The sequence below is a fragment of the Eretmochelys imbricata genome, chromosome 7 (assembly GCF_965152235.1).
Source record: "Eretmochelys imbricata isolate rEreImb1 chromosome 7, rEreImb1.hap1, whole genome shotgun sequence".
Taxonomy (NCBI): Eukaryota; Metazoa; Chordata; order Testudines; family Cheloniidae; genus Eretmochelys; species Eretmochelys imbricata.
In genome coordinates, this window is record NC_135578.1 from 84525495 (window position 1) to 84813852 (window position 288358).

The following is a 288358-nucleotide window of genomic DNA, read 5'->3' on the forward strand; positions in this document are numbered from 1 at the left end:
ATTGTTGAAAGAAGAACAAAGGAAGTGTGGGGGAGGAGAGAGGGAGAAAGTGAGAGAGTGTAAATTAGACAACAACAACAAAAAGGTCCTTTCTTTATAATTATAAATCAAACCTAGAGAATGATTGAAGCTGACATTGAACTCCAGGTCAGCGAAACCACAGAGGAGTTCAGACAGTCTGCACAACCTCAGATTAAATAAGAAAGCCACAGAGAGGTTTTATTACAAGCTTCAGTCCACACTGAAGTGCATAAAGCAAAAATACAAATGACATCACTTCAAAAGCTGTGACCTCCAAGAAAATAGGGAGTGATGGGGAAACAGTGCAGATTTTCCTGGTTTTCAGACTAGGATTAACCTGATAATTCAGCACTTAAAAACTCTACAATCTAAAAAAGTTAAGTGACAGTGCAGACCAACTCTTGTGTGCCAGGAGCATGATTCCCCCTGGCCCACCCTCCTAACTTCTTTTGTTGTGAAGGGTCTCACCCAAGCCACTAAGGTCAAAAATTAACTTTTGAAGATCTGAGTTAAAATTTGCCTCAAGTGACCCGTAAAATAAATCAGGCTGTCTCTGTATAGTTCCCAGGAGATGTTTGCCTGGATCACAAATCCTTAACCCAACTCTCCACAGTGGTCACACTCCTCAGCAAGCTTGCTTAGGACATAAATACCTTTAAAAATGTGGGCCTAAGGATTGTTGCTCAGGATTGCAATGCCTAACTGATTTAGGAGCCTCCTCCGTCTCATTTTTCAGAGAGATTTAGGCAGATTTTTGTTCCTAAGTGCCTAAATCCTTCAGAAAATGAGACTGAGGCTCCTAAATCAGTTAGGCATCACAACCCTGAGAACAACAACTAAATACCTTTAAAAATCTGGGCCTGAGCTACTATGGTGATGGGTACACTCTGTAAATACCACACATATTAGCTAAATATCAACAAAAGCAATTGCTACAGGTCAAAATTCAGGTACATGAGTAGAAATGAAGAGTGTCCAAGGAGGGCAGAAAGCAGGGAGTGTAGATGTCAGGAATGAGAGGCTTTGGCAGACCTTATCCAAGAGAAGCTTGCATAGCACCTGCCTACACTATATCTAGTTCCAGACAGTGTTATTAGTCTCACCAAATTAAACAGTGAGACACTTTGGTCATAAAAATAGAAGTATAGAAGTTACACAAATGCCTGTGGATTGACAAGAATGAAGTATTGTGTTCTGCACTGGACTGTGGAAGATGCTTTTACAATTAAGTCCTATTTTGGTTGGCTGAAAAGAATAAAACAGGGTTGATGAAAGTTGCACCCACAGATGCTGGAACTTGGGTTACGGGGGTGCTGCAGCACCCCCAAGCTTGAAGTGGTTTCTATGATATACAGGGTTTACACTTTGGCTCCATAGCTCAGCATCCCCACTATACCAATTGTTGCAGCACCTCTGATTGTACCTGTGTTTCCAGTGTACAGTCCTGGTTTTACATGTTTAATAATTTATCTATGGAAACTTGGTCCAGGTATAGTATTTCCTTATTACATAGAATCATTGGGGTTGGAAGCAACCTCTGGTGAGTCATATAGATCATTCTAGGTAATGGCAGGACTGATTTCTATTCAAAACTGGCTCTTACACCACTCGCCAAGTGCCTTCCAAAAGTGCATTAAATGACGACGAACATTGGTAATGTGTGGGTTGTTTCTTCTTTCCTCCTCTCCCCCGTGGGGAACTGTGTGTGCAATGGAATATTTTGTATTGGTGGGGTTTTGTATTTGTAGAGTTTTTTAAGTGTACATGTTGCCCATTTATTTTAGAGAAGGCCAGGTTGGAGGAGTGTACCTTGCACTTAGAGGCAAAGATGGTAAAGTTTGTGATGGTCTTTAGTCCTGGGGGAGTTTATTCTGCTGTCACGGAGTGGTCCCTCAGAAAGCTCTGTTTCCTGCATCAATGAGCTATGTCCTTACTGTAGAAAGTTCCGTGGTGCCAGAGGAAGGAAGCTCTCAACCACGGTCCTCATCCTGGAGCATTAGGAGAGCTTTTAGATCTTTCATTATTCATAAACCACCCCTGGGATATATTTCAAGTCTAGCCTTCAATATCTTCAGTCATCTTCTTTTCACAGCTTGGTTCACTCTGTTATTGCTTTCATACAGGTAGCTATGAAGTTTTTTCTAGTGTGAAATATACACTTTCCCTGCTGCAGCTCAAGTTCATTACTTCTAGTTCTGTCCATATTTACTAATGAAAGTAATTAATCCCTGTCCACTTTTTAACATCCCTTTGCAAAATATGTAGATAGCTACCAGGTCTCCCCTCCATCTTCTATTCTCTAGGTGCAACTTGCCCAATTCATTTAACTTTTCCCCATAGGTCAGACTTTCCTGAACTCTTCTCTCTCCTCTGAACTCTGTCCAGTTTCTCTGTCTTTTTTCAGTGTAGTGCTAATCAAAGCCAAGTAGAGCAGAATAATTGCCTCGTACGTTTTACATGCAATACTTCTCTAACCAATTGTCAGGGATCAGGCCCTACAGCAGAGTCAGTCTCCTGGCAACACAACCGGCATAGCTGGCCTGCAGCAGACTACCTGATTGACTTCACAACCTAATTGGTCAGGAAGAGCAGCTGCCTGGCCGCTGGCTCTGGCTGCTCAATGCGAATCATGCCTGCAGCTGCACTTGCCCTTGGTGCAGCCCTTGTTCCAGTTCCTATTCCAGACTCTGCTCCCGCCTCAGTTCCCCTTCAGCTCCTGTCTCTCCAGTATTCATTCTTGGCTCCACCTCTGGTTTATGACTCTGGCTGACCCCCTAGCTCTGGCATTCGTTTCCCGCCTCTCCAGTACTGATCCTCGGCTCTGCCTCTGACCTATAATCTGTTTACCCTTTCTTCAGCTCTGGCATTTGGCTTCTGTCCCTCTGGCACTGACCCTCAGCTCATTCCTGGACTCAGATCTAACCAGTAGGCTGAACTTTAGCCACTAGACCAGACCATCCATGGCCCAGTCTCTAACACCAATGCAGCATTTCTCTCTCTTTTTTTTTTTTTCAGCATCCTTTTGCTTCACGTCCAATGTATTATCCATTCTGATTTCATCCTTTTCTAGGGCACTCTAGTCTGTAGTTGTGCATTTTACCACTCCTGCTCATGAGAACCTCTTCCATGAAGCTCAATTTATTTATATTGACCCAGTTCTCCATTTTATAAATACCAGCTGAGTTTTTAATCCTACTGTATCTTTCAAAGAATTTGAGATCCCTCCTAGGTTCATGCCAGCCACCAATTTGATTAACATACTCTCCAATACATCTTTCCAAGACATTAATGAATAGGCAGATTGAATGACATTGGGACCAAGATGAGTTTGGGAGTTTCACAAGGGAATGCAATCCCCAGCTGCGCTGAACAAAAGCTCAGGGAGCAGAAGCAAGGGTAGCTCTGAGCTATCTTACTCCTCCCCTTGATCCTGGGGATGGCAGAGAACCAAGCCATCCTCCAGCACAAATCAAAGCAGCTGCTGGACAACAGAGCTGCTCTAACTTGGCCTAATGGCCATTCTACCAGCCGGGGATTAGTGGAGCATGTCGCACACCCAGCTCACTCCCTTTGATCCCCAGGAAAATAAGTTACTGCACATCAGAGAATGTGGTTCCGATTCTAGGCAGTGCTTAACATCAGTTTACTTTCTATATGTAAAAACCAAAACAAAAGCAAACCCCACCACTTGATTTTAACATCTCACAACCTAACTTTTTGGATGCAACTTAGTTTAGGATTTTAGCTAATTATTTCCATTTAATAGTTGCTCTACCCAGTCTACATCATTTCTCTAGTTTCCCTAAGAAAATGTCACATGGAATGACAGCAAATGCCTTCCTAAGTAGACATAAAAAAGAGCTATGGCATTCAATGCACTTTTTTCCTCTAAGATAAAAAAAAGTTAACTTTGCATATGTTTTTGTCAAAACCACGTGGATTTCTATTTATTGCCAAGTTTTCCTCTCAGTACACAGTGACTGGGTTATTAATTTCTTATCAAGCTCCCACTAATGTTACAATGTAGTGGTGTGTAAATCCCACATCTCCTTTTCTCTCTCTCAAAGCTAAGAAATTTGCTTTTTCTACTCCTCTGGGTCCTCATTTGTCTCCCAGCAGTTCTTGGAAATAATGGTTAGGGTTCCAGTATGATCCCTGCCAATTCAGTTAGCACTTTAGAGTGAATTTCATTTAACTGTATCTTTCAATGTCTTCTGTTTGGTTCCTGAACCATGAAAATTATTTTTTCATTTGCAAAAGTGTTTGGGAAATTCAGAAAGAAAACACCCCAAAGCTAGGCTAATTCTTCATGGACAGGAAATTCTCTTGTCCACAAAATATGTTTGCATATTAAATGTGCAAATCAGGTGTAATTTGTCATTTATATGTCTTACTAGCTGATATGCTGGTATAATAAGGTAGCAAAACATCTAAATGACAAATTATGTCTGCACTCATATAGGAGAGCAAAATTACAGCCACAGCTATTTGTACCTGGAGAACTGTAGGCACGAGAAGGGAGGCCTGGTTAAAGCCAAAATGAAATCAGGGCTCTACACACTTTTACGTCGTTGGAAAGATGAAAGAAAATGTATGGTTGACAATAGCATGTGGCAGATGTCAGGTGCTAGGTATATTGTGCTGGACACTTGACTGTGTGTCAACCTACTGGAGAGCTCACAACCTTGCTAGCCTAAGAACATCAGGCAGACACTGTAAATCCCTTTTTATTGGCTGAAAAAAGCCCAGTCTCTGACCAGTGTTTGAGGTTTCTAAGAGCCAGAAAAAATTAAAACAGAAGGTGATTAAAAGAGAGACCAGTACAGACATACAGTTTTTCTATAAACTAAACACACACAAATTTTTTTTATTGTATCCTTTCCTTTACTATTCCTTATCAGGGAAAGCTTCAATATATGAGAAAATGACTAAGCTTCCAGCTGAGAAAAGCTTAGTATGGCTCCTCCTGGCTTGGCTAAGTAACAGAAGCACCTACTTAAATGATAGGCATCCTGGTTATAGACTTAAAGGATCCTGATGGTTCAAGCTGCAGAGCAGCCATAGGTAACATACACACAGTTTGTCCCACCTAGAGGTGGACACACTCTTCAGAGCACCCAACTGATTCTTTGCAGTTAGCTCCATTTATGGTCAGCAGATTGAGGAAATTGTGACCTGCTCGTTGACAAATTTGTGAATTGGCTGTATGTATTTCTTTTTGAACAAAGGCATTTCAGTCTAGGGCTTTGCTCATAGACATTTAAGCTTTATTATCATTAATCATCTCATCACATGGTATTTTTTCATTCCCTGCATGTTGTGGGAGGGTTGGGCCAGGTGCAGACTGGCTGGCCAGGGATGTCACAAGGACTGTCAGGGAGAACAACAGAGGGTCAGGGCCTCTGCACTGATGCCTTGGTTCTCCAAGGATGTCCTGATAACCAGGAGATTTCCCATTCAGACCTTATACTCCCAGATCTGAGTTAGACAAGCCCCCTCCCATCTGATAGCATGATGTGGAAATTCTGTAGCCCTGAGTTCAGATTTTTCCAACCAGCTTCAGATTTCCCCTGAGTTTTTTCTGTTGGTGTGCATTAACTGGGCCTATGTACCACACAAGATAGCATGCAGTCATAACAGTTACTTGTGAGGCAGGAAGTTGAATGCCCAAGTGCCCTTAACCGTCTAAGAAGTATGGGTATCTGGCATTACAATATTTATCAGAACACATGGTTTCTTTTATAAGTTTCTGGTAAATTTTTGTAATACTAAGCTAGCGGGTCTGATACACTTCCAATTATACCAAATATTTACAGTCCAAAATTCCTCCTTTCATAACATTCATTTTATACATACATATGCATCACACTCATATACATAAACTCAAGCAGTGTACAGCATACCTGTGCTCTAATCCAGGGCCTTCTCAGGAGTTCGCTCCAGTACCCTGAAATGGAAACCAGCAATTTGGCACAGAAATGAATTACACTTCAGGGTCTGACAGGGCTGGAAGGACAAGATGGGGGAAAAATAAAAGTTTATGATGCTCAGAGGGATGGTCTTGTGCATAAATGGATTTTTTTTAAGCTCTCCAAGGCCTGGCTCGACAAAAACTTCTTAATTACTGTTTTTTAGCTATTAAATGAAACACAGATGCTTTCTTTTTGCAGAGGGCCCACAGCTTAATGAGGGTTTCATGTACAGTGGTGCTTCATGGCAATAAAACCATGGGAATTACTATTATTTTAAAAGAACAATTATGTCAGAACGAGTTGTGGCAGCTTTACAGCACCACAAGCGTTCCCAGCATGGTTTTAATTATTTCATTTCTATGGCTCGATAGCTGTGGCCCTTGTGATGGCTTCTGTCAGCTCAGATGCATGCTTTTGGCCCCCTCTTCATCCCGCCTCCAGCCTAGCATTCAAATAAATAGGGAATATGTAAACCCTGATCTCTGAAATGTACCTCTTTCTTGCTTCTGCCAGAAGTAAGATTAAAACATGGCCAAGATAGAAATCAGGAATATTCTCAAGGGAGAGACATTGCTTCTGGTTCTTCTCACTGCAACAAGCTTAATTTAAAGCACTGAGACCCCAAGTTAACCAAAGATTTAAGCCCATGCTTATGTCTCACTGTAAGTGGGATTTACGTGTTTTGCTAACTATGGATGGGTAGCCAAATCCAAGACAAGGGTATAGTAAGATGGTGCATTTTGTCTATATAGTCCTCTTGGAATTATTGAAGGAAGATAGGTGCAAGCACGCAAACAAGAGCAATGAATACAGACTCTGCTGTCCTTTGGCAGCTATTATGGAGCTGATACAGACAGGTCCTAAGCATCTTCCACTCCCACATAAGGCAGTGGCAATGGAGGAAACTCAACCTCTTGTAGTAGGCCAGTCAGAGCCAAATAGAACTGAGCCTTATACGTCAACTACAGCTGTGCAAAGCTTCCATAGCGACACATAGCTAGGCAAGTTGGTTTAGTTACAATTCTGGTAACAAGACCTGGGGCATAAACTCCCAAAGAGATGCATGGAATTTTAGCTGCATGACTCCCATTCTCTTTAATGAACCCTAATGTCCCATTACATCTGTAAGGCAAGATAGCAGGTGTTGTGAATTAAATCAATGGACCAGCTCCTGTCAACTATCATTTTATACCTCATATAGACAAAGCTGCAAATATTGTGTTCCTGCTCACTTCAGTGATTTAACTCAAACAGAACCTAAATGGGAAACTTGGTACAATATGCCAGTGGAATATTGGCTTTATGCAATATTTTCCTCTTGGTTTATGAAAAACGTTAAGCAATGTTAACTAACTCCTAAGTAGTGCTGTTCCCCCACATGAGAAAAGAGAACTGGCAGAGTTAACGGGGCTCCATTCCTTGCACCTCTGCTTTGAGGCCAAACTGTGAAATGTGTGTGTACAAAACAAGAGGGGTGTGTGTAAAAAACAAACTGAGCATCTGACTGGGAACAACTGCATTTGTACATACTTTTACAATTCAGAGCCTAAAAATGATTGCTAATAGTAATAAAAGCATGTAGGAAGCAGCTGGAGCGTGGTCCCCAATTTAAACTTGCAAATATATTTTCAATAGAATTAGGCATTTGGCTTTGTGTCTAAATTTGACAGGACAAAATAATATCTAGCTATTTTTACTCTGTTGGCTACAATGGAGTTACATCAGGGATGAATTTGGCCCAGGATTCATTTTTCCATACACACAGAAGAAACTGTGTGCTTTCAGTCTGAATGACTCACTTTAGATGAAGAGAAATGACTAAACTAATATCTGAATGAAAGTGTGTGTCTGATCTAAAACACTTGTCTGAACTCTGGCTCAGGAAGTGTCTACTGCCCCTGCTGGCAGACACACTCCTTTGAAATTGAAAGCTTTAATACAGAGAAAATAGAGTTTTGATCAATTACATAGTTTTGTATGCCACAGTCCAGCTGATGTGTTTGGAATTGCTATATACCTGTATTTCTTATTCATTTTAAATTATAACTTTTCAGGTGAGGCAAGCCTCAAATGGCTGCCAAACCTGTGTGTCTCTACTAGTAGGTAAGCCAAAGGAAGGATTACATGCCTCCTGTACAGCATGGAGTGGTACTCGGTGTGGGGTCCCTGATGAGTAACTGCAGGGGCTGGATGAAGATGAGACCTGGGGGAGCCAGAGGAGAAAGCAGAATTTCTGCCAGTGGGCAGATACTCCCTTGCAGGAGAGTGGAATAAGGGCCCACAAAAGCTACTTCATCCTCTGTGTAGTGGCTCTGCAGCCTTAGGTAGGAGAATGCTGCCTTATCTTCCTTTTCCTTCTAACACCAAACTCATCTTCCCAGCAACTGACTCAGCTACACTGGCTGAGGACTGGGCATTTGATTTGGCCTTCACAGTACTTTGTACATTTGCCGCCCTTTCTTCCATTGTTGATGTCAGAAAATAAACAGAATTGCAGGTACTTTTGAGTAAAATTAAGTTTGCATGTGCATTTGGTGCTTTAAAACTATCTGATAAGCAGGGCTTGCAGGACACAAGGCAGGCCTAGTGAAATCAGGGTGACCCAATGATTTTTGCAATGAGTGGCAAGCTTATCATGTAATTATTAAGTACTCGGACTGCAAATGCCTAAAGCCAGCCCTGAGTTTGAGGTTTGTTGGCAGAACTGAGCTGTGTAAAACCCAGGACTGGATCAACAGGGGATGTTGCACTTTAGGACTGTATTAACAGAGATGCCGTTCGTAGAGTAGATTATACGATGTTTGCCTACATTATTCCAGGCTCTCCTCTGTGCTACTGTATTTGTTCCTTTTTCATGAGTAGTAATTCTGTCCATGACATATTAAAAGAAAATAGGAATAACGAAAAAATGCAAGGTTATTATACTGAATCAACACTTAAGTAAAAAATATTAAGACTGTTTCATTCAAATGTCACGTGTGGATGTTCAAAATTAGTATATTGTGTGCAGTAATATAAAAATGGCAGTTGTCACATTAACTCAATCCATAGCCATCATTCGTTATTTTCATGACAGCTGAGCTGGTCTTGCAAACTGTCCAAAACCCCCTATGATGACAGTGCAGAGTATTTTGGAATTTACAAACCAGCTTTACTAGTTTGTTGTTGTACGAATGCCTCCCAAAATGAGGCTGCAAAAGGGAGATGGGATACCGCCCTATGAGTGGAAGTTTCCTGGCTTTTGTCAGACCAAACATTTAAAAATATGTTTAGGTCCTGATTCTTCACTGCCTTGCACTCTGTGCAGTAAACCCCTGAGCAAATGAGTACAATAGTGGATGGCAAACAGGTACTATTCTGATTTGATAGTGTTTTACGCTCACTTTGCATAAGTGTAAATGACTACACAAGGTGCACAGTAGTAGTGGAAAATCAGTGCCTCCCTTATTAATATCGGAACTCTCAGTACTAACCAGTACTTTCCATTGATTAAATGAATTAGGGAAATACAAATTTACTGAATACGCATCAGGCATCTTCCTGTACATTACAATTCCTCCATATCTTATTCAACTATATTTTTTTACATCATTCCCAACAGTAACAGCCCTAGAAGACAGCACTTAAAATTCACACCACAGTAGCAGTCCATTTACATGGACTGCTGACAAGCCATCGTTACAGGAAGTACCACTTTCAGTGGCAGGGAGAATCAGTTCTTCTGAGAACAGAGGTATGTAGACCACACAGCTAAAACAACCAGCCATCTCTTGGAGGTGAACCTAATCCAGCCAGAACCTGTTCAGTTAAAACAGGAAAACAAATGTGTCTAAACCCCCCCATACTCTAGTCTTAGTATTGCTAACTGGAACTCAGTCACCTCTGTTGATTTGCATAAATAATCACTCCCATAATGCACTGCAGTTTTTGCCATAAATGGTTACTACAGCAGAAGCTTGTTGCTCTCTCTCCTTCCTTGAGGTCATAAGAACGGCCATACTGGGTCAGACCATAGGTCCATCCAGCCCAGTATCCTGTCTACTGACAGTGGCCAAAGCCAGGTGCCCCAGAGGGAGTGAACCTAACAGGTAATGATTAAGTGATCTCTCTCCTGCCATCCATCTCCACCCTCTGACAAACAGAGGCTAGGGACACCATTTCGTACCCATCCTGGCTAATAGCCATTAATGGACTTAACCTCCATCAATTTATCCAGTTCTCTTTTAAACCCTGTTATAGTCCTAGCCTTCACAATCTCCTCAGGCAAGGAGTTCCACAGGTTGACTGTGTGCTGAGTGAAAAAGAACTGCATTCTATTTGTTTTAAACCTGCTGCCCATTAATTTCATTTGGTGGCCCCTAGTCCTTATATTATGGGAACAAGTAAATAAGTTTTCCTAATTCACTTTATCCATAGCACTCATGATTTTATATACAGTAACTCCTCACTTAATGTCCTCCCACTTAACGTTGTTTCAAAGTTACGTCGCTACTCAATTAGGGAACATGCTCGATTAAAGTTGTGCAATGCTCCCTTATAACATTGTTTGGCAGCCTGCTTTGTCCACTGCTTGTAAGATTTTGTGGAAGAGCAGCGACTTTACAAGGGAGCATTGCACAAGTTCCTCTTCTCTGCCTCCTTCCTTCCAGCACTTCCGCGTCTCCACTCCTCCCCTTCCCTCCCAGAAAGTCCTAAGCGTGAAGCGCTGGGAGGGAGAGGGAGGAGCAGGGAAGCACCGTGTCTCCGCTCTTCCCCCTCCCTCCCAGAAAGTCCTAAGCGCCGCCAAACACCTGTTTGACGGTGCTTAGGACTTTCTGGGTGGGGGCGGGAAAGAGCGGGGATGCGGTGTGCTCCAGAGAGGAGGTGGAGTGGGGGTGGGAAGAGGAGGGCCTGGAGTGAAGCAAGGACGGGAAGAGGTGGGCCTGGAGCATCCCCTAGCAAAGACAGCGCCTGTTCTTCTCCGGGTAAGCTGCCACTGCTGCTGCAGGGAAGGTGCTTCCAAGCGTCCTTGCCTGCAGCAGGCTGTGCCTGTGTGGGGTAAGCCAGGGGTACTTCCCAACCACAGTACAGTATGGTACTGTACAGTATATAATGCCTTTTGTTTGCCCCCCAAAAATTTCCATGGAACCTAACCCCTCGCATTTACATTAAATCTTATGGGAAAATTGGATTCGTTTAACATAGTTTCACTTAAAGTTGCATTTTTCAGGAACATAACTAAAACGTTAAGTGAGGAGTTACTGTACCTCTATCATATCCCCCCTTAGTCTCCTCTTTTCCAAGCTGAAAAGTCCTAGCCTCTTTAATCTCTCCTCATATGGGACCTGTTCCAAACCCCTAATCATTTTAGTTGCCCTTTTCTGAACCTTTTCTAATGCCAATATATCTTTTTTGAGATGAGGGGACCACATCTGTACGCAGTATTCAAGATGTGGGCATACCATGGATTTATATAAGGGCTAAATTAGCCCCCATCGTATTGTATGTATAGTTGGGGTTATTTTTTCCAATATGCATTACTTTACATTTATCCACATTAAATTTCATTTGCCATTTTGTTGCCCAACCACTTACTTTTGTGAGATCTTTTTGAATTCTTCACAGTTTGCTTTGGTCTTAACTATCTTGAGCAGTTTAGTATCATCTGCAAACTTTGCCACCTCACTGTTTACCCCTTTCTCCAGATCATTTATGAATAAGTTGAATAGGATTGGTCCTAGAACTGACCCTTGGGGAACACCACTAGTTACACCTCTCCATTCTGAAAATTTACCATTTATTCCTACACTTTGTTCCCTGTCTTTTAACCAGTTCTCAGTCCATGAAAGGATCTTCCCTCTTATCCCATGACAACTTAATTTACGTAAGAGCCTTTGGTGAGGGACCTTGTCAAAGGCTTTCTGGAAATCTAAGTACACTATATCCACTGGATCCCCCTTGTCCACATGTTTGTTGACCCCCTCAAAGAAATCTAATAGATTAGTAAGACATGATCTCCCTTTACAGAAACTATGTTGACTTTTGCGCAACAATTTATGTTCGTCTATGTGTCTGCCAATTTTATTCTTTACTATTGTTTCAACTAATTTGCCCGGTACTGACATTAGACTTATCAGTCTGTAATTGCCAGGATCACCTCTAGAGCCCTTCTTAAATATTGACATTACATTAGCTATCTTCCAGTCATTGGGTACAGTAGCTGATTTAAAGGACAGGTTACAACCATAGTTAATAGTTCCGCAATTTCACATTTGAATTCTTTCAAAACTCGGGTGAATGCCATCTGGTCCCGGTGACTTGTTCCTGTTAAGTTTCTCAATTAATTCCAAAACCTCCTCTAGTGACACTTCAATCTGTGACAATTCCTCAGATTTGTCACCTACAAAAGACGGCTCAGGTTTTGGGAATCTCCCTAACATCCTCAGCTGTGAAGACTGAAGCAAAGAATTCATTTAGTTTCTCTGCAATGACTTTATCATCTTTAAGTGCCCCTTTTGTATCTCGATCCTCCAGGGGCCCCACTGGTTGTTTAGCAGGCTTCCTGCTTCTGATATACTTAAAAAAACATGTTGTTATTACCTTTTGAGTTTTTGGCTAGCTGTTCTTCAAACGCCTTTTTGGCTTTTCTTATTACATTTTTATATTTAAATTTGGCAGTGTTTATACTCCTTTCTATTTACCTCACTAGGATTTGACTTCCACTTTTTGAAAGATGTCTTTTTATCTCCCACTGCTTCTTTTACATGGTTGTTAAGCCACGGTGGCTCTTTTTTAGTTCTTTTTCTGTGTTTTTTAATTTGGGGTATACATTTAAGTTGAGCCTCTATTATGGTGTCTTTGAAAAGTGTCCATGCAGCTTGCAGGGATTTCACTCTAATCACTGTACCTTTTAATTTCTGTTTAACTAACCTCCTCATTTTTGCATAGTTCCCCTTTCTGAAATTAAATGCCACAGTGTTGGGCTGTTGAGGTGTTCTTCCCACCATAGGAATGTTAAATGTTATTATATTATGGTCACTATTTCCAAGCGGTCCTGTTATAGTTACCTCTTGGACCAGATCCTGCGCTCCACTCAGGACTGGATCGAGGGCTGCCTCTCCCCTTGTGTGTCCCTGTATCAGCTGCTCCAAGAAGCAGTCATTTAAAGTATTGAGAAATTTTGTCTCTGCATTTTGTCCTGAGGTGACATGTACCCAGTCAATATGGGGATAATTGAAATCCTGCACTATTATTGAGTTCTTTATTTTGATAGCATCTCTAATCTCCCTTAGCATTTCATCGTCACTATCACTCTCCTGGTCAGGTGGTCGATAACAGATACCTACTGTTATATTCTTATTAGAGCATGGAATTACTATCCATAGAGATTCTATGGAACATGTGGATTCATTTAAAATTTTTATTTCATTTGATTCTACATTTTCTTTCACATATAGTGCCACTCTCCTCTCCCCTCCCCGACCCCCACCCCTGCCCCGCATGACCTGTTCTGTCCTTCCAATATATTTTGTACCCCGGAATGATGGTGTCCCATTGATTGTCCTCACTCCACCAGGTTTCTGTGATGCCTATTATATCCATATCCTCCTTTAACACGAGGCACTCTAGTTCACCCATTTTATCATTTAGACTTCTAGCATTTGTGTACAAGCACTTTAAAAACTTGTCACTGTTTATTTGGTTGCCCTTTTCTGATGTGTCAGATTCTTTATGTGAATGTTTCTCATCTGATCTGGCTTTATCCTCTTCCATCCTTTCCTCCTGACTAAAACCTAGAGAATCTCTATCAATAGACTCTCCTCTAAGTGAAGTCTCTGTCCAATCCACGTGCACCTCTGCAGCAATCGGCTTTCCCCCATCTCTTAGTTTAAAAATTGCTCTGCAACCTTTTTAATGTTAAGTGCCACAGTCTGGATCCACTTTGGTTTAGGTGGAGCCCATCCTTCCTGTATAGGCTCCCCCTATCCCAAAAGTTTCCCCAGTTCCTGATAAATCTAAACCCCTCCTCTCTACACCATTGTCTCATCCACGCATTGAGACTCTGAAGCTCTGCCTGCCTATCTGGCCCTGCGCGTGGAACTGGAATCGTTTCTGAGAATGCCACCATAGAGGTCCTGGATTTCAGTCTCTTTCCTAGCAGCCTAAATTTGGCCTCCAGGAGGTCTCTCCTACCCTTCCCTATGTCATTGGTACCTACATGTACCACGACCACCAGCTCCTCCCCAGCACTACACATAAGACTGTCTAGATGCCTCGAGAGATCTGGACCAGGCAGACAAGTCTTTGCACCAGGCAGACAAGTCACCATACGATTCTCCCCGTCTTCACAAACCCAGCTATCTATGTTTCTAATGATCAAATCTCCCATTACTAACACCTGCCTTTTCCTAATGACTGGAGTTCCCTCCCCCGGACAGGTAACCTCAGTGCAAGAGGATACCCCATCATAATCTGGAAGGAGGGTCCCAACTATAGGAAGGTTTTCCTCTGCTCCCATTGCCTGCTCTGGGCCTTTCATCCTCCTTAACACCACAGGGACTGTCTGACCAGAGGTGGTACAAATCTACAGTGTCCCAGAAAGCCTCATCAACATACCTCTCTGCCTCCCTTAGCTCCTCCAGTTCCACCACCCTGACATCCAAAGCCCATACACGGTTTCTGAGGGCCAGGAGCTCCTTGCACCAAATTGCTTTTGGTGTATCAATGTGTTTAATGCACAGTACATCCAATGGACTAAATATCTCCTCCACTGTGGATGGCATGGGGCTCTGGCAGCTCCTGAACCATTGAAGAGAGGCAAGATTCTGCAAGGCTACAGAGAATGTGCAGAAACCTGCACATTGTGGAGCAAAGCTCTGCATAAGCTACTCCTGAGGGAATTCAGCACCAAAAAATTAAAAATTCTGCACACAATATTTTAAAATTCTGCCAATTTTATTTGTCAAATTAACACTATATAATCACGCCAGTTTCAATTATTTTGGTAATTTCTTTCAAAATACCTGTCGGCAAGTATGTCTGTAACAATACAGACACACACAAGAATTCCCCCAGGAGTAGAGAGTTAAAGAAACCCCTACAACAGCCTGATTCCTGTTTCTCTGCCTCCTCTCCTCCAGAGCCCAGCTGGGGGACCAGACATTCACACCTCCTCCCCCCCAGAACCCAGCCATGGGCCCCCCACCAGCCCAGACACTCACATCCTCTCCCCACCCCCTGAGCCCAGCTGCACCTCCCTCCCGGCACAGACACTCACACCTCCTTCCCCCCAGGCCCCAGTTGCAGGGCCCTTCCGCAGCCCAGACACTCACACCCTCTACCCCTATCATGCCCAGAGCCAAGGGATCCAGAGGGAGAAACAGCCTGATGTTGGGTCCCAGGTTGGCATGGAATTTTCCACACGCTGCCTCCTTCCTCCAGGGCATGTTGGAAACTGCAGCGGCCGGGAACCCTCCAGCTCCTTCTCCCCATCCCTCCGCTAATGTCTTCTACTTGCGAATGGGGCTCTGCTGGGGTCAGCGGCCCCTAGTGGTAGCCAGCAGCACTGCAGCCCATTTCGGAGCCAGGGGAGAGAGGAACTTCGGCACACACAACATTAATTTCTGCAAAATTCTGCATTGTGCAGTGGCTCATAATTTCCCCAGAGTAATAAGCTCCCTGCTGCACCTGCTGCTTTTGTGGGTGCGGGAAAGAAGAGAGATGGGCAATGGCTTACAGATCAAGCATTGTACTGATCCTCTGGTCATTTCCTCTGCAAAGATAGTTCCTAGGGGCTACTGTCCCCCTGAGACTTCCATTCTATGAGCTGGCAAGAAGGATTTCTCTTCTCTGGCTACTCAGGCTTTGTGCTGGGAACAGCACTTGGTCCCACTCCTCAGTGGCTCTCAACCTTTCCAGACGACTGTACCCCTTTCAGGAGTCTGATTTGTCTTGCGTACCCCCAAGTTTCACCTCACTTAAAAACTACTTGCTTACAAAATCAGACATAAAAATACTGAAGTGTCACAGCACACTATTACTTTAAAAGTGCTTATTTTCTTATTTTTACCATATAATTATAAAATAAATCAATTGGAATAATAATATTGCACTTACATTTCAGTGTATAGTATATAGAGCAGTATAAACAAGTAACTGTCTGTATGAAATTTTAGTTTGTACTGAGTTTGCTAGTGCTTTTAATGTAGCCTGTTGTAAAACTAGGCAAATATCTAGATGAGTTTATATACCCCCTGGAAGACCTCTGAGTACCCCTAGGGGTACATGCACCCCTGATTGAGGACCACTGTTATATCTGACTCTGGCCATCCTTCATGAAGGAAGATAGTGTTGTGGTTAAGACACTAGACTGGGACTCAGGAGACCTGGGTTCAAACTCTTGGCTTTGCCACAAACTTCCTGTGTGACCAAAAGCAAATCACAGTCCCTCTGTGCCTCAGTCTCCCTATCTGTGAAATGGGGATACTAATACTTTCTTTGTCTCTCTTGCCTAATTAGATAGAAGACTCTTTGACGCTAGAACTAGTGTTAATGCAACATTCAGCTTGAAAAATCAAGCACGCAGAAGCTGGGAAATGAAAAAGTTGGAGTAACTCCTACCTCATTAACTCAGCGACATGGCACACAAGGAGTATTCTATATACTTCTTAAATGTAGGTGGAGTTCTGATTTTCAGAAGTTCTGAGCCGCCATGCTTCCCGCTGAAGTTAATGGGAACAGCAGGTGCTCACCACCTTTGAGGAAAATCAAGTCCTTAATGATTCTGACATTCAGTAAAAACAAATGGAACAAGGGTTCTGTGAGTGAATTAGTGTAACTTTTCAGTGTACTGACTTTTGAACTCTTGATTTTGAACCCTAATGTTGCTTTAACATGAATTCTCATTTTATACATATATTTGTTTGCATCTGTTGTACTGATGCTCCAGACTCAGGAACTTCAGACCCCCATGGTAACCTAGATGATATTTGGAATGACATGCCTTTTAACTAAAGTTAGGGAGAGATGAATAAGACATAATGAGCTGGTTTCTTTGGAAAAGTGAAACACTCAGGACTATTATTCATGGGTATGTCCCAGCTAATGTGGCAGCTTTTAAATTGTATTGTTGTATTGATTGTATTGATATTTACTCTGGTAAAAGCATTGGAGAAATATATATTAAGGAGGCCGTGGTGCCCTTCTCATCTCTAAATCTCCATCAGTGCTGTTGCCACAATGCTGAAAATACTCAATGTGAATAATGTTTTCCAGAGGCTCATAAGTGGTGTTTTTAAGAGTTTCCATGACGTTTCTTAGCCTCAGCTTACAAACATGAGGAAAAAGATTTCCAGTACCAACCATTTCTACTTGAGACACTCCGGCACATACACGGTAACCAAGACAGAAAAAGAGGAAAGGGTGTGGGGGTGGGGATCATAATCCAAGCATGTTATTCAATAATCAGCCCCACACCAATGAGTCTTTGCTGCATCAGAGCAGGTAAGACTCACATATGCATTCCTTTTACCACTTCAATTAGAAGAACCACATCATCTTTTTTGTTGCCTGTGACCAGAGATCTGCACATGAGCATGAAGCAAGCCTGCTGAAGTTGGTTGGAAGACTCCAGGTCAGATATCTCCCTGATGTCAAAGGAATATGTCTCCCTGACACTTCAAGGATTAGAGATCCAGCATCTGGCCTCTGGGAAGTGGAATTTTGTTTGCTGCAAAGCATAGTCTCAGCAACTGGAAGTGCAGAAAATTATACTGGTGAGTAAAGATAAAATACAATTTCAGTTCGTTGGTGATTTAAGTCATTAGCTTTGTGCCTTTCAGCTTCACCAGAGGTGTGCAATACAGTAATCGCTCCCAGCATGCCTGGATGTTTTAGATGAAATACCTGCCATTTTAATGATATAGTCAAATGACGAAGTGAAATAGTTATTTGACCAGCTGACTCTACTGTACTGCAAAGAGCTCCATATGATAATTAACCATAACTTTTCCTACTCCCTGTTTTCATTTTAAAGGTGTGCAAATAATATTTTTATCAGTTTTGTTTTCTCCTGCATCAAGCTGGTTTCTGCTCTAATTAGGCCCCTAAATTTACCTTCCTTAATACACACACTCATTGCAACACCCCTGAGGAATGAGAGCTAGCTCCAAAAAAGTTTTCCCAAAATTCACAAAAAACTGTTCCATATTATTTGCAGAAATGTTGAATGGGATGAAGAGTGTCATTTGTGAATGATGACATTCCTCAACTGCCCTAGAAAAATTCCTTTTGGAAAGGGATAATTGTGTTAGTAATTCCATCAGCGGATAAGGCTTTGGACTGGAATCAGCAGATCTAAGGTCTATTCCCAACTCTGCCACTGACCTGCTGCAAGACTTTGGGCAAATCTCTTCACCCCTCTGTTCTCCCTCTCACCTTTTGTCTGTCTTGTCTATATAAACTGTAAGCTCTTGGGGACAGGGATTGTCTCTAGCTATGTGTATGTACAGTGTCTAGTACAGTGTTGGCTGGAGCTTCATAGCACACAATAATAATATGAAAACTTTCAGTCAACTGGTCAAGTGACTATTTCACATAAACATTTGACCACATCACTAAAATGGCAGGTATTTCATCTAAAACATCCAGGCACACTGGGAGCATTTACTCTATTGCACATCTCTAGTGAAGTTGAAAGGCACAAAACTGATGACTTCAATGACCAAAGAACTGATATTATATTTTATCTTTACTTACCAGTATAATTCTCTTGCAGCATGCAGAAATCCACCCAGCTGCATGCCACCAAATAGAATTTTGAAATGTTAGATCTTATTCAGTAGCATTTGTCAAGATTACCAACACTGTTAAGAAGGGGAGTGTGTGACGGGTTCAATCAGAGAGACCTCCTTGGGACTGTCACCTGATGTGCTGAGATTACCTCTGAGCCCATTTTCCCTGCCAGCTTGGGACTCCAGAAACCTGCCTTGTTGAGCCAGACACGCTAGCCTGCTGCAACACAGACCTGGGGTCAGGGCCATGCCCCGAAAGCTGCAGGCTTTAAGTGAAAACAGCTCTTCAGGTTACCTGTCTGCAGCACCCAGACACCCAGCTCCCAAAGGGATCCAAACGCCAAATAAATCCATTTTACCCTTTTATACAGGGTAAACTCATAAATTGTCCACCTTCTATTATAGCTTTGGCACAAGGGAATCTTTTGTCTCTCTGGGTCACATGGTCACATGTCCTGTGAGACCTCCAGCCTCCATTCTTCGTGGGTTGGCCCACACGTACACAGGAAGGTTTGTGAGTAAACAGAGCCATTTACAGTTCATTGATTCTGAAGCACCCTTAATGGCTTCCACTTAATACGTTTACATCAGTAATACAAGTTTATATCTTATTCTCCTAACTCCAGACATAGAAATAATACATGCAAACAAATAGGATGAACACACTCAGTAGATCATAAGCTTTGTAATGACACCTTACAAGAGACCTTTTGCATATTCCAGTTGCATCATATTCACATTCATAAGCATATTTTCATAAAGCATATGGAGTGCAACATCACAAAATGTATAGTCCAAAATCATTTTACTTTGTGTGCACATTTATTCTCCATTTCAATTGTTTAAACTCACTCTCAGCAAGAAGAGGCTATTATAAGCAGTTGGACAATTTGTCTGACTGCCTCTGTGTTGGAGGAGACAGTATGTCATAGCGGGTGAGTCAGAAGCAATAAGCCTGACAAACAACCTTAGATGATGCCATCAAGAATGACACACTCCCTGGCTAATTCAGCAACATGGTGAGGGAGGTCTTTACATTAGAGAGGGCTACAGACTTGGGTTTTGTGGTCACACCGTCACTGCAGGGGCCAAACATGAAAAAGTACAGCAAAAGTTTTCCACTTGATGGTTAGGATAACTAACGAGTAGAGAGTTGTTGAAACAAAGAGAAGGAAAGGAGTGCAGTCAGACTGGTATATCACAGAGTGGGCTGTGAGAGTCCTACGTGAAGCTTTAATTCTCCATTTAAATAGATTTGACACCATTTTTGTGTGTCTCAGTAGAACAAAGCTGCTTTTTACACCACCTCGCATATCAAACAGTCAGCTGGCTACACACACATTTCCCACAAAAGATTCTGAGTAGCGGCACCAGGAACTTCAAGATTTTGTGACCATAGGAATGTAGTCACAGAATAAGAACTCGATGCATTGTTCTTAGACATGCCCTGTTCAAACACACATTTGTTTTCTCTTTGAAACTCAGTAACCACTGTTCTGATGCCCCCCCGCCCCCAGCAGTTCTGCATTAGCACCCAATTCTCAAAAGCTTTCCCCCACCATTGACATCACCATAAAGCCGTGTTCATTTCACACTACACTAGAAATACTAGAAAGGAGATCAACGTTCAACAAATGGAAAAAAATGAACAAAACCTGGCCGGGAAAGGGATTTTATTTTGCAGCTACATTATGAAGAGTTACAAACAATGAATGGGTATGATGGTACCTGCATGGATCAGGCCCTCCTTACAAGAATTAGCGGCTTGGTGACTGTCTCTTCAGCACCATTAAGTCCCTGTCTCAAGACCGGTAGAGAGCCGTGTAACCCAGTAAAAAGAAAAGGAGTACTTGTGGCACCTTAGAGACTCACAAATTTATCTGAGCATAAGCCTTTCTTTTTGCGAATACAGACTAACACGGCTGCTACTCTGAAACGTGTAACCCGGAGATACTCAATGGGCAGCCTGCGGGCCAAATGTGGCCTGCCAAGGCTTCCTGTGTGGCCTGCCTGATCACCTTAAAAAAAGTTTATAATTAAATTCACTGCATGGGGCTGACAGCCAGAGTCCCACCATCCAAGGCTGACAGCTGGAGCCCCACCACCCAGGGCTGAATCAGGGGTGCTGGAACTAAGGGTGCTGTGGGTGCAGCAGCACCCCCGGGCTTGTAATGGTTTTCATCAGATGTAGGGTTTACAGTTTTGTTCATGGGTTTTCAGCACCCCCACTATAAAAAAACTGTTCCAATGCTGCTGGGCTGAACCCAAAGGAAGGGTGCCAAAATATAAGTTCGCCCAGGGCACCATTTTCCATAAGGCTGGTCCTGGGTGCCACCCATCTTTTCAGTAATGATGGAAATGGAGAAAAAAAAAGTTAATGTGAGTGGGAGTAAATATTGCAAAGTCACGAGTGAAACCTGAGCTTTTAAACCAACCTGGACAGCAGATTTCCTTTTTATTATGCCACGTCCTTTAAACACAAACCCTCTGTGTTTAATATGCCAAGCCACTGTATCTGTCTCTAAGGTCGTCAAGGTGAGGCACCACTTTGAATCAGAGCACAGTAACTTCAGCGTGGCCTGTCCTCCTGGCAGTGTTGCAAGACGTGACAAAATTAAAAATCTGATGTCTTCGTATCTCCCTTCAAATGTCATTCTCACAACATCAGCAACTGTACAGGAAAAAGCACCGGCTGCTTCTCTTCAGATAATGTGGGTACTAGCTAAAAAGAAAGAGCCTTTCCTGGATGCCGAGCTCGTGAAGGAGTGCATGCTGGAGGAGTTTTTTGCTGGAGATAAAAACAAAGATGATATGACGAACAGCGTGAATCAAGTTCCCCTGTCTGATTCCACGGCAGTGCAAAGATTGGAGGTGATTCACAAGGATTGTTCGTCAGCACTGCTTTTCGATTTAAAAAAGGCCAAATACATGTCTCTTGCAGTGGACAAATCAAGCAATTGAAATGACACTGCCCAGCTGTCGCTGTTTGTTAGATTTTATGATAGTGAGATTTTCAATTAAGAATTTTAGTAACCTACAGCACAGGAGAGATCATTTTTGAAAAGGCAAAAGGCTTTTTTGAAAAAAATGGTTTCGATCTGCAAAGAGTAAACTTGCTTGTTACAGACAGAGTTCCCTCCCTGGCAGGGAAAAAGAAGGGCTTTGCTCCACCCTTCATTAAATATACTTCACTGCATCATTCACCAGCCTGTCCTGGATAGTAAATTGTCTGGGGACTTAAAAAAAAACGATGGGCATTGAGATGAGAACTACATACACTCAATGTCTAGCTTGCAACATCGTCTTTTTAAAGCTCTTTTACAAGACATTTCGGCCAAATACAGTGACCTGTTGCAGCTCAACAACATTCGCTGGTTAAGTAGGGGGAGTGTGTTAGAGAGGGGGTGTGTGCTTCAAAAAGAAATAATAGAATTTCTTTCAAATCACAAGATCAGCAAGGCTTGGGAGTTCCTGGAATTTATGAATGATGTCCCTTCTATGTCAGAGAGAGCTTTTCTGTGCGGTATTACTGGTCACTTGAATTCCCTCAACTTGCAGCCCCAAGGTCGTGCAAGCAGTATCAGGGATCTGTTTGCAAGAGTGGGTGTCTTTCAGAGGAATCTTGAAATCTTTCAGACTTACCAGAAAAGATGTTGCACTTTAATGTTGTTGCTACAGTTGAAACTTTGATGAAAACAATGCAAGAATTCCTAAACAATGTGATCTAAAATTTTAAAATGCAATGTGAGAATTTTAAAATGCCAAAAGATTTGCTTTTATTTGTTTGTGATCTGTTTATTGTCTCTGCTGATGGACCTTGTCCTTCTGAAGCAAAGAACATTCTTGATTCAATTGATGAAGGTGCCCTTCAATTAGAAATTGTAAGGCTCCGGAGCTCAGATGTCTTGAAGGAAAAATTCAGAGAAGTGGGACTTTATGATTTCTGGACTCAATATGCTGACCAGTTACAGAATAGCCAGTATCTATCTTTTAATGATGTTTGGATCAACGTACCTCTGTGGATCTGGGTTTTCTACCATGAACATTATAAAAAACCAACACCACAATCACATAACAGATGAGCATCGTCATCAGTGCATGCGCTTTGACCTGACCTCGTACAAACCACTCTTCACAAAGCTTGCCAGTGATCGTCTGTCACCTCTCCGATTAGAGATTGCACAAACACAGGTAACAATGTTGATGTATAAACTTTTTTAAAATATAGAAACATTAATACTTATGTTGCAATCAAGGTCTTTCTTTATTGGCAGCTGAATTCCTTTTTTAATTTTGTCAGCCTTCTGCACAAATGGCCCACCTCTAGTAATAAAATTCTCAAATCGACCCACAGGCAGATCTAATTCAGTATCACTACTGTAGCTGCTACCACTGATTCTGCCCAAAAGTTAATGCAGCCTATGGCTGATTCATTTCTGGGGAGCTCCCTCCAGCAAAGGACTCTCAGGCAGCGTGGCTCTTATGCTCAAATAAATTGGTTAGTCTCTAAGGTGCCACAAGTACTCCTTTTCTTTATTCAGAGCTGAGGGCCCAAAGGAAGTGCAGAAGCAGACAACCTCAATGCTGAGGGCTGCATATCTCTGGCAGATTCTCCACAATCTATGGGCTTTGGAGGTCACTCTGCAGCCCATTCAATAGAAGGGAACCCCCTCTCCAACTTATCTCCGAATGGAAGGAATCTGGAATAACTGTATAAGGAGCACCATGCAGAGATCGCCCTCTGGAGTTTCCTGTTTGAAGGGGAATGGTAGCCTTTTCATAGAATCATAGGACTGGAAGGCCCTCGAGAGGTCATCTAGTCCAGTCCCCTACACTCAAGGCAGGACTAAGTATTATCTAGATCATCCCTGACAAGTGTTTGTCTAACCTGCTTTTAAAAATCTCCAATGATGGAGATTCCACAACCTCCCTAGGCAATTTATTCCAGTGCTTAACCACTCTGACAGTTAAGAAGTTTTTCCTGATGTCCAACCTAAACCTCCCTTGCTACAATTTGATCCCATTTCTTCTTGTGCTATCCTCAGCAGTTAAGAAGAACAATTTTTCTCCCTCCTCCTGGTAACAACCTTTTATGTACTTGAAAACTGTTATGTCCCCTCTCAGTCTTCTCTTCTCCAGACTAAACAAACCCAATTTTTTCAATCTTCCTTCATAGGTCATGTTTTCTAGACCTTTTATCATTGTTGTTGCTCTTCTCTGGAATTTCTCCAATTTGTCCACATCTTTCCTGAAAATGCTTTGCCCAGAACTGGAGATAATACTCCCGTGGAGGCCTAAACAGTACGGGGTAGAGTAGAAGAATTACTTCTTGTGTCTTCCTTATAGCAGTACTGCTAATACATCCCAGAATAATGTTTGCTTTTTTTGCAACAGTGTTACACTGTTGACTCATATTTAGCTTGTGATCCACTATGACCCCCAGATCCCTTTCTGCAGTACTCCTTCCTAGGCAGTCATTTCCCATTTTGTATGTGTGAAACTGATTGTTCTTTCCTAAGTGGAGTACTTCGCATTTGTCCTTATTGAATTTCATCCTATTTACTTCAGACCATTTCTTCAGTTTGTCCAGATCATTTTGAATTTTAATCCTATCCTCCAAAGCACTTGCAACCCCTCCCAGCTTGGTAACATCTGCAAACTTTATAAGTGTACTCTCCATGCCATTATCTAAACCATTGAGGAAGATGTTGAACAGAACCAGACCCAGAATGAATCCCTGCGGGACCCCACTCGTTATGCCCTTCCAGCATGACTGTGAATCATTGATAACTATTCTCTAGGAACGGTTTTCCAACCAGTTATTCACCCACCTTATAGTAGCTCTAGGTAGCATTTCCCTAGTTTGCTTATGAGAAGGTCATGTGAGACGTGATAAAAAGCTTAAGTCAAAATATACCACGTCTACCACTTCCTCCCATCCACAAGGCTTGTTACCCTGTCAAAGAAAGTTATCAGGTTGGTTTGACACAATTTGTTTTTGACAAATCCATGCTGATTGTAACTTATCACCTTATTATCTTCTAGATGTTTGCAAATTGATTGCTTAATTATTTGCTCCATTATCTTTCCAGATACAGAAGTTAAGCTGACTGATGTGTAATTCCCCTTATTTCCCTTTTTATAAACTGGCACTATATTTGCCCTTTTCCAGTCTCCTGGAATCTCTCCCATCTTCCATGACTTTTTAAAGATGATCGCTAATGGCTCAGATACCTGCTCAGTCAGCTCCTGAAATATTCAAGGATGTATTTCATCAGGCCCTGGTGACTTGAAGACATTTAACTTGTCTAAGTAATTTTTAACTTGTTCTTTCCCTATTTTATCCTCTGATCCTACCTCATTTTCACTGGCATTCACAATGTTAGATGTCCAATGGCCACCAACCTTCTTGGTGAAAACCGAAACAAAAGTCATGAAGCCCCTCTGCCATTTCCACATTTTCTGTTATTGTTCCCACTCCCCTCATTGAGTAACGGGCCTACCTGCCCTGTCCTTGGTCTTCCTCTTGCTTTTATTACACCGTGCACAACTGTGGCTCTTTCATGAAAAACTCCTTTTTCTAGGCAGGTGATGAGCTCCCTAGAGAGTGGGGAGGAAAGAGTTCCAGCCACAGACCACCACATCACTGCACCAGCTCTCCCATCCCCTGCCCACACCCCCAACCCTAGTTACAATTCAACCATGAGGTCAGCAGCAGTCTTTTCACAGCTAGCAAGCCGGCTGGAAAGCCTTTCAGCTTTACAGCGCAAGAGCAAACATACACTTTACCCATGTCTAGAAGAGTGAGCTGAGGTCTAGACAACCATGGGTAGCCCAAAACATGCTGTGGGTCACATTAACACTCGCCCCATCCCACAGGCCTCTCTGTTCTGTCCCTTCACCCCACCAATTACCTTCTTGTTCACACATCATTCTGGAGCTTGTGTAGTAACACATTCAACAGGTGGCATATTTTAAAACAGGTCAACCCTTCAGAAGGATATTTTATTTATTAAGTCAAGATTGGCAAGTATCTCCTTGCTTAAAATGTAACAGGAGAGAAGTTCAAGCCAAACCCCTCCACTGCAGCAGTAGCTGCTGCCTTGCCTGCTTCCTCCTCCTTCCCCCCTGTATAAGTGACTCAGGAGGCCCCAGTGTGCTTGCACGTACCCTTGAAAGCAGATAACTGGTTGCTCCTTCAGCAATATGGTTGAGAACCACACTTCTTGGCTTGTTGTGAGCTCTGTCTGGTGCAATTTTTAGGGCAGAAGGACCATGAAGTTGCTCAATCTTGCACTCTAAGGGCATATGAAGTCATTGCACTCATGCTGATAAAACCTTTATCCACTCCCATCATGTGTCCTATATTACACATAACAGATATAATATCCAATATTAGATAGTTGTCATAAGGCATCCCCCCACCTGTGTCAGGCTGTGGCACAACCGGTAAACCTGCCTCAGTTTCCCTTGGTCTAGCTATAGAAGGAACACAGTCTCTCTCAATGTCTAATTCAAAAGCCTGCCTGTAGGCATAATTTATTCCTGTACCTCTACCATAGTCCACAGAAACCTCATAGTAAAACCATTCTCCCTAAAATCCCAAAGTACAACAGGTTCACATTAGTTTTCTATGTCCCCTTGCAGGATGTCCTTTCCAGCTCACCCTCCTGAGAGTCATTAACCAGTCTGTCCCCAGACCTTTTTTGCTCTTGTTCCAGGGCTCCACTGTTCAGGCCATCAGGCTGGGAGCCCCCAGATTACCTTCTTTCCCAAAACTTCTCCAGTAGCCCTGAGTCAAGTCTCCCATGAGAGGACTCCCTGTAGTGTTTCACACAGCCAGCCCAACCTCCCCATGAGTCCTACCCCTGATCAGGGAACATCCCTCCAGGACCAGCCCTTTTCTCTGGGCTCAGCTTCCTGCAGCTCTCCACTCAGGCCTGCTGCAAGGGGGCCTCCTGCAGTGTTCCACTCACCCATGCTAACCTTCTCCCAGGATCCACCCTCCAACGCAACCCTCTTGTTTTGGGCTCAGCATATCCTAACCAGGTGGCCTCTTCCCCTTCTTCCTAGGAGTCTGCACAAGCTCTCTTTTAACTCAGCAGGGATTCTCCACGCTCTGGCTAGGCCTCACCATTAACCACTGCTCTCCTCTGCTACTCCTGCCTCTCTCCTTTCTTCTTTAGGCACATATCTGTGTCTCTCTGTCTGTTCTCAGGCAACTCTCAGCTGCCCCATTCCTCACTGACCGCTACCCCACTCCCCGCTGACAGCTCTCTCCTGCCACTTCATGAGTCTCCAAGTAGCCCAGGTACCTTCTTTTAACCCCAACTGGGTGGCAGCTTACAACTCACAGGTGCTAGAGCCTGGCCTACTCCCTTTTAAAGAGGCCAGTCCTTCTTACAATACTGCTAGTAATAACACTGATTGGGCTGAAAATGTAGGCCTGCATATCTGTACACACATGCACATACTTCAAGCATCTACCAATTTCAGCATTAGTCAATTCCAATACCACCCAACCATGCTCAAAAGCATATTTCCAAGAGCAGAGTAAAAAGAACAGAAAGAAGAAAGAGGTAGAGTGAGGAAGGGGAGAACTATTTATTGATCGCCAATATATAAAAAGAGATGTGCTCCCCAGATATATTTTCTAGTTAACGCTGTGCTGCTGTCCATCATCAGAACATCTGAAAGCCTTCCACACGAATTAGTGTGGTGACAGCAAAGCCCCACGTAGACTTCTTGGAGTCTTTGGCTCTTCTTTCTCAGGCTACAGAAAATTCCCTGAGGTAGGTTTTTTAATGCATTTTCTTCAGTGTACAAACAGTGCGCTAGCATTTTGAATCTCTGTTGAGGCGGCTTTTGTGTTTAGAGCAACAATTACAGTATTAAGAGTCCAGAAATGAATTAGAAAGAAATGGTTATTTGTATGAAAGTAGCACCTAGAGGCCCCAATTTAGATCAGGGCCCCATTGTGTCAGGCACTGACAAACACATTATACAAGACAGTGCCTGTCCTGAAGAACTGAGTCTATTTAGTCAGGACAGACAAAGGGTATGTCTACTCCACCTGCCAGATCAGCGGGCAGCGATCAATCCAGCGGGGATCGATTTATCGTATCTAGTCTAGACGCGATAAATCAACCCCCGAGCGCTCTCCTGTCGACTCCTGTACTCCACCACCGTGAGAGGCGCAGGCAGAGTCGACGGGGGAGCGGCTGCAGTCGACTCACCGTAGTGAAGACACCACAGTGAGTAGATCTAAGTACATCGACTTCAGCTACGTTATTCACGTAGCTGAAGTTGCATAACTTAGATTGATCCCCCCCCACCCCCCCGCAGTGTAGACCAGGGCAAAGGGTAGAAGGGGAAACAGTGGCACAAAAAGATGAAGTAACCTGTCAATGGTTACATCACAGGTCAGCGGCAGAGCTGGAAATAGATACAGATCTCCCAACATAGAATCATAGGACTGGAATGGACCTTGAGAGGTCATCTAGTCCAGTCCCCCACACTCAAGGCAGGACTAAGTATTATCTAGACCATCCCTGACAGGTGTATGTCTAACCTGCTCTTAAAAATCTCCAATGACAGAGATTCCACACCCTCCCTAGGCAACTTAGTTACTTAACTACCCTGACAGTTAGGAAGTTTTTCCTAATGTCCAACCTAAACCACCCTTGCTGCAAATTAAGCCCATTGCTTCTTGGCCTATCCTCAGAGGTTAAGAACAACAATTTTTCTCCCTCCGCCTTGTAACAACCTTTTATGTACTTGAAAAGTGTTATGTCCCCTCTCAGTCTTTTCTCCAGACTAAACAATCTCTCCTCATAGGTCATGTTTTCTAGACCTTTAATCATTTTGGTTGCTCTTCTCTGGACTTTTCCCAATTTATCCACATCTTTCCTGAAATGTAGGGTCCAGAACTGGACACAATACTTCAACTGAAGCCTAATCAGTGCAGAGTAGAGTAGAAGAATTACTTCTTGTGTCTTGCCTACAATGCTCCTGCTAATACATCCCAGAATTATGTTTTCTTTTTTTTTGCAACAGTGTTACACCATTGACTTATATTTAGTTTGTGATCCGTTATAACCCCCAGATCCCTTTCCGCAGTACTACTTCTTATGCAGTCATTTCCCATTTTGTATGTGTGTATACAAGGACTATTTTGATTGTTCCTTCCTAAGTGGAGTACTTTGCATTTGTCCTTATTGAATTTCATCCTATTTACTTCAGATCCTTTCTCCAGTTTGTCCAAATCATTCTGAATTTTAATCCTATCCTCCAAAGCATTTGCAGCCCCTCCCAGCTTATAGTCATCTGTCCTAACATAAGTACATTGCACTACCTCTCAGAACTGGGACAATATACTCAAATGGAGCATAAAGAAAAGAGTGGTTTCAGAGTAACAGCCGTGTTAGTCTGTATTCGCAAAAAGAAAAGGAGTACTTGTGGCACCTTAGAGTATAATTCAACTACGTAAGGAGGAGAGCTGGTAGCTTTTCTGAACTAGGAGATTAGGTTCCAGCGGTGTTCAAAGAACTGCACCCACACAAGTTCTAGCAAATATTAAACTGAATCCATTATGTCATGAGAAAAAAAGACTCTCATTGGATGATCAGTGATCCTGAGGACAGGACACATGTCTAGCAACATCAAAGAGCAGAATAAACCTTTCATGGGTGTCACAGTCATTCTCACACTGCTGGATTCACACTAGCTATCTAGTGACTCAGTATCATATTCATTAGCAACTCTTAATGGGTAATTGGGGATAGCGAAATATTTTTCAATTTTTTTTCCCCCAAGTCTCTTTTGTATAAAACCCTTGAGGCAAACCAAGTCAGATGTTGATAGACACACCTCAAAGGAAGGATTTGCCATAGTCATGCTGTTTGAGCTATTTTGTTTAAAGGAAACTGCAGTGATTTCTTATAATGTGACGGACAGCTAAATAAATATTTATTACACACATGAAAAACCACATCAAATCAGACTGCTACAGTCTTCTCAGGTAAATTCTGCAGTATTTTCCCAAAATATTTTTAGTTGCAATGGACAAACAGTCCTTACAGAACTTACCCTTCGATCTGTGGGTTTTCAGCAGTTTCTAATGTGACCTGAATTCTCTCAGATGTTGCCAAGTTGGCAGACGTAGCTCATTTTCAGTTTGTTAATTATTCTTTAAGATCTTCCAGCACCTGGACCAGATGAGGCACCAGGTGGCTGCACTGAAGTCAATGGGAAGGAAAGGCAGCTATTTTACAAGTCTGTTCAACGATATTTTTAAGATAGAGAAAATGCCCAATGAAAGCTTTGCGGTGCCCATTTTATGCTATGCGCTGATTATTTCCCAGTTAACCTGACATCACATGCTATGAAAGTAAGGAGAAGATTACTGAAAAATATCTGCATGGAACGATTGAAATTTGGAAGGGTCCGTGTGCATTTATGCCAGGAAGGAGTATAATTGATGCCACCTTTGCTCTATGACTCTTCATGGAGAAGTTCAGAAAAAAGAGACAGCAGCTGGGCACGGTGTTTGTGGACTTGGAGAAGGCATGTGATCAGGTACCAAGATAAGCAGGTTGATGGAATTTGCGATGGAGAGATGTGCTGGAAAGATTTGTCCATATTATCCAGAGCATGCATGACAGAGTGACTACTGTAGTGAAAAGCATGTGGGTCGACAGCAGAGAATGTTCGGTAAACATTGGCCTGCGCCAGGGGGTCAACACTGAGCCTTTTTTGTCTGCGGTTGTTTTGGACGTGATAAGTGAATATCTACAAAGGGAGCAGCCTTGGAATATGCTGTTCGCTGATGGCTTAATGATGTGTGTGGAAGATTATGAGATCTTGCAAACCAACTCTGAATGGTGGCAACCCAGTGAGCAGGCGGAACTTAGAGTTAACATTGGTAAGATTGAGGCTACAATACCGGGGGCAGGGGGGCAGGGCAGGGAATTCACCTTAAAGGATATCACAGGCAGAGAATTTAGGAGAGTGAAAGAATTTAAATACCTGGGATCAATGGTTGCTGACAATAGTGCTCTCTGGAGAGATGCCCAGCATTGTATCAACGCTGCTTGGTGCAGATGATGGGAGCCCAGTTATCTGTGATAAAAAGATGCCAAGAAAGTTAATAGGTAGAGTGTATAAAACTGTAATTCAACCCATCCTAAAACATGGAACTGTAATGTCAAGGCGGGCTAGGGGACAGTCTATAGCAGTAGTCAAGTGTGCGCAAGTGGTTGGATAACCAGCAAGTCAATCCATATTGGAAGCAGTCTGGGGCAATGTTCGGAGTTCTCGTGGGGTCAGTAACCTTAGGCATCTCAATTTCTGCTGCTGGGCATGCACACAGCTGCCTAAGTCCTGACACCACCAAGATGCTTGGCTCCTAATTCTAGGAAACTAGGCATTTCTCCACCTATCTCACCTGCGGGGCCTGATTCAGTGGGTGTTCTCAGAGGCCACCTAAGAGATCAGGCGCCATGCTAAATGACAGCAGCTATGGTAGTGGTGGTCCCCTTATAACCCATCGATTATAACCAACGCTTTTTTAATCTGCAGGACAGATTTTATCAGTGGCAACCATCAGCACCTCCTAACGTTTCACTTTCCAGTTCTCTCTCTTGCTGTCTAAGAACTGGTCTACGTGAAAAAATTAGGTTAACTATATCGGTCAAGGGTGCGCAAAATCCACACCCCTGAGCAGCATAATTCAGCGACCTAAGTCCCCGAGTAGACCACGATAGGTTGATGGAAGAATACTTCTGTTGACCTAGCTACTGCCTCTCGGGGAAGTGGATTCTCTACGCTGACAAGAGAATCCCTCCTGTCAGCATAGACAGGTCTACACTGAAGCGCTAGAGCAGCGCAGCTGTAGCATTTTCAGTACAGACAAGCCCTAACACAGTTCCTTTCTGAGCTGTACCAGGATGAGATCAGATGGGGAGGCAAGGAGGAGTTACAGTGACAGGACTCTCCCTCCCCTTTAGATGTTTTAAACTCACATTAAAGCAATGAATGAAGAGCTGCCACCTCCTCGCAGGAAGCCAAGTGTGAAAACACCACAAGTCCTTTTCACTGAGTGCTAAAAGCCCCTGAGGAAAGGAGCACTCTTCCCTCCAACTTACTAAACAATAACAGAATAAGAAACCTCTCTAGTTAGCAGTCCAATACGGAGCTACAGATCTGAAGGGGAAAGGTCTTGCTTGCGAGGTTGGTAAAACTGTTTTTTTGGCCAGGGTACCACTTACAAAGTATTGAGCAATAAGGAGGTAGCTGAATGCACACTTCTCCTCCATACTATTGGCAGTTGTGTACAGAAAGTCCCCACTTCCTACAAGGATGAAAGGTCACCTCAGTCTGACTGCAAAATTCTGCTCAGCATAAGCCATAGCCTAGGGGGTTTGCAGAACATTACTATAATTATTTATTATTAGTATTACCACTACCCTAGTCATGGATCTGGACCCCATTGTGCTAGGCACTGTACAAACAGAACAAAAAGACAGCCCCTGCCCCAAAGAGCTTCCAATCTAAGTATAAAAGACAGAAGCTAATGGATGATACAAACAGACCGCCAGGACAGTACAATGTGCTGCATCTGGACATTAATAGAGGAAACTTTTGTAAGGGAATAGTCTTGTCTTGAGGCAAGATGAATTATGTTAATAAAGATGAGGATTTTAGCTTCCTTTGGCTACATCCACACAGCAAAAAAAAACAAACAAAAAAACCCCAACTCTGTGGCAGCAAGTCTCAGAGCTTGGGTCAACTGACTCGAGCTTGTGAGGCTCATGATGCAGGCCTAAAAATAATAGCATAAATGTTCGGGCTCGAGCCTGGGTTCTGAAACTTGGCAGGAGGGAAGGGCCTTGGAGCCCAGACTCTAACTTGAATGTGTACACTGCTGTTTTTAGCCAAACAGCCCAAGCCCTGCAAGCCTGAGTCTGTTGTCCCAGGCTCTCAGGCTTGCTGCTGCTGGTGTTCTTTGGCTGTGTAGACATACCCTTAGTCTCAATTTACAGTCGTGTCTTTTTCAGGGACCACGTCAGGGTGGAGTGGGGAGGCTTCAGACATGTATTATGGGAGCAAGAGGGAATATTTCCAGGGAGTGTAGGGGTATATTGTAACTTACCAGCCTTGGGTTCTGGTTCCTGCTGCAGCTTGGGGGTCCTCCTACAGCTCCTCGTGGGAGGGAGGACTTCCCCAACTAGGTCTGCTGGGTAGAGGTGCAGAATCATATACTTGTCTTCCTCTGGGTCTCCCAGCACTTCCTCCAAGGTCCTTGCTGCCTCCATGCCCTGCCCCTCATCAGCTTCCCATCCTATGAGGAGGCTGACAGTTTAAAGAGGGGGTTGTAAGTCACTTCAGACGCCGTAGTTGCAGTCCTGGAGAGCACCCAGTCCTGCTCATTGTAACATGGCATATGCTAGGTCCCCTCCCAGAGCGACCGTTAGAGTCCTTCACTGTCCAGGACAGAGCCTGAGGTGCTTCATGCGCTCCCAGCACTAGGACAGAATCCAGGAAATGCCGGTCTCTTCTAGCCTCCACGACATGTCCTGGTACAGGTGTATGTCCCTGCTGCTCTGGGCTAAGGCTTGGAGGGTAGTGTACTCTCACCACTCATTGATCAGCACCTGGGTGTGCTCTGGAGACCAGGTGGCTGCTCTTGGAGCATGATCCACGCTCGCCTGTGCTGATCAATAGAGTTCACAGGAGAACTGAAGTGCTCAGTGCAGGTCGCTACTACCACTGACAACCGGTGCGGGGGGAAGGATCAGGGACCTCTACACCTTTGGTAAGGGTCAGGCAGTAAAAGGATCAGTGCATTGTGGGAATGGCCCTGGAGGACTATTGATACCTGTGACCTGGTACGTGCCCCTTGCCCACGTCCGCACTGCACTGTAGAGCTGTCCATGCCACAGTGCAGATATATACATACCTACACCCTCCTGTGTGCTAGCTCTCACACTGTGCGCTCTCCTTCAGGAACATGCTATGCGGACAATAAGGAGGTTATGGCACAACAACGCACATGTAACTGTGTACAGTGACGAGTGTAGACGTAGCCTTTCTTGATTTATCCAGAGTGGAACAGCTTAGGCAGGAGACTGAGGAAGACCCACCTCAGAATATCACATTGCCCAGTGTGAGAGCACTCTCCTGAGAGGTGGGAGACCCCTGTTCAAATCCTCTGTCGTCTCTGGTAGAGGTGAGGAAATTGAACCTGGGTGTCCCACATCCCATGTCACTGCTCTAAACACGGGGCTAAGTTATAAGGTGGGCACCACCACCACCTCCTCCACCCCATCCTGCACCAGATGGGCCCCACATGACATAAGTGGCCAAATGCCTATCTTCCCCCAGTTTGTGACTCACTCGGGGGCCTATGTGGTAGATGGGTGTTCAGATGCTTAGAGTGGGACTGCAATGCACATGCCCCAGGGTCTAGAACCTAGGCACCTAGGAGACTTTTACTACAGAAAGTTAAACTCACTCCGCACCTGTAGGGTTAGGCAGCAGCTCGGTGGGAGTTTCATGGATCACACTGGTGCCACGCATGGGCACTTAGGCACCTATCTCTGGAATTTAGGCACCTAAGTTGCATCACTGGATACAATTTCAGTCCTCACAGGACTGGGCCCTATATTTCCATGCAACGGCTAATTTTTCATGCATCTTTCAAGGTGGAGCTAGACTAGAGTAGCTCTAGATATAAACATTATATGTCCAGATCACGATATTACAGCCCTTCCAGGAAAACAGCAGACATTAGTGTGGTTCCAAATCATCACACTTAGTATCCAATATGCACGTATGCAGCACATACTGAGTTTCAATTTCCAAGTGTTTCTTAGACACAGTGAGCAAAACCAAGACTAAAACATGCTAGCGCTGCTGCCTTATATCCTCTTAATGCAACAAATTATTTTCTTTCCCAGTGTGTGTGGCCAAGCATACAAGTCCCCAGCAGTGCAGAGGTTCTGTAGACAGATATAATTGTCACTCAGGGCAAAAAACAAAACAAAAACCTAAACAGTTATCACCTCTCTTGGAACTAAATATTTTCTTTAGGCATTCACATGTCTCAGCAGGAGTAGCAGATGGTGCTGACCCGTACAAAGGGTAGGGGGATGCAAACACTTGAAGGAGGTAATGAAAGGGTTTGGCTGCACCCCGAGGTGCTTCCTCTGCTTGAGGTGAGCAGCTGCACTCAAATTAGACAGCACCATCTCCTTCCTCTAGTCCCTGGCCTCCGTGCAAATCTGTTACCTCCTTTTTTAACCATCATTAAGAGTCTCTTATGTTAAAAGTTCAGCTTTAAAAAGCTCCAAGAGGTTGCCCCTCAGGTCATTAGTTCCACATCCCTTTTATGTTAAAAAGGGGAGAGGGTCAGAAAAGTGACTCTGTCTAAATGACATCTCAGTGTCCAATATTTATTCTCCTTCCTTTGCCTTCTCGATCAAACATGCTCCGTTTACAAGTCAAAACAGGATTTTTTTTGCCAGCTCATGCTGCAAACTTCTAGCTTCCAGACAAACAGTACTAGGAGGGCAGGACCTGCACATTGAACAATAAAATATCTGAACAATCAGCTAAATCAGAATATTTTTTAAAAAATTGTGTGAGCAGATTTTTTTAAAAGAACTATAGGGGTCGGTATAGGTTGTTGTTTTTTCAGTCTAACAAAAAGTATAAGGGTCCCTGGGGTTTAAATAAAATAGTTATCAGTTAAAAGGTCAACTAGACAACCATCTGCCTGAAAATAGTACAATTCTGAGTTTCTATCTTACAAGCATTTCTGAGAGGAGAATGCCCCTAGAGTCCCTTAAATGGACTCAGTGTCTGCAGGACTTACTCTGTTTCTAATGTCCAAGGCTGGGATGTATGCAACTCAGCCTGGCGTCTGAAAAGCAAGTGGGGTCCTTCCCGCGTCATACATTATCTCCAGCAATAAGGACTCTGGAGTCAGTTAGCTGGTGCTTTCATTAGTGATGTGTGAGGCAGCTTTTGCCTCCACAGGACTGATGGAACGAAACTCTTGATTTAATCAAATTCAGTTAATTGAAGAACAAGGTCAGTTTTCTGTTCATTAACCATATTTTAATAACAGGTTCCTAATATACACAGCCATATTTTCCTCGTCTCAGACGGAATGCTTTTCAATTGCTGATATTTTCTTTGGACTAAGAATCTTCAATTTCCCTTGAGGTGTGGCATAAACTAGAAGGAACATTCATGCAGCTCCAGACAAAGAAATCTTTGAAACCTCTTCCTTGCTGATGACAGCTACAATTTCAAGGAATTTCAACAAATAAGGGGAAGAGGAGGAAGATGATAATTAATTATTGGAATAGCCTTTGACCTCAGTTGACTAATGTATCTGGGGTGGTGACTTCCTCATTCTCCACGTTGCTCATTTAACCACAGCATCACACACTCAGCAGAACCTCCTCAGAAAGGCCCAAGTCTGTAACAGCAGGGAATGCTGCAGGTCAGGGATGAAGTGTATGGGAAAGTTGAGTGAAAGGTCCAAGACTAGAATAGCAAGGCTGCATCAACAGATGTGCATCAACGGCACTACTGGGAGAGAAGGAGGGAGAGAGCACGGACGGGGTGAGGGTGGGCTAGGAATGGGATTGGTCAGGGCGTTTTGAGCCAGGATGGAAATGTATTAGCCAAAGCACTGACACCACTAGCAAAAAAGGTTAGTGGAATAATTGCTGTGCCAGCAAGTCCCATGGTGTCTATGTTTATGATAACATTGTATATACTTGTCCTCTTATACGGACAGTGGGGGGTTTACTCTAGTCTCATTCCATTAAGAGTCTGATATTGGGGATGTGATCATGTATGTAGTGTATGCCTCAAGGGTTTCAGTGATCCTGATTCTTCAACATACATCCTACTAATATAATTCTCTTACAGCTTGACGTTCCATTCACTTCAACCTGAGGAAATGTTCTCAGAAAATAGTGGAACCACAGAATTCACTGGAAGCTCGTGGAGCAGCAAAAGGGATAATCTACTGATCCAGAGGCTTTGACACCACAGAGGTTTAGAATGGCTCTGGGGCATTCATTCATTCCAAAGCTTGAAGGAACCACTTTGATCATCTAGTCTGACCTCCTGTATAACACAGGCCATAGAACTTCCCCAAAATAACTCCTAAAGCAGATCTTGTAGAAAAACATTCAGTTTTGATTTAAAATGATCAGTGATGGAGAATCCACCATGAACCCTTGGTAAATTGTTCCAATGGTTAATTACTTCCGCTGGTAAAAAATTATTTCACCTAGAATTTTAGTTCCCAAAAGAGCCAGCTCAGAAACAATCAAGTGTACCCACTCTCCCTCGGGCTGGTGTAATGGTAGCTTGAAGTGTTTACTTGCCCTGTTGGTGGGGGCAAAAGAATTTCTTCCTGTAATATGTTTGTGATGTAAGTGACAAGAAATCCCTCTCCCAGCTCGAAGGCTCCATGGTATGCTTCTAATTCAGTGAAGTCATCTTGATACTTTGAGGGTTTGTTATTTTTAAATGGATTTACTCGGGACAACTTGCAACTATATATACATATGTTAAACAGAAAGCAAAACAAGCATTGCATTCTCACCTTCTTTAATGTCCCATCTGTTTTTTTATTCTCACTCCACAATCCTCCCCTAAGCTTTCTTGTTCTTCTGCCCATAGCAACACCCATCACCCACCCCAATGGGATGGTGGATTGTGACTGTACCACAATCATCCCTAGAATTCACCCTCTCCTCCCACTGTTTCATATATTCTGCTGATGCAGCAGTTTGGTTTGGTGCAAGGTAGTTAGTAAAGATCCTGTTACTTGGAAACAGCCCCCCTAAGGAATGTCACGCTCTTTCCTAACACTTGTGGGATCTTCAGCACCACATAGAAACTGAGATATTATATGATGGAGATCATTCCGGTCTAGAACTGAATGTTTTATCTGTCAAGGGAGAAACTCTCTCTCTCTCCATTTCCCTCTCTCTTAGTGTAAGGTCCTTCATTTCTAAAGAAACCTTCTCTCAATCACAAGGATGTTCAATGGAAACTTGTGCACAAAGAGGAAAAGATAATAAAAAGTCTGCTTTATAAGAAAGAGACAGCATTGAGATTTTGCTCCACCTTTTCCTGCTCCACACTTCCCAAATATACTTCTTAAATGTTGCATTTAAGGAATAGAGATCATGCCCATTTGCTATCGTTCTGTCTCAGACCCATCACTGCAGCTTGAACAATACACAGTACACAAATTCAGGGTAGATGCACTACTAGAAATGAGAGCCTGTGGTCACTGATTTTTCCAGTCCAGTTTTGCTGTTCTTAACAGTAGTCAGCTGATCTGATCCTTTGCGTCAGAGTGATGGTGGTGTGAGCTCCTAATCTCTACTAGCTTCCTAGCCAACAAAAGGGTTTCATTTTCTAGCTTTCTGTGACACTTGGCATCACATGCATCAATCACAAAAATCCCTGAATGGTAAAAGTAATGGATATCACCTTTTATTTAAACAAATACACATGAAAATACTGGAATGAAAAGCTTGGTCAGGCTTGACAAAGCCCTGGCTGGGATGATTTAGTTGGGGATTGGTCCCTGCTTTGAGCAGGGGGTTGGACTAGATGACCTCCTGAGGTCCCTTCCAACCCTGATATTCTATGATTCTATGAATCCACAACTGCTATGGCCATCCCACCCCAAATTCAGTCTCAGGCCAAATTCCTGCAGTCACACCCTTGCAAATGAACTCTTGTGCCTGCGCAAAGCCCTACTGGAGCAAGGGTCCACCCACTCAGCAGGGCCAGAATTTCCTCTCCCCTATATCTATCCTATTCTCAGAGTTCAGAGTGATCTTCCCTACCTTTTATTGCAGCGAAAAAAATAATTTGAAACATCCTTTGAGAAGCTGTATTACAGATTTGACTAGAGAGTGCCTGACATTTTTGCAGCCACCTCAACTGCCTCCACACCTGTACCTGTTAAGGGAGCATGTGATGGGCAGTGTGAAATCAGAGCACGTCTCCTTTCACAGCTTCAGCCCCTGCTGGAATAACTGGTGTGTCTGGGGTAGTACAAATTTAGAGCTAGATTGAGCCCTTAGGCTCAATACCTGAGTAGGGTGGGAGTCACTGCCGTGCTGCTCCAGGAAGTAATTGTGCCCCACTGAGACAAAATTCCCCTGGAACGCCACCTGTCTGTAGTTGGGGAGTGGTGGAGAGGGAGCACCGCACACACCATACTTTAGCCTTTACTGGGTGATGCATTTGGGGGAGCAGAGTCATGGCTCCATGTATCCCCACATCTCTCTGCCTTCTTTCTGCCCTTTTAGTGGCATGTCTCAGAAAAAGATTCCTCCAGTTGCAATTAAGAGAACAGCAAGAAAAAATTCCATAAATAACCAGTAGTGCTAATTTAGGTAATTAGTTCATACTATTTCAGAACAGGAACTCCAAGGCCATAATTAGCATGGTCTGTGCTAATATGTTCTGCAATCAGTGAAGAGAAAAAAACCCAATATAACCTCAAACCAAGCTAATCCACAGGCTTCATCTGAGGGGCTTGACAGCACCTGCCCCCATTTTGACATCTCTCAGGGGTATGAGGTGATGGTTATCTCTGGTAATAGTGCCCCAGCATCAGCCTGAAAACTGTACTTGTTCATGCAAAATGGATAGCAAAATGGCACTACAATAATACAAATAATAATAAGAGCTAAGTGCGTGAATCCCAATACCATGGGTGAAAGCAAGTTCAGCATTTTGGCTGGCATAGAATTTGAGGCCATATTTAGAAATATGGCCCAAAAAGGCTGCTACAGAGCTCACTCCTAGAATGGCATGAATTTGAAATGACATTTAGAAAGGGTACCAAACATCTCAGTTCACACACACATCATTATAAATCCAGGCTCTACATGCAATACAGTTAGATTTAGTGAGCTGTGTGAATAGCCCACACATACCCAAATGGAACAAGACAAAGGTTCTACAGATTAGCAGACTGTACTAAACAAGATAAATAGATATTTTGATCTCATTGCTGAGTGATTTAAGTATTTCTTTTCCAAAGAGAATAAGATGTCCCAAAGTTTTAGTAGAATTGTGTTCCTACAGTTGACTCTTGCCACAGAAAATGGAAGATTTAGGATTTCCCAACTTGAAAATCCTACCAAGACTTTTTTTTTTTTTTTTTAATCACGAAGCACGCCATATCCTGGCTGACAGTCAAAAACAGAAGTACATAGGGATGGGTAAATTCCAAAGAGGAAGAATGTGTGAGGCCTGTTCCCCTGTGAGCAGCATTAAGCTGCCAATTTTATAATACGAATCAGTCTCAGCTTCATACTGTTAAACACACTAGGGGAAATGTGCATATCCAAGTCTAAAAAACCTGAACTCCTATGCTTTAACCTATTTCTTCACTAACATGGAAGAAGAACTCAGTTAAGAGATACCTATAGTAAATATGCCATTTAATAGTCACTCAAAGCAGTTTACCAGGAAAAAAAAACAGTAAAAACACAGGGGGCTAAAAACACCGAAAGCAGAAAAGAAGAATCACAGAATGCTCGAACTGTGGAGAAGAGAATGGAAATATAACACACCTGCTATGGAGATGGCCCATAATGAATGCTTTGTGGCCCAAGAGAATGATGAATAGCGCTAAAACAGTTTGGTACAGCAATATCCCCTTGTCTGGGAATGGTAGAAACCCCTGCATATATATGCCCATTTGCAAATGTCCTGTCCAAGTTGATGATCCCAATGTAAAGGCCCCCATGAAAATTATTCCACAATGAGCAGGCATCAAATGGGTGAGAGGACTGTGCATTGGGTTGGTTCAGGATCATACAGGCACATACTAATGTCACTTGTACAGGTCATATGTGCTCATTTAGGGAGCATGCACATGGGGAAAAAAGAGGCAGGTCACTCTCACCACTAGCCTGAATTTAGCCCTAAAAGATCTAATATTCTCAGAAACATTACCTGGGGAAAAAAATTCTTGTTGCAAAGAGGCCAGAAATGAAAGTGGACAAAAGGTAAGAGAATCACAGAAGTTTCATTGGATTGAACAAATGGGAAATCTAAACAAAAAGTTACTTTTCAATTAAAGGAGAAGCAGGGAGATTTGCAAAGAATGTGATCAGTAAAGTAGCCTAGGTTAGTGCTAATAGTGAATTATAAGGGCTAGGCTGCAGATTACATTTTGTCAGATTTTCTTTTAGAATTTTTGAGAACACAACAAAAGCAGTATCAAAATTATTATAATAATTTTTCATTTATGAAAATCCAGTTTCTAGTAAATGTATAATTTCAATAGCCAGTTCAACCACATTTTTATTATTACAGTTTTCTATAAAAAATTCAAAATACTGAGAAAGGCACTAAATTTTTTAAAAAATGAAAAACATTGAAAATGGCAATTTTTCCCACACACGAAATTCATGGGTTTTTTTTAAAAGGCCATTTTCCTGGATTTTTCTTTTGAGTTTTTCCAAAGTTTGAGCTGCTCTTTAAAACAGCATGATGTAAAGATGGAGTTGTGGAAAGAGACCTTTCACATCGCAATCCAGGTGATGTCATTCAAGTTTCTAGTCTACACTGATAAAGCTGGAAAGGGGCTTTTTCTCCCTATGGGTGAAATGGCAAGAGGTGTAATAAAATGAATATTTTTTAAAAGCTAATCAGAACATTTTGTAACATTAAAGAGGTTCAGTTGCTACTTTGTGTATTTAAGGCTAATTTGACATTACTGTACCCACAACCTAGAGAGATACTGGTCTCCCTGCAGGGCAAGGCTGAGCAACTACAAAATAAATAAATAAGAAACCAAGGGTAGTAATGAATGTTTAAGAGGAATATTATAACCTCACTTGGGAACTGCTTTCTGTCTTATTGTAAATCCCCTGTCACCTGGCCTTTTCCACAAACTAAGGGCCACTGCAGGTGAGCTCCCCAACCCTCCATCCTTCACACAACTACCGCCCATAACGTTTTGGGCAGATACCCCAAAAGATACTTAAAGGACCTGATTTTCAGAAGTGCTGTGTACCTGCAGCTCATTAGGACTTTAAGTGGAGTTGTGGGCACTCAGCTCCTCTGCAAATGATGCCTTAAGTCAAAAGGCAACCTTCTGTGGTGCTTGCCACCCACTCAATGTCTCATCCACTAAGCAACGGTCAGCCCCCGAAAATGTATGGTGTCTTAAACGACCAGGGGAGCAAGAACCACGTGTTAGCTGCCACACAAAGCTAGCTATACAAACAGCACTTCAGTTACTTCGCACTTTATATCTGACAGGATTTTTAAAAATACAGATTTCTCATATGGATTAGCAGGCTGTACATAAACCACTGTGAAATACCGGGCACTATTTGTATTAGCTATAAACCAGTCAACATAGGCAGTAAAGTTAATTAAAAAATGGGAATATTATTTCATGGAATTTTTGTGAATGATTTGTTCTTCTTTGCTATGAAAATGTTTTGATTTTTTTTTCAACCAGCACTAATAAGCAGAGTTTAAATTCAGACTAATGGGAATGGCGGAGAAGTTGGTGGCAATCTTATGGACTTTCCAAGTTCCTGGATCCTGGTTTGAATTCACCCAGCAACCCTGGAAAACAGGAACATTAGCAGTGCCCAGCACTGTGTCCAAAAACGTGCTACACGAACATCTTATAACCAAGTACAGTAGATTGGTTCTTTGGACAGTAGCTCACAGGGAATAGATTCAACAGCCAGCTTGAGGGGATACTTGATGACTAGCTGGAGTTTAAACTTTTGTAAAATATAGCAGCACTTACAGGGAGGAAATGTCTGTTGGTGAGACCAAATTAATGAGCCCATGCCAGACTAAGGTAAACTTTCCAAAACTGAGCCACTTCCCATTTTAATAGGCCTGTATTTTCTTTGCATCATTGTGGTAACTCAGATCCAGCATATGAGTGCAAAGAGCATTCTTCTCCTCTAGACTCAGCCACTTCCTGCCTGCCTGTGTCCATTTTCATGGTGAGGAAATGTTATGACAAACGTGGGGTTTAGCAAAATATTACATTTGAAAAGCATGCAGTTGGGTCATTCAGGCCCAAAGGTTAAAAAGTGGCATTAAAAAAGACCCAAAACAAGGTCAAAAGAGAAATGCTCCCTTTGAAAATATAACCAAAGTTTGTTAATGAATCACAAATCCTTACCCGTTGTTCAGAGGAGTTTGCATTCTATTCAGTTGCACAAGAGAAAATGTGGCCCCAGAAATTACCAATATATAGGTACCTAGATCCCAGATAACAATCCCCTTTCAGAATAGTTTTAATTTCATTAAGAGACGTCAAAGAACACCAGTTGCATCAACCACTGAATTACCAGAGCCTTTTATGCCTTAAAGGATCTATGTGAAGTCCCCCTTGAGGGAAGGGCAGGCAGGGTCTGTCTCCAATTTCTTCTAGGCTTGGTGCTTTGAATGCACCTCTTAGAACTGGTTATGAGTGGTAAAGAGACCACATTTGCTTTACCCAGCCCCTGGGCTTATTGCTTTTTAGCCATTTTTGTTGCCTTATGACAGTCTATGCAGAATAATGTTGAAGCCCAGTAAGAAAGATTCTGTACAAGAGAGATTTTCTGAAACCATACATTGAATGTTCATGGCCTGTGGAAATGTGGACATGAGGGGTGAAATCCTGGCTCCACTGAAGTCACTGGGAGTTTTGCCATTGGCTTCAATGGAGCCAGAATTCACCCCAGACATCATACCTTTAAGGAATAAAATGTCCATTTGGAGAACCACAATGGTCTTTGCCCAGTTACAAGAAATGTTAAAGGTACAACTTTCAGGAAACCTGTAATATGATAGATTTGTTAGTAGCACTCTATAAAACATGAAGTTATCAGGTTAGTACAAGAATTTTTGCAAAACTGTTTTGGCAAAGCAGGGAACACTTAGGCACAGATCCTCAAAGGTATTTAGGCACCCTACTCCCCACAAAGATCTTTAACCTTAATGAAATAATAAACACACACGTGGAGAAACCCAAAAGATCACATAAAATTTAGAAACAAAGTGGAGGCATACAGCTGTACAGTAGTTTTGCAAAAAATACAGTGTCTGTTCCATTATCAGAAAGGAACTGAATACAAAAATTGATATACATCTGTCTGTAACAGAAATCAGTCAACAACAGGGCTGTTTCAAAGTTCTCTGCATACCGGTGCCATAAACTACCTTCAACGAGCAAGTTTATTTTGGTTTTACGTCACTTCAACATAGCCACCTTTCAGTTACTATAGGCGACGAGAAGTGAAAACATTTTATGCTGTCAGATGGCTGTGTTAGAGGTAACAAAAGACAAAGAAATAGCAACTGCCTCTTGCAAGTTACCAATTTATCTATTCGGTTATATCACCAGCAAATAATTTAAACCCTAAAATATCCTGCTGGAGATGTAAAATACTTGATCTGATGCTTTGCATTTATAAAAAGAAAAGAAAACAAAATGCTCCATCAGAAAGAAGCCAAAAATAAAATGCTTGATAAACAGAAGCCTTGGTGCTTGGATTTTGAAGTAGCAATAGGAACAATTCCAAATAAAATACACACCTCTTGGTATTTTAATTTTTTCAAAAAATTCACTTTTTAATTTCTGATGTATGCACCTCCTGAACTGCTGGCAGCCGATGAAAGCAGATTTGGAAAGAGACAGACTGCATGCTTGTGCATTTGTACTTCATATCTTATTTTGTCATCCTGTTCATGCTAGCTCTGGACTATTCCATTTCTGCTCACCAAACCTTCTGCAACCAGCCTCTCCCTCAGATGTGATAGCGAGAATGCGACTTTATTCTGTATCTGAACACACTTGATTCACCTTATTTTTCAATCTTTCCAATCCCTTCTTTTTTATTATTTCCTCTGTGAAGGGTTTTTTTAAATTGCTTTAGATACACTGTGTGAAATCCTGGTTTCAATGGCAAAATTCCTATTGATTTCAGTTGGGCCAAGATTTCATCTTTCATTTCTGGATCCACAAAATGTGGCTTTTTGCTAAACAGAAGCTTTGGTGCCATACTGCAGCATAAGCATACAGGCTCTGGAAACAGGGCTTTTGACTGTTGCAGGGCTGTGGGAAGTTATTCCTTATATTTTTCTCAAACACCTCTAGTTTGTTAATAAAGTTAATTTTAAAAAGTGTAATAAATATGCACAAACATAAAAATCCAGATCTCATTCTAGTGCCTACGGGATTCTTCATGAATCCCAAGTTGGCCTGCAAATTCTTTTACATTTATATGACTCTCTCTGTATATAGTGCATAGACTGCACTGCTATAGTGGGAAAGTGAGGAAGGCCATGAAAAATTTGGCACTTGCTGCTAATACATTCACTAAATTAAGAAGATTTGTTTTAAACATTTCAGAGATTTTTTTTTAAAGGTTACACAATGTTTTCAATTAGACACCTGTTATTTAATTTACAATATTTTTTATTGTGTCTAACAGAACACTATAAATTTTTGTTTTTTAAAGTCAATTTAAGGTGTGTCCCGTCCTGCTCCAATCTTTCTGGAAACAAAGTCTTTCCTTAAGGCAAATTCTCCCTCCCCCCATCCATAAAAAGCAAGAGAACCAGCCAAGTATGGAGAAACGCAGAAATTCCCAAGGTGCCTCACAGCATCAGGTCCTAAATGAACTCCCCTCGGAATGGAAGTTGGCTACAGCTCTGTTCCTGCCAGCGATAGCGGAGCTTGGAGAGAGACTTGTCTTCTAGGTTCTCAAACTCAGCAAACCCCAGCTGATTCAGGATCTCGTAAACTCCAGCCTTGGCCGCCACCTGAAAGCAAAGGAGGGGGAAAGGGAGAAGGAAGAGTCTTAAATTTCCTCTGAGTATACAGGCTGGATTATATCGAGCGCAGAAGTGTACCAGGATGGCATTCCCGTTGCCCTTGATGTAAAACCACCTGGGTAAGTGAACAGGATTAGAAAGAACACCACACAAAACAAGAAGGGCAACTCTGACAGAAATGTGCTTTCTATACAATGGTAGGGATAATGATGTGAGTAAGGGGGAAGGCAGCAGATGTCCACTGCTGCAGCTCTGCATATCTCTACGGAAAGAAAGGGAAAAAAGAAAAAGGGATTTTTCTCTCCCTCTGCTTGGTGCAAAACTTGCTCCTATTACAGGAATCTTTAACAACACTGCAGCACTTCTGGTCTCTCCTAACAGCTCCTTTCAGCAGTACTACCATGGGTCACCAACCTGGCACAACTCTCCACCAAAAACAAATAAATCACCAAAAGCCAAACCTTTGGGCATACTGGGTCACACAATATCTAATAATGCCACCAACAAAACATCTACTTCTTTCAGGACGAAGGGTAGAAATTTGTTTGCCCTTCTCTGCTCCTCTGGGGCGGGGCCCTCCCCTCCCCCGGGAGTTCTCAAAGATAATTGCTAATGGTTCCAAGATTACTTCAGCTCATTCCTGAAGTTCCCAAGGATGATTTTCATCAGGCCCTGCCAATATGAATACTTCTAACTTATTTAAATATTCTTGAACCTGTTCTTTCCCTATTTTGGCTTGTGTCCCTTCCCCCTTGTTGTTAATATTAGTTGTATTTGGTCACCATTAACCTTTTTTAGTAAATATTGAAGCAAAACAGTCATTAAACACCTCAGCCTTCTTGATGTCATCAGTTATTAGTTTCTCCTTCCCTGCTAAGTAGAGGATCTACACATTCTTCAACTTTCTCTTGTTCCTAATGTATTTAAATAACCTCTTCTTATTGCCTTTTAGAGTCCTTTCTACATGTAATTCATTTTGTGCCTTTGCCTTTCTGATTTTGTCCATACATGCTCGTGTTATTCTTTTGTACTCCTCCTTATGTTCCACTTTTGGTAGGATTCCTTTTTAGTTTTCAGTTCACTAAAGTGCTCCTGATGGAGCCATATTGGCCTCTTACTATTCTTCCGATCTTTTCTTCATATCAGGATAGTTTTCAGTTGTGCCTTTAATATTATTTTCTTCAGAAATTGCCAGCTCTACTGAACTCCTTTATCCCTAAAGATTTTCTTCCCAATGGGACCTTACCAGCTTTCTGAGCTTGTTAAAGTCGGTTGTTATTTTTTTTAAGTCCACTGTACTTATTCTGCTGCTCTCACTCCTTCCTTTTCTTAGAATCATGAAATCTATCATTTCATGACCACTTTCACCCTAGTTGCCTTCCACCTTCAGATGCACAACCAATTTCTCCCTGTTGGTCAGAATCAAGTCTAAAATGGCTGTTCCCCTGGTTACTTCCTGCACTTCCTCAAACAAAAAGTTGTCCCCAATATAGTCCAAGAACTTATTGGAAATCTTGTGTTTTACCATATTACTTTTCCAACAGATGTCTGGGTAGTTAAAGGAGCTGTGGTTGTTGTTAGAGCGGGTAGTTAGAGGCACTGTGACAGGTCCAGTACATACTTAACCTAACAAAAGCTTGAACTATGGTCATACATATGGTAACAAATAAAACCTCGTACTTTCCTACATCTGGTGCTTAAACATTTTATAAGCCACTTTTTAACTGTTTGTGTTAGCATTTGCAGGGCTTGTTAGCTTTGGCGGAGTTCTGGAAAAGTTACAATGTTGCCTTGTTTTTGCTAAAAATGTAGTACTTATGAAAGGGCAGAGAGGGACTGACAGCACTTCAGCCCAAAGACTTCCTTTTATCCATAAGCCAGGCACATGCCTCCCCTGAAGTACCTCAAGCTTAGCCTCAACCATCCCCCATCATGGATATGTGAAGTGAGCAGGGGTGGAAGGGAGACAGATTTAAATAGTGTACATACACTGCCCTTGCTGTGGGCATGCTAAGGAAACAGTCCTGTTACAATCAATTCCTTTTCTGTTAATGCCTGGATTCTCTGAACAGACAGCTCCTGCAGCCTGATAATGCATGACAGCCTCTTCATTAGGGGAAGCGCTCTGTATTATCCATGGAGATGGACGATAACTGATGTAGCATCCCAGGGTTGTCAACTAGATAAATAGTCAACATCTTTCAAATAAAAAGCTATTGGATAGCTCACTTTTTATGCATGGTCCTATACACCGATTGAAAAAAAAAGATTTTCAGATGCTCTCAGCACTTACACAGGCAACAAAAGCATTACAAGTGTAGTACTCAGGAAAAAACAACCGGTAAGCTTCTATCTAGAGAAAGGTGCTATAACAGTGAATATAGACAAGGTTTGCCGTGTAGCCACATCCACACAATGTAATTTGGTTTCAGCGGGAAGATAAAGACTCATATAGGAAGTTATCCAGCATGTGTCAGTCTTAAGAAAGAAAGAGTATCGATTTAGAGACTGCACAGTTTGGTGAGAGACAGAGGTTGGCATAGAGAGAAGTGTTCTACCAAACCAGTGAGATCAGACGTCTCAAATGTTTGGTAATCAGGATTCTTACTGAAGATGTTATATACACATAAACCACATTCCGCACTTTGTATGCCACCCCACACAATAAAGAATGTTAAGGGTGCAAAGTGAACCACTCAGTCAGGAAATGCTGAAGTTAAGTTGAACAGGTAAGTTTACCTCTAGCCCTCTATACTGATCTCAGCGAGAGGAGAATCATGCCCAGTGTGTGTTTCAGTTAACAAAGCTGCTGCAGTGAATAAATAGCTGCTTGTTTCAGCTCCTGTCTCAATGCCTGTTTTTAATTCAGCACTGGGATGCTCCGAGTGACTTGATCTTATCCTTTCCCAGAACTTCCACTTTCACACACACCCTTCATCTGTCTCTGTCTCTCCCATCCAGCTGCTGTCAGTCTGGGAAACTAGCTGCCAATCTTACACCTAATTAGTGATTTACTGAAGAGTGTAGCAGAGGAGCTGCCATTTTATTCTATAATGTAGAGGGCACTCATTTGCACATGAATAAAATAAGGACTTTTTCATAACTTTCCCCTTTGCCAAAATTCAACAGGCCAAAAAGCATTTCAATAATGGTCAGCATTAGGTCAATCCTTCGTGATGTTTCCTTACTGTTTAGACAGTAAATATCACTTTAGAACCCTCTTTCTAAATCCTATCAGTAGGTTCGTTGTACTCTAAGGTGCTGAAAATGATGATCATCATACCATCTTGTATTCAGATCCTCCTGCATAATGTGATTACATGGCCATGTAATCAGTCACATAATTGTCCTTCTGTGATGATATGTGTCCAAAAGTGTCTCTATCAATTGCTCATTTCAGTCTGTAATCATAATGTGCTCTATGTGCTTGACTTCTAAGACGGTGTGTTAGACTATCAAAGGAGAGCAGACAGTTCCAACGCACTCACCCACAGGAGACAGGCAGACATCAGGCTGGGGATTACAACCCATTGAGACTGAATGGATCTAACTGTCCAAACACTGCAGCAGCCATCAAGAGGGCATTCTCCCAGAGAGGCCCTATTGCATGCTCAATTGACTGGAAAAACCGACTGTCAGGCACCAGGATATTTCACACCTGGGCCCATAAACAAAAAAATGATTCAGCAATATGGTAATTTGACCCAGGCCCCACACAGGGAGGGTGGCGCTTTGTTGAACCTGTCAGAAGGAACCAGTCAGAGCGAGAGCGAGACAGACATGCACAGAAAGATCTTGGTGGTTTAAGAGAATGTGAATTGGGTCTGTTCTATTCCTGTAATGAGACTAAATGTGTGTGTCAGCTGTTAGTTGTTTTAAAATCTTTTTTTGTTTCTTTAATGCTTTGTCCCAACGACTAAATAAAAATACTTTGAGAAGGCTGTTGTTCAGTGGCACTGGTCACAGATTCCCAAAGGGAAGAAACGCAGGTGCCTGGAACCAAATCAGATTTGCAGTGAGACGAGCGGTTGCTGTGCATAAGGTATCATAACCAGAGCCCCTAAGAGAGGGAGAACGGCAAAATGCCATGCAAAACTGGTCAGAGCAAGAGGCTTATCCCCTGAGGGGGTGATTTAGAGAGACCAGAAAGGGAACTGAGGTACAGCTAACCCTGGACCCAGGGCAACTTTTTCTTTGAATTGGCTCCAGAATCTCAGCTTTCATTTGTTTTTAAAAAATTAACTCTCTACTTGCTATGCTCACAAAGAAAGCCTGCAAAACGTAAAGTGAATCTACCAATGCAGTCAGACCTGCCTGAAACTGCTCACTGGTTGCAACTAGAACTCTGAGAAGTGTGAACTCCTCCCATCCATCTCACTTTGAACCCTAATGAAAGTACATTATATGTCATCATTGTTAACTATTTCACACATATTAGTTTGTACTTCTCCATTGTTGGGAGTAGAGCAGAGAGTAGGCCAGGATGCAGTGGATGTTTGCTGGAGTAGGAAATGAGGAATTTCGTTCTCCGTCCCCAAATTTAAAGTGACTTTCACCCCTGTCTAGAAGGCAGAAGAGAAAGAAGAAGTGCATCTCTCTCCATATTACTAGCTCCCACCCCATCTGTCCCCTATACAGCTACCAAAACTCTCAGCTTCCTCCTCATCCCCATAACTTCCACAATGCAATCTTGCATTATCAATATAAAAATAAAATCAGCAGCACACTGAATATGTACGGGTAGTGCAACATTAATGTAATATCAAATGCAAAAATAAGGTATACCGTACAGCCTGTTCTGTACTTCATTACAGTGCATGGGGAGGCTTGGGAAGACACTCCTGAATCCTTGCCTTCCTGCTGCATAGGACCTAGGGCCTTGCTTATATTTATATAGCATTTTTCATTCTGAAACATCTCAAGCACTTTACAGAGGTAATATACAGGGATCATTCACTTGCCACTGTAAAGAGTCACTTCTGATGTGGAATCATGGCACTATTTAAGTGATGCTACTTAATATTGGGGCGGGGGGGAATACTGTATCCAATTGAAATGACAGAGGGACTTTAGATAGGAAGGGCCTTCTTCTCCTCTCACAGTGTAACTTCATTTACTACTGTAAGTAAAAGGAGAATCAGGCCTCAGAAAGTGTAATGACCCAGGCTGGAATCTGGCCAGGACACCAGGGTTAACACACTACTCTTCAAAAGTGCGGGGGAATTTTTAGTGGCTGTAAGTGGTGAGGGGGCTCATGGTGCTACTGCACCTTGTCCCCTCTCTAGCTTTGTGCGCTGAACCCCCTCATTTTATGATGCCTGAAATGGCCTACTGCAGGTGGCATTATGAGCCAGGAAAACAAAAAACATTCTAAACAAATCCCCAGGGCACAGACTGAACCTCTCACTTTAGAGCCCCTTAAGAGTGGAAAGGAAGCAAAGGCAAGGGAAATTTTAAATATTAGTATAAAAAAAAATCACAGATGTGAGTGCAGTTTGCCAATAGCACAAGGTACTCCAGACTAGACAATGCCATCCCTCCCATCCACTAAGGGTGCTTTAGGAATAATGAAATCCTCTAGGCAAATGCAAGGGCAGAGAATTAAATGACGTGCAGACTCCAGTTTCCATGTAGGAACATTTAAGGCAGAAAAAGCTTAGACACTCTTTGATGGCGAGAGCGCTATGGGAAGATGGAGACATCAGCATCATTTCTGACCAACACAGCTACGCTGATATACGTTTTATAAAATTGTACCAACAGTACAATTTTGGTTAGGGGTATGATTTTATACCACTAGAGTTATACTGGTACAATCCCTTGTGTGGACGCAGTTTTATCTGTATAAAGGTAACTTATACCAGTATAGCTTGTTCCCCTGCCTGTACAAGAATAGCTATAAAGCAGCTTTTACTGGTAGAGCCACACCACGGGGTTGTACTGCTTTAACTATACAACTTGTGCGTCTAAAAAGGCTCTAGGAGCACAAAGAGGCTTTTGCTGGCACCTTTGAAGTGGAATCCCAATGCTTCGTTAGTCAGCAAAGATCTGTTGCTTCATACTCTCTCATGTCTAACCACGCATTGGGGTGGGCAAGACTAGCTCTGTAATTCAGTTTTGCTCAGGGCACTAGAAGCACTTAAGCTGCCTCTCCCTCCCTACTCCCACTGTTTGGCAATGAAAACAAGGAAATAAATGAGGTGCCATTTCCCTCAGCTATTTCAGTTTGAACACAGCGGAGCACATTTCAACTCCGATTTTGTTTTCGAAGAGAATGTTGGGTAAGGCAGTGCAGATAACATTCCTTCCTCCCCTTGCATTCTACACCCCTGATTTGGGCAGGGCACTCGTGGCGCTTTTCTCTTCCCCCTCCCTCCCCTCAAAGTGATGAATGTCCTTTTCCAGCACAGTCCCTTCAATCGAGATTGGGCAGGCTCTGATTGTAACCAGAGTTGGCAGATGCCCCTTTCATCTCATTCCGAAAAGATCAAACATGCCAATATGAATTAGCAGGGCTAATTGAGACAGAGAGGGGAGGAGGTTTTCCCACAACACACAAGCCAGAGACTCCCCACTTACTGCCTACACAAATGAGAGAGAGGCTAATCTCAATGCACAGATAAAAAAAAAAAAAGAGAGACAGAGAGAGTCCCAGCCCCCTCTACTCCCTTTGCCCACTCTATTTTACCTTCTTACATCGCTCAGGGTATGTCTACACTATGAAATTAGGTCGAATTTATAGAAGTCGGTTTTTTAGAAATCGGTTTTATATATTCGAGTGTGTGTGTCCCCACAGAAAATGCTCTAAGTGCATTAAGTGCATTAACTCGGCGGAGTGCTTCCACAGTACCGAGGCAAGCGTTGACTTCCGGAGCGTTGCACTGTGGGTAGCTAATCCCACAGTTCCCGCAGTCTCCGCTGCCCACTGGAATTCTGGGTTGAGATCCCAATGCCTGATGGGGCTAAAACATTGTCGCGGGTGGTTCTGGGTACATATCGTCAGGCCCCCGTTCCCTCCCTCCCTCCGTGAAAGCAAGGGCAGACAATCGTTTTGCGCCTTTTTTCTTGAGTTACCTGTGCAGACACTATACCACGGCAAGCATGGAGCCCACTCAGGTAACCGTCACCGTATGTCTCCTGCGTGCTGGCTGATGTGGTACTGCATTGCTACACAGCACCAGCAACCCATTGCCTTGTGACAGCAGACGGTACAGTAGGACTGGTAGCCGTCATCGTCATGTCCGAGGTGCTCCTGGCCACATCAGCCAGGAGCGCCTGGGCAGACATGGGCGCAGGGACTAAATTTGGAGTGACTTGACCAGGTCATTCTCTTTAATCCTGCAGTCACTCTTATTGAACCATCTTATGGTGAGCAGGCAGGCGATACGGATTGCTAGCAGTCCTACTGTACCATCTTCTGCCAGGCAGGCAAGAGATGAGGATGGGTAGCAGTCCTACTGCACCATCTTCTGCCGAGCAGCCATGAGATGTGGATGGCTTGCAGTCCTTCTGCACCGTCTGCTGCCAGCCAAAGATGTAAAAGATAGATGGAGTGGATCAAAACAAGAAATAGACCAGATTTGTTTTGTACTCATTTGCTTCCCCCGTCTAGGGGACTCATTCCTCTAGGTCACACTGCAGTCACTCACAGAGAAGGTGCAGCGAGGTAAATCTAGCCATGCATCAATCAGAGGCCAGACCAACCTGCTTGTTCCAATAAGAACAATTACTTAGGTAAACCATTTCTTATTGGAACCCTCCGTGAAGTCCTGCCTGAAATACTCATTGATGTAAAGCCACCCCTTTTGTTGATTTTAATTCCCTGTAAGCCAACCCTGTAAGCCATGTCGTCAGTCGCCCCTCCCTCCGTCAGAGCAACGGCAGACAATCATTCCGCACCTTTTTTCTGTGCGGACGCCATACCAAGGCAAGCATGGAGGCCGCTCAGCTCGCTTTGGCAATTAGGAGCACATTAAACACCACACGCATTATCCAGCAGTATATGCAGCACCAGAACCTGGCAGAGCGATACCGGGCGAGGAGGCGACGTCAGCGCGGTCACGTGAGCGATCAGGACATGGACATAGATTTCTCTGAAAGCATGGGCCCTGCCAATGCATGCATCATGGTGCTAATGGGGCAGGTTCATGCTGTGGAACGCCGATTCTGGGCTCGGGAAACAAGCACAGACTGGTGGGACTGCATAGTGTTGCAGGTCTGGGACGATTCCCAGTGGCTGCGAAACTTTCGCATGCATAAGGGCACTTTCATGGAACTTTGTGACTTGCCTTCCCTGCCCTGAAGCGCATGAATACCAAGATGAGAGCAGCCCTCACAGTTGAGAAGCGAGTGGCGATAGCCCTGTGAAAGCTTGCAATGCCAGACAGCTACCGGTCAGTTGGGAATCAATTTGGAGTGGGCAAATCTACTGTGGGGGCTGCTGTGATGCAAGTAGCCCACGCAATCAAAGATCTGCTGATATCAAGGGCAGTGACCCTGGGAAATGTGCAGGTCATAGTGGATGGCTTTGCTGCAATGGGATTCCCTAACTGTGGTGGAGCCATAGACGGAACCCATATCCCTATCTTGGCACCGGAGCACCAAGCCGGCGAGTACATAAACCACAAGGGGTACTTTTCAATAGTGCTGCAAGCTCTGGTGGATCACAAGGGACGTTTCACCAACATCAACATGGGATGGCCGGGAAAGGTACATGACGCTCGCATCTTCAGGAACTCTGGTCTGTTTCAAAAGCTGCAGGAAGGGACTTTATTCCCAAACCAGAAAATAACTGTTGGGGATGTTGAAATGCCTATAGTTATCGTTGGGGATCCAGCCTACCCCTTAATGCCATGGCTCATGAAGTCGTACACAGGCAGCCTGGACAGTAGTTAGGAGCTGTTCAACTACAGGCTGAGCAAGTGCAGAAGGGTGGTAGAATGTGCATTTGGACATTTAAAGGCGCGCTGGCGCAGTTTACTGACTCGCTTAAACCTCAGCGAAACCAATATTCCCACTGTTATTACTGCTTGCTGTGCGCTCCACAATATCTGTGAGAGTAAGGGGGAGACGTTTATGGCAGGGTGGGAAGTTGAGGCAAATCGCCTGGCTGCTGGTTACATGCAGCCAGACACCAGGGCGGTTAGAAGAGCACAAGAGGGCGTGGTACGCATCAGAGAAGCTTTGAAAACCAGTTTCGTGACTGGCCAGGCTACGGTGTGAAAGTTCTGTTTGAATTTCCTTGATGAAACCCCCTCCCCGGCCCTTGGTTCACTCTACTTACCTGTAAGCTAACCACCCTCCCCTCCTCCCTTCGATCACCGCTTGCAGAGGCAATAAAGTCATTGTTGCTTCACATTCATGCATTCTTTATTCATTCATCACACAAATAGGGGGATGACTACCAAGGTAGCCCAGGAGAGGTGGTGGAGAAGGGAAGGAAAATGCCACACAGCACTTTAAAAGTTTACAACTTCAAAATTTATTGAATGCCAGCCTTCTGTTTTTTGGGCAATCCTCTGTGGTGGAGTGGCTGGTTGGCTGGAGGCCCCCACACCGCGTTCTTGGGCATCTGGGTGTGGAGGCTATGGAACTTGGGGAGGAGGGCGGTTGGTTACACAGGGGCTTTAGTGGCAGTCTGTGCTCCAGCTGCCTTTGCTGCAGCTCAACCATACACTGGAACATACTGGTTTGATCCTCCAGGAGCCTCAGCATTGAATCCTGCCTCCTCTCATCACGCTGCCGCCACATTTGAGCTTCAGCCCTGTCTTTAGCCCGCCACTTACTCTCTTCAGCCTGCCACCTCTCCTCCCGGTCATTTTGTGCTTTCATGCACTCTGACATTATTTGCCTCCATGCATTCGTCTGTGCTCTGTCAGTGTGGGAGGACAGCATGAGCTCAGAGAACATTTCATCACGAGTGTGTTTTTTTTTTTCTTTCTAATCTTCACTAGCCTCTGGGAAGGAGAAGATCCTGTGATCATTGAAACACATGCAGCTGGTGGAGAAAAAAAAGGGACAGCGGTATTTAAAAAGACACATTTTATAAAACAGTGGCTACATTCTTTCAGGGTAAACCTTGCTGTTAACATTACACACATAGCACATGTGCTTTCGTTACAAGGTTGCATTTTGCCTCCCCCCACTGCATGGCTACCCCCTCAACCCTCCCCGTGGCTAACAGCGGGGAACATTTCTGTTCAGCCACAGGCAAACAGCCCAGCAGGAACGAGCACCTCTGAGTGTCCCCTGAAGAAAAGCACCCTATTGCAACCAGGTGACCATGAATGATATCTCACTCTCCTGAGGATAACACAGAGAGATAAAGAACGGATGTTGTTTGAACGCCAGCAAACATACACTGCAATGCTTTGTTGTACAATGATTCCCGAGTACGTGTTACTGGCCTGGAGTGGTAAAGTGTCCTACCATGGAGGACACAATAAGGCTGCCCTCCCCAGAAACCTTTTGCAAAGGCTTTGGGAGTACATCCAGGCGAGCCACGAATGCCAGGGCAAATTAATCCTTTCACATGCTTGCTTTTAAACCATGTATAGTATTTTAAAAGGTACACTCACCGGAGATCCCTTCTCCACCTGCTGGGTCCAGGAGGAAGCCTTGGGTGGGTTCGGGGGGTACTGGCTCCAGGTCCAGGGTGAGAAACAGTTCCTGGCTGTCGGGAAAACCGGTTTCTCCGCTTGCTTGCTGTGAGCTATCTACAACCTCACCATCATCATCATCATCTTCTTCGTCCCCAAAACCTGCTTCCGTGTTGCCTCCATCTCCATTGAAGGAGTCAAACAACCCTGCTGGGGTAGTGGTGGCTGAACCCCCTAAAATGGCATGCAGCTCATCATAGAAGCGGCATGTTTGGGGCTCTGACCCGGAGTGGCCGTTCGCCTCTCTGGTTTTCTGGTAGGCTTGCTTCAGCTCCTTAAGTTTCACGTGGCACTGCTTCGGGTCCCTGTTATGGCCTCTGTCCTTCATGCCTTGGGAGATTTTGACAAATGTTTTGGCATTTCAAAAACTGGAACAGAGTTCTGATAGCACAGATTCCTCTCCCAATACAGCAATCAGATCCCGTACCTCCCGTTCAGTCCATGCTGGAGCTCTTTTGCGATTCTGGGACTCCATCATGGTCACCTCTGCTGATGAGCTCTGCATGGTCACCTGCAGCTTGCCACGCTGGCCAAACAGGAAATGAGATTCAAAAGTTCGCGGTTCTTTTCCTGTCTACCTGGCCAGTGCATCTGAGTTGAGAGTGCTGTCCAGAGCAGTCACAACGGAGCACTCTGGGATAGCTCCCGGAGGCCAATACCATCGAATTATGTCCACAGTACCCCAAATATGACCCGGCAAGGCCGATTTAAGCGCTAATCCACTTGTCAGGGGTGGAGTTAGGAAATCGATTTTAAGAGCCCTTTAAGTCGAAATAAAGGGCTTCATCATGTGGACGGGTGCAGGTTTACATCGATTTAACGCTGCTAAATTCGACCTAAAGTCCTAGTGTAGACCAGGGCTCAGAATGACTCAATAACTAAACACCACCTATGTACACCTCACTTGCCTCCTCATTATTTGCTTAATCTTGGAAGATCCTTTTTCACTGTACTGAGGCTCTTTAGGTGCAAATTTAGTGTCTTCCCAGTCTCTCTTCAATGTTAACGTCTAAAACAATATTTTGCACAAAATTTAAAGGTAATTCAAAGCCCAAAATTGAATGTCACTCTAAGTTACCGCAGCTGAAGAGTACATGTCACTTGCAAACACTGCATCTTCGATTTTATTTTGCTATTTGATGCCTAGGTGCAACTGAGATGCACCACAGATGCATGGACAAGATTTTATAAATGTATAGAGCCCTATGCACACATGTACACTAACAATAAGGTCTCTCTTCCAGCGTGATATCACCATAGTTACAATTAGAGGTGCTCAGTTTGGAACACTTTTAGTTGAATAAAGTGGAGCAGCTGACAGAGCTTTCTCTGTGGATGGCTCTGAACTTTAGAATTCAGTACATCCCAGTCCAATTGTAAATGGGCTGGACACCTCCCAAGCACCCTCTTACTGCCTAGCATCATTCTGTAGGCACCCTGCCTCGGTTTCCCTCTTCAGCTCAGGGCCCCTACAACCAAACTATCAAAACAACTTTTCTTTGGTTCATCCACACCCCTCTTTGGGACTGGATTTTTTAAAACAACAAAATCAGACCCAAAATAAAGTTTTAAAATCTTCCCCAAATCCACACTTCCACTCTTTCCTGCTGGGGTCTCCCAGGTCATACCCTCCCTGGATTGTCCTGAATGACTAAGGGTACATATACACGGGGAAAAAATAAAAAACAAAACAAACTCAGCTGTGAGTCTCAGAGCCCAAGTCAACTGACTCGGGGCTCACAGGGATCACGTCCTGGGGCTTAAAATAGCAGTGCAGACGTACTCTCGGGGTATGTCCGCATTGCAATTAAAAACCCAGGGTTGGCCGTGCCAGCAGACTCAAGCTTGCAGAGCTCGGGCTAAGGGGCTGTTTAATTGAGGTGTAGATGTTTTGGTCTCAGGCTAGAGCCTGGGCTCTTGGACCCTTCCCTCTCACAGGGTCCCCGAGTCTGGGCTCCAATCCAAGCCTGAACATCTATACCACAATTAAACAGTCCCTTAGCCTGAGCCCTGTGAGCCTGAGTCAGCCAGCATGGGCCAGCCATGGGTGTTTAACTGCAGTGTAGACATATCCTCAGAGTCCCCTATTAGAGCCTCCTCGTGCCCAGTAGCCAATCCCTGCGTTCACAAACTTCTGCTGAAGTCTCTCACTCCAGCTTCACTCTTGTTTCTCTCCCAGGGCACCTCTCTCTCTCTCTGCAGTTTCCTGCTGCTGATCATAGGAGAATCAGCTCCTTCACACTCAGCTGGTTCTACTAATTAAACCCCACACTCCATCCCAGGTGTGGCAAGCAGGGCTAATTGTATGGGGCTGGCCAGCGTCAGGCCACTGTCCCCTTAAGGCACAGGCAACCACATTACACCAATATAGCCTGAATCTGTTAGCCTTCAGGGAATACTGCAAAGCTAATCTCTTTTCCCAGGTTCCAAGGAGGGAAAGGTGTGTTCAGGGCTGGGACTTGGGTAGTTTTAGTTTTTATTTTATTTTCTGGTTTGGGTCAAGTTGCTAGGTTTAGTTTTGCTGGTGTAGTATTTGTATTGTTAATATGAAGCAAAGAGACCAGAGTATGTATGTTTTTCTAATGTCTGATTTGTATAAATCCAAATAAATTAATAAAACATTTATTTATGATGTTTCTTTCCAGATCAGAACTTTTCCAAAGTTCAGGCTGCTTGGATCCAGGGTTTTGGTGTGGCTCATTATAGACAGTTTAGTGTATATTTTATATATATACACACACACACACACACACACACACACAAATAAAACGTATGAATGACATTTAAGAAATGGAGTTTGTATTTTCTCCCTGGAGAAATTAGACCTGTGGTTTACAGTTTCAGACTCAGAGTTTATGCTGTTCAAATCAAGCTTATTCTTCCTTATACAATGAATTCTGCTTATGAAAAGGGTCTTTGGGACCCAGTAAGTCCTTAAAAAAATAGAACAGTGGCTTTTATAAAGAAGTGCATTTAGAGGAAAAAAACCTATGGCTTTGTATAGAGGGAGGGTATTTCAGACTAGGCCTCACTACAGAGAAGCATTCAGAATTGATTTGTGTTCATGTACAGTACGCATTCAGTTAGTTTATGATCAAGCCTTTGAAGGGTTGAGACATGGGAGAGGGCTGAAATTTGCCAGAATATTTAACTTTTTAGCTTTAGATTAAACTCCCCAGGTGAGAAGTGCAATGGGGTACATTCACACTGCAATGGGTACAACTGCATGAAGCAAGAACAACAGTCTACTACAGAAAACAGTGGAGGAGGGAGAGAATTGACAAATATGCTGCTTCATATTTAGCATATTTGTCCCCATCACCCTTTTAGTTTGTCCCAGTTAACTCTTGCTGGCAGAATTCATGACATCCCATCATGCTACATCACCATAGGAAGTCTGACCACCTGGATGCCAAAAGATTAAGCTGGCCAAGGAAGCAGAATGGAGTTTGCTCCCTTTCAGCTCCTGCGGCTAGGAGCCATCATTTACGTTTTTGAAAAGAATTCTAACTTGGGTTTAAGATGTAGGATTTGAGCATCATGTGATAGTTTAAGACGTTAACAGAGCATTTGTGACATGTGCGGAGGACGCATCAATGTTGGTATTACAGGTGCTCTGATTCTACAGTCTTCTTAGCTTATGCGCAACATGCCTCAGGTGGCACGTGACCAGAATCCATTCCCAAATTTCGTCCACTGATTAGATCAACAGCTTTCCTGGCCCAGGCCAGGTACTGACTGGGAGCACAACATGAACGCTGATCCATGCCCATTCTACAGTGATGGGGGACATCTAAGAACCTTTAACACCCAAACGCTCACCCAGACCCCCCATTTCCACAGCGAGCTCCCTTACACTTCCAACAAATATTGATTGTGGAGGGTTAAAGAACTTGAAGGAAGGTTGCCTTGACCAGTGATTTTCTTGATTTTCATTGACCGCGTTACTGAGACTTGCACATAAGTAATCTTAATTCTAGGCAAATGAAATGTTGTTGTTTGAGTTTTATGTTTAAGTGCACTGGGACTTCCTGGACTGCCCACCTCTGCAGAGCTTGTACAAATGTGCAGTTCAGCTAACCCCTCCACCCCCTTACATGCCACACACACAAGTTTAATCTCTGTATTGAGAGATGTGGAGAGTGCACCAACTCAACCAACCTTTGCATGCATCTACAAAACCTTCCCTGAGTCAAATGAGTAGGACTGCTGCACAGAAAGAGCTGATTGCTTGGATATGAGAGATGCCAAACTCCTGATAAAGGAGAAGCCTCAAAAAGCCGTTTGTGCCTGGGAATAATGGGGAGGAGGAGAATGCTTTCAAGGGGCAGTTTAATACCTCATAAAAAAGAGAGAAGGGGAAGGGGGGGAGAAAAGAAAGAAGCAGCCTGTCTCTGCCTCACTGCCCCAACAAGCGTCCTTTCAGTTTAATGGATTGCACTCTATCTCCCTCATTTCCTCAACATGACCTCATCCCCTAGAGACGTGACCCAGCCCAGACTTGTTTGAAGAGTTGTATTGTTTCCTGTTCTGTTTGTTTAGAGAGGTACAAATAGCCAAACCATTTCAAACTACAGGGATTCATTTTCAACAGTAACATTTGTGTGTGTGTGTGTGGGGAGGGGGGGTTTTCAGGTTTTTTACTGTGCGTTGTTTTATGGGTGGGAGGGAAGGGGGGTACACCTATGCTGTGTGCTGAAAGTTAACCTAGCAAGGCCCCATTAACAAAGCTCCTAGCAGACAAAAGATAAAATCATCTTAATCCAAAAACTACTTCCAGGACAAGAAAGCTATTAACCTCTAAGGATACTTGCCAGATGTATAAACCAGGAAAGAGAAGCAGCAGAAAAAGCGTACAGAGGAAATGGAAATTCATGTTACAAACATTTTATGTACACACACACACCCCAAGCCATGATCTGAAGAGGTAAACAGGGGTGTTGCTAAACCCCATCACCCCAAAGTTATGATTAAAATTCTGTGTGCAATACAATTTTTAACTGTTTGTAACCAGTTAGTGGTTAGTCTCTACTCAGTTTGTAACCATGGCAACTCACCATGTTTCACCCTTGCAAGGGGCCTAAGCCAGCATATGTTTGTGTTCCTGTAACCTGTTTTGCCATGTGAATGAGACCCTATACCTATGCCTGTGTAAGCAGTTAGGCAGGACATCCCAGAGCACACTGCTGCATGTGTTGCTGACATCACTCTGTGCATGTTCTGAGACAATATAGGATAGCTGCTCAGATTTTCCCAGAATGCACAGGTGCAAACATTATTAACCAGCGTGTAGGTGTGGATGCACAAACTCAGATGATACACGGTTGTGTTGTGAAAAATGCTGTTGTGGGGCCACAAATTGTTACGAACACATCTAACAGATAAAGGTGTTCACAGAATATTTGCAAACACCTGGTTGTACTTGTATGGTAGATGGGTCCCTAGTTTCCTTCCTATCCAATCCTCAGGTTGTCAAAATTAAGATACACACCATATTTCCACACCATCCTGGGAGAGTGGGACTTGGACCGCCCTCCATGCTAGCTGTGACCATGACCCCCCAGATACACAAAATGAGAAACTGAGGTTAGCGAGTTTGGGCCCTTAGGAGTACCGGCTATATTAGATTGTTGTAGAGTGGTGTCTGGTTGTCGGATATCTGCTCAAACTCTTGAAGGAAACAGCTCAGGATGCTCCCAAGCGGCTGACTAATGCAGGATGCTGTGGTGCTACCATAGAAAACTCCAGACTTGCCGGATCCAAGAGTCAGATAACATGGTCCTGCACAACAAAGATCTCTCTGCCATTATGGTCACACAAAGATAATGTATATTATTATTTCTTAGCTCTTAAAATGTGGGACAAACACTTTAATTATCCCCACATCCTAGCCTGTATCCATCCCAAACTTTCTCATGGAAGTCCTTGCTATAAATCAAAATCCAGTTAGTGAGTAACTCCCACCATCAAAATATGCTACATCTCCTTTAGCTTAGTCCAAAAAGCACTTGACCAGCGGTAGCAGAAATATCCCTGCAGCAAGTTTCCCTCCCATTGCACCCTTACAGGCAAAGGAGCTGATTTAGTGGTGACATCATCAAATCATCATCATAAGATTACTTGGGAGATTTTCACTCTACTGTCCGTTGGTAAGGATGGCAAAAGTGGTCCAGTTATTACCCCAGGGAGGGGAGCTCCCTCCTGCTACTTTTTCTAGAACATATATGAACAAATTCTCTTCTTACTGTTGCTAAACTCACTTCAGAAAAGAAAAAAGAGCAAGCAAAATATCAAAGCTGGAAAAGCTGACAAATCAGCCATAATCTATCAAGAATACACATAAATTCCGTTCTTTTCTGTGCACGTCCATCTGACCAAACCATGAACTGAGATTAACACATCAACGGCAACCCAGAAGCCAGACGTTCTGAAGTTCAGTGCACGGAGACAGCAGGAAAAAACAAAAAGGTACACTGGTAAATTCCAGCAAAAATCTCCCCCATGCAGAGAAACCATGGCAGCTAAGAGGCAGAAGGAGGAAAGAAAAAGGGAGAGAAGGATGGGAGCAATCTGAGTCCAGAATTCACAGGCTTCACAATATATGCATACCCTTCAGCTGTTTCCATCTGACAGCAGCTGTCTCAATCATGGCAATTACCACTGGAATATAATCATTCCCCAAGAGGGACCCTGATATTTCAGATGCAGAAACCTATGTCCCAGCACTAAAGACAGTGCAGGGTTTGGTCTAGTTTGTGGAGTGGGGATGAATTTATTATTTATATTGTCCATTCCCTACTTCCAAAGATGGCTTTCATAATTTCAAAAGGTTCACCAGGAATAATCACTTCTGACTAGGAGTCAAGGCGATCTGCAAAAGTTTGCTCTTTTTTAAAAAAAAAAAAAGGGGGCTTGTACCCATGTTTAACATCGTTATGATGTAGTAAGGGAGAGCCTAACTTTCTGGGTTTTTTTGGGGGGTGGGGGGGATATTAAATTATTCTTTTTCTGTTTGATTTTTACCTCAGAAATGTCAGTGATTGCAAGTCTGCCTCTCCCTCACTGAAGAGCCCTCTAGGGTCTCAGGCCTGGTCTATACTAGGAAATTAGGTCAGTGTGAAAAATCCACACCCCTGAGCCACACTGTTAAATCTACCCAATCCCCAGGGTGGACAGTGGACAGACTGGTTCTCGGGGAGGCGGAGTACCTAGGCTGACAAGAGAAGCCCTCCCATCAGCACAGGTAGTGTCTTCCCTGAAGCACTACAGTGGTACAGCTGCATTGTCTTAAGTGTAGTCTAGCTCTCACAGTATGGTTACTCTGACTCAAACACCTAATGGAAAGGGTGCAGTTTTTGACACTAATAAAGAGACATTCTTTATCCAAAATGTTCATGAGTCATTGATCCTACATAGGTGTTAAAAAAAATTTAAAAGGTCAAATTTTAAAAGAAAGTAGGGGCCTAAAGTTATTTAAGTACCTAAATCAGAAGCCAGATTTTCCAAAAGGTGCTGAGCATTCAGCAGTTCCTATGGATCTCAGTGGAGCTGTTATGTGGTCAGCACCACTGAAAATCTATACACTTATTTAGGTGTCTAAATACAGACACAGGAATGTAACTTAAACCTCCCAACTGAGAACATTTTAGTGAAAGTTTTAAACACTGACTAAAATTCCCTTCACCTCTCAGTTGCTTACTTTTCACACACTTGACTTTTGTGATGTCATTTCACCAGTTCTTCAGTCATCTCAGAGTCTGCCAGGGCAGACAAGACCTGAATTTCAAATGCTTAAACAAAATCGGGGGGCGGGCGGGGGGGGAACTTGCCATTTCCTTCAATCCCGTCCCTCCTAGACACAAAAGCTTTCAGACTTTCATCGCATTAATTCAGTAAGGAGAGCACAAGCCCAATTTTTTCCCTTCCTAGGTCACCTTTTAAGAGCTGGTCTAGGTGTGAATATTAATGCATTCAGCTTGGACACCTTCACTTAGTTACTTACTTTCATTTGACACCACCCAGAGAATTTTTGAATGGAACACTTTTTGTATATCCCAGCCCCATCGAGGCTCTAGTTTGTAAACATATACATGAGCTCTGAGTCATATGTTTCAATACAATGGGTGATACTGCTTTCAGATTTGTACTATGGTAAAACTACGGGTTAATAAAGAAACAGAAAAATACTCATTATTTAACTGTAAAGGCAAAATTCTTCTTCCAAGGTAATTGTGCAGTGGGCAGGGAGGAAGGAGCAATGTCATAATGGCAGTGATTCACAGGATGAAATGCTGATCTGATTGAAGTCAATGGCAAAACTCCCATTGATTTCAATGGGGCCAGGATTTCATCCATAGATTTAAGGCCAGAAGAGACATGAAGATAATCTAATTTGACTTCCTGCATAACACAGGCCATAGAATTTCACCCAGTGATTCCTACATTAAGCCCATAACTTCTGATGGATCTAGAGCACACCTTTTAAGATACCTAAACTTTATTAAAAGATTTAAGTGACAGAAGAGACCAGAACCCTACATAAGCTGTTCTAATGGTTAACTACCCTCACTGTTAAAAATACATGTTTTACTTCTAGTCGGAATTTGTCTTGCTTTAACTTCAAGACAGTGGAACTTGTTATGCCTTTGTCTGTTAAATTAAAGAACCCTCTACTATCAGAAATTTTCTCTACAGGTAGTACTTATCAATCGTGATCAAAGCATCACTTTACCATCTCATTGTTAAGCTAAATAGACTGAGGTGCTTTGGAAAGGCAGGTTTTCTAGACTTCAAATAATTTATGTAGTTCTTTTCTGAACACCTTCGAATTTGTCAACAACCTTACATGCAGCAAAGAGATCAAATTTTCCAGGTACCCACAAAGGCCATTTGGAAAAGAAGGTGGCTTCTGTTTTTCACATCTCTACACTTGTACTGATCGTCCCAGTGATGCCAGGAATTTGGACTGGTGATAAACATCAAGAAATCTTGCAGTACCAGGATGTTGAACAGTGGCAATGACAGAAGATGTCTTTTTAAAAAGTGATATAATAAAACTTGTGCAAAACCCTGTGTAGACACACTTGTTTTGGTTTAGTTAAACTGATTCCTAACCATTTTAAGCTAAACCAAAATAAGCCTGGTTTACACCAGAATAAGAACATGCATATAGCCTTTTGCACCAGTTTAACTAAATCAGTTTTTTAAAAAATCACACCTTCAATAAATTGGCACAACTTTCTCACATCGATCTGAGCTTGCAACTGCTGTGATGCACTTCATCTCAGATAGGATGATGGCAGGGAGGGGGGTAACTAGTGTCACTCAGCAGTGACCTCTGACTGACCAAAGCATGATGCTGATGGGTACTAAAATAAATGCCATCCCCTCCTATTTGTCTAGAAGGGCAATGAACTGGCTACAATGTGGAGGCAAGAGGAGTAAAGAAGGGAAATTTCATGGAATCCATGCACTGCCAAACCATAATTGCCTTCTGTTTTTCTAACAATGTAAACAGTGCCAGCTGCCCAGAATAGGTTTCAGTTAATCTAATTCAGGTTTAAATTGAAGTGTAGGGTGGATCACAGGTTGGACTGTATCACAGGGTGACTCCAAAAAAGAGGGCATGAACTGCAGATAAAAAAACGGCAGGGACTTGTGGGAGTTCAGGAATATTTAGTATGTAGAACAGGTGCAATCAGAGGGAGGAAGAGAGGATGTAACTGGGAATACTCAAAACAGGAGTGAAATTGAAACAGGCATTTTTTGGGAAAAAACATTATAGGGCAGCAAAGCAGACAGATAGGTGGAAGAACTAGATTGGCTGCAAGCTCTCCTTCCAGCCCAAAATGTTGCTATTTAAATAGATAGTCAGTAGTTTTAAACATGACTGAAGACAAAATAGTTAGGAGGTCCCTAAGCCTCCTGTTTGAATGAATCAAACTGAGGCAGCAGCAGTGCTTGGGAGATCCAATTTAAAATTAGGATATTTCCATAAAAGGTCCACTTGCCATCTTACCAGCACACTAAACAATACCAAACATTCAGGCTCACAGCAGGATTCTGGATGATCAAAAGAAATGGGACTTGTATATACCAGCTGAAATGTCTAAAACTGTCTTGAAAGGGTTTGAGTTTTTTTCTTTGGTCATGTCTCATGTGTTTGAATTACCACTCATCCTCAGATTCATGGGCTAGTTCCACACCTACGCTACAGGATAACGGCAGAGCCCAAAAGTTATCTGAGGATATGATCATATTGTATCACCCTATCAGGACACTGCGTCGAGACATGAAGACGCAAATGGTGTGACACAGAATTGGACATCATAACACAAGTGCTCATTCAGATACTAATCAGGACATCCTGTGAACAATGGCTCAAAAGAAGAAAACAGCTGTTTTCCATGAGAGTAAATCCAGGATTGCAGTGGCAACAACCCATTCTGGATTTACAGCAACATATGACTGCAAGTGAACAGTTTCTAGGAGGTTTGTGTTTCTTTCTGTGAAAACTCTGAGTGGAGGCAAGGTGAAGAGCTAGTGGCTGTGAGCTATTGTTGACAATGAGGAAGTAGAAACGTGGCCGGGGATGAAAGTAAAAAACACAAGTAACAAATAAAAAGTTGCTCTTTTGGGTAATTTTATCACAAATGGCAGGATTACTTTATTATATGTATTACTAGTCACTGGAACCTCATAGCAGGGTTCAGTTAAAAATAAAAAAACAATGCCCCCCCCACCCAAAAAAAAAACCCGAAAACAAAACCAAAACCCAAGGTCCAGCCTAAACCACCACCACAATCCCTTGAAATGAATGTACCCAAAGTACACACATGTTTGTGAGGTTTTCATAAAGTTTCTTAGAGGGAGAAAATTGGGGGAAGTCCTTACACTCACCCTATCATCCCTGCCCCTTGTCACTTGCAATGGCAGGACTACTTCTGCAGCTGGAGTGGAAGGCGCAGCTGACTAGGGCCTATTTTGGGGAAATGGGACCAAAGGTTTGGATAAATTCAGCTAAGCACCCACACTCTGGGGCACACATTCTAATGGAAGTTTTTCAAGTATACACTTCACTAGCTCAGATAGGAAGCTTACCTCCCATGTACCTAAAAGGTTTTTTCATTTACATTAACAATTTCTATCCAGATAAGGACCAATATGTGTTGCTGTATAGTGGGATTGTGTATTGCTGATACTATCTGATAAAGCAATTATGTCACTAGCAATAAATTTGAAACATGTTTTAAATTATTTCATTTGGCTTCTTTATTTGGTTGAAGTGGACCAAGAGGAAGGACTGGAGAAAATTATTCTATTGGTCTGCGCCTAGTCTATACAGTAGGTCAAGTGGGTCTTTTTCCGTATTCAGAAATCACCATTCCCCTTCCAGGCAATAGTTTTTCGGCATTCAGCCAAACTGAATTTGATTTGTGGATGGGCTAGCATATAAACCCTATATACAAAGATGAGCCATTTCTGAGGTCCATTGCCAACATGAGAGAAGAACAGGTTTATGAAATACTGCTTTGGTGAAACCTTTGGTCATGAACACACTGGTAATCAGAAAAATCAGCTGCCTGAGCCAGTCATCATTTCCTCTCCAATACAAATGCAGGATTGAGTGTAGGCCCCATTAACACACACTCAATGCAGTTGATTTCTCTTCCTAAGTGCTAACTGTGGGAGCTAGGAGAATTCTTACCTCACGCATCCAGACACTGAATGGCCTCTGCCAAGAGTCCTTCTTCTCCAGATGCAGGTAGGCATTGAACAGGATCAGATAGATGTATCGTTCCAAATACTGTAGGCTCCGCAGTTGCAACGTCCGCATTTCCTTCTCTTCCTTGGCTGTTTTCCCCTGAAATGAAGGATGACATAATTGGAATGATTCAAAGTCACCATCACGGATTCCATTTGAACACCACATACAAGAATGCACTGAAAACAAAGATCTATATACCATGGGCCTAATTCTGAGCTGATGTAAGCAGGAGGGGTAGGATATCTATAAGAAATAAGAGTACATTATTTCTTCATCTGAACAGAATAGTCAAGAGCAAGGAATATCATCACAATGACGTTAGATGGTTCTTTCTATTTCTGTGGAAGGGAAGAGTACAGTTAGCTTTAGTTTATTGGGGGAATCCTTAAGAAATTAGTCACTGGAATCTCAGCCTGTACTTAAGGCACCCCTTATTATAACATTTTAGGCTTTCAATTCCAGTTCAGCAATTCCACAACGATCAGAATGCCTTCTACTTTTTAAAAGATAGTCCATCACTGAGGGGTTCTCCCTTCTAACAAATGATCTACTGCAAAAAAAGTCTTCTTCCCCTTTAAAAGTATTCCTACAGTTGAGATATTCCCCTTTTAAAATCCATTGGTATCGTCATAAAGGGAAGGGTAACCACCTTTCTGTATACAGTGCTATAAAATCCCTCCTGGCCAGAGGCAAAACCCTTTCACCTGTAAAGGGTTAAGAAGCTAAGGTAACCTCGCTGGCACCTGACCCAAAATGACCAATGAGGCGGCAAGATACTTTCAAATCTGGGCGGGGGGACAGACACAAAGAGTTTGGTCTGTCTGTGTGATGCTTTTGCAGGGAACAGATCAGGAATGTAAGCCTTACAACTCCTGTAACGTTAGTAAATAATCTAGCTAGAAAATGCATTAGATTTTCTTTTGTTTAATGGCTGGTAAAACAAGCTGTGCTGGAGGGAATGTATATTCCTGTTTTTGTGTCTTTTTGTAACTTAAGGTTTTTCCTAGAGGGATTCTCTATGTTTTGAATCTGGTTACCCTGTAAGCTATTTACCATCCTGATTTTACAGAGGTGATTTTTTTTACCTTTTCTTTCATTAAAATTCTTCTTTTAAAAACCTGACTGATTTTTCATTGTTCTTAAGATCCAAGGGTTTGGGTCTGTGTTCACCTGTACCAGTTGGTGAGGGTTATTATCAAGCCTTCCCCAGGAAAGGGGGTGTAGTGCTTGGGGGGATATTTTGGGGGAAGACCTCTCCAAGTGGTCTCTTTCCCTGTTCTTTGTTTAAAACACTTGGTGGTGGCAGCATACTGTTCAAGGACAAGGCAAAGGTTGTACCTTGGGGAAGTTTTTAACCTAAGCTGGTAAAAATAAGCTTAGGGGGTCTTTCATGCAGGTCCCCACATCTGTATCCTAGAGTTCAGAGTGGGGAAGAAACCTTGACAATCCTGTGAGGCTTTCTCCAAGTAGAAGTCCCCATAATTTGGTGGGAGGTGTGAAGCCATAAAGAATCTATCACACTGGAGAACAAGTTGCATAAAACCATGAGCCTTTCCTCACATCATCTTGTCTGTCAGCGAAGTCCCCCTGAAGGAGTTTCTCACAATGAGCACAAATTTATCCACTATCCCCAGTCTCCAAATGCCCAGGAAGAAGAATTGAGCCAGCTCTTCAATCTCACCTTCCCATCATAGGGCAAACCAATGTTTACAAGAATGAGGGAGAAGTCAGATACAGCCTGGTAAATAAAAGCCATGACATTTAGGACAATATCTAAATTATAAATATAAATATCTAAATAACAGTGGGGTGGGAGGAGGTATTGTTTCATATTCTCTGTGTATATATAAAGTCTGCTGCAGTTTCCACGGTATGCATCTGATGAAGTGAGCTGTAGCTCACGAAAGCTCATGCTCAAATAAATTGGTTAGTCTCTAAGGTGCCACAAGGACTCCTTTTCTTTTTGCGAATATCTATCTTGTAATCTTGAATGAATGTGATGATCTCACATCAGACCCTGGTGGAAAGTCTTTGCTTCCTCTTTGCTCCAGGAAGGTTCAAGTACAGTTTATTTTTAGTTTCACTTTTTTTTTGTTAAAGCTCTTCCATGTTATTGTGATTCATCAGCACTACTGCACACCAGGTAGATTTTACTTCCTGGAACACATTCTGTTCACACCACAATGCACAGCAGTTCTGGCCTATTATACAGCATCCCCAGTCCAAGGATTCTCTCACTATTTCTCATTGGTCTTTCCACATACTGCTGGTATAAATCCCTGTAAATCCTTGTAGAAGGATCCTTGCTTTCCTTGACCAGGTCAGCCATTATGTTCTTACTGGACAAATCTCCCTGCTCAATAAGTACTATATCCCTTCCCTTGCTGCCCTATCAAGTGCCTGTCCTGGTTCGGCTTGCCCATTTTTTGACAGGCTATTATGCGGTTGAAAAAAAGTACTTTGTGATCAGTTTTTCCTCTCTTAAAGGATTATGTCTCTCCAAGACAGGAAGAGACAAAGCTGAGGAGTCAACAAATTTAAGTTTTGTTTTTTCTTTTTTTAAAGTGGTATCACACGATGTCTCCTTGGCAACAACAAATGTAACAAGTGATCACACAACACTTATATCAAAAAATGAAGTTGAGGAACACTCTCAAGTGGATTCTATATACATAAAGCCCTAGGCTTCGTGAACGTCAACCAGCCCACCCCATCGCACAGCAGGCTACCTACAAAAAAACTCTCATTTTCTGCTATCTGTAGAAAATAAAGAAAACGACTCGTGTTTAAATCATGGGCTGCTTCAAAAGCATCCATGGGAACAAAAGACAACGTAGCCTAACCACCTTTTAAAGTTTAAGGACACTATGAAATGTGAGCCCCAATCCTGGCTCGCATTGAGTTAGTTTCCATACTTACGTGTGCAAATGTGGACCCAGGTGTAGAGGAATGTTTTTACAAGTGCACATTAGCTTTCGCTTTCTGAGTCCGTGGCCCTTTATAGCTGCTCCATTAATGACTTGAGACCTCAGTCTGTCTTGACCTTTAGTACACCTTAGTCTCCTTGAAATCATCTTAGAATGGAGTATTTCTGAAGAAAGGCCCAACCAGCCTTCTGCTGGTGACAAAAATAAGTACGTACTTGAAAATCATTCCTGGTTTAGCTTGGCAATTCAAGCTCTTATTAAACTGTGGCTTCAACTGTATAAAGAGTTCCTCTTTAAGATGTAGCCCTCAAAAATAGAAAAGGTATTGCTATGTGTGTGCTTGTGGGCACATGTGTAATATAGAGAAGGTCCAGGAATAGGCATTCCCTGCCTCACCAGACTACAAACTATACCCTGTCTTTGTTATGGCTGTCCTATTTTTGAATGGCTACAGCTACTAGGCAACTGAAGATTGGCTCTTCCTCACTTCTTGTTCCTAATCTGACTGTATTACAGCAGCGACTAAGGGAGACATGGATTTACAGGTGTCTGCTCTTTGAGTCACAATTTCTTGCTGAGCTCTCAAAAGACTCTGCCTGTGTTCCCCTTGAATACCACACTGTAAGTAGACACTAGGTCCTTCTAGATTCAGGATAACTAACTCAAGGAGGGTCCAGAGCTTGTGAGAGCCACACAGAGATCTATATTAATAGAAAAGTAAAACTACTGTTATTTCCAAGATGAATGCAAGTCAAGGCTGACAGACAAAGCATGATGTTCCCTATCACTCTGGTTCACTATACCAGGATCAAAATTAAGAAGTAGCACAACAATCAATCAGCTGATGAGCAAGCTTAAGAGGTAGTTTGACATCTCTATCTCAAACTGTTAAAAGAAAATCCAAAACTGGTCTGCAAATAGCATCTCCTCATTAGAGTGCGGGGGAAAAAACAAACCAAAATGGCAATATTAGGAACTGCGAGACTGGATCAGACCCAAGGTCCATCTAGTCCAGTATCTTGACAGTGGCCAGTACCAGATGCTTCAGAGGAAATGTAAGAACCCTGCAGATGTGGGATGATCTACCCCACAACACATACACATCCTAGTGTATGTTAGGCAGGGGTCGGCAACCTTTCAGAAGTGGTGTGCTGAGTCTTCATTTATTCACTTTAATTTAAGGTTTCGCATGCCAGTAATGCATTTTAACATTTTTTAGAAGGTCTCTCTCTATAAGTCTATATATTATATAACTAAACTATTGTCGTATGTAAAGTAAACAAAGTTTTCAAAATGTTTAAGAAGCTTCAATTAAATTAAAATGCTGATCTTATGCCGCCGGCCCACTCAGCCCGCTGCCAGCCTGGGGATCCGTTCACCTAAGCCGGCAGCAGGCTGAGTGGGGCCTGCGGCCGGAACCCCAGCTGGCAAGGGGCCGGCAGCCAGAACCCCAGACCGGCAGCGAGCTGAGCAGGGCCGGCGGCTGGGCCCCCAGACCAGCAGTGGGCCGAGCAGCTCAGCCCGCTGCCGGTCTGGGGTTCCATCTGCCGGCTCCTGCCAGCCAGGGTACTGGCTGCTGGCCCTGCTCAGCCTGCTGCCGGTCTGGGATCCCGGCCCTGCCCACATAGAGTGGGTACCTACCTTTTCCCTGGTTCTAGCTCATTCTCTTCCTCTCTCTCTGCACTGAGCTGAGGGTGGGAGTGCACTGAGCTGGGGGTGAAGGATCAGGCTGGGGTGTAGGGTCTGGCCAGGAGCTTGAATGGGGGAGGGGGCTCAGGGTTGGGGCAGAAGGTTTGGGTGTGGAGTGCTTACCAGGGCAGCTCCCATTTGGTGCAAGGGGTACAGGAGGGAATGTGGGCGGGGGGGGGGATGCAGGAGCTCCCGTTTGGTGCTCAGGGTGGGGGTGTGGGGGGGCTGGGTATGTGTGGGGCAGGTGCAGGAGTCAGGGCTGGGGTCGTGGGGGGGTGCAGGGGTCAGGGTAGAGGGCTGGGTGTGTGTGTAGGGGTGCTGGAGTCAGGGCTGGGGTTGTGGTGGGGGTTCAGGGGTCAGGGCAGGGGGCTGGGGGTGTGGGCTAGGGTCCTGGGGGTGCTCCCAGTCCCCTGCCCAGAGCAGCTCGTGGCAGGGAGCTGGAGGGGATAAGTCCTGATTCCACCCCCCTTCCCCAAGGCCCCGTCCCCACCTCTTCTCCGCCTCCTCCCCGGAGCAGCGAGCTCGCTGCGGCTCTGCTTCTCCCCCTCCCTCGCAAGGGCTATCAGCTGATCGGTGGCAGGGAGGGAGGGAGAGGAGGAGGGGCAGGAACCCAGCACGGGGTGGGAGGGAGCTTGCCTGCCCTGCAGCAGCAGCCGGCAGGACCAAACTTTTTCACCCTGCCCCTGCGGGGGGGGGGGGGGGGGGGCATGGGGGCAGAGAAGAGCGGGCTGGGGCGGGCAGGATTGTTAATGGCACGCTGCTGCCTGCCAGGGTCCTGGCAGCCGGCCCTGCTCAGCCAGCTGCTGGCCTGGGTTCGACAGTGGGCTGAACAGGGCCAGTGACTGGGACCCGGCAGGCAGCAGCGTGCCATTAAAAATCAGCTCGCGTGCAGTCTTTGGCACGCGTGCCATAGGTTGCCAACCCCTGAATTAGAGTCTGGTTTAAGCCCTGAAGCATGAGATTTAACACCCTTTCCAAAATGTATCATCACTAATTGTGATAACTGAATATTCTTGTTAGCCCTCTAAATATCCAATCCCTCTTTGAATCTTGCTAAACTTATGGCCTCAACAATCTCCTGTAGCAAGGAGTTCGACAGTCCACTTACACACTGAGGAGCATATGTAACTGAGGAGAGTATTAGGAGAGCCTATCTCTAAAGGAAGAACACAAAATAGTTGCCTTAATTTAAGGCTTTCTATTTATTAATATTTGAGAGAAAAACAGTAACAGGAAAACAAGGAAGCAAGAACACCAGAGTACGTACGAAGCTGGAGTGCCAAATTCTCAAGGCAACAAGACAATTTTGCTTTTAATTACATTTCCATTCAAAATTGGTTATCTGAAAAACTTGTCCATTTTTAAAATAACCTATTAGACGGATGGCCTTTCATCTAGTAATATTAACAGATAAAACAGCATAAGAGGAGTACCCAAAATGTAGTTTTCAAATGCTATAGAATTATGCAGTTTAGAAATAGATTCTGTGCAGCTGGATAAAGAAAAGTCAATACTTATTGCTTAGCAAATCAGCAATCACCCATATCTGAGAAACTCTTGTTTCCAACTGCACACACCTGCTATGGTATGTTATTTTACAAATATATGACCAACTGTAAGGTTTGGAAGCAGTAGACTCAAACCTCCACAGCCAAGATATTTTGGAATCCCTCTTCCCAAAAATCTGTGAAGCTGTGGGTTGTTCACCAGGGAACACTACCAAACCTAGGGGGGAGAGCACAGAAAAGTTGTGGGCTACTTTTATTGCTTTTTCTTTCCCATTTAGATGTCTTTATTCTCTTCCTCCATTACTATCGTCAATTCATTTAGCGTTCAGCTTCCTCCTTTCTGTCTGGTTTTAACGTCTTCATTTTCTCTTCTGTTTCTTTTTCCAACAAAATTAACCCTCTTCCCTTTTTCTAGACTAGAGATCTTTCTTTCCACTGGTCTTCCTTTGTTATTTCCCAATTCGTCTTCTAACTCCTAGTCATTTCTTCTTTTCTCTCCCTCAAACCAAATTCTCTCTCTACTCACATATGTCTCTGCCCACACTTACATTGCCCAGTAATTTCTCCCTCTCTCCTGCTGTCCCTGCTTTTGTCAGTATCCCTTCCCTTCAGTGCTGGTCCTCTCTTTTCCCACAGACTCTCAGTGCTCCATGTTCCAACTGGAACACATGGCCCGAGCTGCGCACTGATCAGAAGAGTACTCATGTTAGAGTGAGGAGTGCTTTTGTGACCATTGGCTGGCTCCCCGCCTCTGGCCTTGTGTTTCAGGCAAAGTAAGGAGCAGTGGTATCTGTAACAGAGGAGCTGGCTGGTGATGAGCAGCATGCCAGAAAGTAGCAGGCTTTGCCGGAACAGCTTCAGAACCTTGGCTTGAGTGGGGGAACAGCAGGTGTCTGGTGATGTCTGCATTCTAGCACAGAGCCAGGACTTCAAATCTGCCTCTGGCAGGAACTCAGAGCTATCCTGAGGGACAGCAGGATAAATGTTACCATTGCAGGAGTCCCCTGCTTCAGAAAGCAGGCTTGGGAGGCCTGAAGTTATGATCATTTCAGGTAATGAGCAGGAATGTAGCATATAAAATGGTTATGGCAATAAGCACATAATAAATCATATTCTATCCCAAGCTATAGCAGAATGATGGATGCTGGCACTGAAGCAGGTCAATTGCAAAAAATACAGTTCCAATGAGCTCAGGTAAAACACTTAGGGAAAAATATCTCAGTTTAATAGGTTCAATATTTCTAAATAAGAAATTAACTTCTTATTTAACAATGATTGACACAAGCAACGTCACATGCGCCATAAGTAGGTGCATAATAAAAATGGTATAAACAGATATAAAAAAAGACAGCAGTTAAGAATTTTCAAAGCTAGCTAGGGGATTTGGAGGCCCAACTCTCTTCTATGGAAAGGGCCTCCAAATCCCCTAGGCTAGTTTGAAAATCTCAACCAATGTCAATATTGTAGCAGGGTGCAGAGCATGCCGAGTGTGGAGCTGCAATCGCCCTTGTTTGTGATGGCTCTCTCAGCCTTCAGCATGGTTTGGTTGCCAAGGTGCCTTAGTCCTCCGGCCAAGTCACAAAAATGTTCACGTCTTCCAAACACCACAAACTAAAAGGCTTCTGTCCCAGTCTTAAGGTGGGCACAGCCCTTCTCTCCAGAGGTTCTTCTATCTTTCTTCAAGCCTTCCCCTTCCCCTGGGCTCAGCTCTAGCCCCTCCTGGGCTCTGCTCAGTTTCCCCATCCTCCTGCTGTTCACCAGGGTCACTGCATCACCTCACTAGGTGGAAGTATAAACAGCTTCCCAGCCATCCACAACCCTGAAAGGCCACCAATAATGTAGTCTCTCTCTCTCTCTCTCGCACACACACGTTTAAAATAACACCAAGTATTTTCCTTCAATCTCTAGGGACTGTCTCAACATGCAAAGTGTACAGCTACATTGACTCCTGCTTTTCCAGCAACCTTCTCTTCCAGCTAAGTTTGATTCTACTTAATTGCATCATTCACTCTCCATATACTTGCCGAGAATCATGTGTCCTATTTATCTGCTTGCTGAGGTTTTCTCCTTCTTTCTGGAAGATTGTGCAAGTACTGCTAGCAGGAGTGGTGCTGATGACAAGGATGTTGGCTATGAAAATCTGATTGGTCATGAGATTTCTGACTAAGTAGGGCCTTGTCGTAGGTTGACTTGCACCTTTAAGAGGGAGTGGGGTCCAGTGTCTCTGTGACCAATTACCTGATGCTCAAGTGGGCTGAAGGAGAGGCAACTAGGCCTTATAAAGATGGAAGCTGGCTGGGGAAGCTGCAAAGAGTTAACAGACTCCTACAGGCAAGTTTGAGGCATTAGGGGAACAAGACTTCAGCCAGGTAGGGCTTAGAGTGGCCTGCTTAAAACAGGAATTGACTTGGACCTTGTGGACTTTAGTTTTGTTTGCAATTGTGATATTAATAAACCCAGACTTTAGTGAGTGGTGTATGCACAGAAAGAAGCCTGTGTGAAGTTTATTGAGGACCAGGAAGAAGGGACACGGAGGGAAGGTGCCACAGAGCCACCCCCAGCCACCAAGGGATGCTTGGGAGGCAGCTGACCCCATTACAGGGCTAAACAGACAATAAATCACCTTCTGGTTGCACCCATTCTATGTCTTCCAGTTGTAGAGATGATGTGCCAAATTCTGCCTTTACTCACACCCCATCCAACCTAGTGCAAATACTGTGATGTTACAGGGCATACGCAAGCACAGAATATGGTCCAATTACATTAGTCAGACCTTTGCATCTCCACTGAAGAGAACGGTACATGGTGATTGTCCGGTCCCTTAGCCTGTGTTTTTTGTGAAATTGAATGAACTAGGATCCCAATAGCCTTGCACTGGTATTATCTTCACTTTTTATTACTGCAAACCAATTCTTCATATCTCCTTTCCCAAAAACTAAACAAATCTTTGACTTTGTGGATGATGAGACTTACCATGGATAATTGCTAATTCTTTCCACATTAGCTTCAGCTCTGTAATAACAGCTGCAGTGAGTTCAGCTCCATTTTCACTCTGGAGGCGATATGGGAAACATAACAGCAGAAAGATATCCATCTGCTGGTATGCAGACTCAGCTGCATGCTTAGATGACAGTGGTCACTGGATACAAAATTTGGTCAAATGTTCCTGGTATAGCACGAGCTATTTGCATAAGCCTTGGGCTACTGACTCTATACAGACATTGGTACTGTGGAAATTCACTCACATCAAGATGACTACACAAGGCAGCTATATAAACCTTCCACACAACCTAAACCACAACCAGAATGAAAAGGTTTTTGACAAGTTACCTTATTTTAAAAGTCCAGATTGGATTTATTCTCACCCTCATCTTTCTGAACACTTCTAGTCAAACAGCCCTTGGTATCTTTGCTACAAAGCAGGGAGAGACCTCTATTTTTGCCCTAGAATTCTCAAGTGTGCTGAGGTGAATTAGTGAGGTTCTACTGTATTGTAGATATGTAATGAGCTATAAAGAGTTAATTTTTTCTCAAGGGGGCTCTGGAGATTTCAGCTCTGCCTCCATTGTCATCACAAACCCTTATCTCCTGGATTGACTTATTTACAAGGAAAGCTTTACAGCTCTCTGGGAATCCACACAAGGGAGAGGCAAAAAAAAAGCAGTAGTGTCAGACCTTGCCCCCTCATCTAGAGTTATGTAAGGTCTGGTGCATTTCTACCATGGGATAGGAGCAAGATTTGTAGATCCCAGGGCACATAGGAAGTCCATAATCATATGCACAATGGAACTCTACTCTATAGCATCTCCCTGTGCCCCAGCATGCAAGGGGATCATGGCTGGCGCACCCACTGGTCCTAACTTCCCTGCGAAGGGGGAGAATATTGGCTGCTAGGGTATTACTACTGCTCTAGGGCTAGAATAATGAGTTCAGAGTGGCTCCATTCCCACTCCACAGCTGGCAAGGGAAGGCGGTAAAGACTCCTTTCAACTACTCCCAGAGACAGCTTTAGCATGCAGCTTGACCAGTCCAGTGTACCCTAGTTCCAGGCTTTTGCCCTGCGTGACTAACAGAAATATAATAGCTACCATTTTAGAGACTTGGAATATGTAGGCACTTCATCTCTAAATGAAGACCATCTTCTACAAGCCAACACAGGGAGATGAACATTCAGATTCCTTGGCTCTGCTAATGCCAGAGGGAGAATGTATTTATCCCCACCTGCGACCCGCTTCACACACTGTATTTAAAACTCATGATCTTGATGGTGTAACTGTTTGGTTGCCTGGGAAACTAGAGGATATCACCAAAAAAAGTTAATATCACACTGAAAACTGCAATGTGTCTTGCCATAAAATAAATGGAACTTGGGTGAAGAAGAGGAGAATGGTGGTGACAACAGTGGAGGTGGAAAAAACGAACAAGAATTTCTGTGCTGGCTTTGGCAGCCAAAAGAATGACCCGTCAGATCTATTTTAAGCCAGGCGTTAACTGGTTTTGGAAAGCAATTCTTCTCTGAATCATTTTTATATGACAGTTCACAGCATTCCAAAGCTGCTCTAATTACACATGGCCTGGCCTTCGAGACATATTACCTGCTAGAATGATATCTCTGGGGAGAAAGCCGATCAGACTGGTGGTCTAAAATGGCTGTTTTTGGGGGAGGGAATTTGCTGGAGAAGGGAAAGATTTAAGTTGCTGTCTAGAAGCTTTAGTTACACTTTCATTATTGTTCTGGGAAAACTTAGGGCCTGATCCGGCAAGTATTCCCGACACAGAACTCCCATCCCCTTTTGTCATTTCAGTTTCACTTTATAATCCCCTAATACAGCAGCTTCACTGACTCGCTGGTATGAGTACAAATCTGCATCCCCTGTCATAAATAGAGCTGGGCAAATAGTCTATTCTATTCTATCTAGATATTTGTAAGCTGCTAATCACCATGGTATGTAGGCCAAACGTTTCCACAAATATTCATTTGAAGGATTTTTTTTAACCCATTTGTGCTCTCTGCGTTGTTTCAACAAATATTCATGCAATCAGATCCACTAGCATATCTGCTCTCAGCAAGGGAATCTCTGAAGCTCATGTCTCAATGCTCACACAATGCAAAATTTAAATTGGCTTTCTGCATGCACTTCTAACAAAAACTTGATGTTAAAGCTTGTGCTGGTATGCAATGTGATTTTAACAAATCACAACCAAGCAACAGAACACATTTGGAATAAGGAAGTCAAAGTTAAAAAAAATAAATTGGCAAATAATTTCAAAACAACAAATACATGTAAGAAAGTTACCATCAGTTCACAAACATTCCATAAGCAGAAAAGACACACAACTCATCAGATCACTCCTTTGCTGGGAATTATTCGCTCAGCTCTCCTCCTAAAGGTATGTAGTTGCTTTTACTTTTCAAATCACTTAACTTACTTTTTGGGAAATAAATATTGCATCCCCAAGCTAAATGTTTCTAGACCCAAATGTCACTATCATATTTCTCCATTCTGCCACAATCCCCCCTTCATGCTCTTTGTCAGGGTGAAATCATCTAGGAATAGCACAAAGCTACAAAAGGGAAAACCTAGCCTTTGAGTTAGTGGGGAAAATTGGAGGCTAATGTTTGGTTAAACAAATATTTTCCAGTAATCCCCAACTTAACATTGTTTGATTAAACAAATATTTCCCAGTAGTCCTCAACTTCCATTTCAGTAATAAATAGGGCTGTCGATTAATCGCAGTTAACTCACAGGAGTCACTCAAAAAAATTAATCGTGATTATCGCACTGTTAAACAACAGAATGCTAACTGAAATTTATTAAATATTTGTGGATGCTTTTCTACATTTTCAAATATATTGATTTCAATTACAAAACAGAATACAAAGTTTACAGTGCTCACTATATATTACAAATATTTGCACTGCAAAAATGATAAAATAAAAGAAATAGTATTTTTCAATTCACCATATACAAGTGCTGTAGTGCAATCTCTTTATCATGAAAGTGCAACTTAAAAATGTAGATTTTTTGTTTGTTTGTTACATAACTGCACTCAAAACAATGTAAAACTTTAGCACCTACAAGTCCACTCAGCCCTACTTCTTGTTCAACCAATCACTCAGACAAACAAGTTTGTTTACATTTACGGGAGATGCTGCTGCCCGCTTATTATTTACAATGTCACCTGAAAGTGAGAACAGGCATTCTCATGGCACTTTTGTAGCCAGCATCGCAAGACATTTACGTGCCAGATATGCTAAACATTTGTATGCCCCTTCATGCTTCTACCAACATTCCAGAGGACATGCGTCCATGCTGATGATGCTCATTAAAAAAAATATGTGTTAATTAAATTTGTGACTGAACTCCTGGGGGGAGAACTGCATGTCTCCTGCTGTGTTCTACTCGCATTCTGCCATATATTTCATGTTATAGAAGTCTCGGATGATGACACAGCACATGTTCATTTTAAGAATACTTCCACTGCAGGTTTGACAAAACACAAAAAAGGTACCAATGTGAGATCTAAAGATAGCTACAGCACTCAACCCAAGGTTTAAGAATTTGAAGTGCCTTCCAAAATCTGAGAGGGAGGAGGTGTGGAACATGCTTTCAGAAGTCTTAAAAGAGCAACACTCTGATGCAGAAACTACAGAACCTGAACGATCAAAAAAAAGAAAATCAATATTCTGCTAGTGTAGGCAAACTACAGCCTGCAGGCCACATCCGCTCCGCAGCCAACTTAATCCGGCCCTCAAGCTCCCGATGGGGAGTGGGATTGGGGGCCACGGCTCCCAGAAGCAGCGGCATGTCCCCCTCCGGATCCTACGCGTAGGGGCAGCCATGGGGCTCTGCATGCTGCCCCCACCCCATGTGCCACCCCTGCAGCTCCCACTGGCCGAGAACCGTGGCCACTGGGAGCTGCAGGGTGGCGCCTGCAGACAGGGCAGCGTGCAGAGCCGCCTGATTGCGCTTCTGTGTAAGAGCTGGAGGGAGGACATGCCACTGCTTCTGGGAGCTGGTTGAGGTTAGCACCACTCAGCCTGCACCCATGAGCCCTCCCCACACCCCTGCCCCAGCCCGGAGGTCCCTCCCACACCCTTAACTCCTTATGTCTGGCCCCATCCCAGAGCCCGCACCTCCAGCCAGAGCCCTTACCCCCTCCTGTACCCCAAACCCAATTTTGTGAGCATTCATGGCCTGCCATACAATTTCTATACCCAGATGTGGCCCTCAGGCCAAAAAGTTTGCCCACTCCTGTGCTAGTGGCATCTGACTCAGATAATGAAAATGAACATGCATCGGTCTGTACTGCTTTGGATCGTTATCAAGCAGAACGTCATTGGCATGGACGCAAATCCTCTGGAATGGTGGTTGAAGCATGAAGGGACATATGAATCTTTAGTGCACTTGGCACATAAATATCTTGTGATGCCGGCTCCAACAGCGCCATGCAAATGCCTGTTCTTACTTTCAGGTGACATTGTAAACAAGAAGTAGGCAGCATTATCTTCTGCAAATGTAAATAAACTTATTTGAGCGAGTGGCTGAACAAGAAGTAGGACTGAGTGGCCTGGCCAGTCATGAAACTGGTTTTCAAAGCTTCTCTGATGCGTACCGCGCCCTCCTGTGCTCTTCTAACCGCCCTGGTGTCTGGCTGCACGTAACCAGCAGCCAGGTGATTTGCCTCAACTTCCCACCCTGCCATAAACGTCTCCGCCTTACTCTCGCAGATATTGTGGAGCGCACAGCAAGCAGTAATAACAGTGGGAATATTGGTTTCGCTTAGACCTCAGTGAGTCAGTAAACTGCGCCAGCGCACTTTTAAACGTCCAAATGCACATTCTACCACCATTCTGCACTTGCTCAGCCTGTAGTTGAACAGCTCCTGACTACTGTCCAGGCTGCCTGTGTATGGCTTCATGGTATTAAGGGGTAGGCTGGATCCCCAAGGATAACTATAGGCATTTCAACATCCCCAACAGTTATTTTCTAGTCTAGGAATAAAGTCCCTTCCTGCAGCTTTTGAAACAGACCAGAGTTCCTGAAGATGCGAGCGTCATGTACCTTTCCCGGCCATCCCAAGTTGACATGGGTGAAACGTCCCTTGTGATCCACCAGTGCTTGCAGCACTATTGAAAAGTACCCCTTGCGGTCTATGTACTCGCTGGCTTGGTGCTTCGGTGCCAAGATAGGGATATGCATTCCGTCTATGGCCCCACCACAGTTAGGGAATCCCATTGTAGCAAATTCATCCACTATGACCTGCACATTTCCCAGGGTCACTACCCTTGATATCAGCAGATCTTTGATTACGTGGGCTACTTGCATCACAGCAGCCCCCACAGTAGATTTGCCCACTCCAAATTGATTCCCGACTGACCGGTAGCTGTCTGGAGTTGCAAGCTTCCACAGGGCTATTGACACTCGCTTCTCAACTGTGAGGGCTGCTCTCATCTTGATATTCATGCGCTTCAGGGCAGGGGAAAGCAAGTCACAAAGTTCCATGAAAGTGCCCTTACGCATGAGAAAGTTTCTCAGCCACTGGGAATCGTCCCAGACCTGCAACACTATGCAGTCCCACCAGTCTGTGCTTGTTTCCCGGGCCCAGAATCAGCGTTCCACAGCACGAACCTGCCCCATTAGCACCATGATGCATGCATTGGCAGGGCCCATGCTTTCAGAGAAATCTGTGTCCATGCCCTCATCATTCTCATCACCGCGCTGACATCGCCTATTCGCCCGGTTTCACTTTGCCAGGTTCTGGTGCTGCATATCCTGCTGGATAATGCGTGTGGTGTTTAATGTGCTCCTAATTGCCAAAGTGATCTGAGCGGGCTCCATGCTTGCCGTGGTATGACGTCTGCACAGAAAAAAGGCGCAGAACAATTGTCTGCTGTTGCTCTGATGGAGGGAGGGGCGACTGACGACATGGCTTACAGGGTTGGCTTACAGGGAATTAAAAATCAACAAAGGGGGTGGCTTTACATCAAGGAGAAAAAAACCCAACAACTGTCATACAGAATGGCCCCCTCAAGGATTGAACTCAAAACCCTGGGTTTAGCAAGCCAATACTCAACCCAATGTTCAACCCACTGAGCTATCCCTCCCCCCGGTATTTCAGGCAGGACTGAATCTCCATGAAAATTTTCAAGGTGCCCCTGACAGACCTCACCGAAACGATTGTCGGCTGTTGATTTCACAGAGGGAGGGAGAGACGGGTGAGCAAATGAATACAAAACAAATCTGGTCTATTTCTTGTTTTGATCCACTCCATCTATCTTTTACATCTTTGGCTGGCAGCAGACGGTGCAGTAGGACTGCTAGCCATCCTCATCTCCTGGCTGCTCGGCAGAAGGACTGCCGGCAGGACTAAAGAGAATGACCTGGTCAAGTCACTCCTATTTCAGTCCCTGCCCCCATGTCTGCCCAGGCGCTCCTGACCAACCTTACCGAGGTGGCCAGGAGCACCTCGGACATGATGACGATGGTTATCAGGACTATTGCAACGTCTGCTGCCACAAGACAATGAGCTGCTGCTGTGTAGCAATGCAGTACCGCGTCTGCCAGCACACAGGAGACGTAGGGTGACAGTGAGCTGAGCGGGCTCCATGCTTGCCGTGGTATGGCATCTGCACAGGTAACTCAGGAAAAAAGGCGCGAAACGATTGTCTGCCGTTGCTTTCACGCAGGGAGGGAGGGCCTGACGACATGTACCCAGAACCACCCGTGACAATGTTTTTACCGCATCAGGCATTGGGATCTCAACCCAGAATTCCAATCGGCGGCGGAGACTGCAGGAACTGTGGGATAGCTACCCACAGTGTAACGTTCTGGAAGTCGATACTAGCCTCAGTACTGTGGAAGCACTCCACCGAGTTAATGCACTTAGAGCATTTTGTGTGGCGACACACACAATCGACTATATAAAAATGATTTCTAAAAAACCGACTTCTATAAATTCGACCTAATTTTGTAGTGTAGACATACCCTCAGAGAAAGGGGACACAGTAATTGTTTTAGATACTGTAAAAGCTTTAGTTTTACTTCAGACTGTTTCTTTGACCATTTTATCTTATAGGACTTTAAGACCATTACTTTTTAAAAGAACTGTACAGTATACATTTGTTCTGTGCTTGTACAGCACAGTGGCCCTGGTCCATCATGGGGGATCCTAGATACTATTACAATACAAATAATGAATAATAATATTTGAGGAAGAGAGATAATCTGTTATAACTTTACTGAGGATATGAAATTAACCTTCATGAGGCAGGAGTGACTTCGTCCCTCACACATGTGGCAGCCCCGATAAGCAGAAGGGCAGTTAAAACACAAACCCTCCTTATAGTTATCTGTTCAGTTTACAACCTGGTTCATCTTCACCAGCCCCATGATTGTAAATTCATTCTCCTGCAGCTCCTGCCGCTATTAGTCTTTGCCTGTGGTGCACTGAACTGACTATAAGGGGATAGTTCTTCCTGAGAGGGACTGGGGAAGAGTGAAAGACACAGAAGAGCAAAACATGGCCCCCCAAAATGCGTGTCTTTCACTGAATTACACCTTTATGAGCTGTATTATTCTAACAACTTATGACACATGCGGGGAAGATATTTTCCTAATGCCTGTAACTGAGACACCCAACTATTTAAGCAATAGGACACAACAGGCAGCACATTTTCAGATGATTATAACATGTCTCTGGAAGTGCTGTAGGCAAGACGCTGAGGCCAAATGACTTTAACCACCCAAGAAGTGTAATAATTATTACCATGTAGTGCATAGCATGAAGTATTTTAGTACTATTATGAAATGGAGTTGATATAACAGAATGAGTGTGCGTTTACTGGGCATTATTAGTCACATGTGTATGAGATCACGGACGGTCAGTCAGAAAGCTCTATCTGTGGCCTGGTTCAAAGGCCACTTTAGACCTGAAGTTAATTCAGTACAAAGTATTTATTCATGTGTCCTTTACTTCAAAAATATTCAGTACTTGAAAGGACTCTGTTGAAATGAATATTGTACAAAATATTAGGCTGCCAAGACACTGAACACTCCATCTTGGTTTAATCGCCCACTTACTATGCTAGGTATCAGCACCTTCCCTGACATATACTGCATAGCTGCCAGCAAAAACATTCCAGAAAGATTTGGTTTCGATGACCGAGCCGACTTCCCTGCAAATTCACAAGCACCATGACCAACAATCCAGTCAGCAAAAGAAAACCCACCACCAGTTCCCTCTCTCCCCGAAGCAGGTATTCTGTCACATCAGCCTATTACCAGTGTTTTCCCCAGGGAAACTGACATCAGTTATGTCTCTGTAAATGGGTACATAAAACACATGAATACTGACAATAGATCTGCACTTTTCCCCACTGGTTACTGCAAGCCTTGAAATCCATAGGAAGCGTGGAATGTGCAAACAAAAGCAGACATGAACACTGGAGGCTTCTCTGTTTCTGAGGTTTTACAACCATTTGTACATTTAGGAAATGACAGGAAAATGAAACAGAATTGTCTTTATTGTGGGTATTTTTATGGTGAGGTTTGTGGGATGTGTAATGGCCCATTAAAATGAGGGCAATCCTAGAAATAACAAGATAGACAGCAACCCTGTGTGAGAACCAGGACTGAAATAAGAACAGGTTTTTGCAGGTCGAGTCAATAGAGGTGCATTTGCAAAGCTGTATGGTAACCTAGGGCTGGAATACCAGGGATGGTTGTAGGTCAAGGTACAGGTGGTGCGGACCAGTGGCTCACGGCTGGAATAGGAGGACATGTATTGCAGGTTAGCATTAGCAGAGCTGTGATCAGATGCTTGCACAGTGGAATGTTCACACCATAACTGACTGAAGCCAAGGGTGCGAGTTTTCCACTTCCAATCATAATAAATATTCACTTTTTTATGTAAAAAGAAAAAAAATACTTCTATGTTTTCTCTTTCCCTCCCAAACGATATGGAATACAATCATGTGTACAATGAATAAGCAGGAGACTCTAGAAATCAGCTGGTAGAACTACAAGCCTCTCTTTCCTATAGCCAGAGAGAGAATATATAGTTTTTGCCATAGATCCCAAGGTACAGTAACAAACATGACTGAGCCTTCTTCACTGTTATATGTGACTGAAAATAGTAACACTGTTTACAGATTGGTTTTTAAATGGAAGTGGATCGTGTTTCAGAACAGGAAGCACTTCCCTGTGGCTAGAAAAAGAAAAACAGCCTTCTAATCCCATTCATAATGCACAAATGAAGGGGCTGTGGCAGATCATATACTGGCTATGGCCTACACGTGCTACAAGAGTAACTTCACATTCTAAGAGTCCCATGGAACTAGAGATGCTAGGAACATTCAGGCATTCATTCAACGTGGCAGATGAGAATATACTGAAACAAGGTTGCTCTTTTGTGTAAAGGAATAGAGTTTCCAATCCATCATTTGGAGTTTTAATCTCTTTATAAACAGTTATGGAAAAGCCCTCAGTGTCCTGAAGAAATTACTCTAAAAACCTACAGAATTTAAAGGAGAATGATATCCTTTCTATAAGCTTTTCAAATCATTCTACAGAATTCTATGGCAGAGAAATCTTTATTACAATCTATTGGGGTGGGGGGGGTGTCAAAAATCTATAGATAAGTTATTATTGTCTGTTGGACTCTATAGGATTGTCCCATAAAGGAAATATCCACTGTGTATGCCTCCTTCTCTGAAGAGAGAAAAGAATTTCTTTATTTTGTCTTTTTCCATTTTGAGAAATACCAATTTCTCTCCGCCTTAGACCTACCCCCAGCCTGAACACTGAAAAAGACAGCGTGATAGGCCCACATAACTCTCCATTTGCAGAGATCAGGCTGCAGTTCCTCCTGGGACCAATCAATACTGCTTCTTCTGTCAAGGGGGCACTAGAGAGGACTGTGGGTCTCTGAGGACAGTATTCCCTACCCCATGCTCCCAAGATCTCAGTCCAGAAATCTGATCCTCTGACTAACCCTGCGTTCCCGGGCTAGTAAGCCACCAATGCTTTATCCTTTGTTTTTAATGGAGTTAAAATGAAAAGTGCCCTCTTTTTTTTTTTTTTTTTTTGATGCAACTGTATAATCAACGTATTGTCTACAACCACCACTCAGGGGATTAGGCTTGTGATTAAACTACTGCTGTGCCAGCTAGAGAGCCTACACCAGTTTCTGGGGGGCTCAACCAGTGCATTTCGATCTTGTTTGAATTTCTGGTCACATCGCTGGTTTTTCTTTAACAAAACCAACACCAACAAAATAAGAATTTAGACAATCTCTCCCTCACCCTCTTAAAGCAAGGTCAGGGCACACCTTAAACTATTCAACCGAATTCTTTTGGAGAAATCTATTAGGAAAGATACTGCTCTCTCTTATGGAGTTATTTTTCTCTTTCCTCTCCTATCCCACCCCTCTTTTAAAAAAAACCCAACATTTTGGAGTGAAATAGATAAGGAAAAAAGACTGTTTCTCCATTGTTTACCAAATACATTTCTATCTTGCAGTAACTCCTGCTATTTCAGCCCTGGGTCCCTCCTGGGTCTCACCTTAATGCTAGGGCCATGCTGAACTGTGTGGCAGTTTTGTAATGCAGATAGTCGTGCACCAGGTTGAGATCACGAATCCTGCTTCTTCTTGTAACCAAAGCTGGGTTGTCAATGCAGGTACTCTGAGCACAAATGCTAAGTCAAGAACAGGCTTGGTCACCAACTCCACCCCTACCCCTGTTACTTTTGGGTGGGGTGGGGTGGTGAAGGGAACATTTTTTTTTTTTTTACTTTGCAGGTACCTACATTGCAGAGAAGATTCTAAATGTGGCTCAAAATACCTTGGAGAAATAAACTGCAGAGGACTATGGCCTGGCCTCAGACAGAACCTCTCCTTTAAAATTTGCAAGTTTACTGACACCATATGTTTCTTTAAACTCTAAACCATGCCTGATTCAAAGCCCATTAGTGTAATGCCTTGAATACACATTTCCTTCTCAGTGACTAACAGTTAATCGTCTCCGTTAAAGATACTCTCCAAGTTGATTATATGTTCAGACATTCCCACACTTCGGGGCCAGACCCCCCCCTTCAGGATAGGAATGAATGTCACTGACTTGTGACCTATATTCTCTAAGTGAAGTAGCCCCATCCTCCCCTGACTTTCTACCTACACGAGACACACCAAGTCTCTGGAATCTGAAGTGAGACACAGCCACTTTTTGGATTAATTTTGAGGTTGTTAAAATGAAAGACTTTGTAGTGAGATTCAATGACATTTTAAATCCATCCTGGACAGCTTCTGAACTCGTGCCCTGATTTTCAGCTGTATACTGCCTGCGGCTCCCACATTCACACCAATGCAAGTGGTGAATGCTCGGCACCTCAGAAAATCAGAACTCCTATTCCTCGTCTTCGGATGCCTAGCAAGTAGTGACCCACATGACATTTGTTCCATAAGAAACATAGGAAAGTTTGATAGGATAGAATCAATATGTACCAAAAAGAAACAGATGAAGTTGGTTATTCCAGTTATTTCAAGCTCCTGAGAGGGAATTATGAATGGCAGAGTAAAAAGAAAAATTAAAGATTGCAGGCACTTTATTAAAGGGTTAATCAGAGTTCTCACATTTTTCAATTATATCTAGAGAGGAAGAGGTTTGAAATGACCCAGGTTTCTTTTGTTTAATGTAATGAGTTTGCCATAAGCTCATCTTCAGGATTTGGCATTCATGCAGTCAGTAGATCAGTAAACAGAAAGTTAAGAGTAGGTCCGTGAGGGAACTATATTTGATTTTAACATGTGAGATGACTAAAGAGCCTGCATCACCACCAAAATCCTGCTCACCCACAAAAGCAGGAATATATTACTTTGGTAAACTTCATACATCTGTCAACAGTACCAACTCCTGAAAAATCAAAGGAACACAAACATCACACACACAGGCTTACTTATTCTGTACCTGTTTCCCAGGGAAGCCAGGACAGAGCCATACCTGCACCCAACATATCTTGATGCATCACTCAGAACTGGGATCTCTACATAATAGCGATGTTGACGGGGCACTTCACTGCCCACGTATCAATATCAAGTCCAGATTTCTTCCTAATGTCTCATCCCTCCCCAGACAGGCAACCTACACTCTTCCTAACCACCCCACCCCTTGAGCCACCACTGAAGTTCAACAAAACTTCTCAACTGCAGAAAAAATGTTTTTGATGGCAAGGACATACCTCAGTTCAGCTTTACACATTGCAGCATCATGTCCCCAGCAAATCCAGACCAGCCAAGGAAGCCAACACCACTCAGTAACAGTGACAAGAAAAGCAGCACCTTTGGTAGCCATTCCTCCCACTCCTGTTCTTGTTTCACTCTTCACTCGGTCTCCCCACAACCCATGTTCATACATTGGAGCTTTTCTGGTTTCTAACACTCTAAACTGTGACTGGGGAGGTACCGGGGAAGGACAATTTGTGAACTCCAATTACTTATAAATTCACTGACTGCTATGGCAGTTTCCTGCAATACCCTGGAAAAACCTTACTGAATTAAAGTCTCTTAGACTAATGCAAACCCTGGGAAGTGTAGGTAGGGAACTGTGCAGGGAAAACTCTGGCCAGGAGGGTAGGAGACAGGTTTCTGCCCCAGAGAGTAGGTGGCTAGGAGCTGGGAGCCTAGAAATTATTGCCCTTGCTGGACCACAACAGAGGGGGAATGCAAGTGCAGTTTCTCTGGGCAATGACAGCAAGTTTAAGGTTTTCCACTAAGAGAAAAATTCTTATTTTGGCTGATATGTTCTCGAGCCTGTTTATGTTTATCAGTCACTAGGAGCTAGACCCTTCCCTCCCATCCTATGATAACATATACATCAGCCACTGAAGTAATTTTCAGTTAATACAGAAAAATGTGCACAACCCATAGGAGGGCAGCAACGGTGTTCCTAGTCTATGTGCAATAAACTAGGGCCAGCCCAAAGCACCTACAGACCTTGGAACTTGCAGAGAGGACCCATTTTCCAGAGGCCCTTCAATAGAAGCAGGTTTTAAAATGGATGTAAAAGTTTTCATGATCTTGTGACTGGTCCCTACCTCAGTGTTCACATAGAACTCCATAGGACATTGGCACAGCCCTCATCAGAGTGGTTAAGCACTGGAATAAATGGCCTAGGAGGTTGTGGAATCTCCGTCATTGGGGATTTTTAAGAGCAGGTTGGACAAACACCTGTCAGGGATGGTCTAGATAAGGGGTGGGCAAACTACAGCCCAGCCCGTGAGCCGTTTTAAGCTGGCCCCGCTCCAGCCAGGGTGCTGGGTTGGGGGCCGCACCATGCAGCTCGGCCCCACTCTGGCTGGGGCACTGGGTCAGGGTGCAGGGTCGAGGCTGCGCCATGTGGCTCCCAGAAGCCACAGTATGACCCCACTCCAGCTCTCGAGGTCCTTTCCAGTTCTATGATTCTGTGATACTATGCACTCACAGAGTACACACTGCACAGCCGATAAATGCAATGCCTTTGGGGAAGGAGATGGTCATTTTATCAGTAATTTAATATTGGACAGTGTTGTCTAGTGGATAGAGCAGTGGATTGTGATTTAGGAGACCTGGATTCTATTTCTGGCTCGGTACTGGCCTTTTGCATGATCTTGGGCAAATCACTGTGTGTCTCAGTTTGCCCATATGTAAAATGGGGATAATGAATTATACTGAAGTTCCTTTTTACTGCGCTTTGAGACCTACTGATGAAAAGAGATAACTATTCTTCATTAAAAATAAACTTATACTTCCTCAAATTTCTCTACATAGAGTACTTTCATCTTGAGTCATGTCTGGTTTAAACAGACAGAAAGCTCCATGGCTTAACTAGCTGTAGGCAGCAAAGTCAGTGAATGTGCTGGGGTCCTCTTCAGACCTTTCGTGCTTTACAGTCATTTTTCAATTATTTTAAAATCATACAGAACATACTAAAAGGTTTTGTATCATTTTAAAAAGCAGATGTTTTGTTCAACAACAAGCCCTACTGAAAAGAGAAGGTTGGAAAAGAAAAAAAAACATTTAGCATGCATATTAAAAACTTCTTATTTTACATGTTTATTAAACTGCAGGGGGGCAGGGGGGAAAGGGTCAGAAAAACATACACACGCTTCTTGGAGGCTGAAAGTCTTTGGCCTTGTGTCTGACAATGCACCTGAGACAGATCTACCTTGATGGTCTCACATCACACATGTGTATATAGAAACACAGCAGTATAATATAGTACAGAGGCACCACTCCAACTGCTCCTAGGATAGGTCTGTCGAAGTTTCCATTCCCAGGCGATTGGGCTCAGCCCCAGCCAGAGCCTCTGGGCTAAATGATGGCAAACAAGAACTCCTCCTGGGCTGCAACTTTAGTTTTAGACACAATAATTTGAAAATGTAAATCTCTTCAGATGTCTCTAAGCTAGAAGGGGAGGGGGAGGAGGAGAGCAAGAGCATGAAGAATAAATAGGCTTTTCTCCAAAATGTAACTTTACCAGAAATGCCCTCACGCTGTCAAACAGCTGCTTTTCTTACTTACTAACCAGTCGCTATAAAAGGACCACGTTACTGTTTGAATGGAAGGGTGCCAGATTTCTAACAAAGCCTTAAGTATCCCCTTATTTTTCCTTGCTTTAAACTGCACCCTCCCACTTGAAGCCTCACATTATAGCCTTCAGTCACTCACAGCAAAGAGCTAAGAACTGTCCTGTAATCATCTGAAGGCGCTGCTGTTAAGAGACACTTCAATCCCTGTACCCCCAGCTCCTGAGAATGGGTGTGAAATCCAGACCTTTTACAGGCCAGTGCAAAACATTAACTCTTCCAGAAGCCCCATGACCATATTTTATTTTATAAAGTGGTCACTGTGTAGGCAAAATACAGTGATAAATGAGAGGTTTTTAAAAAGCTGGTTTAACTGCAACTGCAGCGCCCTCGGTGACAGAAAGCAGCAGAGAGAGTCTCACGTCAACAGAACCAATAAGGACTGACTTCACAAACCCATCCCTGTCACAAAGCTGTTTCTATTAATTTCCCCATATAAGTCAGTCAATAACACATTTCCAAATTCCTCAGCCTTTTGTTACCTGCTCTAAGAGTACTACATGGGCAAGAGAAAGGGAACTAGCAAAGCACAAAAACACAGACAAGGGAAAAAAAATCAGAAGAAAATGTTTTTATATCCTCAGATATTTCCTCCCTGATTTGGAGAAAAGGGGATTAAGAAAGGAGAATTGCTTATGCTCTAATGAAAACGGTGACGGAGGTTATTAAGTAAGAGCCAGGCTCCAGAACTCAGAGGCATAAATTTAGAGCTTCTGATCAGAACCACCACGACTACAATCACTTCAAACACAGTAGGATGGTCAATGGGGAAGGCAGCCTTCATCACTAGTGCACCCTGCACGGGAGTGCACCAAATGGAGCAGCAGCTTTAGGCAGTTGTCCACTAGGGACCAGGATGAGCCCATCATGTTGCACTTCTGACTGAATTGGGATTTTAACTCAGGCTTCCCAATGTGAAAGGCCAGCATGTAAACTCACTGTGTCACGGAGATGCCAGATGGTAATATTAATGCATCTCATTCAGCTCAACAGCCTCGAGACGCTAATGCTGCCAAACAGCCCCCCGAGCGAAGAGGGAACTGTAAGAACATGAAGCACTCTTTGAAAATGCCAAGAGGTCTGTAAGGTCTGTCATCAGCATGAGGCCAGGGGAGGGGAGAAATTCAGCATGCACCAGGCTCAGGTTTAAGTTCTACCAGGTCAAACTGCACTAGATGGGTACCCACACTTACACCACCATATGCTCGTATCACCTGGGACAGCAATGGGAACCAGTTGGGGCCTCCAATCTAACCTAAATTAAAGGCTATCAACTATGAGTGCACCATCTGGGTGTCCAGAAATCTCTTTGTCTGTCTTTTCCTATCCTGGGTACAGAATAAATATATGTCTTTACAGAATGACATCATCATCCACAATCACAGAAAATGCCAAAAGCACAAAAACTTGTTTGCAAGTGAACAAGCGCCAACAGAACTTGAAATGCATCTTGGAAACTCCCGGGTAACCCATCAAAGGACACTGGATGCCTCCTGGGGACACTTGGATGAGGAAAACTTTACTTTCTGAAAATTTACTGCCTGCAGATGTGGTACCAAAACGAGTGGCAAGAGAGAAGGATCAAGATTAACAATCTGTTGTTTGCCTTGGTCACCATGAGAAATAGGCATGACTGCAGAGATCTGTTTCAGCCCTGACATATCTAGCAGAAAAGCCTTTGCAGTGACAACTGCATGACTTAGCCAGCTCCACAATCCACATAGCTCTGATCCTTTCGAAGTTGTGGCAGAATCTGATTTAATAAGAGCAAAAAGTTAGCTGCCATCACCTTGCCAACACAGCCTCACTCTACCAACGCAGCTTAGAAGTGGACTGAAAAGCATTTGAAAATAAACTGTTTACAATACTAAATCAGTGAAGCAGGACATATTAGCAGGAGTGTTGTACGCAAGACACAAGAAATAATTCTTCTGCTCTACTCCACGCTGATTAGGCTTCAATTGGAGTATTAGTGTCCAGTTGTGGGGACCACATTTCAGGAAAGATGTGGACAAATTGGAAAAAGTCCAGAGAATAGCAACCAAAATGATTAAAGGTCTAGAAAACATGACCTATGAGGAAAGATTGACAAAATTGGGTTTGTTTAGTCTGGAAAAGAGAAGACTGAGAGGGGACATGATAACAGTTTTCAAGTATATAAAAGGTTGTTACAAGGAGAAGGGAGAAAAATTGTTCTCTTAACCTCTGAGGATAGGACAAAAAGCAATGGACTTAAATTGCAAAAAGGGCAGTTTAGGTTGGACATTAGGAAAAACTTCCTGTCAGGGTGGTTAAGCACTGGAATAAATTGCCTAGGGAGTTTGTGGAACCTCTAGCATTGGAAATTTTTAAGAGCAGGTTAGACAAACATCTGTCAGGCATGGAGGTAATACTTAGTCCTGCCTTGAGTGCAGGGCACTGGACTAGAATACCTCTTGAGGTCCCTTCCAGTCCTATGATTCTATGAGCAGAGTTTATGTGGCATCTACAATAGAGAAAACTGTGACTGGTGTCGGTAATGGCCTGGCAGGCCCTTTAAGACAAGCCGAGATCAGGCTTGCCCCTGAACTAGCAACATCAAGGATAACTAGAGACCGTACCTCAATCTGCGAGGGAGACAATTATAGTGACTGACCCAGCTGTAGGAGGAAATGAAGGAGGAGGACATACACAAAATCAAGAACTCAGAAGAGGGGAGGCCCAGCAGTTTGGGGCTGGCTGTAAAGGAGAGCTGAGCCAACAGAATAGAACTATGTCCTGCTCTGTGTCTCTGGAACAAGGGGTCAGGGAGGCAGACCTGGGGCTGGTGTTTCAGAATGGGAACAAGGAATTGAAGAGACCCATAGCAAACAGGAAGGCTCCTGTGGAGGACCCTAAGACAATGCCTGCAAGGAGCACACAGAACCTTAAGGAAAACCATCAGAGCCCCCAAAGGGAGGGGACAGTGGAGGAAACCTGTTGAGAAGACGACAGGAGAAGTTCTGTATGGGCAGGAGAAGAGATGAAGCAGAAAAATGCAGTAGAGACTGAGGAGGCACAAGAATTATTAGTGTGGGTATTTGTTTTGGGACTTATAGTTGGACCTTTTGTTACTCCAGAAAGAGTTTGAACTTTAATGTGACTTGGCCAGAGGGCTGGGCTATGGAAGACCAAGACAGAGGCAGATGGCCTAGAAGAGGTACTGGAACTGAAGATACCTGCAACATCAAACCCTAATGCAAGGGGGTGCTCTAATGGTGAGTGCGCCCCATAAGTGTCCCATAAATAAGCAAGGTAGATTTATAATTTCAAGTACCTTTACATATTAAAACAAAATATTTACATTTGTGTAAAAAAACCTTTGAAAATTAGTTCCCACTGCCAAGTACTGTAGCAAGACCTAGTCTGGATGCCACATTTCCTTATAACCATTAAATGGCATTGCTAACAAAGGACCCATTCTTGCCTGGTAGTTACGGCAGTAGGCAGTCAGGACTCCTGAATTCTAATTGCAGTTCTAACATTGACTTATGTCACTGAATGACCCTGGGCAAGTAAGTGACCTCTTTCTACCTCTAAAATGAGAGCAACAATATGGCATTAAATAAATAGTGATATGGGAATAATTAGTGAACACTTAGAAAGTGCTTTTAAATTTTCAGGTGAAAAAGTACAAAATGTGAGATAGGTATTAGCTATGAACAACCTCCAGAGGTTAGGAAGTAAAGACAATGAAAAAGTAGAATTCTTAGATACCTCCTATGGTTGTAGGTGACACCTGGATCTTGAGCTGAACTCAAGAACTTTCAGAACTCTGACCATATTGTTATTAACACTCTTAGGTTCACCTTTAAATGGACTCCTTTCAGCATGGGAGGCCCAATGACACCTAATGCCACTGCAGGATGCCCAAGCACCAGCACCAGTGCAGTGACCTACACAAGGGAACACCTGAGAGTTCCTATTAATCCAGCTGTTACTTAGTCACTTAAAGGAACACTATCGAGTCATCCTCTGTGGTGAATATTCTGTGGACAAAACCCTTCTCCCATCCGACCCCCGTTTTATCCAGATGTTTCGCTTTGAACTCAGGTCATAGAATCATAGAATCATAGAATATCAGGGTTGGAAGGGACCTCAGGAGGTCATCTAGTCCAACCCCCTGCTCAAAGCAGGACCAATCCCCAATTAAATCATCCCAGCCAGGGCTTTGTCAAGCCTGACCTTAAAAACTTCTAAGGAAGGAGATTCTACCACCTCCCTAGGTAACGCATTCCAGTGTTTCACCACCCTCTGAGTGAAAAAGTTTTTCCTAATATCCAACCTAAACCTCCCCCACTGCAATTTGAAACCATTACTCCTTGTCCTGTCCTCTTCTACCACTGAGAATAGTCTAGAACCATCCTCTTTGGAACCACCTCTCAGGTAGTTGAAAGCAGCTATCAAATCCCCCCTCATTCTTTTCTTCTGCAGACTAAACAATCCCAGTTCCCTCAGCCTCTCCTCATAAGTCATGTGTTCCAGACCCCTAATCATTTTTGTTGCCCTTTGCTGGACTCTCTCCAATCTATCCACATCCTTCTTGTAGAGTGGGGCCCAAAACTGGACACAGTACTCCAGATAAGGCCTCACCAATGTCGAATAGAGGGGGACGATCACGTCCCTCGATCTGCTCGCTATGCCCCTACTTATACATCCCAAAATGCCATTGGCCTTCTTGGCAACAAGGGCACACTGCTGACTCATATCCAGCTTCTCGTCCACTGTCACCCCTAGGTCCTTTTCTGCAGAACTGCTGCCTAGCCATTCGGTCCCTAGTCTGTAGCTGTGCATTGGGTTCTTCCATCCTAAGTGCAGGACCCTGCACTTATCCTTATTGAACCTCATCAGATTTCTTTTGGCCCAATCCTCCAATTTGTCTAGGTCCCTCTGTATCCTATCCCTGCCCTCCAGCATATCTACCACTCCTCCCAGTTTAGTATCATCCGCAAATTTGCTGAGAGTGCAATCCACACCATCCTCCAGATCATTATGAAGATATTGAACAAAACCGGCCCCAGGACCGACCCCTGGGGCACTCCACTTGACACCGGCTGCCAACTAGACATGGAGCCATTGATCACTACCCGTTGAGCCCAACAATCTAGCCAACTTTCTACCCACCTTATAGTGCATTCATCCAGCCCATACTTCTTTAACTTGCTGACAAGAATACTGTGGGAGACCGTGTCAAAAGCTTTGCTAAAGTCAAGAAACAATACATAGGTAGGTCCTCCAGATCTGAATAATTAAAAACAAATAATCAAATATCATCCTTACGGGAGGTCCTACATACAAAGCTATAGAGATGCACAGTGGTATATGGACTATCTGCCTAGAACTGTGTGGCGTATGATGAGTGATAATTGATGTGTAGGTAAGTGTGCACCTTTAACTTGTTCAGAGTTGGGGAAATTAATTTGTGTTGAAAAACAACTAGAGGGGCACTGATTAGATGATCAGCGCTAAAGCTGGATGTAACATGTGAGGTCTGAGGCATTTTGGTTGTGTCTCACTTTACTGAAAACCCTGTTCCTCCCCAGGGAGAGAAGTTTAGACACATGAATGTAAAATGATATCTTAGCTTGAGACTGATGCCCTCCATAGATAAAAAGCCAGTCTGCTCTCATCCTTCACTATAGCCATAGTCCAAAGTGTAAATTCATGGAGTCCATTTACTTATGGAGCACTAGAAGGGAAACCTAACAAGCTGCCCAAAGTTGTGTCTCTGGCTCGGGAGCAGAGAGGATAAAGGGAAGGCAGCTCAAAGGGTAGTGGTTGCTGTGGTCTGGGAACTGGCTGCAGGAGAAATTTGCTAAAAGATGCTGATGAAGGGAGCTCTTTCAATTCCAAATCCTCTTGGTCCCCCCTCTCACTCATTCAAGGCCTGTGCTTGTTTGCTGAAGGAGAGTCTATTCTACAGATGTCAGGCTCTTCCCTTGCATTAGGTTTAGGCTGTTCCTCAAATTGAAATAATCAGAAAACAAAGAGACATGGTGGATGAGGGAATATCTTTTATTGGACCAACTTCTGTTGGTGAGAGAGTTAAACTTTGAAGCTTGAAAGCTTGTCTTGTTCACCAATAGAAGTTGGTCCAATAAAAAATACTATCTCACCCACCTTGTCTCTCTAATATCCTGGGACCAACACAGCTACAACAACACTGCAGAAAACAAAGAGGAAACTTAAAATCATTTTAAAGGTGAATAGATGATTTTTCTCCAACTTCCTTCTCCTTGTCTGCCTTGCTGTGTTTTACCTGCCAAGTTACTGTGATGTAAAAAGAGGCCTGTTTCAGCAAGCACTGCTGAAGGGACCGGGTGGCTCATAGGATTTTAATGAGATATAACAACCTTTATTTCCTAGGTTGACAGTGCAAATCCAGTATGATAGAAATGAAGTGTCACTAACTTCTGATGGCAGTCCAAAGGCCTATGTGGAGTGTTTGGCAACACAGTAAAGTACACAGTGAACAAACACATCACAAACATTGCTATAACGGACAACTTTGTTAGCAGTCTCTACAGACAAGCCAAGGATTTAAGGGTCCTGGAGACTGAACCACACTTTCATTCTGAGAGATGGCCCTTCTGGGTCAGGCTTGAAGAAGGAGAGGAGAGGTTACTTACTTTGCACAATAACTTGAGTTCTTCAAGATGTGTCGCCTCTAGGTGCTTTAGGTCAGGATATGTGCATGCCCGTGTGCTCTTGATCAGATTTTTGTCAGCAGTGTCTGCAGGTCCACGCCTGCACCCCTCTCATCTTTGTGCCCCAATATGAGGGTATTCAGGGAAAGGCGGATGTGCCGCCTCTCCAGTTTCTTCTCAGCCACAGAAGTCTCAAGAAAGACTCCAAGGCAGTGGCAAAGGAGGGCAATTAGTGGCACACCCATAGGGACATATCTTGAAGAACTCATGTTATTGTACAAGATAATTAAACTCTCCTCCTTCGAATAGCATCCCTAGGGGTTTACCACGTCAGGAGATTCCCAAGCAGTACCTCCATCACAGAGAAGGGTGCCAAGGAAGTAGATTCAGTACAGATCATAGGACAACATCAGCAAAAGCCATGTCAGTCCTGGAAGTGGTCACAAGAACATAATGTGGGTAAAAATGTGTGTGACAAAGATCAGGTGGCTGCCCTGCAGATGTCTGAAAGGTACATTTTTGAGAAAGTCTACCTCTGTAGCCCGAGCTCTGGTGGAATGAGCAATACCTCTGGGAGGGAGATAAACTCTTGAGCTTCATAGCATGACAGGACCGGCAACCTGTTTGGACAGTCTTTGGTGGAGATTGGATGTCCCTTCATTCATTCTGCAATAGAAATGAAGTGTCCAGGGGAAACTCGAAAGCGCCTAGGCCTGTTGAGGTAAAAGGCAAGACCTCTTTTAACATCCAGTATATGGAAGCTCACTTCTTCTCTAGAAGAGTGAGGCTTGGGGTAAAATACTGGGGTAGGTGAATTTCCTAATTGACATGGGATTCGGAAGAGAGCGAGGATGCAGTCACCTTATCTCAGTAGAACACAGTGTACGGTGTGTCTGCCATCAAGGCTCCAAGCTCCCCTACCCTCCTGGCCAAAGTAACAGCTTTGAGGAATGAGGTCTTAAGGGACAATGATGGAGGGAACAACTCCCCGTAGGTTCGAATGGGGGTTTCCTCAGAGCATTGAGAACTAAGGTGAGTTCCCATGGCAAAGTTGGTTCCTTGATAGGAGGGAAGAGTTTGAATAGGCCTTTGATAATCTTTGCAATAGTGGGGTGAGCGAAGACTGAGATCCCTTCCACGGGCGGATGAAAAGCTGTGATGTCAGCTAGATGAACTTTGATGGAGCTCAATGATGAGCCTGTGGTCTTTGAATTCAGCAAGTAATAGAGGATGTGAACCAAAACAAGACTCGAGAGGATGTATAGCCTGACAGTTGCACCAACCCTGGAAGCATTCCACTTCTGCTGGTAAGTGTTGGGAGTTTGTTTGTTTTTTTAGCTGTGGCCTTTCTGCTGTTGAGTAGCACTCTTTGAACTTCTGGAGAACAGATTTGTTCTATACCAGAAAGCCATCGATTAGCCACACTTTAAGGTGAAGTGTCACGAGATTGGAGTAGGTGAGCAGTCCCAATACCAGGGTGAGGAGTGTTGGGGTCAGAGGAAGGTGGAAAGGAGGCTTCAGGGACATGTGAATCAGCTCCAGGAACCACCTGTCTTGGCCATGACTGTGCTGTTTGGATGGCTACTAACTTCTTGTCTGAGTTTATTTAGGAGCTTGTGCAGTGGAGGCATTGAGGGATAAGCATATAGCAGGGCTTGAGGCCACGTAATGCCTAACGCATCTCCCGTTGAGTTACTGCCATGCCTTCTGCTTGAGCAGAATCATCTGTGCATCACATTGCATGGAGTTGCTAAGTGATCTACCAGAGAATGGGCCCCCGATAAGATATATCTCTTGGAACACTTTGTTGTTCAATTCCTACTCATAGTCGACACTGAAAGGTCATCTGTAGGAATCCACCATTGCCCCTATAGTCTCAGTAGATACACTGCTGAGATCTGTACGCAGTGTGATATGTATCGGTTCCATAGTTATGGGTTCGGCGCATTAAGGACTGGGATCTTGCTTCTCCATGCCGATTGATGTAATACACTGCTGCTCTGTTGTCCACCATTATTCTGATTGGATGGTCCTTGATGTGTGGTAGGAAGTGTTGGCAAGGGCAATAGACTGCTCTGAGCTCCAATATGTTGGAGTGCCTTCGGATTGGTCCATTTGCCCTGAGCTGTGAGGTTCTGGAAGTGTGTACCCCATCGTATGAGGGAGGTATCTGGTGATAATCCTTGTGGGAGAAGGCTGTACAAACACACACAGACACATACACACCCCTACCTTTTATGGGTCCTTCCACCAGTACAGAGAGTCAAGGACCTTCTAAGATATGGAAGTTATTTGGATAGACTGTGTCTGTTGGGGGTGTAGAAAGTTTTCAACCATGCTCGAAGACATGGAGTGAAATCTTGCTAGGGGGAGTCAAATATACAGGATGCCTTATGGCCCAAAAGTTCTTGCAGTGATTTATCGACTCTGTTGGTTTGTTGAAACAAGGTTGGACATTGTGGTAGATCTATCACCACACAAGTACATTCTGGCGGAAGAGGACTCCAGAATGGCTCTGACAAAGTCTATACATTGTGTGGGTGTTAGGGTAGACATCTCCACGTTGAGGCCAGACAGTGAAACAGAGACAGGGCCTTGCTGGCTGCACTTTGAGAGTGAGTGGCATTTCCGGAGCCAGTTGTCCAGATAGGGAAAGGTGATTATGCCTATCTGGCAAAGACAGACTTCCTTGGGGCCGTAGGATCCTGCCCTTCAGCCTCTCAATACAGGTAGCGGTACTTGCCTACCACAAAACATAGGAAGAGATGAATGGCAACATAAAAATAAACATCCTGAAGGTTAAGGAAACAAACCAATCTCCAGAATCCAGAGAGGGAATTATTATTCCTAGGGTCACCATTCTGAACCATTGGGAATGGACAAGTGTGTTTAAAGTCCTGAGGTTCAGAATCAATCTCCACCTTGTTTTTCTTCAGGACAAGGAAGTACTGAGAATAGAAACCTTTCCCAAAGAAGCTGGTGGGGGAGGTTTGATTTCCCCCAGAGCTAGGATGGACTGTACCTCTTGCATTTAGAGGTTTTCATGAGAGGGGCCCTTGAAGAGGGATGGAGAGGAGAGTGTGGGGTAGTAAGAAGTAGAACTGGATGGAACAGCCTGTGGAAATTACTTATAGGATCCATCTGTCCAAGATGATGAGGTCCCAAGAAGGCAGGAAATGGGAGAGACAATAAGGGTGCGAAGGGAATAAGTGTAAAGTAGGACTTGGAGCAGGAGACAGTTCATGACCCTTGAACAATGGGTCAGACCAGATATTTTGAAGATGTTGGTGGCTGGGAGGATGTTGAAGAGGGGGAGGACCCTTCCTTAGGGAATCTGGACTTTTTAGGGGGGTTCAGCCAGACTCTTGGGCTGGTAGTGGGCTGGGCAAGATTGTTGAGTTCTCTGCAACCTTCTGAATTTTCTTTTAATCTCAGGTGTATAGATGCCCAGAGCTTGTAGTGTCACCCACAAGACCTGGAGAGAATGGAGGGACTCATCCATGGTGTCCTTAAACAACTTGGGGCCTTTAAAAGGAAGGTCCTGTACAGTGTTTTGTACCTCCTAGGGAAGGCTGGAAGACTGCAGTTATTAACAGATGCTGAGACTCACTACCCTATGGTACCGATGAACTTCAGAGACTTCGTACCCTTTGTCCATTTCTTTGGTGACTTGCCAATAACGGTGATTTGGGTTCTTTGAGGATTCAAAGGTATTTGTGTTATAGTACCAGTGGCAGTACCAGTGACCCTGGCTGTTGTTCCTCAGGAATAAGAATATTGGCTGATACAAAAGACTGCACCAAAATAGGTACAGTAGGCTTTTCTCTTCTTGTCAGGGAAGATGGTACAGAGGATGACTTCACCTTGATACAGGCTTTCAGAGGCGAGTCAGGTGCCGACATTGTGGCTGCTCTAGATTGCCTCTCAGTACATGACATGGTCTCCTTAGGTCGGTAACCTGGTTGCAGTGCCAGAGAGAATGGGAGCTTCATTGGTACCTGCATCGAGACATGAGGCCTCCTGAGACCCAGACTGAGGAGGTGACTTTCCCCTTTTATCTTCTTGTTCTGGAGAATGGAGTCTTTTCTTCTTCTTGAAAGGTCTGGGGACTACCCCAAAGCCTGGGGTCTTTGCTTACTGCTGAAGCAGAGGTGATCAATGGAACTGACATACAGGAGGTTGACTCAGACCCTGCGGGTTTCAGAGAACGCTCCATAAGTAGGAGTTGGTCTGTCCTCCCTCTTTTCTAGATTTGCTTTTAAATCCTAAACAGATTTTACATTTAGAGGGAACGTGGGTTTCTCCCAAGCAGCGGGGGTAGCTTGAATCTCTGTTGCTGCAGGGAAAGGACATGTGGCAGGTCTGGCAAGGTTTGAAGCCTAGAGATCTTGGGAATAACCCATACTCGAGGCATGGATAAGGCCTGGAGGGGAAAAAAATCTGCAAGGGCCCAAAATGAGCAAAGAAGGAAAAAGTGGGTGGAACCCTTCGAAGCACAAACTTGTGCTAGTAACAGAATAAGAAATAACTAAGGGAAAATCTTAAAGGACAAGGTCAAGAAAGCGAGGTGTAGCAAGCTTCACGACTCAATTGAAGGATACCACAATGCTCCATCCCAAGCTACAGGTGGTTGAGAAGGAACTAGAATGGCAGCAGGTCTGCCCCTCTCTATATACCCTAATATTGGGGGCACAAAGGTGTGTGGGGCACAGATGTGGACTTGCAGTCACTGCTGACAAAAATCTCCAATCAATAGTGCACAGGCACATGTATATCTTGATGAGGAGCATCCATAAGGACACTACTTGGGGTGTGCATGCAGTCATTCTCTGGAAATACAGTGTAAAATACTGGCCCTGTGGAATTCAATGCCAGTTTGCTATTGATTTCACTGCTACCACCATTTCACATACAGTCTTTTTTCATTTTATATTTATACCGAGGACTTGAGTCTGCAGGGCTGTCAATCTGGCACTTTTTGTGTGTGCTACATTTTGTGTGTGCTTCAAACAAAGAGACAGACAGAGACACCCCTCAAGCCCCACTACTTAGTCCTCTCAGCCAATGCAAAGCAGCCCCCACACTTTCTGCCAACCCTGTATTCTTCTCCTAGTGCCTCAGCCCTCGCTGTGCAAAAATATATGGAAATATCCCAGATTAGAGATTTGGGGTAGCAAGAACAATTGTGACAAGAGCATTTGGAAATATAGAAGTGCCATGGAAAAAACTTGGACACTAATAAAAGTAGGAGAATCTCTAGGGGGTGATAGGCACAGAACTCAATGCACTATCTGTACCTATCTTGTTTTTCTATCAGGGTGTTAGAGTGAATTGGGTGTAGCTGGGTAGGAAACAGGATACACATAGGAACACCCATGTGTTGGCAATTACCGCCACGCTTCAGCAAGAAGTGCAAAGAAGTCACTCAAGGTGCTGTCTAATGGTCCTCCAACAAAAACTGGTTCCAGTGACTGAAAAATAACCTTACAGGCATTAGGCAAATCAGACAATTCCCCACACCCTTCAGCCAGGGGGAAGAGAATTACAGAAGAAAAAGATATACAGTCATGAATAAGCAACTGTACACTAGGTCTGTTCTCCAAAAGGCTGAGACAATAGCATTTCATATCTATATTAGAGATCAACATACACACCCAAAATATAAAGTATATATAGCGTAACATATATGAAAGGAGGGAAAGAGGAGGACAGAGAGGGAAGAAAAAACTAAAAGACTGACCAAAATTAACCAAGGCAAGGAAAAGTTTTCACCTTGTCTCCATCTTCCCTTGTTGCGTGCCTGTGCTCTGAATGAGCAGTGGTAATTTCAGAATAGCAATGGGTGATTTTTACCTATGATACCTGGGCGAAATCAGCTAATCAGAACGTTCCCAATGGACAGCAGCATGAACAACATTTAGGAAGCCATTGGAAAAATGACTAGTCTAAAAATGAATACATATGACAATACATATGGTCACTTGACTGCCCTTCATCATTTATAATGAAAATGGAAAAGGGGGATGGGATTTTCAAAGGAATTAAAGGCGTCAAGCATCCAAATCGGATTGAAATTCAATGGGATTAGGGTGCCTCTCTCTCCAACTCCTTTGAAAATCCCATCCTAGATTAGGACGCCATCTCCTCTTTCAAACTTTTCTCTTTACTGGAGCTGTATTGTTTGTTACTATTCTTGTTCTATTTCTTCTTCTTTTATGCAAGTAAACTTAAGTGTTCTTAACCTAACGCCTGTAATATAATCCTTGTTTTAGCATACAGTTCTCAAAAGTTAAAAATCGTTTACATTACCCATTTGAGAGGAAGAAAATTATTCTCAACAATAGAAAGTCTGGTTCCAAAGGCCCAGAGAAGTCTGAAATATCCCATTAAAGATGAAGATTTTAATTAGCCAAGACCTAAGCACGGGATCCTTTGTTGTTTCCACTCCCCACCCCTCATTTATATCTCTAACACCAAAAACAGATCTGGGAACAGGATGTCAGTGATGTCATCAACTGGGGTAGGGGAAATGTGTTGTAGTAACTATGGAAGGTAAGCAGGGAACTGATTAGCTACGATTTTGTTTTAACTTTATATATTTGTAATTATATCTAAACAAATATTCTATTAATAGGGAATCTGTTTATTTAAGCATAGATTGGGTATTTCAAAGAGATTGTCAAGGACACCTATAGCCTGGGATGGACACTGTTTTTTCCCCTCTAGTTTAGAATAAATCAAAAATAAATAAATTGGGATCAAACAGTTTAATTCATGTTTTTAAACAAAGCTACATTATTCTGTTATAGGTTTTTTAAGGCAGGTTATGGATTGTTAACAATTCTGAGGACCAAATTCTGTTCTTGGTTACACTGGTGCAAAACCAGAAAGTCTCTTCTGAAATCAACTGAGTTACTCCAGATTTCCACCAGTGTAAGCGAGAGCAGAATTTGGCTCAGAGGTCTGCAGTGCTCAGTAATACAATAGATGAACTTTCAAGAACAAAGAGAAGAGAGCTGCACATCCCACGGGGAAAAACTCCTACTATTAAAAATTAATAAGAAGGAGGAAAATACAGGGCCTCCCAGCCAGCTGCAAAAAATTCAGGGCATGCATTTTATGTCCTCATGTCTAATCATTCTTTCAGCCTGTTAAAACCATTTTAGGTTTGCTAGAAGACGACCTGTCACCCTGCCCCTTTCTGAAACACTAGGGTTACACTTCTCGCCAATACAAATAGCGAGAAGTCACTACTGAACCAGAATCTATAAGATCCTTCCCCCCTCAGCCTCTGGGCCCCCATAATCTGTCATGCTAAAGTACTTAAGATGAAGTATAGCCCAAGTTTGTTACCAGCTATCAAGATAAAATGTTGATGCCAGCCTCTCCTGGGAACAATAGATCCTCTATGTAAACTTCACACCTGATATTGCTGAAAACCTTGACATGAGTTAGACTTTATTTAATACTTAAACTGGTCTCTCAAAAGCTTTTTCCAAAGAATTATTAAAAAAGGGAGGAAGGGAGAGACACTAAAATTGCACATTCCAAGCCAAGACAGTGTGTGTGCCTGCTCAGGCTTTGGCTTCAGCCCCAGGTGGTGGGGCTCAGAGCCCCGGGGCTTCTGCCCCACACAGCAGGGCTTGTACTTTCTGCCCTGGGCTTCAGCAAGTGTAATGCTGACCCTGCTTGGCAGACCCAATGAAACCTCCTCACGGCCCCCAAGGGAGCCCCAGACCCCTGGCTGAGAACTGCTGCCTTATCTCACTGTTCAGAGAGGCCCCTCCTATCCTCCTCAATCAGATGGATGATGATGAGACCCTTCAAGAGTAATAAGGAGCAGAAGTGTGGGAGAGGGAGTTTAAAGGAGAGGAGATGATGATCCTGAGATCAGAGATAATGATCTCCACTTCCCACTCTTGGTGGGAAGGAGTGTTCATAGGGGATTCAAAAAGACAGTTACCTTTTCCGTAACTGATGTTCTTTGAGATGTGTTGCTCATGTCCATTCCATATTAGGTGTGTGTGTTCACCACATTCACTGGTGCTGGAAGCTCTTCCCTCAGCAGTATCCGTAGGGAACCAGCTCTGACGCCCTCTGATTCTTTGGCACTCTGGCAAACAACTTCCTTGCTTCTCTACATTAGCAATACAGGGCTGGTCTATGCTTATTTTCTTGGAAGACACTATGAACAACTGGAGAACAAGCTGGTGGATGTCACAGATCCCATGGAAGTAAAACCTGATTAACTAAGGATATGTCTACACGGTCAGCACTGCAGCAGGCATCTAGCGAAGACGCTGTATGACAGCGGGAGAGAGTTCTTCCGTCGACATAGAAAACCATCTCCACGCGCAGCAGAAGTTCTCCCGCCACCAAAGTGCTGTCACACTGGCACTGATGTTGGTGTAACTTAGGGCCCTCGGGGGTGCCGTTTATTCTAGTTGCTGCTCTAGCTTACCCCTGGTTGCTGCTCTAATTTACACTGTGGAGCAACCTCCAATGCCAAAGGCACAGAAGGGGCTTTGCCTCCCTTGTTCCTGGGCTGTGTCCCCTGTGAGATGCAGTGCAGAACTTCAACCAATGTATTTTCGGTGTAGTTTGGCATGTTCTGCTTCCCACCAAAAATACTCAGTCTGAACAAAGGACACCAGGCAGTGAGTTAGAAAAACAGTACAACAACATTTCAGTTCCCCTGTGAATTTCTGCTTTCCTCAATTATTCCATTGTACTGTAGCTGTTCTGCAGATTCCAGAAATCTAATTCTAACTGATGGTGGGCTGATTATCATCAACATTTGCAATCAATAAAGGAGACAGAGAGGGGAGACATGTATAGGAAACACTGCCTACGGCAAAAGAGGAGAGAAAATAGGGCTATCCTGAATACATAACTTTGGCTCTCAAGTAATGCTCCCCAATGGAAAATTTTTGCAGTCTATCCAGCAGTGCAGGTGAAATCACGTAATTAAGCCCATGCACCTTATTTACAGTCATCTTAACCACCTTTTCAAAACGTGGCAGCTTCATCCAGACGTTTGAAATGTTCTAATGGACCTGTAGATGGATTCCAAAAGTGTACAGCTACAAAATGGATCAGCTTCCAATCTTTCATCTCACATTTAGTACCTACAGTTTCCAAGTAGAATTTCACAAAAGTGGGTTATCTCTATAGATCCATTTCCTCTGAAAACCTGATTTTAAGACAGGATTATTGATATTCATTTCACAGGTTAGTGTGCCTACAGGAGAAAGATTCACTTTAGGGTTCTGCATTATCTGAAGAGTTCTGAGGAAAGGAAAGCGAACTCTCTCATTACAAAGATTTAGGCTCCAATCCTGCAATCAGATACACGTGCACAGACCCTTGTGGTGGCATGGAGTCCCAGGAAAGGCAATGGCACACCACACAAGTACAGGGGGATACATCCATGTGAATCCAAATGCAAGACTGAAGCTTAAGTGGGTAAATAAATGTCCAGGGCTTATATATTTGAAGATCTTTGGTTTGAATTTGCCCAGTATCATAAATGAAAAGAATCTGGACTTCACCTACTATATTGCCTAGCTGGACCACAAAACTAACATCTGATTCAGAATGACTAGCAAGACTTCTCCAGCATGGGATATTACGGGTGTGGACAGGTACGCTGGCAGAGCTGTGCAGAGAAGCTTGCACTATGTCTGACTTTAGTCCATGCTACACTCTGCTGAATAAGCAATAAAATTCATCTAAAAATTTGGAAAGAAAGGAAAAGAAAATAGAGATTTAACAGCATTCACATTACCAAAAATAATCTGGCATGAAAGTGATACCTCAGTATTTTCTGTGATTCTTCTTCTTCCACAAGACAGAGGAACAAAGCAAGAGAGAAGTGGCTGCTAATATGTGCTATAGGAAGGTTTGTGGTGCCTGTGCCGGAGGTTTAGCTGATCTGGTAACAAGCCAAGTGTGGCATTTATATTGGGACTAACATTTATAAGGCATTCCAGTGAGAAAGGTCTAACATTTTTTGAAAGAAAATTAAACATTTACAGCTGGGGAAGGTGCAGGAATTTCCTTGTCTTGGTTATTCCATTTAAAAGATTTTAGTAGTTAATTAATGGAGACATTCAAGTAAGAAGGCCCACAGCCAGGAGACCACTGCCCGCACAGAAGGCCATGAAAGAAATGGCGGGGCCTGGTGAGAGCAGCACAGTGAGCACATGTCCTGCTCATGCTCAGGGTTTGTCTGCATGACACGGATCACGCTCAGGGCTCAGGAAAAGCACATTAGAGGGGAGTGGTTTGTAAAATGCTCAAATGTGCTGTGCTCTAAATGCCCTGCGCAGACCCAGTTGGCATACTTTAAAAGCTACTTTCAACATACGACTTATCTTAATACAAAGGGCATGAACGTGTGCTCCTGCTGTGTGCAATTATCAGTCAGGGTCCAGGACAGAGACAGGCTATAAGCCAATCCCTCTCAAGAAACACTAACAATACACTTGGACAGTGGAGGTCCATAGCACTGAATGTCCATGACCACACTGTATGGCTTTATTCCAGGCAGTGAAGAGCGCCACAGGGTTTTTACTGATCTGGTGTAGCCAAGTTAATCATGGGCAACCGTGCGTGACTGCCGCCAGTCTGTGGCAGGGCTGTGACTGCTTTTGACCTCAAGTCCAATCTTCACAGTTCGATGTGCAGGGACTTTGTCTCTGAGGTGGGCAGCACAACCAAAAAGGGACAGCCAGCAGTGGCCAGTGTGATGACTTCAATCCTCACCAGGCCAGTTCTCAATGATACATCCCTATGACAGACAGGTACCAATTCGATGGGGTAACAGAGGATGTAAGCAACTCAGCAGAGGAGCCATGTCTTTGTGTGTTCATATAGCACTCAGCACAGTGGGGCCCTATCCTGACTGGAGGCAGCTGAGCCCCCTGTTCACATAGAAGCAGGAAGAGCTGCATGTAAAAGGATCCCACTGTGCATGGTTCCACAGGGAACAATCTGGCTGTGTGAATTTTATTTTATTTTTTTAATTTGGCAAGTCTCTGCTGTGAACCTGAGAGATCACAAGTGAAGCAAGTTTGGAGATAAGATTCCATGCTTCCGTGTGCTCTTGCAATTGAGTATCATCTTTCTGACAACACACAGGTCAGTCACTAGGGAAGTTCTTGGTGTTTAGCAATATTGGTGGGTTGGTTTGTGTTCAGCAGCATCTTCTGGAATCTGTATGTTTTACAGTGTTGGCACTGTACTTTTTAAAAAAGCTAATATTGCAGAATTCTGCAAACATTCATCCAGGAAAACAATACAGCAGCCATAAAATTCATTTCAGTTACAGATGGGCTTCAAATCAACCTGCCACTCTGGAAACGTTTGGCTACAAATCAAACTTGTTGGCCTCACTTGTTAGCCTGAGGCCAACACAGAGTACAGTATTCCTATTAGATAAAATACAGAAGGGATGTATATGCCTTTTCCATCTGTGCTCACTGCTGCCTGGAAATGGATGGCAAAAACTGAACACGGGAGGACATCACACAAATATTCACCTCACTAAAGACAACAAAACATTTATAGCACTTTTGTAAGTTTCAGATTATTTTATCCCAAAGTCACTGCTCAGTGTTCACCCTATCCACATGCATTTATGAGAAATCAAACTGCCTTGGTCTCTCACCCATTTCACATGGGGTTCGTCATAGGCTGGCAACGAACTTAATCCAATAAAGATTAGTACAGTACAGTAAGAAATTACAACTCACTAAAGTTCAGACACAATAAGGGAACACAAGGAACTTGTTGTACAAAAGAGAAATAATACCCCACTCATTTTAATGATTCACTCCAGTCTAAATTATGGTTGCACTGTAGCCAGATAGAGTTGCCGTAAGAAAAACTCTAGAATATAAAATAACTTAGTAGTGAGCAGTCCATTTTTTACTCTTAAGTATCTATAAAAGGTACAGTGCAGTAGAACTAAACAGAAGTCCCATGTGGATCCTTCAATCTCTCTCTTTCATTGATGTCAGTTCCAGTTTTACAAATGTGATTTTAAAAAGCTACATATATAAGGTCCATGTGGGACTGAACAATCCAAGTCAAACTCATGCACTGCTTGCTTTTGATTGAGAGCTCAGAGGGTTACATAAATCAAGAGTCAAATTGACAGGAAGCTGAGAACATTATTGGGTGATTATATTTTATTCTTCCAGTCACTTGTTCTTGATTGTTAATTGAAAATGATAATTTGATCGCAGCTGTACTGTGGAAGAAATAAAACCCAACCCACAACCACAGCACCCCAACAGAAACAGCCACTGGCAAACAAGTGTGATTCAGCTGTGACCTTGCATCCTCAACGGCAATCAGTCACATCAGCTCTTACCAGCAGTATTAACCTAGCAAGTTAACGGAGTCAACTGGAGATTTGCCATCAAGTTCTACAGGATCAGGATTGGACTGTAAACTATTGTCACAGATCTGGCTGGTTTTACTGTTCATAACTAGGGCCCTACCAATTTCACAGCCGTGAAAAACGTGTCACAGTCCGTGAAATAAACCAATCTCCCATTCTGCTAGAAGCGCCCCAGCCGGGGGCTCGTAGCTGCTAGTCTGGGCCGGGCTGGGGAGGGACAGGACTTGTCCTTCCCCTGCACAGCCACTCTTGGTGGGGAAATCAGACCCATCTCCAGAGGCAGTGCAGAAGTGACGGTGGTACAGGGGGCCCCCAAATTGGCCAGGGCCCCTGGTCACAGGCCCTGTAGGCCCATGCTTTAATCCCCCATTGGCTGGGACTAGCAGTCCCTGGCTGTGGCACTCCCAGCAGCACGGGGAAGATCGGATCCACCTCCACCTCTGGGAACCTCCTCCAGCTCCAGGAAGCTCCAGGGAAGTTGCTTTCAGAGCCCAGTTCTGAAGGCAGCACAGAAGTGAGGGTAGCAATCCCATGACCTCCCTACAACAGCTTTGCAAACCCCCACAATCCTCTTTTGGGTCAGGACCCCCACGATTACAACACCACAAAATATCTGAGGTAAACATCTGAAATTGTGAAACTGACTACTTTTAAAACCCTTTGGCCAGTAAATTGACCAAAATGGACAATAAATTTGGTAGTGCCGTATTCGTTACATATCAGTGAATTATCATGGAAAATAATATTTTCTCTGCAAACACCTCATGCCCCTCTACCCCGAAGTATCCTTACAAATGTCCATGAATGTAAAGCCTTTCTTCCAGAAAATGAATCAGTTAAAAAAATAAATCTGTTTCATATTGTCACGTCTTATAATTCATTTGTAAGCTCTGTCATTCTAGTTGTCCTGTAAAAGGCTTAGCACACATCTGGGCACTGAAAAATAGTACTCAAGTATTTATAGAGAATCAATCGCTCTAATATAAGCACTAACTGTTCCCACTATCTAACCTCCAACCAACCAACAGACAATGGAACAAAGCAACCAAATAAATCTTAAACAAACAAATCAAGAAAAGGAAAACAGGGGTAATGCCAAGGGAGAGCAGTCTCACAGTGAACTCAGGGCTCCAACCTGCAATCTTTTTTTCACATACCAAGAGCAGAAACGTACACAGATGCAGAATGCTGTACTTTCAGTCTGCACGGTAGAAGAGGATTATGGGCTCTTAGTGGGCAGAAGGAATAAAGGAATGCACAGCAATGCCACAATCCTGATTAGTAACTGTAAAATTTGGACACCATGTTGGGCGAAACTCCAGGTCTCTCTTACGAAAGCTGTGTGCAAGCCTAGCCACAGTAATATGGATAATTTAATTACTGTTGCTGCTCTTTATGGCATTTTGAATTTGTTGTTTGGAATCAGTGTGAGAACATTCAGAACATCTGATCACAGACAGACAAGAGGTTTTCCAGCCCCAGCATTGCCCTGCTGAGGTGTCGGTCTTTCTATTGGAAGGATTTGCTCGAAAGGGCACGGCCCACAAGCACTTCTCATAGATTTTGCCCTGTTTTGTGTCACTGTGATAGGGAACAGCTTAGGGAATCAAAAAAGCAATTGGATGGATAGTGGAGCACCAGAGAAGAAAAATGTCACACTGAAGCACTGTGTACACTAGGAAAATGTGAACCATTTTATTACACCAGTGCTGCAACATTGGTGCTAACTTGGGGGAGCTGTCGTGTACGCAGGGCATAGATACTTTTTGAACCATGTTGTCTAATCCTGTGCAGGAACTTTCCTTGCATGGATAAGGCCCAGAAGCTCTTAGTGCAACTGGCGGGGGGAGGAGGAACATTCTTTATGCCACCTTTATAGTCTTCCCAGTCCTGGGCTGGTCACCACTGTAAACCAGAGGAGTCTTTACACTGAACAAAACTTTGCAGCTCATACCCAGCTCTGCTTTAGATACAGAAGGAGGAAGAGTAGGAGGGGAATTTACCTGTTTAAACTTTTGTGTTTAATTACTGAAACGTATTAATCTTTAGAAACATATTCAAACTGTGGTGTTTCCTTTTCAGGCAGAAGATTTCCCATCCACCATATCCTTTTAGAAAAGCAAGAAACAAAATGAGCTCTTGGTTGAGACCTTTTCTTTACGTAAATACTGTCCCATTCCATCCCATTAAATTATGCCTGCATTGTGTCTTTGCATGGCACCAACATTTAAACAGACTCCACTGATAACGATGAACCCTAGATGTAAAGAATAGGAGCAAGGGGAGATTTAGATAAATCCCAGGGCTTGAATTTAAGGGTCCACAGCTTTGGTAAAAATGCAGAACAGGATTCTTGAGTAGAATTCCAATAGGGTTAGGACAAGTAGCTCCAACCTAGGCCAGCTTGATTGGAAAATATTTTCTTGGTTTGTGAGAACTTCAGAAATACAAGGCTGGTGGTTTTGAACCATCCAGTACACAATGATAACCCCAACAGAATTCAAGAAGAGCTTGGCACTCAAAAAGCTGTGGGTATTTTCTAAATAAACTTTCTATTTGAGGGTGGTTTTAATTAAAACCCAGCAGGTACTACAGGCCCTGCTTGTTTTAATGCCTGCTTGTATGTAGTGTTTTGAAACCTGAGTGAAGCTTCTATGCAAATAGTAATAGTAATTCCACCCTTGCAGTTATAAAAATAGGGTGAAGTGAAGTAAGCTAATATTCAGTCACGTGCCACCTGGGAATTTCATTCACCTGCTATGGGGCTTATTCAACGGCAAGTTGTGTCCCAGCCAAATAAACCCATTAATAACTCTTCTCAGAGGCTCAGAGCTGTAAATATTGATCTTGGCATCATTTCATGCAATGGAAGGAATTAAAAAATTATAAACAAAACGGGGGGAGGGAAGAAAAGTATATTTTTTCTATCATACATGCATTTACTCTAAGATCTCCTTACTGGACACTTTTCAGGAGAGTCCTCCTATAAGGGTGTCCTGTCAGTAGTTCGGGTAAGCAGTAAGAAGAACACATGTGTAATTGTTCCAATGGATACAATTAAAATCCCTAAAATCCTTCCTGGCCCTTCTACATACAAGGCAGAACGTCTGGTGGCCTCAGTCAACTGTTTTATAAATGCCATAGTCACATGGTGAATGGATCTATGTGGCATGTTGCGCACCAAGGAGGAATGAACAATCTTTCTTTTTCCACTAGATTTATGAAAAATCTGAGACAGAATTAGGGAAAAGCAGCCTTGTGTTCTGAGTGCAAAGGAGAAACAAGACTAAATCCCTTTCTGCTGAGAGTAGTTTGTGTAAAATAACTGACCTCAGCTCTTCCTTTGAGCTCATGTCTTCTCAGCGCACTGTCAGGAGGACAGAGTTGCCCTACAGAACAGATGGCACCCAAGGAATGTCTGCACACCAAACAAACCAAGCACTCTCAATCTGGTGGTGGCGGTGGCGCGCAGTCCAGCAGGGGACCAGGATTTTAAACAATGGCTCGATTCTCACTTCAAGGAGTTTGGAGACTTTTCTGTACCAGGGAGACCTTTAAAAATAAACACATGATCTGGAAGGTACAGTCAGTGGTGAAGGCCTCAGCCTCTCAGGAGCAGAGGGTCAGACCATGTCATTGGAAAGGGACTTTTCCCTAGCTTTGGAATCATGGAATCATAGAAGTGTAGGACTGGAAGGGACCTCGAGAGGTCTTCTAGTCCAGTCCCCTGCACTCAAGGCAGGATTAAGTATGTAATCTTGTAATGTAATCTTGCATTTGACCGAAGACTTCAATGTCACTGTAATTTTTTCATTCTTATTATATCCATTCATTGAACAAGAATCTCATCTATTGTGAATGTGTGCGCTATATCATGAGAGTCAAATACATAAATACAACTGCCATCGATTCAATGAGAGTTGAGTGCATGTATCCAAGGGCACAACTGGATAAATAGCGGGGGACAGTGAGAGATTTTTGGGTGTGGTGATTAAATTTTGGTACTCCTTAAATAAGCAGCAAAACATGTTTTGTATTTTAGTGGAAAGATGTTCATGACAAAAAAGACATTGTGTAGCGTGTCACTGGAATAAATTTCAGAACTTTAAAATATTTTAGTACTTACTGTTTATAAAAATCCCCTGTATGCTTACAACTGAAATCTGTTTGCTTTCCATAGTGCACGGGTGCTTAGTTAGTTATTGTAGGGTTGATTACAACTCCTGAACTCCTGGTACTGATTTATTAAAAATGTACACAGAGAAAACTCTTCCAGAGCCTTGAAATGAAAGCTGAAATCGTGTTGAAAATCCAGCTCCTCAAATGGGCCATCCAACTCCATGAGATCTGGAATGGATGGTTGGGCAGATACTCACCATGTGCATTCTCCTATCCCTGGCAACTCTGTAAAAATATAGAGGATTTTTTATATGTAAGCCCTCCACCCAGTAATGCCACATTACCTACACTTAACATGGGGATATCAGGGAGAAAGTAGCATCTAATGCTTCAGAACCAACAATCTGAAGTAACTGAGTCCTTGGGTTATTGCTGCTTGGTAGGTTACAGACATATGGACACTTTACTGCTTCTGCTACTATTATTATTGCCATCAATTCTGGTTTAATCACTGGGGATTTTAATTCCTGGGAAAGCACTCAGTTTTATATGGGCCCTTTAGAATAGTTTAAAATATGTAACCTAAACAATGTCCTTTTTAATTTACATATTCCCCCTCTTCTCCCATTTCCTTTCCGACATCTGCACTCAGTGCTTCACACATTCTTATCAGAGAACGGGTTTCCATCGGTTCTTGTAACTCTCTCTTCCCCTCTGAAGATGTAAGGTTCATATTGGGTGGAGAGGAGACTTGTGCATGGAAGGCGACTCCACAGTTGTAAGAACATGAGCCCCAGTTAAATAAACCTATCAGTCTGACAGCTGCAGAGAGAGAGAGCTGTGTGCATGAGACCAGGAGAAAGAGGAGGGATAAAGCCTCATTGTTTTGTATCCAGAGACTGTGGCAGGCACTTTAGCAGGGTCAAAGGGGCCACATCTGGCTACAATCAGATCTCTGATACCAGTTAGAAAGAAGGGGGCGGGGGGAGAGGAAGGAGAGGGAAGGGAACTGACATCCCTGTGATTGAGGGTTTTGGTAAGAGCAGATTTAGCAAGAGAAGGGTGGAGATAACTATAGCACCAACTTGTCCCTTTTGGGATATTTTTTTAAGCAAATAATGGTTGAGGGTTTGAAGCATGGACTTGTATTTCCCCTTAGCCTTCCACTGACCTGCAGAACTGAGAAGGGGAGCTTTGTGCCAATGTTGTGGGAAGGCTCAGAGACTGCAGTTTGGCTTTTAGTAGGTAATTTACCTCACGTAAAAGACAAAACCAAAATATCTATGGCATTTTTATACTGGGCTAGGGCAGGGCTTTTCCTCTGCAGCTTGGAACCCATTTACTCCAGTGAATAGAACATATTGCAGGGCTGTAAACTTCATTCCTGCCTCAGTCTCAGCCTTTCCTGATCCTTGCGTAAAACAACTGCCATTCAAAGTGCCAAGAAAGTGAAAATGCACTGATTGCAGCACATCTCCAGTTTGGAACAGGAGGATGGCTAGTTCAAACGAGGTTTAAGAGAGATCCTCACTAGCATGATCTTTTGCATGAGGTAGAGGACACTGTCTCTTTTGGGGGAGGGGGGGCGTTTAAACACCTTTACCAGTGTTTTCTTTTTTTAGCATGTCTACACTTTGAGCTGAAGATCTGATTCCCAGCTCCGGGAGACACACCTGCACTAGCTCTCATCAAGTTAATGCATTAAAAATTGAATGTAGCTGCGATAGCACAAGCAGCAGGAGGGGCTAACTGACCCAAATGCACACCTAGCCTCTCTGATGGGCCTGTACTCAGGGCTGCGAGCCCCTCCTGCTGCTTGCTCTGCCACAGCTACACTCTGTTTTTACAACATAGTAGTTTGATGACAGCTAGCATGAGCATGTCTCCCCAAGCTGGGAATCATGCTACCAGCTCAGAGGGTAGACATATCAGTAGTGTAGCTTCTCATTTGGGGAATACAGAGTTTAGTTTAGGTTAGTTTACCCACTTCTTTTTTTTACCACTACACCACAGAGACATATCCTAAAAGAGTACCATGGATAATTATAAATAGAGGGGGAAATAATCATGAAAATTCACTTTTCACCACTTTGCTATTTGTTTATTTTTCTGATTTAACCTAACTTAGAAGCTAGTCAAACTGATTTTGTTTCCAATAAGTTTCGCTTTCCATTTCTCCTGCAGAGCTTAAGTTGTAAATACTGCAGGGGAATGTTTCAATCAACACATTCTGAACAACCTTTATTTGATTTTTGTTTTTTAAATCATGAGACTATTTCCATCAATATTAAATGATAATTAAAGAAATATGTAATATACTCAACCTCTACTTGGGGCCTTACCTATCTGACCGTTTCACTTTAATGCCCATGAGGCACACTTATTATTTTGGAAAGTTTCTGCTTTCCATTTTCAAAAACACCACGTGGAACAGGGTTGATCTGAGGTCACTGGAAAGAGGACTCTTTCACTAGATATGGGACAAGACTACCTGCAAGAACACAGGGCTTATGTCCCCTTTCCTGTATTTACATTTCATGCTAATATGGAAAAGCTGCAAGACTAAAAGCTAACGCTCAGAGCACCAGCACTGAAGTAAGGAAAGAAACTTTAAACCTGTGCATACTAAGCAAAAACAGCGCTACCAGCAAATACTTTTCAAAATATATTTCAACTTGAGCTGCAAAACCCTTTTAAAAGTTGTTCAAGTTTCTTCCACTGTCAGTTCTGCTCTTTTTCTATATGTCAAAACGTGACCCTCCTACTTCGTCTACTCTCCCACACCACCCACACATGTTTCTAAAGAAACTTAAACCTCACATGCCTTTTATGTTTACTTTCTTATTTATGCACTAGCATCCTGGATTATATCAGCATGCTTCTTGGAATTTATTAGCTAATTGCTGCTGTAGAGTCAACTGTGGAAGGAGCTAAACTTGTGGTTCTTGCTTTGGTCCCACATAGCGCATTAAAATAGTTCTCAGCTGCAAAGTCAACGATTCACTTTTTCAAGTTATATTTAGAAGTCAGAACATTTTAAGGCAAGTCGAATTTTGGGCCTAACCAACTTGGCAAAACTCCTTTCACATTTTGGCTTCTGTGTTCCAGGAGAATTACAAAAAACAATCCCACAGCTTATAAAAGTATCAACTGAAAAGGTTCTTATTTTACTGTTCTACCATCCATCATCATTACCCCACAAAAGCTTACATTTAAAGCCTCGACCCAGAAATTGGCCAGCTGCTGGCATCTTCTGCCCAGTGAGTACAACTCAACCAGCCGGGTAAGGGGAATGCTCATCCAGCATGAAATGCACTGTTCTATCAAGGAAAGAGGGCAGAACCTCAATGACATTCCAGTTCTGACGCTGAATTACAGAGCAGCTGCAAAAGGATACCAGCTATACACTGGGCAGAAGATGCATCTCAGGATAGACCACACAAGTAGGGGCCAGTATAGTGTGCTAAGGAACTGAGGAGAGCCACAGCCCTCTTGGGTTTTGTGGCTCAGCCACCAACTAGCAATGAAGTTTGAATTTCATCCATCTCACAGGCTTTGGTTTTTGCTAAGGGGTTGCAGGAGAGGGAGTCAGATTTTCCCAGACAGGGTTATATTAAAAAAATAAAATAAAATAAAATAAAATAAATTAAATATTTTTAAAGTTGTTTATATTTGGGCCTGTCAGTCCAGATAATGTCTCCTTTATAGACTGGCCTTCCCAGCTGTATACACTTTGGAGTTGCATACGAGAAAATGGAAGTTGCAGGGTTTGTTGCTAAGCTTAGCTTTGTGACCATTTTCTGTGCTAGTTTCTCTCATTTCTATGCTAGTTCCAGAGAAGATGAAAATACACAGTATACAGTATTCTGTGAGCATGTTCCTTAAGCAGCCTTAAGATTTCCATGCCAGCAATCCCACGTCCACACACTCTATTGCTCATGGCAAGAAATAGCTTGTTAATATTCAGAACTATTCATGTAAATTCATTGGCAGAAGCTAGATGACACTATGGGAAACTGAAACTGGCAGGGGAGTGGTGTGAATGGGCTCTGATGGGAGTCCAGAGCACTACTTGGCTTTGACAGGAGCCTGCCATACAGGTTCTTCAGAGAGGGAGATGTAAAAGCAGAGACAGAAGGAAATCAGAGGTCTCCTACAGGTATTGGGAAACTCCTGGGTACCCTCCCCCCTCACACAGTCCCCCTTTCTCCCCACCCAGACCACCCCACATTAAAAGACAAGTTATTCCACTTCAAGAATAAAATGAGTAAGTGACCATAACTCTATTACCAGAATAGAGACCGTAAAGAGCACCTTTGCCACCTGCTGGCTGAAAGCAGGAAGTGCCCTTTTTGTCTTGAAGGCAATCAGTACCATGCAACAACTGATTTAATCTGCCCCCCAAAAAATCAATGAACTTGTGATCAAAAGCCAACCTGTCCCATTATGCCTGGAGTGATATGTACACCTATCAGTCCTTCTCATTTACCAAATATCTCTGGAAGCCATCCTTTTGCTTTTTATTAGGGTTTGGTTCAAACTTCCTTTGCCCACCATCTCCCTCCATGATCAAACCCATGCTACCACTGAAACATACAATACACATTGTAAAAATGAAATGCTCTGCTAGAGGTTGTGACGCTTGGGAACAGTGCAGGAATACCATCCTTAGCAAGTGCTTAAGAGACATACTTTTAGAGATTACTGCAATGAATAACAAACTAGCACAGGGAATAAGGTTTAAACCATCTGCATAAGCATTGTGTTTTGAAAGCAGATTTTCTTTTTCAAATATTCACCCATAAGACAATAAACAGACACTGGTCAGAGTTACAGCACCAGCTCTGAGTCTGGGCCGAAAAGTGATAGTACTATCGTCGCAGCTTTTACGACACCGCTTTGGCCACTGAAGAAAAATGAAAAGCAGAGAGTTGGGGTGCCAGCATGTCACAGCTGAAGGAGGTGCAGAGATCTCTCTAGTAACGCACCGAAAAGCTTCGCTGTAATAAATAAGCAACAAAACAGCATTCTGACAGGACACTAAAGGCCTGATCTACACTGGGGGGAGGAGGGGGGGCGGAATCGATCTAAGTTACGCAATGAAGTCGACGTACTTAGATCTACTCACCGTGGTGTCTTCACTGCGGTGAATCGACTGCTGACGCTCCCCCGTCGACTCTGTCTGCGCCTCTTGCTCCGGTGGAATACAGGAGTCGACGGGAGAGCGCTTGGGGGTCGATTTATCGCATCAATTTACCCCCGCTGGATTGATTGCTGCCCGCTAATCCGGCGGGTACTATAGACATACCCACAGGCTCTTGAAGAAGCCACAATGCTATATTAAGAAACCTTTTGCAGCAGAGACCATGCCTTTGTGTGTGTTTCTACAGCACCACGCACAATAGGACTCAGGATTGTCCTGTAATATAAATACCACACGAAACTAGGCAGATATCTAGGCCATTAATCACAGTGCCTGCACTTTCCACTTGATCATTTACAGGAGGGTGAAAAAATAAATATGGAATGAAGAGAGTTAATCTCGGAAGCATGACTGTCGCACTCACCTGTCTGTAGGTGCATATGATGATTTCTCTCAGGTGATAGTGCATAGGTGTCATGGTCTCACTCACAGTATCCAGGGCCATATCTACCTCCTTCTTCATTCTGTGCCCCTCTGGTAAAAGCTGCACCACCTTCATCACCACCTGGAGTATGAGAGTAGTAACCGACTTCATTCCAAAACCTACACACTTTGAGGAGCACAAAATAGACGGGACTATTCCAGATTGTGCGCCCCAATCTATCCACTTGCAGCCACCTACTGTCTCTTGTATTAAACATAGATTGTAAGATCTTTGGGACAGGGACCACCATTTTGTTGTGTGTTTGTACAGAGCCTTGTACAGCAAAGTCCATGACCGGGGCTTCTAGGCACTACAGTAATACAAATAATCACCACCACCCCGAAAGCACTTAAGGCCAGATTCTTGCCCACAGTCTGGCCCCTTTGTTCCTTACAAGCAGACCAAAGAGGCCACCTAGTGGCCAACTCAGAATTCCTTTGGGGTGGGATGAGAGAGAGGGGAGGGCTGGGAGCTCTCAGCTGGTGTCAAGCTAGCACAGCACCCTTTGATCATGAGCTTTCGTGAGCTACAGCTCACTTCATCGGGTGCATACCGTGGATACTGCAGCAGACTTTATATACACACAGAGATCATGAGACAATACCTCCTCCCACCCCACTGTCCTGCTGGTAATAGCTTATCTAAAATAATCATCAAGTTGGGCCATTTCCAGCACAAATCCAGGTTTTCTCACCCTCCACCCCCCCACACACAAACTCACTCTCCTGCTGGTAATAGCCCATCCAAAGTGACAACTCTCTACACAATGTGCATGATAATCAAGGTGGGCCATTTCCTGCACAAATCCAGGTTCTCTCACTGCCTCACCCTCCTCCAAAAACCACACACACAAACTCACTATCCTGCTATTACCAGCAGGAGAGTGAGTTTGTGTGTGGGGGGGTGGAGGGTGAGACAACCTGGATTTGTGCTGGAAATGGCCCAACTTGATGATCACTTTAGATAAGCTATTACCAGCAGGACAGTGGGGTGGGAGGAGGTATTGTCTCATGATCTCTGTGTGTATATAAAGTCTGCTGCAGTATCCACGGTATGCATCCGATGAAGTGAGCTGTAGCTCACGAAAGCTCATGCTCAAATAAATTGGTTAGTCTTTAAGGTGCCACAAGTACTCCTTTTCTTTTTGCGAATACAGACTAACACGGCTGTTACTCTGAAACCACCCTTTGATCATCACTCCCTCCTAACGCTTGTGTAGAACATGTGCAGTGGGCAAGAGCCTCAATGCACTCCATCAATTCTCATTTGGTTGGCACTGCCAGCTGATGTACAGGCTGCTCTTGCCAAGACCACAGCTGGAGCTGTGCAGAACAGAGAAATTAGGGATCCACAACTGGCACTCTGACAACACACACGCACCTACACCCACCTCGAGCATATCTTAGTGTAGGAGAAAATCTGTCCCCAACACAGCTGCTCTGCCTTACTAAGCTCCCATTAGCATAAACACCTAGTTAAACCAAGGCTGGTTATCTCCCCCAGTCCAGTACTGGGGCTTCCTACTATATTCCCCACTCCCACACACTGCTTGCCCCTGAAAAGCTTTAGACAAGATGGACTGCACTCTCTAAATCTGGAGGAGCCTGTTGCGACCCCATATTCTTCAGAGAGAGATTATTATATGATTATGACATAGTTATGATGTGTTTAATGTAAGATAGGTCCTGTGGGATGTCACTGGAAAGGTTATGAATTGCTGAATATGATTATCCTCTTTGTATGCAAGTATAATTTTTGTATCGGAAGTTAGGAATATTGACTGGGTATCTGTATTAAAAATATGTGTTTAAACTTGAGGAACACCCACTAGACCCGATGCTTTCATTCTGAATAGCTGGATGCGGAAGGGCCATTAGGAAAACAATAGGCCCTAGGAGAAGCTTATCTCCCACCTGGGGAGCCTTCCTGAGAATCCTACAAACAGCCTCCAAGTAATACTGGCATGACACTACAAGGACATGTGACCAAGTCATCTGGTGCCGGTCTCCATCTTGGAATATCAGTATTTTTCCATTAACTGGCATGGGAACCAAGCTTTGAAACAAAGGATTCCTGCCAGATGTAAAAGCTATATAAGGCAGGGGAGTGACATCATCGTGGGTCTTCACTGACTCCCCACCGAAAGAGACTCCTGAAAACACCTAAGGAACAAAGACTATTTATCTATTATCTAATAGCATAGTAATTATCACCTCTGCCCTGAAACCCAAAGTGCTGATTACATACTCATTCCTTTCAGAGTCACTGACAGACAGACCTGCTCCCCCTCAATTCAACTGGAATTTTAAACAGTATGTGCTATTAGGATGGAATTAATGCTAATAAACTGCTACAACAACACAGACAGAGCATATTGCCAAACAGCCATGTCTGACTCTCATCTATATAGTGACTGCATAGCATATAGATCCATGAACTCTGACTGGCTACAACCCCTCAGAGCTTATCAGACAGTTGATACAAATTATCTGTCTATCCTAGATACTTATATGGCTCTCATTACCATAGAATCTGAGCACCTCTCTGTCTAACATATTTCTCTTCCTCACACCCTTGTAAGATAGGGACCTACTACCCAATCTCCAAGAGAAGGGTGGATTCTCTCTCCCCCCAAATCAAGCCTGGATGCCCTTCTGGAGGATATGTTTGGTCACACAGTTATTGGGTTCAGTTTACTGGTAACTGGGTAGAATCTAGGGCCTGTGTTATACAGGTGGTCAGATTGGATGACCTAATTGTCTCTTCTGGCCTTAAAATCTTCGACTATCACCCCCATTTTGCAGACCTCACAGAGAGACTCTGTGCTTGTCCAAGATCACCTAGGAAGTCTGTGGCAAAGCAGGAAATTGAACCCAGGTCCTGGCCCAGTGACTAACCAACAGACCACTCTTCTTCCCTCAACACACATGGCCACCTCAGTTTCTTGATTCAATCAAGCAGAACCTTGAAGATGCTAGGACATACTTCAAGAGTTTCTCTTTCTGTTAAAAAACCCCAAACATTTCTCATCCAATTCAGTCTCAAAACCAGCTACTTTGATATGGCTTCAGAACAGGAGCAGCAACAGCTTGTGGGCTTGACATAAATTTGGTAATAATTATATTTTGGGTTTGGAGTCATTTTTAGTTCAGGATACAACAACAGAGTTCTCTTTATTATACTGTAAAAAATAAAAGTACGATTATCAAGTTGTTGTTTCCCCCAGGAAAATTTCAATATGACCAGAATTGAAATTGCCCTGGAACCATCAGGGTCCTTCATTTTACTTCATGATCAATGGAAACTTAATCTGACTTCACTATAAGCAGATGCCATTATAGTACTACACACCTGCAGGTCACCAGCCAGAAGGCGGACTTGCCAAGGTGACACACTAATATAACTGCCACATGTGCTGTGGTATTCATAAGCCTCTTTCAGAAGCACAATGCCAGACACTTCGGTGAAATGTTTGTTGCCTTTGGAAAATAAAAATGGACAGAACAGAGTGATGTCACAATGGGAAAACAGTAGAGGCTGGGGTTAATAAAATAGGGCATAATCAATCATATACCATCATCAGCAGATGAGGGAGGGTCAATGAGGCTCGAACTCAGCTGGTTAACATTTACTCTCTGGTGGGGTGTGGGGAGAGAGCCCTATTTAAAAAAAAAAAAACTTTATTATTCTAGCTATTTTATCTGATACTCAGATTGTCTGCAGCTGATAGACAAATGGAGGGCTCTTTAGACATGGCTCCTGTAGACTAACACCTGGTCTCTGCTTTGATATTGCTGATGGAAACAGACATTTAGCACCTCCTGAGACCAGCCTAACGGTTAATCTTTAACAGGCCATCATCATCCCCTTGCCTTGTTCTGCACATAGGTTTTTTGCTGCTTTAAAAACCACACTATCTCCAAATACGAACCATGAGCATACTAACCCCAGTGTCAGAGACCCAGAAAAGCCCCCAAATGCCTGGACCCACGCTTGAACCGGGTTGTTATTATCAGAGTTTTAACCATAGTGTGAACAGACTCCAGTCTGGCTGCTTCAGAATCCTAAACACAGACCACATCACTTAATGGGAAATTCAGTTCCTGAATGAAGGAGCTGAAATGCTGAGGCTGTTTGAAGGAACAGGACATGAGCAGCCCCTGGAGATTTCACAAGACACCCTGAAATAAAGGCAGATTAATATAGGAGAAGGACTCACCTCAAATTCCCCTTTGGTGTACTTGGCATCAGGCACACTTACAATTTCATCCTCACTCATCTCAGGGATGCCCTGCAGCAAAAAGAGGCCAAGCCAAGCTGAGCAGTTAAAAACCTATCCAATTACAAAGTGCATTTTTGCTCACGAAAGCTTATGCTCAAATACATTTGTTAGTCTCTAAGGTGCCACAAGTACTCCTTGTTCTTTTCACACACAATAGTTTCCTGCGTGAACTCCTGATCCACTTAACAATACCATATGTGAGAATACAGTGGTCTAAGGGAAGAACTGCGCACCACGAGGCATGGGCTCTACAAATAATACTTTGTAATATGTAGCTTTTTTCACCCATAGCTCTCAAAGCACTTATTTATGCCTTTTTTTTTTCTTTTAACAGAACGTGACACTGAGGAACAGCAGTTAAATGACTTGCCCATGCAGTCATTCGAAGTATCAAGAATAAAGGGCCAAGTTTCCCGACTTTTATGTCTGATGACAAACCACTAGCCGCCCCCCATATGCCCTTTGTCCCAGGTTTGTTGAGTTACTTTGGACAAGTCACTGAACTTTTGTGCCTCGGTTTCCTGCTCTGTAAAAAGAGACTACTTCATGAGGTGAACGTGACTTAATTCCTTAATGTTTACAAAGCACAGTACAATGCCTTTGATGGAAGGTGCTGAAGAATTGCCAAAAATAACAACAACTATGTCCTACTAGCTGTTGTTCTTAATCTTCTTTGCTGGCTACATCTAAGAAAGGATTAATAACAGGGAGATGTCCTTGTAATCCAAAGAGTGCTACAAAGCAAGAAGATACATACTGGGAGTGCAGTGACTGTGAGAAAATGCCACAGACTTTAATGCACACAGCAGTTGCTCATAACAGGGAGATGTTTCCACAATCCAAAGCCACACCCAAGGTCATTTAAAAACACTGATCCACATTTCTCATTGGAAAAAAACCCCGCTAACATTGCAAGCTGCAGCAGAACTCCTTGGTGACACTGCTCATGCAGCTGACAACCTCCAGCTCCACTACTAGGACATGCCCCAGACTAGCCCCAGCAGTGTAGAGCTCAAGGAAACAGACTTGTCAGATCTGGAAGTGATGTAATGAAGCAGGAATTGGTGGATAATCTGTTCCATCACTTAAGTGGCCACACTCACAGCAAAAATGAAAACTCTTTGGTTTGCTCAGCAGCAATGTAGTTTAACCAACCTTATTAGAGGCCTTATTCCACTCTATGGGCATGGCTACACTTGCAGATGTTGAGCGCTGTGAGTTAAACCAGCCCTTGGAGAGTGCAGTAGGGAAAGCGCTGCAGTGTGTCCACACTGTCCGATTCAAACGCATGGGCGTGGTCACATTAGCAACTCTTGCAATGCCACAGAGAGCCATGCATTGTGGTAGCTATCCCAGCGTGCAAGTGGCTGCAACGTGCTTTTCAAATGGGGGGTAGGGTGGACTGTGACAGGGAGTGTGTTGTGTGTATGTGAGGGAAGAGAGAGTGGGCTTTTGGGGAACTGAGAGCGTGTCAGCGTGTTGTCTTGTAAGTTCAGTCATAGCAAGTAGCATTCCACACAAATGGCTGCTTTGTCCCGGCGCAGATAAGCATGCCGGCTATCAGAAACAGAGCTTTGAAAGGGCATATCCGCATTCCTGCAGCCAAATTCAAAACAATGACAAAAGTGGCCACTTGATTTAAGGGGATTATGGGATGTTTCCAGAGGCCAATCAGAGCGCAGTAAAGCAACACCTCGTTCACACTGACGCTGGGGCATTTCAGCCGAGGCGTAGCAAGCGTTATGCTTCTTGAGGAGGTGGATTACCAGGAGCGCTCCAGCTGCAGAGTCCAGGCGCTCTAAGTGGCTTGCCAGTGTGGACGGATCATGAGTTAGGGCACCTGGGACTGCTTTAATGTGCTCTAACTTGCAAGTGTGGCCAAGCCCTAAGGCTCCTGCTGAGGTTCCAGCACAGCCCTCTTTCATTGCTCACAAGGCTAGGGTTTGGTGTTTAGGGATTCATTCCTCGGAGCTTCCTTTGTTCTAAACCCTCCTTAGAACAAGAGACCCATCCCTGGGCTAATACCTACATTGAAATGCCAGAGCGTGAGGACAGCAATAACCATGGCTGTGGTGGTTCTCCCTCTGCCACTATGGCAGTTGAACACAAAGGCTGTGTGAGAGTCCTCAGCTAGCGCGCTCTTCATTGCGTCCAACAGCCGATCTATATCCTGAAAATGAACAACAAAAAGAATTAAATACAGACTTTCCCTGCTTGGTGTGACTCATGGATTCTGTCATCCCCCCACCCCCTCCATGGATTAATAGAACTGTATCTGGCTTTCTGTAGTGCCTTTTACTTTCCAGGTAACCCAAAGGGTGTTACAAAGCAAGAAGATACACACTGGGACTACAGTGACTGTGTGTGAAAATGCCACAGACTTTGATGCATTCAGCAGTTGCTCATACTCAGCCATACCAGAGAGGCAATATTGGCCTAAGCAAAGGCATAACCCCCTATTTCTTGCAGAAAGTGCCATGGCATCTTTAACTTGAATCTGAATGGCAGCACAGTGCACTGCAGTGACAGCAGTTAGGGAAGATCCTTACTCCTAATGTGGAACTTGAATACTCTAGTCCAGATTTAAGAGGGCTACCACTGAGTCTCTGTGAGACCTCCATTTAATCCTACACCGTGATATGTTGTGAACCAGCAGCATTCACCTGCACAACCTGTGATTGGCCAACTTTTTTCCCCTGAGGTGTTGAAAAGCAGCTGTTCCCCATCTTTCTCAGGTACTCCTAATGGGTCTATCACCAGGGTATAAGGCACCATCTACATTACAGTGTTACTACATAGGTCTTAAAGTTTCTCCTCCCAAGGAAGAATAGTGTGTGATTATACCAAATCCAGACTAATTGATCTTAAATCCCTCAGTTTCTGCAGCTGTAAAGAAATACGCATCTCTCTGTGGCTATCCCAAGGTGATCCGTTTTCACTCTAGTGAAAATGCAAATAGGAAATCTCTCTAGGATAATGCTAATTACAGTTCTCTTAATTTCTTTTGCATTGACATAAGATGTTTAGGATAAACAGAAATGCAAAGGAAAGTCTGAGATTAACAACTGTAGGTGCAAATCTATAATTGCAGGTTGAGACCAGCAGATGGCAATAACACACTTACAATAAACATGACTGAAAAGTGGTCCTGATTCTATCAATGCTTATATAAATGCGTTCAGACCTGTAAAACTAAAGAAATGAAATTTCATGGACAAAAGCATCTGAGATCCCCGCATGGGCCAAATGACTAGAATACGGATCAGTGACTCTTAGGCTAGGAGGTGTCTCTGGTGTACTGGAGAGGATTCAGCGATTGTAAGCAACTGCACAGCTTCCCTAGAGGAGCACACACCAAGTCTCCTCTTCACAAGTCTATAAAACTGTGCAGGAACGCAAGCAGTACACACAACCCAGGGCTCCAGAGCATCTCATTCTGGCCAGGATTGTCCCAGAGTTACAGTACCAGACATCATGCTAGGGATTGCAATCATGCTGCCTTTGTTTTTTCAAAAGCAATGTCAGCCACCAGGCACTGAGGACCACAATGGTGAACAGACAGGAGACTGGTAACTTGCCTCATCCACTTCTCTGGAGTACAAACACAGGGAAAGAAAGAAAATGGAGCAGTCAGATTCAGCAACCATACACCTAGCACAGCACCAGCTCTGCAATCCTCTAGGGAAAGAGTCTGCAGTGCCTTAAGGTGAGGGAAAGGGAGGAGCCAGAAGAGAGGAAAGCAACTGCAGGGCGAAATAGAAGAGGAAGTGAGAGACAGACAGACAGACAGACAATTTAGGGCAAAAAGAAGAGAGAACATCAATTTGGAGGGGGGAAACCAGAAGAGAAAGTCAAACCGGGAAGGAAGCGGAGTATCAGTTTGGTCATAGGGAGAAAGATATCATAAATTGGGAGGGGAAGGGAGAGAGAAGAGCTGACCTACCCACGCACCACCTTTTGAAAGTGGTGGGGTAGAATGCCTTCAGGAGATTCTCACTGAAGGCATTCACCATGGCCCCTTCAGGGGAGTTTTGATGTTGAAACTAAGGAATAGCTTCTAGCTCCTCCATTACCTGCTCCTTGGGAGCACAAAAGTCTGGGATTGGGATTCGTTTGTAGACCAGCCCCTGGCATGTGCTCTTGTGCTGATTAAGTATCTCCTGTGTGGTCAGGCAACTCTTAAACATCTTCATCTGCTTCTCCTGTTCCAGATACACCTCCAGCCACTTCTGGGACTTTAGCACGTCATTCTTCAAGGTAGACTCTAATTTCTGCAGGGGAGAGACAAAGAAACTGAACAAGACTCCTTTACTGTATGGACACTTAACATAAGTTTTCAGAATCTTTCTTCCTTTTTCACCCTAAAAGGAAATTTTTATTTCCCCATAAATTTGTAGGTGAACTTAGGACTCAGGGAAGCGAGGAACTAATGCCAGGCATAGTGCAAAACCACAGTTTGGAAACTTAACACACACAGCTCTGCTAATATGCCTTAGACAGATCTACAACAACCCTGGTCTAGACCTCTCCCAAAGACTCTGCCAATGAGGTAGGAATGTATGATACTTTGTTAATCATCTAAGATGCCCAGACAAACACAAATTCACATGCTTCTATCGCCCACCTTGACTCTGACCTTTCAGGGTTTTTTTTACTGTCCTTAATCTCTTGAGAGGAAAAGGAGTCAAGGACTGACCCCTTTTCCTCTCATCTCCCAGAGATACAAATGTGCCCATAATCTCTTCTGCAACATCACTCGTACACAGCTTCTGCCTCTGTTGAAATCCTGATCCACATCTTCATCGTTGCCTGACAACTCCCTTCAAGTTCTGTATGGCCGACCCAAGTTCCAACTCTTCAAGCTCCCACACGTTCAAAATGCTACTGCCCACCTTCTGTTTTGTAGAAAGAAACAAAACCACATCTGCCCCATGCTTGTACACCTCCACTGACTCTTCATTCATTTCAAGATCCTGTTAAAATTGCCATCCTGATTTTAAAACCCCTCATGGGCTTGCCTAACTCAGGAATCTAGTCTCTCCACACTCCCTTCTCCACACGTCCCACCACACAATCTGACCGCTGTGATGGGTCCACCCTTCTCCTCTAAGTTGTCCTGGCTATCCCTTTTCAAGATCCAGCCAAGAACATCTCTGTTCTCCTTTGCCTAACTGTATTATTTACATGCTCTTACAAGCCACCCTATAAACTCTCCAGGTTGGAGCTGAGTTTTATTCCACATTCTGTAAAATATTATATACATTTAGGGTGCTGAATAAACATTTACTAATAATTTTATTACAACTGCGCTTTTTGTATCAAAGCCACAACGCCCAGGGTTACAGCTGATATAAAATATGTTACGCCACACAAAACTGTATTTGTCATGAGACTGGTTTCCTTCCTCCTTTCTCTTACTTGCCAACATGAAAAGAGAGAGAGTGGGACGGGTGAGCAGAAAGGCAGAGAGGAAAAAAGAAAAGAATCGAGAGAGATGAAAAACCTTTGGTCGGTATCCAGAAATTGAAATTCTCTGTGCCAACTGCACAACACCCTGGGGTGGGTGATAAGCAGCAACCCAAGTAGGTGACCAGCTGGGAACGGGGTGAGAGGAAGAGGGGGACTGATGTGGCTCACAGGTCCATGCCTTGCTGTGAAGCATATGGATGGGATATCTTTAAATGCAGTATCCAGTACGTCAATGTAAATCTCATTTGCTGATGGTCACTTGCCATCTTCAGCTTGGTATACATTAAGGCTGGTGGTATTTTGACTTATTTATTAGCAAACTGAAAACTGTTGTTCTTGCCTCCTCCTGCTCCCCCCCGCCATGGTACAGCAATTTGAGAGGGGAAAAATAACCACTCCGTACAGAATTATATTTTAAATATTGAGTTTATACGTGCACTATGCAGTAACAAAATCAACTCTCTCTTTTTCTTATATTCTTCATTAGAATAATACTGTGATGTATCCTGAGAACATAGCGTGTTACACAGTAATTACTAAATTTGTGTTATATGCAGTGTTGTAGCTGTGTCAGTCCCAGGATATTAGCGAGACAATGTGGATGAGGTAATATATCTTTTATTGGACCAACTTCTGTTGGAGAGAGAGAGACACACACTTTCGCACTTACACAGAGCTCTTCAAGTCTGGGAAACTGAGACTTTGTTTACACTGACAACGGTTTTAATGACGAAAGTGCCACTCAGGGGTGTGAAAAAACAGCCCCTGAATGACAGAAGTTTTAACGACAAAGACCGCCAGTGTGGACCGTGCTTCATCAGCAGCAGCGGTCTCACGTCGACGCAGCTACCACCCCTCTTTGAGGGTGGTTTTATTTTGTTGCCAGGACATTGTTGTTGTTCTCTCCCGGCAACAAAGAGCAGCTACACTGCACACCTTACACTGGTGCGGCTACAGTGGCATAGCTACGCCGTTGCAAGGTGAACATTGTAGATATAACCTAACTCACAAGTGTGGCTGCTAAATACAAAATTTGAACAGATTGTTTAGCATAAGTGGTTAACACATATTTCAAGGGACCATTCAAGATGAAGTGGCCCTTTAAGCACCCTTGAAATGTGTTACCTACTTATGCTAAACAATCTGTTCAAATCTTGTATTTAGCAGCGACACTGAGGCCTTGTCTACACTACCAAGTTTTGTCAACAAAACTTTGTCAACACCCAAAAGTCGACAAAACAAAAATCGCCAAAGGGTGTTCACACTTGCTCCCTCTGTCGACAGATCATGTCCAGATTGGGGGCACCATCACTGACAGTGTGAGCAATGCGCTGTGGGTATGTATCCCACAGTGCAGTGCTGTGGGAAGGTGGAGCTGATCGCTGCGCATCTTGGGATTCCCTCAGCCTCCTCAGCTGCTGGGAGCGGCATCGTGAGTAGCTCTGTGAGCTCTCTGTGCTGAGAAATGTCAAAGCAGCCCAGCAGGCTCTCCTCAGCCCCACCCGCATCCCACAACAGCAGTCTGCCTGCCACTGTGTTCCTAGTGCAGGGCAGAACAGGAGCATGCCAATGATTTCCTCTTTGTCCCCCAAAGGGAGCAGCACACTCAGCTGTCAGATATTTCCTGGAGCTTTGAAAGGGGAGGGGTGCACGCCTGCAAGGCAGCAGAGATCAAAACGCTGAGCAGAACGATCAGGGCAGGCATTGTGAGACACTGGGAGAAGCCAGTTCTGTCGACAAAACAAACTGTGGCGTCTACACTGGCTCTTTGTCCAAAATAAAGGGAGGGGGGAAAAGAAAAAAGATGTCTCTCATAGGGGTAGAAGTTTTTTGTCGCAGAAACTGGGCATTTTTCCCGACGAAATCGCATTGTGGTGTGTATGCTCTCACTGTTTTGTCTCCAAAAGGCAATTTCTGGCGACAAAACTTGGTAGTGTAGACAAGGCCTGAGTGAGGGCAGGTCTACACACCCATGCAGCTGTGCCACTGTAGAGATTACGTAAAGACACTCTTACGCTGATGGGAGAGCTTCTCCCTTCAACATAGTTAGTTCACCTCCCGAGAGGTGGAAGCTATGTCGACGGGAGAAGCCCTCCTGTCAACATAGCGCTGACTACACCGGGAGATCGTTCATAATAACTACGTCACTCCTGGGCATGGATTTTTCACAACCTTGAGTGATGTAGTTATACCGATATAGATTTGCAGTGTAGACCTGGCCTTAGTTTCCCAGACCTGAAGAAGAGCTCTGTGTAAGCTCCAAAGCTTGTCTCTCTCACCAACAGAGGCTGGTCCAATAAAAGATATCCCCTCACCTGCCTTGGCTTAGAGAATTTGTGGTAGTTACTCAAGTATTACTACCATGTAGTATTTGCTTTGTAACCACAAAGCAGTTACATATATGTCAATGAAAATAAAGCAATACAAGCTGCTTGCGCAAAATGTTACAGGACCAAAATAGCGCCAAGACATTTCCTAGTGCCTGCTTCACTGCATTAAGCCCTCTAGTAGCAGTGGAGACTACCACCAAGAACAGGAAAGGCAGAAGGTGCTGAGTGTTCACCTCTAGTTGTTCAGGTGATGTAACAGGCACCGTAATCTGTTGTTCCAGGTTCCCAGGTTCCCGGAGGGTGTAGATTTGTTCATTCCCTTCCAGCACCACTTCTTCACGGAGGTTTATCCATGTGATGTGGGAGTACTTCCTCTTTGCATCAGTTAGGTAGCTTAGCACACTTCCAATGGCCTATGGGAAATGGAAACAAAATGAACCCCCCCCCCCAGAACATACATGTTTCAAACTGACCTGTACTGGCACAACCCAGAAGGTTTCAGTCCTGCACTCTGGTCACCTCCCCCTGTGCCAGAATCTCCACCACGCTGCGTTCTTACCTTGGAGTTGGGTTGTGCCATCCCATACACAGGCATCTTGGGGACCCTCCGGAAGTTAGCTACCCTCATTTCCTTGACGGTGCTGAGCACATCTGGGGAGAAACGCTCATCCACCACCTGCAGCAGAACAAAATCAGAGTAAGCTGGAGCCACAACTTAGATGAAAGCCACATTTCCACTCTCTTGGTTCAGCTGGCACCTTTGCCATCACAGGTCTTCCCAGACAGACTCTCCCAGCTGGTCACTTCCCAGGTCAGAGTGGCACTGAATGGTAAAACAACTGCCTCCACCAAGAGACTCCCACTCCCCTTCAAACGCTGCCCAGGGCACTGCAATGTGCACGTCTGACACAAGGGTCAGGATGGGATCGAAGTCACAGAATCAGGCGCGAGATTTCAAACACTCCAATGCTGAGGGGCACATAGGGCTCAAGGGCTCCGGTTTGGCCCCATCAGAGTGAATTTTCACTGTAAGCTTATGGAAGCATGGTTGTTTTTTTTTTCCCCCCCTGAAGAGTGTTTGGCTCTGATATACTGTATGTGGCTCTAGAGAGGCTGAAATAAGCCTCACATGCCTATTGTATTACCCGTGCCCTGAAAAGGATGGGATCTGCAAGAAGATTTAAGGAGCTCACTCACTAGCACTCGTGTGCCCTTTGTTATCAGTTCCCCCGTCACTGTGAGCTCTGACAGGTTCATGTTCATCTGCAGCCTGTAAAGCTCTGGGTGCCCACACCTCCATCTGCTGAAGTTGAGGGCAAAGGCCAAGGGGTACTATCAGGGAGAGAGAGACAGAGAGATGCTTTGTTCAGGAACAGATAAATGCAAGCACTGTACTACACATACATCTTACAGGAACAGCAACCTTACAGGGCAATCCTTACAAGCAGTTCAGAAAAGGGTTGAAAGCTCACCGCTTTTTTAAAAATCCCATTTCAGAGCTTCGCACAACCTGACCCTGATATTCGCCTTCCTACTCCAGTCCAAAGCCTCAGGCTCATAGTGATACCATACTCTCCAGTGGTTTTTTGATGTGGACAAATAAGAGACACAGTAAAGGTTTTCAAACCAATTTCACTTGGAAATTGCCAGGATTTGATTCCATGCTCCACAGGTGAAAAGCTGATACAACAGTTCACTGAGTCACCACTTGGTACCTGGGGTTCCTTCCTCGGGGAGACAAAAGGGGACTGTTTTCTCAGGGAACGTCATGTACCATACACACAGTATATAGTGGGAGAGGGGCTTGGGCCTCCATTATCATTACCCCAGCTCCTAACCGGATTTTACTCATAGTAGTCCATTAGAACTATACCTCCAAACATAAAACCAAGAGCATCTGAAGACACTATGAGGAGGGCAAAATCAATGTCTGGAAAGTGGCAGAAGCTGGGCTTTCCAGCATCCAGCCCATCAGCATACATGTTTGTTTCCACCCCCAGTAGAGCTGCTGAAATGAAGTACTGGGGTGAGGGGGCATAGGCTTCACAAGGAGAATGGGGAGAACACTCACCTGTTCATGAAGGTAGTAGTTGAAAGCAATCAAGTAGAAATAGCGCTCAAGGCTCTGCAAAGTCCTTTGAAGGAAATACTCTTTGGTGCTGCTCCCCTGGAATAAACCATAACAATGGCATTTGTGAGAGACTACAGGAGATAGAGCCCATTCAATATGAACTGCAGACTTTAAACATGACCCAAACCCTAAGACCAATGCAGAGTCTGAGTCTATGAAATGTGTCTCTCCATAAGCTGTTTGCCTTCAAGGATGGGAGATCACTTTACGCTTGTTGCTGTTTGTCTAGAAGAGAAAACCCAGTAACATGCAAACACTGGCCCATCTCAGAGACCCTATCTGAGAATGATTAAGACTTACGGCTAAGCATGCAATGTTGGACAGGATACTTGAATAGCATATTGCCTAATGTTCCTGCATAGCTTGGGCTCTGGACACAGCAGGAGCCTTTCCAACTGGATTCAAACTGGTTTGCTATCCTCCATTTAGTCTGGGGTAATGCAATATCCAAATGTTAGCATGTGACTTAAAACTTTGCAAACCAGCTATAAGAAAGAGGGGTTGTGGTGAGCTCCAGTCCTGACACCTTCCTGGGCACATGGCTTGCAGCTAACAAGTTCAGACACTGACATCTTCTTGTGGGCATGGGTTGATGAAAAGTGAGTGAGAGACGGCCAAGGCTATGCCATAGGGGTAACAATGTCATACAATATAATGCAAGCATGGTGGCTGTCTAGTGGTGTTTGCTATCATATTTGGTGAGTTTATTTCTGTCATAAATATAAAGGGAAGGGTAAACCCCTTTGAAATCCCTCCTGGCCAGGGGAAAGCTCCTCTCACCTGTAAAAGGTTAAGAAGCTAAAGGTAACCTCGCTGGCACCTGACCAAAATGACCAATGAGGAGACAAGATACTTTCAAAAGCTGGGAGGAGGGAGAGAAACAAAGGGTCGGTGTGTCTGTCTATATTCTGTCTTTGCCAGGGATAGACCAGGAATGGAGTCTTAGAACTTTTAGTAAGTAATCTAGCTAGGTACGCGTTAGATTATGATTTCTTTAAATGGCTGAGAAAAGAACTGTACTGAATAGAATAACTATTTCTGTCTGTGTATCTTTTTGGGAGAAACTTAAGGTTTTGCCTAGAGGGGTTCTCTATGTTTTGAATCTACTTGATGATCACTTTAGATAAGCTATTACCAGCAGGAGATTGGGGTGGGAGGAGGTATTGTTTCATGGTCTCTGTGTATATAATGTCCTCTGCAGTTTCCACAGTATGCATCCGATGAAGTGAGCTGTAGCTCACGAAAGCTCATGCTCAAATAAATTGGTTAGTCTCTAAGGTGCCACAAGTACTCCTTTTCTTTTTGTTTTGAATCTAATTACCCTGTAATTACCATCCTGATTTTACAAGGGGGATTTCTTTATTTCTATTTACTTCTATTTTTATTAAAAGTCTTCTTGTAAGAAAACTGAATGCTTTTTCATTGTTCTCAGATCCAAGGGTTTGGGTCTGTGGTCACCTATGCAAATTGGTGAGGCTTTTTATCCAACATTTCCCAGGAAAGGGGGGGTGCAAGTGTTGGGAGGATTGTTCATTGTTCTTAAGATCCAAGGGTCTGGGTCTGTAGTCACCTAGGCAAATTGGTGAGGCTTTTTACCAAATCTTGTCCAAAAAGTGGGGTGCAAGGTTTTGGGAAGTATTTTGGGGGGAAAGACGTGTCCAAACAGCTCTTCCCCAGTAACCAGTATTAGTTTGGTGGTGGTAGCGGCCAATCCAAGGACAAAGGGTGGAATATTTTGTACCTTGGGGAAGTTTTGACCTAAGCTGGTAAAGATAAGCTTAGGAGGTTTTTCATGCAGGTCCCCACATCTGTACCCTAGAGTTCAGAGTGGGGGAGGAACCTTGACAATTTCCAATTTGTTTTATTTAATGCTTCTCTCTTCTGTTTGATAATTTGCCAATAAAATCTGCTTTCTTTGAAGTTAACTAGAATTGCATGTATAGACTTAAGTTGAAGACAAACACTGTTGTGGTGCCTTAAAGACAAACAGTCTGAATTTTACTATCATCAAAGGCTAAAATCAAGAGTTGGGGGGAAACAGCATGAGCACCCCACGTTTGCCATAACATGGCCTTCAAGTTGTTTGGCTATGTTAAGATAAGATGCCTTCTCAAAGCACTTGAAGGTCATGTTTCTTCACACACACACACACACCCCAGGATCAACCAGAAGGACACAAATATTTCATCACTAAGCAGTTAGATTGCAAATCCAGACCCAGGATGTTATGGAAAATGTTTTAACATTTAGCTGTGTATATATAAAGAGATTTCCCTGTAATACTAGGGGAGGGAAGGAGGATTTGGTAAGTGTTACTTGGAAATCTCTAACATTATGTAATTGACTCATGAATATTTACTTATGATCCATGAGATAAATCCAGCCCTCTGTCATTTATCAAGAGACTGAGAAGCGTGCTTACTCTGGAAACTCAAAACAAAGTCTGTAATGGTGGGAATATGCCAGGTTTTCATTGATGTTAATATCAGTATTCGTGCTATTTTTCCCCAGGTATGTATTTTGTTTAATTTTCTTTACCACATTTTTACCTCTGAGATGAATCTCCTAACACACACACCACAAAAAGTTTTTGTTTTCTCTTAGTTTTTTTTATATTACACACAATACCTAGATCCAGCCTGAGGTGACTAGTTTAGCAAAATTCAAAGTAGCTGAGAACTGGATTTCTCAGGGGATTGGTAGCAAAGTGTACAGAGGTTACTTCTAGGTCACCAGGTCAAAGCCAGACCAGGTTTGTAATGTTAGAACCTTGTTGCCATCTAATGGATGTTTTAATCTATTTCTTTGTTCACAGGTGTCCAGATCACAAAACTTCATTTGACACAAGTTAACACCCATTCTAGCAGTCTCAGCAGAGATGTGAAGGAGTAAATGAACAACCCTCTCAATCCGTAGAAATGACCTCTCTTGGTAAAGAGTTGAGGCACATTGTCAGCGAGGTTTATGGAAGTATGTTCTGCTGCTGACTGTGCCATACTTATTTTCTGTGCACGAAGGATTTCAGACTTCATTTCTGTGGAGTTAGCACCTTTCAGGAGCTCCAACTTTTTTGGGGTGAGAGAGAGATTTCCCCTGTGTGCCAAAAAGCCCCAAGAAAATGATCAGGCATATGACATCCATTCAGTAAGACCCCATTTCAGCAAAGCCCTTAAGCATATGCTGAAACACCATTGACTGTAATGGAAATATATTGTTTTTCACCAGCTGAGGATCTGGTCCTACATCTACGTATACAAATATCTCCTCCCACCCATCTCTCACTCTCTCTGGTTTCTTTCCTTCCCTCCCTCCCCTTCCGCCCCCAAATGCAGTTCATGTCCAATAAGCAAATTTTCCTGGAGACTTTCCATTGTTTAAAAGTGTTATTGCTACATTTGAACTTCAATTAAACACTCCTCTTGTTTAATTTACAGTAATTCCTGAAGGTTTATTTCCCATTGTCAGTAACGATATATACCAGCCATCTCCCTCCACAGCAAATCACTGCAGTGGGGGCTTGGTATGGGTCTCAGGTAGCTTTAGCTTTTACAAAACAAAAACTGTATCCCCCACATGGGTAAAAAAACCCATCCTCTTGCCCATGTCAAAGACCAAACTAGGAAGAGGAGTTCTCCTTCAAATGCCACCAACCCAAAGAATGGTAAATGGGAGCATTTCAGATTCCAGCTTTCAGTTTCTGAGTTCCAAAGCCCACCTGTCAGCAGGATGTGTCAGCTTTTTCTCTTTAAAACAGCAGAAGAAGAAAGCACTTGATATATAGCTACGGCCAAACTTTCATAAAGTGATATCTACATTGTGCCTGAAACTTAGAAGAACACTCCTGCAACTGTACATGCAAATAGGCATCTATATGCAAAAGAACCTATCTGTGAAGATCCAGTGGGACATATTTTGTGCAGACAGTTCCGGTGCATTTTTCTGAACACTTAGCCCTAATTGGAGGCCCCTTGTCTGGTATAAAAGATCACCTTTGGATCAGCCTGGCTGAGAGACCTCATCAGCAAAGCTGAACACTTGAGGCACCAACTCCCAATGCATGTCTCTTGCTGCCTGGCTAAAAGAGGCTGGGAGAACTTCAGAGGCAGCACATTCAGCCCTTTGGTATGGAGACATACCACATGGCTCAACACTGACTGTGGAAGGTCATGAAGGAGTGATACTGACAGACTTCAAAGGGGGGTCCTATCCAGTCACCCCTTGCTGGAAGAATGGTTGCAAGGACACGAAGCCTTAAGGCTGGGGATATAAAGTGGATGAAAAAGTCAAGCAACCCTCTGGACTCAGAGGGAGATTTCTAACTCTCTGCCCTGAAGCTTAAACATGAATGAAAGATGATCCTCACCTTGCTGTTCTCTCATATTCAGCACTGTGAAGCATCTCCACTGGTTAGCCAAGAACACATGCCAAGAATTACCAGAGAATGCCCACTGAGATAGTGTGTTACTCATGTGCTGTACAACTCCTCTTTGGGCAGTGAAATATTCCAAACTCTCCTAAAAACAAGGGCAGGGGAGTGGGGAGGAGGAAACCGGTATTTCATGAATTCCTGAGAAGACTCACAAAAGTGCCATCAAACACTTTTATTGCTGAATCATAGAAATATGGGGCTGGAAGAGACCTCAAGAGGTCAGCTAGTCCATCTCCCCATGCTGAGACAGGATCCTTACACTAACCCCAACAGGTGTTTGCCTAACCTGTTTCTTAAAAATCTCCAATGATGGGGATTCCACTGCCTCCCTTGGAAGCCTATTCCAGAGCTTAACTATAGTTAGAAAGTTTTTCCTAAAATCTACCCTCAATCTTCCTTGCTGAAGATTAAGGCCATTACTTCTTGTCCTACCTCCAGTGGACAGGAAGAACAGTTGATCACCCTCCTCTTTATAACAGCCCTTAACACATTTCAAGACTTATGTTCCCCTCTCAGTCTTCTTTTCTCAAGACTAAACAAACATGTCCAGTTTTTCTAACTTTTCCTCACAGATCAGGTTCTCTGGACCATTTATCATTTTTGTTGCTCTTTGTCCATTTTTTTCCAGTGTACTGCCCAAAATGGGACACAATAGTTCAGCTGAGGCCTCATTACTGCCAAGCAGTGTGACAATTACCTGCCATGTTTTCTATATGACACTTGTTAATACTCCCTAGAATGATGTTAGCCTTTTTTGTAACTGCGTCACATTGTTGACTTATATTCACGAGCCACTATACTCCTGGGTCCTTTTCAGCAGTACGACAACCTAGCCAGTTATTCCCTATTTTGTAGTTGTGCACTTTATTTTTCCTTCCTAAGTGCAGAACTTTGCACTTGTCTTTACTGAATTTCATCTTGCTGATTTCAGACCAATTCTTCAATTTATCAAGGTCATTTTGAATTTAAATACTGTCCTCCAAAGTGCTTGAAGACCCTCCCAGCTTGGTGTCATCCACAAACTATATAAGAATACCCTACCATTATCCAAGTCATTAATGAAAATACTGAAAAGTACCAGACCCAGGACAGACCCCTGCAGAACTTCACGAGACACATCCTCCCAGTTTACCAGTAAACCACTGACAACTACTCTTTTAGTATGGTCTTTCAACCAGTTGTGGACCCACCTCATAATACTTTCATCTAGACCACATTTCCCCAGTTTGCTTATAAGAATGCCTCACTAAAAATCAAGATATATCACGTCTACTGCTCCCCACATCCAATAAGACAGTAACTCTGTCAGAGAAGGAAATTACATTGGTGTCCATGATTTTTTCTGAACAAATCATGCGGCCTGTTGCTTATCGCCCTATTATCCTCTAGGTGCTTACAAACTGATTGTTTAATCATTTGTTCCGGTATCTTTTGAGGTATCAAAGTTAGGCTGACTGGTCTATAATTCCCCAGGGCCTCTTTGTTCCCTTTTTAAAAATAGGTACTATGTATGCTCTTCCCCAGCCTTTTGGGGCCACACCATCCTCCATGAGTTCTCAAAGATAATCGTTAATGGTTCCAAGATTGCTTCAGCTACTTCCTTAAGTACCCTAGGAAGAATTTTTGTCAGGCCTTGTCAACTTGAATACATCTAATTTATTCAACATTCTTGAACGCTGTTCTTTCCTTATTCCGGCTTATGATCCTTCTCCCTTGGTATTAATATTAATTGTATTAAGCATCTGGTAATAATCTTTTTAATAAAGACAGAAACAATATAGGCATTAAATACCGCAGCCTTCTTGGTGTCCTCCATCATTAGTTCTGCTTCCCTGCTAAGTAACGGACCTACAATTTCCTTCATTTTTCCCTTCCTCCTAATGTACTCATTCTGCACTTTAGGGCATGTCAACACTTACTAGTAGATCGGCACTGCTGTAATTGATGCAGCAATTGTCAATTTAGCTGGTCTGGTGAAAACATGCTAAATCGATGGGAGAGCACTCTCCATCAATTTGTGTACTCCACCTCCACAAGAAGCGCAAGTGAAGTCGACGGGAGACGCTCTTCCGTCAACACAGCACAATGTAGCCACTGCGGTAAGTGGATCTAACTATGTCGACTTCAGTTACATTATTCATGGAACTGAAGTTGCGTAAGTTAGATTGATTTACCGCGGTAGCATAGACCAGCCTTTAGTCTTTCTGATTTTATCCCTACCAGATTGCACTGTTCTTTTGTGCTTAGAAATTTGTCCACGTTTCCACTTTTTATGGAATTCCTTTAATTTTCATGTAATTAAAGAACTCCTGATGGTGCCATATTGGCCTCTTACTATTCTTCCTATCTTTTCTTTGCTATAGGCCAGATGCTCAGTTGCTGTAACTCAGTATAGCTCCATTGATTTCAATGGGTTGATACCAATTTAATCCATGGCACCATGTGCACACTTTAACATTGCCACAAGCAGCACTGATTGGAACATTTGAGCTACTCTGATATCCCTTGCTTTAAATGAGCAATAAAGTGTAAATCTGCTTTGAGCCATTGCCGTTAACTAGTACATGGTATTTGAGGTATGAAATTAAAATGGATGTGAATCCCAATCAAACTGATAGAAAATCAGTCATGCATCACAAGACAGTTAACTTCCCTATTAACCAGATCCCTGCCAACCACATGCCGGCTTAGCAGCACCAACTGTTTAATGCAAGTTTTCTTGTCCATTGGATCAAGGATGGGATGACTGGCAGACAGCAGCATCAGTGATAATTAAACCCAAATTAGATACAGTCAGATTCCATTTTACCGATCATTTGGCCTGGCCATTTGAGAGGTTACTTGACTGGTCAGGTCCTAGCTCATGCTCCCTCATGGGCAGAATGAAAACAAACAGCCTATCCTATCCACCCCACTTAGGAAGGTGCGCCTACAAATAGAGGTAGCAGCCAAGGTCCCCAGGGGACAGCCTTATAAAATAAAAAGATAGTCTTCTATAAAGCCTCCCCAAGAAGGATAGAACATGTAGTTTGCTGAAGAGAGGAGGTCTTAAGTGGTGGCATATGCGATAGTGAGTCTCCTCATATGTTGGTATAAATCAGCAATAACACCTCTGAAGTCAATGGAGGAGCACTGGTTTTACACTAATGTGCTATATGGCTCTGATTGTGCTCTCACGTGGTATTTGCCTCCAGCAAGTACTATAATTTCCCATTTCTTGTCAATCGATCGGGAATATTTCAGCAAAAGGAAGAACAGGATGCTTTTTCTTTTTAATTGCATTATATAGGGTTCATCCACATTGCATTGGAGTGGGATGAGAGGGTAAGAGATCAGTCCCAATCAAAAGGTAGCAGAAATGACTTATTCCTAATACCGTAAATTATAAAGCACACCCATAAATTCAGTACAACAAAAAATTAATGAAATAATATTATAGTTATGACTTCATCCAAGATTGGAAGGGAAGCAGAAAGAGAAAGCTTTATCCCATCCTTGGTCTTCAGAGGTGCAGCAGCAGGAGTTCAAGCAGAGTGGCAGCTTAATCCTGAATGCTCTTTTACTATTATGATGTTATGGATTCATTGTGCTCTATACAACCAACAACAGGAGCTCCTATCCCTGGCTCTAGGCACTCCTGATAACTTTCAAACACACAATTGTAAAATGAACCACTCCTGCAATCACCCAGCAGCTAAGGATACCCCAGCAACAATAAAAAAATCACAAATATTTCCTCAGGGCATAAGCAAGTCAGTGTTATAAATAAAGTCAGTGAAATAAAGTAAAGAGCATGTCATTTACATTACAACGTCATGAAAGCCTCTTCCCTCAGACACACCTCACTTTTTGACAGGGATGAAATCACACCTGTGTATTTTGACACAACAACACCTCATCTCAGACAGCTACATCACCACCTCATCAGCAGGAATGAGAATTTTCCTTCCCAAAGTGCTCTCTTGGAAGAAAGGAACATTCCTTCTGTATTCCGCATAAACCTTTGGCCAAAAAATGGTCTTCTGGCTTTTAACACAATCTAATAGCATATATCATCTGTGTTTATAGTGTCTCTCGTTTACACCCGAACTCCATAGTACATCCTGTTTATCTCTTCAAGCACAGGAGACTTCAAAAGGAAAAATGACGTAGTATTCCCATCTTTCCATCCTCCTTTCTTCAATTCTTCATTCACCCTGTAACTTGCTTCTAATAAATGACAAGTTCACTATCTGGGGATGTAGGTTAAAGACTCCACGGCCACAGGTAAAATGAGTATGGTTGTCTCAAATGCCCACATCACAAAGAGACCCACACCATTTGGCACAAGAGGCAGCCTCTGCTCAAGGGAAGTCCAGGATTGGAAAAAGACGAGCACTGGCAGAACTACATGGGAGAAGTTAACACAAGCACTGTATTCTCACCCACATTTTTTGAAGGAACTTTAGTATTTAGTCTGTAAACTGGAATAAGACAGGAATCTGACGTAAGAGCTGCTCCATCACCAGTGTCACTCCTGCCCCCATGTCATACTGAAGGACAGAGCTCTCACTATGACACTGCCAAGAATCCCTATAAAACAGTCAGTCTGAATTACTAGGGATTGACAACAATACTTAGCTCACATACAACACTTTTCATCCACAGATCTCCAAGTGCTTTATGCAAGGTCAGTTTTGTTATACACATGTTACAGATGGGGAAATGAGGCACAGGGAAGCTACGTGACTTGCCTAAGATCACTCAGCAAAGCAGTGGTAGAGCATGGAACAGAATCCAGGTTTCCTGAGTCCCAGTCTAGTGCCCCAGCCACTAAGCCACCCTGTGCGTGGATTTAAAAGCAGGACTCTCCTCTAAAAAGTGACTTAGCAAAAAAGATCATGAGCTTCCATGTTTATTATCGATCAGTAATTTCCAGATGATAGGTATTCAGTTTATATGGAAAAACAGGTGCTCAGTTTATAAGTAAAAGTAGATGTTTACCAAAAAAAAAATTGTCAGTCCTTCTCACTCCTAGAGACATACTTGTCAGCACAAACATGAGTCTGATACCGATATTGCCCAGAGAGGTCAATATCTGATGGATGGGCTGATACCCATCCTAAATTAGAGGCCATGAAATTCTTCTTCTGCAAATAATCAAGCTACTGTTTAAAATGCTAAACGAAGCAAGGAGAGTTGTCAATCTGGTGACTTCCATCAGCGCAAAATTCACCCCAGATTTTTTTAAAATAAGTACATCACCTGCATTAGCCTATTTGCATTTCACTCCAAAAAGGTGCCTATTCTCTTAGTACTAGATTTTTTGTTTTTTGTTAACAAAATATGAATTATTCTCTTCAATAGGCACCATGGTTCTGTAGTTTGGCTCCCTACAGTACCTGAATCTGGTAATCTTCTCCAATCCCTTCCAATTTCTTCTTATACTCATAGATGGCTTCCTTCATGTCATGCATTTCAGAGCAGCAGGAAATGGCACTGTCCACCTTGGAGAGATCAAAAGGGAATTCAGTAATTGAAGGCAAGAGATGAGATTTCACCCTCTCCCAGCTGGTCCTGTTTGAGTCTCTCCCTTCCCCTCCCTCCCTCCCTCCCTCCACCCCCCCCCCCCCCCCACACACACACTTTCAGAGACACATCCTTTCCACACAAGGGCTATACACCTGCCTGAAGGCCACCAGCATGAGATATACCTACAAATGTAAGCCCAGCCACAGACAGACGCTTACCTCCTCAACGATTTGTTGGCCTTTTGGTACCATGTCAATAAAGTTCTGAATAACCCAAAATCGGTCCCTGGACAAAGTATTAGCAGGATGTGAAAGGCTGTAAATAAGGAAGGAAAGGAACAGAGTAAGTTTGAAGTTATAATAATCTCCATCGCTTCTCTCCCTCCTTTTGCTTTCCTTTTACATTTATGCCAGTTTAAAATCTTAAAGGAAACTATCCTGTTTCACATAATTCATCCAATCAACCTAGCACCCAGTAGGCAAGATTGTGTACAGTAGCTGAGCTTACAAGTGTCTTCCATTTTGAAAGGTTCTAACAGTTTGCTCTATGTTGAAAATAGGGAAATGACTTTGGATTAAAGGGATACCATCCATCCATTTGATTGTACTACTTTTATATTATGTATATTTAGAATCCCTTTCCCATGAGCACACTGTCCATATTTTTGATTTTTGTTTTCCTCCAGGATGCGTATTGTTGGCAGGTAATCATCATCCTGAGTCTACACAGACAGAGTCTACACAGACAGCATAGCTTCAAGGTCTGAGCTGCTGCCACCTGCAAGCCTTCCTCAGAAAGACAGGAGAAACTGCTCCTGGGGGAAGCTACAGATAAGGGTATGGAGATGTTCAGTCCTAAAGCAGCTCTTGCAGGAGTGGTCCAGAGAGGGGAGTGTATTATAAATGGGCTGGGAGCCTCTATTCACTGTGGTGTATAAGCTGTTAGAGCACACCAGTAAATCAGGCACTGGATGGAAGGTGCTCTTGTGGGGAATAGCCCTCCATATCCCCACAAGAGTGCTATTGCTGGGAGCAGGCCCACTCTCCCACATATGTTATTGAAGGGGGCCCCAGGCCCCAAATGTCATTTAATGGGAATATAATTAAATCATCAATACCTTTACTCACATTCCGGTCTCTAATACAGAGACCAAGCACCTACCCTCCTTGTGCACTCTCTGCGGATAGAGTGATTTGGACAGACTGTGCCTGGCTTCTGGAGAAGGTCATGTGGGGAGAAAGACCAGGAATGGAATAGCCGTGGCGCGGTGGCTGAACTGAGCCTGTAGTCAGCGTGTCTCTTGTCGGAGAGATCACACTAAGGCTAGGTCTACACTACGGAATTACTTCGGTATAACGACATCGCTCAGGGGTTTGAAAAATCCACACCCCCTGAGCAACCCAGTTATATTAACCTAAGCGCCGATGTAGACAGCACTAGATCAGTGGGAGGGTTCTCCCGCTGAGGTAGCTACTGCATCTTGCAGAGGTGGATTAACTATGCTGACAGGTTAACTCTCTCCTGTTGGCACAGAGTGTTTTCACTAAAATGCTACACCGGTGCAGCCGCAGCATTGAGTGTAAATTTTCTTTTACAAAAGAATTTATAAGAATTTCTACAGCAATTCAATTCTTCCTGTGAAAAGCACCCTCAATACATGCACCCTTAGCAATTAACATGGGAGGGTTTTCTTAAATACAAGTTAGTTATTTAAGCAGCTCTGGTACTAAAGGAAGCCCTTGGCACTCTCCTCCCCATTTCATTCCACCAGCTATCTAAAAGGGGAGGGAGATGAAGGCATGCTTACTCTTGTTTCTGTGCTGCCCCCTTGCGATGATAAAGCACCAAAGTGCCTAACACCATGGCAAGATTGGTCCTGCCAACACCAGTTTGGCAGCTGAAGAGTAAAGCAGGAGGCAGTCTGCTGGGGTCCTGGAGCAGGAGCAGGTTTGGACTCTCCTATAATTGAGATAGAGACAAATGTATCATCTCTCACACAGAGCATCATAAAATGCTTCACAGTGAATACATGCAAGCAGGAAGGAGACTATAGTACACAGCTCAGTACTTATAAGACAAACATTAAAATACAAAGGGAGATCAATATCATCGGCATCATTTTCACATGAGGAAACAGGCACACAGAAATTAAATGAATTGGGTCACATTCACACTCCTTTGGCTGTTTCAAGTTCACGCAGTGCTGCATAAGCAGAGAGCTGTCCCTTAGGTCTGTAATACCAGGGACAGATAATGGTGTGATCATCTTAGATCGGGTTTACCTCCTCTATCACCACTGACCTGCTACTTTCTGTTTGGCTTTAGGAGTAGAGCAGATCTATTGCATCTCTCCACCAGACACCAGGTTCTCCTTAGCAGCCCAGCTTTTGGGTACCTATTGTGTTGCTCTGTCACTTCAATTATACATTTGACCTGCTTGTTTTATGGCTTAAGCCTTCAATTTCTCTTTTCATTGTAGTTTTTGTTACACTAAAGTGCAGGGAACAAACAATAACTAACTGTATGTTTGCTGGGGATTTCTGGAACAATGTAAGCCATACGATATTTTTGCAGCAGTACAGAAAAAGAATTAAATCTACTAGGCCAATTTTACCCCTGGAGTCAGTGGAATTACAACAGATTAATTATACCCCTAGCTTTCAAAATGCAACAATATGCCATACGCTGCAAGTGGTAACCCAGGCTGGTGGAACCCAGAGTGTGACTGAAGTGTGGCTGGCAATCTGCAGCTATACACAGACACCAAATGTGTTACCTGCATGCTGAAGGGCTGTTTGTGAGTGGCCAAGGTGGGAGACAGAAAGCACTGAGACACACCCAAGTTTGCCAGGCATGGGTGAGACAGCCCCTCACTGATCTTGATTGCACTCTTCAAAATGTCATACTGAGCACAGCAGCTCTTAATTTACAGGACTGACGAGAATTAAGCAGGAGTAAGTGGTTAAGTGAGCCCTAGACCAAAAGCAGCTACCATACCTGGATCAAGACATCTGGAGACATTCTATCCGAATTACAAACAGCAGAGAAATTAATGGCTAAAGTAAATGGTCTAGGGAGAAAAAAGGCAGAGTGGGAGATGGTGGAGGAAAAGAGAAAATAGATTTTGTATTTCATTTGGTCTTTTGGGAACAAGAAGCACTCAGAGCTCTCTGCATACAAAAATGGTGATGTTTCCCATCAGTTGAGCAAGCATCCTGCTGCATCCAGCACATATGCTCCAAAAAAGGCAGAGCAAAAAGGAGAATGCGTGAAAGAACATGAAGCAGGATGGAAAACGTTTTGGAAGAACACAAGCCCTCAGTGTGCACCTCAAACAGGAAGGAACTAAGATAAACACAGGTTGCCCAGTTTTTCTAAATCACTGCGTCAAAGCAAGAACATGTGACTACATCTGAAGCAAAATGAACTCAAAGCAGCTGTTTATCATTTAGGGTTGAGACAACTTGAGTCTAAACAAAAAAATCTCACTCTAAGGCAGATTTTGGTGCCAAGAAAGCATTAGTGACACTTTCATTGGTTCCTAGAAAAAAGGTTCATTCCACTCCCCTTAAATCCTACTGGAAAAAAAAAAAAATCTTTTTTGAAATTAACACAAAATAGACACGTTTTCCTAGGGGCTAGTGTTTTGTACAGCCACACACAGGGGTTGGGCCAGGCAAAAGATGAGTGGTTATTTGTGTGAGAGAGTTATCTGGTGAGAAGCGCCAGAACAGCAGCCCTGAAGACTCAATCCCTCAGTTTATCCATGGAACAGGTACAATACAAGCAGTAGCAGTGCTAGCTTCCCCTGCAATATCCCACCAACGTACCTCACCTTCACCTGAAGAGACCACCTCTAAGGATCACTCTCCCACCATAGTGCCAAATATAATGAAAGCCATTGTTAACCGGGAACAGAACTAAGGCCTCCAACTCAATTCAGAGGCCAATGAACAGTCACAAGATGGCAAAAACTTTTGACCACTATGAACCCAAGCCAGATGTGCAACAGCAATGTAGAGTATCCCAAACATGATTTTCAGACCTCAAGTTAATTTAAATATTTTAAGGGCCCCGGAGACAATCACTCCTGAGAACTTTGCAATAAAGAGCCAGAGTGCTGTGCTCTTGGCATCTCTCACACGCTGCGCTTGTGTGTCAGAGCTTGGATCAATCCCATCAGTAACTTTGGAAGCCATTTTGGGACTGGATTCGATCCAACTATACCATACCGTTGCTCATCATGACAGGTGCTCCTTCCCGAACCACAGGGGTTCCACACTGTATTTCTGGCCAGCTACTACAAAGCTAGAAGCTTCAAAAGAAGTTTAAAAACAGACACACAAGCTTGCCAACAGATTGGAATGTGGATCTGGAGCTGTGGTAACTAACATTAAAACCATTCAACAAGTACACATTAAGCAGGCCATTGGTCTTCTGCTTAAGACATTTGACCTCAGGGAGTCCTTGGCCCTAACCCAGGCTCAGCCACTGACTCATGTGCCCTTGACAAAGTCATTTGCCACTCCCTTAAGATTTATCTCAGGAGGGAACCTGGCTTAAAAAAAAACACAGAAACCTCATTAGAAATCAGATGCTGCATCTGACCCAAGTAGCTTCTCTGGAGGGAAATAAACAACAAGCAGGTGACAGTTAGTGAAGTAATTGCTGCTAGTCTTTCTGGTCATGCTAACAGAAATCTGATATTTTAACTCTAACTGCCTCCAAGCTGCTAATGTGAGACACCTTCTGCAGTTCCACAGTCTGCAGTCCTTACCCTGAGGAAATTGGTGAAAGCATCAAACTGTGCTTCTAGAGGTGCCCCATCCACAGGCAATGGCAGCCGATTGTACCTGCCAAACACAGTAAAAAGACATTCATCAGGATGTGAGCAAAACGCCATTCATTGAAAATAAGCAGATTTTACACTCTAATAAAGTTCTAGAGCACAGACAACTGGAAATGCTGCCTTCTGATGTGTGTGAGGGCCTCACTTAAAAGAAGAATGATGTAAAAAGAACGACTCTAAAAATAGTTATGTATTCAGTAATGGTCACTGTGTTTCTAAATTTAGAAGAGGATTATCCACATGTTTTGGGGCATCTTTCATGGTTATAAAAGTAGAGTGCTTCTGCCATTCATCCTTTGGGCGGAGAACAGCATGGTTTTATGGGGGTAGGAGAAATGCACATCCATGCTGGGGGTTGTTTGAGTCTCCTTCCCACCCTTCACACCTCTCAGCCTTGAGGCTGCATAACACAATTTCCATTCTTCCAATAGGGTGGACTGGACAGAACTTTCCATCAGTATTGCTCTCCAACTGGACAGAAGGACTCTTCCTTCCTTCTCTCTAACCAGAGCTCAAGTTATTACATGTTGAAACCACAGAATCTGTGACCTCTGGGAGATTGGGAGCATGACCCAGAAGTACATTTATGAGAACACCAGGTCTATGTTACAGTTCTGGGACTTTAGGGAAAGTATTGATAAGACTGAATATTTGATTGGTTCCCTTGGCATGGCATAAATAAAACTTTTTTTAAATAAACATGCAGAGGAAGAGAAAAGAAAGAGCAGAAAAGAAAAAGAGGAGGCTGCCAAACTATGTGGGTGATTTAAATGCCAGGAATGTTTTATGTGCCTGTGGGTTACCTGTAAAATGGCAGCAGGAAGACAGGCCGCTTGTACACCTCCTCCATCACATGGATGTCCTCTTCGCGCTGGATGGTCACGGAGTGCGGTTCATCTTTGAAGTGTTCAATGTCATTATAGATGTAGTAAATGTTCTCACTCAGCTGAGCAAAATCATGTATCTTCAGTAAACAAATGCAACAAAACCACGTTTAAAACAACTGCTTTACAGTTTGATCCCCATTTTCAACCCAGCAGCACATGGGAATCGCAGAGCTTATATACAGCATGTGCTGTTTTGGACAAAGGAAACAAACAACTTGACTGGGCTCAACATATTGGTCACTAGAAGTTTGTTCATGCTACACAATCTGGCACAACAGGCAGTGCCCACTCACAAGAGGCTCAGGACTGGAACAGGAAGGAGGATGTTGCATATAAGGACTGAGGTGAATTGGTAAAATTGTGTGCAGATCTAGAACTGAAGTAGCAGGCATGAGAGCAGCTGGAGGTCTAGGTGGAGACACAATGGGAGAGCTGTACAGGTGTTCAAAGGTGGAATAGCATGGATGCTTGTGGGTCAGGACTTTGGTTTACTTGCAAAGCTGGGTAAGGGCCCAGAGCAGGGATTCTTTAGGCCAGGAACAAAGTGCAATGTAAGATTCTGTGGGGTTTTAGCCTCTATTTTTTGGCCATTAAAAGTCACCAAGTAAAGCGGAGAAATGATTTTTTATATATAAATAAAAATCATGGCCCCTCCCAAGGGTCACTTCCCACTGGACAGTGAAAAAAACCTCCACTATACAGTGTATCAGAATTATCAGGTGGTTCCAATCAATTGTCCCCATTCCCTGCCAAACACACACCTCAGTTCACCTCAGTCCCCGAAACCAAAACTGACAGACACCCCAGGTCCCGCTATTTCACACAGTGGAACAGCTTCCTTATGCCTCCCAATCACCTCTTTCCGAATTGCAAGCTCCATGTTGTCAACTTTGACCCCTCTTGGCAGGCTGTGCAGGTTTTCATGCAAGTTCTCCTTTCCTCTTGGTGTGTAGGGCACAAAGTCGTTTTCCATGCGTAGAAATAGAACCGGCTCCTCACGAACACAAAAGAAGATGCACTCCTGCAAAGACACAGGTACATGCCAGCCAACAGCCTCCACTGCTCCAGCTTTGTGAATGGTTGATGAATGCCTAGCTGAGCTCAGCATCTAGAGAGAGGAGACTAGACTAGAGAGACTCTTATTCTGGTTTTTAAAAGCTTGTGAGGCATATAGTGGCAGACATGATATACTGACCTAGACAGATGGATACTGCTGTGCCATTTTTTTCCCCAGTCAAGCTGGGGGAGTGAAGGTCTCAGTGTCCAACACTGGGACGGTGCAAGGAAAATATTAAAGAGACAGGATTGTTATTTTTCATTATTTGTTTTGTATGTTCGGAGGAACTTAAGATCTTGAGCTTTAAACCTGTCACAACAGGTGCTTATGACAGCGTTAAAAAGGTGTCATGAAAATTCACCAATATGTGCATTACCTACCTCCTGGTGCCACGATGAGGATGAGAATATTAATCACCAAGTATTTGTCCTGGATGAGTGGGGGGCATAAAATTTTGGAAGGCTGCCTTATTTTTGGAGGTAATTATTTCAGTCACAGCTCTTAAGGCAGGGCCATTTTATGACTGGTGTGAATTGCAGAAGGCAAACCCTCTCCTTCATGCCACTCTCACCGCAATGGATAGTGCTTCCCAGATGCCCAACTCAGTAAAAAAGGGGAACAAGAGGGATTAAAAATAAATAGGTAAGGGGCAACACCACCAGAGCATCATTCTACTTCCACCCACATCCAAGTGAGCAGAGTGGCTTCTTTCAAGGCTAATGCTATCTTGGGTATTCCACAGGGGGACTGCAGCTAATAACTTCCACAGGAGCATTCCACTCCTATGATTCCCCACCCACCAGTGCACAGAGTGAGGTTCCTGGGTCCCTCCCACTGCTGTCTGGAGGTAATTGTATCACACACCAACAGGCTTTTGTTTAAAACTAGAATTGGCCAGCAATGAGCTGTTTGTATTTTGACTTAAAGTCATAGCTACAGTGTACTCACAACATCAGCAGCCTGTGGAGACTATACAGTTACTTTCACTTCATACTGTCCACAGTTACCCACAGGCCCAATATGTCAATGAAAATCAGAAGTTGCAGAACTCTAAAAGGAGCCATTACATCCAAACAACTCAAACAGTTTCACTCACACTGACAAGCAGGAAATCCATCCTCACCTCACCCTCTTGTGCTTAAGGCTGCAGCATTTACTCTAAGTATCACTGCCCATTATTATATGTAGGCACAGAGAAGAGTGGCAGTTTTAACCTGCTTGTGTGAGCAAATCAAACACACTAAAGTTATTTTAACAAAGTTAAACATTTAATGGACTCTCTTCCCCGCCTCCCTCACGTGGCACTCTATATACCTCAAAGCAGACCCCTGGAACCCCCATATTCACCACCTCCATATAATTAGGATATATTTTGTGCAAAGTATGTCTTGTGAGGTATCATTTTAAAAGTCTTGATCTGTTGAACACTAATGTCCTCTTGGATTGTATGTGCTATCATTGTATGCGCAGTTATGAAGTTTTGCTATGTGTGTGTTACTGAAATATGTTGTGAGGTTGGGAACACTCACAACCAGCCTTTCAGGTACAAAGATGGAGTAGTCAGACGTGCTAGTAGCCCATTAAAGGGAATGCACTTTCCCAACAGCCATCCCAGAAGACTTCTCAGACAGAGCACATAAACAATGGAGAATACTTAACCAATGGGGGCGGACCCCCACGTCACAAGCACAGATCTTTCCAGCAAGCTGGAAGAAACTACAAAAAGGGGAAGTGGCATCATGACTTGGCCTCACTCCCCCCACAATTCAACACCTGGAAACACATCTGGAGGACAAAGATTCTGAACTTTGAACTTCCAGCCTGTATATTGAGGAATATACCATCTGTCAGGGTGAGACATTGCTTGATTCAATTCCTATTTAGTTTATAGAACTTAGACTGCAAATTTATTTCTTAGGTAACCAACACTGATCTCTATGCTGGCTACTTATAATCACTTAAAATATATCTTAATCACTTAATAAATCTGTTTTATATTTTACCTAAAACAGTGCGTTCTGGTTGAAGTGCTTGGGAAATCTCAGCTCAGTTTACAAAGGCTAGTGTGTGTCCTCTCCACATCGAGGAAGGGGCAGATTAGGTGATGAACTTACACTGGTCAGGCTTCTGAGCAGGGCAAGACAGTACAGTTCTGAGGTGCAAGGCTGGGGAGAATTGATTGAAGACTCTCTATTGTTGGTTCATGAGTGGCTAGGACAAGCATTCATATAATTCAGTTGGGTGTGTCCCTGCCTGTAGATGTCTGTGTAAGTGCAGTACCTGCCAGAGGTTTGTAGCTTGAAAACAGCAACACAGTGTGAGGGATACCCCAGGTTGGTGGGACAGAGGGCTGAGTGGCCCCACAGTCCAGATTGCATCCCAGGAGCCCTATCACACCCCTCTCCACATTAAGATCCACATTAAGAAATACAGTGGAAAACTCATAGCAATGAATTTTTTTCACTGTAGGCCAGTGGTTTTCAAACTTTTTGTATTGGTGACCTCTTTTACACAGCAAGCCTCTGAATGTGACACCCCCCCCCTTTATAAATTAAAAATAAGGGAGTTTAATTTAATGTAATGGGGATTCGGGGCTGTCAGCTCTGTGGAGCTGACAGCTCGCCACCCTCATGTAACATCTACTTTATTATAAACAGCTTTACAGTGCATCTGAGTTCACTCTACGAGGGTTCAGTTGGCCCTGGGAATAAATTTTGTAACTCCCATTCTCATTGATGGATGGGATTATATATGCACATTAAGAGGTGAATATCTCATGTAATATGGAACACTAATTTTTATCACCTAGACAGGTGTGCATTTGGTTTTCTTTCACACACACACACACACACACCCCTACCTTGTGCCCATAGCTCTGGAGTTTCTGCAGCACCTGCTTGAATCCATTGAGACTGGGCTGTCCCATTCCAAACACTTCATACCCTCCTTTGGCCTGTCGGAAATTTGGAGCTCCACAATTGCCTGTAGTGTTCAAGACATCTAATTTACTGTATACATCTCTGACCATAAAATATTTCCCCTGCAAAATAAGTGGTGGAGAAAAGACAATGATTTGAGTGTAAAACAACAAGCATTTTATATGAAACTATGCATCTACATAGAACTGAGCATATTCTAATTCAACAGGAAGGGAGAGGGGCAAGAGATGACCAAGAAGTGTATTTCAACCACTTCACTCAAAAGAAACTCTTCCTAGACATATGTTCAATGTGCCCATATCCCCATCATCCCTGATCACAAGCACATAGCAGAATGGGAAAGCAGAGTACCAGCCAGCAGAAACAGTGTCTTACCAGCTCATAGTGGCTGTTCATTCTAAGAAATGCAAAACAACTTCAGAATTCACTTAGCCAAATGTGCAATGAAAAAAACTTCTTCAGGTCTTTCCCCTGAAGGTGATTAGTTTATACACTGAGCAGCAAGTCTGATTCAATTTCAAAACTGAGTGAAATACCGATATGAAGCTTAGACCCCACATGACCACAGCCTAGAAATGAAGGTTTCCACATGTTTGTAAACATCAGCCTGCCTGCTCAGAGAGATTGCAAAGCTGCCTGGGGTGAAAGTGTTCACATAACACAATACACTAACCGCAGCTGCCTCTCTCTCCTTCCCCTTTCCTTTCCTATCCCCACACAGCCACCCACCTCCATCCCCACAAGCACAGGGATCCCTTTCTGGGATCAAATTAGCTGATCCAAAGCCTCTAAGGAAACCTCACTCCCAGTCCCCGATAACAATGCTTGCAGGGTTTGTGAAATGAATTCCGTGGCATCTGCACAGCTGTGTTACCCTTCCCTTAGCTCATAAAATGCACAGTATAATTTTCACCTCAGGTAATGTGACTTGCTTGCTCTACATACACTGTGACAAAGCGTGCTTATGGCACAACAGGGTTAGCAGCCTTTACCTGTACAAGGTAGTGTTCCAACGTGGTCTCTGAAATCCGCCCCACTGTGTAGTTGGCCTTCAGCAGGTCATCATGAATCTGAAATTCCTCTTTGCAGTTGTAGCTGTGAAAGCCAACACCAAAACATACAGCATTTAAGACAAAGACTTTTTCTCCAGTAAGCATGGGGATCATGGACCAAGAATGTCAAGGGATTGAAGCTCAGGGACACAGGCTGTGAAAAAAGCCACCCATCCCTATCCTATTCACTTGGTAAACCCCAAGTACAATATATTCTCTATAACTACAACCACTGGTTGAAATGTTATCATGTGACAGAAACTAAATTGTGTGCTATACATGGTAATCACCACCACAGATATGCTACACAGGCTGTGGGGCAGAACAGTTGCTGGCAGCACAGAGATAACTGGCAGAGGCTTCGACAAGCGAGAGCCAGGCTGCTCCAATGGGACAGGGTGGAGAAAGTGGGGTGGGGGGAAAAGGATGGTCCCGAATCCTGCACCCACCAAATAGTCTGCTCATCTGGGGATGCAGGAGAGGGGAGGAAAAGAGGAGCCTGGGTCTCTTGAAGGCTGTTCCTACAGGGGAAGCAGGAGGCAGGGAGAGGTTGTAGGACTCGCTGCTTCTCCCCAGGAGATTAATTGCGGGAAGGTCTGTTCTCTCAGCACAGAGAGCTGGGGGGGTTGAGAGGATGAAAGGAGGAGAATCCCCAGTCTTCAACAAAACCAGTAGGGCAATGCTCCTAGAATGTTAGCAGAGGGGAAACTCTGGATGCTGACGGGCTGGGGCAAAGGTTATGTGATTTACAGAAGCACTCCAGCCTGAAGCTACTCACGTGATGACAACAGGCGCCACCTTGTTGGTGATGATGGACTTGGCTTTGTTGTTGTGGAGGCCAACCGTCTGGCAGGAGTGGATGCTAAGCGAGTGGCGGTCCTCCATGGTCCCGTTGCCGTGAACGTTCTCAAACGTAGCTGCTGAGACCGTTTGCTGAGCTGTGCTGGCAGTTGTACCCATAATCCACAGGCAGCTTCATAAAACAGCCAGCAGAACAGGCGGTAGGAAAGGGAGGAGAAACGACGAGACAAAACATTAGGGCTGATCTAAAGAGGACTTAACGCCAACCAAACGTCATGACAGAATTACCAGATGCTACACTTTAAACAGGCTCAGATCTGACACTGTACAGACAATTGTTGACCATGTCTCCCCCTTTAAAGGTTTCGCATAATTGGATGGTTTTGATGCTCATTAAAGTGTGGGTAGAGCCAGACAGAGTGTGGGCAGCTGCCTGGGCAGATTCCACCTCCGTTCACACACACCCCTCTGCCAATGCAACTCAGTTATATCCTTCAGCTCTCACAGCCAACACCCAGGTCACACAAACAAACATGGGGCTGGCCATCCCTCAATCCAACCCTGCTATTGTAGGCCTACAGCCTCTCCTGAGCAACAGAGGTGTGTCAGCCTGTGGGGACTCTGACCAGGCAGACAGACAGACAACTAAAACACACACATCCCCACGTTTCATTGGTGAGTGATCCATGTGAAACTGAACCCAGGAGGTTTAGCTCATCTATTCCCAATTTTCAAAACATAAAATAAAATTGCAAAGTAATAATGGCCTCCAAAGAATATATGGAATTCATCTGGCATTTCAGGGTATGGACACACATGGTCCCCTTGGTCATGAATGCTAAGCTACCTTGCTGTTTAAGGGTAGGCTGAACTCCGCTCTCACGGTTTAAAGTGGGGTCTCTGTCCCTCCAGTTCAAGGAATACATAAGCACTGCAGTCTCCCATGCTGTCCCAGCAGACCTAGGTGCTACCCTCGCTCTGCCACTGAGTTGCTGAGGATATGTCTACACCGTGAATGGCAATCTGTGGCAGTGAGTCTCAGAGCCTAGGTCAACAGGCTGGGGCAGGCGGGGCTTGTGCTACTGCACTAAAAATATCTGTGTAGACATGGTAGCTAGGGCTCTGAAGCCCAGCCCCGCTTTCTGAAAGCCTGGGTAGGGGTGGGCTTCAGAGCTCAAGCTGCAGCCCGAGTTGCAACATCAGCACAGCTGTTTGCAGCGCAGTAGCATGAGATCTGCAAGCCCAAGTCAGCCAACCCAGGTTCGAAGACTCACTGCCTGGGGCTGACACTCACTGTTTGGAAGTACCCTTACAGTGGCTTTGGGCAAAACACAGCTTCTGTGTGCCTCACTTTCTCCATCTGCTTTCCCCTTTGCACAGGGCTTTGAAAGCTACTGATGAAAAGTTATGTCTACACTGCAATTAGATACCTGTGGCTGGCCCAGGCCAGCTGACTCGCGCTCATGGGCCTTGGGCTAAGGGGCTGTTGCATTGCAGTGTAGACATTCCAGCCTGGTCTGCGGCCCAAACTCTGGGACCTTCATGCCTTGCAGGGTCCTAAAGACCAGGCTCCAGCCTGAGCCCGAATGTCTACACTGCATTGAAAACAGTCTTTTAGCCCAAGTCCCAGGAGCCCAAGTCAGCTGGCACAGGCCAGCCATGGGTGTCTAACTGCAGTGTAGACATACTGAACAGCACGCTAAGTATTGCTGATGTCCCCACTAAAGACCTGGAGGGGAATGAGAGATCGCCCTCAGAGCAAGATCCTTTTAACTTTAGAAAAAGGGATAGGACGCAGAACAGGTACTGGCCTCTTACTCAATCCTTAGTATTCAGTTCAGTTGTCCCAGCAGTCACATTGCTCCTCTTGGTTTTCCCTCACTTTTAAAAATAGTTCAAAGCCCAATCTAGGGGCTATTGAAGGCCTTTATGAATGGAGTCGGGGGAAGGAAGGATGGGATGGACTGAGTTCAGGGACGAAATGATAGGGCCCCTTGGTTAACATCTCTTGTTAACTCAGAAGTCAGCCATGTTGTACATATCAGAGCACCAGATTTGCTGGTTGAGGGAAGTGTCTAGCCAGCCGCCTTCTTATGACAGTCCTAAACCCATAACATAACATGATGTAAGTTCCTTAACTGAGTGCCCCCTTTGCACAAACACAAGCTGACGGGGCATGAAGAAATGAAGATCCTTGAGTTTGGAAGGAGAGGAGCTAAGGAGACATGTGAGCTATTAGTGGGGACTCTGCTGTTCTGGGGGGAGGGTGTCTTCAACTCTCCTCTAGCTGCAGACTAACTATGCTCTTACACCCAAACCTTCTCTAGATGACAGCACCCTTCCAAACACAACTCATCAGCTCCCACCCACCCCCTTCAAATTCAACAGATTCTTGGCAGGATCTTTGAAACTGGTAACATGCCACTCTCCCAAAGGACTCTGGTGAGAGACACAGAACAAAGATGCTTTTGCAAGGATCAGGAGAATGCAGAGTCTAGCCATCTGCTTTCCTGAGGTCTTCAATTGCTCTTAGCCAACACAGCAGACACACACACATGAGCATCTTTCCAGTGATAACTAAATAGAGAGCATGAGACTGAACTAATGGTGATGGAGGCTGAAAATTAATATGCAAGAGGAAAATGAAAACAGTTTTTCCTAGATAGAAATACTGACCTCTCAGACTAATTTCAAGGGATATGAGGAAGCTGCAGGGAGAACTGTACAGGATCCAAGGGAAGTGTTGCAAAAGCTAAGATTATATTCCATCTGAGGAACTGGGCTAGAAGAGCAGGGACGAGTGCTTCAGTCGCTCCCTGATGGCTGTCACTGGCTCTCAGACCATAAGGGAAATATTCTCTCTCTGAAGATAGAGCTTTAGCAGTGAGTCTTACAGAAAGGTTGGATGCCTATATTTTTTCCTTTTGTTTGCTCATGGACGGTTACTCTTCAGAACTAGGAAGCACCAATCCTATACTGCTGTCATCTGGCAATACTCCAGCAGAATGACTACACACCACCTCAACCTGGTTAAATTATGGGAACTGTGAAGGCAGGGAAGAGGTGCATTTCAGATCAGCCAGCCCATTCCGGAGGTTCTCATTTGCTCCCCCATATAAAACTCTTCATTCATATTGTTATGAATCCCCCTAACTAGAAGGGTTGTAGGGAAATCCCTTAGTCTACCTGCTAACATAGGGACATCTGGCGAGGGAAAATATGCCTCTCTAAACTCCATTCTACCAAGAGAACCTACCAAAGGGACATTTTGCTTTAAGATTTGGGGGAGAGAGGGAGCGGTGAACATAATAGGACAATAACTACCAAGGATCCATTGTCATATATTCTTCAACACCTAAGGTTGTGTCACTCATACCAACCAGCAGGTGGCACCATTACATGATATAAGGCTTTCCCAGTAGCACAAAGTACTCCCAGCGCCTTCTGCCTCAGAGAAGGAAGATTAGCATTATTGTTTATTTGTACAGTGCCCAACAGTGTGTTACTCTACAGACAAGGTCCCTGCCCCAGACTGAAGATGCTTTAAAGAGTGAATATTAATAAATATTTATTTTGAATGTCCAAGTGACTTTTTTTTCCTCTAAGCCTCTCACCGCATTTCCAAGTCTGATTAAAGTTTCTGCCCGTGTTTCTTTATTTTATGTTAAGATGCCTAGCTAATATGCTAATTCTGCCTCCTAACAAAAATGTTCAGGTTTTTTAAAAAGGTGACTGAGTTCACCAAATATTGATTGTGCTGGATATAAATTGAAATACCTTCCTCTCCTGCAGTTAGGTAATGTTGCTTTTTTAGTAAAGATATTTTAAGCCTCCATCTGACTTAGTTTTCCTGGAGCTAAGAACTCCATTCTACCTCCCCAGCCCCAATCAAGCATTTATATTCATGCCTAATACTTCAGCCAGCATGACCTTTCACTTCTGACGGTAAATAAAATGTCAGGGATACAGCAGTCTCTCATCCAAATTCAAGACAGCGGAAGTTAAAGGCAAGGAACACTATTTTCCCCTTGGTATAAGAATGATTAAAAAGTGGAAAGGCACCAACCAGGTCCAGATAAGATCCCAACAGAGATTCTTAAGGGAAACTTGAAGAGCACAAGTCATTTTGATGGGCATCTTACAAAAGATATGGGAGGAGGAAGAAGAAAAAAATACTAAAGGAGTTGGAAAAGGGTCATACAGTGAAGTTGCCAAAGAAAGGAGATATCAGTCAGTTCAAAAATTGAGGGATATTCAATTGCTGTCTATCCCAAGTAAGGTTTTTACATGCATCATTCTAGACAGAATAAAGAAAGCAGTAGGTTCAAGGTTATGACAAGAACAGATAGGGTTCAGACAGGAGAAATCATGTACAGATCAAATAACTCTACGTATCATCACAGAATTGTTGATCGATTGGCAATCACACCTTTACATGAATTTTATAGCTTTCCAAAACGCCTTTGATACAGTGAATAAAACAGTTTAGAACATAAATTTTTGAACATCATTCAGAGCATCTATGAAAATATAACATGCCAAGTAATATACAACAGCAAACTGGTGTCAGACAGGGATGTCTTATGTCACAGATAATCATTTTACTGATAGCAGATGTGGTAATGAGAAAGACCACAGGATAAACAATGGACTTTCACACAGAAGTTAGAAGACCTTAACTTAGCAGATGACATCAACTTGCTATCCTATACCCACAGAAACATGCAAGCCAAAACAAAAATATTCAGGTCTATGCACAATTAGTAGGGGTGAAAAATCAAGACCAACTGAGAAAACTAAAACCATGAGAATTAGCACACAACAAGAAACACCAACAACACTTTCTAGGACTGACATGGAAGGGGTCAGATATTTCCCATCTTGGCAGCATTGTAAGTACAACAGGAGGAACAGACGAAGGCATTAAAGCCAGAAAAGTGAAAGCCAAACACGCCTGCCTAACTCTAAAGCCAATCTGGAGAAACAAATTTTGTCCTCCAAACTGAACTTTGAATATTTAACACCATTGTAAATGTCAGTCTTACTATAAGCAACGTGGAGATTTATTAAGACCTTACTACCTGGACTCCAAGTTTTTATAAACAACTGCCTTAGACAAATTCTCAATATCAGATGGTCAGAAAAAAAATTCACAAAACGAGGAACTCTGGAAGAGGACAAAATGAAAATGGAGACGGCTAGGACGTACATGGAGGAAAGACCCAAATGACAAAGTTACGCAGGCACTGGACTGAAATCCCCAGGTCAAGAGGTGATGAGGTAGATCCAGGGCTCTATGAAAGCGCACAGTAGAAGCGGAACTGAAAGCTATCAAAATGACAACAGGAAGCTAAGACAGAAGCAAGAAACTGTCAAAGATGGGAGGCAATGTTGAAGGCCCTATGTTCTGCATGGAATAGAGAGAGATAAGTCAACTAAGGCATAAGCGGGTGCAGCTCCCTAGCTGTTCTAGAGAGAGTCTACATGAAATGCAATCCATATAAACATCCCCCTCCCTGGGGTTTGCCTTTATTTGTTAGCTTGGCTGTTTGTAAGGCTTCCCTATAGACTCCTCTGTCTCAAATCCTAGATTCCTCTATTCTATAACCACTCCCATCTCACTTACATTCGGGATGGCATTAACAAGCCAAACCTACCACAATATATCAGCAGAAGTCAGTCAGCCATTCCCTGAAGGATTTCAACGCCTGCTAACAGATTGGATCAACTTCTGCCCCAGCTGCCCTGATTACACCTGGCATTTGTGACTTTGCAGATGCTAGTGACTAAGTATTATGCAAATATAAATACGGTCTACTCTGGATGTGGTTAAGTAATTCTGAAGTGGTCTTGGCTGCTGTTTACATGGATCTGGTGCTTTAATAACAGGTGGTATTTTGATTGTTAACTGCTTCATGATTAATTCTGGTCTCTTTGGGAATTTTTGATGTATATCTGGAGTAGACACTGTGCAACCGTTGTTTGACTTAGGGATTATTCCATTCTGCTCAAGGAATGCCAATTTTCCCTGCTCCAGCCTACATTTGGAATATGTGTGGAGTGGGAAGACGACATCAAGCTAGCGGACTGCTTGCATTCACGTGGCATTGCTCTCTTCAAGGAAGGTGGAGAGGAGGCAGATTTTTATCATTCCATCATTAACGGAATTGCCTCGTGGCTGCTTTGCAGACTTACTGGCAGCCTCCAGGCCAGTAGTGTATATCCTCTGATTTGTCAAAGCCGGTTCAGAAAGTCTCTACTAATCCAATCCAGCCTCTCCAGCCATGCACATTCTCCTCCCCTGTACTTGCCCCACAGGCAATCTTGACAGATTAAAGAAAATGCACAAAAGTTTAATTAGAGTTTGGTAAAATATTAGCATTTCCTTTTACCGTCCCATCATTGCTAATCACTGGGAGATTTGTGTGTATTGAAAATATAGCAGCTGTGTGCCGGCATCTCAGGCGCCTTTAAACACAGTTTCACGTGCAGCAATTGTTTCCATGGATTGTTTCCAACGCTAATGTTGAGGTGCATCCAGCCTTCCAATGTTTGTAGAATACCACTTAGGCACTCTACAATAAATAAATAATAATAATAATAATTATCTAGTAATGTTTCTCCACAAAGTACCAAAATAAAAATTAAAAAAACACCACCAAGCAACACTGCAATTAAACACAGATCCAAGCCTTGAAACAAGAAAGGAAACAATTCCAGGGACTGATCTTGCACCACTGACTCAACAGGAGCAGGTTCAGACCCTAAGAGGGTACAAGACCAGGAACTATCTGCAACGACAAGTTGGGATACACTGAAATGGAGTCTAGGCACGATGAAAGAATTTACCATGCAACATTGCTCTGAACAGAAGAGCGAAACAGTTACAGTAAGTTATTTGCTGCGGAATAACGCTGTTGTCACTACTGAGCTGGGAGAATTATTCTGAGCAACTCTGGAGGTTTAATGGAATGGCAATACTTCCCTTTAGTCGCCTGCAGCCCTCTCACCCAAATCTACAGGAAAACATGGTGCTGGTGACAAGATCCAGCTGCTCAACGCAGAAGAACCCAGACAAGACAGATGTTTGCAGTCATCCACCCAGCAGCTGGCTACTAGACAGCCACTGTCATCGGGGATTTCCTTCCTTCACTATAAAAGCATCTCTGTAATTCTGTAGAAAAAATGTGTGCCAGAACCTACCTCCTTCCCTCCCCCAAGCTCTGCTTTGGCCAAAGATTCCCCCTTGAGTTTGTGGCAAAGACGTTCCCCCACCTTCCCCCCAAATTAGTAGCACAAAGAATCAAATCCAGTTCAGAGCTCTCACACTGCACCGACTTTGTGCTCTTATGAAACTCCATTTGTCCTACTTCACAAGACCAACATTCTAAAATCCAGACAAAAGCAAACAGTTAAGCAGGAGGATCCTCCCCTGAATTGGCACCAGCTAAGAGTATCTTGCATCACTTGACCCCTTTAGAACAATACGTCGACTGTCACTGATGGGCACTGGAGTGGGCCATGCCCAGAACTTGTCACCCGAACAAAAAAAAAAAAAAAAAAAGATTGTTGTCACTGGAGGTCTCGGTATGAAAGAAAGAAGAAAAGTATGACTCCGGTTCAGGATGGAGAGGAAGTGAGATGAATTCTAGAGGACTCACATCCATCAAAAACAATACAGAAAGAACTGAACAGAGTTACAGTTTTGACTAACAACATGGCATTGCAGAAGAGATCACATCAGAAAATCCACCCTGGTAGTTTACATCTTAGACTTAAAGGGAAGCTTGTCAAGGTTTTAGACCCAGAAGTATACAGTAATACTCATTTGGTGTACATAGAATCTTTAAATCAGGGATCTCCAAGCTCTTTATAAATCTCAGTGAATTAACTACCTCACAGGGTTGTAAATGGGCAAACTGAAGCAGAGAGGTGAAGTGACGTGCCTAAGGTCACATAGCAATTTAGTGGCAGAGAAAGGAATAGCCCCCCGATGCCCAATAACTTGCTCCAACCTCTAGTTTGAAATGTCACTCTTTCCTGTTGTATTTAACACCCTGACTTTAAAAGAAAAACAAAATCCTACAAGCAGCTAAAAAATATTTTTTTTATTTTTTTACTGAAGATAAACAATTTAAAAACAAATCTGTTTGGATGCACATGATGCTAGTATACAGTTTTATGTTAGGACTACACTATTGTAAGTCACGATGTTAAGATATTTTTCTAATTTCTGATCACGTAGAAGAAAGTAGTGATACATCAAGAGAACTTAGTGATAAGAAATCGTTTCTTAAAGCAAGACAACTTCCGGACCACAAAACCCTCAACTGTCTCTTCCTTCAGATGTTGAAAGAAAGAAGGACTGTTTGTGACTGAGGGATGAGTTCTGATGGGTCTTTTACTGAATTCTGCAATCTGCTCTTATGAATTAACACCGATGTGATAAAATTATTGACTTTTTTGTTTCAACTAAGCAAGCTTTGTTTGTTTTTCTTGTTTCAATTCACCCAGGGGTGCTCAACACCAAGCTCTGCCCCCACCGGATCCCTTCCCCCAAAACCCCCACCTCCCTCTTCCCACCCCTACTCCTCCCAGCGCCTCCTGCACGCCGTGGAACAGCTGATCATGGCGGGCAGGAGGTGCACTAGGGAGGAAGAGAAGTTGATCAGTGGGGGCGCCAGCGGGGGGAGGCACTTGGCGGAAGAGGCGAGCTTGGCTGCCGGTAGGTGCTAAGCTAAGTAAACAGAGCAACAGGACAATATCTTTATGCTAGCAGACAAAAGTCAACAGTCCAAAGATGAATAACTCTCAATACAGGAGGTTGACTTGAGACTGAAGAAGTTTATTGTGCAGATTTCCTTTCTGGAGGCAGAAAATTTACTGTATGGCTAGTGAGCCCCAAAACAACTTACAAAACCTCTGGGAGAGGCAAAGGGAATGAGGGAAAAATCTTTTATTGGACCAACTTTTGTGCTACACAGAGCTCTTCTTCCGGTCTGGGAAAGGTACTCAGGCCCGGTCTACACTATAAAGTGAGATTCCCTGAATTACCTAATAAAGCCAACCTAACCCCCAATGTAGACAGCACTAGGTCAATGAAGAATTCTTCCGTCGACCTCGCTAATGCCTCTCGGGGAGGTGGATTAACTGTCACTGTAGAGAGGATCTATACTGACGCACTGCTGCTGCAGCATTTCTAGTGGAGACACAGGGCTAGTAAGTTTTCAGTTTAGACATCAGCACAGTTATGTCTCTCTGATGTGTGAAAAATCCACATCCCCGACCAACGCAGTTAAGCCAACTTAACCCCCGGTATAGACAACGCTAGGTTGATAGAAGAATTCTTTCTATCAACCTACCTACTGCCTCTCAGGCCATGTCTACACTACAAACTTTGGTCACTGCAAGTTACGTCAGCATTAAGCTGCCATAATCTGTATATCGCTTGTCCATGTACATACTTGTCTCCTTGTGTTGGCGCTGTGCATACTCACCAAAAGTGCTTGCATCAATGCATAATGCAGTGCATCATAGTATCCCACTGTGCAACCTGCCACCGCCAGCGCATTGTCTTTTGGGAAGTTTTGGCAATGCCTGGTGGGTCCAAAATGAATCATGCAGGGGTGACTGGGAGCAGAAGGTCAACTTCCCAGTGTGCAGCTGTCTCCATCCCATAATGTAGTCTATATCCCAAATTTTTCACGCCTTTTCAAAAAATCCCATGAACCCGTATGTCCTTCCTTGCTATTCGCCATCTCTGACAGAAGCATGCAGAGCTGCGCAGGCTCCATTATTGTCATAAACATTGCAAGTATAGGACACTCTGGTATTTGCAGAGAAGCAAGAATAACCAAATCTGCAAGGAAAATGACGATTTCCTGGAGGGCAGACTGCTGTGGGACATAGCGAGAACCAATTCAAGGTTGTTGTTGGCATTCATGGAGCACATGGTAGAGCACCAATTCTGGGCCTGAGAAACAAGCACTGCCTGGTGGCATTGCATCATAATGCAAGCTTGGGATGACAAGCTGCAGAACTTTTGGATGCGCAAGGCCACATTCCTGGATCCGTGTGCTGAGCTCACCCCACCCCAGATGTCCAGTGCAAAGACATCAAAACGAGAGCTGCACTGACAGTGGAGAAGTAAGTGGCAATCGCACTGTGGAAACTTGCAATGCTGGATTGCTACCAGTCAGTGGGAAATGGGCGACATGGATCAGCATTCATGTCGCACTCCCCTTCAGTATACAGCACCGGTCAGGGAAGCTAATGATCCAACCAGTGGACCAAATTCGGTGATGAATCCTGGTCACATGCCACCTGAGGCATGTTGCACATACACTAAGAAGTGGGAAATCAGTTTGGAGTTGGAAACTTCACTGTGAAGGCTGTTGTCATGCACGTGTACAGGACTACGTAGGACTGTGACTCTCGGCAATGTGCAGGACCCAGGGGATAGATTTGCAGCAATGGGGTTCCCAAACTGTGAAGTAACAGATGGCACATTTATCCCCCTTTTGGCAGCAGACTCCCTTGTCACAGAGAACATCAACAGAAAGGGCTACTTTTCTATGGTTGTGGATCAACGTGGACACTTTGCCGACATTACTGTGGGCTGGTCAGGGAAGGTGCATGATGTTCGCATCTTTAAGAACACAGGACTTTTCAGAAAGCTCCAAGCAGGGACTTTTATTCCTTGACCAGTGGAATACTACTGGCAATGCTGAAATGCCAGCAGTGATCCTGGGGGACTCAGCCTACTCCTTGTTCCCCTAGCTCAGGAAGCCGTATGCTAGCCACCCGAACAGCAGCAAGGAAAGACTCAACTACCAGCTCAGCAGGTGCAGGCTGACAGTTGAATGTGCTTTTGGTAGATCAAAAGGATGCTGGCATTGTTCACTCACAAGATTGGATCTCAGTGAAAAAAAAATCCCAACGGTTATAGCTGCCTGCTGTGTCCTATGTAATATCTGTGAAGCAAAGGGGGGAAAGTTGCTGCCGGAGTGAAGGGTGGAAATGGAGTGGATGTCTGCTGAGTTTGAAGAGCCAGACACATGCTATACGGCTCAGGGAGGTGCAGAAGGAACACTTTAATTGAGCATTGGCCTGCTAAACCCAGGGTTGTGAGTTTAATCCTTGAGGGGGCCATTTAGGGATCTGGGGCAAAAATTGGGGATTGGTTCTGTCCTGCTTTGAGCAGGGGGTTGGACTAGATAACCTCCTGAGGTCCCTTCCAACCCTGATATTCTATGATTGTAAGAATTGTGAGCTTCAGTAATGCGTTATGGTGTAACATGCTCTGCCTGGCCCTGCTGTTTCAGGGCCTGTTAGGAATTGTGTGGTGCTTGGTGTACATGTATTAATATAACACTGTCAATGCCCCTACTAATTTTGCAGCGCTTGCTGTACATTTATGATTACTACACTGTGTGTGTTTGTCACTGATCCTATGAGTTGTGTCACACTGAAAAGTAACAAGTATGTGGGTGGTTTCAGAACTGCTAGGCACCCTGCAGTATATAATGTGAACTAATAAAGAAAACGTATGTTCCAAATAATAGAATTTTATTCAGTAACAAGCCAGTGAAAAGAAAAATCTGCAATTTAAAATCAAATAAATTCTATTCTATTAGTTTTAGGTTTTTAATGTATCAAAAGGCAAGAACATTCATATCCATTTTAGCTACACATACAGCTGCCATGGCTTTCACAGGTCAGTGCATGTGAAGCTGTGTCCTTAAGGTTGTCCTTAATGTCCCACGGGTGGAGAGGTAGGGTAGGGATGTGGCCCCTGATGCCACATGGAATGCTGAGGGGGGTGTAGGGATGTGCCGCAATGGAGTTCTCCATGGACTGCAAAGGGAGGTGAGCCTGGGCGTGTTAAATCTGTAGATTCACAAGAGTCTGCAGCATTTGTATTTGCTGCTAGAGAAGCCCCATTTTGTCCTGGTGCTTTTCCACTCCACTCCTTCCTTCTCCAGGCTGCTACAATGTTTAACTGTGAGCACAGGGCCTCAAGGGTGATCCAGCAGTGGCTTGCAGGATCCCCTTGAACATGTCACCTGAGTGGTCTTCTTTGTCTTCTTTATCTGACAGACACACTGCAGCTGTGAAGGGGGAACCCCTCCAGGCTACAATGGCAACAGCTGCAGATACAATACACAGAGGTACTATTGTTGTCGGTACAGTCACAATGGCAAGCGAAACTTAAGATTCTGAACTGCCTTCCTTTGTCCCCCTAACGTTTTAAACAAGACGTGCTTATTGACACTTCTGCTTCAGAGACCTTGTGCACGGCATCACTCACAGCACCAGTCATGGTGAGTATGACCCACGAGGGGTGAGGAAAATGAGAAGGGAATAGCTCAGTTGCATGAAACTATGAGTATAGGTCAATCGCATTGAATACTGGCACTACTTTCCACAGGTAGTGGTGATTTTAGCCCATCTCTCACTCCTGAGGGTAACAAAGGCAGGGAGAGCACAGCTGCTGCTGGCATCCCAAAGATGCCCGGGCCCGTATATTGCCTGCCGAAGTAAAGTGTCCTACTGCTGAGGAAGAAATAAGGCCGCCATCCCTAGAAACCTTCAGGAGAGGACTGCAGAATACCTCCATGAAAGTTTCATTGAGATCTCTCAGGAGGATTCAAGGGACATCTCTATGTAATTAAACAAACTGCTCCACATGCCCTTCCTCACTTGACTCTACAGGGGAATGAAAAGCAGATAACACTAGCTCTTGTCCACTTCCAGTACAAGTAAATTAATGCAAAGTTAATAGCTGTGTCTTGTTAAGTTCCCATCACTGTAATGGGAAATACATTTACACTTACCCCAGGATCCTTCTCTACATTGGGTTCTTCCATGCTCCACTGACAGGACTGACTTGTTTGTGGTGGAGTCTCAAACAGCTCCTGACAAGTGGCTTAGCTGGACCCCTCAGTCACATGTTCCCCCATCCTTCTCCTTGTCCTCTCTGTTCAGGACAAGGGCCTGTGGCTTGGGCTCCTTGGAAGCTCCATGGTGATATGCAGGGTGGTTGTGGGGTCTCCGCCAAGTATGGTATACAGCTCTTTGTAAATGCAACAGGTCTGCAGCTCAGCACCGGATCGACTGTGGGCCTCCCTGCTGTAGTTCCTTCACTTTCACCTGGCCCTGCTCTACCTCTTCTCCTGCATCCCCCATGAAATCTACTCTTAGATATCAATGTTTCTACAGCTGGTCCATAGCTGTGCCTGCAGAGCCTCTTCTCCCCACAGACCCAGGAGATCCAATATCTCCCATCTACTCCAAGCCACAGCACATCTGGAGCATGTAGCCAACATGGTCAGCTGGGCACTTGTGCACAACAATGGAGGGCTGCTAAGTTTGCTCACCAAACTGGGTAATCAGGAAAAGGCATTTCAAAAATCTGTGGAGCTTTAGAGAGTCGGGGAGCCTTCCGGTCTCTGTGATCCCTGAGCAATGGAGTTCACAACTGAGACCAGAGCGGTCAGTGTCTAGCATTGTGGGACAGCTGCTGGAGGACTGTTAAGGTTGACAAAAGCAATGCAGTGCGTCAACCTCAGTACATCAACCATGGCTCAGTGCCACTCAATTCTTGGTATAACAGGGTGCTTACAAATGTAAGTGCAGACACACACAACTATGTCAACGCAAAGTGGCTTATGCCAACCTAACTTTGTAGTGTAGACCAGGACTCAGGGAGGTGGATTACCTATGGCGAAGGGAGAACCCCTCCCACTTGCATATAAGGTCTACACTGAAGCTCTACACCAACAGAAAGTTAACATTTCAAGTGTAGACAAGCTCTTAGCCTCAGGAGCATCACAGCTAAATACAAGCAGGAACAGATTGTTTAGCACAAGCAATTAACACATATTTTAAGAGACCATTCAAGGTGAAGTGGCCTTTTAATACTTCTACAGTCATGGACAAACAAGGGGAGTTAGTGGGTTACAGATTATTGTAAAAAGACATAAATCTGGTGTCTGTATTATGACCATGATTTTTAGTGTCTGGCAGAGTAATGAATTTAAGCTCCTAGACTTGTCTTTTGAAAGTGTTGTGCTGTATGGACTTCTGGGCTCAGGCTGGAGTCCGAGCTCTGGGACCCTCCCACCCCGCAGGATCCCAGAGTCCAGAAGTCTACACAGCTATGAAACAGCCCCGCAGCCAGAGTCCTGCAAGCCAGAGTCAGCTGACCTGGGCTGTAAGACTCAATGTTGTGGGTGTTTTATCTCAGTGTGGATGTACCCTCTGAGTACTTCCTCCAGCCCTGAAGAAGAGCTGTGTGTAGCCTGAAAGCTAGTCTCTCTCACCATCAGAAGTAGATCCAATAAAAGATATTACTTTACCCACCTTTCCTCTCTAATATCCTGGGACCAACATGGCAAAACCTCTGGGAGGCAGCTGAAAGCAGCAAGCCCTCTCTACATATCAACCAGACTGGAAGAAACCAAAACCACGTAAATCTATGCACATAGATACTAAGAGTATTTACAGAAAAGGCTCCCCCTGGGGAAACATGATGCCCTTAAACAGCTGCTGACACTTCACAGAAAACTTTGGAAAATGTCCTATTTTGAGACTATTCTACCTTCTGTAGCAATTTTTTTCCCCAGTTCTTCTCTTGCTCCTTACTACTAAAGGTAGTTGCATAAAAATAGATTATTTCTGAGAAACTTTGGCTCCTGGAGATTATTCTTTGATTGAAATAAAAATCTTCTGCAATTTCATCATCTCAACAGCAACAACTAGTGATCTCACCTCAAGCCTAGCAGCGCAGTCTGCTATGCATGTGTGCCCTCAATGTTCTAAGCCATAAAAAACCTAATATCCTATCGCATCCACATGGCAACAAACTAACTTGAAAAAACTGATTAAGAAATTGAGACACACACACACACATACACCCTCACCTAAAATTGTGTGTGTGTGTGTGTGTGTGTGTGTACACACTCACTTTATGAATACCTTGATTTTGTTGACACTTTCTGAACAAGTCAATCCTGGGAAGAGTCCAAGCATGATAAACTCGATGCCCAAGTTTGTTTGAGAAAGTATGGGCCACTGAAAAAATAAAAAATGGGGGCTATAATAAAAGTAGAATTTGAGGCTTCACCGTCTTGGCTGCTACCTCTCCCACATTAACAATGAGAAAAACTTTACATCAAAAGGATTTCAAAATTTGTAGCAGCCCTCAGCTGGTTTTAAAAGTTCAAGGACTTGAGCAGGAGAAAAGCTTTTAGCCAGAATTGTTTTCTGCAAAATTTTGTTTCATTCAGATTCAGCAGAACTTTACAAACAGCAAACACAACTCAATACACTACAATTATCCAACATGCCCAGATGACTTTGCTATCTTCACTGCAAATATGCATGTTCTGGGCGCAGGATCCCCCTGACCCTGAGGAATACTGAATGCCCTATACTTGCATGTGTACGGTGAAGGTGATATGGTTTTAAATCAATATTGAAATAGAGCAGATCTTTGATGTTTTTCTAAAACAGGAATTAATTCAGGGAAGTCCTACGGCCTGCGTTATGCAGGAGGTCAAAATAGATTATCACAATGGTCCCTTCCAGCCTTATATATGTCTCTCCAGTCCTGCCCTAGAAATCCATGGTATTTCACGGCAAACCTCCAAAGGAGGGTTTTTTTTTTTAAAGCAATAAACCACAGCAGTGAACAACAATGAATTGCATGAAAAAAAATTGACAGATTTTGAAATGTTCTTTAAAACCACACTGAATGCACAGTGAAAATCAAGAAAGAAATATAAATTATTTCATTGCTGCTCACCACCACACAAGTGCATATGTACACACAGAACATACAAAACTCTACACGGAGGGAGAAGAGGTTATAATAAGGGAAGATCTAGTACTCTCTAGTCACTATCAAGGCTGTGCATCCTGACAGTGGCATCTTGTGTGGCCAGTGAAACAACTCTGGAGAAAACCACCATAATAGGGAAGCGTTTATGTTATTTGTGCTGAGAGGGGATAGCCAAGAAACATCTTCCAAAACAGGCATAAGCTTCTGTTGCAGGTCAGCAAAAAGAAAAAAGGATAGGTGGGGGTAAGAGAGAGGAGAGAAAAGAGGTTCCCCCCGTCCCATTATAGACTCAGTTTTATCTATAAATATTCTGAACTTGACTGAGGAACTTGCCATTTTCTAAGGACTTTCTTCTTTTATAACTAATACATACATACTAGAGTTGGACTGCACTCTGAACGCTTCCAGACTCTGCATAAGAGTTTTGATCCAGACTCTAATTTCACATCTGGACTCTCCCTCGCTCCCTCTTCCTCTGCAGTGTACTGAATCAAAACCATAGATTCGGACACCCTTGAACTTTGGGACAGTTTGGATCAGGAATGCAACTCTAGCTGGGGCCCACGTATAATGTTATAGGAAATATGCTCTCCATGTACCATTCCCCCCAAATTATGCTCTAACAGTGACCCCTCAAGAGCTCTATAATATTCTGATTTAATAACCAGATTCCTGTTAATGAAACACTGGAATTGCCATAATAGATCAGACCAGCAGTCCATCTAGTCCGGTATCCCAATCCCAGCACTATAAAGGCCATGTGGAACATGATGACTACTCCATTCAAACATCTTGTCTTCCCTAGGACATTTGCAGGGCCGGTGCAAGGATGTTTCGTGCCCTAGGCGAAGCTTCCACCTTGCGCCCGCCCAGCCCTGCGGCAGCTCCCTGCCCCCCCCTTGCCCAGAGGCGCCCCCTGCGGCAGCTCCACGCCCCCCCACCCTGAGGCGCCCACCCCCTGTCGCCCAGGCAGCTCCCTGTCGCCCCCCTCTCTCCCCTCAGCCCAGGGAGCCACTTGCGGCAGCTCCCTGCAGCCCCCTCCCTCGGCCTGGGGAGCCACGTGCAGCAGCTCCCCGCCCCACCTCACCTCTGTTCTGCCTCCTCCCTGAGCACGCCACTGCTTCTCCAGCCTCCCAGGCTTGTGGCGCCAATCAGCTGTTTGGCGCACAAGCCTGGGAGGGAGAGAAGCAGAGTGGGGCGGTATGCTCAGGGGAGGAGGCCAAGCAGAGGTGAGCAGGGGGGGGAGTGGTTCTCCTGTGCGCCGCCCCCCCCCCCCGTTACTTGCTGCAGGCGGCCCTCCCCGCGCCCCCCTGCCCCAGCTCACCTCCACTCTACCGCCTCCCCAGAACGTGCTTTTGGCCGCCCCCAACCACTTGGCACCCTAGGCGACTGCCTAGTTTACCTAGTGGTTGCACTGGCCCTGGACATTTGCCTCGGCTGACAGTAGTTGTCAGGAAAGGGTGCAGGTTGACTACGATGTCAGAGAAGGGTCAAACCATGTTCAGCAGTTTCTGAAAGCACAGCTGATATTTGCTGTGAGCTTCCAGACCAAAAGGAGCAACATGACAATCCCAAAGGAGCTCCTCTGCCTCCTTGCTCTCCAGCTCACACCCACTCTAACCAGGAACATTTGATTTCTCTCCCAACTGGTTTATTAATAAAATTGTTTTTGATACAGTTCTCAGAGAAGTGTTGGAGAGTGGCAATAGGGGGCACATAAGAACTCAGCATGCTTTATAAGTCTCCTACAAGAACTGAGATTTCTTATTTTTTGGTAAACAATTACTTGTAAGTCATTCCACAAGAGACTGTAAGCAGTTAATAGGTCAAAAATTTTAGTTTGTCACTTTAGAATTTGTCACTCATGCTTAACAGCTCACATACTGGACACTGCTTTCAACAGCATTACTTCTGCTTTGGGAGCCACCATGGTCTAACGGAGAGAGCACTTGCCAGAGTCAATGGGCATGGATTTAGTTCTTGGCTCTGAAACTGATCTCCTATGTGACCTTCAGCCACTTACTTCACCTCCCTTAGCTCTATCTCCCCTCCCCACCCAGTGTCGGGTTTGTCAATTTAGACTGTTAGCTCTTTGGGGTAGGGACCATGGCTCACTGTGCGTTTGTACAGTGCCTAGCACAGTGGGGTCCTGATCTCATTTGGAGCCTCTAGGAGCTACCATAACACAAACCAAAGTCATTTACACCAGAGTAATTGAGAGCAGAGCAAGTCTTAATCTCTTCCAGCTTAATTACATAGCCACTCTGACAGTTTTATTCTTAGACTTGCTGCCCCAAACACAGCAAACCCAGGATTGGTGGGACGTCTGCACTTGGGACAAGAACTGAATGTGAAAGATTCCGAAAGATTTCAATGTCAACACAAAGGAGGACAAAAAACGTTCAACACAAAACTGTTTGTAGTTTTTCAGACTAGCTCTACCTATAACACTGACACGATCAGGAGACCAGAATGCACGTGCATCTTGCCCTCCCTCTCCCAGTTTGCTACAAGCCTCATCGTGAGAGCAGATCAAGCATAGTAACAGGCCTAAGATCTGTCCCACGCTCCAAACACGTCAATGAGCTCTTTAATCCCCCTGCCCCCAAAGAAGTGGGAGCAACCAGCTGCCCACTCCTCAACTAACAACAGGCAGCCAACGCATAGAGCCCTGCGGAGATACAAAATGTGTACCCGCATCCAATCCACAAACACGGTCCACGGCTATCTGCAGATTTGCGGGGCTCTACCAATGCATGCAGATACAATAGAGGAGATCTCAGTCAGGACAGAAATTTTGATTTCAAATTTCCAAGGGATTACTACGAAGAGTAGGGAGGAAATACTATAAACGCCATGAAAAAAGTTACCTCTTCTACCTTCTAAGTATATGTCTAACTGCAATTAAAAACCTGCGGCTGTCCCATCCCAGCTGACTCAGGCCTGTGCGGCTCAGGCTAAAGGGCTATTTTACTGCAGTGCAGACACTTGGGGTTCAGGCTGCAGCCTGGTCTCTAGGACCCTGCAAGGTGAGAGAGTCCCAGAGCTCAAGCTGCAGCCTGACGCCATATATCTACACCACAATTAATCAGCCCCTTATCCTGAGCCCAGGGAGCCTACAGTCAACTGGTTTGGGCCAGACATGGAACAGTCTAACTGCAGTGTAGACATACCCTAAATGTACTCATTACCCATTTACAAGGAAAAAAACCTACAAAAGAAAGGATTTAAGAGCCATTTGAAACTACCACACTGGGTCCTGAATTTATGCAAAATTCAGCGAGGGCTGGGGTTGAAAATGGAAACAGGCCCTGCAGTTTTATGCCAAACTTTTTTGATGCACACATCATTCATCAAAGCTCAAAGTAAAACTTTTTGCAATCTCTGGATAGGCACAGATTTTTAAATTTGGAATGTTGTAGTATCATTTTGGTTTCAAAGCAAGAGAGCTGGTCACCTGACAGGTCTTTTAGTCAAACCAACCCTCAAAAATGCACATGTAATGAACAGAGCTTAACTAGCCTTCCTGTTTCCATTTGAGCGTTGCCATTGCCAGTTTGACTTTGAATGAACTTGAAAGTCGAAAGGAAAAACTCCTGGGGTGTGAAGCCATGTGAACTTAAAAGTGGCTAAGGAATTTTGGCACACACCTGAACTGGCACATCTCTAGAAATGGAACAACCTGCTCTGCACTAGTTCATTGGAATGGTTTGTACTTGGAACCTCTCCCACCCAAACAGCTGCTAATACAGGGCCGAATTGAGCATAGCATTACAGGCCCATGCACAGCACCTCTGCTCCTAGACTCACATGATTACATCAGAATCTCAGCTTTCACTAACGAAGTGAGTTTCCAGCTTTCATGGTTGTGAAGAAAACCATGAAAATGTGACCAAGTGTAGGTGATGCAGCACTGTCTACCTGAGTCTGCAGGCAACCGGAGACAGGTTCAGAGAGAAAGAACTAACCCATTCATCTCAATGGGGTGTTGAAATTAACACCACTGCCCTGGTGGGCCCACCAGAGCAGCACACTGTGTGTATGGCAGGGTAACAGTGCAGCAGGCCTTATCCATCCACGTGGATATGCTCTACTACTGGGGTAAGTACCAGGGGGCCCCATGCCATTGTCCTTGCCTCTCTTGAAGAAAAGGTGACCTCTGCCACTATCAGTCCAAATGTGAGACAAGACCACAGAACAGGATAAAGCAGGGCTGCTGGGAGCCCTGTGTCAGAGAGTGCCTAGAGCCCTGGACTGCCTTACTCCAACCCTGGCTGCTACTATATTTAACCCTTTTTAAAATAGTGGTAATAAACCAATGTATGAGTTTCCTCCGAGCAATTTAGTTTTTAAAATAAAGTTATTATTTTACCTAATATTTGTTTCAAAGGGCCTCACTATTTTTGCCTGTGTTTCACTATGAGGTGTAAAAAAATGATTCCTTTAAACAGGCCTGTTTCTTTACAGTGGACTCTAGCTACCAGGAACTTTGCATTACTGTACATGCCTATTGCTATGAAAAGTTGTTACAATTAGATATATCACCACACCACATAGGATTATCCAGCCATGGGCACCAGTTTGCAAGGGCTAAACAACAAGCCACACTGCAAGGGTGTATTGTTGGAGTGCTGAATATTTGGCTTTGTAATCAGAAATGCAAAAGACACAGAAACATTTGCATGAGAAGAGAGTTTTGTCAGGTTGGGAGAACATACTAAAAGCCTGTCTTTACATTCAGGAAAAGCAAATAATTTTGTGGGAAGTGGGGGGAGAGGGAAAACTGTAGAAATACACAAGTTAATCATTAGCCTGAACGTTCTGCTGGGTTTCATGCTTTGCCTTCTTTGTACAAACTAGTATTTATGGTTTCTCTTTATGTACCAGAAATGACGTAGAGCCAAAACCCCCTATTAAAATAATGGCCTTGCCAACACTTTGTCTCTTTCCAGTGACTAGAAGTCCAGGCGATAAAACCTCTCTTGTTGGAATGCTGTGCAGTGCAACGCTGCCTCTGAGCGAGTCTTCCTCATCACTTTCACTTCCCTAAGTGCTGCAATACAGAAGAGGAGCAGAGCAACATTTCTTTCTTCCAAGATAAACTTAAAGAATTCCTGGCAGGCGCTGGGAACAATGTGATGGCAGCGCACGATGCTCACAAGGGCAGGGCCAGTGCAAGGATGTTTTGTGCCCTAGGTGAAATTTCTACCTTGCACCCACCACCCCCCCCCACAGCCCCACGGCAGCCTGGGAGGGAGAGAAGCAGAGTGGGGCGGTATGCTCAGGGGAGGAGGCGGAGCAGACGTGAGCTGGGGTGGGGAGCAGTTCTCCTGTGCGCCCCCCCGCCCCGTTACTTGCTGCAGGCGGCCCTCCCCGCACCCCCCTGCCCCAGCTCACCTCCACTCCACCGCCTCCCCAGAGCGCGCTTTTGGCCGCCCCCAACCACTTGGCGCCCTAGGCGACCGCCTAGTTCGCCTAGTGGTTGCACTGGCCCTGCACAAGGGGTGTATAGTATCGGGAAATTCCCTACAGTCTGAGCCCTCAGGGCCTGAATTGAGGCCAGGGAAACAAGATTCCACTCTCTTCCCTAATATCCTGACATTCTTCTATTCTACACTATATAGAGGTCAGATGTTCAGCCTACAATAGCATCTAGCACTGCTATTATACCTTCCACCCAAGGACCTCAAAGAGCTTCACAGATGGCAACTGGTTAAGCTATATCCCTCTGAGATGGATATGGAGGAAATGTCACAGACTATCTGAACATTCAAATCTCTGATGTATTACTCTGCCAGTTCTAACAGTTTATAATGCCTACAGCCACATACTCCCTCTCTCCGCTTACCTGCCCAAAAGGGTGGATTATTTTACTGTTTCTGTGTACAATTAGAAGAGATTCCTGTAATATGAGGGGCATCACGAGATCTGAAAGTGTCTAATATGGTTTCTCTTCCAATCATGGCAATGGAAGAATCAATTCTCAGGAATGTCTGTGGCCTGTAGTTCTTGTGGTTGATGAAAAAGGAGGAGGAAAACTGTATATGAACTTAAAACCAAGAATCAAAGTGCTTTGCTGAGATTTCAGTGTAGCATTCTCTGGCTTTCTTAAAAAATGAAGCCACTAAGCAGTTATTGTAAGGGCATCTGGTAAATGGCTACCCCCATAACCCCAAGGATTTCTCTGCTCTCATACAAAGTACTCCTCTTACTAGGGTTACCCTACGTCCGGCTTTCCCCAGACAGTGCCTCTTTTCAGATCTTCTGCCCTCTGTCCAAGCAGATTTTTCAAATAAGAGGAAATGTCCAGGTTTTTTGTGAGCAGACGTTGCAGCTCAGAAAGAGCCTTTATTGGTCCACTTCCCAATTGGTCCCTCCCCTGATCCCACATCTGACTGGTCCCTCACAGCTGCCAGATCCCACCCACCCAAGTCCTAGATCCCAGCCCTGGGGAATGGGAGCGCCCCACGGGGAACACTGACTGACAGCTGTCGCTGACTCCTGGGTCTGCACCAGCCACTGTCACACGAAACAAGAGTGAGGTCCCAGGTACCCCCTTCAGTACATACACACACACTCCCCTTCCAGCACCCCCCAAGTTCCCCCTCCAACACCCACAAATTCCCTTTCCCAGTACACACACCTCCAGCACCCCACAACTGTACCCCCACCCCTTTGGCAGTGTCCTCTTTTTGGGAACTCGAAACATGGTAACCTGACCTCTTACCATCAGCCACAAGCTTGAGGCCTTGTATTTACACCCACCCACTTTTCTTTGAGATGAGGGGGAACATATAAAATTCCATTTGTAGCCTCCCAACTCCTCCCCGTAATCAACAGGTGGCCCACTTTTGGGCAACGCAAAGCACCTCACCTCTCCGTTTTCTCTCAAAGGGCTGGATGTGCTGCTTTTGAGGAACTCCCAGTCCTTTCGCATCCAGAGAGTGGGATTCTAGGAATCACACAAGTCAGTTCTGGTCCATGATCATTGTCGTAGTATCTGAGTACCTTCTCACTCACAGGAGGCACAGAACAGCCTCTAGACACCAGCAACCAATCAACTGCCATGGTCTGAGGACAATAATATTTTCAGATCGTAGATAGAAAGGCCTGACATTTTTGGAGATGATAGGCCCAGCTGAACCAAAACGGCTAGTTTAACTTGCTAGGTGATTTGCTTAAAATTTAAAATGAAGCTATGAATTTAAATGACCAAGAAATTGTACTGCATGGAGCACGGTGAGATTTAATAGCAAGTGTACATCTCCATTCATCCCCCACAAATGAGAAAATTGTGAAGGACTGGCAAGAAGTAATTTTTGTTTTCCAGCAGCCTATGGCTAAAATGTACATTTACTCCAATAAATAAGTCCAGTACAGCTTTGCTGGAAGTGGGATTGAAAGTTTGCCGGCTTTTAATTCCTGTGTTCTAAATGGGAAGTCCAACAAAAGCAGTCTGTTTGTGCCAACTGGGACTGTGGTTTCCCTTCCCATCACCCCCATTTTCTCCCGATCCCTTGTACAGGCCCAAGGATCCCCTGCGTTTCCCACCACAGCAGCCACCATCCTTCCAGAAATGAGGATTAATCAGATGTCCCTTCATGACCTGTCAATGCCACTGTGTGCTGTAATTTAATATTGCTGTTATTAATTGGCTGTTGTGATTGCTCAAGTGATTTGAAATACTCTTCTTTGGCGCTAAGTGTATTTCCTTCACTACGCTCCCAGCCAGGTGAGTAAGGGATCAGAAACCAGGTCCAGCTGAGAAAATTAACCACTGGCTCAGTTTGAGCTAACATTTGCTTCAGGTGAAAGTCTCTCTTATTCTCTCCCCTTGAGGTTTCATCATTTTCTGTGATTAATAAACACTTTACTAGAAGGTAAAAGGGACTAGAAATAGATGGCAACATGAACTATGAAGCACGCCTACTTTCGCTCTATTAAAATCACCCATCTGTGCTGTAGTCCTCTGCAAAGAAGCCATGGCATGGTACCAGGCCCAATTTACAGATGTGCTGAACACCCACCACTCCAGATGAAGCCTATGGGAGCTGCAGGTGCTTAGAACCTCTGAAACCCAAGCTCTCAGTCTTGATTTGAGAACAGAGCTATAGTTGAAAACATTTACTTTGGCATGAAGCAATAAGATGATGTAAGAAAGGGCCAACCTGCTTCAAGAATGCTGCAATAAATTCCCTGAAAGACTGACTGCGGTCTTTCACCTTTTCATAGAAAGCAGTGGCTTACAGGCTAGAGAGGCAGGCAGTTCTCCTACAAGTGTCACAGGGTTGTAAACAAAAAAGGGACAGCAGCAAGGGAAGAGGGAGTGACAGCAACAGCAGAAATAAAGAGCAAGAGAGAAAGCAGAAGAAACGCATGAAGGAAAAGAGCAGAAGAATAATCATAAACAAGCAAACACTTTAAAGGAATAAACATCGCATTTGCACAGCAAAACCAAGTCCCAGGAAGGGCTTCACAGAAGCATTCACTGCTTCCATTAAGAATTTTAATTCTTATAAAACATCTTTTCATTGATTTCTTCCACCCCCACTCTAAAATACAAAAGAGCTATCAAGATGCAGTATTACCCTCAACACACGCACACTGCTGAATCTGCACTTTTGATGTACTACTCTTCATTAAGTTAAATGGGTTGGGGTTTTGGTTTTGGTTTCCTAAAATCTACCTCTTTTGTGCTAAATAAAATTTGGAAAAAATCCTGCCTAGATTAATAAAGATTTTAAAATATAAATATTTTATAATGCTTAGAGATTAAGATGTGAAGCAGACACAAAACCCTGCCTATAGATCCTTGAGATTATCTTGAGGAACCCCCAACTCCTGCTGGGTTGAGGATCTAATTCTATGTCTATGCTAATACTCTCCTGTACCTTCCAGGAAAAATCTGTTTTTACCATATGGTATCAGAGTTTAAAGGACACAATAAACCATTACATTGCGCTGTGGTTAGGGTTGCCAACTTTCTAATCACACAAAACCGAACACCCTTGCCCCGCCCCTGCCCCACCCCTTCTCCAAGTCCCCGCCCCTTGCTCACTCCATCCTCCCTTTCTCTTCCCACCGTTACTCACTTTCACTGGGATGAGGCAGGGGACTGGGGTGTGGGAGGGAGTGAGGGCTCTGGCTGGTTGTGCAGGCTCTGGGGTGGGGCCAGGGATGAGGGGTTTGGGGTGTAAAAGGAGGCTCCGGGGGCCAGGGATGAGGGGTTTGGGGTGTAAAAGGAGGCTCCGGGCTGGGGCAGGGGGTTGGGGTGTGGGAGAGGGTGTGGGGTGCAGGCTCTGGGAGGGAGTTTGGGTGTGGGAGGGGTTCCAACCTGGGACAGGGGGTTGGGTGTGTGGGAGAGGGTTCAAGGTACAGGCTCCAGCCCCACCGCGCTTCCCTAAGGCGGCTCCCAGAAGCAGCCAGCATGTCCGGCTCCTAGGTGCAGGGGTGGCCAGGCAACTCTGCGCACAGCCCGCGTCAGTATGCACTGCCCACGCAGCTCCCATTGGCCACGGTTCCCAGCCAATGGGAGCTGTGGAGCCAGCACTCAGGGTGGGGGCAGCGCACAGAGCTCCGTCCCCTGTGCCTAGGAGCCAGGACATGCCGGATGCTTCTGGGAACCGCATGGTGTCAGGGCCTGCCTTAGCCCTGCTGCGCTGCCAACCGGACTTTTAGCACCGTGGGTCCTTTTTCAGTTGGGTGTTCCAGTTGAAAACCAGATGCCTGGCAATCTTAACTGTAGAGTGGGGGTACAAATGTAGGAAAATACTTGAACCTGATTCCCAGTCAAACACACTGAGCATTTTCTTCAGTAGGCAAAACAAAAAATCCCTCAACATCCCAAAGCAGCATTTCTTTTCTCTGCCCCTAGAAACAGAATGACAACAAGGTAATTTTCTGCCAACTCTACATGTTTCAGACTCACTGTTTCCCCCCACCCCCACCCCCCAATGTCCAGCACCACAATTATTCATACATCTTGAATTTACATTCCACCAAAGTAGGGAACTTGGCAAGGATTCAAAGACAGACTTAACAAAAGGACTAAATATAGACAGTGTGTCTATCTGGGAGGAGGAAGAGCCCCGCAGCTGCAGGATGCATCTGTCTAGGACTGCACTAATTAGAAGGAAGCGTATACTTGCCTGGCTCTCTCATTGTGAGCTTGAGGAATCAACACAACTATGCCTCTGTTCGTTCTCCCCCCCCCCCCCCCCACACACACACACACTCACTTTTCTGGTGGTAAAAGTCTTTCCCAAATCTTTACCCTGACTGACTCTACGTGAAGATTCATCCAAATGGTATCTTGAGGATTCTTCCACTGCAGGCAGGGCCGGATTTAGGGGCAGGCGACCCAGGCAACCGCCTAGAGTGCCGGGCTTGGGGAGTTCTGTAACGTATTCCAAGGTTTAACAAATGGGGTGGGGGTGGGGAGACTCTCCTCATCTGGGGCACCATTTGGTCTAGGGCTGCCCCTGACTACAGGAACCACCGTCTTCCCACCTTTCTTCTTCCCTTCTTCTGCCCCAAGCCCTCTCTCCAGAGATCTCTCTCACTTTCTGTCCAGGGAAGATATGCACCCAAACCACCATTCAGAGACCAACGTCAATCCCAACATGCATAGCTGCAGGCACCCTTGTAAACGGTAGCCAGCATTTGGTTCTCCTGTCCCAAGTACAAGGCCTCCAACAAAGCATATAAACTCTACCGAATGGGAGATGTTCCAAACCAAACACGGTAAGTCATGCTATTGAGTCACCTGAACCAGCTCTGGGAGACATGTACTAGCTAAGGTTTCGCTTTGTGAATAAAGCTACTACATTTACAGTAACCAAGAAGATTTAATGAGGCTCCATTAGATTTCAGTCTTCGTACTGTGACATGACTACAAAAATGACAGAGTTGCTATGGATAGTGTATTTAGAGAGATTTGAATGATAAAAAATGACAGTGAATATGATTCTCTGCAAACAAAGGACTCGCAGCACTAACTGGTCCTAATCATGCCATAGGCAAGTACCATGCAAACTTTCCTTCACACAGCTTTGCCAGGGCTCCACATGATTTAGCGGCACCATTTCAGGAGGGCTTCAAAGGGAGATGCACTTGGAGAATGGGCTATTTTTGTACATTTTGGAAACAATTAGGCATGTTTCTTTTAAGTTTTTAGCTATTAACGTACTCTGGATTCAAATTAATGTTCTTTGTTCCCTATTTAGTACATTTTCATCTGTCCTGAACAGGAACTGCAAGAGCACTGAGAGAAGGATACAAAGGTTGCATGATTTCTGAATTCCCAGGTGCCCTTTTTTAGCTTCTTACCACAGTGCTACTCAGGGAGTCACAGCAGATATACCTGTCACAAACAGCACATTGGAGGGCTATCGCCCCTTTTTTCTCCTGAGGCAAAAGCACCTTAATTCCCTTGTCTGCTAACATAGTTGGTTCCACACATGGATAAATAGTGCCTGGGTAAGCCAGATTTTCATAGCCCATAGCCAGCATGACAATTCTAAACTTCAGAAGCACACTCTCTATCCCTCTTACTCCTGGGGGAATTCTATGCCACTGCGTATGCGCAGAATGTGTGTCCCCCATAGATATCTTTGCTTCCCTTCAGAAAAATGACGTTCTGACAGGGAAGCAAAGGGAAGCCACAAGAGTGGTCATGCGACCCTCCGCAACGATAAGTTTCAGAGGCTCAGGGCAGCCAGCAGAGTGGTAAGTAACTGTGAGGCAGCAGGCAGGACTGGGGAAGACCCGGCTGGTGGCTCCTACCCTGTGCCAGCTCAGCTGCTAGTCTTGGCTGGGCTGGGGAGGATGGGACTTGCTCTTCCCTTGCTGGGTCACACCCACCCGCAGATTTCTCCCTCGGCTGAAGGAAGCTCTGCAAAGTCTTTCTACCCCCCCACCCCTCGCTTCTTGCACCCATCGCTCCTCAGCTGCAGGGGGTGGGATCCCTGTTCAAGGAGCTGCTCCCCAATCCGACCAACCACTGTGCATCCAGGCCCGCTCATACCCAGACCGTCCCACCGAGCTTCACAACCCTGCACTCAGAACCGCCCCCTCCCAGTGAGCCCCACTTCCCATGCACTACGCCACCGAGCCCCCCACACCCACATCCCCACGCCACCAAGCCCCAACCAGTTGCATCTGGACCCTCCACTGAGTCCCCCACACCCATACCCCCTATGCCAAGCTCTGTTCCCTCCCACACCCAGGCCCCCCCACTGAGCCCCAACCACCTTCACCTGGACCCCCCTGCAGAGGCCCATTACTGTTGCACCCAGAACCCCCAAACAAGCCCCTGTACATCCAAATCCCACCCCCGCACCCGGATCCCCCACTGAGCTGCCTGCACCCAGATTGCCCCACACAGAAACCTCTCAACCCACACCTGGATCCCCCCCCACACTAAGCCCCTCCACACTTGGGTGCTGCCTTGTTGAGCCTGCCTGCCCACACCTGGCAAGGAGGGGCACAGCCCTGGAGTGTTTCTTGGGCAGGCCTGGTCCTTGCACTGTGTCAGGGTTGGGTGCAACCTCACTGCTGAGTCCATGTCCCAGGGGGAGCTGCACAGTTATCTTCCACCTCTGTGCAGCCAGTGGCCTGTGCTCCTCAATGTTATGCTGGAGCCTCCGCATTTATTTGACAAAACGTTTGCAGAATTTTAAAATATTGTGCACAACATTTTTAATTTTTTGGTGCAGCATGCCCTCAGGAGTATCCTCTGTAATGTCCAGCATGCATGAAATGTGCCTCCTACTTTTTTGGTGCTCTGGGAAGGTTCCCAAGTCTCCCATGCTAAGGCCAACCCTAAGTCCATTGAGGCTCATTTGCTGCCCTGGAGAAAACACTTTTCTTATCCATTTGGGTGGGTAGTAGAGAGACTAACTCAGGGGTCAGCAACCTTTCAGAAGTGGTGTGCCGAGTCTTCATTTATTCACTTTAATTTAAGGTGCGTGCCAATAATACATTTTAACGTTTTTTTAGATGGTCTCGCTCTATAAGTCTATATATTATATAACTAAACTATTGTCGTATGTAAACAAGGTTTTCAAAATGTTTAAGAAGCTTCATTTAAAGTTAAATTAAAATGCTGATCTTACACCACCAGGGTCCAGCAGACAGCAGCGTGCCATTAAAAATTGGCACACGTGCCATAGGTTGCCAACCCCTGGACTAACTGATTTTCAAATACTAAAGTTTTAAAATGCCTTTAGTTGTCATCTAGGTCTATAGGTAGAAAGTGAAATCCTGCTCACCTAAACTCATGTGACTAATCCCACCCAAGTCACTAGGACTACTGATGTGTGAGTATGGTGAGCAGGATTTGTGGAGTGAGAGGGGAATAAATGTTCAGCCAAAAGGAACCAATTTAGGGCATGGGGAACTTTATTCTGAGTATTTCCACTACACTTTCCTTGTCAGCTGCTGCCAGACACCATTTCCTAATTTAACCTGACTAGGAGCTGAGATCATAGGAGATAAAGTAGAGGGGGATGAGGTTTTGCAGTTCAAACAACTGTTAAACTAATAATACCAATAATATAACTTGTTTAGGATTTAATCAGCCTTTAATATCAGGGGATTTGGGATCTTTGAGCTCTAACCCATTTCTGCTCTTATATTTTACCTCCTCACTTTCTCCATCTATCACCCAAGCCAAACACCCTACACATTACAGACACATACCAACCAACCAAAGGTGGATCAACAAGCAAGACTGCCTCCCAGTGCTCTCAGCCTGACTGGCCGGAAAAAGCAGGGGACCTGTGGTAGTGTGACTGCTGGGCTGACTATAAATATCAGTTTAAAGCAGAAGCCCTCGATACAACATTTCCATATCTTGTACACTGGCTTTTCAGAAACCAAATCCCACACCTTGCATCCCCATGCAGATTTCTTGGTCTGACAGCAGATAAGCAACACAGACTTAGCCCTGGTCTACACTACGAGTTTAGGTCGAATTTAGCAGCATTAGATCGATTTAACCCTGCACCCGTCCACACGATGAAGCCATTTTTGTCGACTTAAAGGGCTCTTAAAATCGATTTCTGTACTCCTCCCCGATGAGGGGATTAGCGCTGAAATCGACATTGCCGGGTCGAATTTGGGATAGTGTGGATGCAATTCAATGGTATTGGTCTCCAGGAGCTATCCCAGAGTGCTCCATTGTGACCGCTCTGGACAGCACTTTCAACTCAGATGCACTAACCAGGTACACAGGATAAGCACCAGGAATTTTTGAATTTCATTTCCTGTTTGGCCAGCATGGCGAGCTCATCAGCACAGGTGACCATGTAGTCCCAGAATCGCAAAAGAGCTCCAGCACGGACCGAACGGGAGGTACTGGATCTGATCGCTGTATGGGGGACAAATCTGTGCTATCAGAACTCCGTTCCAAAAGACGCAATTCTAGTGGGTGCCCCTACCACTACCCCTAACCCATCTCTGTCCGTGGACACCTGCAAGGGGGCGGGGGGGGGGGGAGTCTCACACAACAGGCATGAGGATTTTGGGGATGAGGAAGATGAGGAGGAGGAGAGTCCACATCAGGCAAGCGGAGAAACCGTTCTCCCCGACAGCCAGGAACTGTTTATCACCCTGGAGCCAATACCCTCCCAAGGCGGGCTCCCGGACCATGAAGCTGGAGAAGGCACCTCTGGTGAGTGTACCTTTGTAAATATAAATACATGGTTTAAAAGCAAGCGTGTTTAACGATTAATTTGCCCAGAAGATGTGGGATGCATTTGCAGCCAGTACAGCTACTGAAAAGTCTGTTAACGTGTCTAGGGATGGAGCAGAAATCCTCCAGGGACATTATTAAGGGGACATTCAGAGGTGGCCATTCCTGCTGGGCTGTTTGCCTGTGGCTGAAAAGAAACCATCCCCACTTTTAGCCATGCGGTGGAGAGGGGGGGAACTGGTTCACGCTGAGCTGTTCACATTTGGCTGGCAGGGATCTTCCCTGTTACTAGTCACGTGGTGGGAGGAGGGGCGAAGCGATCATCCCAGAGAATGGGGGGGAGGGGTAAATTGGGTTTGTGTTGCGCATTAACCAGAAAACTGCAGCCCCTCGTTTTAAATGGCCAACCCAACTGGTGCTCGGTTTGGGAAAGGAGGGCGCTGCTGTTTGAAAGCATTCCCAGGTGTTATGAAGGCTGAAGAAGCCAAAAGACTGTGGTTTACCACAGCTGTCTGCAAGCCGAATTCTGTTGCCCGGCCCTGCGTGTGTGATCTCTCACACCAAACCAGCAGTCCTCAACATAAGAGGCAAAATGCGACCTTGTACCAAAAGCACATGTGCTATTTAACGTTAACAGCTTGGTTCATCGTGAAAGAGTCTACCCATTGTTCTCTAGAATGTGTCTCTTTAAATACTACTTTCCCTTTTTTCCCCTCCCGCAGCTGCAAATGTTTCAACGCTCCCCCTATCATCTCCGTCCCAGAGGCTAGCGCAGATAAGAAGGCAAAAAAAACCGCACTCGTGATGAAATGTCCTGAGCTCATGCAGTCCTCCCGCACTGAAAGAGCTCAGCAGAATGCGTGGAGACAAACAATAGCAGAGTCCACGAAAGCAGAAAATGAACACGAGGACAGGAGGGACGAGCAAGATGAGAGGTGGCGGCAGCGTGATAAGAGGAGGCAGGATGCAATGCTGAGGCTACTGGGGGATCAAACTGATATGCTCTGAGGTCTGATGGTGCTGCAGGAAAGGCAGCAGGAGCACAGACTGCTGCTACAGCCCCTGCGTAACCACCCGCCCTCCTCCCCAAGTTCCATAGCCTCCTCACCCAGATGCCCAAGAACGGGGGGGGGAGAGGGAGAGAAGAGAAGAGGGCTCCAGGCACCCAACCACTCCACCCCAGAGGACTGCCCAAGCAACAGAACGCTGGCATTCAATAAGTTTTGAAGTGCAGTGTGGCCTTGTCCTTCCCTCTTCCACCACCCTACCCAGTGCTTCCCTCCTCCCGCACCCCTCTCGGGCTACCTTGGCAGTTATCCCCCTATTTGTGTGACGAATTAATAAAGAATGCATGAATTTGAAACAACAATGACTTTATTGCCTCTGCAAGTGGTGATCGAAGGGGGGAGGGCAGTTGGCTTACAGGGAAGTAGAGTGAACCAAGGGGGCGGGTTTTCACCAAGTAGAAACAAGCAGAGCTATGGCATTAAGGGGTAGACTGGGTCCCCAAGGATAACTACAGGCATTTCAACATCCCCAACAGTTATTTTCTGGTCTGGGAATAAAGTCCCTTCCTGCAGTTGTTCAAACACACCAGAGTTCCTGAAGATGTGAGCATCATGTACCTTTCCCGGCTATCCCACACTGATGTTGGTGAAACATCCCTTGTGATCCACCAGTGCTTGCAACACCATTGAAAAGTACCCCTTGCGGTTTACGTACTGGCTGCCAAGGTGGTCCATTCCCAAGACAGGGATATGTGTTCCGTCTATCGCCCCACCACAGTTAGGAAATCCCATTGTAGCAAAGCCATCCACTATGACCTGCACATTTCTCAGAGTCACTACCCTTGAAAGCAGCAGCTCAGTGATTGCGTTGGCTACTTGCAGCACAGCAGCCCCCACAGTAGTTTTGCCCACTCCAAATTGATTCCCAACTGACCGGTAGCTGTCTGACATTGCAAGCTTCCAGAGGGCTATCGCCACTCGCTTGTGAACTGTGAGGGCTGCTCTCATCTTGGTATTCTTGCACTTCAGGGCAGAGGAAAGCAAGTCACAAAGTTCCATGAAAGTGCCCTTATGCACGTGAAAGTTTCTCAGCCACTGGGAATCATTCCAGACCTGCAACACTTTGCGGTCCCACCAGTCTGTGCTTGTTTCCCGGGCCCAGAATCAGCGTTCCACGACATGAGCCTGCCCCACTGCCACCAGGATGGCCAAACTGCCAGGGCCCGTACTTTGAGAGACGTCTGTGTCCATGTCCTCATCACTCTCATCACCACACTGCCTTCGCCTCCTCGCCTGCTCTTACAGGTTCTGGTTCTACATATACTGCAGGATAATGCGTAAGGTGTTTACAAAGCTCTTAACTGCCACGGTGATCTAAGCAGGCTCCATGCTTCCCGTGGTATGGCATCTGCAGGACAGCAGAGTTGCAGCAGAGGCGGTGGCTGACGACGGATGCCACAAGAACAGATATTTATAGAGAATGACGAGAGGACCTGCGAGATGGATTCATGAGAGCAGGAGAGCAGAGTTGCAGCAGAAGCAGTGGATGACGACAGTTAGTACCGCGTACATTTCCCGAGGAAGAACACACATTCCCGGGAGCCCATAACAGACAACATGGAGAAATTCGCTATTGAGACAATAGCAGCATAGCAGAGTTGCAGCGGCAGTGGTGGATGACGACGGTTAGCAATCCTACTGCACCGTCTGCTGAAAGCAGTATGGCGTCCGCATGGAAAAAAGGCATGAAATGATTGTCTGCCGTTGCTTTCACGGAGGGACGGGCGACTGACGACATGTACCCAAAACCACCCGCGACAATGTTTTTGCCCCATCAGGCATTGGGAGCTTAACCCAGAATTCCAATGGGCGGCAGAGACTTCCGGAACTGTGGGATAGCTACCTACAGTGCACCGCTCCGTAAGTCGATGCTAGCCACCGACTTAATGCGCTTAGTGTGGACGTACATAATCGACTGTATAAAATCGATTTCTAAAAATCGACTTCTATAATATCGACCTAATTTCGTAGCGTAGACATACCCTTTGCTACAGAAGTAAAGGGAAAGTAATCTTTACATAGCAGTACTGCCCAGGGTTTAATCAGACACCTGACCCAACACAGGACAGAGTGCACACGCACAAGCCAGTCAGTCAGCCAAGTATGGCTCTTACCCTGCTTAAAAGTGTTACACCAGGACTGGACTTTGTTATGTACATGTCTCAATGGCTTTGTCTGATGCTATTTGATTGTGCCAGCTAGTTTAAAATTCATACCACAGACTGAGATTAAAAGGGACATTCTCAACTTGGGGGAGGGAGGGAATCGCATTTCTGCTTGGAAATGCTGTGCCTACAGAAGGCACAAACAACAACTGAGATTACTAGAACTTAAACTCAGAAACTAAACAAAAATACGTTTCTTTACTTTGTGTATCTGACAGCACTGTTCCCCTGCATTGTCAGTTTCTCCCTTGCTAAAGAGATTCTCAAACATCAACAAAGGAGCAAAAAACCTAATTAACAAAACTGTAAATGATTTTAAAATGATTTAAAATATATTAGAATGTCTACTTAGAGAGCAGGCAGAATTTTTTTTTTAATTAGTCAGTTTAAAAAAAAATGAATAGGCAGTGTCCCTTTGCAAGGGAATGGTATGGATAGTTTACATCTCTGTTCCAGGGAAGACAAATGAACTTGTGGGGTTGAGAAAGGGACATGTTCCTGGTTCACTACCGAGGTCACTGGCTTTGCATTGCAGATATATATACTATATCTATGTCTACAGATAAAAATTCAACAGTGGTAAGTCTCCATATGTTTTATACAGTATCTCATTTCCATCTAACTGAATACTCAAAATATAATTATGCATCAGGTTGTCAGCGTCAGAGGCATACATTTCTTTAGATGCATTACATACAGAGCCATGAAGTACAGAACTTTTAGACTTTACTCTGAAGGGCTCTCTTATTTCACAGACGGGCAACCTCCCAAAACCACCAAGAACAGTCTAGTAGTTAAGGGGCATTTTTGACCAAATATTTTAAACTCTCATCTATCTACAGATGTACTGTAGCAAGTCTTCAAGACCCTTGGTAAATGGAACAACCAATCCCCATAAAGGAATAGTCAGCATTGCTCCTAATTGTTATGTATGGCAAGTTGTTATTCAGGACATTGTGGAAAAGGCAGACTCTCTCCTACCTACTTTCTAACTCCAGGTAAAGCACCTCATGCAGTTCATTTACAAAGTACTTCTCCACCACCTTTATAGACTATGCCACTACATACCAACAGTAAGATGGAGTCCTCAGCTTCCGAGGCAAAGAGAGGAGAGATCTCTCACGGCTCTAACTCTGCCTACCAGCATCCACCTCTCCCCCTTCCCACCTCTCCATTTGCACTTCCTTCCTGTGCCTTTTGTACCATCTGGGCTAACGAGTTAGTTAGCCCTTTCTCTCCCACCCCATTCCAGTTCTATCACTTGGGAGAAGATCCCGTAGAGAGGTGTGCTCTGATGCAACTAATTGGAGTTGCAGTGATCAGACTGCTGGCTGAGCTGCTGTTGCCCACCACTGTCACAGGCCGCAAGGCTCATTTACTCAGTCTGGGATTGGCACAAACACTACAGTGGTGAGGCCCTTAGAATTCCTATAAAGAAACAAATGCCCTCCATGAAAAGCATGGTGTACGGTATCATACAACGAAACTTTAGCTCTTCATTCCTACTCCACTGACATCTCCATCTGTACTGTACATAAAGCACTAGTCTGACGCACTTGCATATGGCACCAGACTAGCACATTAAAAACTTATTACATAGAAAATTAAATTATTCAAACGCACAATTCTTAATGAGGGGATGATGTTCAAGCAACGTTGAATTTCATTGTTTTTTTTCCTGCTATTTCTTATAAACAGCTCTCACAGTCCTAACTTGCGGCGCTTCCTGCCACTGCACGCAGCAGTGTCAATGCACTTCATTCTTAATCTACAACACCCACAGATATTCTAGTCCCACTTTTCTCCTGAACAGAGACTAGCAACGTGCATCAGTGCGTGTCAAGTATGTTGATGTGGCCACGCATACACAGAGGGATACTGCAAGTTTTCTCTTTTCCTGTGACACTTCCAAACCTGGAATCACAGCTCTTTTCCCAACCCTGTGCATAGTTCAAAACAACAGCGATACCGTAGAACCTCCGAGTTATGGACACCGCGGGAATGGAGTTCGGGCTCCAGCTGATCTGCCAGGACAGGATTCAGCCGCAGCATGAGTTTGCAAGCTTGTCTCCCTCCCAGCAGAGGGGGGAGGAGGGTTAAAAACAGCATGTCCTCCCCCCGCGGGAGGGGTGAAAGCTGCGCAGACCCCAGAGCTGCTCCTGCGCTGTTGTCTCCGGCTGCCTTGGGCTGGCAGCCCCAGCATCTTGCTGTAAGTGGCTGCCCTGTGAGTGGGAGTGGGGACAGGCAGCCCAGATGTGCCTATCTTTAAGACACAATACAGGCCCAGTACAGTACTTGCCTCTTTTTTTTGGATCTCTGTTGCTGCCTGATTGGTTACTTCTGGTTTCACATGGCGTCTGGTTGATTGATCAGTCCATAACTCTGGGGTTTGTATCTTTGAGATTCTACTGTATTTTAATTCCTGGCATCATCACTTAGGGCTTGATACTACAAGGTGCTGAGTATTTCTGGCCCCAATCCAGCAGAGCAAATAAGCACCAGCAGTCCCACTGAAGTCAACAGGACTACCCACGTGCTTAAGTGGATCAAGGCGGGAGTGGTCATCACCTCACATGATGAAGCCTTTCGTCTGTTTAGAAATAGGACAGATAGTTCAATGCTTTGTGGCATACAGCTTGACTACAGGTATTTGTAGGGAAATGGAAAAAAAGGTTTACAGAATCCAGTCTAATTATCTTGGTGATGATAAATATAAAAATAATATACAGCACTTTAGTGTTGTATGTTTCCCATGTGCTCTATAAACACTAACCAGTTAATCCACACAACACCCAATGTACATAAGTAGGTAGGTAGTTAGGTAAATAATCATCTCTGTTTTACAAATAGAGAGACAGGGATTATGTGACTTGCTCAAAGATGCAGAGTTGGGCCCAGATCTTGCAAGAATCGGATTGAAGAACTGGTTCCTAAATGAGCAGTGGAACTGGATTAGAAATAAATTCATTATTTTCAACAAATTTAGAAAAAAATCATTTTAAATAGTGTTAAAATGTAATTATAATAAAAATTAATTAGGTTGGGTTGAAATTTAAGTGCCCAATCCCCCCCTCCCCAAATCAGTTATTTATATAATTGATTATGTTTTCTCAAGTTTATCCTACGTCAATCAGGTCACATCACAATACCAGCAAAATGAAAATAAAGGTAAGTATTTTTTTAAAAAAATCAGGGTTCCTGATTCCTACTTTATGCTAAGTCCACCAAATCATGCTGCTGGAATGGTAAACCCTGAACATTTATATTCTCTATATTCACCAAAACATTAGTAAAAATCAAAGGCTTAATTCACATACCAGGGTTTCTTCCAAAGCTCTAAAAGTTTGGTAGAGAATGGATGAAAAGAGGCGCTATCTGTCCCTCCTAGTATTTTTAATTTAAGATAAAACCAAAGCACAAAGGCCCTGATTCAGATTTACACTAAGGCCCCTTTACTCCACACTGGCAGTAGTAAATGAGAATCAGGCCCACAGTTTGCAATGTATCACTCTTTAAGGTTTTCTAAACTTTTCCCCTTTTGGAGGTCAGCCTATTAAAGAGAAAACAAGCACTAGTCTCAGCAGATACTGTTCTCTTAGTAAGACAGAAAATAAATAAATACCCAAGCAGGAAGTGCTGGCCTACCTTGACAGGAAGTGATCACACAAATGGACAAAGACATTTTCTGTCCGAGGGCAATATGTTAATTGAGAGGCACACATCTGCTTGCGAACTGGGCCATTGGAATAAATAGAATGGGAAATGTGTGGCAGTAAAAACGGAAATATGTTATTGTGGAAGACAGTAGCAGTCAGAGGATTGAACCTGGAAGGAAGTGACTTAATCAAGCATTCTGTCCTCTGTTATTTCCCACTGAACATCCTGTGCATCCTATGCACGCCTCTTTCACCCTGTTTCACAAAGCAACAGCCTCTTAAAATCTACAGGTTTCAGAGTAGCAGCTGTGTTAGTCTGTATTCGCAAAAAGAAAAGGAAGACTTGTGGCACCTTAGAGACTAACAAATTTCTTTGAGCATAAGCTTTCGTGAGCTACAGCTCATTTCATCGGATGCAGTGTATCCTATTTCCAGCAGAGGGGATCTGGATGGCTCCTTATCTTTGCATTCCCAGCCATCACACTGTACTTCTTGTTTTGAACAGTGTTAAGCAAACAGCTTGTAAATGTGTGGTAGGGTAAGATCAGTGAGCTAGAGTAGGGGAGGAACCAAAAACAGCAGGATCCTGCTCTCTTTAATTGCAGCTATTAACAATTGCTAGACCTGCTCCCTTCATTATACCACAGAATCCCTTTAATAGTAAACTAAAACAAAACACACCCAGATCTGATACCTTGTGCATTATATTCTTCCCATGCCACCATAAATAAAGATCCCTTGGTGGATATGCTGCCCGCATCTTTCTCTGCAGAAGGTTGTGGTAGATTAAAGAAAAGAGTCAGGAAAGAGCAATTAAATGAGACTAAGACACCTCAGTTATTTCTCCTCTGTGCATACGTGGCTCCAGGATTATAAAAAGGGAAAATGGATGGTTGAGGAGACTTGTTATAGGATACAGAGCCCTTTATCTCTAGTTTCAGAGTAACAGCCATGTTAGTCTATCTTTGCAAAAAGAAAAGGAGTACTTGTGGCACCTTAGAGACTAACCAATTTATTTGAGCATGAGCTTTCGTGAGCTACAGCTCACTTCATCGGATGCATACCGCGGAAACTGCAGAAGACATTATATACACACAGAGACCATGAGGACAGTGGGATGGGAGGGGGTATTGTTTCATGGTCTCTGTGTGTATATAATGTCTTCTGCAATTTCCACGGTATGCATCCGATGAAGTGAGCTGTAGCTCACGAAAGCTCATGCTCAAATAAATTGGTTAGTCTCTAAGATGCCACAAGTACTCCTTTTCTTTATCTCTAGAACACTGTATCAGTAATGAGAGAAAGTAGCTGGCATCTTACACCCTGTGACTTAGGTGAAATGAGTTGATGGTTTCAGCCCGGTGGTTTCTAGTGGGTTGATAGCCAAATTATAAAAGATCACCTCAGTCAGTACCAGCTGGCACTTTAGGATGGCAACTTCTGCCAAGAGTCTGAGAAGTGAATGAAAACAGAGTGAATTCTCCTACAGCCACTCAATGCAATCCCTCCACATCAGGACCAACGTACACTGATAGGACGATGTAAGGGAAGAAGGCACTGTCCCTATTGTGTTTGTCCTGTGGCTAAGGTTCACCAAAGCTATCAGCGTGGCTCCTTTCACCAGCACTAACTTCTCAACTTTAACCATTTCAATGAAGATAGAAACCTCAAGGAACATTATAGCAGTGGCAATAAGCTTTGTAAAAGTGGGAAAGGGAAGGGACAGAACATTAAGCATGCAGCCCTTAAGAGGAAAACAGGAAGATGGAAAGGCCTTTTTTCCCCTAAGTCAGTGCACTAACCCTTGATAGCCCTGGAGTTAAGGCAGATCAGAGCCAAGAGACATCTTGTGCAGCAGGACAGCTGTAGTATTCTCTAGGACCGTTTGCTACCAGATCACTTCAGACCAGAATACTTCAGGTCTGCGTGCATTTCCTACACAGAGAACATTCAGCACTTTGCTTGATTTGAAGTTAGTTTAAGACTCATTAAAGCTGAGCCCATTATTTGTGCACAGAACAACTTGCACAAGCGGAAGCTGCCACGGCTCACCCCTAATCCTGACCTTTTGTGAACCTTGGCATTACACGTTCCCTCCCCACCACAGTTCTCTCAATTCGGAGAGACAGAAACCTTAATATTTCCAACAATCTCTTGAGCAGAGAAGCCTTGTTGCATTGTGCTGTATAGTTGTTTTGCGACAGGCAGTGTTGATCTTCATTTCCTCAGGGGTTGGAGTAGCTTGAAGATTCCTGAATGGCTCAGTTTCAGGCTTCAAGAGAGCCTTCAATCTGCCCTTCTTGAAAACAACTGACAAACACAGCGGCCAAATGCAGTAGTCATTTTTAGGCCATTTTTCTAAAGTGCTCTACATAATACTGCAGGAAAACCACCACGCAAAAGAACACGATAAGATGATGTTATCACTAAAGTGTCCACTTAGCAGGTTGTTTATAAAGGGTGGCAACTAGATTAACTAGAAAGGAGGTGGGGGAATAGGAACTGTACAGCTCTTTTAGAACTAGGGATTTTTTTTTACAGAAGAAACACTGACTCTTGTCTGTCTATACTTGTTTGAGAATGTTGCACTTCACTTGTTAATCACTTGAAACTGCTGATAACATCATAGCAAAGTAAAGAGGAGAGATGGCAAACAAGACACACACACCCCAAGTGTTGCTGCAACTGTCCCTGGCCCTTACACAGGTGATGGAGAAGGCTCCTTGCATTCTCCCTGTTTGCGCTAGGGTCGGTGTGGTTACTATTATTTGTATTACAGTATCACCAGGATGTCCCGAGATTGGAGCCCCACTGTATAATCATATAATAAACAGCCCTTGCCTCAGAACTTACAACCTAAATAGACAAAACAGCCAGAAGGACAGGAGGAGGAACTTGCCCAGCAATTCAGGGGCAGAACTGGGAATGGAACCCACACCTCCTGACTGCTAACTGCATTAGCAGCTCCCAAGCACGTGCATGGACTACCACGGTAGCAGCAACTGAGTGTTACTATGTTAATTTAAAAATGAATGTTGCTATGGACATAGTAAAATTAAGGTTTATACATATGGCTATCAGTCCTTCATGAGTAACAGAGTCAAACAATTCTCTTCATTCACGACCACCACAAGGCCCAGCCCAGCAAACCCAAAATCAGAACTCAAACTCAGGCCCCCTGCATGTCACCTTAAAAGCACCCAATCTAATCTAGGTCTGTTCCACCTTAACATTGGGTTTGTGGGTTTATTAAGATTTAATCTATTGATTAAGAAATGGATTTACACACAAATATCTTTAATAATTACATTATACCTTGATATTCTACCTCCACTGAGAGAGCTGGTAATTTAATGGAGACAGCTACAGATGAAGACACTGACCAAACACCACCTAATGTCAGCATAGGAAGCAGAGTTGGAAAAACTAGACATAACAGATGGCTTTCATTATGTATATGCAAGAGGAACAATCACTGGCAAGAGCTAAACAAAGGGCCTGTACTTGTTTTATTGTAACTTTAGTGTATTTAAATACTCTGGATACAGACTAGATTTATTGTCTGTAATTATTAGTATTTCAAATGCCATAGAAAGTGAACTGCAAACATTTAGATTTTAAAATATCTTTTCCATTTGTATATTTATCAAGTGTCTGTGTGTCCTCTGCTAAAATGTTGTCCAGTAACTTCAAGAAGCAACCTTATAGGACTTCACAGATACCTTTCCACCTCTGACAGCAGAGAATCCTTTACGGTTGATTATTTTTCCAGTGTCTTAAGTGGCTGGAGCATAACAGCACTGCAAAACGGATGTGCTACACCTAGATTCCAGCTCCCTATGGGTGGACACAAATAGGCCCTGTACTTAAAGAGAAAATAAAACAGTTTAAAAAAAAAGCACACACCAAAAAAAAACAAAACACACCACACAACTTATGCTGTTGTGACATTAACAGCATCCCAATGAAAGAGGGCAAGGGCTCCCTGGTATCTGGTGGTAAGTGTCAGCTGGCCTGACCAGTTCACTGTACCTCAAGTAATGTCATAACCTGTATCTAAAAAGGTATCATGCAAGATATCAATGGAAAGCTAACAACATACTGATCATCAATATTATTGTGTGCTGTATGTACCAAGGGCAAATGCAAAATTACAAACATATTGGGAATTGTTACCAAAATGTGTCTGCCAGGCAGAACTAAGGGCTAGCCTACACTGGCAACGTTAACCACCTCCACGAGTGGCCTAGCTACCATCACTGTCTACACTGGCACGTTACAGTGCTGAAACTTGCTGCGGCCAGCGGGGTGTTTTTTCACACCCCTAAGCGAAAAAGTTGCAGCGCTGTAAAGTGCCAGTGTAGACAAGCCCTAAAGTTACCCCACCCTAGACAAAGGAAGGTGGTTCTGCCACCTAAACGGTACATTAAGAGGAGACAATGGGAGTACAATTTACATAGAAGATAAACAGGACCATCAAGCTAACAAGGAGAGGAGGTAACCACTCAGCATCACTGCAGACAGAAGACATTGCAGGAAACAGAATAATTTGCATTTTAGCAGACACCAGCAGGAGAAGAAGTCAGCATGGATCTTCCTTCACCACAAGACTCCATGTTGCTTTCCTCAGAGCTTGAGCAAACTTTACTTTGTAGAGTAATCGTCAGAAGAATCCATTTCAAAGATTGACTAGACCAGTGGTTCTCAATCAGGGATATGTATACCCCTGGGAGCACACAGAGGTACATCAACTCATCTAGATATTTGCCTAGTTTTACAACAGGCCACATAAAAAGCACTAGCGAAGTCCTTACAAACTAAAATTTCCTACCAACAATGACTTATTTATACTGCTCTATATACTATACACTGAAATGTAAGTACAGTATTTATATTCCAGTTGATTTTATAATTATATGGTAAAAATGAGAAAGTAAACAACTTTTCAGTAATAGCGTGCTGTGACATCTGTATTATTATGCCTGATTTTGTAAACAAGTCTTTTTTAAGTGAGGTGAAATTTGGGGGTACACAAGATAAATCAGACTCCTATAAATAGGGCTCCTGAAAGGGGTACAGTAGTCTGGAAAAGTTGAGAACCACTGGACTAGACTATAAATGAAAGGGGTGAAGAACCCCAAGTTATCTTTCACCTCAGACGACAAAGGAACTGAGCACTTTGGACTTCGTGGAAGATCCTGACCAGAGGGTTTGGTCGGCCATCCTGATGAAAGGAAGAGTGGTAAGAAAACTACCTTGAAAAAAGACTGCAGCTTGTTTGGCTAAGTCTAGAAAGTGTTCTTCACTTTGATTTGCTTGTAACCATTTCTAACTCTGTCCTTTATACTTGAACACAAAGTTCTTAAAGTCCTATCTCGTTTTGTTAATGAGCTTTTTTACTTGTAATATAAACCAACCAGTGCTGTGTTTGATTTAAAGTGGATGTTTAACGGGAGTTAATGCGGCAAGTTGTTGGGCTCTCTCTTTAAAGGAGAAAACAAACCTTATTATTTCTCTGAGTGTTCCAAGCTTCAGACCATGTGGTTTTGAGAAAATTTGGGACTGGTAGGGTCATCTTGCCTGGGGTAACCAGAGCGTGGCTGGGATGTGACAAGCAGGCTGCTGGAAACGGAATAGCTGAGTCAGAGCTGCTTAACCCACAGACACTCAGTGCAGGCTTGTATACTGGCTGGGAGCGACCAGACAAGAGAACCACAGCAGCATAGACACTTGGGGCATTCAGGGCAGGCAGTGGCAACACCTCACTAGTCTGTATTCCACCCCAGAACGTGAAAGCTGCATTATATACCTGACCCAAGCTTCACAAAATTATTTCCTGTGGAGTATTTAGAGAAACCATGTTGAAGGGGGGCAAGGAAAATGTTTTTCTGCTAAGCTCTGTTTGGTTAGTTCATATCCACTGCACCCATTTATCTATTTTGTCCACCCGTTGTGTTGTCAAACATGTAAATTGTGTCAATATCCCTCTCTTCTCCAGGGGCAGTCACAGGAGCCAACCTCCCTTCTGCAGCTCTCCCCCTGCCCAGTTGAGCTGTTTCTTGGCTTTTATGATCACTTGATCCCTTCCCAACTGGGTCTGATAATCAAATAGGGCTGCCTGGCTCCAGGCCCTCTAGCCCTTACAGGAGAAAAACATCCTCTTATAGGCTGCATCTGACCTATGGGCCCTCATGGAAGACTGAATGGGAGATGTGCCAGAATAAACCAGTAAAAGTAACCAAGAAGTTGCCAAGGAAAACCATTTTGACTGCCATGTCACGTGTGTGTGCTGACTCAGCTCTGTATCTTCTTTCATCGGACCCAGGTGGTATAACTTCTTTGGGTATGCCAACACTGCAATGCAAAAAAAAAACAAAAAACCTGTTGCACCCAATCTCAGAGCCCAGGCCAGGCGACTCGGGCTCACAGGACTAAAAATAGCAGAGTTCGACATTCAGGCTCAGGCTGGAGCCCAGGCTCTGAGACCCTCCCCTGCCTTGCAGGATCTCAAAGCCCAAATGCCTACACTGCTATTTTATAGTGCTGCAGCCTGAGCCTCACAAACCTCAGTCATCGGACCTGGGCCAGCAGTGGCCATACTTTGGGTCCTTTATTGCAGCATAGACATATCCTTTTCTTTCTCCGTGTCCCAGCTGAGATTTGGGCTTGTTACTTGGTTAAGGTTCAATGTGGATAAGATTTCTTCCACCCAGCCAACATCTGGCGAAGCAATATCTGGTTCCTCAACTGCAGCGTAACAACTCCTTGTGTTAAGGTTCACAATATAAGGATCCTGCTGTGTCTGTGGCTGCTCTTGGATTTCCAGGAAACATCACCAGCCAAGAACACATTTTTTTCCCCATCTTTGCTTGTTGAGAAGACCGTGATCTCTTCTTCTGGATGTTGACCTCCTCATAGTTATCCATGCTTTTATCAACTCCACAATGGATTCATTTAATGCTCTCTACATGGGGTTACACTTAAATCCACTCAAACTTCAGTTAATGCTGAAAGTGGCAGCCTGCTTACTTAGTGTTTCACACTCAAAACATATCATACATGTGCTCCATAGTTTGCACTAAATTAAACATTTGTTTCTGGATGCAATTCAAGGTGTAGGTTTTGATCAATAAAGTCTGTTTAGTTTCAGTTCTAGATACCTTGGAGATCATATTTTGTGCTGACAATGGACATTAGCTGGAATGCTCATTTATAGATCCTAGATTTGAACTCTGGGACCTGGAGGAATAGCTTTTTCAGTGCAGAACCCTCAGCTTGTGAATTTGCTTCCCACTTGTTCTCACAGAATCTGCATTTGTTGGAGAATTTATCATCACTCATGCTTTTGCCTTAGTGTGGACTGGAGGGTATGCATGCTGTACTTTCATTATGGTTTGAGGAGGGATTCTTTTGAGTTAAGATTTGGTTAATTTGTTCTGCTTTAATTGTTGTTTTATGCTTGCTGTGCCTGCAACTAGAGATAGAAAATAAATAACACCGTATCTATTGCTAATATATGAAGTGTAACAACCCCTACCATCACCTGACATATACATCGGGATGGGGTATGAGGATCCAACTAGACAAATCAAGGCAAGACATTGTTTTCTGCTGCCACCACTATTGTTAACCAGGGAAGATGGGTATTAAAATGGAGGGGTGCACAGATGAGGCCAAGAAACTACCATGAGGAACCACAATTAAAAAAGGGTCTAAAAAGACTTCAGAAAGGGTTAAAACTGTCTTAAAAAGGGTTTTTACTATGATTATAATTATTGCATCAATCATTATTATAGAATAATTGTTATCACTAGTACCTGGAGGGACCTTGACCTGCCAGCTGGTCCTTTTTATTGACAACAGTGATGAAAGCAAGGTAAGGCGCCAGGAAAACCCCTGATCAATTTCAACCACAGCAACTGCAAACCAACAAATACACATACATTGCACGTATGTATACTGTATATACATGCAATAAAAGTTACATTAGGATATTTTTCAATAGCCATGGTGATAGCCACAACAGAATGTATTTACATACAGCTTCTTTTGTCCAGGGAGAGACATAAAACACTGCCCAATAAAGCACTAGCATTTCTAAAATTTTGAAAGCAAAGGCTACAACAAACAGGTTCTCACTTGCACAGTCTTCATGTCATGGTGACAGATGAGATGCTACAGAGAAAGCTGAGTAATGAGTCTCCCCAATAGACATACAATTACTATAGGCTTTGTATCTCTAGGCTATGTCAACACTACACACCTTCGAGCAGCACAGCTGTACCGCTAAAGCTGCACCGCTGTAAGATCTCCCATGTAGCTGCTCTATGCCAACAGGAGAGAGCTCTCCCATCGGCATAATTAAACCACCCCCAATGAGCAGCGGTAGCTGTGTTGGCGGAAGACTGTCCACACCAGTGCTTCTGTTGGTGAAACTTATGTCAGTGTGAGGGGTGGTTTTTTCCACACCCTGACCGACAAAAGTGCTAGTGTAGACAGTCTCAGATGGTAAGGGCTTGATTCTCCTCTCATATTTGTCTAACTCCACTAATTTTAGAGGAATTACTCTTGAATTAAACCGGTTTAAGTGAGATCAGAATCAGATCTGAAGTTGTATCGCAGACACTGATAATGGTTTGTTGATTCAGACTTCACTGTGCAACTAACATATGGTAATAAAAGGTTTATCAAGTACGCATTACCACAGTTCCTTTGTGCTTTACTTTAGTAAAAAATACTTTGATCTCAATTCTGAATTTTATCAGGAAATCAGTACAGCGATTTTAGAGCAGGGTTGGTACCCATAAAGCCATCTTGATGTTTACAAGTGAAATTCACTCTCCCTACTTAGAACGTGGCCCCCTTCATACCAGGGGTGAATCTCACCCTTGTGCTCCTGTATTCTGAATATGCTACATTCTGGACAATATATAATCAGAGGTGCCTCCTCTGACTAAGATGCCTTTTCCAGGCTGCCCTTTTGTAAAGCATTTATCACCCATTTCAAATCTTCCTTTTTAAGCAAAGGTCTGGCACTATGCCAGAGATGGTAAAAAGATGTTTTAGGAACAAAACTTGAATATCCTGGCAACAGAACTTGGGTGAGACCTACTTTTAGTTGCTGAACTACTTCACTCTCTAAGAAAAGAGATCAATAAAACATCATTAATGACGACTAATAAGATCACAGAATTCCCTAATATCATTTTACCACTTTTTAACAAAAAAGGAGATAATTTAAAATGACACAAAACCTAATTGCATACTGGTCTTCTAAAATTCTTTTCTTGTTCCAGACCCTCCTCTTTCTATAACAAGGCTTAGAAGGCCACTAACTTAATTATCTGCCATTAACACTGTTTGCTTATTTGCACAATGAAAATACAATGCCCTGTTTCGAGCCACTCAGCTTCTAGTAAAGTGCTGCAGGTCTTGAGTTGCAGACTCTAAAAGGGAATTTGCTTCTTTTAAAAACCCACTTTTTCCATTGGCATTATAAACCAAATGTATATAGAAACAGTTCTGTGGTGCTTTAGATTTAGTTTTCATAACACTTCAATCTATGGACAACCTAAATTAATTTTCATAACTTCCATCTTTGATTTATTAACAACACCTTTCTGGTTAGCAGAGATTGCAAGGGCATCTGACTGGCAACGTTGATAATCATGTTGACAGTCTGTCACAAAGTCAATAGCGTCTACAAACAAAATGAGGGACAAGATACAACCTTGTCTAACACCAGTAGTCACTTTAAACCAGTCTGTTAGCTCCTAGTTTATCTTTATTGCACATTGAACATTCCAATACAAATTCCTAATAATTTGAATGATTTTGCTGGGGACTCCATAGATTCATATTATCTGCCACAGTGATTCTCTACCTGATCAAAAGCCTTTTGAAAATCCACAAAGTTCAGGGCTACTGGCAACTGCCATGCATTGTTTTTCTGTACAATATTATGCAGGATGATGATCTGCTCTACACAAGATCAATCTGTAAAAAAAAAACAGGTTTTTTCCAAGTCTGCTTTCTATGGCACCTCTCCGACCACATCACCACATCAGGATCCAATATGTTACTTCTCAAACCCTCTCCACTGGTTCCCTATTGAATACATAGTCCAGTTTGTAATCACTGCCCTGATATCCCAGAGCTTGGAAACTACCTGAAAAATCATCCTTCCCTCCACAACCATGACCTCCCATGACTCTGTTCCATTGGAGCAACTCAATGGTCAACCAATAGGGGAATCGTCACAGGAACTAGGCCTAACCTCTGGAATCCATCTTTGATATAACTGGCCACAGACCTTTCCATGTTCAGAAATAACGACAAATCTCAGCTCTGAGCCTTAGCTTCCCTTCAACAAGTGTTTCTCACAAACACAAATAAAACAAAAACCACTAAACTAATTGAGTTATGTTCTCCTCCAGGCTAGGAAGGAACAGAAATTGTTATTCCTATTTTAAAATGCTTGAGAGGTGCTCAGATACTGAGGTGAAGGCCAAGGGGCCATATAAATACTTAGACACTATTGCAAGTTGCCAGGGGAAAGGAAGACACAGTAAACACTGATGCAGAAGAAGGAGATAAAGCAAAGATAGAATCTCTAGAGCAGAAGGAAAACAAGCTAAGAAGAAGTTCATTATGGGCCAAATTCATCCCTGATATAACTAGGCTGAAGAAAATGGAGTTTGCACAAAAGGATGAATTTGCACAGCAAGTAATTTCTGTTTAGAACTTGTCTACATGGTGCCTTAGTACACACCAGCAGGGATTTAAGTTCTAATGTGCAGCAGGCCTGTGTCAACCCTGCTGGCGCATGGCAAAAGGAGCAAATTTGATATACTTACCATCTTTAATGCTAGCATAGCCTGGGTCTACCCATTAATCCCTCTAGGGGTCATTATCAATCAAACCACCATTATGACCCCAATAGATATTCCAAAATGGGCTCTGAGAACCCAAGTGGAATACGACTCATGGCTAGTAGGACTAATGTAGACAAGGCCTACAAATAGGAGAGCCTCAATCCCCAAAAGTATCCCTAAAAGCATTCACCATTCAAGGATCAAACCAGGCTTTACCCTCACAGTAGCCTCATTTCAGTTACATCCTGTGACTTGACCAGTAGACCTGCCCTCTTCACCCTTGACTCAATTCACTGTCTTGAAAAGGCAATTTACTCCATTTAAAAGAGAAGGCTTCTAGAAGGTCCATGATGCTATCACAAGGAAGATACCCACACCAAAACAAAGAGAGAGAAAGAAATAGAGATTCCTTGTGTGTCATTTTTATATATATGAAAATCTCTCATCAGCAAACCTCCTGCCCTGTACCTCATGTTCTGCCTGTTAGTCTGGAGTTGCCACTGCAGAATTGAATCTGGTTAGAAAGGAACTCCTAGACATGCTGTTTTGTTTTGAAAGTAGGTATTCAAACTTGCACAATGAATACACTCAGAAAAACTGCTTCTCCTTCTCTCCTCTGACATCAATTTTGCAAGGATTGACATTTGCCAGACTAAAGCCACCATTCAAATAAGTTGCAGTAGTTATGATAAAGGGGATAAGAATGGGGACTGGATCTCCAAGACTGAGAACCAGAACCACATTAAACTTATGACACAACTGAAAGACTGCACAGATGTCCATGAGACATTTCCAGTCAACTAACCACAAAAACTCTTTCAAAAATTATACACCTATTCTATAGGGGAGGAAAAATCCCACAGTAGTTAATCAAGTCCATTCACTAGTCTGTGAAGGATTATTTCCCAAAGTATATTGCCAAATCCTGTGCCCAGCCTATTTTAAAATAATTCCAGCAACAGGGATTCCATGAGAATCCTAGTCCAGTGGTTGGGCCACAGGATGGAGAATCATCAATTCCTATTATTGGATATGCCACTGTCTAATTCTGTAGACTTGGGCACATCCCAATGTCCCTGTTTCAGTTTTCCCAGTTATATAAGGGGGATAATTGTTAACCTACTGTGACGGGTTGGATCACAGAAACCCCTTTGGAGCTGCCAACTGATGTGCCAAGACTACTTCTGCCCCTGCTTTCCCAGCCAGCTTGGGACTCCAGCACCCTGTCTTGCTGAGCCAGACACGCCAGTCTGCTCCAACACAGACCCAGGGTCTGAACCACATGCCCCAAAGCTGCAGACCTAACTGAAAGCAACTTAAGAAGTGTTCCTGTCTTTAACACTCAGATGCTCAACTCCCAATGGGGTCCAAACCCCAAATAAATCCATTTTACCCTGTATAAAGCTTATACAGGGTAAACTCATAAATTGTTCGCCCTCTATAACTCTGATAGAGAGATATACACAGCTGATTGCCACCTCCCTAGGTATTAATACATACTCTGGGTTAATTAATAAGTAAAAAGTGATTTTATTAAATACAGAAAGTAGGATTTAAGTGGTTCCAAGTAATAACAGACAGAACAAAGTGAATTACCAAGCAAAATAAAATAAAACATGCAAGTCTAAGTCTAGTACAGTAATAAAACTGAATACAGATAAAATCTCACCCTCAGAGATGTTTCAATAAGTTTCTTTCACAGACTGGACGCCTGCCTAGTCTGGGCACAATCCTTTCCCCTGGTACAGCCCTTGTTCCAGCTCAGGTGGTAGCTAGGGGATTTCTCATGATGGCCACCCCCTTTGTTCTGTTCCAGCCACTTATGTATCTTTTGCATAAGGCAGGAATCCTTTGTCCCTCTCTGGGTTCCCACCCCTCCTTCTCAATGGAAAAACACCAGGTTAAAGATGGATTCCAGTTCAGTGAAAGACTTCATTACCCATTTCCCAGCACACAAGTATACAGGAAGACTTACCAGTAAAACAGAGCCATCTACAGTCAATTGTCCTGGTTAACGGAAGCCATCAAGATTCCAAACCACCATTAATGGCCCACACTTTGCATAATTACAATAGGCCCTCAGAGTTATATTTTATATTTCTAGTTTCAGATACAAGAATGATACATTCATACAAATAGGATGAACACATTCAGTATATTATAAATTTTGTAATGATACCTTACAAGAGACCTTTTGCATGAAGCATATCCCAGTTACATTATATTCACACTCATTAGCATATTTTTATGAAATCATATAGAGTGCAACGTCACACCTACCCTTCAAAGGACTGTTGTGAGGATTCATTAAATAATGTGTATAATGCACTTCCATGTTTGAACATTAAGAGCACTATATAAGTACTAAGTATTATTCTCTTGGAAGATTACTTCGCAGTCTAATCAAATTTCAGGAGCTTGATGATAACAGACCAACTATGGTGGGGATGCTTATCGGTTACATCAATGCCAGTCATAACTCCTATATTCTTCTTCCAGCACCAACTCATTATGTGACCTGGGTAAGTCCCTTTACTCTAGCCTCTTTCTGTGCCAGTTTACTCCTCCGTAACATAGTGTAATATTACTTCCCTACATCAGAGGGATATTTTAAAAAATGAGCAAACCTCAAATATTTGAGATCTTCAAATGGGAGTCATATGCAAGTGCAAAGTATCATTGCCAGACCAGATCTTAACTTCATTCACTGATTTACACCAGCTATGGGTCTGGGCCATTGTCTCAACAGCTAAACCCTATACCAGGATTCTCTTTGGAACTCGATGTTAACTATTAAGTGTGGGTCGTGGGGGTCGGGTGGAAATCAAATAAATAAATAAATAAATAAATACATAAATGAAAAATCCTAGATCGTCTTCCTGCCAACATAATTTCAGAAAGTTGAAATCTATTTCCACTCCCCATAATGGGAATTCCAAGTTCCATTGCCCCTTCAGAATTTGTGGCCCAATAATATTTCCAGTCCATGGGATCCCATCAGGGTTTTGGGAGAGCGAATCATGTAAACAGCTGCATGTCCACCAGTTTAGCTATGCTGCCAAGGACTCCCTTTTGTCAGAGGGAATCCAAGACAGCAGTTACTGGGGAGCATGTGCAGATTTTGCAAGCCACTGGTCAAAGCACCCACCACTCCCAATCATTACTTAGATGGTAACACTATAGGGTGTTGTGATAGGGTCTTCAGTGGCCAGGCAGCCTAGTGGCTAGATAGTTGGTTACAGGGGCAGTAGAGTGACCTGACTCATCCTTTTCCCTCAGGTCTTGGCTCAGGGTCCCGTGTCGCTCAACCCCTAAACAGGGGAGATGGAGCTTTCTCCCAGCCATAAGGGGGAGTTCAGGGCCTGTTTTCCTGGCCTGCTCCCTATGTAAGTCCTTTAGTTTGGAGCGTGGCCTGGCTTAGTCCAGTTGCCCCACAGTTGAGGCTTCTCTGTAGGTTCCCCTTGGCAGGGGAAGACTCACTTGCCTCCAGTGGCTGTGCTGGCAGGCAGGTTGCTGGTCTGTGCCTTCAGGCAGGCATACAGAGAGCTCCTGCCTCTTCACCATTCAGCCCTTGACTGAGCCGGGCTCCCTTCTTTTCTCCCCCTCCAGGCTTGGCATTGGCTGCAGGTAGAACGAGGCAGAGCTAACTGAGCCCAGAGGTTTTCTTTAATCCCTGCTGTGCCTGGCAGCCTTCTCTCCTGCTCCTTCACAGGTGTCCTCAAAGTGAAATGCATTTCCTCCAATAAAACGCTATTTAACTTCTTACAGCAATCATTAGTGAATGACAACAAATATCCCTACTCCTCCAAAAGCAACACTGCACTAGCTGGCAAGGGAAAGAAAAAGGGACTAGTTTCCTTTTGCAGATGAAGCAGACCGTTTTACAGAAGATAATGCCACAGTATGACCCTGGTTCTTCCTACATGGAGGCCAATAGCATAGGCCAAAATAAGAAGCTAGATGACAGGAACAACCCTTCATTAAATTGAGTGGGGTTTTTGACCTAGAGAAAAGGAAACACCCAAGCAAACCCAAGTGCTAAGTGCCAGCTAAGGCAACATGAAAAGCTTGTGTACATAATACTCAGCTCAGAGAGCACACTGCGTATGAGAAGATGCATATTTGGAAACTGAAAGCTATGATTTTGTTCTATTCATAGTTAACCACCACCTCCCCTCCTGATTAGAAAGTTCTGAAAGCAACAAGGTGGATCAGTTTACAAGCCACGCATGGTCTTTCCACATTCCTGCAGCGCACACAAGAGACAGTTGTTCTTAAACCGGGTTCTTATAAGCCACACCTTTTGCAAAACAAAAAAAATTTCCTTTCCTCCCTCCACATCTTTGTATTCAATATGGGGACAATGAAAACCGACTGTCTCTCTCTCTCAGCACTTTCATAACAAGTTGTTTTGGTGTATTCAAAACAGCGAAACTAGTTTGCATGAATGTCTCTGAGACCGAGGCCATTTCCACACTTCAACCTCTGTAGCAGTGCCCTATCTATGCCATTGTAAGTTCGAAACATAGACAGACTACAGCAACGGAAGGGGTTTTTGAATCACTGTAGGAACTCCACCTCTCTGACCAACGGTAGCTAGGTCAATGGAAGCATTCTTCTGTCAGCCTAGCTGCATCCCCACCAGGCATTAGGTTTGCATACTATGATGATCGTACGTGGATTTTTCATACCCAAGTGCCGTAGCTATGTTGACTTACATTCTAAATGCAGACCAGGCCTGAATAGTCCAAGACCCCCAGACAACAGTCTCCTGGCTTCCAAGGAGGAAGGTTCCCCGCAACCACCTTACTCCCACCGCAGGCTACAGCCAGGGGCATTAAAAGGACACCCTCAACCTGAAAAAATCATAGTTTCATCCAAAACTTTGTACCACTTATTTACCCATAAGATCTTTATAACTGAAAACAACATTATTTTCCTGGTGTTTCCCCCCAAATTTGTTTACTTTGTGCATTAGATAACATCTGGTGTACAGTTCACTGATTTGTTGGTGGAAGACTCATACACTACACTGGAAGGAGCTCCCTTGCACACCAAGCCACAAGGTCTGCAAAAGGGTGTTCACCGCCACCAACAGCAGCAGAGCTGAAACTGAAGAATCAGCAAGCAGGCATGTGTACAGAGAGAAAGGAAAGAGGTGGGGGGGGGGGGAAGGTAGAGGATGTACAATGGAGAGGGGTACCTAGAAGAAACTTATGAGCACAGTTTGGGGGCAGAAAAAGCCTTCTGAACATTTTAATTCTTTAAATAAAAACAATAAAAACACACTCTATGGAAAATGTATTTATTTTTAAATAAATCAGTTCTCCCCCTGCCCTCTTCTCCCTGTCCCTCACGACTGAGCTCACAGTATCCCTTTTAATACAGGATGCTCCATTCTGCCCTCCTAGGTGTTAACTTAATTCCATTTGATTTCAATGGGACTTGCAAGCACATATGAAAAAGCAGGATTTGATGCCAATGAAAATCACTTTAAGATTTCCATAGGAGATTTGCCTTTGTGAGGAATTTGGGATTGGTTAAATGAGGCATTCCACGTAAGAACCATTTGGGTACCTCAGTGCCTTATGTTCCTCACACATCAGGGGATGCGTAAGTCTAGCTGCAGCCAAAGTACCAGTTATGCTCCTCTGAAATGCTGGTGTTCCACTCCATACAGGCTGCAATAGAAAACAGCTCCAGGATTCAACTTTTGGCATCTTATGGTGGTTTCCAGCTATAAAACAGAGCATGTATAACAGTACTGCAAACTGCACTCCTAATTGCATGCCAAGCCTTCTTTCTTCCCCCCCAGAAAGCCTTCTATGTGTCAGTTACCATATCCTTTCCACATACTTGAATTTAAGACTCCCTGCCATACACATGTACCTAGAGTTCTAGAAAAATTGATATAATATTCTATTGCATTGCTGAGAAATAGTATGTGATCGCACAACTAAAGACTAATGTAATGCATATGTATTAATGAACAGAGTTAAGGTTATGCATCAGTCTTGACCGGCATTTCCTGACTTGGGTGCAATTAACATTCTCTTCACACCAGAGGTATGGAACTGATGCTATATCACAGTATCAAAACACTACATTTGGGTTATTTTATAACTTTCTTTGACTAAGTTTAATGCCCAATTTTCTTGCCTTCCTCCCCACCCATTTTGATAGGAGGAAGTGGGAGTTGTGTCCTCTCTTTCTTCTTCCTCTATATTTCTTCATTATTTAAGTAAGGGGAGATTCCAGCAGCTTCTCATTTCTGTGACAGGATGGGTGTACACAAAGCACCCCTGCACTGCTTCATGTGAGTCAGGCAGGAATGCTGGTTAAAGGGACACCATTGACTTAAATAGAACACTTCTGTCTGGAAATTTCTTAGCTACTGTTGTAACAAGTGCAAGTACAAAGGCAAGTGGAGAAAATATTTGTCTCTGTTTCTCAGTGTTATTGTGTGCATTTGACAGTACTTTGTGTACAGCCATTTTCACCATTTCCCCTGTAAGGTGAGTTTCCTCTTTTCTTTGTGTGGGGTTATCAAACAGCAACAGGGGAGAGAAAAACTACTTTTAAAAACAGAAAAATATGATTCCAAAGCCACAAAAGTTGGCAGGGGTCTGCGGGGAAGACATAGGACCTGAAATTACCTATATCTCAGGTTTCTAAAACTGACAAGATTTCATATTGACAGTGTCCCTTTAAAGCACCAAACTGGTCTCAGGAGATCTGGGTGTGACTCTTGTCTCTGTAACAGGCATCCTGCACAACCCTGGGCAAATCATGGGGATAATGATACTCATATTTCTCTCTCTCTCACACACACACACCCCACCATAAAGCTCTTCTATGGAAGAAAAACACTACCTAAGAGCTAGGTATTATTTAGGATCTGTTTTTTCAGAGGTTCTGAGAACCAACAGTCCCCACTGGCTTTCATGGGGTTAAAAAACAAGCTATTTCTCTGTCTTCATTTACTCCTTTGCAAAATGAGCATTAATATTACTTCTGTCTCATAGGGATATTGTGAAGCTTAATTTACTAGAGCTGGAAAAATGCTCTAATATTAATAGATGGGAGGCATTAGAGAAGTGCAAACTATTACCAACAGCAGACCTACAGATAAAGAGAGCTGCATGCCAGGCTCTATCTAGAGAGTCAAACAAGGGTCACAGGTTGATTCCCATTACTGTTAAGAACCTCTCTGGCAGGAATCAAAGCCAGCATGATGAAATTAAACTGGAGACGGATAAATTTCAATGGCTGACTTTGTTTCTTCATCTTACAGTCACAGACATCTGTGGCAACTAACATCACAAAGTGGTCCATTCTTAACACAACCACCTGTACCATTAACCTCCTAAGGGCCTGGTTCTACTCTCAGAGATGTGGATGTGTTGCCTGTGTTATCACATACATTGTTGTGGGTTTTTTTGCTGTTTTTTTAAAAAACAGAAAAAACTACTGTGCACATGTTGATTTTACAAGATGGGCAGCAATGAAGGTCTCTACATCACAAAGTCAAACTGGTTTCTTCATGTTCTCACTGAAATCAAGCAGATATAAGGCAGTGTCACTCTAAAGAAAGAGAAAGTCAAATGTATACACATGCAACGTATTATTTTGATTTGATGCCCTTTTTTCGGTAACAGCAGCACTCATTTTTAGCCTATATGAGAGACTAGTCCCCTTCTCTCTCCAGCACATGGACTTTTTTTTGCAGACAGATGGAGCTGAACATCATCCTCGAAAGCTAAAAATATTTTCTGTCAATTCTTGCTGTGTTGGATGAGGACAAAAAAAAACTGGTAGACTTGAGAGCACTGGAATGCAAGAGTATGTGCGTGTGTTATTGCCAGAAGTGTGTTAGAGCAAGTCATGTTTACAGTGGGCTTCTGCAAAGCATAGTTATGACCAGGGATGGTGTCATTAAATACCATGTAGATTTACAACAGTGTCTGATGTACAGGGGAGAGTTTCCTTTCGGGTACTGGCTGGGTTGTGTTTAATTTAGTATTTAAGAAATCAGCCTGAACAGACAATTGCATCACCAAGGCTAAAGCTCCTACAGTGCTGTCATGTTGTTTGTGACTTAAAAGCAACTTTATAAAGTATAAATTTTTACAGAACTGAAGCCTTGAGACCAGCACATGTATACATGGGTGTGTCTCAGGCTGCGTGTCTGCAAACATGGGTGAATGTCTGTGCGCCAAATGTAGAGGTTAAGAAAAACCACATTTCCTATCCTGTAATGTAACTGTTATCACAAGACTACTTTAAAGTATCAACACAGAGTAACATGTTAAGGGCCTGATTTTTCAGAAGTGCTGAGCATCTACAGGTCCCACTGACTTTCAAGTGCAGTTGTGGGTGCTTAACGCTTCTGAAAAATCAAGCCCAAGACAAGTCCTTTGATTTAGGTATCTTAAATTCATGCTGTAAACAGAAAATAAAAAGCATCTATTTTCTAGCCACTCTGCACATGTGTCAGCTCTATTAACATTAATGGAAGTGACAGGTGCCTTAGGCACAAAGAACTTATACCAGGCTGAAGGACTTGAATTATGAGAATGCCAGGCCTCACCAACTGTATGGTACAAGGAATGAAACTGGGTATCTTGTGTTGTATATCTACCCCCAAGGGACAGTGCAGCCCACAGAAAGACCAGTGTATATAGTTAAAAACACAAGCTAAAACAACATCCATTTTAGATTGAAATGTTTACAAACTTTAAGAAGTAATCAAAGCTAAATGGAACACAGAATAATTAATTATTTACATTTACACAGCACTTTTCATCAACATATACAACTAGCTATGCAAGTGTACACACACACACCCCTCTTTCTGTCAATTCTGGTTTTCTGCATCTCAGACAGACCTGTGACGATCTGAACTCCCTTTCCACTCCTCACCCCAAGGAGTAAAGTCTGCTGTCTCCACAGCAGTATTTTGTTTTTTTACATAGGCAGAAGCCCATTATAAAACTGATGGTCCCCAGTGCAGGCAAAGAAAGACATTAGAGCCTTATATTGTATTATGATTACATTAGGCCACCCTCTCAAAGAAGCACTAGTTACCTGGGTGCTTTCCTGCCTCTGCAAAAGAGAGGGGCAGAAATCTAAATATTTCCACCAACAGTAGGACAATAACTAAGATCTCAGAAGGACAAGACAGGAAAACGACCTTGGTCTCATACATGAAGACAGAAGATATGGAAGCCCTGTGCTTGGTATAGCTCACCCATGCTGAGAAAGCAAGGAAGAAAATCACTCCAACATCAGAGACTATAGAAATAATACCACGCACAATGGAGAGGCAGGGGAAGAGAGAGAGTGGGAATTTTGTTGACAAAAACCAAACACAATAAGAAAGCCGAGTCCATCTGAAGTTGGCAAACAAGACCTAGTTAAGTCCCAACTAATCTCTATTGAAAGTAGCACAAGACCATCACAAAAAACACCACACACACAAAATTCTCAACGTGAGGTGGTAGGGGGTTCAAACTCATCCAAAAGGAGCAAAACAACCTGCACAAAGCTGCTACAGTACCTGGATTCCAGCAGCTCCAGAGATCATTCAGTTTCCTCTTTGCTGTGCTGAAGGGGCGCAAAAAAACCAAAAAAAAACGTAAAGCTCAGAGCTGCAGAAAGCAGTTTCCCCGCACAGGTTTAAACAAATCCTCTCGCTCTCCTTGTAACTTTTCAGAACAATCCATTAAGGGCTGCTATGGCGACAAAGCAGTTAAACCCATCCTTCTGGGCTGATCCAGGAGCCAGTAGGAGAAGCAAAATCTGTAATAGTTTGTTGTCAGTGATCAAACCCTACCCATTGCCAGCAAAAACAGCACCAGCCAAGCAACAGGCACTGGCTCATTCGCCCGCTCTCTCACTCTGTGAGCAGAACAGCCTTGACTGTCTGTGTGCTGGAGGATGTGGGGGCGGACTTTAAAGAGGGCCAACTCCGTGGGCCTCTCTCTGCCAATCAAAGGCCTGGGACTCCTGGCAACAGCAGCACACAACCTAAGTGAGTGCACTACATGGGGACTGCTGCAGCAGGAGTAGCTCAATGCAGGCCATGCTGATAAAAGGCTCAAAAGCAGGAGGTCTTCTTCCCACCCTGACCCCTATCCCCACCTACTGGGCAAGACAGCACTGCACTTTACTGACAAGAACAGCTGTCAAGCGATTTTAGTCTCAGTTAACATTAAAGTGTAGAGTCTTTAATGTTTGATATTTAAGCTGTTTGATGTTACCTTCTTTTTATGCTGCCCATTTTAAGGGGCCCTCAGCTGCCCTTGGATTGGAAGGGGAAGAGAACAACGGTAGCAGGGGTGGGGAGCAACAGTTATTTGTCTCTTCATCTGGATCTCCCAAGTGCTTGGAATCTGTGAATTGCCTAGATCAGCAGTCCCAGGGTGAACAGAACAGGATCAGTGTGTCCAGCCTAAAACCAGACTCTAAATGGTAAAAAAGAGGGAAAGGGGAGGAAAGGGTCACACATTTTTTCATTCCTGCAATGTCAAAGGCACTACCTGGCAGCTGCACACCAGAATTACAAACTGCAATTTCTTACCCATTTAAGCATAAAGAATGAGAGACAGTGATCAGAGTATGTGACATACACAAGCCAGGCACTGGTCTCAATCCCACAGATAAATCTGTGTGAAAATGCTGTTTTGAGTGGGGAGCTACCCCACTGATTGTATTAGAAAAACAAAATTATTCCTTCCCTAAAGGCACACATGTGCCCAGCTTGAATTTCTCAGAATGTCTGATATAAGCTTATTGATGAGGTTAACAGTTAGAAGCTTTCAAAATGACCACTTTTTACTACCTTTTAGAGCATTTATTTAGGTCCTGCTGGATCAATTTGCTGAAGCTAGAAATGTCATGCTTATCACACATGGATAAAGTTTACGCCACACAGTGACTGCACTTCAGCCTCACTTGACCCACCCTCTACACTTGCTTTCCTTCCCTCCATGCCTCTCCCCCTTTAACATCTCACTTTCCTTCCTACCCATTTATCTACTCTTCCTCTAACAAATTGACACCTAAAAAATAAAACAGATACATAAGTTTTTAAAAAGGCAAACATTCATGGAATTCTCATGCTGTTTGGAGACCACCACACTGTTCACTCTACTTGTATGTTATATTCCTTTCCCCCACCCCTTGCCATCTTGTCTATTTACACTGCTAGCTCCTCAGGGCAAAGACTGACTCTCATTCTATCTTTACATAGCGTCAAGCACAGTAGGGCCCTGATCTTGGTTGATCTCTAATCTCCTCCCATATAGGATCTGTGAATTTCTTTTTTCTTTTTTTTTTTTTCTTTTTTTTTTTAAGTATTTACATTTTTCACCCTAACTCCTTCCATTTATACCAGGGCACTTGACAACAAAGTCAATTTATTGCAACCAGGAAAGACATTTTATTACAATGAATTCAATGCAAAAAATGCATCTAACCGAGATTTACAGGGCCCAGGATAAATCAGACCCCTCTTCCTCTGAATTATTCACTACAACCACATCTCTTCTTGCTGGATGTCTCACCTTCCCCTTGTTTCTACGCTTCCTTGTAGTTTTTAGTGTCCCCATCCAGCCAGACACCCACACACATTCATTTCAATTCAATAACACTTCACTGACATGACAAACTATACAAATAATGCCAAAGCATGAGCCATACAGAGTGCTCCACTCTCTCTCTCAAAGGGAGGAGCCATCTGTCCATGTCAAGGTTCCTTCCCCACTCTGAACTCTAGGGTACAGATGGGGGAACCTGCATGAAAAACCCCCTAAGCTTATTTTTACCAGCTTAGCTTAAAACTTTCCCAAGGTACAAACTATTTTACCTTTTGCCCTTGGACTTTATTGCTGCCACCACCAAGCATCTAACAAATATATAACAGGGAAAGAGCCCGTTTGGAAATGTCTTTCCCACAAAAATCCTCCCAAACCCTACACCCCCTTTTCTGGGGAAGGCTTGATAAAAATCCTCACCAATTTGCATCGGTGAACACAGATGCAAACCCTTGGATCTTAAGAACAATGAAAAAGCAATCAGGTTCTTAAAAGAAAAGAAAAAGTAAAAGAGTCACCTCTGTAAAATCAGGATGGTAAATACCTTACAGGGTAATCAGATTCAAAACATAGAGAATCCCTCTAGGCAAAACCTTAAATTACAAAAAGACGCAAAAACAGGAATATATGTTCCCTCCAGCACAGCTTATTTTATCAGCCATTTAAACAAAACAGAATCTAATGCATATCTAGCTAGATTACTTACTAAGTTCTAAGGTTCTAAGACTCCGTTCCTTTTCTGTTCCCGGCAAAAGCATCACACAGACAGAGAGAACCTTTGTTTCTCCCCCACTCCAGCTTTGAAAGTATCTTGTCTCCTCATTGGTCATTTTGGTCAGGTGCCAGTGAGTTTATCCTAGCTTCTAAACCCTTTACAGATGAAGTGGTTTTTCCTCTGGCCAGGAGGGATTTTAAAGGTGTTTACCCTTCACTTTATATTTATGACAGTCCAGAATAGGGCAATATCCCTAAAGACAAGCAATCTCCCTACAGTCTCTCACTTTTTTTATTAAGTTTGCACATTGTAACTGTACTCAATGAGACTACATTAACAAAAAATAATTTGGGATCGAATTTAGAGCTCCATTTCCCACTAGTACTGTCCACTTCATGCCAATATGGAATCTGTGGTCAAACCCCATTTCTGAGTGGTGCTGTCTATGTTACTTAGGGCTGCAAATAGAGACGATTACTCACTAATTTGTACACCTTTACATGGTTCTCTGTTTTCCTTTCAATACCCTGGAAGTCTACTACACACACTCTTTATATCTCCAGTGTCTCAGATCAGCTACCCCAACAGTTGGTGACTGCAGGAAACCTACGTTCCAATACAATGTTAAGTCTTCTGCTCCCTGGTTTGGTTGGTGCGCAATACTTTGCTTCTAAAGAGTCAATACTGACAGCTGCTATGTGAACAGCTTCTGCTCGCTGATCAAAAGATGGCACAGCATGGGAAGGAGAATGCTCACCTGCTACAGTGGTGGTTGCCTAAAGGCAAAAACAGAGCCAACGCTAGGCGTAAGCAGACTAAGGCTATATTGCTTAGGGCCCCAAGCAGCAAAAGCGGGCCCCCATTCGCTTTTTTTAATATGTGTTGTTTGTGGGTGGCCCCCCAATGGGCTAGCACCACCTATGGGCAAAAATATTATAAGAGAAGCAGAGTGATGGTTCTCTCAAAATGAAAAAAGGTGGAGAGAACCTCAGGACTCTATCTGGACTAGATTTAGTAGTACTGAAAGACTATTTCAATGGCTGAAGGCAATCACCACAAACATACACATCCCCTAGAATTCCTGAGCATACTGCATGGTGTCAGGGAACCTTCACACAGAGGAGCCAGGTAGCCATCTCTTCTCTCCCCACCATGGCCAATTACAATAATCTAGCTTCCCTGTTCTCCTTCCTCTAGGTTTCACATTTAATGGAAAGGCAAACAGCAAGGCTGTCCCTATCTTGCACAATAGGGGGAAGTCACATTCCTATGGAACCAGGTTTTTTCCCTGTACCCTACAAAGTCCTAGCACCACGCCACTTGTATCTTGCTGCAGCTTACTATCACCAATTATAGCTGATTCACACACACACAAAAATCTTTAAGTTTTGTCTGTTCTCATTTAGGGTTTTCTTCTTGCTTTTACTCCTGCCCCAGTGTGACTGGGGTCCCAGAGGGGGCCAGGCGAGGTCACCCAATTAGGATGAACTGCAAAGAATGGGGCAGATAATCCCCAAAACCAGTGGATATTTCAATACTTAGATTTACCAAGCCAGCATAAAACAGCTTCTTTATTACCTCATTGGTTGTCCAGAAGCCAACAACACAGTTCCTTTGAAGTAACCCAGCCTCAGGCCTCCATACAGATTCCCAAGTCAAATATGATGAAGATTTCTGAAAATCTGATTTTATCATATAAAAGAAAAGGTTCTACCAATCCCAAAGGATTGGGCACATTACCTCCCAGGTTAATGGATATTCCCAGTCTTACCCAAATACATGCATGCAGCCAATTCTTATTAACTAAACTAAAATTTGTTAAAAAACAAACGAGAGAGAGTATGATTAAAAGATCAATATACATACAGACATGAGTTCAATTGTTGAGGTTCAGATTCATAGCAGAGATAGTGAGCTTTGTAGTTGCAAAGAGTTTTTTAGAATGCAGTTCATAGGTTAAAGTCCAATGTCCAATATCATATTCAGGTTGTACCAGTTTAACTGGGATCTCATCTTGCAATTCAAACTTCCCCAGATGAAGCTTAAGCAGATCTGAGATTAAAAGGATCAGGACCCAAGGATCTTTTATACAATTTCAGGTCTTCTTTGACAAATTGGAGTCCTTCGGGGAACAATAGGCCCTTATTTCCTAAGCATCCATCATTATAATTATTCACACAGATTAATTATGGCAATTTATCCATCAGGCAGTCTATCTCCGGTACTTAACGATATGAATTAACATAAGACAATCACCTATTCCTTCACCATTCACCGCCGATTTGCTATACATTTCAAAGAGAGATGAATACAGAGATATCCCATGTTTACACTTCATTTAAATGCTAGGATGTTCTTTTGATCTTTGAATGATCAGAATACAGCACAGACAGGGACTGTTGATTACATTGTTGACCACTACGCATACATATGTAAATACACAAAAACACAAACATTATCTCCCCATATGTCTTCAAGGGTTGAATTTGAGTCATTTATTTTGCATGATGTTTAACGCTTTCTGGCCAAGCATCACACCCTGATTTGCAGTCAAAATAAAATGTTGGACAAGGAATGTAAGTTCTTTGTGGAAAAGATGATCTAGGCTTCTTATCTGTAAAGTGTCTAGCACTAGAGCTATATAAATAATAACCATCATCATTTAGATGGAAAAATATTATTTCACTGATGGTAAACACTGGTGAGCCACAGGCAGGAAGGGTCAGTGATGCAAAAGATGGCAAATAGGAATGAGCATGAACCAACAAGAACCTCAGCATGGCCAGGCAGAGTTGTTTCTTCTGAAGAACAGCAAGTGAAGTATTCAACACACTCCACATCTCAGTCTGTTCTTATGATCCTGACCTACGAAAGACAATATGATCTCATAGTTAAATCAGAAGACTTGGGACCTCTTGGTTTTTGTTTCTGACTCTGCCATTTATAGACAGTATGATTTTGAACAAGACACTTAACCTCGGTTAGACAGGTATACTGACATTTATCCACTGCACGCGACTGGTGACAAATGGATAAAAACGGATTTTTTAAAATCAAAATCAGTTTTGTATTTAAATTGGCTACTTTTTTATTTTAATTTTTAATTGCTTAAATAAATATGTATAAATATAGCATACCCTTTTGGTTAGCATAAGAAAGCACCAAATTTAGTGTAAGGCTATATTTGTTGCAAATCAACATGTTTTAACAGTTACCAACTAATGAGAATTAAACTTTCTTTTAGGTCCATAACTAAAAAGTACAAGCACAACTGAAGTCAGTAATATAAATCAAGGTTTCCTGCTAGCTGATTTAAATCCTAATTAAAATCCCAACCCTAGCCTGTTGGGAGGCTGTTGTAGAGCACTTTGAGTTCTCCAGAGAAGAGGCACCACTGGAAATGGAAAGTACTATGAACATTCTTAAGGCTTTGGAAACAATCCAAGTAAGATCAGAGCTGGCAGAGCAGACAATGGCTTTGCATCCACTTTCCATCTCAGTTCCTCATCAGAAACCTCAAGCCAGGCAGCCAATTTTTGCCTGAGTACAGATTGATGAAAAGAGAAAATTCAACCAGAAAAAAAAAAAAATCAGTCAGAGTCCTAACTCCTTTTTCCTCTCAACTCCAAGGAAGTGAAGGGGCGGGAGAGGGTCATTTTAGCTCATATCAGAGACACAAGGACTCCCATCTATTATCCTGCTTAGTTTTACTTGACCACACAGATTTAAATCCTCAGTCACAAAGACAAGAACTAGATACAGCTCCCTCTGAAGCCAATCACTGCTGCTCCTAAATCATCCAGAGTGGCTGCTGCCCACTGACATTTCCTGGGCAGCATTCTTAACCTGTGTCACAGAGAGCTAAAACCAATCCCAAGATCTTCTAGACTGATCTAGACATGGTTAAATGCTGAGGTGCAACTGGAGCATTCTATCTGCATACGGCGCTAATTTAAAGTTCTCTCTCTCTCCTCCCTGCCTCAACCATGTCAGAGATTTTTAATTTTAGGAAATGGTATGGGTATTTTCAGAGCCTCCAAATTAAGAATATACTGAATATCCTCTGTGGATATTATGCCTCCTTTGAAGACACTGTCAGTTCAGACTACAGCTGCCCAGCAGAAGCCAAATAAATATTTATAGAATACCACAGGCTAACGGAAAAGAAAAATAGTATTAACACATTAGATGTCAGTGGGAGTGAGGGAAAGGAATGTAAACGGAGCCCATATGCAATCCGAAAATGGTAAGGCTGGAAGACGGGGCTTGAAAGTTTGTTAATATGACGCATGTGCCAAGGCTACTAGATAATAGCCAGACTCCCTACCTTACAGGCTGCTCTAGGAATTGGTTTACTTTAGGCAGGGATGAAAACTCCTTGCTGGGCCATAAGAGCACATTGACCACAGCAACAGTTTCATTGTCATAGCAAAGCCAATAACAACTCCAGTCAAGCCAATTAGACCATGTGGTCTTGTTTAGAAGCAAAGAGATGGGAGCTAACAGGACTCAGGGTTCTAATCTGGATTCTCTGCCAGGCCTCTGATGTTCTGTATGACTGGAGGCAAATCATCCATAGCAGTGTTTTTCAAAGTTTGGGCCAGCATGTAAGGCACTGGGTTGCTTTGCTCAGCACCCAGGGACCCTAGCGGCTCTGATCAGCACCGCCAACCAGGACGTTAAAAGTCCCGTCGGCAGTGCTGCCCAGCTAAGGCAGGCTAGTGCCTACCTGTTCCAACTCTGCACTGCGCCCCAGAAGCGGCCAGCTGCGAGTCCGGCTTCTAGACAGGGTGGCCATTGGGCTCCGTGCGCTGCCCCCACCCTGAGCACCCACTCTGCACTCCCATTGGCCAGTCACCGGCCAACAGAAGCTGGGGGGGTTGCGCCTGCAGGTGAGAGCCGTGTGGAGCCGCTTGAGCACTTCTGCCTAGGGGCCGGACCCACTGCTGGCCGCTTCCAGGGTGCAGCATGGTCCTCAGTACCAGAACAGGAGAGAAGCCTTCCTCTAAAACCTTGGCTGTGCCACTGTCTGGGAACCGCCGGAGGTAAGTCCATGCCCCAACCCCATGCCCCAAACCCTGCCTCACCCTGAGCCCCCCACAAACCCAGAGCCCCTTCCTGCACCCCAAATCCCTCATCCCTGGTCCCACCCCAGAGCTTGCACCCTCAGCCCACAGCCCTGACCCCCTCCTGCACCACAACCCCCTGCCCAAGCCCTGAGCCCCCTCCAAACCCAGAATCCCTCGTTCCCAGCCCCACGCCACAGCCCTTACCCCCACACCCTATGCCCCAGTCCTGAGCCCCTCCCACACCTCATCACCAGCTCTGCTGGGTCGCGGGCATTAACAATTTTCTTCAACTGGGTCCCCAGAAAAAAAGTTTGAAAACCACTGATCTGCAGTGCCCCAGTTAGAGAATGGACTAGAAAGCAAGACCCTCCCCTGCAAAACTAGGTGGTGCTTCTGAACTGAGCTTCCATGGGGAAATAAACAAGAAAAAATAGGAAAGAGATAAAAATCTTGAGCTTTCATTAAGTTCTCCACAGAGAATACACACTCACTGATAAGCCAAAACATTCACAATCCTCCTTTGAAAATTAAGTGATAGACAAGAATTAGACATATGGGCCAAATTCAGTGGTGATGTAAACAAAAGTGTACATTACATGTAAGGGCAACAGGGAAAACTACCAACAGGAAGGTGTAAGAATGTAACAGAGGTGGGAAAAAATATCACATTTTAATCTGCTGGTGGGAACCACAGAAGCATAACAACAAGGGCAGAATATGTTAGGAATGTAGTAGAATTTTTGAAGAACTTTCAAAGGAAAAAAGACATAGTATATAATAATATAAACATTAAATAGCTGCTGCATTGTATCCCAAATCTAATTGCTTTTCGGAGGGGAGGGGGAGGAAATTTCTATACAGTTTGTAAAACTCTTTGTGATCATATCTCTCTCTCACACACTCCTGTATTTATATTGTCTTATCAAGAATTACATAACATTAACAATAAGATAAAAAATGTAAACGTAAAAAAATGAGCAAAATCAAAATAAACCTAATGTGCCCCTCATTCCTTTGTTACTTATGTCCTGGTAGCACCTAGAAGCCCCAGTCACAGACCAAGGACCCTATTGTGCTAGATGCTGTACAAAGAGAACAAAAAGTCCCACCCCCAAAGAGTTTACAATCCAGGAAGAAACACTGGACATTTTAGCCTTTTAGCTTCAAGATCACTTTTCATCATTTCTTCTTTAAGAATCACGAGAAAGTGTTGAGTTGTCACTCCACCAGCTCCCCTCCCTCCAATTTACACCCATTTTTCAATTGTCTGAGCTAACCAAACTAGATCATTGGTTTATTACACTACAGAAAACATCAATCCCTGGAGAAACTTTAGCAGTAGAAATGGTTGAGAAAGAAACGGGGGAAATTGCAATATTTCCCTTTTTCCTTCAAATTTAGACAAAAATGACAAACTCGTTAACTGGTTAAAAATGGGCACGAAGTAGAGAAAGAAAGGAATTTGCAAGAATGTCACCAACACTTTTCCTGTTTATTCTTTCCCAAAATTTTTGCTAACATTTCAGAATTTTTTCAACCATCCCCTTTTAGCGGAGGAGGGAGCGTGTTTTTGTCTTCCCTTTTTTCTCTCTGTTTTTTTTAAATTGGGTCTGTTGCCAGACTGTTTCTAAGCAACAGAGCTTTCCTCTCATAGATTTTGTGCCATGATACTATTTATGAAGCTCAAGTGCTGAAAAAAGAGAAGAGCTTAACAAACTTTATATATGAAAAGAAATCTTCATATTCAAATACTTGAAAATGGAAGAGAGGATATGTGAAGTTAAGTTCTATAAAAAGGTTTTGTCAGCAAACCAAATGTGTGTTTTATCTGCTATTTAAAAACAGCTATTTGGAATTTGATATTTCCCCCATCCTCTAAACCCCAGAGGTTTTATTATTATTATTCAATCCTCTAGGCAATGATTTTAAAACCAATCCATAAAAATCCATTATTGACAAGGCCTGGGCAGGGAGCCCTATCTATAACAAAAGCAATTGCAAATTATAGAGGGTGCAATCAAATCCAAAACTATTAAGAATGGGGAGACTTAAATATTAAACTTGCCTGGACTTAATCCATTTGAGCATGCTGATGTGCACACCACATTATTTTCTACATAATATAACTTCTAGTCTTTTTTACTGGAATGCGTGTTACTACCTTTTTTTTTTTTTTTAATTTAAATAACAGTAGCACCGAAAGGCCAGCTTTGCTGATGCTCCTACTGCAGAAAACCGAATTGCAGAGTCTAATGGAGCATGCGTGTGAGCGCTACGCCGGTGCACAGAGCACTGCATGGGCCTCAACAGAACAGTGAAACAGTGCCACCAAATGCACAGAGCAACAGAAAACAGAGAAATGTACACTTTTTCTCCAGGCCTGCTCTGTCCTCATTATCTGTGGGGTTACCCATAACAAGAATTGGTAGGAAGAATATTTTCAGATGGAAATGTGATTTTCATATTGATAATGTTCCTTTAAGGGACTTGAATGCTATACAAGATAACGTATAGATAATGCATAGAATTCTGCCAAGGGCATTGCCAAAACAGCAAACTTCAGCGAAATTCATCCATGTGTATGATGTTATCTGAGGCAGCTATATAATGACTGGCCATCACCCATCCATGTTATTTCCATGGTTTATTATGAATACTGCAGTAGCCCCAGAAACTCTTTATCCTCAATACCATCCCTCAACAAGAAAGGAGAAAGTGAACAAGGAGACCAAATTTAGAGGAACAGAATGCAGACAACATAGCTTATTGTACATCTATTTAGCAGACTCATGCAGCAGCAAAAAGAAAAGGAGTACTTGTGGCACCTTAGAGACTAACAAATTTCTTTGAGCATGAGCTTTCGTGAGCTACAGCTCACTTCATCGGATGCATGCTGTAGCGCATGAAAGCTTATGCTCAAATAAATTTGTTAGTCTCTAAGGTGCCACAGGTACTCCTTTTCTTTTTGCAGATACATACTAACATGGCTGCTACTCTGAAATGCAGCAGCAAGCAACTCCAAGGAAACTGAGCAATAGTCAGTAAATCAAGGATCATAATTCCCTGCAGCCAGCATGAGATGCACAATGAGTTGCTCTACAATGCTACAGGTGTGTGGATTTGAGTATTTCCGAAGCATGACTGACTGTAAGTTACCTGTAGACAACCCCAGTGCACTGCATGGCCATGCAGCAGATTTGGGTTCAATTCCCAGTCTTCTACTCCCAAGGCCAGCAGGAACTGGAACAAACAACATTCCAAGCTTCTAGCAGCTGACGGAGCCATTCAACGATTCCTCTGGCTATTTGAACAACTGAATTAATACATTCCACAAGGCATCTACACCAGAGTGGCAGGGGATGCAATATGAAAACTCAAGGGTGAGGTGTAAATAGGGTTGTCAGGGCCCTATCAAAAATGGAAAGGACTGTATCTCTTTCAAAATAATACATTTGGTCTCATTCCAAAAGGCTTCTCCTTCTCAGGGCAACATGCACCTGTTTCCAAAATATTCACCATTCCATGACAATGAGCAGTTCCAGATTCATATGGCTGATGTAAATTCATTTGACTCCTGCTGTGATGTGAACATTGATTTTTTTCCACCAGGAGCAATAAAAATTGTTTTGTAGTTGGGGGTTTGCTTATTTGTGGTGCAATTTCTTTTAAGAAAAGGAGAGAAGCAAGATGCTCAAGGCTGAAGTTGCCATTCTCCTATTTAGCCCTCTGCAAAAGGGACAAGTATCTCTGTATGAAATTATGGCAGCTGATCCCATCAATTCTATTAGCCAGAATGTATAATGAAAACAGACCAGGCACAGCATTATGTCTACAGAGAAATCTAAGGCTTCCAGATTGTGGATTACATAGATTCCACAACCTCAAAACAACTCAGAAACCAACCACTTCATTAATAATGTTAAAGTTGTTACTGAAGCAGAGTGTATGATACTTCCAGACTTGCTTCAGTTACAAATTTGAGAAACACTGTCAAGTGTGTTCTATAAACCTTTTTGTTACACCACTTAAAACTTGTAGTTCATAAATTTAAAACATAATGCTTTAACTTGCAATTTTATTTTAAAATATTCTATTCAGGCCTTTGCCCGCAATAGTAGTTGTTTTTACACTATAATCTCTATGAATGTTGTTTGCCCTGTAGTGACCCCTGCTGGAAAGTTAAAGTAAGGCCATCCCCCATAAAGCACACTTCAGATATCTACCTAGGTATTTCTCCTCAGGAAATGTATTGTACAATAATTCGATAAGTACGCCAGTGGAAATGTTTTCAGGATGGAGGGGAACTTCATTAACAAAATCAGCAGTTTTTAGACTGTGTCCTCTTAAATCAATATCATCAGAGTTTAGGGTTTGTTTTAAAACTGTGTAAGGAGCATGTATAATTTTAACCACTAAATACAACTCTGTTCAAACACGTGCAGAATACAGAATCAAAGATTATGTCTGGTACTCTGCCTTTCTGGATGGTGGCACAAGTGCTTCTACTGGAGAAGGTAGGGGGGGATACACACTGATTTCAATGGAAGTTAAGAGCCCAATACCTTTGTGGATCTAGGCCTAAGAGGAGTTTGGGGTCTAGGAGGGTGCTCTGGGCTGGGACCGAGGGGTTCACAATGCAGAAGGGGGATCAGGGTTGGGGCAGGGGTGCAAAAAGAGGTGTAGGTTCCAGCTGGGGGTGCAGGCTCTGGGGTGGGGCTGGGGATGTTTGGGGTACAGTAGAGCATTCCAGTCTGGGATCAAGGGGTTTGGAGAGCAGGAGGGGGATCAGGGCTGCAGCAGGGAGGTGGGGAGAGTGGAGAGGCTCAGGGGTGCAGGCTATGAGCAGCGCTTACCTCAAGCAGCTCCCGGAAGCAGTGGCATGTCCCTTCTCCGGCTCCTACATATAGGTGCAGCCAGGTGGCTCTGCACGCTGCCCCATCCGCAGACACCACCCCTGCAGCTCCCACTGAAGCACATAGGAACTGGAACGGGGGCCATGCCGCAGTTTCCAGGAGCCGGGTGGTGCGGCCCCTGACCCAGGGCCCCGTCTGGAGCGCCGGAGCAGCTCCTGACCCAGCGCCCTTGCTAGAGTACCGGAGCGGGGCCGAGCCATGTGGTGCGGCCCCCGACCCAGCACCGTGGATGGAGCGCCAGAGCAGGGCAAGCCCCAGACCCCACTCCCCAGCACGAGCTCGCGGGCTGGCTTAAAACGGCTTGCAGGCAGGATCCAGCCCGTGGGCCATAGTTTGCCCACCCCTGTCATAAACACTCTGCCACACATCACTGACATCCCTTATATCATTGATAATTGAGTGGCCAACAACTGAAGGGGCACAAAAATTGAACTACCCTGCTGGTCAAAGGTATATCCGGTAGAGCGATGGGGACGAAGAATACACAATGGGGACTGGTATAGGGGTAACTCTTTCAGGAGGATCCTGAATGCAAAATGTTGTGCCCCTGCTTGTATCTCCAAATACAACACAAATGCCAAACCCACTAATCACATTCATTTCCCTCTGCTGCAGAAGTTTCAAAATAGGTCTGGGTGCTTTGATTTTATCAGGTTTCAGAGTAGCAGCCGTGTTAGTCTGTATCCGCAAAAAGAACAGGAGTACTTGTGGCACCTTAGAGACTAACAAAATTTATTGGAGCATAAGCTTTCGTGGGCTACAGACCACTTAATCGGATGCGTAGAATGGAACATAGAGTGCCAGCAATGACTCTCTGCCATGTACATTGGCCAAACCAGACAGTCTCTACGCAAAAGAATAAATGGACACAAATCTGACATCAGGAATCATAACATTCAAAAACTGGTAGGAGAACACTTCAACCTCTCTGGCCACTCAGTAAAAGATTTAAGGGTGGCAATTTTGCAACAGTAAAGCTTCAAAAACAGACTCCAAGGAGAAATTACTGAGCTTGAAATAATATGCAAACTAGATACCATTAACTTGGGTTTGAATAGAGACTGGGAGTGGCTGGGTCATTACACATATTGAATCTATTTCCGCATTTTAAGTATCCTCACACCTTCTTGTCAACTGTCTAAATGGACCATCTTTATTATCACTACAAAAATTTTTTTCTCCTGCTGATAATAGCTCATCTTAACTAATTAGCCTCTCACAGTTTGTATGGTAACTTCCAATTTATCTCTGTGTGTGTATACATATATATATATATATAAAAATATAAAATAAATTGTTCCATTCTATGCATCTGATGAAGTGGGCTGTAGCCCACAAAAGCTTATGCTCTAATAAATTTGTTGGTCTCTAAGATGCCAGAGGTACTCCTGTTCTTTTTGATTTTATCAGCCATTCCAAAGAGAGGCTTGGAATATTTTTCCTAATATATTTGGCGAAACGGGTATTATTACATGTGAAAGGAGCAAGACTGACACTTATATAACTTGGGGAAGAAGATGATCACCCAGCTAGGGCGCTACCGAGTTACCGTTTTGATGGGGCAAGAAAGAGGACAATCAACCCAGTGTCTGACCAGAGGGATGTGGTGTTGCAGGAGGGGGAAGAGAGCATACCAGAGACTGCCCGATAGGAGGAGCACACACAGGAACCTTCCTCAAACCTGGTTTTTTGCTGGAGGAAAGTTTGCAGCGTGGAATGTCCTGCCCACGAGACAGCTCCCCCTTCCCACCCAGCCTCCCGCAAATGCCCCATGCCGCTCCTCCCCACGGGGGCGGCGAGAGAAACCCCCAAGCGGCCGCAGAGCCAGGGAAGAAAGAGGCACTGGCCCCGGTGCAGCAGCTAGAACAGCCACGCTCCTCTCCGGGGCTCTGGGAAGCTTGTGCATCTAACCCAAGGCAGCTGCGGCTCCCCTCCGGCCCTCGGTGCGCTGTGAAGCGGCAGCAGGAAGGGGCTTCCCGGAAATGCGTGGGGTACTCACCGGGCCGCCAGCATCCCCCGCACTCACCGGGCCGGGGGCAGAGCGCACCGGCCGCGCACGCTGCAGCAGCCTCTGGCTCCGGCTCATCAACTTTCTGCCTTTCTTTCTTTCCAGGCACACACCCGGCGTGCGGGGAGCCGGCGGTGCTCTCACCGCCTCGGAGGGACCCCGCCGCCTGCCTCCCTGGGGGAGCCGAGCTCTGCAAGGCGGGTGCCCCACCGCAGGGAGACAACCCCTGGCGCCGGCCGCCTCCTGAGCATGCGCCGTCTCCCCGCCACAGCTGCAACAGCTGCGCTCCAGCAGCGGGGCAGAGAGCGCGGCCCAGCCCCTCCTTCTGAGTCTCCCCTCACCTTCTTCTTCATCTCCCCCCCACACCCCCTTTCCTTCCTCCTTCCTTCCTTCCTTGCAGCGGAAATAAGTGAACCGACCCGATCCGCTGTTATTTGACCCAACATTAAAGTGCTTTTAAAAGAAAGAGAAACAACACCACCAAAAAGCACCACAAAGTTCTTTTCTATGGAAACGTTTCCATGTGTGATGGCATGATTCCCTTGTTAGTATTCTCCCTGATAATCATTTATGGGATTAATTATTATATTATTATTCCGACAAACAACCCCCTGCAATATTTTGCACTCAAATGTGGTCGCGCGGGGCTACTGTCTGACAGCCAGAAAGTGCACATCATCCCCTTTGTGTCGTCTAAGATGAGACAAGTGCAAAAGCAATTAAGCAGTGAACAATTGTTAGTTTATTATTTTGGTTTAGGGAGTCTAAGGTCAGGTGTTAGTCATAACAGTTTAAGATTTATGTTTCTAATATAGGGTGTTTAGCCTGAAAGTGTCCCCTGAAGTTAAGTAAAGGCCACAGAATATAAATGAATTTAACTGGTGTCCTTTGGAATCATATCTATTGCCCCCCACCTTCTTTGGGCCACTGTGCCCCCGGGGAAGGAAAAGGAGGACAGCCCTTCATTTCTCCTGAGTGCAGGTAACACCGTTCTGCCTGGTCCTTACAGAAGCCAAGTGAAAGAGGAAAGCTGCTCCTACCCCCCACCCCCAAGCCTCCATTGTGCACTCATAGAAGGGCCAAGCAAGAATATGGCATATAGCTTACTTTTTAAAAGCGTTATCATTTTGTTATACTTATTATTTACATATGTAATTCCAGAGGTGTGCTTGCTGCTTTATGGACATACATAAAGAAAAAAGAAAAGGAGTACTTGTGGCACCTTAGAGACTAACACAGCTGCTACTCTGAAACCATATATAAAGAAAACATCCCTCTTCTCAAAAGAGTGTACAATCTACATGTTTCAGAGTAACAGCCATGTTAGTCTGTATTCGCAAAAAAGAAAAGGAGTACTTGTGGCACCTTAGAGACTAACCAATTTATTTGAGCATGAGCTGTAGCTCACGAAAGCTCATGCTCAAATAAATTGGTTAGTCTCTAAGGTGCCACAAGTACTCCTTTTCTTTTTGTACAATCTACATGTAATCAAGCAAAGGTGCAGAGGTGGGATAAAGGCAAAGTGGCCCTATGTTTGGCACATATCTTGTGAACTGCATTCTCTGTGGTTTTGCTTTCCTTAGCGGAAAGGCGTTATGTACAACAAGGAGGAATGGGATGAAAATAAGCAAAGATCAATTTAGGCTCAAGTTCTTAACTACAATATGAATAAGATGGTGAAATAGTCCCCCAAAAAGTAATGGCAGGAAGTCTCATCACCTGAGGCCCCTAACACTATACTGGACAAAGTACTGAAGATATGCTAACAGTCCTGCACTGATAGGGATAAACCTTAGACACTAAGTAAATCTTTCCTATTTGATTAGTTCATATGGGATCCTACAGGAGGTACAGATTTCTGACAAATACGGATACCAAAATGATGACCATTGCTCATCCAGTCATGGTGACAGCAAGTATTTAAAAAAATAATTTGGTTTAAAAAGAACATTGGCTCATCTCTGGCTGCTTTCCATTTCTCCAGTGAACCAGACAGCCACAAACCTGGTTTAACTGGCCAATTAAAATGGGCTTATAACAGATTTCCATCATTGAGGTAACACAAAGTAGTTTTCTAGGCTTGAAAGCAGTAGCCCTTTTAAAATAATTCTATTAAGAAAATATCGACTTTTATTTTTATATAAACCTAAAGATCTATATCTTGATAAAAAGTCATATTTCCTAATTTATTAATAAGACCCTTCATTTTAGTTTAAACCAATTTTTACAAAAAAAATCCTAGGTTTTACAAAAAGTATTTGTTTTTTTCCAATTTTCACCCTAATTTTATATAATTCAAATATATAAAAAACAACTTGTTTTGTTAGGAAAATACAATACATTGCATGAGATATGTGTATTACAATAATATGTTAGTCTGTGCGTATATGCAAAACTACCTGATGAAGTAAGGCTATGTATTAGTCTAGAAGATACACACAATAAACAAACAGGCATGCACACAAGCTCTGAAGTGTGTGCGCATCTGAACGTACTGATGAATCTCACGCTCACCATGTACACATTTCAAGCTGTTAGTAGGTAATGGTTTGAAGATCTGACACATTAAAATGGGAGGAAAATGAAAATCGGTATCAGAATACATTTCAGAACACAAGGAAGTATTCGAATGTTTAAAAAAAAACAAGAGAAAAGGATTAAATTTAGTGTATACACTGCAAAAGGTGTGGCCCAATTATTAAATGTAAATATTTATAGGCTAATATTTTTAAGTCTACAACAGTAAACTGTTTATTGAAATGAAAAGTTTTAATTGGGATTAGAGCTATATTGTTTTCTTAAACTCAGAGGTAGCACTGTTTTGAGTTCTATTTTAGTTTTGCAGCAAACTGCATTGAATTCCATTAACCAAAGTAGTAATCTACTGAATATTTCAGCCCCATCCTTCCATGCACCAAAACAAACCCCAATATTTACCGAGAAAAAATATTAATAGTTTTTTCCACCTATTTTCACCTGTTTTTGTTGTTGTAGTAATAAACACCAATAAATTCCCAAGAAAAATTAAATAAAAAACCCCCCCGAAAACAAAGGGCCCTATGTATGAAGGACTGTGTGTCAGGGAACAAAAAACTTTAAAATTAAACCCAAATAGAGCCAAATCTATAGGTTTATCATATATTTCTCTACATATGTTCATACTGTTCATTGACATTAAATGTATCTAGGAATGTAGTCAGTGAAAATCCATATAATACTGTCCATGGCACAAAAGCACCAAGAGTGTTTTTATTAAAATTATTTATGGAAAAGGAAGATTATTATTTTGTCCTTTCTTAGATATACACAGAGTTTAATTTTAATGAATACCAGTACTTTTTTGTTCTCCATATGTATTCTGCCTGAGAGATCTTTCACAGTCTTTGAAAAATATTGCAATATACTTCTATTCTGCACCATCCAAAGTGTGAATTTGTATTAAGGCTTGCTCTGTTTCTTATTGCAAAGGCAAATGACAAAATATGAACAGTGAGCCTTGATTTTCTACTTATTCATTTCTGCAAGATGCCTTTAATACTTTTTCCTTCATATGATGTTAGAAGCCCCAGAAGTGCAAAAATTCCATTCAAATGGACCTCTGCCTCCATGCAGAGTCTTAAATGAAGTCATTGGTGCAAAGGTCCACCTGTCTAGAGCTGCCTGAAGACTGGGACCAAAATCTGTAAGCAGCTGTTCCTTTCTAAAGCATGCTATTGACTATGTACTTTACATCATTATCTATTTTACTTATTTTACTGACATTTGAGTATTGTACAGCAAAGCGGAGTATATACATTAATAGCAAGAAGTGCAACAGAATTACCCAAATATTGAAATAATACCTTAATAACCAGAGAGTGTGAGGAAAACACTTAATGCTCTCTCATGGAGTAAAGAGAGAATCATTACTAAAAAGAAAATTGCTTATAGCAACATTTACTCTGTGTTTCCTCAGCAGCTGCTGCTGTGCTGCCGTGGGAGTACCCCATCAATAGCAGAATGGCTCCTGCGAGAGTTATGCTGCTAGTGGAAGGAGGCCCGGTACAGTCTGCATGCACACAGCTGTCTCTTCTCTCTCTAGACTAGGCGTGGGGTGTGGAGAGGAGGGAATCTTTCCATTTCCCTATGGAACCATAGGCTCCATGGTGGTTTTTTTATTTTTTTTTTTAAGTTATAAAAAGTGACTTATTTTACATTATATATCTTAATACAAATGAAGTAGTATGTAAAAGTGAAACAGCTACATGACATGAATTCTACAAATACAGCATATTATGCCCCATTAAGATCACATATTGGACGAAATCTGAGAAAACAGTTTGCCTCAGCATATATTTCTGTCAAAGAACAAGTTAATTTATCTCAGTGCTAGCTGACAACATAGTGAATTTGCAATCTCACTGGTATAATCTTATCAGGCTTCCCCAGTTTCAGTATTTGCAATAGCAGGAAAGCCCAACAGACAATATAAATTCTACTAAGATGTTAGATGTAGGCACCATCCTCTGCCCACTCCACAACTGCCCAAACTGCTCCCTCTTGAGAGGCTGCTTCATAACAGGAAATTCCTTCAGAGTTTTCCTGGCCCTATGGCCCCTTCCTGTAGTTTTCTTCATGAGAGGGGGTGGTGATCTGGCCTCTAATTTCTCTTAGTTGCTGCCTGCTAGCAGGAAAATTCTGGACACCATAGCATAAGCCTAGAGAAATCCATCAAAAAAGGTGAAACGCCAAAATGTATTTCTTGAATGGCATTTCCCCTCCCACCCCATATTTATCTATAACCAAAAGTAAATTTAATTCTTACATGTACATGACATATTTCATCCTAAAAGATACCAAAGCATTGTATACCGAGATCCCTCTGCCAAGACTAAAATGAAGCTACCTCTCTGAGCAATGCTGTACAAAACAACACTTTTAGGAAGGGATTTGAGCTTCTCTGAATGAACCTCCAGGTAGGCAGAATGTGACTGCCCAAATTGAAATTTAACTTGTACATCAGTTAGCACATCATCTCTTGCAAAAACAACACAGAAGATTGCATTACTTTAGTTTTAGATCTCATCCAAAATATGCAAGCTCAAATATCATGCAGGGCACTGCTTCAGTACTGATTCTAGGAGAGAACACTACCTAATAAACTGCTAATACTTCCTGCTGCACGTGAGTTTTCCTGGGAGGGCTCCTATTGATCTACTTCAACCCTATTTATTTAGCTTATGCTAGCTAATTAAATGACAACCCAGATGCCACAGCAGCAAAATGCATTGTTCTATGCAGAGGGGAATTATAAAATCTGGGGAGGCTGGTCAGCCTGCCATGTTCTTTCTGGTTAATGTCCATGTGACTGAGCATCAGACTCAGTACTGACACATGTACAGACTCCAGCTAGGCTGGTCCCCTACTGTGTCCCTTTGGTTATGCCCATGTGACCAAAGCATGGCATTGCACATGTATGTTCATGTCGTAAATCCAATAGTATGGAATAATTATGAGCAGTTGCACAGCTGAGATGCTAGGATTGCATCTATGTTGCAGCTTTTGTGAGAGAATGGCTGAGACATTTGTAAAGTATCACAATTAATCCATAGTACTGGTTTTACCACATGAACATCCATGTGCAATGCCATGCCTTGGTCACATGGGCATAACCAAAGGGACACAGTAGGGGGACCAGCCTCGCTGGAGTCTGTGCATGTGTCAATACTGAGTCTGATGCTCTACTGCGGTGCACTCTGCCTAGCCATGTACAGCGGTGCAAAAGGAGCACCATGTGGAAAATGCTACTACTCATGGTAGCCCCACTTGCACGGCGGTCGCTGAGGATGAGCACAGGTGCTAGGCAGTGGAGAATCAGGCCGGGTCTGTTCAGACTGTTCCGTTTTGGACACCGCAACGGTAGCTAGCGGTGCCCTTCAGAGGAGAAACTTGCAGGACCCCCCCCCCCCAGCCACAAGGCAGGACGCAGCGGGTAGGTGCAAGGGTTGGGGGAGGGCGGCTGGGGAAGGAGTGTGGGGAGGGCGAGGGCTCTGTGTGTGTCAGGGGGGCTGTGCTCTGAGGAGGGGCCTGGGCCGCCCAGCGGAGGGGCTCGGACATTACCCAGGGCGAGCTAAGCTCTCCTGTCCGCCCCGGCAGTGCCTGTCTCCTGGTGTGAGCCCAGGCCTGCTGGGCCCGGGGGCGGCAGCCGCCCCCAGTGACCTGTGCGCGGAGCCCCTGGGAGCCTGGGCGGCGGGGGGAGGTGACAGGGAGCGGGGGACGGGCCAGGCAGGTGCCAGCCCGGCGCTGGGGCCGCCTGCTCTGGGCGCCTCGGCTGCTGCTCCTGGCGGGGCTGGCCGGAGAGCGCCGCCTCTCAGCCCCCGCGGCAGCCCGGCGAGCGCCCAGCCCCGGGAAGCGCCTCGGGGCCCTCCTCAGAGCCCCTCCGCGCCCGCTCCGCCAGCCTACACGGTGAGCCTGCGCCGGGCTCCCGGCCCGGGCGGACGTGGGCCGCAGCCTGCGGCCGCACAGTAAATGGGCGGCTTCCTCCTCCGGGCACCAGCAACGCCACCTGCGGCGCTGGGCTGTTCAGCCTGCCCACGTTGACTGCAGGGCCAGGAGGCGGCGTGCCGGGCACCGTTCTGCACTGTGTGTGCCTAGCCAGGGCGCCGTCGCTGCTGGAGGCCAGTGTCCGCCCCAGGGCCGTGTGCTGCTCCCTGGTCACACAGCTACGGCCTCTCCCTCCCCGCCTTGCATTGGAGCAATTAGTGGATCGGAATGAAAAGAGAAAGAGAGGGAGATTATCTCTGTCATATTTCGGCCACACACATGTTCATTTCAAGTAAGATTCGCCTTGATATAAAATTGAATGTGGAAGTGTACCTGCAGTATTGTAAACATACAGATCTCACATCCTTTTCTAACTACGTTTAGGATGTGTTTGTATATATTTTGCCAGTTCATATTACTGTTGTTAGCAACAGGCTTTTGGGTGACAGCTACTGATGATTGAGATAATATCTTTTATTGGAAGAGAAGCTTTGCAGCTGCACAGAGCTCTTCTTCAGGTCTGGGAAATGTACTCAGAGTGTACCTGTTAAATGAAAGATCGACACACTGAGCACGTTTCCCTGACATAAAAAAGAGCTTTGTGTAGCTGGAAAACTTGTCTCACTGACCAACAGAGTTTTGGTCTAATAAAAGGTATTACCTCACCCACCTTGTCTCTCTAATATCCTGGGACCCACAGGGCTACAACAACTGTATATAGCTACTGATGAGAATTTCCATGGACCATGAAGCCTTTCACTGAATGCTTTTCAAATCAGGGTATGTCTGAGCAGTTATTTGGGGGACAGATGCATAGAGGAATCAGTCCTGTGTTCTGCTATCTCCAGAGTGTGGTGCACTTAGGGCCTGATTTAAAGATATTTAAAGTAAATGGAGGCACCCAGGATCAGGCCCTTGCTTTCCAATGCTCTTTTCTTCCCTTTTCTCCAGTGCCATGCTTGCTTCTGACAGGTTTCAGAGTAACAGCCGTGTTAGTCTGTATCCCCAAAAAGAACAGGAGTACCTGTGGCACTCATGCTCAAATAAATTGGTTAGTCTCTAAGGTGCCACAAGTACTCCTTTTCTTTTTGCGAATACAGACTAACACAACTGTTACTCTGAAGCCTTTAGAGACTAACCAATTTATTTGAGCATAAGCTTTCGTGGGCTACAGCCCACTTCATCAAATGCATAGAATGGAACATATAGTAAGAAGATATATATATATATATATATATACACATAGAACATAAAAAGGTGGAGTAAGAGGCTAATTAATTAAGATGAGCTATTATCAGCAGGAGAAAAAAACTTTTGTAGTGATAATCAAGATGGCCCATGTAGACAGTTAACAAGAAGGTGTGAGGATACTTAACATGGGGAAATAGATTCAATATGTGTAATGACCCAGCCACTCCAGTCTCTATTCAAACCCAAGTTAATGATATCTAGTTTGCATATTAATTCAAGCTCAGTAGTTTCTCCTTAGAGTCTGTTTTTGAAGCTTTTCTGTTGCAAAATTGCCACCCTTAAATCTTTTAAAGTGGCCAGAGAGGTTGAAGTGTTCTCCTACCAGTTTTTGAATGTTATGATTCCTGATGTCAGATTTGTGTCCATTTATTCTTTTGCGTGGAGACTGTCCGGTTTGGCCAATGTACATGGCAGAGGGGCATTGCTCGCACTCTATGTTCCATTCTATGCATCCAATGAAGTGGTCTGTAGCCCACGAAAGCTTATGCTCTAATAAATGTGTTAGTCTCTAAGGTGCCACAAGTACTCCTATTCTTTATGCTTGCTTCTGTGATGTCTGATGGTCCTCATAGATTGTCAAATCTCCCTGCCAGGCAGCTCAAAACCTCCCAATCCACATCCCTGGGGCTGGCTGAATAAACTCTGCAAGGGGGAAAGTGTCTGGGAAAGAGCCTGACTGTCATGCCCTTATCCGTTCAGCTGTGGTGCCCTTTGTGGTTGTTTCCCCCTGAGGCAGAGAATGTGGATCCATGCCCCTGCCAGACATCTGTCACAGATTTGCAGTCCACATCCTGCCTCTCTCCTTTCAACCGTGGAGTGATTAGATTATCTCCAGACCATCATCCTCAATGGCCATCATGAACATGAATAGGTCCCATCCCAATCTTCCCCTATTTCTTTTAGCCTTTGTTTTGAAGAGAAACAATCTATCAGTTCTCTTAAAACAGTGGTTCTCAACCAGTGGTCACGGGGCCGTGTGGGGCCGTGTACAGGTCTGCCAACCACGGCCAGCATTAGACTTGCTAGAGCCCAGGGCAGAAAGCTAAAGCCCCCCCCACAGGACTGCAGTCTGGGGCACCGAACCCCACCACCCAGGGCTGGAGCCAAAGCCTGAGCAACTCTAGCTTTGAGGAGCCCCCTTTGGTGTAGGGCCCCAGGCAATTGCCCTGATTGCTACCCTCTATATATACTCCTTGTTAGATACAGAAAAACCATTGTCGTGATACAGCTGGGCCGTGGAGTTTTTATAGCATGTTGAGGAAGGGGGGGCTTAGAAAGAAAAAGGTTGAGAACCCCTGCCTTAAAAAACTGCTTGCTGCTTTAACCCATTGTAGTTCTGTAAGCAATCACCATTGATAACGTAAGGATACAATCCCTCAATCTTAACCTGTTTTGCTTACTCCTGAATAGGTGCTGGAACTAGGGGTTCTGGGGCTGCTGTTGCACCCCCTGGCTTGAAGTGGTTTCCATCATATACAGGGTTTACAGTTAGTTTCAATGGTTCTCAGCATGCTGCTATACAAATTGTTCCAGCACCACTGTACCTTTGTGCAATATGTGTGCCCTGTCTACATTAATTTATTATGTTTAGCCACAGAGCATTCATATCCCCCTCTGGAAACTTAAGTGTGTGTATGGAAATATGGGGCAGTGTACAGCCTGCCGGAACAATACTTGCAGAATAATTCCACTGCTTTTCTGTCCTTTCCACGCTGGAGAGATATCCTGGAGGTTGAAAGTCATTAATGGATTTTCCTAGGCAATCCTCCAATAATTTTCAGCTGGCTAATTTTCAATAGAAAATCCTAGGGAGCAGAGCTACCTTACGTGTTTCCAATTTCAAACCTTTGACAGCATTTTGAAATTTGGAGGGAGGAAAAGCAGAGGACATATGAGCTGTCAGATGTTTTTTGAATTTTGACAAAAGTTTGAATTTTGAAATTTCAAAATTGTGTGGAAAAAAATGGATCTTTTTACAAAAGTTACTGGGAAATTTTTTCCCCTAGTTTTGCCCAGCTCTATGAGGGAGAGCTGAACATTCTCTAGTGCTATCCTTTACCAGCAGACAAAATTCAATATCATAGAACAGTGGCAGTGCTATGTGAGTTGTACCTGTTACATCATCTTAGATTAACATAGTGTGGTTACAGAGAAGAATGAAATAATTAATCAGTGCAGCATGTAATAAATGCTTTTAATAATAAAAAAGTAGGAAGATGAAGAAACAAACTGATCATACAGTATATTATAAAGCAGATATGTGTTGGAGCACGTGAGAATACATTTATGAAGGATACATATCCACTAAACTATAGTCATACAGGGCCAAACTCAGTCCTCAGCTACAGCTGTGCAAGATCTCTGAAGCAAATTCTAGGGACAGAATTGGGTCCACAAACTATACAAAATAAACGTAACCCTTTTGCAAACTTTTGTTTGAACAAAAGTCGTAAAAAGTTTGAATTAAAGGGCGGGGGGGGGGGAAGGGATGATGATATAGATTCTCCTAATATACATGATCTTGTTTATTGATTTTCCCCTCCCCCCAGGAATCTGATCAATCTTGGTTAAGTCAGACATAGTTCTGAATGGCTGAATTTGAAACAAAAATTATGATAGTTTTAACATCAGTTTTGATGTAATAGGAGAACTGCTTGTATTACTTAAAAACAGGAATAATTAGAAGCTGGTAAAATGTTTACTAAATATAGCATAACTAATACACACTGGAAAATTAAAGGCTCTAAATGTCACTGAGGTTTCTGATGAGATCTTAAATCATGAGAGCAGAATGGATTGTGCTGTCTCTAGGAATCTTAAAATAGCATTGTAGCTTTATTCATTTAAGTGTGTTAAATATGGTAACTTTATAATAGATGGTTTTTATTTTATTAAAGCTTACTCTCCCTCTCCCTTCTCTGCACATTAAAAAAATAATTATTCAGGGAGTGTAACAATACTAAAACATAAGAACAAGATGTAACAAATGCAAATTATAAGATTACTACATTGTAGTATGTTCAGCAAAACAAATCTAGCCATATTATTTATATTGTAGGTATCTCTACAAATGGAATGCTCACTAACCACACAAACCACAGCTTGTATAATTACTGGTATATAGCTGTAGCTCACGAAAGCTTAAGCTCAAATAAATTGTTAGTCTCTAAGGTGCCACAAGTACTCCTTTTCTTTTTGCGAACACAGACTAACACGGCTGCTACTCTGAAACAAATATAAATGACTCCCTGTAATGTGTAATATAGATGAAGTATGAAATACAAATGTAGCACAATGTGGGCCTGGTCTATGACTGGGGGCTCCGCGGTTCTGTGATAATATAATATACAAAAAAGTTGAAAATATTAGAAATAATCCATTCCTCTGTCTTAATCGGTGACTGATTGACTGGATAGCAGGATTTAGGTTAGCCCTGTATTTTCTTTCTAAGTTATGTATTTCTAGAGCACCCATACTATGTATATATGTTAAAGGGGCTCCAGGAAGGCACAGAGGCATTACACATATATGCATTGATATTGGTGCTCTAGAAATACATACCTTAGAAAGAAAATGGAAGAAAACTTGCCAGCCATGGAAAGTCAGATGTGGTGATCATAATGGTTCCTTCTGCCCTTAATATTTATGAATCTTATTGCTACATCTTTTGAGAGTTGGTTAAATCACCTTAAAAACTTATCTCTTCTGTTTAATTTACAAATGTCTCTGTGAAGGGTTTTGCTATGCTGTCTAATATATATATATATATTGCAATAAAAATCATTTTCATGAAGAGAACTGATCTCAGAGAGAAAACTTTGATCTTTGCAAATTGATAAAACGTATTGTTTTCTCCGTGTTAGAACCTTTTTATTGCAAACTCATCATTACTTCTATTGGAAACCAGAATTACTCCTTATCCCCCACCCTCCCAGCATTCAGCATTGGTAGGGAGCATTTCCAAAACACAGATGTTAAATTGCTGTTCCACTGCTCCTTTCTACTTAATATTTTAACAACACTTAGTAGGGCAGGAGTTCTCAAAGTTTTTGTAGTATGGACAACAGCTTAATAAAGAGAGTGCCTTGTGGACACCTTCCTCTCTCTCTCTCCCTCCATAGTCTCCACAGCATTCCTTTGGCAACTACATCAATTGTTTACATGCACAAAAAACACCACCACCAAAGTATCTGATTCATTTTTAGCTTGTTTTAGTGCATTTTAGTAGCTAGAAACAAGAAGGGAGAAACCAGCTGGTTCTTTGTGGACCACCAGCAATTCCCTGCAGACCACTGTTTGAAAGTCACTGCAGTTAGGCCTCCTAGGCTGAAAATCAGTCTCTATGTTGCAAAATGAAATTTAAGAGTACTTTAATGCTCTTTTATAGTCCCTTGCTTTTTAACCTTAACAGAACTGCTCCAACATACTAGTGGATAATAATTGATGAAAGCCTTGGAAAAATGTAACTTTTTCTAGGATGGATATAAATCATAATACTTTGCATTTCTTCTACAGCACCTCCCATCTCAGGATCTCAAAGCACTGAAAACAATTTAGCTTCAAAACACCTCTAGATAAGGAAACTGAGACACAGAGAGTGATTAATTGAGTTGTCCAAGGTTTAACAGTAACCTGTAGAAGAGCTGGGAATAAACCCAGACCTCCTGACTCCCAGTTCTGTCTTCCTCTTGTGCACAGGATCTAAGAATAGGGACTTGCGGGGGGGGCGGCGGGGCAGGATTTCACCCCGATGTCAGTAGGAATTTTGTCATTGATTTCACTAGGGTCAGAATTTTACCCTGGGATGCTGTCCGAATTCTTCGTTTTATCTCCCAAAGTTAAAATCGCAGAGAACACAAAGTTTAGGCAGCCAAATGAAACATTTGTCAGGCTTTTCTGAAGATGTTCTGAAGAGCTATATTTTTTTAAAGCCAAATTTAAAGATGGATTGCAAATAAAATATTAAAATTCCAACTACTTTACCAGTCCTTACGAAAGCCCCAATTAGCCAGCTAAGAAATACATTATTACCTAAAACCTCACTGTTTTCTTTCCCTTCACGTTCTGTGTTGTCCTTCCCACCTGTACTGTTGGCTCCCACTCCAATGTAATATCCTAGCATTCACTGTGCTGGTGATTTTACAGCCACCATGGTACTTCAAATGTGGCATTTTGCATTTTTCTAAGTTATTATTATTTTAGAACTCCAGGGGATGATGATAAATAATAACGTGCAGAATTCCTTTTTAGGCTGACTGAATGGGTATTCAGCAGCAATTGATGAAATGGACGGAATTTTCATATTTTATTTGCAGTTCACCTTTAACATTCTGAAACATTTTTACGGGCTACATTAATTTATATTTTCGGTGGGGATACATTTAAAAAAAAAAAGACAACTGTTCTGTGAGCTTTGTTGTAACAACTGGATGGAATGTTCAAGTGTATATGAGTATCCTGCCCTCTAATGGTTGCAGTCTACACTGAACATAAACTCTGATACCACTATGAAAGTGTGAAAGACTGGCAATTAGTGTTGTGCAAATAAACCGCTAGAAAGAAAACTATTTTCAGGTTCTTGAGAGCATATTACAAATAATGAAGAAAGGAAAAATGAAAATTAGTTTAAAACATCAGCTACATGACAATGTCCCGACTTAAATACATAGGAACTTTCTTATACAGTTAGATCTGAAAAGTCAGGTACAGGTAAGCAGGTTAAGAGTAAAGCTGGGTGGGAAATCAAATTTTAATTCCACAAAGGTGAGGTTTTGGAAATATTTTTCAGTATTTTATCACCTTAACAGAGTCTGGTCAGTTTTATCATTGCTATTCAGTGGTAGGCAGTAGTAAAACTGACAGGAATTGTGTCAGTTTCAGCCTGCAGATGCCAGGGCTTCCAGGATCCCCACCTCCAAGGCAGTCAGCTTGGTGGGTTGCTGGGAACCCAAGGGACCCAAAGAATGTGGAAGACCAGGAAACTCTGGGTTCTCAATAACACTCATGGCAGGATGAATTGGAGCTGGAAGGTTGGAAGCCTTGGGAGTTCTGGCTATCTATGAGCTGCCAAGGAGCCAGGTGGGAGAGCTGGCAGGAAATCAGGCAGGATTTTGTCAGAATCAACCAGTTCAGAGAACTGGCAAATTGCAATAAAAAAAAATAGTTTCAGAATTTTTCTGACCAACTCTAGTTAACAGCTGATCTATTTCAGCCCACGTGCCAGCTGCAGCTCTTGGATATATCCCAGTTGAAGAAAATTAAATACAGCTTTTTAGCAAAAATAATGAATGCTGTGATATATTATTAAGTATAATTACTTACAACACGATTTTATTGATTTCAAAGTTTTTTTTCATTGCATTTTCAGTATTCATACATCCTTTTCTATTTAAAATGATACTGGTTATTTCTGGAATAGGTATTTGACCGAACCTATTTGCATTACCTTGTATACAAATAGTACCCAGTCTTTCAGTATTTGTGTTCAGTCTAATAATGCTTCAAGAAAAAGCATGAACAACAAATAGTGACATGGCAATTCATCTGATAATTCATGACTACTGCATTGTTTGTTAGGGAACATAAAAGTGATGATTGAATAGTAAGCATTCAAATGCTATATTTGGAAAAGCCTTCATGATTAATTTTTGTGGGAAGGATGGGTGTGAAAACACACTGCAGTTTGTTCTAGGAAGCTTTAGGACGTGCAAATATAATTTTTCAAACAGTATATTTTGCAAAAAAAAATAATGTAGTTAAAATCTACAAAAGTTTAACTGGGAGGCAGTGTTGACTAGTAGATAGAGAAGACTGGGACTCTGGAAAATTGGGTTCTATTTTTCCTGTCTGCGACAGACTTGCTTTGTGATGCTTGACAGGTCAGTTCATTGCTCTATGCCTCAGATTCCCCATCTGTAAAATGAAAATATATTTGTAAAATTCTTTGAGATCTTTAAATGAAAGCTGCTTTGTAAGTGCAGAATGTTATCACAAATATCATGAAGTGCAATTCTAGCATGAAGCAATTGCAATTCTAGTTGCAATCAAACATCTCAGAGCCTACCTACCCCAATCCTCTTTATGGCTTTTAAATCCAAGTGAAAAGGTTCTGGACCCATTATTGATCAGCATTGTTTGTTTCTTTAGACCGGTCAAACTGCCAGCAATGCTTTTAAACAAATAGTAGTTATATCCTGACTCAAGCACTAATATTTGGACATGAACAAATTTGGAGATTATCCTTCTGCCTGAAGCCTCCCATTTTAGAGAATGATACTGAGAATGTGGTAAAGGTCCCACTCATACCTATACTCTGATTCCACAGATTTCTCTCATCTCTTTCAGTCCGCTGTCTGTCCTGGAGCACAGCAAGAGACTGTAATGATAGTGATGCTTGAACTGCTTTTAACCATGAATATGGGCAAGGTGTCCATGAGGACTTTATTACACCTCTTACCAGCTTGATACTATTGGCAATAGGTAACGTTGACTTGATTGTGAGGTCTGGTAGTGGTGGACTTAATAGCACTTCTGCAGCTTTGTTCCTTTCTCTCAGAGAGCCTGTCAAATGACACTATCATCTGCTGCTTTGGCACCTTAGTGGCTGAATTTCAAGTTCTCCAAAAATTAGTCAGGCATTCTGCTGCCCACCCCTTGGATAACTGCTCACACACACACTCCACCTGGCCCCCCTTTTCTTATTACTTGATACGAAGCAGCTGGAGTCAGGGCACTTTGTTCCTTGTCTTCTCCCCAAAAGGAAAAAAAATCCCCAAACACCACCACCTTTCATGTGACATTTGGTTCTTTTTTTCTCTCCAGGGTTTGCTGAAATATTATCACCCTGATCATGTCCCTGCCTCCTGCTGCAGTCCACGGAGAATGAGTCCACTTAGCATGCTCTATTATGAAGAGGGATGGGTTACAATAGGCCACCATGAGGACATGATTGTAGAAGAGTGTGGCTGTCACTGAGGAAACTGCAGAGCTGTGTCCATGCTTTAGTTCTAGAGACAGGGGCTGGAGCCCCCTTTGAATATTTGCAAAGTTAAGGACACAAGGGCTGTGTTGTTCATGGTAGTCTACTGCAGCCATCTGAAAAGTTACACAGCATTTTTGACAAGGGAAAAAGGAAATTCCCTACTAGTACGTGGAAAAGATGACAAGCTGTGCCAAACCCTAGTACTTCTTTCAGTTACCAAAACAACTCAAATCAAAGTATATACGAATATATATTTACCTCTTGGTGTATAACCATAGCTATTGAAATCAGGTAGCTGAAATGCAAATTGCTGTGCCATCTGTGACTAGCTGTCTTGATTTCAGGATGAATTACACTGGAAATGAACTGGTAAAACAAATGTTTGTCATACGGCTGCACAGGCAACTTGAGTGTGTTTCTTGTGCAGGAATATAATTGCAAATCTATCCAGTAAAGCTATCTCTGGTCTTCAAATAAAGATGAGAACAATGATGTTTAATCCTGCTTATTGTGAGCTCAGAGTCCAGGCTAGCAGTGAATATTAGCACCTCAGTAGTAAGTACCTCACACTGAGTGACATAACTTTTGATCTAAGAGGGAGTTCTCAAACTCTTCTAAAGCATGGACCATGTCTTAAGTCAGATCATCTCAGGACACCACTCCTCCCGTTTGTGCTCTCGCTGCGCATCTCATGCTTATCATCCCTGTGCCTGGGGTGCTGGAGCTGGGGGCACAACAGCACCCCTTTCAAAGTAATAGCCATTGAGTGCTTTACAGTTTTGTTTGGTGGCTTTCAGCACCCCCACTATAAAAGCTGCCCCAGCGGCGCCATCCCTATGGCAACCACTGCAATTGTTTAAAGGGGAAAATAAGAGGAGAGTATTTATATATTTTTCTCTTTAGTGCAAGGTATTCTTTTTTGAAAAATCATTTTTCTTCTTTCCTTTCCATCTCTACTGTTTCTCTCTCACATTGCTCATGCATTTCTGCTACGTAATCCCTCCTCTCCTACAGCATGATTCCGTTGCCTTGTCAGCCTGGGGGTCAGCATCCTGAGTGGGCAGAGTAGCACAGAGGCAGAGCTATGGGTCAGGCTCAGAAACATGGGAAATGCAGTGCCAATCATGCAGCCACCTGGGCTTCATACCACTTAGCCACTCTCAGAAAGTTAAGGATGCAGAAGATTGTTTGTTTTACACAGGGAAAAGCAGCTCATTCGACGTTAGCAATTCCCCTCCTCTCAAACGATGGGGAACGGATCCTATCCCAAACACGTTGCAAAGAACGAAAAGGGGCAGCAGCACAAAGGCACCCTTCCCTTCATCTTCTGCAGCTGACAATGACCAGAGAAGTGATTATTTATTATTCATCCCAAAGTATAAAAATAGCATTCCAAGTCATGTGTCTGGGTAGAGTCCCAAACCACTAGCAACCCTAGCTCCATACTTTACAATGGTGGTTCTCAACCAGAAGTCATGAACAGGTATCACAGGGTTGCAATCACTCTGTACTTTCCATAGAGCTAAATAGAAGGGAAATCCCAGGGCAGTCCTGGTATTGTAAAGTTCAAGAACTCTTATAAAACAGTCATACACTTTATTTTCTACCCTTATTCTACACAGAACTGTTTGTTCTTCCTGGTGTATATATATTGTTCATATATGAGTTAAACAACGGCTTCAAGGCTTAACTGGTACTTGGACTAGTAGGCACTGTTTTATAAATAGGAGACATCCTTGAAAACCAATAAAGGAATCATAAGTATTGTACATAAAATCAAACATGTGCCTATTCATGCCATTTTCTTTGTTTGGGTAAAATGTAGGCAAAGATTTTTCAAAGAGTGAACAGGCAGAAAGTGAATTGTATTTTACATTGTTGCCAGATTTGTTTGTTTACCAAAGGTCATTAAGCCCTAGTTTTAAGAACTGAAGTCCTCTTTCAGAAGCTGTTCTGAGTTAGAGGGATGGCAAGTTTCTCCACCAACACCTGCAGACCTCTAAACCATTCCTGAATTCATGATTAAGGTTAGGATTATGTCATGGATATTTTTAGTAAAATTCACAGGCAGGTCATGGGCAAAAAAAAAAAAAATTCACAGAAGCTGTGACTTGTCCGTGACTTACTAAAAATATACCTGACATAATAGGGATCTGCGAATCCCCACACTGCCTGAAGTGGAGCAGCTGCACTGGGGATAAGAGCTGCCTGCAGCAGCTGTGGGGATTCCCCCGCCAGGGGCTGGGGGGTTCCCCGCTGCAGGCTGGGGCTCAGGGGTTCCTCCACCACCCACGGCAGCTGGGAGCTGGAGGTTCCGCAGCAGCTGGGAACTCCTCCACAGCCACCCACAGCCTCTTGGAGCTCCAGAGGCACCCCACTAGAGGCAGGTGACCCTCCAGCTGCCAACCACCGCAGGCTGAAGTCACAGAGGTCACTGGAAGTCATGGATTTCGTTACTTCCGCAACTAAATTGTAGCCTTATTCATGATCCCCCTCAAATACTTTTACTAGCTCACAGTATTTCTCTGTCCCATCAAACTTACCTTGATCACTTGTCATGTCAGATCAGTATGAGAGTCATCTTTTCACCGGAGGTCCCTCAGCACCCAAGTTCTATGTGGACTGTGGGAATGAAAGTTAAAGGTCCAAAGCAATTCTTTAAGAGTATGGGTTTGTCCCAAGTCACTGGCCAAAATTTCCTTCACCCCAGAGGTGGCTGTTCATCAGGGGATTATGCATGTAAGTGTGAGGAGTTTGGGCCTGAAGAGGAACTATCATAAATGTACTACCCTACATTGTGTCACTGTACTTACTACAGAATGTAGTGGCGTGGATCACTGCTACGTTGACAACAGTGCAAATAAAAAAAGCATTAGTGGGCAGAGATGCCAGAAAGCTGCTACTCTCCCTTCCAACCATTTACTGTGATATTAAGGGGAGGGAACTAGAACATATCCAGTAGACTTGGGGGTACAATACCAAACCCAAGGAACAAATGAGTCTTTTCATCCAGAGGATGTATTAAGTGTGAACTATGAATACAAGGAAAGCCTCACTAAACTGCAACATAACTACACAAGTGCGCTTTTTAGGACTAGTGCTGCAAGTCAGGAAATAAGATCCATCCAATGCTATAACTCTAACCTTCTGCAGGCTAAAGCCCAGAGTTATTTTGAGCACTTGGCTCTGCACCATTTGCTATGGGGTGCAAGTGACATGAATGATTGATCTATCATCAACTGCTTTTGTGGTACGCAACGAGAAGTCAGTGAGCCAGGGATGAAAAGCCATAGCAAGTTAAAATGCTTCTTATGTTGTGAGCATCTAAGTTAAGTGTTGCCCAAAAGCAGCAGCAGCATCCTACTGATTAGGGAGTCCCATCCAATAATCTTCAGCTAGAAACATGAGATCCATAAGGAAGGGTGGAAAATGGATAGGAAAATCTGGCCCCCAAATGCCCCTCACCTTTCATCTGGACTTTTAAAGTTTTAACCACAAAATACTGGAAGAATCTTTAAAGAGAGCCATATGTAACTGCAAGCAAGGGGTCAATTTTTTTAAAGACCCTGACTTCCTGTCACTGACCAGAAACTCATCATAAAGAAAATAAAACCCAACAACATAGTTTAATATAATCAAGATCTTTATTGATCTCATAACAGCAACCATTGGTGAGAGCTTTTTTTCCAAACACCTGTTTGTTTCAAGAACAGTAAAAACTGAATTGTACAGAAGTTGCCCAATGACTTTTCAAGCAGTCTCTGCTTTTCAGCCAAAATCACATTTAAAATTGAAAAGGGATGGGATAGGAAAGGGAGAAAAGAAGGAAGTGTCAATGGGACTTTTTAAAATTTATAAAGACTTTAAGAACAGTGAGTTTATAAATATGTCAGACACCCATGAATTGTCATAAGATTGGTACTGTCCTCTATGCTCTCAAGACACCTTCACAACTCAGCTAAGCTGTTTCACAATGATGCAAACAGTTTTCCTATCTGAGGTGAAGAAAGGCACTGGGTCACCATCTTGCAGTGATGCAGATATGGACATGGGAAGCAGGATGGGGAAATCACTGTTTTATTCCCAGTCAGTAGGGATCAAGGTGCTCACTGCCCTTTTTTCACTCCTGGTGTGATTAACAAAATGGTTAAAGTTCACTCCTGCTGTATGTTCCTCTTGGCTCCTGTTTTAGGTCAGTTAAATCCTTGGATTTTGGTTTTTAGAGCAGTTTTGTAGGAAGAATCACTCTGCTAGAACTGAGGCTTCACACATCCACTGTTTGCCCTTCGTACTTAGCAAAGTTAGTCTTCCTTGTGCTGCTTCATCTTTCAAAGAATCCAACAACACTTCCTGCGATTTTAAGTAAAATATATTTATTTTTATATATTTGTGTGTGGATTATGAACATCTACCTACCCACACATTTATATTTGCACACATTCTGCTCCTGCCCCCCAGTGGAGATTTCTCACTTAATGAATAGCCAACCAATTTTGCCGGGTAACTTATCAGAGCATACTTCTCAACCTGCCAAACGTTCTATGTGGGATTAAGTCACAATGATGGAGGCATAGGACAAGCATCTTAAAATAATGCTGTGTAATAAGTATTTCTTTCTATAATCTCAATTTTATTATTCAGAATTTCTTAGATTAATGCACAAGAACAAAAGAAAACACATTCCATGCTCACGTAGAATGAGGGGTGAATTTAGTTTGAAGGGGCGATTTGAGAGGTGTGCTGTTGAGCTTTACAAGAGTCCCCACATATACTACATCACTCCCTCCCTACCAAAAGGCATTACAAAAACCTCCGGCATGAGTTCAGAGGAAGGGGCTGTTTTCCCTAGACGGACAACTAGGAGAAAGAATAGATAGAAGGGGGTCACTGAAAACTAGATGCTGCAACAATCTGAGTGAAACATTCATATAAAAATCAGTTATCAAAAAAGAGGCAAGCCCTGCATCTTTGATGCCAAATGAGTGCCACTACAAAACTACATTTGAGTTTAGATCATGGGGAAAATACTGATTTGTCATAAAGTGGTATTTTTCAAATGTAGCCGGGGCAGTATTATTAACAAAGAACAGGCACTAGGAATTGTGGAAGAGCAATATTAGCTCTAAAAGGGAAGGTGCAATGGGAGGAGAATGGTGGTGAACCCAGACAAGACACCCCCCCACACTCCCAGGCTGATTTACATCAACAAGACCATCAAATTTTGGGGGTGGGGAAGGGAAAGTTACCAGTTAAAATTTACAAGGTAAATAGTTCGGAAATACAAGTGAAAAATGAAATTAAACACACACAGAATGACAATGTCCCTGCAAAGATGCAGTACTCCTTTCTTTAGCTAAGAACAGTGGTTAACTCTTTCCCAACCAGATGTTTGGATTTTGTTGTTTGTCTCAGTGACTGGATTCTAGATGTCAACAAAAAGCCCATGTGTTCTGGGGTCATGTAGAGGTTTCCTAGATATGAATATAGAGACTGGGAAAAATTAAACAAGACAAAGACAATTATGAGGAATGTGTTTTCCTTAAGGACAGAGTCAATTCCACGTGCAAGATGATAGCAGCCTAGGGAGGATCCAGTGCCCTCTGATGGCAAAACTGGTGACCTTAAAGTATTATACCACAAGGAACCCACATGCAAGAATTACATTTGTCTTTTCAACAGCATGGAAAGAAGCCCAATGCTGCTGACTCTAAATGATGGAACCTGAATGCAAATGGTCAAGGTACCAAAAATTTGGGATTTTTTCAGCTGATAGACTGCTAGGGAGGGGAGAAAGAAAGATGAGCTGCGCTCCATGCCACCTGGCACATTTTCTGTTCATGGTAGAAATGAGGATATGTTTAACAGCAAATAGACATGAGAGAGACACAGAAGGCTGAGTGCAGGAAAGTGCTGAGCAAGCTTCCCACACATCTGTTAATACACCTGATTTATAATAAGAATAAGTGTGTGACCAGTAGCACTTCTGGCTGCTTCCCAGCACATACTGCCAGTCATACAAAGTGCAGAAGCCCAAAACAGCCACCAGGCATGGGGTTGATACCAACAACTCATTTCATTTGAAAACTAAACCACATTTGACTCCTAATATCTAGAGATGAAAGGAGAATGCTCATTGCAAAATAGAAACCCATTGGGCAGGGTGTAACTGGAAGCTATTTTATCCTTCCCTCCTCTCCCCAAGGTCAGTTTCAGAGAACTGGCACACAGGTCCAGAGGAGAATTACTGTATACACAGACTGAACAATTAGATGATTAAGCAGAGTTAATTCAAAATGGAAGCATGCATTAGGACTGTCACAAAGGTGCTCAGTTGCCAATACCAAAGCTTAAAAAGGAAACCACCACTTTTTTAAAGCTTTGTACACCCTGGACACTTGTGACAAAGGCTTATTGGTAATTGTCCCATAGCTCTTGGCACTGTAAATCAGCTGGCAAGTATTTTCAGAAGTGGACCTTTACTCAGACACAGAGAGGAATGCTGCTTTCAGTGTAGTCAATTCAGCACACGAACCAGCATCAAAAATAGCTACATGATACTATTTGCAAGAAGATTTAACAGATTGTTTTGGATTTAATGTCACACCTTAACCTCCCTCTAGGAAATAAAACTCCCTGGAGAAACCCTTCCCCATCCCATGCTATAGATGGACCCTCTTCTGCAATCCGTTCTCTTAACACAGACTCCAGCACCTGTGCAGAGCCCCACTGACTTCAGTGGGGTTTCACACCAGCACAGCGATCGGTGCTGTGCAGGATTAGAGCCTGGGCTTTCACTAAAAGCATAAAACTCAAAATCAGGAAAAACTGACAATGGTTACATAGAAAATCAAGGTGAGATGACTGTCATTGTCAGATGTGAAGGTTCACTGCAGGTTTCTTTCTATATAGCATAAGTCACTATTATTCTACATCAATCAATAGGGGTCATCTTACATAAGTTGTGATCCTTCTTTCAAAGCTCTGCACGCCTTCCTTAGAGTAAAGATGAAATGAATTTAAACCTAATCAAGTCTAAACAGGCAACACTGCATCTTTAGTTCCCTGTGTTATTGTTCAGTTTAATTCATTTTAAAAAGAAAACACAGTATTTAAACCCCTTCAAAATGAAAATCAGCATGGAGAAGGACCAAAGCAAAGCTAATGGGAATATTGGTCATGCCAGCCAGGACAGTGGGTCATTTGAGAGGCAAGAGGGTTTTTTTGTTTGGTTTTGAAAGGTGTGATTTTTCTCAAGGCAAGGAGTGTTTAGGGGCAGGGCTGGCTCTGGGCCTGGTGCTGCTGAGGAACAATGCCACAATGGAAAAGGCTAAGGCTAATGAAACCAAGGCAGACAGACATCTTAAAGCATTTTCTATCACCATCCACGTGTGCCCATAGCAGTCCTGGAGGGAAGGATGCAGTAACAGTACATCCATCTCCATCTTGGTTTTAAAAAAAAAAAAAAGTGTCAAAATTTGATACTCATGGAAGGGAGACAAAGAGCCCTAGCTAGAGCCAGGCACAGAGTGAGACTGTTAGTTTGCCTTCAGGCAGCTCTGCCGATATCCCCCCTCAGTAGTTTCATCCTCTCTCTCTCCTGAGCAGCAGCCACCCATCATCCCAGACTGGTCTGATCTATGCTGGGCAAGTTTTCCCAAAAAGCTTAACTGGTTTTAAAACTAGTTCAGCTAACCGATTTTGAAGCCAGTTGGAGCCGTAAGGTAGACCAGGCCCCAGACAGTTTGAACTGTTTGTTCACTGAACTGGTTTAAAAAAAAAGAAAAAAGTGTTCTGCAGGTTGTGAAATGAATTCAGTAAAAATGGTTCAGGGCACCTGGAGTCTAATCTACATGACAGCTCCAGCCAAACTGACAAGTAGTTGGAATTCCCTTAGCATAAACCAAGCTACTGGGTTGCAGTTTTATGAAGTGGAGTAGTAGGAATTAGGATGAACCTGCTAGATTCATTTTTACTTATGGTCAGAGACAGAATCCGAACCCAGGTCCCTGAAGGTGAATAGGTTCCTGCACTAACCCAGTGCATCATCCAGGCCCTATGTTTTAATGGTTAAAAATAAGGATTAAAGCTGATCATATTAGGTAAGAGGGAGCTGTTCCCCAATCTCTGAGCTAGTCCCAAAGCACAAATTAGAGCAGTCTAAGGGCTACTCTAACTTGTTTTAGCTATCAAGGGGCCAATACAGGAGCCAAGGGTTACCTTAACTTCACCCCCTGTGCTGAATGCAAAGGGGGGGGAGAGGCGAGTGTCGGAACTGCTATGATGGCTCTGCACTACCCAAGGACCTCACTATGCATGGAGAATCCTGAAGCAGCCTAAAACTGGTTAAAAAGGGCACTGATGGAGTGATACAAAGCTGCCCTAATGTAGGGAAAGATCTGACCTGTAATTTCTGGGACACAAAAATGTAAGTGCAAAATTTAGGTTTAATAAAATAAAGAATTTACAAAACTGAACATTTTCATCATCACCTTTCCTTCAGTTTTAACAAACAGAGCATTTAGATTGGATTTACATGTTACCCTGCGTTGTGGTGCTTAAGAACCATAAAATAACTGAATATTTTCATTGTCCACTTTCACTGGAGAAAGTAAATACGGAAGTGTTATTTAATCCTTCTCATAACACAAGAACTAGGGGTCACCAAATGAAATTAATAGGCAGCAGGTTTAAAACAAACAGAAGTATTTCTTCATACAATGGACAGTCAGCCTGTGGAACTTCTTGCCAGAGGATATTTTGAAGGCCAAGACTATAACGGGGTTCAAAAAAGAACTAGATAAGTTCATGGAGGATAGGTCTATAAATGGCTATTAGCCAGGATGGGCAGCAATGGTGTCCCTAGCTTTTGTTTGCCAGAAACTGGGAATGAGCAACAGGGGATGGATCACTTGATGATTATCTGTTCTGTTCATTCCCTCTGGGGCACCTGGCACTGGCCACTGTCGGAAGATAGGATATTTGAGCTAGATGGACCTTTGGTCTGGCGTAGAATGGGCGTTCTTATGTTCCAAAGCTAAGTGTAGTGGAAATAGTAAACAAGAATTATTAATGGATAAAAATACATTAATTATATTTTGTATTGGTTTTATTAACAAACAAGACATGACATGTTTAAAATAAATTGTTTTTAACCTGATGGTGCCATTTTAAATGGCAAACAACTGAATTCAGATTTTGATTGTTCAACTAGGATGACACCAAGGTGGAAGGTACGTTAGGTTCCACCCCACACTGCTGGAGTCACAGATGCAACTGATGGCCAAAGAGAGCAATCAGCAGCAGGAGGCACAGAAATGCAGATTTTAATCAAAATCTAAATTCAGACTGAAAGTGAGAGTGTGGGAGTGTGACTGTGTGGAATTGCTTCTTACAGGGCATTAAGGTTACAGGACACTGCACTGACCAAAATAGGTGAGAACTCTATCCAAACTGACTAGCAAAGTGAGAAAGTTTGTTGAGTGCACTATTTTTATTCAGTCATCATTTTTCATGGCACCATGGCATGTCCAGGGGAGCTGGGTGGGGGGAGAAGAGATAAAGCACAAGACAGTAGAGACCCATCACTGCACAAAATGCTGGTGCTTTTAACACGATCTCCACTTTCACGACATCCTCCTGTGCTTTTTTAAAAACATACATTTTTATGCTTTCCTATAACCCCTATTTGCATTGTATCTGACAGTCTCTCAAATACTAATGAATTTATCCTCACAACACCCTTGTGATATGGGAAAGTGCTGTTATCCCTATTTTATAGATGGGAAACTAAAGCACAGAGAGACTAAGTCATTTGCCCAAGGTCACACAGGAATACTGTGGCAGTGCCAGAAACAAACCCCAGATTTTCCTAATCCTACTCCAATGCTTCAACCACCAGACCATCTTTCCTCTCTGGATGCTTGTTTCTTGCCTTGGGTATTTAAAAAAAAATTTAAAAATACATCTCAAATTGACAGCAATCAGAATGATTTCTCCGGCTGACAGCTAAGAGGATTGTTGCATAATGGAAGCTCTTGGTGCACCGTACACTTAAGGATAAATTTTCAGTTTTGCAACAGGATTTTAGCTGCACAATTCTTGTTATAAAAGAGTCAAATAGCTGAACCCCTGGGTAGTGCTTTGAAAAGTTTAGAAGTTACGAACAAAACAAAACGCATCATTATGATGAGCAAAGTGACTAACAATACCTTGTCACTGCCCATTTCTTCTTCCTGTTTCTCCCAAATCAACTCTGCTTAGTTCACTGACAAACCCAAGTTTTTACTATTATCAGCACTACAGAGCAAATCTGGATTCTGTTCTGCCTCATCAACAAAACTGCCTGCTAAATTCCAGAAACTATTGTTAGTGATGATGCATGAAGCAGAATGGGAAAGGAAAAAGAAAAAAAAAAGGTCAAACTGTTTCCTACATGAGGAGGAACTCGTAGTGCACTTTATAAATATCTGAACTGAACAAATTGGATCTGGGAGACACAAAGTAAAACTGAGCTTTCTATAGCATCCTTCATACTAAACAGAGGTGGCATAATGCCAGAGAATAAATACAGAACATAGAGATGTAGTTTTAGTCACTTCTCTGGCCATCACCAAGCTTTAAGGAAACTCTGCATTTCCCAGATTCAGGAATAGACTCTTTAGTGTGAGATCAAACTTTACAAAGGGTTTTTGTTCCTGTGTTATTTACATGTTGAAGGGAAGAGGGAAAAATAAGAGTTTTTCAGGAAACCTTCCTTCCCCAAAGAAATATTTTACCAGGAAAGTGCCCCTTTTGCATACCAAAAGAGAAAACAGGGTCTTTTCTAATTTATAACCAAGCTGTGTAAATTTCTGACTCACATGTCAGATACACAGTCTCCTAGCTAGCGGGGCAATGGGAAACAAGTCCAGCTACAGTTTGAGCGATGCCCTCAGCAAACTAAATCAAACCCGTCAAGAACTTTCAAGTGGCAAGGCCAGACAGGAATTGGCCAGAAGCACCACATTCGTTCAAAATCCACAGTAGTCCAGCTAATCCCTTTGGCAAGATATGGACAGAAGCAGCCCTGGACAGTGTGGAACCAAAAATGACCCACACAGGCGAATGTTCACTTTTACAAGTCAGCCAATATACACCCCAGCAGTGAACATAAAAGTTGCCAACAACTTGGAGGAAAAGTAATGGAGTCGGTGAATGACAGGAGCACAGTGAACTATGAATGGAAGGATAGTGTAAGATGAGAAGCGTTGACATTTGCTTTTTCCCTTCAGATGGGAGGTCTTAAAATTGAAACTATAAACATTTAATAAGTGTATTCATTAAAACTGTTAGTGGGGAAAAACACTCCTCCTAATGCAAGAGAGATGGGGGATGTTGGAAATTAACCATTACTGCAGTACCTTCAATACAACAGTCTACAGGGTGAACCAGCAAAGAAATCAGGAGACACTAACAAGGGCAAAAGGGCAAAAATGGAGGAAGTCCTGAGGATAATATAAGATACCCATCCCCCATATCCCAGAAAAAAAAAGTTTTGATTTCACATTGATGAACTCACTCAAAGTACTCAGGGAATAAAGGGTTAAGTTTCCGAAAGTGAGAAGTTCTGGGTGGCATTCCTTTGGGATGGAAAGAAAGGAAGAGGAGGAATCAGCAGTATAATGAACTGAATAGCTTCCTCTAAATACACACAACATTAAGAAGTAGTATCAAAAAGAAGTTTGGCAGCGGGATAGAAACCAAGGAGGTACAGGAGCAAATGAATTAAAGTTATGCTTCTCCAGAAGAGAACATGTTACACTGCAGGGCACACAGAGTCATGGAGACAGGTCACAAGTGGGACTAGTACCCAGGTTCCCCCAGAGTTACTCAAGTGAGTGCTCTGGCCACTGAGGAAAAGCAACTCAGACTGAGCAGAGACTCTTACCTGTCTCCCACTATTCCTTGCAGTTTCTAAAATGCGAGTGATCGCAAGTATTTGAGACACCATATTACAACTGGTTACTTGCTGTGCACACATAAGCCCTTTGTGAGCTGGGATCAGGCTGAAGGGAGGGGAACAGGGAAAATGCCATCTCCACTGAGCATAAATCCACTAGTCCCTGGCCGCTTTGCTGTTTGCAATAAATATCCAATTGGTGATGGAGGTACGTTCTCACTTGTGTATGGTTTGACAGGGTGCCTCTAAAGTGCGAGATGCCAAGGTTCCACTTGGAGTGTTCCTCAGCTCTGTATAATTTGACAAGGGCATCCATTCAGTCACAGAGCAGGGAAATGGGAGTTAAAAAAAAAAGGGGGGGGGGGAAGCAGGGTTGGGGAGTTAGTCTTCCTATCCTTTGGCACTTGGAAGATGAGGTGGGGAGTCTGATGGAGACTGCTGCTACCGCTGCCTCTTCCACCTTTCAGTTACTGATCCTATTAGCAGAATCGAGTATGCACAGGTATCAGGAATTGCTGCCTCTCCATGGTTATGCTCTGGGGTAATCAGATGTCCATCTCAAACTGAGCATCATCCCCTGGCAACAGAAAAAGGAGAGCAGCATTAGAGGGAGATCTCAGAAAGCCCTCAAGAGGAAAGACAATCCCTACATACCTCCCAACCCTATTTCCTAATATAACTTCTGGTAAATAATATAATGGAAGATTTCACTCCCATAATTAACCTTGCACAGCAGATAGGGCAAATTAGATAATCCATTATGGAAGAACATGCTCTTCTTGGGAGATGCTGCAATCACTTGCAGTGTGCATTAAGGACAGAGTGGACAGCCCTGTCTCAGTAATCATTAGTTTAAGTTGGCAGCCTTTAAAAAAAAAAAAAGTCACCAAAATGTCACAAATTTTTGTCAATTTATTTTATGTTCTTTATTTGTAAAAGGCCCTATGAAGCTCAGTAACAGCCTTGACTTCAATACAAATGTCCTAGTTATTGCTAAATATTAATTAATGCATGTACAGTCCTATGAACACGTAAAGAGCTGTATTACTGCAAAAGACACTTTGTCCCCTTGAAGTTACGAGCATTGACTCTTGCTACCCACATCTGATTTTAAAAAAAAGATAGTCTGAAAGCCACCCAGTGGTCCATTGTCTATGGGGAGATATGATACAGCAGGAAACAGTTACCTGTTTAATCACATCCCTGTACACATAGGAGTTTTTGATCTTCAAATGTGCTTTCTGCATTTTTTATAAAAGCTTTTCTACCATGGCAAGAATGGCCTGCACATTGGCACTCTCATCCACCCAAATGCTCCCTGCTTCAAAAATCAATCAATCCTGACCCAACAAACAAAAAACACCCCCCCACCCCCAAACAAATTTTTCCCAAAAGAGGGAGGAATACCAAAAACTTCATGAAGTCCACTAGGGACTTCACTATGGCTAGCAATTTTCTATGGAAGATGCTTAGGAGCAATGGATGGCAGTATAAAGTTCTTACAGCTATTAGGAATGTAAATATCATTTAAAAGGTTAACCAATTAAAGGGAGAAGGGCTGGGGTTGCTCTGGGCAGTGAGACAGGCGCTGGGTCGTCGGCTGGCTGGCGGGGTGGGACCGGGCGCAATGTGTGGTGCTGCACAGCCAGGATCTGGCCAGCACAGCCGTGGTCCAGCCGGCAGTGTGTGGATTAACAGTTAAGGTCCATTAACTGGTAAGCCTAATGCCTACTGGTTAACCCGTTAACATTTTACATCCCTAACAGATATACAAAACCCCTCTAAACGTATTATTTCATATGACGGATTCAGGGTGCAAAGCTTCATGGGGGGGAAGGGGAAGAGGAAAATGAAGCCATATGTATGTTAAATATTTCTGAAACCAGACGAGTCTTTTTTACTTTCCCTGAGACTTAAGCAACAATTACTGAACTACTATGGGGGAAAAAAAAAAATCACTCTGAAAAAGGAAACCTACTGTACATACTAAATTTCAGGCTGCAGGTATTTATATATAATGAGCCCATCACTGATATCTGAGCACAAGATCTGCTAAAGTCAAAAATAAGGGAGCTATAAAGAAGTTAACCAGAGTATCAACCACTACCATCACCCAGTCTCTCTTACCCATTGCAGTCTTCCTGTCATGATTGTTCAGATTGTTTATTTCCACTTTGGAATCCTCAACCATGGTACCAGGACTGGTAACTCCTGGAATATTTGGGAGATGGCATGGTGGGGTCTGAGCCATGGGGGAATTGCGGCGATCCAACAGAAACTTACGGTCGTAGATGATTCGGGTACCTAGCACACAGTCAGACAAAAGGAGAAAAATCAGCATGTAAGAATATATACAGAACGTGAGTTGATAATGACGTGTCAACGTGAGCAGGCTTTAGGTGGGCAAACTTTTTGGCCTGAGGGCCACATCTGGCTATGGAAATTGTATGGTGGGCCACGAATGCTCACAAAATTGGGGGTTGGGGTGTGGGAGGGGCTGAGGGCTCTGGCTGGGGGTGCAGGCTCTGGGGTGGGGCCAGAAATGATGAGTTCAGGGTGCAGGAGGGTGCTCCGAGCTGGGACTGAGGGGGGATCAGGGGTGCAGAGTCTGGGTGGTGCTTACGTCAAGCAGCTCCTGGAAGGAGCAGCATGTCCCCCCCTCCGGCTCCTTTGTAGAGGCATCGCCAGGCAGCTCTGTGCGCCGCCCTGTCTGCTGACACCACCCCTGCAACTCCCATTGGCCGCGGTTCCTGGCCAATGGGAGCTGCGGGGGCAGCGCGCGCAGAGCCTCCTGGCTGCCCGCATGTGTAAAAGCTGGAAAGAGACATGCCGCTGCCTCTGGGAGCCACGCAGAGTGGGGCAAGCCCGACTTCACTCCCTGGCTGGAGCGGGCCAAGCCCCGGACCCTGCTCCTCAGTGGGAGCTCGAGGGCCGGATTAAAACATCTGGAGGGCTGGATGCAGCCCCTGAGCTGTAGTTTGCCCACCCCTAGTTTAGACGAAGGAACCACTTGGAGTCCCATTCTCTAGGCTGGTAAAATGAAAAGAAATGAAAAGAAGCATTTGGGCTTGGGAGAGGATATGTCAACTCCAATCACTTCCTGTTGCTCTATTTACAGAATGGCACTGCCTTTTAACTCTGTTCAAAGGCCAGTTTTCCCCCACTTCTGCAATCCTAAAGAGGCACCGATTAAATGCATGTCACCAGACCATATAGGAAAGAAAGCCCCAACACCCTACATTCAGGTGCTCTCAAGTCAGAACTATGTCCAGCACTGGAGAATCCACCCTTGAGCCAACTCATGGTGCCCTCAAAATGAAAGGATACAAAAAAAAGTCTTAACTTGAAACCAGTCCTATTTAATAACAACTCTCTCTCCCCCCACTCCACATTTCAGTCTTGTTCTGTTACCTAAGGAAGTAATAAAGGCAAGGAACTGCTGGGCAACTTCATTTCAAACTGTTCAGTGTTCTCTCAAACTGTACAACAAATATCAACATTCCATATTTCTCCACCTTATAAACACCAAATAAACCTAAGTAGACTCGCTTCAGTTTAACATTATAGACGCAACGAAGTCCAAACCAGACTTATTGACCATCCTTAACTTTTACAACTTTTTTGTTATTAATGCAGTGTTTGTGAAAGGAAACTGACAGCTCTGGACACTGAAGTCTTCTATTTATCCATAGTCTCAGATGACATGGACAGGATAATGCAAGTATCCTCTCCAAAGTGCTCCCAGTGTAACCTGGTGGGACTTCTAGGGGATGAGGGGAAAGGACAGTTGTATCAAGCTGTACAATGAGATACTAGTTGTCACCCTTGCTGGCCTCTGTATCGATGAACGTTAATCATGGTGACAGTTTTGTGATGTGGACTGCTTCCCACTGGTACGATTACCTGTACTGAGCCCATTTAGAAAGGATCGAGTGAGTGAAAGGGGATGGGGAGTAGCATTCTATGTCAAAAATGCCATTACCTGTTTCCAAGTCTCACTCACTCACTCTCTCTCTCTCTCTCTCACACACACACACACGGTGCTTCAATAAGGCCAATTTCACAAAGCTGAAAATAATTGTGAGCCAAATCAGCTGAGAGGAGTAATTTAATCAGAAAAATGTGAATGTAATTGGGAATCATTTAACACCACCTTACTTACTGCCCAATAAGCTACAATCCCACAACTGGAGGAAGAAGGCTGTGCTGGTTAAAAAACAACCTAGTTTAGAGAGGAAGCAAAGGTAGCTGTAAAAAATAACAAATGGAAGAAAGCAGAAGCTGATGGTAATGAATATAAATCAGAAGTTAGGAATTGTAGAAAACTGATAAGGGAAGCCAAGGGACACAAAGATAAATCTATGGCCAACAGATTTAAGGACAATAATGAGTTGAATACATACATTAGGAACAAAAAGAATACTGACAATGTTACTGGCCCATTTCTAGATGGAAATGATAGAATTATCAATAATAATGCAGAAAAGGCAGAAGTGTTGAAGAAATATTTCTCATAATACGGTGATAACACTCATTCCATTCTACGAGTATCTCTGGATAATGTTAAGCAGAAGCTAAACAGTTTTAAGTCAGCAGGTCCAGATAACCTGTGTCCAAGAGTTTTGACAGAGCTGGCTGAGTAGCTCACTGAACTGTTAATGTTGATTTTCAAGAAGTCTTGGAACAATGGACAAGTTCCAGTAGACTGGAAGAAAGTTAACACAGTACCAATTTTTAATAAGGGTAAATGGAATGATCCAGGTAATTATAGACCTGTCAACATGACATTGGTCCCGGCCAAGATGTGGAACCTGATTAATAAAGAACTAAAGGAGGTAATGTAATTAATAACCCTCGGCATGGGTTTATGGAAAAGATCCTGTCAAACTAGCTTGATCTCTTTTTTTGATGAGATTATAAGTCTGGTTGATAATGGTCATAGTACTCATGTCATATACTTGGACTTTTGTAAGCATTTGACTTGTTACCACATGACATTTTGATTAAAAAACCTAGAAAGATATAAAATTAACATGGCACACATTAAATGGATTAAAAACTGGCTAACTGATAGTTCTCAAAATGTAACTGTAAATGGGGAATTGTCATTGAATGGGTCTGTTTTTAGTGGGGTCCTGCAAGCATTGGTTCTTGGCTCTATGCTACAACAGGGGTGGCCAACCTGTGGCTCCGGAGCCGCATGCGGCTCTTCAGAAGTTAATATGCGGCTCCTTGTATAGGCACCGACTCTGGGGCTGGAGCTACAGGTGCCAACTTTCCAATGTGCCGGGGGGTGCTCACTGCTCAACTCCTGGCTCTGCCACAGGCCCTGCCCCCACTCTACCTTCCCGCCCCTGAGCCTGCCATGCCCCTGCTCCCCCCCAAGCCTCCTGCACACCACAAAACAGCTGATCGGGAGGTGCTCATCGGCGGGACTGCCAGTGGGTGGGAGGAGCTGGCAGCAGGGGAGTGGAGCTGATGTGGGGCTGCTGACGTATTACTGTGGCTCTTTGGCAACGTACGTTGGTATATTCCGGCTCCTTCTCAGGCTCAGGTTGGCCACCCCTGCCATATAACATCTTTATCAATGACCTGGAAGAAAACATGAAGTCACCACTGATAAAGTTGGCAGGTGACAAAAATTGGAGGGGTAGTAAATAATGAAGAGAACAGGTCACTGACTGAGCGATCCAGTTCACTCCGTGAACTGGACACAAGCAAACAATATGCATTTTAATATGGCTAAATGAAAGTATCTACATCTGGGAAAAAAGGAGAAGGCCATACTTACAGGATACTTACAGAGTTTAACCAGAACGTCGGGGGGGGGGGGGGGTAGGAAAAAACAAGGGGAAATAGGTTACCTTGCATAATGACTTAGCCACTCCCAGTCTCTATTTAAGCCTAAATTAATAGTATCCAATTTGCAAATGAAATCCAATTCAGCAGTTTCTCGCTAGAGTCTGGATTTGAAGTTTTTTTGTTGTAAGATAGCGACCTTCATGTCTGTAATTGCGTGACCAGAGAGATAACACCATCCTGGCCACTATGGATGTAGAAGCCCTCTACACCAACATTCCACACAAAGATGGACTACAAGCCGTCAAGAACACTATCCCCGATAATGTCACGGCTAACCTGGTGGCTGAACTTTGTGACTTTGTCCTTACCCATAACTATTTTACATTTGGGGACAATGTATACCTTCAGATCAGCGGCACTGCTATGGGTACCCGCATGGCCCCACAGTATGCCAACATTTTTATGGCTGATTTAGAACTAACGCTTCCTCAGCTCTTGTCCCCTAACGCCCCTACTCTACTTGCGCTATATTGATAACATCTTCATCATCTGGACCCATGGAAAAGAATTCCACCATGATTTCAACAATTTCCATCCCACCATCAACCTCAGCCTGGTCCAGTCAACACAAGAGATCCACTTCCTGGACACTACAGTGCTAATAAACGATGGTCACATAAACACCACCCTATACCGGAAACCTACTGACCGCTATTCCTACCTACATGCCTCCAGCTTTCACCCTGACCACACCACACGCTCCATCGTCTACAGCCAAGCTCTGCGATACAACCGCATTTGCTCCAACCCCTCAGACAGAGACAAACACCTACAAGATCTCTATCAAGCATTCTTACAACTACAGTACCCACCTGCGGAAGTGAAGAAACAGATTGATAGAGCCAGAAGAGTTCCCAGAAGTCACCTACTACAGGACAGGCCTAACAAAGAAAATAACAGAACGCCACTAGCCGTCACCTTCAGCCCCCAACTAAAACCCCTCCAACGCATTATTAAGGATCTACAACCTATCCTGGAAGATGACCCAACACTCTCACAAATCCTGGGAGATAGGCCAGTCCTTGCCTACAGACAGCCCCCCAACCTGAAGCAAATACTCACCAGCAACCACATACCACACAACAGAACCACTAACCCAGGAACCTATCCTTGCAACAAAGCCCGTTGCCAACTGTGCCCACATATCTATTCAGGGGACACCATCACAGGGCCGAATAACATCAGCCACACTATCAGAGGCTCGTTCACCTGCACATCCACCAATGTGATATATGCCATCATGTGCCAGCAATGCCCCTCTGCCATGTACATTGGTCAAACTGGACAGTCTCTACGTAAAAGAATAAATGGACACAAATCAGATGTCAAGAATTATAACATTCATAAACCAGTTGGAGAACACTTCAATCTCTCTGGTCACGCAATTACAGACATGAAGGTCGCTATCTTACAACACAAAAACTTCAAATCCAGACTCCAGCGAGAAACTGCTGAATTGGATTTCATTTGCAAATTGGACACTATTAATTTAGGCTTAAATAGAGACTGGGAGTGGCTAAGTCATTATGCAAGGTAGCCTATTTCCCCTTGTTTTTTCCTCCCCCCAGACGTTCTGGTTAAACTTGGATTTATGCTGGAAATGGTCCACCTTGATTATCGTGCACATTGTAAGGAGAGTGGTCACTTTGGATAAGCTATTACCAGCAGGAGAGTGAGTTTGTGTGTGGGGGTGGGGGGGGGTGAGAAGACCTGGATTTGTGCTGGAAATGGCCCACCTTGATTATCGTGCACATTGTAAGGAGAGTGGTCACTTTGGATAAGCTATTACCAGCAGGAGAGTGAGTTTGTGTGTGTGTGTTTTGTAATGGGGGGGCGCTGAGAAAACCTGGATTTGTGCTGGAAATGGCCCACCTTGATTATCATACACATTGTAAAGAGAGTGGTCACTTTGGATGGGCTATTACCAGCAGGAGAGTGAGTTTGTGTGTGGGGGGGTGGAGGGTGAGAAAACCTGGATTTGTGCTGGAAATGGCCCAACTTGATTATCATACACATTGTAAGGAGAGTGATCACTTTAGATAAGCTATTACCAGCAGGAGAGTGGGGTGGGAGGAGGTATTGTTTCATGGTCTCTGCGTATATAATGTCTTCTGCAGTTTCCACAGTATGCATCCGATGAAGTGAGCTGTAGCTCACGAAAGCTTATGCTCAAATAAATTGGTTAGTCTCTAAGGTGCCACAAGTACTCCTTTTCTTTTTATGAAGGAAAAGACGACAAATTTTTAACTGTGAGAGTAACTAACCACTGGAACAATGTACCAAGGTTTGTGGTTGATTCTCCATCACTGACAATTTTTAAAATCAAGATTGGATGTTCTTTTAAAAGATCTGCTCTAGGAGTTATTTTGGGGAAGTTCTATGGCCTGTGCTACACAGTAAATCAGACGAGGTGATCAGAATGGTCCCTTCTGGCCTTAGAAACTATGCAGAAGATTAACAAAGCATAGTAAAGGTCAGAGCTGTAGGGAAAGACAGAAAACAATAGGTTTTGGAAATAGTGCATCCTTGTACATTAGGATAAATGGGGATGTGTGTCAAGGATGACAACAAGTTTGGAAGCCAGGAAAGCAGGCAGTGTGGAGTTAGGCTTGGTTTTTGTAAGAGTGTTGTACACAAAGGTAGATGAAAAGGAGAATGAGAGACTGAATAAAAATGAGCAAGAGAGGAGAGATGATTGAGGGGGTTAAGGTCAAGGGGTGAGAAGTGAAGAGTGTGAAGGCCACACCATTACTGTTCGTTGTATGTGACAGCACCTAGCAGCCCAAGTTATAGACAGGATCCCATAATGCTAGGTGCTGTACAAATACAGAACAAAAAAATAATCCTTGCCTCAAAGAGCTCAGCGCTGGATCCCAGGATTAAGAGTAGAGGTGGAGGGGATGGAACAAGAATTCATGGCAGATGTTTTCAAAAAGAAAAAATTGACACCAATTGTTAAAAACTTGGGCTGAAAAGGAGGTACAATAGGTGAGTGGGTTTGAAGAGACAGTCAAAGGTGAAGCAGTCATGAGGGCTGTGGGTACAGGAGTCCATCAGGAAAGAAAAAAGCTGTTTGGCATATTAAGTCATAGAGATGATGGCAAGGAGGATCTATCTGTAGTGAAGGAAGTTAAACTTTTCTCCAGAGGCACTCAGCAGCATGGGGACAGGAACCGAGGAAGTGGGGGAGGTCCAATGCTGGAAACTGATGAGTTGGACGGCACGTCCAGGAAAGGGAACAAAGACCCTGGTGTGAAGAAGAGAGAGGCCTTGAAAATGGAGACCCTGGAGTTAAAGAAAAGTAGTATCTGTCAAGGAGAGGGGACAGCAGAGAAATGGAAGGAGGTAGGAATAGCCGTGATGGACTGGGATGAGAGAAGTTAAAAGGAAGAGAGGTGATGGTCACAGATATAACAGACTAAACAACTTTGATTGCTCTTCTATGAAAAATGAACATATTATAGTTCAAACACCTACTGAGCAGCTGATGGTTTAAGGAAAGACAGCAACACTGCCCGAAAGTTCAATAATTAACTGGAACCTAGGAACATAGAGGCATCAGCACTGGGGAAAGCTGTTTAAATATCCCGCACCAGGATATACTGGCATTTCCTTGGGCCCAAAGAAGAGTCCAATCCTCCTCCATGCCTCTCCAAGATTTCTCTCGCCTTTCTACCCCAAGTATCAAACATATTACTCACACACTTCAGAACTTGTTGTCTGAGCAGGCTTCCTGCTCTAGAAAGATCCTAGAACCAATAGCAGGGCCTCACTTAGAGGTAAGAGTTTCAGACAGTCACAGGTTGTATCCTGTGGATGCCTATTTCATAGAATCATAGAATATCAGGGTTGGAAGGGACCTCTGGAGGTCATCTAGTCCAACCCCCTGCTCAAAACAGGACCCGAACTAAATCATCCCAGCCAGGGCTTTGTCAAGCCTGACCTTAAAAACCTCAAAGGAAGGAGATTCCACCACCTCCCTAGGTAATGCATTCCACTGCTTCACCACCCTCCTAGTGAAAAAGTTTCTCCTAATATCCAACCTAAACCTCCCCCACTGCAACTTGAGACCAATACTCCTTGTTCTGTCATCTGCTACCACTGAAAACAGTCTAGATCCATCTTCCTTGGAACCCCCCCTCTCAGGTAGTTGAGAGCAGCTATCAAATCCCCCCTCATTCTTCTCTTCTGCAGACTAAACAATCCCAGTTCCCGCAGCCTCTCCTCATAAGTCATGTGTTCCAGTCCCCTAATCATTTTTGTTGCCCTTCGCTGGACGCTTTCCAATTTTTTCACATCCTTCTTGTAGTGTGGGGCCCAAAACTGAACACAGTACTCCAGATGAGGCCTCACCAATGTTGAATAGAAGGGAACAATCACATCCCTTGATCTGCTGGCAATGCCCCTACTTATACAGCCCAAAATGCCATTGGCTTTCTTGGCAACAAGGGCACACTGTTGACGCTTATCCAGCTTCTTGTCCATTGTAACCCTAGATCCTTTTCTGCAGAACTGCTGCCTAGCCATTCGGTCCCTAGTCTGTAGCGGTGCATCGGATTCTTCCATCCTAAGTGCAGGACTCTGCACTTGTCCTTGTTGAACCTCATCAGATTTCTTTTGGCCCAATCCTCTAATTTGTCTAGGTCCCTCTGTATCCTATCCCTACCCTTCAGCGTATCTACCTCTCCTCCCAGTTTAGTGTTATCTGCAGTCTTGCTGAGGGTGCAATCCACGCCATCCTCCAGATCATTAATGAAGATATTGAACAAAACCGGCCCCAGGACTGACCCTTGGGGCACTCCACTTGATACCGGCTGCCAACTGGACATGGAGCCATTGATCACTACCCGTTGAGCCCGACGATTTAGCCAGCTTTATATCCACCTTATAGTTCATTCATCCAGCCCATACTTCTTTAACTTGCTGGCAAGAATACCGTGGGAGAACATGGCAAAAGCTTTGCTAAAGTCAAGGAATAACATGTCCACTGCTTTCCCTTCATTCACAGAGTCAGTTATCTCGTCATAGAAGGCAATTAGATTAGTCAGGCATGACTTGCCCTTGGTGAATCCATGCTGTCTGTTCCTTATCACTTTCCTCTCCTCTAAGTGCTTGAGAATTGATTCCTTGAGGACCTGCTCCATGATTTTTCCAGGGACTGAGGTGAGGCTGACTGGCCTGCAGTTCCCCGGATTCTCCTCCTTCCCTTTTTTAAAGATGGGCACTACATTAGTCTTTTTCCAGTCGTCCGGGACCTCCCCCGATCGCCATGAGTTTTCAAAGATAATGGCCAATGGCTCTGCAATCACATCCACCAACTCCTTTAGCACTCCCAGATGCAGCGCATCTGGCCCCATGGACTTGTGCTTGTCCATCTTTTCTAAATAGTCCCAAACCACTTCTTTCTCCACAGAGGGCTGGTCGCCTCCTCCCCATGCTGTGCTGCCCAGTGCAGTAGTCTGGGAGCTGACCTTATTTAAGGAGGCAGAACACTCATTTAAGAGCAGAAACTACATTGTCAGGATTGAAGATGTAAAGTGCAAGGTTTCACTCCAAGATTAGAACTGCAGAAAGACAGAGAACACTATTTTTAATCTGAAGTGAAGCTACAGTCAGAAAAGTCATTGTCATGTCCCACTTTTAAAGTATTTATCGGTTGCTTCTATGATCAGATCTTTTCAGTTTCAAGTCAAAACAAGATTTTTCCAGCTGCCAGTGGTGCAAGATCATCCTGGTGTACAAAAAACCCAAGCTGTGGTCCCAGATCATCCCTCACTACACAGGTTCTGGAGAAGAACTAGACAGCCTGTTGGTGGACAGAAGGAAGAAAATAAGGCACTTCTCTTCTGCAGTGCCACAGCTTTATTCCAGAGCTGACAGGAATAAACTTGGTTTTGACAGTACACGGAGATGACTCAAAAGACACATGAGGAGCATGAACACAACAGAACCATTTTGTAATCCCTTTTCTGACCACTAAACAGTACAGAACAGACACAAAAGTAAACTAAGAAAAGGCATTTAAAATTATATGCACGAAGCTGTGAGTCAGAGCAACAACTTGCAGCTCTGAGTGAATCAAGTCTGTTCCTTAGAAAAATAAATGTTTAAATGGATCAAACACAACCTTCACATTGCTAGTTTAAAGCTAATCAGAGTTGCATGTTTGAGAGTTACACTCAGAATTTTTCTAGGCAATGCACCTCTCAGTCATTCCACACCTCAGGGGAGCATCAGACATCTTACCCAGGGGCAGCTGTTTTGCAACAAGATATTTTGTATCCTGTCCAAAGCTCTTTGTGTTTGAATTGCAGAGGAACACCTGAAGTCTTATTTTATTCCTCCCCCGCGCCCCTTGCACAGCAACAAGAAGGAGCAATGGGTCCTGATCCTGATTAGGGCTTCTGGGAGATATTATTTAATATTTCATGTACTACTAATAGGGAACCAGCTGAAATATTCTTCAGAAATTTTGCTACTTAGATTCAGGGGGCATCGGGAGTCAACAAAATATTTTCCTACCTCCGTTCAAGAGGGGAAAGAAAAAGAAAAAAACCAACCACCCAGTGCCTTAGTAGTTCTCAAACTGTGGGTGTTGAGAGATTACTCCAGTGATAAGCTGAAATAAAAAGCACACTTTGCAGCAAAGGAGCCTCCTGAGAAACATGAAATAGTAATTGCCACTAACAGAACGATGAAAAGATAGTCAAGGGCATCCTCCCAGAAAGAGGGTAGTTCGCAGGGACCTCCAGTCCCGTTTTCTGAACTGGTAATTTTTAAGGGGACCCTTCACCAGGACTGCACATGTAAAGGCATCTCTGAAGGCAAGAGTTAAACACTGGATCAATTCAAAACATTCCCAGAAACTGTCTACAGAAGGAAGTTATTAAAGGCAGGACCCCCTCTTTCTTATAAGAATTTCTGTCAACGTGGGAAAACAGCCAATGTCCATGACAGGTGATAAGGTATAGTTGGTGGCTTTCAAATTAAAGCACTACCATGAACTCAAAAGGACAGGCAACTGTTTTCTGAAAACAGAATGGACTCTGTACAAATGGGACGATCTATCCTAGCTATAGCCTCCGCATCGTCATTCAGAATTCCATGTTGCCTGTCCTTAGCTTCTACCAGCTCTTGCTGCTCCCTAAGCACTGAACTAGGATTCTGTTTTTGTACACTCCCTGTCCCCTACAGTTGTCCTCAGCCACACTCACAAATGCTAGTCTTCAATACTCTGTTCCCGAGGGCTCTGCACTAGCTCTTAATTTTCTGATAGCTGGGATAAACTCTTACCTGTGTCACTTATGAAAAGGACACCATTAATATGAAGTTAGTTTAAAAAATACAAATTTAACAGCTACCAATACTAGGAGTTTTACAATCACGTTTTTCTTTTAATATATAAAAAAAAAATATGGGTCTTGCACAACAGCGAGGACAGAGCAACGGGGAAACAGTTAAATAGACTGGCCAGAAAGTGCTGTCAGAATGTGCAAAGTAAATAAATTAAAAATATAGATTTCCTTCAACCGCTAATCTCGGTTATAGTGATTTTAGGCATTACTAACAACAACAATCAATAAAAATTCAGATAGACATAGACGCTTTATTTTGGGAGCATCTTTCCAGAAGGCAACAATTCTCAGGAGCAGGGAACTGGATGTTGTTGGTTCTATACCTGACTCTGCCACTTATCTCTTATAAACCTGGGCAAGTCACTTAGCCTCATAAGAAAACTGAGGCCCAATCTGTAAAATAGAGATAAATAATACAGTCCTATTTCCTATCTTTGTAATGTACTTTGAGATCCTTGGATGAAAGGTGTTTTAAGTGCAGAGCGATGGCACCAGTGATATTTTTGACATCACAATTTGGTACTGAGTAGACGCTGCCAACTTTAAGACCTAGAAGAGGGATATCAGAGACAAAGCAGATCTGGATTAACTGGCAGTGTGTGGGACGAAGAAGTTTGCAGACTGTCTGCTTGTAGTGCAATGGGCTCAAGCTAGTGCCGTATGTCCTTCATTTCCATGAGTGATACATTTAAAAGCACCAAGATGTAGCTACCAATGATTTATTCAAAACCTTTGTATTCAAATACTGCTTTAAAATAAACCCATCAAGAACACTCTGAATGGAGGGAAAGAAAATCTGAACTGTATGAAAAATAACTTAGCATCAGTACTGTCTAGCATCCATGGATTTGACCCTGTAAACTTTTAATGAAGTCCTAAATATTAACTATTATTATAAAAGAATATTCAGCACATTAACTCACTCTTAACATTATTTCTTCTTTTAGGTTCCCAGTATGGATCAACAACTCATTCAGAAACACTCACTAAACTGTCACACCTACAACTGAACCAAGGGCAGCATTCCATGTGGCTTGTTGCAGAAACCATATGAGGTGGAAGGATTTTTCTAGTCCTTTTTTAATTCAAAAAGGTAGGGGAGTTCATTTTTGAGGTCTGTCTTTGTTTCCCCCTCACTCCCACTTTGATTTAATTAAAAATTTCTCTCCTCCCACCCTTTATATTCATCATTCCCTTTCACATTTCTTCTGTGCATCTCTCCTCATATTTATTTAACTATGCGTCTTCCTTGTTGTAGGATTCTGGGATCGCCCAATGAAAACATTCTAAATGTTACTTCTTCCCTGAATATGCCAGGCTGAGAAGATGGAACTTAGATCCCTCTATAATCCCATCAAGGCACAAGCAATGACAGCAAAGTGAAATTAACAATTCCAGTCAACTGCATTCTGCTGCTCCTGCTGGGAAAGTGCAGTGCTGGTAGGAGAAGGGATGTGTGCAGGGAAGACAATGCAAACTCGCTCAGCTCTCCTCTGCACCCCAAATTCTACAGCATCCAACACCCTTTGTACCTCTCTTACTCCTGTTTATAATTCTGCAGCAGGAACAGCAAACAAATTCTACTCAGTTTCATTCTGGTGCTTCTGGGTAGCAGCAGTACAGATGTGAAGCTCTCATGGGGTATTCTTGCCCCAGAGTAATTTCTAAAATGTAGGCTAATTAAGGAAAAATAGGAACAGAAAGTCCTGCAACCCTACTCTTAACACACAGAACCCCACTGTAGACTAATAAGCCTGTGAGGTCTGATACTCCAGTCGTTTAACCTTCTCAAAAATTGTATCACTTTGTAAAATTTTTTAAATCATCATTTGTGAATATTTTAAAGATTTGATACCACCAGCACGATACATTCTACAATGTCACACCAAGTAGGGATTTCACAACCCACAGTAGACTCAGAACAAGTATTTAGGTAACATGCATTTATTAATATTTTGTCCCTTTTATCCAGCTTTTTTTTATCACATTCTGCACATACTTCTAATAAATCTAGTTATTTTCTTTCATTTACAGATGACCTTCAATGGCAATCCACCTCCAGGCAACACAAAATACCATAACAAAATCAAGACCCCACTTAATACCTTAATAGACAGAAAAAGTTTTAAAATATCTAATATGGAGGAAGAAAAAGTGCAATGATGGAAGTCCATTACACAGGAGGATGCAGCAATATTACACATGGCCTGTAAAATACACACATCACTAGAACTGTATTTGCTACTTTCTGGAAGCCACAGAAAAGTCACACTAGTGTTTACATTTTTATAGCTATCTGCAAAGCGAGCAAGGGAAGAAGTCAAGAGACAGTGGAGGATAAGCCTGCTTCTCTAGCAGATATCAACATACATATATACAAACCTGCCCATGCCCAGCAGAGAAAAGTTAGGGACACAAGAAAAATAGGATAGAGCAATGATGTGGAACTCACATGTTCACATAATCTGCATAATTTGTAACAACGAAAGGGCAAACAACACCCAGTTTAAGAGGAACAGAAGCAATCTTGAGTCTAAAATGAAGTGGAAATAAGAGGTTTGGGCTTTGGGAAAACTATACTGCAAAAAAACAGCAGGTTCTCATCCCTGAATATTTTTGTTTTATAGTCCTGTTTGACCATAACGAAAATTACAATAGAGTTCCACTAATAATTTCTTTCCACATATTTTACCACTGATCTAAGCCAGGAACCAGGGCACTATTTTTAAAGCGACTCTGAAAACTATTGTGAAATGACTGTTTGGCTATTTAATAACAAAACAGCTTTGCCAACTGAAATATCTGTGAGTGCTTCCCCAAGAGGTCCCCCTCAGGGGAACAGAGTCAATATTTAGCTCAGGAACCCTGTCTGTATGCACTCTACCATTCACACAACGTTTAGGCTAGATAACACATCATGGGATTTACTGTTAATTGATGTTTATTTGGGGTGGCGGGGAGGAATGATTTCATGAGTCAGCCTTGTCTTGGAGGAGATGACAAGGTTAAGCTTTAGTTTTTAAATACAAATAGGGTATCTGGTGCTCCTATGCCTTGACTCCTATTTAGCTCTGTTACTAATAAAATCAACAAGAGCAGCAGGCATATCAATAGGTTTATACAGGCCTTGTTGTCCAAGAACAGGCCTACACGGAGATTGCTGCACAGTCTACATCCATGTTAGTCTGCAGTGCAAAGTTAGCACTTCCTTAAACTGAGCCCTCCACTGGCTGATGCATTTCTTTAGTCAGAGCTAAAAGAATCCCAAGCCCCCTTGATAACGGCCAGAGGCTGGTTCCACACTGGGGTGCGTCCCGAGTTCTCGGTGGAGTTCATGTTTCTCTCCCTCCTGCAGCTGCTGGAGAATTTCCCCCCCTACTTCTCCTCTCTTATTGTGCAACAGACACGGGCTTGTCCTAGACTCCTAGGCCTTGTTTACAAATATCTCACTGCTAGCCCCACACCAAAAAGGGAGAAGGAGCCTGGGGCCCAGTGCAACTAGGCTCCAGATCCAGCACAATCTCCTTCCCTCCCCTCCATCCTTCCTTCCGAATAAAAAACCAAACATTACAAATACATACAGAGGGGGGAAGGGCCCTTTTAGTGCTAGAGGCTCTCCTCCCCGCTTTGTACAACGATCTCTAGTACACCTATTTCTCTCTGCTCCCCACCAAAGCCTCCGGTCCTGTGTAGCACTAGCCGATACCCCTTTGCTTTGAGATCCCGGGGAAGACGACAGAAAAGAGATAACCCTATAGACGAGGTCCCCACCGCACAAGGAGTAATAAACCTGAGGGCTTCAGAGAAAGTGGGGGTCGCGCCTAGTCCGCTTATCACCATCTGCACTTTCCCGCACGGTCTCCCCCTCAATTGCACCCAGTGTAGCATTACTCCCATGTACTTCTCTGCTAATCCCCCTCCCCCATTTAATTGCATGCGCTTTCCACGCTCCCCCTCCCCCATTAAAACTGTCAGCTGTGTAACGCTAATTGCACGTACTTTGCTGCATCTCTGTTCTCTCCCTCCCGTTAATTGCATGCACATTTCCCCGCAGCCGGTTGCGCGGACCCCCGAGCGGTTGCCTGCAGCCCGGAGCCTGGTGCGTGTACGGAGGGAGGCCTGGGCCTGGCCAGCAGGGGTAACTGGGGGTGCTCTTTACCTCCAGGAGTGGTAGAAAACAGGGTCCCCCCGGGCGTGGTGCAATAGTCATGAGGTAGCTGCGTGGTGTCGCTGATGGGCACCGTCCTGGTGGGGATGGCCCGGCTCTGGCTGTGCTGGTGGCCGCCGGAGGAAGACATCGCCCTGCTCCGTTGTCCCGGCTGCTGGGGGAGGTAGGTGGCGGGGTGGGCAGAGACGCTGAAGGAGGAGGTGGTGGAGGCGGCGGCGCTGGACTCGCTGCGGGGGCGGGGGCAGCGGCCGCCTCTTTTCTCCGGTGCCTGGGCGCTTTCTCTCCGTCCACCGCCTCCACCGCCACCTTCTCCCTCGGCCTCCGCCAGGAGCACGAAACCCGGGGCGGGGGCCGACGGCCGAGAAGGGAGGGGCGGGGCGGGACGTGAGGGGAGGAGCAGCCCGGGGGGTGGGGGTGGGGGTGGGGGCGGGGGCGGCCTGTGGCAGCTGCCGCTACGCGGGCTGGAGCGGGAACGTGGCGCTCCCGCCAGCGCTTTGTGCCACCCGCTCCTCGGGCACAGCCGGGGGCGACTCGCCCCCTTGGCCACAGGCCGCGCCAGCGGGGACTCAGCCCCGGCTCGCGAGCGGCTCGGGTCTCCTGGGCCGAGCTCGCCGGAGAGCCGCACGTAGGGCTGGCAATATGCTTGGGACACACGTGCATGTTCAGTACCCCATGTGCATGCTGGGTGGTTCGGGTTGGTGTGCACAAGCCTGTGGTGCAACAGTGCCTTGCAGGGCTCGCTTTTATTTTATTTATACAGATTACTAGTGGTGCCTAATAAGGCACTTCACAGACCAAAAAAAAGACAGTCACTGCGCGGGGGGGTTTACAATCTAGATTTCTGACGGTGCGAGGAGGGGGAGTGATGGGGGGAGGACAAGGGATGCAAAAAATAAGGCCCAGAACATCTAATAAGTAGTGTACCATATATAGCAACAGCGCTCTCTGCCTATTTTTTGTAACATGGGATTAAATAATAAGGAACTGGAGCTCCTCTAAAGAACATACGTGTTGCTCCTAAGTGGTGGTTGCTCTGAGGAGGTGATGCTGTGAACAAGCATCTACTTACTGTGGGAAAGTTAGATAATGGCACCCACATACATAACTTAAACACAGCAGCCTGGAGATGCCTGTAGAGCATAAATGACTAATATTTGGATTTTTTTAGTCTAAAGTTTCAAAATAAATAATGCGATTGTCTCTAAAAGCAACTTGGATTTTTTTGTCCTTGCTTTATCTTTTTTCTCTGAAGTCTCAATTATTTTTCTGGTTGGTTTTTGAACTTTCATTTTAAGTATTGTCTCTGCCTCTTTCTTACATCTTCATCCACAAAATTGGCATTGATTGTGCTAGTGCGATTTTGTAACCTAAAGTACCATGAAACCAGCTTTCTTGCAATATTTTGCTGTAGTGCTGTTATTTTTTATTAACTGTGTCAGGGTAATTAGGGCAACTTTATTATCATTACCATACTTATATGCTGATTTGTTTAGTGAAATGTCTGAGGACAAGTTAATTGCTATCAAACTACACTGTGGATTTTGTAATTCTTGCAATCTATATCAGGTTTAATTCAGAACAACCAAGCTCTGGTGTTGGATGCCTCAGGAGATAAGAAGTTAAACCTTTCATCTCCTGCCCACTGGCTGAAGTAATGATGAAAGTAATGAGTGGCAATTTGATGACCTGTGTGAAATGAGCAGGTGGTCTCAATCTATTTCGTAATGGACAGGTGTCCATATCATAAAGGAATACATAGCTGTAGCGCTCATTGGAACCCTTAGTGGTGGTGTTAGGAGAGAAGCTAATGATTAACCAGGCATGGAAACTGAACTACCTTCACCTTAAAGGCCCACTTACAATATGAACATTTTGCCAGGTCTTAACACAGCTGTCAACAGTAACATTAGCTGAATAGGAGCTGAACACAGTTCAGTGGTTAGCTGGCAGGTCACTGAACACAATTTGTAGTATATTGACTCCCAAACTCTGTTCAGCCCTCATTCAGCTAACATGGCTACTGCCAACAGTGTTCAGAAACTGTACAATTTCCAAGTGTAGACAAGCTGTAGAGATGCAGGTGATCGTTAAAACACATTTATGGAGCAAGATTAAGAAGCTTGTACTGTCAGTGCCTATGCTGAATTTTCCTGGGGAAAATCAGTCTTTTGCTTTATATTTTTTTTAAAAAACAAAGGGCGGGGGGGAGAAAAGACATAGTCCATTAGCTTGAACATTTTACTGTTGTGTGTGCAACAAAGTATATTTTACCTTGTGGCTAGACATCCTGCGTCTGGTGTATTCCCATTTACTGCTAGCCAGAGACTGACAGACAGGAACTGGGAGATAAATTTGGGTTTTCTGCATGGCACTCTTGGCTACACCCTGCTCTTAGTGTGAGGAAGCCTTATCTGTGCCTACTGTGGGTCAGTTCCTCAACACCCCCAGCCTCTGGAAACACAAGCGCTGCTTTCCAGGCTGCTGTGGGCCCGCTTTCTCTTTATAGGTTAATGATAGGCACACTCTAACCCGAGTCCTCTGAGCATCTCCCTGGAATGTCCAGCGTTTGATTCCCAGGACAGTCATAGAACTCACATCTTCTGTGCCCAAGGGAACAGTACACCACAGCTTACCAGTTGCACCATAGAACACAGCTCTGCTTGACACACACAAACTTATTTGTTTTCTCTCTAAATAAATCTAACCAAGAACAGCAATTTCAAATGACAGCAAGCAAAAACATTAGAAACAAAGGGTTAAATATAAAATAAAATCATAATGCTCATACTAGAGCCTAAACTTAATGAACAAGACTTTGTCAGGTCATACAGAGCAAAAGCTCACCCAAAATCTTTCCATCGTATTACAGCCAGGCGTACCTGTGATCTTCCTATCAAGAAGCAAACTGTTGTCAGCTTACTTCCTAGGTAAAAGATGTAGGTACAGAGACTCAGCTTGCAGTTATAATCCCAAACATACATTGTTTCCATGTGCAAACAGGCTAACCCCCACTGCTTGTTTTTTTCCTGTGTATAATCCCCCCTGGAGACTTCACAATCACTTGATTAGCACTGTGCTCAGACTGTCTACATGTAAATTGAATATTATACACTTCACAATGAGTGCTTACTTGCAAACAAAAAATCCCTCTCTAATTTGAGTCTAACCTTTTGGTGAGCAGCTCCAAGTCACAGACCTTAACATAATTTTCAGTTTATGTGCATAACTCCTGACAGATTATGCATCATACATTTTGCAATGATTATGAAGTCCAGTGTAACACAGGCTTGCAGCAGAGACCTTACATGGCATTCTTTGGCAAACTAGGATGTAGATACATGCACATGTAAGGGATCCCTGGGTGTGGTATCTCGAGCCCCCTGCCAGATGGCCCCAAGTGGCACCTGGGACACAACTCCAGAACACTAACCATTAGCAGCAAGACCAAATATCTTGAGAGCACAAGGGTGGCAGTGATTATGAAATGCTATTGTGATCAGAGATTAGATTGGCTTCATTGGTGGTGATGCAATGAATTGATATTTTTCTCTGGTGGCTGCATCTTGTTCCAAAAGAAGGCAGCATGAAGCAGTAGCACTAAGTGAGGTAGAAACTGTGTCTTCATTGCCAATGAGTGTTGTCTCTGAAGCCCCATGACCATTTAAATATCATTTAAAAATATTTTGCTCATGCTCAAAGCATACAAGACAAGCAATGGATAACCATATTATGAAGATAGCACAATCTTCTCTGAATTACACTTTATTTTGGTATAATGAGTGGGTACATCTTGGGTTGTAGGCGGACACTGAGAGAGTATCACCATTTTTTAAAACCAGTCTTATTTGTGATAGTGATTGGTAAAGAATGAATGATAAAAGTCAGTGTTGGAGTGCATTCTTGGTATTAGGACATGATCCACAAATTTTTCTGTATTTTATCACAATAGCATTCTTGATTTGTTGGCTGTGGAGGTACAATATACACTTTTTATTATTGACTTTTAAAAAGCAAATTACAGTAAAGAATTAAAATATTGTGTGAATGAAGTGCTGGAGAAATGTGGCCGTGCATTTTAGTTTCTCGGAGAGGTGGGGCCTCCAAGGTGAGCTAATTACAGAAACATGAATGACCTCCCCTTCAGAGGAGAGGAGGGGACCGCCAGGAATCAGAAGTCAATTAAATAGGGGGGACAGATAAAGATGCAGAGATGGGAGTGAGAGCAGACAGATTTGTTTTTCCCTCCCCCAGCTTTTGAAAGTATCTTGTCTCCTCATTGGTCATTTTGGTCAGGTGCCAACAAGGTTATCCTAGCTTCTTAACCCTTTACAGGTGAGAGGATTTTTCCTCTGACCAGGAGGGATTTTAAAGGGGTTTACCCTTCCCTTTATATTTATGACACCCACAGAAGGGGTACTGCCTGAGCATTGACAGAATAAGTTTCACTCACACTGTTCTGTCATAGTGTTTCACCCCTCTTGTTGCCAAGAGAAAAAAGGGGAGAGACCTCATGGTTAATCGCAAACCAATCTCTCTCACTAAACAATCAAACTGATAGCAAGAAACATAAACCCCAATTATAGGACAGTCTCCCTAACCAGGCAGACAAATAGAGGCAGAGATCTAAGAACCCCAATTACAGGGCAATCTCACCAGCAAACCTGTCAAAGGAGTGAGTTTCACTGTGCCTCTGTGGGTCACAACTGAGAATACAAAATTCAGAACAAACTGCAGAGAAATAGAGCAGACACCCCCGAAACTGGTGGCTAGTCTCCCATAAGTTCTACCAAACCAGCAACAAAAGTAAACTTCTGTTTCACCACACTGGCAAACAAGTCAGAAAAGCAGTCGCCTTAGGCATTCCAGTCCTTGTATCACCACCAAAAACACTAGACTTAATGATGACTGGTTCTTTAAAACCAGTTTCATCAAAGAAAAGGGTTCTTCTGATCCCAAAGGACCATCCACACACCTAAGTCAATATATAACTCAGATCTTACCCAATAATCATGCTGCTGCCAATCCTTTAGTATCTAAAATCTAAAGGTTTATTTATAGAAAGAAAGGTGAGTTAAAATTGGTTAAAGGAATCAAATACATACAACAATTGCAAAGTTCTTGGATCAGGCTTGTAGCAGTAACGGAATAGACTGCTGGCTTGTTAAGTCTCTGGTTGCTTCCAAATCACTGGAAGATCCTCAGTCCTTTGATTAGAATGCTCCTATTTGTATAAGTTCATAGTCCAGAGGGTTGAGTAGGAAAGAGGAAAATTAGAGATGTTTCCAGGGCCTTTTATACCTTCTACCAATTGAAGGGAAACCCATTGTTCTCACTGTGGAAAATTACAGGTAACAAAATTGTGTTTGGAGTCACATGGGCAAGTCACATGTCCACGCATGATTTTGCGTAGTCCTAGCAGAAACCATGAAGTGTAGATAGGCATCTCCCATGGTCCATTGTGATTTAAGTGTTTCTTGATGAGCCATTTAACTTGAATAGTCCCTCCAAGATCTGGAGGCTAAATACCATGTGGGTGTTATCACAGGAGCAAACATTTGAAATACAGGTATATAGTTAATTTTCATAACATCAGATACAAAAATAATACATGCATACAAATCACATAATATTCAGCAAATCATAACCTTTCCATGGACAACTTACTTCACATACTTTTGTACAAGACTTGTTGCAATTATATAACAGTGGTAGCAACAATGGTCTACATGGTCATATTTTAATTGGATAACATAACAGAGAGATCCTACAATATCACTGCTGCAGAGACGGTTAAACCCCAGTTACAGGGTGATCTCCCTAATAAGGCAGGCAAATACAGGCAGAGATCTGTGGAAAAAACTGTTACTCACCTATTGTGACTGTTGCTCTTCGAGATGTGTTGCTCAAATCCATTCCAATTAGCTGTGGCACGCTGCATGCACAGTCGTCGGAAAGCTTTTCCCCTAGCAGCACTCGTCGGGTTGGTTGTGGAGCTCCCTGGAGTGGCGCCTTCATGGTGCTCAATATATGACCTTGCTGACCTGGCACCACCTGAGTTCCTTCTGGCTAGTCTGATGGAGGGGAAAGCGGGTGGCTTTGGAATGGATATGAGCAACACATCTCGAAGAACAAGTTACGATAGGTGAGTAACCGTTTTTTCTTCTTAGCTCTGGTCTACACTAGGACTTTAGGTCGAATTTAGCAGCGTTAAATCGATGTAAACCTGCACCGGTCCACACAATGAAGCCCTTTATTTCGACTTAAAGGGCTCTTAAAATCGATTTCCTTACTCCACCCCTGACAAGTGGATTAGTGCTTAAATCGACGTTGCCGGCTCGAATTTGGGGTACTGTGGACACAATTCGATGGTATTGGCCTCCGGGAGCTATCCCAGAGTGCTCCATTGTGACCGCTCTGGACAGCACTCTCAACTCAGATGCACTGGTCAGGTAGACAGGAAAAGAACCGTGAACTTTTGAATCTCATTTCCTGTTTGGCCAGCGTGGCAAGCTGCAGGTGACCATGCAGAGCTCATCAGCAGAGGTGATCATGATGGAGTCCCAGAATCGCAAAAGAGCTCCAGCATGGACCGAACGGGAGGTACGGGATCTGATCGCTGTATGGGGAGAGGAATCCGTGCTATCAGAACTCCGTTCCAGTTTTCGAAATGCCAAAACCTTTGTCAAAATCTCCCAGGGCATGAAGGACAGAGGCCATAACAGGGACCCGAAGCAGTGCCGCGTGAAACTGAAGGAGCTGAGGCAAGCCTACCAGAAAACCAGAGAGGCAAACAGCCGCTCTGGGTCAGAGCCCCAAACATGCCGCTTCTATGATGAGCTGCATGCCATTTTAGGGGGTTCAGCCACCACTACCCCAGCCGTGTTGTTTGACTCCTTCAATGGAGATGGAGGCAATATGGAAGCAGGTTTTGGGGACGAAGAAGATGATGATGATGAGGAGGTTGTAGATAGCTCACAGCAAGCAAGCGGAGAAACCGGTTTTCCCGACAGCCAGGAACTGTTTCTCACCCTAGACCTGGAGCCAGTACCCCCCGAACCCACCCAAGGCTGCCTCCTGGACCCAGCAGGCGGAGAAGGGACCTCTGGTGAGTGTACCTTTTAAAATACTATACATGGTTTAAAAGCAAGCATGTGAAAGGATTACTTTGCCCTGGCATTTGCGGTTCTCCTGGATGTACTCCCAAAGCCTTTGCAAAAGGTTTCTGGGGAGGGCAGCCTTATTGCGTCCTTCATGGTAGGACACTTTACCAGTCCAGGCCAGTAACACGTACTCGGGAATCATTGTAGAACAAAGCATTGCAGTGTATGTTTGCTGGCATTCAAACAACATCCGTTCTTTATCTCTCTGTGTTATCCTCAGGAGAGTGAGATATAATTCATGGTCACCTGGTTGAAATAGAGTGCTTTTCTTCAGGGGACACTCAGAGGAGCCCATTCCTGCTGGGCTGTTTGCCTGTGGCTAAACAGAAATGTTCCCCGCTGTTAGCCACAGGGAGGGGGGAAGGTTGAGGGGGTAGTCACGCGGTGGGAGGAGGCAAAATGCGACCTTGTAATGAAAGCACATGTGCTATGTATGTAATGTTAACAGCAAGGTTTACCCTGAAAGAGTGTAGCCACTGTTTTATAAAATGTGTCTTTTTAAATACCGCTGTCCCTTTTTTTTTCTCCACCAGCTGCACGTGTTTCAATGATCACAGGATCTTCTCCTTCCCAGAGGCTAGTGAAGCTTAGAAAGAAAAAAAAAAACGCACTCGCGATGAAATGTTCTCCGAGCTCATGCTGTCCTCCCACACTGACAGAGCACAGATGAATGCGTGGAGGCAAATAATGTCAGAGTGCAGGAAAGCACAAAATGACCGGGAGGAGAGGTGGCGGGCTGAAGAGAGTAAGTGGCGGGCTGAAGAGAGTAAGTGGCGGGCTGAAGACAGGGCTGAAGCTCAAATGTGGCGGCAGCATGATGAGAGGAGGCAGGATTCAATGCTGAGGCTGCTGCAGGACCAAACCAGTATGCTCCAGTGTATGGTTGAGCTGCAGCAAAGGCAGCTGGAGCACAGACTGCCACTGCAGCCCCTCTGTAACCAACCGCCTTCCTCCCCAAGTTCCATAGCCTCCACACCCAGACGCCCAAGAACGCGGTGGGGGGGCCTCCGGCCAACCAGCCACTCCACCACAGAGGATTGCCCAAAAAAAAGAAGGCTGTCATTCAATAAATTTTAAAGTTGTAAACTTTTAAAGTGCTGTGCTTAAAGTGCTGTGTGGCATTTTCCTTCCCTCCTCCACCACCCTTCCTGGGCTACCTTGGTAGTCATCCCCCTATTTGTGTGATGAATGAATAAAGAATGCATGAATGTGAAGCAACAATGACTTTATTGCCTCTGCAAGCGGTGATTGAAGGGAGGAGAGGCGGGTGGTTAGCTTACAGGGAAGTAGAGTGAACCAAGGGGCGGGGGGCTTCATCAAGGAGAAACAAACAGAACTTTCACACCGTAGCCTGGCCAGTCATGAAACTGGTTTTCAAAGCTTCTCTGATGGGTACCGCGCCCTCCTGTGCTCTTCTAACCGCCCTGGTGTCTGGCTGCGCGTAACCAGCAGCCAGGCGATTTGCCTCAACCTCCCACCCCGCCATAAACATCTCCCCCTTACTCTCACAGATATTGTGGAGCACACAGCAAGCAGCAATAACAGTGGGAATATTGGTTTCCCTGAGGTCTAAGCGAGTCAGTAAACTGCGCCAGCGTGCCTTTAAACGTCCAAATGCACATTCTACCACCATTCTGCACTTGCTCAGCCTGTAGTTGAACAGCTCCTGACTACTGTCCAGGCTGCCTGTGTACGGCTTCATGAGCCATGGCATTAAGGGGTAGGCTGGGTCCCCAAGGATACATATAGGCATTTCAACATCCCCAACAGTTATTTTCTGGTCTGGGAATAAAGTCCCTTCCTGCAGCTTTTGAAACAGACCAGAGTTCCTGAAGATGCGAGCATCATGCACCTTTCCCGGCCATCCCACGTTGATGTTGGTGAAACGTCCCTTGTGATCCACCAGAGCTTGCAGCACTATCGAAAAGTACCCCTTGCGGTTTATGTACTCGGCGGCTTGGTGCTCCGGTGCCAAGATAGGGATATGGGTTCCGTCTATAGCCCCACCACAGTTAGGGAATCCCATTGCAGCAAAGCCATCCACTATGACCTGCACATTTCCCAGGGTCACTACCCTTGATATCAGCAGATCTTTGATTGCGTGGGCTACTTGCATCACAGCAGCCCCCACAGTAGATTTGCCCACTCCAAATTGATTCCCAACTGACCAGTAGCTGTCTGGCGTTGCAAGCTTCCACAGGGCTATCGCCACTCACCTCTCAACTGTGAGGGCTGCTCTCATCTTGGTATTCATGCGCCTCAGGGCAGGGGAAAGCAAGTCACAAAGTTCCATGAAAGTGCCCTTACGCATGCGAAAGTTTCGCAGCCACTGGGAATCGTCCCAGACCTGCAACACTATGCGGTCCCACCAGTCTGTGCTTGTTTCCCGAGCCCAGAATCGGCGTTCCACAGCATGAACCTGCCCCATTAGCACCATGATGCATGCATTGGCAGGGCCCATGCTTTCAGAGAAATCTGTGTCCATGTCCTGATCACTCACGTGACCGCGCTGACGTCGCCTCCTCGCCCGGTATTGCTTTGCCAGGTTCTGGTGCTGCATATACTGCTGGATAATGCGTGTGGTGTTTAATGTGCTCCTAATTGCCAAAGTGAGCTGAGCGGCCTCCATGCTTGCCTTGGTATGGCGTCCGCACAGAAAAAAGGCGCGGAACGATTGTCTGCCGTTGCTCTGACGGAGGGAGGGGCGACTGAGGACACGGCTTACAGGGTTGGCTTCAGGGAGCTAAAATCAACAAAGGGGGTGTCTTTACATCAAGGAGTATTTCAGGCAGGACTTCACGGAGGGTTCCAATAAGAAATGGTGCACCTAAGTTATCGTTCTTATTGGAACAAGGAGGTTAGCCTGGCCTCTGATTGATACATGGCTAGATTTACCTCGCTGCACCTTCTCTGTGAGTGACTGCAGTGTGACCTAGAGGAATGAGTCCCCTAGACAGGGGAGGAGGCAAATGAGTACAAAACAAATCTGGTCTATTTCTTGTTTTGACCCACTCCATCTATCTTTTACATCTTTGGCTGGCAGCAGACGGTGCAGAAGGACTGCATGCCATCCACATCTCATGGCTGCTCGGCAGAAGATGGTACAGTACGACTGCTAGCCATCCTCATCTCTTGCCTGCCTGGCAGAAGATGGTACAGTACGACTGCTAGCAGTCCGTATCGCCTGCCCGCTCACCATAAGACGGTTCAATAGGACTGACTGCAGGACTAAAGAGAATAACCTGGTCAAGTCACTCCAAATTTAGTCCCTGCGCCCATGTCTGCCCAGGCGCTCCCAGCCGACGTGGCCAGGAGCACCTCGGACACGACGAGGACGACTACCAGTCGTATTGCACCGTCTGCTGCCAGAAGGCAATGGGTTGCTGCTACTGTTTAGCAATGCCGTACCGCGTCTGCCAGCACCCAGGAGACATAGGGTGACGGTTACCTGAGCGGGCTCCATGCTTGCCGTGGTATGGTGTCTGCATAGGTAATTCAGGAAAAAAGGCGCGAAATGATTGTCTGCCCTTGCTTTCATGGAGGGAGGGAGGGAACGGGGGCCTGACGATATGTACCCAGAACCACCCGCGACAATGTTTTAGCCCCATCAGAGTGCTCCATTGTGACTGCTCTGGACAGCACTCTCAGATGCCCGATTGTTTGCCGTTGCTCTGACGGAGGGAGGGGCGACTGAGGACACGGCTTATAGGGTTGGCTTCAGGGAGCTAAAATCAACAAAGGGGGTGTCTTTACATCAAGGAGTATTTCAGGCAGGACTTCACGGAGGGTTCCAATAAGAAACGGTGCACCTAAGTTATCGTTCTTATTGGAACAAGAAGGTTAGCCTGGCCTCTGATTGATACATGGCTAGATTTACCTCGCTGCACCTTCTCTGTGAGTGACTGCAGTGTGACCTAGAAGAATGAGTCCCCTAGACAGGGGAGTGGGGGAAGCAAATGAGTACAAAACAAATCTGGTCTATTTCTTGTTTTGATCCACTCCATCTATCTTTTACATCTTTGGCTGGCAGCAGACGGTGCAGAAGGACTGTATGCCATCCACATCTCATGGCTGCTCGGCAGAAGATGGTGCAATAGGACTGCTAGCAGTCCGTATCGCCTGCCCGCTCACCATAAGACGGTTCAATAGGACTGACTGCAGGACTAAAGAGAATGACCTGGTCAAGTCACTCCAAATTTAGTCCCTGCGCCCATGTCTGCCCAGGCGCTCCTGATCGACCTCACAGAGGCGACCAGGAGCACCTCGGACATGACGATGACGGCTACCAGTCATACTGTACCGTTTGCTGCCACAAGGCAATGGGTTGATGCTGCTGTGTAGCAATGCCGTACCGCGTCTGCCAGCACCCAGGAGACATAGGGTGACAGTTACCTGAGCGGGCTCCATGCTTGCCGTGGTATGGCGTCTGCACAGGTAACTCAGGAAAAAAGGCGCGAAACGATTGTCTGCCCTTGCTTTCACGGAGGGAGGGAGGGAACGGGGGCCTGACGATATGTACCCAGAACCACCCGCGACAATGTTTTAGCCCCATCAGGCATTGGGATCTCAACCCAGAATTCCAATGGGCAGCGGAGACTGCGGGAACTGTGGGATAGCCACCCACAGTGCAACGCTCCGGAAGTCGACTCTAGCCTCGGTACTGTGGAAGCGCTCCGCCGAGTTAATGCACTTAATGCACTTAGAGCATTTTCTGTGGGGACACACACACTCGAATATATAAAACCGATTTCTAAAAAACCGACTTCTATAAATTCGACCTTATTCCGTAGTGTAGACATACCCTTAGAGTGATTGCTCATATCGATTCCAATTAGGTGACTCCCAAGCCTTACCTAGGTGGTGGGGTCGGAGTTAAGGAAATGCTGATGGTAGGACCGCTCTACCGAAAGCCGCTTCGTCTCTGGCATGCCGGTCAATGGTATAGTGAGAGGTGATGGTATGCACTGAGGACCAAGTTGTTGCCCTGAAGATTTCCTGGATCAGGACCTGAGCCAGGAATGCTGCTGGTGAGGCCTGGGCCCTAGTGGAGTGTGCCGTGAGAGCTGGATTCGGCACTCTGGCCAGCTCATAGCAAGTGCGAATGCAGGACATGATCCAGGAGGATATTCTTTGGGAAAAGACTGGGAGGCCTTTCATCCGGTCCGCCGCTGCTACAAATAGCTTGTTCAATTTTCTGAACATCTGAGTGTGCTCGATGTAGAAAGCTAGGGCTCTTCAGACATCAATGGAATGTAGCCACTGTTCCCGGGAACTAGCATGAGGCTTTGGGTAAAAGACGGGTAGGAAAATGTCCTGGCTGGTGTGGAAGTGTGACACAACCTTGGGGAGAAAGGCCAGATGTGGTCTGAGTTGCACCTTATCCTTGTGGAAAACCGTGTAAGGTAGTTCTGAGGTGAGGGCCTTTAGCTCAGAGACTCATGTGGCAGATGTGATGGCGACCAGGAAAGCTGTCTTCCAGGACAGATACAGGAGGGAGTACGTGGTCAGCGGTTCGAACAGGGGCCCCCATGAGCCTTGAAAGGACCAGGTTAAGGTCCCATGCAGGGACAGGCTGGCAGATCTGAGGATATAAATGGCCCAAGCCTTTGAGAAAGTGACCAACCATAGGGTTGGCAAAGACCGAGCAGCCAGACGTACCCGATGGAAGGCTGAAATGGCAGCGAGGTGAACCGTTATGGAGGATGCTGCCAGGCCTTGCTGTTTCAGGTGCAGGAGGTACTCCAAGATGAGAGGTATCGGCGCTGGGGGGGTGTGGCGCTGGTCACACCAACACAAAAATCTTTTCCACTTTGCCAGATACCTGGCTCTAGTGGAGGGTTTCCTGCTGCCTAGCAGGACCTCTCTTACTTGTTCCAAGCACAGATGCTCTGTGGGGTTCAGCCATGAACCTTCCAAGCCGTGAGGCGGAGGGACTGTAGGTTGGGATGACAGAGGCGACCGTGGTCCTGAGTGAGTAAGTCAGGGAGGAGAGGCAACATGACCAGTACGTCCACTGACCGCTCCAGCAGCGTGATGTACCAGTGCTGGTGAGGCCACGCTGGAGCTATCAGAATTACCTTTGCCCCCTCCCTGCAGATCTTGAGCAGGACTCCGTGCGCGAGAGGGAACGGAGGGAAGGCGTAGAGCAGGTGACCTCTCCAGGGTAGCAGGAATGTCTCCATGAGGGAGCCCGGGCTGCGACCCTGGAAGGAGCAGAATGCTGGGCACTTCCTGTTGCATTGGGTGGCAAAGACCCGAACCCCTGGATCTTGGAACAATGGAAAAATCAGTCAGGTTCTTAAAAGAAGGATTTTATTAAAAAAAAAAGGTAAAAATCATCTCTGTAAAATCAGGATAGAAAATACTTTACAGGTTATTCAGATTCAAAACACAGATGATTTCCCTCTGGGCAAAACCTTAAAGTTACAGAAAACAGGAATAAACCTCCCTCTAAATACAGGGAAAATTCACATAAAACAAAAGATAAACTTATTCGCCTTGCCTGGCTTACCTACACTGGTTGCAATATTGGAGACTTAGATTAGGATGGGTTGGAGAAGATGGATTTATGTCTGGCCTCTCTCAGTCCCAAGAGAGAACAACCACGTAAACAAAGAGCACAAACGAAAATCTTCCCCCGCCCCACAAGATATTAAAGTATCTTGTCCCCTTATTGAGTCAGGTGCCAGCCAGGTTAGCTGAGCTTCTTAACCCTTTACAGGTAACAGGATGTTGCCTCTGTCCAGGAGGGATTTTATAGCACTGTACACAGAAAGGTGGTTACCCTTCCCTTTATGACAGTGAGCTAGCTGTAATTCATGCCCTTCAGCTTGCTCTTGTCTCCCTAGCTTACTACCTCAGCCTTCCCCCTCTCTCAGTCACTTCCCCCCAGCCTCAGATCATGCACCCACTTTTACTGCCTCAGTGCTTCCTGCCTAAACTTGATCCTTTCACACCATTTGTGCCACCTCAGAGCTTCCCATCCAACTTAGTGCCTGGAGCTGCCTCCCTGACTAACTCTGCTGCTTTTTCCTGCTAGGAAATCAGGAACTCACTTTTTCCTGTGCACCAGGAGCCCTAGCTCATGCCATCTCCACAACTCCTCCTGAGCCTAAGCCCATCTCATGCCAATTAACTCTCACCCTGTCCCTGCTTGT

At 43.8% G+C, this 288358-nt stretch overlaps 2 protein-coding genes across 5 annotated transcripts; both read right to left on the reverse strand.

Annotated features, from left to right (window-relative positions):
* Nucleotides 1–43825: 43825 nt before the first annotated feature.
* PALD1 (phosphatase domain containing paladin 1) lies at nt 43826–214586 on the reverse strand. Of its 3 annotated transcripts, XR_013346656.1 has the most exons (21): nt 214222–214586; nt 156339–156533; nt 155501–155603; nt 154430–154609; nt 151369–151533; nt 150429–150589; nt 149554–149629; nt 146584–146735; nt 144995–145091; nt 144647–144751; nt 134777–134872; nt 133903–134037; nt 133265–133381; nt 132939–133118; nt 128980–129177; nt 126936–127076; nt 124844–124915; nt 120565–120705; nt 67997–68152; nt 56209–56619; nt 55029–55628 (listed from the first exon to the last, which is right to left on the reverse strand). XR_013346656.1 is itself a non-coding variant. In XM_077821981.1 (20 exons), exons 2-20 carry the CDS (start codon nt 156518–156520, stop codon nt 45470–45472), a joined length of 2607 nt encoding a protein of 868 aa, XP_077678107.1. In that variant the 5' UTR covers nt 156521–156533; nt 214222–214586; the 3' UTR covers nt 43826–45469. The 3 variants fall into 3 exon arrangements, 2 of the variants coding, with proteins under 2 accessions (XP_077678107.1, XP_077678106.1); XM_077821981.1 differs by lacking the exons at nt 55029–55628; nt 56209–56619 and adding an exon at nt 43826–45619; XM_077821980.1 differs by lacking the exons at nt 55029–55628; nt 56209–56619 and adding an exon at nt 56631–56815.
* Nucleotides 214587–248343: 33757 nt separating this feature from the next.
* On the reverse strand, nt 248344–274352 carry EIF4EBP2 (eukaryotic translation initiation factor 4E binding protein 2). 2 transcript variants are annotated; one of them, XM_077821990.1, is made up of 4 exons: nt 274033–274352; nt 258784–258960; nt 256645–257233; nt 248344–249068 (listed from the first exon to the last, which is right to left on the reverse strand). In XM_077821990.1, the coding sequence occupies exons 1-3, from the start codon at nt 274169–274171 to the stop codon at nt 257202–257204; spliced, it is 348 nt and encodes a 115-aa protein (XP_077678116.1). In that variant the 5' UTR covers nt 274172–274352; the 3' UTR covers nt 248344–249068; nt 256645–257201. The 2 variants fall into 2 exon arrangements, with proteins under 2 accessions (XP_077678116.1, XP_077678118.1); XM_077821992.1 differs by lacking the exon at nt 256645–257233.
* Between the last annotated feature and the right edge of the window lie 14006 nt (nt 274353–288358).

Excerpts from the sequence above, each read along its gene's own strand:
- EIF4EBP2 (XM_077821990.1), bottom strand. The coding sequence starts at position 274,171 with ATGTCTTCCTCCGGCGGCCACCAGCACAGCCAGAGCCGGGCCATCCCC. Across the intron at positions 258,961-274,032 it reads GTTTTCTACCACTCCTGGAG|GTACCCGAATCATCTACGAC; the intron begins GTAAAGAGCACC and ends ACTGTGTGCTAG. Across the intron at positions 257,234-258,783 it reads TGACAGGAAGACTGCAATGG|GGGATGATGCTCAGTTTGAG; the intron begins GTAAGAGAGACT and ends TTCTGTTGCCAG.
- PALD1 (XM_077821980.1), bottom strand. The coding sequence starts at position 156,520 with ATGGGTACAACTGCCAGCACAGCTCAGCAAACGGTCTCAGCAGCTACG. Across the intron at positions 154,610-155,500 it reads TGGAACACTACCTTGTACAG|GGGAAATATTTTATGGTCAG; the intron begins GTAAAGGCTGCT and ends CTTATTTTGCAG. Across the intron at positions 134,038-134,776 it reads ACTACTACCTTCATGAACAG|TACCCCTTGGCCTTTGCCCT; the intron begins GTGAGTGTTCTC and ends TCTCCCTGATAG.